Source organism: Pinus tabuliformis, chromosome 5_1, assembly GCF_031772625.1.
Source record: "Pinus tabuliformis cultivar Carrire ecotype Pingquan chromosome 5_1, CPIR1, whole genome shotgun sequence".
Taxonomy (NCBI): domain Eukaryota; kingdom Viridiplantae; phylum Streptophyta; class Pinopsida; order Pinales; family Pinaceae; genus Pinus; species Pinus tabuliformis.
Window position 1 is genome coordinate 866,740,085 of NC_142305.1, and position 288,358 is coordinate 867,028,442.

At 38.1% G+C, this 288,358-nt stretch overlaps 1 protein-coding gene and 2 pseudogenes across 8 annotated transcripts; 2 read left to right on the forward strand and 1 right to left on the reverse strand.

The window, feature by feature from the left end:
* Positions 1-38,744: 38,744 nt before the first annotated feature.
* LOC149167576 (SNF2 domain-containing protein / helicase domain-containing protein / F-box family protein) lies at positions 38,745-175,423 on the reverse strand. Of its 8 annotated transcripts, none has more exons than XR_016260941.1 (11): positions 174,417-175,422; positions 119,618-122,293; positions 119,288-119,501; positions 118,806-119,099; positions 118,652-118,711; positions 118,416-118,546; positions 118,095-118,209; positions 117,257-117,405; positions 40,588-40,905; positions 40,278-40,334; positions 38,745-40,009 (listed from the first exon to the last, which is right to left on the reverse strand). XR_016260941.1 is itself a non-coding variant. In XM_089433033.1 (10 exons), the coding sequence occupies exons 2-9, from the start codon at positions 174,983-174,985 to the stop codon at positions 117,259-117,261; spliced, it is 4,206 nt and encodes a 1,401-aa protein (XP_089289159.1). In that variant the 5' UTR covers positions 174,986-175,018; positions 175,114-175,422; the 3' UTR covers positions 40,396-40,905; positions 117,257-117,258. The 8 variants fall into 8 exon arrangements, 3 of the variants coding, with proteins under 3 accessions (XP_089289159.1, XP_089289157.1, XP_089289158.1); XR_016260940.1 differs by having other exon boundaries at positions 38,745-40,017; XR_016260939.1 differs by having other exon boundaries at positions 38,745-40,334.
* Positions 144,599-160,245, forward strand: LOC149167577 (transcription factor bHLH112-like; annotated as a pseudogene).
* Positions 166,645-172,463, forward strand: LOC149167578 (uncharacterized; annotated as a pseudogene).
* Positions 175,424-288,358: the final 112,935 nt, after the last annotated feature.

Below are 288,358 nucleotides of genomic sequence, written 5' to 3' on the forward strand. Positions count from 1 at the left end.
ATGATGTGAGTTCCTATGGAAACTTTCTTTGTGATGATGCGAGTTCTTGTGGCATCTTTCTCTATGATGATATGATTTCCTATGGCACCTTTCTCTATGATGATGCGAGATATTGTGGCATCTTTCTCTATGATGATACGAGTTCCTATGGCACCTTTCTCCGTGATGATGCAAGTTCTTGTGGAACCTTTCTTTTTGATGATGCAAATTCTTGCCCAAAATCTTTTTGTGATGATGTGAGTTCTTCTGTCACCTTTCCTTGTGATGATGCATATATAAATAAATTTTTTGACTATATTGTGGATAAAACATGGCAGAGTTTGGAGGGATAACTTGGCACTTGGATCACTTGTCCATTTGACTTGGATTTATCTTGATGACAAAGATTCTATAAGGAAACGATTAATGGGTTTTCCCCTTGTGGGTTTTTCCCTGCGCTTTGGCCTAATTTTTGGTGTCTCTTTTGACTTGTGTAATATGATCCCTATTTGAATGGATAAATTGTTAATGTGTAATTTCTTGATGACATAACTAAATTATCTAAATGCTAAGATAAAAATATATATATTAGTCACAAGTAATTATCATGTTTAGAAATTATATCTTGTACTTGAATTTCAACATGGTTTCAGAGCTGGGAAGATCGAATATCATTCTAGAGAAAGATAACAAGAAAAAACTCATGGACAAAAATACCCTCTCTACCTCTCACTCTAGCACCCATTGCAAATCATCTCTGAACTTCTGAGTTTAATTCTAGGGTAGAGTTTGAGGTATGTCTTGTAGATTCAAATTTTAAGATAAGAATGAATTTATGTGAAGAAGGGCTATCTATGATCCAAACTAGAAAGAATTAGGTTTAATTTTGTGACCATTTTCCAGAATTTATAATACTATTCTATAAGGAGCTCATAGGTCTTTGTGGTGGAATGTATCAATTCCAAGTTTGTGACACTATTATGATACAATGTTATTTAATTCAAGTATGAAGGGTTATATTAATGATATAATTGATTTGAGCTCCTTTGGAAGGCTTAATACTAATTCACTATGTGACGTGTATTTGTGGTAGAAATTATTGGAGACCTAAATTATATTCAAATGATGAACCCCTAGATTTGAGACTGAGACAATCTGAGACTCCTCCTATCTTAAGTTTGGAGTTACATGATGATACAAAGGTATTGAGCTTCCTATGTGAGAAAAAAAAATATTTTCTAGTACAAAATTATTGTGTGAATTCTAGCCCAAAGTTCTAAGCATGATCCCTGTGTAGTTCAAAATATATCTTCAATGTGAAGCCAAATCAAAAGTCTAATTTGAGTGGTTTACAACAGTGACAAGCCAAATCAGAAGTCTAATTTGAGTGGCTTACAACAGTGACAAGTTTGAAATAAGTCGAAGTTAATATATCATTGTGGAAGAATGACAAGACCAAAATATATTACACCTATGGAGATAAGTCTGAATCAATGATTTCTATGGCAAAGATTTTGCAGCTTGTTACTGAATTAGTCATCTCAATGAAACTAAATGAGAAGTTTGTGGTCTCTAAGGTTGAGAAAAGATCTGAAGGATATGAGCATAAGTTTAAGCCTTGTGATTTCTATCTGAAATTTAAAGAATAGTATGAATCTATGGAATTCATCTTCTTTCTTAAAAAGGGATCAAGCTTGTCTATATAAGTATATTGCGAAATTCTACATTACAAGGACTCGATCTACATCTCTTTGGAGGATCTTGAAGAAATTATGATTTGACACCATATTCGAAGGAAGAAAAGGAGGATAAGGTTAAAACACTACTCCTCACACTCTAGAATTTAAGAGGTACATAAAAAAATTGTTCTTATATCTAGGATAGAAAAACTATAGAGTATAAATTTATTTCAAAGATCTCTTGGAACCAGTGACTTCTAATTTCATACAAATGAGTCTACTAGATCGGGTCCTCTCTCTCTTGTGCATAAATACATAATCGATATAGTAGATACTACTTCTTTACTTGTACATGAAGATTAAGTTTTGTAGGCTAGACATTCAGTGATCGAAACATTAATGAGTTCCATCTCATGAATAGAAGGTATGTCAATGAAAATTCTAGGTTTTGTAGATAACACATTAGTATGCTTGGAGAACTTCCAATTCTAAAATATGGCAGGTTCTAAATATTTTGGATCTTAAAGCATCTAGGGTTTGTATGTTAAAGAATCTAGGGAAAAGTAGTGTAAAGTGATTCTTCGTTACTTGATGACAATTTGTGGAGTCCTTTTACTTTTTCTTGTTAGCTTATGCTTCTTCTTCTTATTATTATTAGTGCATATGTGTGTACTTCATCAAACTACTACCAAGGAAAAATAACAAGAACACAAAGTTTGGCTCTCTATCAGGGACAAAACCTATCCACTCTTGCGAGGAATACCCTTGGTAATTTTTCTCTTATTGAAGCTTCTTATTTGAACAACTATCAAACCCTAGACCCTTGAACAGGATATCCCCCAATCACAAGTCAAATCCTTCCTCTTTCTGCACTATAACTTCCAACACATGGACCTCTATCTTCCGGCACTTTGACCTTCTTCCAGCACTTCGTTCTTCCTTTTATGGCAAGTAGATATTCAAGGAGAGATACCCTTCACTTAGTGATATCATTCACCCAAGGATATTCATTCTTTCTCTAGATCATCTGAGTTCCTTTTTATGTATGGTAGTAGGTTGAGTGTGATAGCACTACAGCCCTAATCTTCGCACGTGTGAGGGTACTTACTGTAGATATAGGGCTTCTTCTAAGTTCACTTGAGGTCCTTTTCTCTACACTTGGATAGGATGCCTAGTAAGCCTATTTTGAAGCCCAAACAATGATATATGTGAGACTGTTATATTACTATTGTTGTGACTGCATAGATGGCTATGCCTCGCACGTGTGACTGGTTTTCACCTTAGAAACAATTCCTTTGACTACGGCTTTAACTTCTCCTTTGTTGCACTAGAGGCTCCTCAAACTTGTATTCTCTCCACCTATATTCATCTACCCTTCTTTGCTAATTTCAGATCTTGATGATTCTTTATATGAGGAGTGGACAGCCTCTATAAATAGAGGTTCTTCCCTCCTCTTTTAGGTCGACTTGACTATCCATTAGGCCAACTTGATAATTCATCTTTTATTTATCATTCTGTTGCTTGGATACTTCATTCATGCTAGGATAGGATTTGACTTTGCTTGGAGAAATTCACATGATCTTGTACAATGACATACATGATGTAACATGCCCTCAAAGGGTCTCATCATAACTACATTTTGACTTTGACTCTCTAGAAGCACTTCAAAATGTGCTTGACCTATTTTCAATGAGCAAGAAACTCATTGACAAATAATATCAAAATAATTTCTCTTTTCTTGAATAAGTACAAATATCAAAATTACATTTATGAAGACCTAGACTAATTACATTTCCTTCAACACTCCCTCTTAACTAGGGAGGTATTCATACAACATTACAAGGTGTTTGGATGTTGAATAATTCACATAAGAGAAACCGGATTTCCAATCCATCTGTTACGGCATCATATCCATCAACATTGTCATAATGCAAGGCCTTGAATAATGGCCCCATCTCTTTATGAGACCATGAGCTACAATGTTGGTGAGACCAATGATTTATAGACACCTTCATCATTGTCTCTTAAGGTACATACCCACCCGGGTGTTCACCGAGTATGACCTTCTAGGACTATTCTTATCTTGGGTTCCCAGGCCTCAAAGAATATCGATGCTCTTGCCTACTCTTGTCTTGGATGCCCTACACATCCTCAAAGATTATCGGATGCCAGATGATTACTTGATCCTCCCATCCTTTCTACCCAAGTGAATACAAGAATGTTGTGTCTATCTTGTGTCTACATGTCCATGCATGGCCTTCATCTAGACTTACGGATGTTAGTCCTGGTCTAGTGCATGACCCATGAAATGGAAAACACAATTGCCACTCCTTTGTAATCAAGGGTGATCCAGAAACTCCCTCTTGATCAGGGACCTGTCAAAGCTCCCTCTTAATGAGAGACTCTTTCCTTCATCAGCAACTTCTTCTTCATGGGTCCTTCAGTTGCTTGATCTTCTTTCTTTCTTGATTTCATGAAGTCTTTGTTCAAACTTCTTCTAGGTTGGGCACCATCCATCGATCATTTTCCTTCTTGGTTTGTCATGTCATTGCTTCATGGAAAGTGACTATCAAGTTTTCTTGTCATCTTGGCTACTCCTTTGTCATCTTGTCCATGCTTCAGAATACTCTTCTCATGGATGCTTCATAGTACTTGCTAAGTTACATGCTTTGACCTAGTAGCCCATGACTTCATCCTGATATTGCTTCAACATTGCTTTTTCTTTTGTTGGATGGCTTCTTCATCACGACATCTTTGTAGAGTAGAATCAGTTATATGCACCTTTTGTATCTCCAAGGCCTTCAAAGGTGTCAAGGGTCCTTTCTTTATTAGAGTTGTCCTACCTTCTTTTGGGGGATATTTTCAAGGCCTTTGTCAGATAGTGATTCTTGGTGATCATGGTGTTCTTCACATGCTTGATGTCTTTTCTTCATTTTATTCTCCTCAGATAGATAGGTCAACCATCTAATGCTTCTTGTGATAGAATTCCTTCATTTCTTGTTTTCTGTACTTCTCAGTATTTCTTCTTGCTTCTTAGTTAGCAATCTTATGCTCCTTATATGAGCATATTCTTTTGTTGACCTTTATTGCATTGTATTGCATGCCTTCAAACATGTCCTTGGTGAAAGAGAATCTTTCATGCTTGATCATGTTACAGAACTATACCCATGACTCAATAATATAAAAATGATAACATGACTTAAACTTTGATGCATACATACCTCATCTTGATTCTCCTTTGATCATACTTGCTTCATTTGATTGACCTTGGTGTGGCCCTTCTTGCTTCATCTTAGCTTCCCTACATATCATCCCTTTTCTTGAATCCCATGAATGGGATTCCCAATGAGACATATGCCTTGGTTGATGAACCTTCTTTTGAATATTCCATCATAGGATCTTAAAGATCCTTTCCTTGCAAATATTTCTTTTCCTTTTATGATAGAGGTTTTCTAAGATTCTTAATCATGATCAATTTTCCTTTCATCGTGGATGAGGCCCTATACTAGGTATGCTTCTTCTACACAAATATATTGAGATATATATTCCATGCTCCTATTGAGATATATATTGTTGTTTGTTCTGCGTGGACCAAACTTGCCAAATTTACCTTTTCTTTTGGCCGTGGTATCAAATCCTTTCTCCTTTGATCCCACATATTCTTTTGCCTTAAGTCCGGTTTCCTATGTTCTGCAAAGAGACCACATTTCACTTAGAGTGGTTTCTTCCTTCTTGGAATAAATGCTAAATGTGAAGTTTCCCCACTCCTCAGGTAGAGCATTGAGTACAACAGTTTTCATCTCTCTGTCAGACATGACTTCCCCAAGCTCTTTAAGTTGATCTCTCATTTCAGAGATTTTCATGAAGTAGGGAGCTATTCCTTCCTTTGTTATCTTCATCTTGTATAATTCATTACTCAAAGATATTATTTCTCTAGTGGTGAATACCTAGAATAGATCTACTAGCTTATCATAAATTTCTTTTGATGTCTCAAACTTGGAGACATATGGAATGAGAGAGTCTTTGATTGATTCTATCAGAATCCTCTGAGCTCTTGTCTCATCCTTGTTGTACTTGGCTAAGGTTTGAGTCTGATCCTTAGCAGGGATAGCGATATTCCCTTTGACATGCTCTAGGAGTTCATTTTCCTTGAGAAGTAGATCAGTCCTCTTCTTCCATGCAAGAAAGTTATTGGTACCTACCAATTTATTGCTTTCCTTGCAAAAAGACATTGATGTATATTCAGAAGGGGGCATGTACTTACTTGATAGATTTTGAGATGTAATGGAATTTCCTCCTCCTTGAAGGCTTGGTGGCTTGTCTTCCCTAGATTTTGATTCTCTTCAAGTTGCCTTCTTCAAGTGGGCTTGCTTGATGATGATATTTTCTTGATGACTTGTAGCTTGATGTAGGTCCTGCTCCAATCTGCTCTTCTTTGTAGGTGCCTTTATGTAAGGATCTTCTTCTATATTTGTAGACCTCCTTGCTGAATGATGGATTGTATACCCTTCTTGTCCTTGAAGTGGTTGAGACTTCTATGCTTGATTCTTTGATAAGTGTTCTTGAGTTTCCGTTTCCTTGATGTGTCACCTACCCTCTGATACCATGTTGAAGAATCTAGGGCAAAGTAGTTTAAAGTGATTCTTCGTTAGTTGATAGCAATTTTTTGGAGTATTTTTGCTTTTTCTTGTTAGCTTATGCTTCTTCTTCTTATTATTAGTGCATATGTTGTACTTCATCAAACTGCTACCAAATAAAAAAAACAAGAACACAAAGTTTGGCTCTCTTCCAAGGACAAAACCTCTCCACTCTTGAGAGGAAAACCCTTTGTACTTTTTCTCTTACTGAAGTTTCTTATTTGAACAACTGCCAAACCCTAGACCCTTGACTAGGATATCCCCCAAGCATAAGTCAAATCCTTCCTCTTTCTACACTATAACTTCCGACACATGGACCTCTATCTTCTGGAACTTTGACCTTCTTCTAGCACTTCATTCTTCCTTTTATGGCAAGTAGATATTCTAGGAGAGATACCCTTTACTTAGTGATATCCTTCACCTAAGGATATTCATTCTTTCTCTAGATCATCTGAGTTCCTTTTGATGTATGGTAGTAGGTTAAGTGGGATAGCACTGCAGCCCTAATCTTCGCACGTGTGAGGGTACTTGATGTAGTTATATGGCTTCTTCTAACTTTGCTTGAGGTCCTTCTCTCTACGCTTGGATAGGAGGCCTAGTAAGCCTAGTTTAAAGCCCAAACAATGGTATATGTGAGACTATTATATTATTATTGTTGTGACCGTAGAGATGGCTTTGTATATCACACGTGTGACTGATTTTCACCTTAGAAACAGTGCCTTTGACTGCGGCTTTAACTTATTCTCCTTTGTTGCACTAGAGACTCCTCAAACTTGTCTTCTCTCCACCTTTATTCGTCTATCCTTATTCACTAATTTTAGAGGTTGATGATTCGATGTATGAGAAGTGGAAAACCTCTATAAATAGTGGCTTCTCCCTCCTCTTTTAGGTTGACTTGACTGTCCATTAGGCCTACTTGATAATTCATATTTTATTTATCATTCTGTTACTTGGAGACTTCGTTGAGGTTAGGAGAGGATTTGACTTTGGTTGAAGATGTTCCCATGACCTTGTACATTGACATACATGATGTAACATGCCCTCAAAGGGTCTCATCATAATTACATTTTGACTTTGACTCTCTAGAAGCACTTCAAAATGTGCTTGACCTATTTTCAATGAGAAAGAAACTCATTGACAAATAATATCAAAATACTTTCTCTTTTCTTGAATAAGTACAAATATCAAAATTACATTTATGAAGACCTAGCCTAGTTACATTTCCTTCAACATTGTAAACCTTGGAAAAAGTATAAACTAATAAAACCCTAGGGAAAAAACCCTAGGACTAATCATTTTTGCTTAAAAAAGAAGTCCTAGCTCTTGAGAATGATAGAAATGACATCATGTTGATGTGAGGAAAAGTATGGTGATAATTACAATATGTACAAGATTAAAAGGGAGTTGATTCTTTTCTCAAAGGATAAGTACTCTACATCTCCTTTCAATTACTACTATTGCTATCTTTAGTCTTTTGTGTATGCACTTTGCTTAATTATATTCGTTCTTTCATAGTCTCCTAATAAATTTTGCAGGTCAATGATAATATCTACCTAAGCTTTAACAACAGGTGAAAGAATTGAAGAAACGTAGTAAATCATGAATACTTTCCGAAATCATAGAAGACGTGAATGCAAAAAGAGCGAGAAGTTTGAAGTACGCATTAAAAAAATCTAGCTTGCACCAAGATGACAGCATGGAAGTAAGGTTTGAGAAGGATCTCCCAGTAAGAGGAAGAGGTTCATGATAAAGATGTTTGTATCAATTATAAGAGTTAGCTCAAGATTTTGAAAAGATTCCTCATGATTAAATAAGACCTTCTACTTTGGGAAAGAAGGACTCATGAGTCAAAGGAAGAAATATTGACTTTAGAGGGAGTCAGAAGTAGAAGGATATTGGATTAATACATTACTACTTGAAGTTTGGCAAAAATATAAAAGAAGCTTGTGTTGAAGATCCTCCATAAATTTGGAATGATAGATTATAGACATATGGCAACACCATTTAGCGAAAGTTAGAGAGTTCTTATATTATTGATCCATCATTTTACTAGTAATATTTGATTCAAGGATACATCAATATGGTTGGCAATACTGATGATGAGTAGAGATACTCCTGATGGTGGGTTCTTTTTGGGATCTGGTATGATTTCTCGGAAGAGCATGTAGTTGGATTATGTTGCACTGTGAAGGAAAAAGAAATGGAAGTTTGTACAATTAGTTATGAAGCAGTTTGGCTCCATAAAAAAATTGATGGGCTATTTGATGATTTGTTGGATTCGACTATGATACTTTGTATTGATCAAATATGTATGAATATTATCATAGAACCCGAAAGTTCGAAGCACATTATGATTTGTGACATGGATGGAGCCATGAAGCTACAAGTATATCTCCACTAATGAATAGGTAGTCAATGTATTGACGAAGTCCCTTCCTAAGGGAAAGCATGAGCATTTTCAAGACAAGCTTGGGCTTGTGGATATATCCTACCAAATTGAGAGGGAGTGAGGATGGACACTTAGTTCTCCATGTGTCATGTGTTTTCCCAGGACTAATAGTGTAAATTCGAGTACATGAACACTAATAGGGAGAATGGTAGATTCGATAAGCATCATGGACCAACATTCTTGTCATGTACTATGGTTAGGACTAACAACCATAAGTCAAGTTTATTGACCCGATATAAGAATGATTTGAAGGACCGACATTCCCTTGTGTCAAGTATTGTGACACCAGATTATGAAATGTTATTGTGTAATACTTACATTAGGTGAACCTAGGTGGATTATGTGCCTCAGAGAGGCGGTTGTGTGGTGTCTTATTGAATTCCTCCTAGCATTATGCTCTAATCTAGTGGAGAGATAGAGCTTACTTCTCAAGGCCTTGGTAATTTGACAATGTTGGTCATGAAGATGTTTATAATGATGCTTATCAATCTGGATCCTTTCTTACAAAAGTATTCAACTTGAGAATATTCTGATAAGTCATTATGAATACCTCCCTAGTTCATAGGGAGTGTTGAAATTGTAACTAGGGCCGGTCTTCATAATTTTCATTGCACTTGTATCAATGTGTATTTTATGTAAAAACAAGATCACCTACACTTAGGCACCAAAATATTTTTCTTGGAGTGTGTTATTCTTGTAATCATTTTGGGCATAAGGCTATAAACTGTATAGCATATGCAAGAGGTAGAAAATGTAATAAATAGTTATGAAAATCCAAAAAACTATTATGAAGGCAATTATGGTAGAAAATATCGTGAGGTTTTCAACATAAACTATAATAGTTTTGGCGCTCTTAGTTATGAAATTGAATGTTTTGGATACATAGCTAGAAATTTTAGAAGCAATTTATAGTTCCTTCAATGGAAACAAGGCAGGTTCTTGTCCACCATGTGGGGGAACAACTAAGAACTTGGACAAAGAAGCATGAAGATTTGAAGGTTGAGGAATGTGGGCTTGCCCTATAAGCCCAAATCAAAAGAATTCAACAGTATATTTATAGTGGACGATCAAAGAATATGACTAAAAGAAAAAATGATAATAATAATAATAAATAAATAATAATATAAATAAATAAAAACAAAATAAAAACAAAAATAAAATAATAATAATACAATAAAAATAAATAAAAAAATATTTGTAACATTGAAGAAAGAAAAAGAAGGATCTATCACTTTTGGGAATGATAACTCTGCCAAAATTATAGGGAAATACACAATTAGCCTTGGAAGAAAAGATGTGGTGGTAGAAAATGTTTTACTTGTTGAAGATATGAAGCATAATTTTCTAAGTGTTAGCCAAATGTGTGATCAGGGACACACACTTATATTCAATTCAAAAGAATGTGAAATAAGGAAAGAAGGATCAGGGAAATTAGTTGCAACAAAAATAAGAACTCCGAACAACATATACATCTTAAATGAGATTAGAAAGGAAATATTTTGCATGGGAAAAAAAAAATGAAAGTTGGCTTTGGCATCAGAGATTAGGGCATATACACTTTGACAATATTGTCAAGATTAGAAATAAGGAAGTTGTAAGGGATATGTTTGAAATTACACAGTCTTGAAATACTATATGCATTGCCAGCATGGAAAACAAACAAGAGTTGAATTCAAAACTAACATTCCATAAAACCATTTGAACTTGTACATATTGATTTATGTGGGTTAGCAAGAACAAAAAGGACTAGATGGTGAACAATACTTCATGTTGCTTGTTGACTACTACAAATGATGATGTAGGTTTGTTTTCTTAAAAACAAGTCATAAGCTTCTACAAATTTCAAAATATTCAAATAACTTGTTGAAAATGAAACCAATTTGAAAATCAAATGCTTGAGATCATATAATGGAGGAGAATTTACTTCAAATGAATTCAATGACTAATGTGAAGAACATGGAGTAAGAAGACACTTCTCAACTGCTAGAACTCTTCAGCAAAATGGATTGGTTAAAAGAAAGAATAGCACTATGGAAGAGATGGCTCGAACTTTGTTGCACAAATCCAAGCTATGTAATATATTTTGGGTACAAGCAGTACATACATATGTTCACATTTTGAACAGAGGATTTCTCAGAAGAAACAGTGACAAAATTCCCTATTAATTGTGGAAAGGAAGACTAGCTAGTGTCAAGCATTTCATAATATTTGGAAGAAAATGTTACATAAACAGGGATGACAAAAAGTTAGGAAAGTTTGACTTCTATACAAATGAAGGCATAATTGTTGAGTAATCATGTAAAAGCAAAGCATACAAGTGCTACAATATTAGACTCATCAAGATGGCGTAAAGAATCAATGTAAAATTGATGAGACAAACTTGTTAAAGAGAAAGAAAGAGAAAAATCACACGTCTTTGAAGAATAGGAAGAGGAAGAACCAAATCAAGAATATGAAACAGAAGAAGAGGAACACCAAGAAGGGAAACAACAAGAAGCATAACAAGAATATTCAAATAATTAGCAATATTTCCATACCTCCTAGGACACCTAAACATGTGTGTAAGAAGAATCATCCACCAAAACAAATCATTGGGGAGAAGAGTGCGGAAGTAGAAACCAAAAGAAGAAAGAAAGCACAAACACTGGAGCAAGGGAATCTATCACTATTGTCCACAATTGAACCAACTTTGATGAAGCTAGAAATGATGAGCATTGGATCAAGTCCATTGAAGAAGAAAAAAATCAAATAGAGAAGAATGAGACATGGGAACTTGTTCCAAGACCCATGAACAAAAATTTTACTGGTACAAAATGGGTCTTCAGAAACAAACTAAATGAAGATGAAAAGGTGACCATAAACAAAGCAATGCTAGTTTGCAAGGGATACGCCCGAGTTGAAGGGATAGACTTTAAAAAAAAATTACTCCAGTAGCCAAAATGGAAGCAATCAAAGTGTTGTTTTCCAATGCATGATCCAAAAGAATCAAAGTGTATCAGATGGATGTAAAATCAACATTTCTTAATGGGGAGCTAGAAGAAGAAGTCTACATAGAAAAACTAGAAGGATTCCTATTATCAAAAGATGAAGATTATGTTTGTAGATTGAAGAAAGCCCTATATGGACTTAAAAAATCCCCTAGAGCTTGGTACTCAAGATTTGACAAGTATTTGTAGCAACAAGGATTTAGAAAGGGAAATGCATACAGTAATCTCCACATAAAGGAAGATCAAAACAATATGATCATCATTGAAGTATATGTTGATGACATCATCTTTGGAAGTGATGATGATAGATTAAGTCAGAAGTTTACAAAAGATATGCAAAATGAATTTGAAATGTATTTGCTTGGGGAGTTGACTTTCTTTTTTAGACTCCAAATATCTCAACTGAAGGAGGAATATTCATTTAAAAAACCAAGTACATCAAAGAAATTAAGTTCAAAATGGAAGACTATAAACCTGTGACCACTCCTATGGTCATCAGATGCAAGTTGAGCAAAGAAGATAAATCCAATAAAGTAGATCAAAGGTTCTATAGATCAATGATTGATAGCCTAGTCTATGTGACAGCATCAAGGCTAGATGTAATGCACGCAGTTGGATAAGTTCTGAGATTTTAAGTAGCACAAAATGAAACTCATGTTCTATTAGTGAAAAGGATATTTAGATATCTCAAAGGAACAACAACATTTGGGCTATGATATCTGAAAACAAAGGAATTGACATTGGTAACTTGCACAGATGCAGATTGGGCAGGAAGTATAGATGACAGAACAAGTACAAGTGGAATAGCCTTCTACTTGGGATATTACTTCGTATCCTAGTTGAGCGAGAAGCAATCTCCAATACCCTTGTCTTCAGTGGAAGTACAATATATTACAGCAATAACATGTTGTACTCAAGTCATATGAATAAAGCAAGACTTGCAACAAATGCAAGTAAAATATGATTAGATTATTATGATACTTTGTGACAACACCAGTGCAATAAGCATCTCCAAGGATCCAGTAATGTATTCCAAGACCAAGCATCTTCCTATTAAGTTTCACTTTCTAAGGGAGAAAGTCACGAAAAATAATATCAAGCTAGCATATGTTGAGATAAAGGAACACATTGCATACGTCTTCACCAAACCACTTCCCAGAGAGACATTTAAGTATCTTAGACAGAAAATGGGAGTAATTTCTACTCCAAATTGATTTGCACAATCTTCAGCAAAGAAAGACAAGGGGAGAGCTAGTGTCAAGGGGATTTACTCTATGTCATTGACATCAAAGGGGGAGACAAAAATAAAGAAGCACAAATATAGAGTGAATGTGATCATAGGGGGGCTATGATGGTTGTCATCAATGACAAAGGGGGGGATTGTTGAAAGTTGTCATTGATGTCAAATTTTTTTCCAAATGAAAAAGAAATTTACATATTTAAATAGCATATTTCGAAGAAAAAAAAGTATGCCCCATTTGGATACCCTATCTTTAAATGTATGTTTACTCCATTTATCTAACTCAAATGGAAGCATAACATGTTTGGTTGGAAATCTTATTTCTATACTTTTCCAATAGTATATGGCACTCCCTCTAACTCCTCATTGTTGAAGAGTGTCAGGCTAGGAGGTAACTCCTCAAAACAAATTGTGATTTTCCATTAAGGTTGATCATAGATATATACATGGAGGGAGAGACTCTTGGGCTTCATCTCCCATTGTCTATTCATATTTCTATTCTACTTATTTTCTATTTACACTATTTTACTTTATTCACACAATCCCAATGATTACGTGTTAACATTCCCCCCCTTAATCTGAAGGGATGTTGGTGAGTCCAAGCATCGTTCTGAATCTTTCAAACTTTTCTCTTCCAAGCGTTTGCTGAAGATTTTTGCAATCTACTCAGTTGTGGAACAGTGGCATAGATGGATTTTATTAGCCTCAACATGATGCTGAATCAGATGGTATTGTTTATTGATGTGCTTCGTTCGATCATGGAACTTTGGGTTCTTGACCAACTTTATTGCAGAAGTGTTGTTAATCATGAGTGGAGTTGAATGCACTTGTTTCACCTGCAAATCTTCTATAATTTTCATGAGCCACACAATTTCCTTTGTTGCTTCAACTGCTACCACATATTCTTCCTCTGTTGTGGAATCTGTTGGAACTGATTGTTTGTGTGACCTCCAGGATACAACTCCTGATCCAAGACTCATAGCATAACCTGAAGTAGATACCCAAGTTTCTTTATCTCCATAGAAGTTTGAACCAAAGCATCCAATCAATCTAAAGTCACCCACTTGTGTATACTTAAGTCCAAAGTCTTGAGTTCCCTTCAAGTACTTTAGAACTCTTTTTGCAGCAGACCAATGTCCCTCACGTGGCTTTTGCATAAACCTGGAAAGGATTCCAACAGCAAATGAAATGTTTGGTCTGGTAGTAGTCAGGTAGTTGAGACTTCCTACAAGATGTCTATACTTTGTCGCGTCCTCAAATTATTTTCCTTCAATGGATGTGAGCTTTAATTTTTGTTCCATTGGAGTAGTTAAAGGATTGCACTCAACCATGCCAAACTTGTTCAACGGATCTCTAATGTACTTCTTCTGAGAGAGGAATATAAACTTCGGATGTTGAGTTACTTCAATACCAAGATAGTATAGAACATATCCCAAGTCTGTCATTTCAAAACATTTCCTCAATTCCTTCTTTATGGATGCAATATAGCTCTCATTGTTCCCTGTCATTGAAAGATCATCTACATACACCTCAAGATATACAATTGTTTTTCAATCTTTCTTGACAAACAAATTTGCATCATCAAGATCATAATGTTTGAAGTTTAGTTTCAAAATATGCTCAATTAACTTCTCATACTAGGATCGTGGTGCTTGCTTGAAGCCATACAAGGATTTTACAAGCTTCAATATTTTATGTTCCTGACCCTTCACAACAAATCCTTCTGGCTGTGACATAAAAACATTATCTTTCATATCTCCATTCAAGAAAGAAGTTTTTGCATCCATTTGATGGAATTTCCAACCATTCTGAGATTCCAAGGCAAAGCGTGTCTATTAGAAAATTATATATTACAGAGCAATGGAACACATAAAATATTGCAGAAATATAAACGCATAAAACAAGAGAGACATAGATATACGTGGTTCACCCAGTTTGGACTGCATCCACGAAGAAACAGTCAATCCTTCTTTTATTATATTATCCAGCAAACTGAATAGATACAACCTACAGCAGATCCGTTGTAACTCCCTCTTCGCTCTCAATCTCCTCTCTCTTCCTCACTCAGAATACAGATATACATAGACGCAATACAATTCCCTCATATATAGTGAGGGGTTTCCTTCTAGGGCAAAAAAACCCTAAATTAAACATAACTTCTACCGTCAGATCTTCGCCTAATGAGCAGCCTAGATTGACTACGAAATTACAACATTTTACAAGGCAATTTTACATCTATTCTTAGCTTCGGGGGCGCTGGCGGGGGGGGCTCCCAAAAGGTCGCAGCCCCCCGCCCATTCCCCCCAAACCCCCCCTGCAGCGAATATTTTATGGGCAGCGTTGCCGCCCCATTTCGAACTAGGGTCCAATGCGGCGATACCTTTGAATACATAAGATAATCAGGCTCCACACCCAACAATCTCCCACTTGAAGACTAATTATAGCAACTCCACCACTGCTTCATTTGCTAGAAAATGACTCCACTTTGGACCTGGTTGTTTCTCATCTTCTTCATCATACTTGAAGACCAATTGAAACTGAGCAAATTCTTAGTTTGTCCCTGGTTACAACTTTTGTTAACATATCTGCAAGATTCTAGCTAGTGTGTATCTTTTCCAGCGTCAATTGTCCATCTTCCAATCCTGACCATATGAAATGGTACTTGAGCTATATATGCTTAGTCCTGGAATGAAATTAAGAGTTATTTGCAAGATGTATGGCACTCTGGCTGTCACTGTATAACCTGCCCAACTCCTGCTTCTTACCCAATTCATCCAGAAACCTTTGTAACTAAATCATTTCTTTACTAGCCTCTGTAGCAACAACATACTCTGTTTCTGTTGTTGAGAGTGCAACAACACTTAGCAGTTTTGAGACCCAACTGACAGTTGTTCCACCTACAGTAAACACATACCCTATTGTGCTCCTCCTGTTATCTCTATCACCCGCCATATCTGCATCAACATATCCCTATAGAGAAATGTTTGAACCACCAAAGCATAATGCTTGATTTTTGGTACCTCTCAAATACCTGAGAATCCACTTCACTGCCATCCAATGTTCTTTTCCTGGATTGTTCATGTACGTGCTTACAACTCCCACTGCATGAGCAATATCAGGCCTTGTGTAGACCATTGCATACATTAAGCTTCAACCTGTGGATGCATATGGAACTTCAGACATATGAGCCATTTCTTCCTGAGTCTTGGGACACTCCTCCTTACTTAATTTGAAATGGCTAGCCAAAGGTATACTAATTGGTTTTGCATTCTGCATATTAAACCTTTTCAACACCTTTTCTATGTACTCACTTTGAGACAATGTTAGTTTGTGATTCTTCCCGTCTCTAGTTATTCTCATACCAAGGATTTGTTTTGTGACACCCAAATCCTTCATTGCAAATGAGTTTGCCAATTTTATTTTGAGCACATTTATTTCCTGCATGTTAGACCTTGCAACAAGCATGTCATCTACATACAATAACAATATAATATCGCTGCCATCATTTTGTTTTTTCAGATAAACACAATGATCAGAGTGACATCTAGTATAACCTTGTTCAGACATAAACTTGTCAAATTTTAGATACCACTGCCTTGGAGCCTGTTTTAAGCCATACAAGCTCTTCTTCAACCTGCACACTAGTTTCTCCTTCCCTTTTATCTCATATCCTTGTGGCTGCTGCATATATATCTCTTCCTCCAAATCCCCATGGAGAAAGGTTGTCTTTACATCTAACTACTCAAGATGAAAATCTTCAGTTGCTACTAGACTTAAAATAGTTCTGATTGAAGTCATTTTAACAACAGGAGAAAATATCTCATCAAAGTCTATACCCTTTTTTTGTGCAAACCCTTTCACCACAAGTCTAGCTTTATACATTTTTCTACCTCCATATTCTTCCTTCAACTTGTAAACCCATTTATTCTGCAATGTCGTTTTACCTGCAGGTAACCTGACTAGGTCCCAAGTCTGGTTATGTGCTAAGGAGTCCATCTCTTCTTTCATGGCTTGCTCCCACTTCTTCATAGTTTCTACCTGCACTACTTCTTCATAACATTCTGGTTCACCAGAATCAGTCAACAATACATAATATAATGAAAGAGAGTATCGTTTAGTGGGTCTACTCATCCTGGTAGATCTTCTAACACCACTTTTAGGTGTTTAAAGTGCTGGTTGCTGTTGTGGTTGTTGTTATGGCTATTGATCATTATGATTTTCAGGCACCATCATTTTTTCTGTGATTTCATCAAGCACTGTGTATTCTTTGTTTTCTTTTTCCTGTTTATTTTCCTGCAGTTGATCCTTATACAAAACCTTTTCATTGAATATGACATCTCTGCTCCTAATGATTTTATGTTTTTCATAATCATAAAAGTTATAACCAAAATCATTAACACCATATCCAATAAAGGTACATTTCTTTGATTTTTCCTCAAGCTTTGTTCTATTTTCTTTATTAATGTGGACAAAGGCTTCACAACCAAAAGTCTTTTAAAAGGAATAGTTTACCTTTTTACCTGTCCATGTCTCCTCTAGAATACCACCATCCAAGGAACTTGAAGGCCCTCTATTTATTATATAAACAGCGGTATCTACAGCATCTGCCCAAAATTGTAAAGGCAATCATGCATGCAATCTCATGCACCTTGCATGCTCCATGATTGTCCTGTTCATCCTTTTTGACATGCCATTTTCTTGTGGTGTTCCAGGAATTGTCTTCTCTCTACGAATTCCATTCTCTGAATAGTACCTATCAAACTCTTTGCTGCAATATTCACCTCCATTGTCCGATCTGAGACACTTCAACCTTTTTCCTGTCTCATTTTTAACCTAAGCTTTCCATTTCTTGAAAATATCAAATACATCATATTTATTTCGAATACAATAAATCCAGGTTTTTCTGGTTGCATCATCAATAAAAGTAACATAATAACGAGGGCCACCAAGAGATGATACCTGAGCAGGTCTCCATACATCTGTATGCACATGCTCTAATTTTTCGCTCTTCTTTTCTTTCCCAACTCTAAGGAATCTGACTCTCTTCTTTTTTCCATAAACACAATTCTCACAAAATTTTAAATCAACATGCTTCAAACCTGGCAACAAATTTTTTGACTGAAGAATCTGCATCCCCTTCTCACTCATGTGCCTGAGCCTATGATGCCTCAATGTCGTATATTCTCCTGTAGAGGTTAAAGCATTAACAGAATTAGAAATACCATTGCATAAATACAATGTACCAACCTTTCCTCCTTTCGCTATTACCAAGGATCCTTTAGTGACCTTCCAGGTTTTATCTGTGAAAGTAGTTATGCAACCTTCACCTCCCAACTTCTCTGTTGAAATCAGATTTTTCTTCAGATCTAGAACATGCTTTACCTCCTTCAATAACCACTGATTTCCATTTTGTTGTTTTATGAACATTGTATCCATTCCAATGATTTTACAGGGTTTATCATCACCCAATCGAACTTGTCCAAAATATCCTTGAACATAATCATGAAAATGTTTCTTATCAAGTGTGGCATGGAATGAGGCCCCTGAATCTACCACCCATGCATCAATAATATTTTCTAATGAAAGAATCAAAGCATCTTGCAACACATCACCTGTTACATTCGCTTCATGATTAGTTTCTTGTTGCACGTCTCCTTCTTTTCCCTTCTGAGACTTGCAGTCTTTCTTCAGGTGTCCTTTCTTCCCGCATTTCCAGCACACTATCCCTGATCTGGACTTGGATCTGCCTTTTCTTGACTTACTGCGATATCCTGGGCTCTTTCCTCTTTCCATTTTTCTTCCCCTAGTCTTTGCAGTCAAAGCATTACCTGATGTCTCACCGGAGCTTTTCCATCGCATTTCCTCACTAAGGATTGCACCAACAACATCATCAAACTTTAAAGTACTAGATCCAGAGACAGAGTTACTAATGGCCATAACTAAACCATTCCAACTTTCTGGCAATGAGCACAGAAATAACAGAGCCCTAACTTCATCATCAAAATTTACCCCTACAGAATTTAACTGACTTGTAACTGTATTAAAATCATTTAAATGGTCTGCCACAGATCCACCTTCTGACATCTTCATATTAAATAAACGCTTCATTAGAAATACCTTATCTGAGGCCGAGGGTTTTTCATATAGTTTGGCCAATGTCAACATTAAACCCTTTGTTGTCGTTTCCTTTGAAATATTAAATGTTACCGACATCGCTAGGCACAACCGTATTGTTCCAAGTGCTTTTCTGTCGAGAATATTCCATTATGTGTCTGTCATACTCGTCGGCTTCTTTGTCTTTCTGCTCAATGGTAGGTATTGATCTCTCTGATACAGATAATCTTCCATCTGCATCTTCCACAGCTGGTAGTTTTTGCCATTGAATTTTTCGACCCTAAACCTACCATCTTCCGCCATTACACCCACTCGAACCAGGAACCCTTCTCTCTCCTGCGAGTTTATCAGCCAAATAGACCTTCGGCTCTAATACCAGTTGTTAGAAAATTATATATTACAGAGCAATGGAACACATAAAATATTGTATAAATATAAACACAGAAAAATCCATAAAACAAGAGAGACATAGATATACGTGGTTCACCCAATTTCGGCTACGTCCACGGAGAAACAGTTAGTCCTTCTTTTATTATATTATCCAGCAAACTGAAGAGATACAACCTACAACATCTGCTGTAACTCCCTCTTCGCTCTCAATCTCCTCTCTCTTCCTCACTCAGAATACAGATATACATAGACGTAATACATTTCCCTCATATATAGCGAGGGGTTTCCTTCTAGGGAAAAAAACCCTAAATTAAACATAACTTCTACCGTCAGATCTCCGCCTAATGAACGGCCCAGATTGACTAAGAAATTACAACATTTTACAAAGAAATTTTACATCTATTCTTAGCTTCGAGGGCGCTACCCCCGATCCCCCCGCCAGGGGGGCTCCCAAAAGGTCGCAGTCGCACCCCCCCCCCCCCCCCGGACCCCCCTTGCAGCGAATATTTTACGGGCAGCATTGCCACCCCATTTCGAACTAGGGTCCAATGCGGCAATACCTTTGAATACATAAGATAATCAGGGTCCACACCCAACAGTGTCCGGATTATAGCCCATTTTGTTGTGGGGGGGGAGTATCCTCATAGTTGACCCCTTTTGTGCAAAACCTTTTTCCACAAGCCTAGCTTTGTGCTTGTCAAGTGAGCCATCAGTTTTATACTTGTTCTTGTAGACCCACTTGTAGCCTATTGGTTTGGTTCCCAATGGAGGATTAACTAGCTTCCAAGTGTCATTCTTTATCAAGGCATCATACTCTTTTTGCATCGCTTCTTTCCATTCATCATGAGAAGAGGCTTATTTGAAGGAAGTTGGTTCAAAATTTGTAGAAAAAATCAGTTCACAATCATAAGAAACATCCATATCAACAGGTGAATCAAAATCATCTACATCACCTCCATTCTATCTGGTTGAACTTCTTGTTCCTGTCTTTCCAACCTCATCAGGACGAATACTTTCAAGTGTCTTTGTTAGCCATTTTGGAGGACCTTTCTGAAATGGCCCGGGCTGCTCAGTTGACTAAGTTGGGGTTGAATAAATATTAAGTTTCCCAATTCTATCAATCACACCACTTAAGTGTCATCAGTGGCTAGAGCTTCATGTGGGGGAGAGAGTGCTTCAGAAGAAGATTCCACAAATTGATCCAGTATAGGAATCCTCCCTTCAAGATGTGGAATCTCATTATCAAATTCTTGAAAAGATTTCGCATGTCTAATTCTATCCAAGCGATCAAGTTTTTTCTCAACAACATTGCCAGCCTTGGAAGATTTAAGAAAAATCACATATGTAGACACTACAAACTTCTTATTAACTTCATCATAGAGACGGTATGCTTTGGAGGTATTTGAATACCCCAAGAATATACACTTACGACTCCTTGCACCAAGTTTGTTTCTTTGTTCTTTAGGTATCAGGGCATAAAATGTGGAACCAAAGACCCTGATATGCTTTACCGAAGGAATGTTGTCATATCACATTTCATAACGAGTCTTGTTTCTAATAGCATTAGATGGACACCTATTCTTTACATAGACAGGACATAAAACTACAACATCCCAAAACATTAGTTTAACATTCTTCAAAAACATCATGGAACTTACCATATTTAAGATTGTCCCGTTCATTCTTTCAACTACTCCATTCTGGTGGGGATTATAAGGCACAGTTGTTTGATGTTTGATCCCATGCTGGTGAAGATAGTTTTCAAATTTATTTGAAGTGTATTATTTTCCATTATCAGTACGAATAGAGTCAATATGAGATTGTGCATCATTTTCAATCCATGCATGAAAGTTCTTGAATTTTTGAAAAGCATCAAATTTGTTCAATAAATAAGCCCAACACATTCTGGTGTAGTCATCAATAAATGTAATTATATATTTATTTCCATTTGCAAAAGGAACGAGCATTGAGCCACATAAGTCTGAATGAATGAGTTGAAGTTTTCTATGTGATCTGGAATGAGAATCATGAAAACAATGTTTGTTATGCTTTCCTAGAATGCAAGCATCACATTGTTTAAGTTTCCTAGGAATTGTAGCCAAACCAGTAACACCACTTTTCTTCAACATACGAAGTCTGTCATAAATGAAGTGTCCAAATCTAGCATGCCATAAAAGACTTGATGGAAATGTACCTTCATCATAATGAGAACTGTATGAAAGTTTTGTGCACGAATAGAGGTACCTTGCAGCTTCAAGAGTCTTTCTTCTTCTATCCCTGTCATGAAAAGTGAGTAATCTTATGTTTTTCTGTCCTCAACCTTGCCATCAAACATATAAATGGTTTCTCCTCAGCATTAGGAGATATAAAACATCATGCAAAATAAAGTCTAGAAGACCAGGCAATTTGAGCCTGATGGCTTGAGTTTTGACTTGTCTAAAAAGTGTACTACTCCATCAACATTGTTAATAAATTATTCAAAAAAATCTTTTATAAAATTCATGTGGAAAGTTGTCCCTGAATCAAGAAACCAATCATTTTTCCAAAAATCAAGTGAAGCATTAAATATTCTTCAGCTATTCCAATATTGCAATGTGCCACAACATAGTGAGTGGATTTGAGTGCTTTACCTTTTCATTTTTCATTGGTTTTACCTTTGGATTCATTTATTTCCTGCTCAATTTTGTCCCAAGGTAACTTACATGTGGATGGATCATGTTTGTCTCTATTGCATCGTATGCAATGAAGATCAAACTTTTCTCCTTGGAACTGTCTTACCCCCTACCTCTAAAATTCCTTCTTCCTCTTCCTCTTTGGCCACCTCTTCCTATAGAAGAATATTTTTCATGATTCTTCTCTCTATGTGCAAGACACATCGCTTCTTCAAAAGACTGAGGAGTTGTCTTCTTCCCAAGAGCCTTCTCTCTCTCAGAAAACTTCTTCTCAAGGGATTCAAAATTAATCTCCTTGAGGTTTCCACTTCCTTGCAATGGCTCAAGATAATTTGAATAAGTGGGATATAGTTCCTTGACATAAGCTATGAGAGGAATGTCCATTTGAACATCACTGGTTTTTATATCATGCATAATGGATATAACTTCTGATGCTAAAGCAAGAGGGTCATCATTTTTCAATTCAAGATTGAACAATTTAATCATCAATTGGGCAACTTCAAGTTTAGAGTGTGAGTCATACAGAACCTTCACTTTATGTAAGGCTTGAAAAACATTTGAAAATGGTGAAATATGGTGACTCACCTCTTCATTTACAAATGTTGCAATCAAGGCATAGGCCTTGTTGTTCTTATTTCCCAAATGGCAATCTCCTTATCTGAGGTGGGCTTTGCATGTTTATTATCTTCTTCTCATACACAAACTCCTTTACACAACTCATTGAAAATGAGAGTTTGCTTTATCTTCCTTGACCATTCAGGATAGTTCTCTTTTCCTAAGAGAACTACACCAACAATTGATATCAATGAATGCATTAAAGAAATGTATCCTATGTAAAATGTATTTTGCTGCATTATATAAAAAATTTGTGCCTCTAGTAGTAAAAATACAATTCTAATATATATATATATATATATATACAGAGGTATATTTGGAAGAGGGAGTATATGAGGGAAGGTTATATGGTGGGGCGGACGTGGGGAGGGAGTATATGAGGAAGGGTTATATGGGAAAGTGTTAAATGAAATGGTGGAGTTATTAATTGTGGGATATATAATATAGGCGTTATATATTATATCGTGCGGAGTATGGGAGCACAATCAACACAATAAAGAGCGATGGTAAGGTGGTTGTTAACCATCGGTATGGTGGTATGGGGAGAGATACAACCAAGCGGGAGGTATCGACCAGGCGGTGGAGGGTGGTATCGCACTAAGCAGCACTAGTATCCCACGGTGGCATGGGAAGGCCAGCGGTACATGTACTAAGGTATAAGGAGTTGAGGAGGCATGTAATATATTCAATAGCGTGTATATAATATATGGGAAACAGTGGTATGTAGTATACGCAGTAGCGTATGGTAATAGATGGGAAACAACGGTATGTAGCATATGCAACAGAGATATGTAATATATGAAAGACAACATGGATGTAGTATATGCGGAGTCGATAGCGTATGAGAAAAACAGATTTCGATACACCTTAAATAAAATGTTGTGATATAAGGAGGCAACAACCGAAGGAGAGGACTAGTGATAAGGCAAACAAATGCCAATACACCAATACGCCAACAAGAGCAATGTCGCGACAGTTTGGTGGTATGCGAAGAGTACCGGTGGTTTACCATGGTATGGCAATATTCAATGTGTTCAACACAATACAGTGGTGTGTAACACAATAAGCAGTGTAACACAATTCATTGGTGTGAGTGTGAACCTTTTGAGCGCAGACAAAGGAGCGGTGCATAGACAACACATTGGCTCGGTAAAATAATTAACACAATCAGTCAAGGTAATGAAGTAACGCATCCTCCAATGTAACAGTCTCCATGCAGTAAATTTTAAATGGGAGCATGAACCAATGACTTAAAATAACAACATACCATTCACCACATTAATGACCTATCCGCCTCTGCAGAAAAAGAGCGCAACGACCAGTAATTCTAGCTCGCCAGTCTCCCAAAACAGCAAAGACGATCCCAGAAAATCCAATGAGGAAGCAATAAACATAATAAATTTTTAAACTACAGGACAGAGGTGATAATTCTGCAGAAATATGTAGAAGATGGGAACGAGGGAGTTACAAGGGCAGGAAGGGAGCCAAAATTAGTGGCTGGGAACTTAGCTCTGATACTATGTCAAGTCAAGAGGTAACTCTTCAAAATGAATTGTGATTTTCCATTAAGGTTGATCATAGATATATACATGGAGGGAGAGATTCTTGGGCTTCATTTCTCAGTGTCCCTTCATATTCTCATTCTCCTTAGTTTCTATTTACACTATTTTACATATATTCACCCAATTCCAATGATTAGGTTTCAACAAGGAGAAATGATTTTTAGAATATTCACTATACATAATCCCTGTTGCACAAACTAGTCCACTGGACAAGTCGACCCAGTCAATGGACAAGTTTTTTGCTCAGTCTAGACCCTCAGTGCACTATAAATAGGTGTGAGAGCCATTTCAAGACATTCCATCAAGCAAGTTCAAATATATTCAAATAAGCAAAGAAAATGGGTTATGAGGTTCATACCTCATGAAATAAAAACGAAGAGGAGCTTATTTGGAGAGATTTTCTAGGAAGGATTTTTGAAACATTTTTTAAAGGTTTTTTTTGCTTATTTTGGAAATTTGGCACACCTTTTGAAGGTTTATGGCCCTAGTTGGAATGTTGATTGTAGGCCTATTCTTGAGGGCCAAATTTTTTCACTATTGAAGCCGAATTTCAGGACCAAAGTTCTGCCCTATTTTGAGGACCTTAATCTAAGTGTGTTTGAAGGCGAGTTTCAAGTTTATTTTGAAGATCTAACATTGTCCTTTATTGAGAAGGTTGAACCCTGTGGAGGAGGCAGATTGCTAGATGTTGAATTCTGCTAAGGAGTTCAAGTTCAAGAATCATTTGTCAAGGGATTTTATGTTGCTAAGAAGGTCATGTTTAGGAAGTTTTGTTTGTGTAAAGGACAAAGGAGTAGCTACCAGAAGGGAAGACTTTCTTTGACTATTATTGACTCATATACAAACTTTGGTATTAAGAAGTTGGTACTTCCTTTAAATTGGTGCTAATAAATTTGAATGTACTCTTTATATGTATTAGAAAGGCATTCTATGGTTTTCACTTTAAAAAATATGTTATGTATATTTTTGTGCTTTGTTTTATACCTGTGGATGCATTTACTACTTTTTGAAGCTAATAATTGTTAATCCCCTTCTTAGTATTGTTGAATATTCCAATTGTTTTTACATGTTGTATTGAGCCTTGTGAAAAACAATTGTTGTGAAAATGTAGTTATTGCATGTGAGTAAATAAAAGAGAATTATTGGTTAATGTTTTGTTATTTCTATTACAACCCATATTTCCAGTTGAAGAGTTGGTATTTGTTTGAATGGTATGTACTTGTGCAACTCTTCCAACATAAGCTAATTGGAGCACATTGAACTTAGAAGTGACTCTTTCAATAATTGAATGGATGGCAAATGATTTGAAGGCAAGTTTTAGGTATGTTTTGAATATTTGACACTATCCTTCATTTAGGAGGTTGAACCTTGTGGAGGTAGAGTGTTAGAGGCTGAATTCCACTAATAAAGAGATCGAGTTCAAGGATTATTTGTCGAGGGAGGTTTGGTTGCTAAGAAGGTCGTGTTTAAGAAATCGAGTGCATGTGCAAAGGACAAAGGACTAGCTACTAAAAGGGAGGACTTAATTTGACTATTATTGACTCTTGTACAAACTTTGGTGATGATAGATCAATAAGTTGGTGCTTCCTTTCAGTTGGTTCTGATAAATTTGAATGTACTCTTTATATATATTAGAAAAGCATTTTGTGGTTTTCACTAAAATAATTATGTGTTATGTATATTTTTGCACTTTGTTTTATACCCATGGATGTATTTACAAGTTTTCGAAGTTAATAATTATTAATATTGATTCACCCCTCTCTCAGTGTTGTTGAATATTTCAAAAATTTCTACATGTTGTATTGAGCCTCGTGAAAAATAATTATTGTGAGATTGTGACTATTTCTTGATTAAATAAAAGAGAATTATTGGTTGATGTTTTGTTATTTCTGTTACGACCTATATTGTTAGTTGGAGACTTAGTATTTGTTTGAATGGTATGTACTTGTCCAAACTCTTCCAACATAAGATAATTGCAGCACATTGAACTTTGAAGTGACTCTTTCAATAATTGAATGGATGGATATTGATTTGAAGGCGAGTTTCAGATTTGTTTTGAAGATCTAATATTGTCCTCTATTCAGGAGGTCGAACACTATGGAGGAGGTAGAGTTTCACTAATAGGGAGGTTGAGTTCAAGGATCATTTGTCGAGGTAGTTTATGTTACTAAGAAGGTTGTGTTTAGGAATTCGAGTGTCTATGCGAAGGACAGAGGAGTTTCTAACAGAAGGGAAGGCTTTCTTTGACTATTATTAACTCTTATGCAAACTTTGGTGCTGATAAATCGGGAAATTGGTGCTTCCTTTCTGTTGGTGCTGATAAATTTAAACGTGTTAATTTTTGCAACTACGGTCAAATTCCACGTTGGACAGCTCAAATGACTGAGTTTATGATTACATTATATTCCTCATTTCGATGGGACCACAATCGACCTAAATATCACCCAATTTGGTCAAGCGAAATTTGAGTTATAAATTATTTTATTCATACATGTATTATGGAATGGGTCGGCCCTAACCACATGAGTAATTGCTTGGGTCAGTCTTAACCCTAAGTGAACCATCAAGAAAGCCTAAAAATATAAGAGACCTCAAGATCATTTGGACACATATTCTCTTCTCTTTTTTCTTGGTTCGCACAGGTTTGAGAGAAGGAGTTCGTGCAAGGGTTCGCAATCACAGGTGAAAGGTTCACTCTGAGTTAGGGATTTTTTGGAACTCGGACGCTAGCACGGAACAAGTAATTTTGGTCCCTAGATGCTGACACACAAGCCTATGAGAACAATCAGAGACCCTTGGATGTTGGCACATAGGCTTATGGGAGCGACCAAGCCTTCAGAGGTAGATTCGGAAGTATCGGTCCCCGTCGCTCACAAAGAGAGGTCCTAAGAGGGACCAGGTTGTGTCAGACGCACACACAGTAACTTCAAGGGAGCGACCAAGGGTTTTTTTGTGTAGATGTAAAGAGTTGGTCCCTAGACGCATGCACAAAATGGTATGGGAGGATTTGGACTACTACAGTCGTTTGCACACAGTTCTCAGAGAGCGTACAGGGTTTCTATAGCCGCTTGCACAGTTCCTCCTCCTTGTGTCTGAGGCTCAAAGATGAGATTTCAGTGTTCCGAAGTTTTCTGTCAGTGACAGCAATGTTCAGTAGTGTTCGGCATAGTGACAGCAGTTGACATCAATTTGTGACAACACATTACAACCATCAGTATGAGGGTTTTGATTTCCAACATGATTAGATTTGTTTCATGGATATCATTATTGTTATGTTGCATAAATAAAGTTATGGATCATTGTACTCTCTTTTGCTGCATCATTTGATGACGATCTAAGAAGAAGATTTGCAAGGGTTTTCCCCATAGTGGGTTTTTCACTGGTCTCAGACCAATCCTAGTGTCTCTATGTGCATGTTTTCTTCTACTGTTATTTTATATTCTACGGCATTGATGATGATGATGATGATCTTTCTTTCTGTTTAATTTCATATGTTGATGTATAATGGTGTAGATATGAATAATGTAATGATGATATGGGGTGACCTTAATGTATTAATGATCAAATGCAATTATCAAAGCAAAGAACAATGTCGCCCTATGAAAATCTAACAAGGTATCAGAGCTGGGATGAAGAAAATTCATGGAGATCACCCCAATGATGACACCTTTGATGGAAGAAAGAAGTGGATGGTGGAGACCTGGAAGAATTCTTGGGTTTGAAGAAAACCCTAGGCATCTTAATGATTAGGGTTTGATGGAATCTATGACGTTAGGGATGGAAAGAAAACCTTGGTTTATGGAAAAGACTTGAGATTTGATGTACAAAACTCTAGCATGGTCTATGTGAAGCACTTAACGAAGATTCGATGAAGCCCTAGATGGGATAATCCCTAGCATTTCTGGTTGGACTGTTGGCCTCTGACTTTGACTTATTTTATTATGCTTATTTCAATATTTATCACTTTTTCCCACTATATTGCTGCCATACTCACCTCATTTTCATCCATCCATGCATAACAGGGTAACTTAACTAATTATTTTAATTATTTTAGTATTTTCTGAAAATTGAGCATTTAATTAAAATTTAGACAGAATTAGAAAAGTTTGTAATGGCTCCATTGAAGTCATGGTTACAGGTCACCTAGACGCAAACCAAGCATATATCTGGAAACTACGGGAACCAAGGATGAATGAACATATATTGGAGCACATTAAAATAGTTGCAAAGTAGCCAATCAACATTGGTCAAACTTGACCAGTCATCCAGGGTATCCCTTGAAAAAGGGGCAATTTTAGGATTTTTGGGGATTCATCCTGATTTTTTGTAACTAATGGATATTTTCGACGTGATGGAGTGGGATAACATTAATTATATTTGTTTCATACTTTTTAGCTTATATTGTTATCATTTTTCCTATTTAAGAGGAGGCATTCATAGTTAGAAACACCAGAGAAAAATTGAAGACTATTATTTTGAGATAATTGAAGACAGAGCTTTTGTTTCATGATTTCTTTATGCTTGCTGGAGTGAATGAGTTGTTGTATCTGAGTGTTTTAACAGTGTACCAAGAAGGTTGGAGGGCCCCCATACCAAGCTAAGTACACTTTGTTGTAGAATAATGTTTATAATTGTGCATATCCTAGTTTAATTTTTCATGTTCATCATATTTATTTGTTGTAAATTTTTGCATATGTTTTCAGTATGAATTCATTTTATGGCCATGTTTTAAGTGAAGATTGCTTTCATTTCAGTGATTAGCTTGAATGTGGAAGGACAACTTGGACTCTTATAAAAGAGCCTCTTTTGCATGAGCTAGGACTAAACTGAAACAAGATTCACTTTCTCAAATGCTTTTCTAGACTAAATTCATGTGCTTTCATAGTTTACATTTTCGCATGCTTTCTTAGATGTTATGTTATTATAGAAATATTGTGGAAGGAAAACCATGACTCTTAGAAAAGGGCCTCTTCTCCATCTTCTAAAATAAACTAACCTCATTGACCGATCATTTTTATGCTTTTATAGAATAGATATAAATGTTTTTACTTGCTCTTGTAGAATAAATTATATTTGTAATATGCTTACTACTTTCTATATTAGTTTTATCCAAAAATCCATAAATTGTGGTTTGCTTCTAAGATTACAAACATGGGTTGATGAGTAAAATACATGCCTTAATTTACCCAGTAAATTGAGCTGACGGATACTTGAAGGCAACATTGGTATATGGACCATGGACATTGATGCCTCTTGAAGATTGGTTCAAAAGGGAGAGGATAACCTCTCATTGAAGATAAGTATTTATTGACTTATGATTCTTCTTACTTGTTAGACTTGTAGATCCAATGATTATGTTTATTGCTTGTACTTCCTGTATACGTATCTGACTATATGGATGTTTCTAACCTCCTTGATGAGATGTGATGAGTAGATCCTTCTTAAGGATCATTTTGAGATGCAAATATGGAAAGAGACAAAGAGGTACCTGATGAAAAGATGACAAAGTGCTTCAAGCAGCCTATGTCTAACGAGTAGGTGCTCAGGGATTTGAATACCACAAGATACGTTGTGTTTCAGCGATTGGCTTGGTAAGCCCTAAGGTATGATGAGAATGCCTCTTTCTTTAATGGCTCATACATGCATATGAAAGGGACTTGGATATATGTCTCCTATGATGAAATTATGCACTTAGTGTTGAACACTACGACCTTCTTGAATTCTATGAGGCTATCTAGTATAGGTACATTGATACACTTGATGTTTGGCTAACATCTATAATCTATCTATTGGATATCTTGATCCTATAAATAAGGATAGCACCTTGACTCTAGTAAATGATACTCTTAATACTTGCCATGATGGATTTCATATAAAAGGATACGTCATTGACTCCTATACATGAGTCTGTTGGTAATGCTTGTGATAAGCATGATGAAAACATACAGAAAGAGTGATTGGCACTCTTTTTGTTTTAGCTTTATTGAATGATCTAATTTGATCTCATTGGTCATGAAGATCATGGTAACCTTGATGTGAGAAGTATAAGTGTAAGATTGATATTCCAGATCTCTTACTGCATGTGGTTTGATCTTGATAGCATATGGTTAAACTGAATGTCCTAAGCTGATGGAGTGACTTGATAAAAAGTGTTATTGTGTTCATAATCCTTGAGATATGATGATACATCTATCTACTCCTTTGAGCCTAACCGTTGATGAAAGATTGATGTCATGATACTGATAGCCATGATAAATATATGTTTATGATATAACAAGATATATTGTTGCTTTACTCTAGTAGAGACAGGTTGATGATGTGAATGAAGATGAATGATGAAGATCCCCAATTAGAGGGAGAATCTCTTTTCAAGACTCCTATTTGCATTCTGTGTTGCTGAAGTATGATTTATGTGCATCTGACAGTATTGATCTGTAGCGGGGTCTTAGATCTGAAACACGTACATAAATTAGGGTTTATGCTCCAGACGCAGTCACAGATCTAGGAGATCTCATCTCTAGACGCACACATGTTAAGGCCTACTCAGTGTCCAAGCAACTAAAGTTGCTCCCATGCTAACTTGAAGGGAGTGACCAGAAGGTTGATTGTTGTTGACCATCATCTCAAGCTTTCTGAAGCTGTTTGAACTCTGAATCATGATGTTCCTGACATATTCTGCCACTGTTAACTGATTTCTAAAGTTGTTGGGTTACATTGTTGATCACATACTGAAGTATTATGCATGAAATCAGTTGTTCACCTGAAAGATGTCAATAGCATAGATTTGTTGCAAATAACGGCAAGATCTGCAAGCATCAAAAGCTTGATGTTTACCATAACATGACCATGCAGACTGAACTTGTGTTCGCAGGTGACTGGGACATACATATTGATATGTCACTATGTTTTTACTACATGAGGATGGCATGATTTGGCTTACTGATATATATGAACAGTGTTTTGTTATGATGCTTGACAATAACTTTGAATTAATGATTGAGAAATTCTTTGACTATAGATCTCTCTACATAAGCAAATTTGGACTTGACCTGATGACTAATGATTTTATTTGATGATTGTTGATTTGCCTTGATGTCTTTGCTATGTGGGCATAATGACTTATGTGAGCATTCGGAAAAATGATTTTGTATTAACCTCCTCGTTCCTAGCACAATGGTTTAAGTATTGATAGCTACGATTCAACATGAACATGACTCATCCTTGGTGTATGCATTTGCATCTAGTGATAGAAATGACTTATGTTATGATTATTACCTGATAAAGTTTGAATTGATATTGCATAACTGATTACAACTTGTTGGCATGATGAAGGCATGATTTGATATGATCTCTACATGTCTCCTAGTTGAAAGTATTGATACTATGATAATGATGACTTTGATACTGGTCATGATCAGACTTCTAAATTCTAATGAGATGACTTTGTTGATATGATACAACATTGACTAATGTAAGGCTGATTATGATGGATTAGAAATACATTATGCTTAGAGCATTGCAATCTTGATATGTTTATATTTGACAATTATCTGATGAATTCAAGATGATGAGTTCCAAGGTATGGCTTTGATATTGATTATGGTTTTGGTTTTATATCCAGATGATCTACTTGTGACGTGATGAGCCTCTGATGATCTAAATCAGAGGGAGATGGATTTTGAAGCTCAAAATGATATATCATGGCATGATGAATCGATTTCTGGAATTTGGGAAAGAAATTCCATATTGCAAAGCTATGGGAAAATGTTTTTGAATAATGAAAATGTAAATCCTTGGATACTTCGATTTGTAGTTCAAGATGTTGTTGAACTTGACATGGCACCCGACAGTTGATTGAAGCATTGACATTTTGTTTTGAACATCCATTTGTATATGTATGATGTGCATAGAACATGATTAAATTCATGATTGAGTTGCTTCACTCACATAGATTTGCCACCAAGCATCCTTTGAAATATCTGCATGAGATATTCTATTTTGAATGAGATAATCCTCCTATGATATGTGTATGCATAGATGTACTGCTAACATTTGATATTATTGTTGATAAGCACATTTGGATGCTACTTTAGAATGAGATCTATCGTGATATCTTGGACGAGAGCTCCATAGTATGGTTGAGGATGAGTACGATGTTGCTAACACATCTAGCTTTGAGGTAGGATGAAGAAGCCACTGAGCATGATTTACATGACATGGATAAATTGAGATCTGATTAGTAGAAAGTCTCATATTTATAGTTGGGACCAAGATACTCTCATATATTGAGACAGTGTAGTTGTTCAAAACAAGCTCAAGCTTGTAGTTGACACCTCCTTAAGAAGGAGGATGATTATGGTATCCTTTTGTGATTTATATGATCTAACATGACATTTGATTTGATGTTTTGTATGAATAGGAAATAGTTGTTATTGAGACAAGTAAATATCATATTCGAGTATGATGAGAGCAATGATGATCGAGGACATTGAGCCAACTCTTCCCCCCTATTTGAGCTCCCTTTTGTGATTTATATGATCATATATGATTTGACATGACATTTGATTTGATGTTTTGTATGAACAGGGAATTGTTGTTATTAAGACAAGAAGATACCAGATTCGAGTATGATGAGAGCAATGCTGATTGCGGACACTGAGCCAACTCTTCCCCCCTGTTTGAGCTCCCAGGGTGAGGAATTGAGAGAGAAGGGCTCCTGGGGTTGAGGGAACTCTGGAAAATATGGTGTTACCCCAATCTGTTACCCATACGGTTGAAGAATGTTTCTCCCCTATCTTCATAGGGTCGGAGAATATTGCTCCCCTGTTTGGTCTTTGCAAATTATACCCCAGTTAACATCATACCCACAAGCAGAGCTTGTTGGGAATATTACTCCTCGTTTGTCCAACGAGTTGGAGGGTTTGCTTGAGGTGTACAACCCAAGTCCATTATGATGCAGGGGTTATACCACATGAGTATTCAAGGTCACCAATGGGAATATCAACAAGCAATAAGATGGGTTGAGATAACCCAATATGATTTTGGGTTGAGGGTAAGCTCCCCGATGAAATTCCAGGGTCGAGGGTGTACTCCCCTGTGTGATGATTTATCCTATCGCTCGGTATGGGTGGAAGCTATTGCTCCCCGATGTGATTCCACGTTGAGATGTACTCCCTGATGATATGCTCTTTGATGACGACTGATGATGATATTCCAGGTAGTAGCCCGCTGACAGAGATTCCAGATAGCAGCCTGATGGATAGAGGGTGGTAGCTTAAGCTCCCCTCCGGTAACAAATTCTTCTTCTTCTAGATCCGAGAATGTTTAGCATAAGAGAAGGAACAATTAAGAGATAAGAAAGAATAAGCAAAGGATAGATCGAGATGTACAATGATGATTCGTGATGACACATCATGACACTCGAAGATTCCAGAATGGCATATTGTTCGATGGATAGATATTGGCAAGTGGAATTCTCCCTAGTTGAGAGGGAGTGTTAATTTTTGCAACTGCGATCAAATTCCACCTTGGACAGCTCAAATGACTGAGATGATGATTGCATTAGATTCCTCTTTTCGAGAGGACCAAAATTGACCTAAAGATCACCCAATTTGGTCAAGTGAAAGTTGAGTTATGAATTATTTTATTCATACATGTATTATGGAATGGGTTGACCCTAACCACATGAGTAACTATTGGGTCAATCTTAACCCCAAGTGAACCCTCAGGAAAACATATAAATAGAAGAGACCTCAAGATCATTTGGACGCATCTTCTCTTCTCTTTTGTTTTGGTTCGCACAGGTTCAACGGAAGGAGTTCACGCAAGGGTCCAAAATCACAGGCAAAAGGTTCGCTCTGTGTTAGGATTTTCTAGATCTCTGACACTTGCATAGGACGGGCATTTTGGTCCCTAGGCGCTGGCACACAATCCTAAAAGAGCGACCAGAGACCCTTGGACGCTGGCCTAGAGGCTTATGGGAGCGACTAGGGTTTCAGAGGAAGATCTGGAAGTATCGATCCCTAATCGCTCGCACAGAGTGGTCCTCAGAGCCAGGGTGTCCTGGATGCACGCACAATAACTTCAAGGGAGCGGCCAAGGGTTTTTTGTGTAGATCTGATGAGTTGGTCCCCAGACGCATGCACAAAATGGTATGGCAGTGTCTGGACTACCACAGTCGCTGAGACACATTGCTCAAAGAGCGTCCAAGGCTTCTATAGTCATTCACACAGTTCCTCCTCCCTGCCTCTGAAACTCAAAGATGATATTTCAGTATTCTAAAGTTTCTGCTCAGTGACAACAATGTTCAACAATGTTTAGCACATTGACAGCAGTGTACAACAGTTGACATCAGTTTGTGACAACGCATTACAGCCATCGATATGAGGGTTTTGATTTCTAGTATGATTAAATTTGTTTCATGGATATCATTATTGTTTTACTACATAGATAAAGTTATGGATCATTGTACTCTCTTTTGCTGCATCATTTGATGACAATATAAGAAAAAGAAGATTTACAAGGGTTTCCCCATAGTGGGTTTTTCCCTGGTCTTGGACCAATCCTCGTGTCTCTGTGTGCATACTTTCTTTTATTGCTCCTATTATATTCTACTGCATTGATGATGATGATGATGATGTTTTTTTTTGTATAATCGCATATGTTGATGTATAATGGTGTAGATCTGAATAATGTAATGATGATATTGGGTCAACTTAATGTATTAATGATGAAATGAAATTATCAAAGCAAAGAACAATGTCGTCCTATGAAAATTTAACAAAATATACTCTATATAAATTAGAAAAACATTATGTGGTTTTCACTTAAAAACATTTGTGTTATATATTTTTGTGCTTTGTTTTATACTTGTGGATGTATTTATAAGTTTTTGAAGTTTATAATTGTTAATATTGATTCCACCCCTTCACAGTGTTGTTGAATATTCCAACAGTTTCTACATGTTGTATTAAGCCTTGTGAAAAACAATTGTTGTGAGATTGTGGCTATTGCTTGAGTAAATAAAAGAGAATTATTAGTTGATGTTTTGTTATTTCTATTACAACCCATGTTGTCAATCGGAGAGTTGGGATTTGTTTGAATGGTATATACTTGTTCAAACTCTTCCAACATAACCTAATTAGAGCACATTGAACTTGGAAGTTGGATCCTATATGAAGGCCCTAATAAGCATCTGTTATTAGTTTAATTGTTATATTAGGAAGTCAGCTACAAATTTTCATGGTCTCATTTTATTATAATTATACTTTTGTCTCTTATATATATACACACTAAGCAAACTTGGTCATAGAATCATCAAATCTTGTATCATGCATTGTATTCATTGTAAAAGGAGAGTTCTCACTCAAAGTAGACTATAATTATTGGTTTTGTATCATTTTTAAGGTGCAAGGTTCATAACATTTGGTATCAAAGTACACAAACCTAGGGTGTTGCTACTACAAACAAGTCATCATTGAATTCACTATAATAATTTTTTTGGAACATTTCAATGGTGAAATTTTGAAAATATTAGAGAGCTCGAGGAACATTTGTTTAAAATTTTATAATTTGGTTCACTATACTTTCTGAGATATACTCTGTCGAAGTTAGGAGAGGCCCTCTATAACTCAATATGGGGGAAACATTATAGCAGAGCGTTAAAACAACAAAAATAGCATCAGCTCCATTCACATTACATGCATTATGGGGGAGATGTAGTGACGTATTAAATCAAATAATAATAATAAATCTTGATGTCACCTCAATAAATAAATAAATAATAGTAAAGCGTCAATTGAATGTAGCCCAAGTGGTTGGGGGAGTTTAATGATAACCTCCCCACCCAAGTTCAAGCCTCATTGATGCATGATGCTCCTTTGTGGGCTGCCTTTGTATTGCTCCATTGAGAGCTACCTATGTGTAATGATTATTGACTATGTTGGCTTTGTACCTCTTCCTTGATTCTTGGGAATATTAGGAAGAGGGAAATCAAAATTTAAATATAAAGAATAAAAATAGTAAAGAATAAAATTGTAATAAAAATAATACTTTGCCTAATTCAATTTGTTAAATTGCAATTTTATTTTTATTAAAAAAAATATTTTCTTTAAAAAAAATAATAATGATTCATATTTGTAACCGTGATATTTCAAATCTTTGTTTCAATTTACTTACTAACCATCTATATATATATATATATATATATATATATATATATATATATATATATTCTAGCTAATAAACATCTTAAAGCTTAAATACTTGCAATAAAATTTCTCTATATATAATTTTTCTCTATATCATTTAGGACATCTGCTCAAACAAGCTCAAATATGTGGCCAAATTAAAATATATATCGATATATATTTGACCAAGCTCAAACAATGTTGATATATTGTTATTACTCTCAATCATTTAAGTCATTTGCCAAAAGAAACTCAAATGTGCCCAAATCAAAATACCTAGAAATCCCTTATTCAAACAATATTAGGCAAGTAAACACCTAATCAACTTGATCATTCTAGACACATGATAAATACACATACAAAAACACACACACATATATAAGATGTAAATCATCTTGATTCCTCGCGCACATGATATATAATTAAGATGATATATAAGATGTAAATCATCTTGATTCTTTGTGCACATGATATATAATTAAGATGATATGGAGATTATATATAGAGAGAGACTCGTCACTCTTTATTTAAACAATAATAGGCAAGTAAACACCTAATCAACTTGATCATTCTAGACACATGATAAATACACACAAAAACACACATATATATAAGATGTAAATCATCTTGATTCCTTGTGCACATGATATATAATTAAGATGATATGGAATTTATATAATTAAGATGATATGGAATTTATATATAGAAAGTGACTCATCTCCCTAGTGAGAGAGAAAATAATTATGTATCTCCATTAACATTAAAATGTAAATGTAAAAAACACAGATCAATTAAAGTAGAAAATATAAATATAAATATATATATATATAACATTAAAATGTAAATATATATATATATATATATATATATATATATACATTAAAATGTAAATGTAAAAACAACCTGTAAATGTAAAAAACACAGATCAATTAAAGTAGAATAAATATGTATAGAACGAACATAAAAAAAAATTATCTGGAACTACAATAATGTTTTGTAAATGTAAAAAACAAAGATTATCTGGAACTACAATAATGTTTTGTAAATGTAAAAAACAAAGATCAATTCAAGTAGAAAATATACATATATAGAACGAACATAAAAAAAAATATCTAGAACTACAATAATGTTATTTTTAAAAGTTCTTAAGATGCCACGGAAAAAAATATTTCCAATTATATTTGTGCAAAACTAATATAGAAGTAGATAGAACATAAAAATAGTTTTTAAAATGCCACGAATGAACCCTCTTTCCATTGGATGGTAGAAAACACCTCTAATCTATAAATCAAATGACAAAAGTTGATCAAATTTAGAATTCAAATTATACCCAAAGCAGTTGATCAAATTTTCCATTTTCAATTGGACATACTCTGAATGTACAAAAAAGTTTAATGCGTTGTTTGGTAATATGGTAATAGTGGAATCAATCCACTAACCAAGCCCATATGCAATTTTATAGTTTAATGAATCAAAATATATTTAAGTATATAATATATATTTACATATACAAAATCTTAAAGCATTTTCACGTAATAGTGGAATCAATCCACCAACCAAGCCAAGAGGTATGAATCAAAATATAAAGACAAACCACAATGTAGTGGTTTGGTAATAGTGGAATCAATCCACTCAGCGTAGATGCATTTCTATAGTTCAGTGAACAATCCAGTCAAAGAAGCATACGATCTGCATTATTTCCAAAGTAATAACTTTGGATAAATACCATTTCTTATTCCAAATTGCCATCTTATCTATACAAGTCAAAGTCAAAATGAAGGCAAATTTGTGATTAAGATCCAGCACCAATTCTTGATACTTTGGCGACTTCTGTACCGCATGTTTCCAGTTTTCCTTTAATAATTGACCCAGTAAAAATTATAGATAGAAAACATCTGATATCAGCGTAAAGTATCAGGTAAGAGAAATGTTGTTTACGTCTTTGAAGGAAAAACTAGAACTATGCTGTAGGGAATCCACTTCCATCGTTTCGGGATTTTCGCATATTGGATTCAAGGTTTAAATGTAAGTAAACAGCAATCGGCTACCTAAGATTATGGTAGATAATAAATGATATCAATTATCTATGTACATTTTAAGACAGAATTGAGCACAGTGGGGCATATAAGCTACAAGCAACTCTGTTGAATTATTCTAGGAAACTATTTTAATTTTACTGTGCATCTCACGTGCTATATATATAGCCACATTTAGACCGGCTTTGCTCCATACTGTAATACAATTTCAGTAAAGCTCTTTTCAGACAACAATTGCCAGGGCTGTTTTCAACCTGATATAACTATAACAGGAACCTGTTGGAAATACATCTGGACTTTCAAATCAGTTTCCTTTTCACTCAAGGAAGATTGGTTAAAGAAAAAAATAACATTAAAACCACTAAAAGTCCATCATCGCTATGAAGAGGAGCGTTCAATGCCCCTAAGTTTTATACAATTGTAAAAATCTCTACTGCACCTGCTACATACCCTAACCAAGTTAGAGGTGCAAACCCTGCCATTCAAGAAAATTGACGCCAAGTAAAATTTTATATAGATTACTGACGAGAAAACGGCTGAACAGTCGAGGTAGCAAAACAAACTTAGCAGAATCGTCAAGATAGAAAAGCTAGTCAACAATAATTCTTAATATGATTCCTCCACATTCCAACATCAAAAGGAACACCTGCAAAACTAGTCAACACTGTAAATCTGATGTCATCAACTTTGTTCAAATGACGAGGTAAACTGGGTCACCCTCGCAATGGGGGGTGGGAAAGAGCATTCGCTGAACCTAAAATTTCAGAGAAACAACGAAGAAGGCAGAACCAAAACACCTGCAGGAGCACAAATATTTAAAAGGCCACAATCCCATTCCCCGTACAAAAGTATGGTTGAAAACTTAGAGAACAAACCTTATCCACAATGTCCAGTCACACCTTTTGAAAGGGTAAAACTATTTCAAAAAATTCAAGTCAATTTTTTATCCGTCAAATAAGGAACTTTGCGGAGCTAATACGATTGTTGTGCAATCAACTCTTGCATCTTCTTGGAATCGTGTGTTTCAGAAATTGTTTGGCCCACCAATATACAATGAATAGAAAAAATAAACTATTACCAGTACAAGCAGCAATCTCATTTCTGTAGACAGCCAGAAATAACCAATGCTAGAAAATGAGTCTCAGCAAAGACTGTTCCCATAATCAAGTCTCTCATCCAGAATAACTTCAACTCACAAATTTGATTAACACAAGGAATGTGCTTTAAATCCAAATTTATTTCTCGCGCTTCAGAAACAGTATCTTATCATCTGGTTGTGTTGCCGTATGACATCGAACAGTTATTCAGAGGCATCTCTTAGAACGTACTTGCACTGCATTGAGTCAAAACTCGAAACATATTTCAAACTCGATATCTCTTTTGAGATGATGACCGTGGTTTAGTAAATGGAAACAAACCAACCAGCCCTGTCCTCCAGGTAAGTCTTTATGCCTCTGTTTACTGAATTTCTTGTCAAAAACAACAGAATGTACATTACATGGAACACTTGTTACCATCAGGAAAATTTGGAGATAGATTCCCTTGCTTAAAAGATATCCTAAGAATACCCCATCATATGCAAATTAGGTCGGCAATAGAGAATTCCCTTCATCATGTTATGTTGTCTTCAAATAAGCTTCTGAGTTATCAACAAAATGTAATAAATCTACCAAACAACTTGCTTGAACTGCCAATAGAGCATTTCAATCATAATAAACCAGTAAAATACCTGAAACTGATGTTAAATTGTGTAGCTCTTTCCAAAAGAGCTTGCTTTCATATAGCCCTGAAAGAGAACATGGATAAGCTCCATTCTAATGTAAATTCCAATTCGAAAAAACTTCTAATGAATGAATAGCTTTCCATTAACTTTCCAAGAATAATCATGAGGTTGCTGAGAATAGAGTCCCGGAGTCCCGATATGGAAAATTTCAGGACCTATAATACAACAAAATCATGTTCATGATGCCAAATAATATACAGAGCAATTGAAAGAAAAATACATAATCTTCCTTGTTTAATATCTCGAATAACTCAACTCGAAACATGGCCATCACTTTGCATGCTGAATACAAACCATCCAACTTTGCAAATTTGAAGTACCATTTCAGTAGTTCCAGCACATTTACTGAAACCCCGATTAAGCATCAGCAGTTCTCCTGGTTTGAAGGGCCCTAATGACAATGGCTGATTACACTATGGTTAGTATTAGTCTTTAGTTTTCTCCTAAGTTGTTGCACATAACAGAAAATTCCCATCTGAAAGCTACTCCAAATTCCAGCTTAGAAACATACTTCTCCAAAAGCTTCTTCCCCGACTGCTACTAACCAACTTGTCCAGTACCCAGTCCGACACACCTGCAAAAAGTCCAAATAGTTATCAGTGAGATAAATATGCATGTTCCAAGAACATTGTAAAGAACTTGCTCTACACAAGATAATATTTCTAGAATCCAACTTCTGAAAGCATATCCTTCAATCCATAAGATTCAAGAAAGACTCATTTTTCAGGTTATATAAGCCCTGCAAATCCAGATCTGGGGAAGATGAAAAATTAAGTTTTTCACCAGCATGTTTACCATTTATCATGAGCTGCGTGAAAAAACTTGCAGACTATATAACAAAAGTCTTTAGACAAAAGGTAGCTAGTTTGAGAAGATATTTCACTCTTTGAAAGGGCAACAACATGAAATGCTCACCAGACCCCAAATTTTCCTTCCATGATAATATTCAAATAGGATAAGTCCCTTTAGCAGGGTTCAGACAAATCACGACTTCCTAAGCAATGTGTTTCATCTTCACAGATAGAATAACTCAGTTTATAATTTTGGAGCCACCACAGATAGAACTACATTGACTCCACAAATTCCGAACAGCTTGCATTATGTGAAAAGGGATTCCATGCAATTTTCAACTCAGATGACCTTTAAATATTCTTAAAGTGTGTCATGAAACTATAACCAATCTCAATCTCATATACTTGATGGATCATCAATATTTCAAATCTTTTCACTAACGGAAAGCTTTCTTTTAGAGTAGCTGAAATTTGTATTGGCCTCGTCATACTCATTTAAACATTTCTCAGCAGTCTAACATTTAACACAAAAAACACATCATATAATGCAACAATGTTACATTGCATAATCATTATAAAAAATAGTGTCAATGGGGTTTTGGTTTGATAGTAAAGCAGGGGAGTATCAAACCCAACGTCAAGCTTCAACACCCCCCTCCCCCCTACACACGCACACAGTTTGTCCCTCAGGGGCCATCTACCCAGGCAAGCAGGCTGTTTCATGTGGTCAGGTCAGGTCAGGTGCACCAAACAAGTCCTAGGTACATTGTTACAAATTGCCTCAAATTTATTTTATAAAAAAATTAGTTATGGAGGGTAGCCCACCTTATTTTAAGGGAGAGGGTAAAAAAAGTAAATTTAGCCCTTGAAATTAGGAGTTACAACCTTCCATTCGCCCTAATTTTCAAGAATAGGTATTTATTAAATGAACTTAGTACTTACTATCCTTTACCTCACCCAAAGAACCTTCTGCTTTTATGAACATGGCTCCTTTTGGTGATGATGCAATGACATTATGCCTTGTATGATTCCAACCATCTGAGATACTGTAAATCCCTATGCTGCCCCATTAGCTACGAATTGGTCTTAAAACATCGTCAAGAAGTTGCATCTCTTTTTTGATGCAAAATTGTTCTAAATTTTCATAGTTTGGCCACTTGAAACCTTGAGGGGTTGTGTTAATCGCTCTCACCAATTCCTGCCAATATGGGACTAAACACATTAAAAGGGATGCCACAAGAAAATATGGCCCTTGCCAATCTTGACTAAGCTTCTTCTCCCCCGTGATAATTAAGCACTTTCAACAATCTACTCTTTAGCTGGAATTGATGGCTTGGATATCACTTTTTCTACAGCTAGCACCCTCTTCTTTCTTGCTTCATGAACAATCCTTGGCTCATTGATATCACACAAACAAGGAATGCTAGTGCCACCCATACCGATCTTGCTTCTTTGATCCTTCAACCTTTGAGCATCATCTTCCTCTCTTAAATGTAGCCCTCACCTCCAGATTTCTAGTATGTACACAGATTTCAATACCCTTTATCTCTTCATGCAAAATGTGAGCCTTCACTCCTGTGTAAGATTCCTTGAAGGTCCTATTAATTTTGCATAAGTTGCACCTCCATTTCCATGTACCCCCAGCAACCATTTGCTTGACTTTGTTAACATACTTCCAAAGAGGATAGTATTCTTGTTGCCTAGTTGCTTGAGAAGCTCTAGGGGCACTACAAAGTACAAACACCACTCTGAAAATCCACAAATGCTGCAAAACAAAAAATAAATCCACTCACAAAACAACTACTGCCCATGCCCTTCTTGCAGGAAATACACCAAGGCTTGCTCTCGATGCACTCTAAAACACAACTAAAATGCTTTCTATTGTTGTAAGAAGCTCCTCTTGCTAAAGAATCTGTGAGAAATGAGTGAATAAAGTGCTTTTTTATAGAAAGGAAGAGGTCGCTAGAGTTTTTGGAGAATTCTAAATTTATTTTTTTCTAGAGAATTCTAATTCTATTTTTTTTTAATGAATTTAACTTAGGGGTGAATTAAACTTGACGAAAATGATAAATTTAGTGTTTTGGGGCCATAGAAAGGCCCCACACCCTCATTGATCGCTTCAGTATGCCCGCACAAGTTAGACAACTCACCAAAACACTGCAAAAATCACCCGAAACAGCCTCAAAATGCTGCTAATTGTGTCGTACAACATCTCCAAATCGTGAAATGCTATTACAGTACATTCAGCTATGTTTCGAGCTTGTTTCGACGTTTTGACACGTTTCAGGTACCGGTATGCCCGCTAGGGTGGTATTTCCTACAACATTAGTTCAAGAAGTCATGGAGTAAAACAAGGTGCACAATCATGTCTAGTGGATGGATCTATGAAAGATAATGCACCATTCTTAATTTTCTAAATGCTTGCCCAAAAAAACTAGGTTTCTTAAACCTATGGATGCAATTAATCATGTAAAGGAGACACAATTATTATTTCATTTTTTTGGAACTATAGTTGAAGAGATAGAGGTGGGGGATGTTGTACAGGTTATCCTAAACAATGCCTCCAACTAAGTCATAAAGGAAGGATGTCGAAGGAAAAGCACCCCATGTGCAACCATTGCAACTATTGGGTGGATTCCATGTGCAACCCATTGTTTGGACCTCGGGCTTGAGGATATTGGCAAAATTAAGTGGGTGAAGAAGCGTGTGGAACAAGCAAAATGCATAACCAAGTACATCTACAACCACAAATGGCTTTGAACCTTATTGTTGGAAATGTTGAGTGGGGTTGAATCAGTGTTTCACTTCAATTAGTATATTTTTGACTTCACAGAGCATTAATTAACATTATCATCAGATGTAACATAAATCAAAAGTAAACAAAACCATTCAACAATGTGCAAACATCAAGACGGTGGACAACATTTTTTTAGGTGGAAACCCCTTCAGGACAAAATCCATTGAACACTTCTTAATATTTGCCTTCAATAAAATGTACATTAATATTTTCAGCTCCAACTAACTGAGGCTTCAACCCCCTGCTTTACAGACTCCAATCTGAAGGACACTCCAATGCCCTGTTTACCCACTGCAACTGGAAGGACGCTCCAATGCCCCAGTTTTCAGGCTCCAACTTGAACGATGCTCCATCCCCCTGTTTACCAACTGCATACGAAAGGACGCTCTAATGCATTGTGCAGGGTCCAACTTGCCCTAGCACTACCCTGCCACCTTGAAGTGTTCTCAGGCTCCAACCTGAAGTAGACTCCACTCTCCCGCTTTGCACCACTCTGATCAACTGGCAGACCATGTTTCACAATTTTCACACTGGATCCCCCTGTGCTCATTAAAATGAAGAACATCCAAATAATTTGTTGGCTTTTGTCAATTTTTAACACTAGCATAAAGATGCCAGCAGTAATGGCACCTTCTTCTTCTGTTCAACGTTTAAAGCTTAGTTGTCCATATCGTCAAATGCCAATCCAAACTCAATCTCATCTATCTTCAACAAGATCAATAACACAACAATTCTAAAAAATAATTGTGATACAATCTTTGCTACTTATGCTCATAATATATATATTAATAGTAAACCCTAGCAGCGTTCATTTATCATGCTTCTTGAAATGAGCCCAAAACCCCCAAAACCATAATAAATGAAAATTAAATTAATTGCTCTACAAAATAATCATTTCAATATGCTTTCTACAAAATGGCCCTTTTCAACAATCCTTCCATAGAATACAAATCTCTTGGCTTCTTAATTATTTGACAGATTGACTTATAAATTAAAAATAATAGGACCTAGAATGTTCAACCCAAACATTTACCAACTACACTATATTGGTTTCTTGCAAAATATAATAAACATGATGTTGACTGTGGGACCCAACTATATGTACGTGCCCATACAACACTATATATGCCGTGTAGCAATGTATAATATATATGCCCCCTTAACAATATATGTCTCAACAGGAGACCTAGATCCTCAATGCCTGTGGAAGCAGAGAACTATTGCACTATGATATTCCTAGCCAGGTTAACTCTAACGTGTCAACCGAAATCTATTTTGTCACTAATTAACCTTCTATCTATAGATATTTGAATCTTAGACCAAAATTTGACCACATTCCAGTGCATAGGTTATATCTTCGCAATCGCACAGAGAAGGTTAATTTGCTTCCAAATTCCTCACGCTCTAATGCACCATACGCACTCAACAGATATGACGAACCACCAGTTTACTAAACGAGTGTTGGCATTATGATACATATGTTGTACTTGATGGCAACCCACTCATCTCAGATGATAAATTATAGTGCAACAAAGTTCACGCACTTTCATGAAGATAAAAGTTTCTTTCATGTAGAGAAAAGTTCACGCACTTTCATGAAGATAAAAGTTTCTTTCATGTAGAGAAAAGTTCACGCACTTTCATGAAGATAAAAATTTCCTTCATGTAGAGAAAAGTTCACGCACTTTCATGAAGAGAAAAGTTTCTTTCATGTAGAGAAAAGTTCACGCACTTTCATGCAGAGAAAAGTTTCTTTCATGTAGAGAAAAATTCACGCACTTTCATGCAGAGAAAAGTTTCTTTCATGTAGAGAAAAGTTCACGCACTTGCATGCAGAGAAAAGTTCCCTTCATGCAAGAGAAAAGTTCATGCACTTTCATGATTGGTTCATGGTATTAGTCCGACAGTTTTTGATCCTATGGTTTTGGTCTGTGGTATTGCATCCAAAAGTGTTGATCTCACGCACTTTCATGGTTGGTTCATGGTATTAGTCCGACAGTTTTTGATCCTATGGTTTTGGTCCGTGGTATTGCATCCAAAAGGGTTGATCCCAAGTATTGGGTCTATGGTATTATGTTATTATGGTTTTGGACCGTGGTATTATGAAAGGCCTAAGACTATAAAAGAGGAAGGAGATCATTCGGCAAAGCATCATCTGAATTATTGAATATCTAATAAAGTGCTAGAACTGGAATATTGTGATTGGGTTATGGTGCAGATCTGGATCTGAGCTAAAGAGGGATCTCACCGGTTGATGGAGAACAAGATCTAAGAATAGATCGGGATGAAATGGCTTGAAATGAACTATCTCTATATAATTGATTATGCTTATTCTAGATCTGTATACTAATGCTTGTAATGATCTAAACTGGGTATAACTTAAGTTTGAAATCGCTGCAAGTCATGATTGAATATTTATAGATCTATACGCGAGTTGGCTTTGGTGAAAGCGCGTATGTACGCAGGTTTGGTTCATTGTAGTAGAGTATACCATTTGAGCTATGATGTTTAAAGTTACAGGTGGTTCAGGTTGTTGATGTGTTCTGATGACTATTTAATGGTGTCAGTATTCTACATATTCAGTTTGATTGATTGTGTTGATTGATGAGATCTAATAATGGATCAGGATCATAATGACTCATATTTATGTGATCTAATGGACTAGATCGAGTTGCTAACACACATATTATCCTTGTATATGTATTGATATGGTGATTGGGTGATTCAGAAGATTGATTGATTATGTACTTCAATGATATTAATGGGTCCAATATGAAAATTGGATGAAACGTGGCCTTTCAAATTATGTGTTGTGCTTCTGGTGTATCCAGTCTGAAAATGTATGAAATGTGGTACCTGGAGGAGAGAAGATTGTAGGCTAGCGCCTACGTACTAGTATCTTAACTAGTACAAGAGCTAAGGGGGTGGTAGCTCCCTTCCAGTAGCAGTTGAAAACTTTGGAGCATTGTATTAGGTAGCAGCCTACGTACTAGTAAATGGATCGGCTAGTACAAGAACTATGGGGGTTGTAGCTCCCTTCCAGGAGAGTCTAGAGAACGAGAGAAGGTTGTAGCCTTTTGCAGGTAGAAGCCTGTGTACTGGTATAAGTCTACACCAGTACAGAACTATTGTAAAAGGTATTTATTATTAAAGAAGATTGAGACGACTTGCAGCAGGTGGTTTTCACCCACATTGGGTTTCCACCTTACATCATGGTGTTCATGTGTATTTTACTGCTCCGGTTTACTGCTCATATGGTTAATAATGTTCTGATGCACTCATTATAGATCAACTAACTGAATCATATGTTTACTGGATATATACTTGTTGCATCACATATGAATCTTAATATGGAAAGTGAAAAGTTATATTGATCTGATAATACTGATTCACCCCCCCCTCTCAGTATTATTTCCAACAATTGGTATCAGAGCAGGTCCTTTTGTAGAAGCTTGATCGCTTGAAGGAGATCCGTGGAACAATGGGAAAGAAGCTTAAGAAGAAAGCGCCTAAGCAAAAGAAGACATCTCAGAAGAACTATGACAGTGGGAGAATCGATTGGGGATTATGTGGAAGAAGCACTTCAGATTTAGAATCATTTCAGAATGAAGATGAACTATCAGGTATGAATTTGTTATCCTCTGATGTTCCAGCTATCTATCCATTTGGAAAAGATGAAAAAGATAGCGAAACAACTGAATTTGCTTTTATGGGTGAGCAAGAAAGATATCAAATAGAGGCAGAGTTTAAAAGGCTTACAGACAAAATTAGAGATCAACAAGATCTATTGAACAAAAGGGAATGTGTCTTCAAAGAAGAAGCTACCAAACTAAAAGCTCAACTAGAGGAAGGAAACAAGGTAAGGAAGTTATTCAAGGACAAATATCAAAAGTTGCATGATGAAGTAACATCACTAAGAGATGAAGTCAATGAAAGAAGCACAACCATCAAGAAACTCAGAGATAGATCCAATTACTATGAAAGTCTTGAAGCCGTGATCCGCTCGCTAAAAGAAGATCCTGAAGAATCAAAGAAGCAGAATAAAGAACTACTCCAAGCTCATGAAAATGAAGTTCTTGAACTAAGACGTCAGTTGGAAGAAGAAAGAAATGCTGAAGAAAACGTGAAGAAGCAGTATCTTGAAAAGGAAGAGCAACATCAAGTTGAGGTAAATATTCTGAAAGATAAATTAGAAGAAAAGGATAAACTGTTGCGATTTCAAGATAGTACTAAAGTCTTGGATGATATTCTTAATAGTCAAAGGTCTCTTGCTATCAAAACTGGTCTTGGTTTTCATGAATCTATTGAAGGTGAATCTAATTCACAAAGTAAGACAAGGGACTCTACTGCAAAATCTGAAATGCTCAATAAGGAGATGAAAGGTCAATCTCATCATCAACCAAGGAAAGAAATTCTTCAAAGAAAATCTTTTACTCCTCCTATGAATAATGTTGAATGTTATGTATGTCATAATCTTGGACATGTTGCAGCCAGATGTAGAAGAAGAAGGTTTCAAGACCATCATGCAGAAAGATCATCACATTCAAGGTACTTTAATGGATATTGCTTTGCTTGCAATATGTTTGGTCACAGAGCTGTTGATTGCTATAGAAGAAATATGAGATGTTACACATGTAACAAGCTTGGACATATAGCTAAGGAATGCAGGAACAAAGTATGGGCACCATACCAAAAGGAGAAAACATCATCATCACACTTGAAGATGTGGAAGAAGAAATAAGTACAGTCAGAAAGAGGCGGCACAGCACAACATACAGACATAACAGAATCAGAGGGAGCTGGAAGTGTAAAACTTCAGTGTCCTAAATCTCATACGCAAGTTTCTTAAAGAGAAGTCATGTATATACGCGAGTTGGTTATGGCATAGTCGCGTATATGATTGTTTGAGGAAAGGCAATAGGGATAGGTTCAGGAAAAGGATCAATTATGATTCGGTTTATTATTTGCGCTATTTCATAATGGTTACAATTTGCTGATGATATGTGGAAATGACTTGATGGTTAGAAGTGTTTTGTTTCTAACTTGATAATGATGATGTCTTGATACTTCTTGCTGATATGCATGATCAGATCTGACAGTAAACAAGATGGCACAGGTTTAGGGGGAGCATATGCTTTTAATGCATTGTTGGCATTATGGTTAATAGTCCTTGGTGATGATGCTTATATGGATAAATGATTCATCTTGCTATGATATGGTTATGACTTATTCAGATGATTCTTGGGGTTACATAGTTGATATTTAGATCAGATTTGTGGTTGATTCTCTAATGGTGCTTACATGGTGATCTTCATAAGGATAAGGAGAAGTACATAGCTTGAATTCACATCTTCTTTACTTGATGATGAGTCACTCATATGCTGTTGTCGTCATATGCATAAAGATCATATTTTACAGTTATGATGTCGGATTCCTATTGTTCTTGGCACATATATGGATGAAGATTGTTGGCTGGATACATGGATGATTATTCAAAGTTGCATTGTTGGAGACATGATGATGATGAGTTCTTACCTATATGATGATAGGTTGTTTCATACATATGTTGATTGATGCAGATATTCCCAATTGATGATACTTGGTTCATGCAGATCTGGATGGCTATGGTGTTTCTCACATATGATAAGAATGTGAACGATTCCGTATATACAGAATTTTGTTCAAAATGATGAGTTGATACGGACATACCTTGATGATTCATGCACTAATACAAGTTGTTGGTCTAGTCGTTGTTGACAGATGCTATGGAGCAGATCATACAATGTCGTTGCTTATGTTTATCATGATCTTATTTAGGTGATTGGTCTCTGTAAAGGTCATATCAAGACTCATGATGTAATAGTGTGTCTCTATCTATTGTAGTCATTTGATGAGATCTCTTCAGGTCATGTAACGACCTATGTTGGTTTCCCCACTATGCTTGGGATGAATGATGTTATTTTCTTATGTTATCATATGTAAACTTTTGGTATATCACCATTGTGATGGGAGATAGATGTATGTATGAATCTTTGGTGATAGGAAGGTCATTTATGATGTATAGAGTCATGTTCTTCTTGTAGAACATCTTTTTGCAGACCTTGCTTACAGTTAGGGGGAGCATGAACAGCACACTTCAGCAGAGCAGAGATTTCAGCATGTAGCATGGACAGATCGGTACACCTTGGCATATACAAAAAGGGAGCTCATTCAGAGATTTCAGCAGGTACTCAGAAGAAGCATGGACAGAGTGGTACTTCTTGGCATATACAAAGGGGGAGCTCATTCAGAGATTTCAGCAGGTACTCAAGGGGAGTATGGGCAGCGGAATGTTCATCTAGGAAAGAGATTATCTTGGTCTGCCCTTTGCCCTTGATGTCAAAGGGGGAGAGTGATTGGTTGTTGTTGCCATCAAGTCCAAAGGGGGAGAGTGATTGGCATTATGATACAGATGTTGTACTTGATGGCAACCCACTCATCTCAGATGATAAATTATAGTGCAACAAAGTTCACGCACTTTCATGAAGATAAAAGTTTCTTTCATGTAGAGAAAATTTAACGCACTTTCATGAAGATAAAGGTTTCCTTCATGTAGAGAAAAGTTCACGCACTTTCATGAAGATAAAAGTTCCTTCATGCAGAGAAAAGTTCGCGCACTTTCATGAAGATAAAAGTTTCTTTCATGTAGAGAAAAGTTCACGCACTTTCATGCAAAGAAAAGTTTCTTTCATGTAGAGAAAAGTTCACGAACTTTCATGCAGAGAAAAGTTCCCTTCATGCAAGAGAAAAGTTCACGCACTTTCATGATTGGTTCATGGTATTAGTCCGACAACTTTTGATCCTATGGTTTTGGTCCGTGGTATTGCATCCAAAAGTGTTGATCTCACGCACTTTCACGGTTGGTTCATGGTATTAGTCCGACAGTTTTTGATCCTATGGTTTTGGTCTATGGTATTGCATCCAAAAGGGTTGATCCCAAGTATTGGGTCCATGGTATTGTATTATTATGGTTTTGGACTGTGGTATTGTGAAAGGCCTAAGACTATAAAAGAGGAAGGAGATCATTCGGCAAAGCATCATCTGAATTATTGAATATCTGATAAAGTGCTAGATCTGGAATACTGTGATTGGGTTATGGTGCAGATCTGGATCTGAGCTAAAGAGGGATCTCACCGGTTGATGGAGAACAAGATCTAAGGATAGATCGGGATCAAATGGCTTGAAATGAACTATCTCTATATAGTTGATTATGCTTATTCTAGATCTGTATACTAACGCTTGTAATGATCTGAACTGGGTATAACTTAAGTTTGAAATCGCTGCAAGTCATGATTGAATATTTATAGATCTGTACGCGGGTTGGCTTTGGTGAAAGCGCGTATGTACGCAGGTTTGGTTCATTGTAGTAGCGTATACCATTTGAGCTATGATGTTTAAAGTTACAGGTGGTTCAGGTTGTTGATGTGTTCTGATGACTGTTTAATGGTGTCAGTATTCTACATATTCAGTTTGATTGATTGTGTTGATGGATGAGATCTAATAATGGATCAGGATCATAATGACTCATATTTATGTGATCTAATGGACTAGATCGGGTTGCTAACACACATATTATCCTTGTATATGTATTGATATGGTGATTGGGTGATTCAGAAGATTGATTGATTATGTACTTCAATGATATTAATGGGTCCAATATGAAAATTGGATGAAACGTGGCCTTTCAGATTATGTGTTGTGCTTCAGGTGTATCCAGTCTGAAAATGTATGAAACGTGGTACCTGGAGGAGAGAAGATTGTAGGCTAGCGCCTACGTACTAGTATCTTAGCTAATACAAGAGCTAAGGGGGTGGTAGCTCCCATCCAGTAGCAGTTGAAAACTTTGGAGCATTGTATCAGGTAGCAGCCTGCGTACTAATAAATGGATTGGCTAGTACAAGAACTATGGGGGTTGTAGCTCCCTTCCAGGAGAGTCTGGAGAACGAGAGAAGGTTGTAGCCTTCTGCAGGTAGAAGCCTGTGTACTGGTATAAGTCTGCACCAGTACAGAACTATTGTAAAAGGTATTTCTTATTAAAGAAGATTGAGACGACTTGCAGCAGGTGGTTTTCACCCACATTGGGTTTCCACCTTACATCATGGTGTTCATGTGTATTTTACTACTCCGATTTACTGCTCATATGGTTAATAATGTTCTGATGCACTCATTAGAGATCAACTAACTGAATCATATGTTTACTGGATATATACTTGTTGCATCACATATGAATCTTAATATGGAAAGTGAAAAGTTATATTGATCTGATAATACTGATTCACCCCCCCCCCTCTCAGTGTTATTTCCAACAACGAGCTCCTCTTACCATAAATACATGCCATGCAATAGTTTACTCAACGAATTTCGTTCTTATGTATCCATGTGTGAAACACAAGGTTCTGAAAATCCTTTGTCTTCTTGTTTTTGACGATCGTGTAGAAACAAAATCTAATACAAGAACTTCTACCATTTCTCAGTGGTTATCGAGCAAATATCAGGAACAACCTTCTCCAACAGTCACGAGGACAAGCTTCTTCTTAGGTTCTCAGAATGGACTTTTGCTCACGCGTGTCTTGTTCCAGCGGTCATATATGCACATTCAAATGTTGCATGTCTTTGGGGAGAAATCAATTTATGTTTGTCTCAACAATGTCTGAACAAAAACAAAAGAGAGAAGTGTTGAATCCTTATCTCAATCTTTGATGTGAACAACACAAACGGTCTGCAGATGTGTCTCCTTGGAAGGTTGAATTGTACGTCCAAGAAGGGTCAAAAACCAAGTCTTCAAGGTTTGAGAATATGTGTATAGAGAGCTCACATTACAATGCTTGGATTCTCTAGAGATGCTGCCAAGATATGCCACGATTTGATCAAATTTTTTTCAAGAAGATTTGTTTCAGATAGGTTGAATATCCATCCAATAATTCTGCAAGATTCTTCAATCTCTCCACAAGGATCACATCTGATTTGCGTCTGAATGGAGAATTGAAAACCATCAAAATACTCTTTCCACTATGGATGGGGTTGTAAACATGAGTTTGATACAGATCTGAGCCCTTTGAAGAGTCGAATAACTCAAATAAGTTAGGCTTACGAAACAGAGTTTTTTCTTAAGAATTACGCTTCCCACAGAGAGTATTCATGGCTGTAGGTACTATAGAAACCCTATATAGGTCTGAACCTCAAATTTTGTACAACGGATAGTCCAAACTGTCAAACAGTTCAAAGGCTCTGCCTTAAAATAAGTGTATCCATATTTCTGCAAAGATATGTCTCAATGACATGGTCTAGTAGACTAGATGATCAAGCCCGCAGTGATTATGTTGCTCAGAAAATAATTCCTTAAGCCATTAGAAGTGATTTGAGCACGGTACTTGATGCATTCAACGTGATATAAATCCACCTGTGGTAGCCCTAATCCACCTTCTTCACTAACTTGTAGAGACAAGAGCAGATAGCCCAACAAATCCCAAAAGAACATAAACAAAAATTATAAACCAAACCCAAGCCTCTCGTATGATTTGCAGTTCTCCTCGGGGCTGAAGATTTCAAAGCTTCAATTACTCAAATGATTTTCATGAAATTGCATACCAAGGGAAGGCTAATGAATGCCTTTAAATAGTTTTCTCTTGGATTGAATAGGTGCCTCCAATAGATGAGTTGTCTTAACATTTGGAGGGATTTTGAATTTTAAGAAATTCAAATCAAAGTAAATTCAATTTAAATTTGCCTTTGGAGCAATATGTTTCAGGACCCAAAAACCCTTTTCTGAATTTTGATTTTTAAAATAAATTTAAAAACCCCTCCACAAATAATCTTTCATCGTGAGAAGGATTATTTTAATCATTGGAGAAGAGCCTTATTACTCGAACATGTGTCTTGGCCAAAGAGGAGATGCCACACATCATCCTTTGGGGGTTCTTCAACTTCAAACAAGCATATCTCTCAGACTGTGAAGGCCCTCATGGCGTGCGCTATACCACCGAAATCGTTTTGATGAGGAAAATCCCAATGGCGATGATCTTGAGATCAACTTCACTAATCTTCACCCTAAAAAACTCAACAAATGTGGGGCTACTAGGGTTTTCAACCATCTTTCCATTCGAGCTTCCAATTAATGCAATCCAAACAATTCTTGAGAGCATTCAATAACAGATGTTGACATCAATGAAAACATCATTCAACACTTACGCGGAAAAACATTGGGGTGTAGTGAACTTTTTCAATCAACAATTACACAATTTGCAACAAACTTTCTTTCGTTGCAATCCATGATTTAGCATAAATGCAACTTGTGAAAGATCTTTTCTAATGATGAGTGGAATGCATCTTAGCGGAGCAAAAAAGGTTATTTATGAGGCCATGGATTAAGCCAAAGAGACAATACAAACAACATACGGTGATAAAAGAGAAAGGTGTCTTCCTCTATGGAAAATCATTGATGATAAATGGAACAAACAATTCCATAAACCTTTACATACAACTGGCTATTACTTGAACCTAAACTCAAGGTAAGTAATTTCAAAGTTTTCGACTTCTATTATTCATTACAACATTTTAACCAAAGTTTCAAACTCAATTGATGAAGCACTTTTGTCTTTCAAACTTTGGAGATAGAATTATAAAAAATATATTGATGTAGATGGAAGGTAAAGGAAGGATTGTGCAGATGCATTGAAAGCATGATCATTGATACCAAGATACAAAAGATGAGTTACATGGTAAGCTCATGCATTTCAATGAAAGTATCAGTACCTTTTGGCATGTCTATGGCTATATGAAGCAAATCAAGGAATTCACCAAGTAAGAAATTTGAAAGTTTTCAAATTATATTGTTCTTTGCAAAAATTGAAACAAAGTTTCAAAATTATTTTTTGAAGCTTCTTTACTTTCAACTTTCTATTGTTGGGAGCATTGTGGTGACCAATGCCCTGATTTACAAGAATTTGCAATTTGAATATTGGGCTAGACATGCATTGCTTCTAAGTGTCAACACAATCAAAGTGTTTTGAGCATGTACACACCAAGAAGAAAAAACATTCAAAACACAAATTGTTGAATAATATGGTTGTTATTCAATACAAACTTAGGTCGAGGCACAACCAATTGTTGAATCAAACAACATAGACTTGAATGACTTTGATCCATCATCAAAGGGGGTTGTGGAGTCAGTCACCAACATTTGCCATTGAAGACCTTGCATGGATGGACTTGGACCTAATTCCATAGCAAGAGGATTTGAATGTTGTGTTGAATTTTCTACAAGATGAATAGTAGAAACCAATTTTTTGATCTTGATAATTACTACCTAGTGATTCTTCCACCAGTTTATCTTATGCCACTAATATCATTGACCAATTATACACGAAAAATCTCAACAGTAATGCAGTGAAAACAATAAGATCATAAAGAGACAACCATGCACAATAGAGACAACAAATTTACCCTGGGAAACCCAAACTTGGGAGAAAACCCAACAACTTTTCTTCTAGGAGAAATTATTCTTCAACAAAGTTTACAATTCCAAATTTGTCTAGAATTCTGTGCCAAAATCCAAGTCTAAACACTAGTCAAACCTTGTCAAAACTCCAACCAGTCAATGTTAGTCAATCCTAGTCAAAACTCCAACCAGTCAATGTTAGTCAAACCACCTAAATAGTCAAATCTGGTCAATCTTTCGAGTTGGTCAACTCAACTCCTACAGTCAACTTTGAACCTGTGGTTGACTCCTATGGTCAAACCCGCAATCAAACCTGTGATCGATTCGTCCTCTTCTAAGATAAAACTCAGCCTATTTTGCAATCAAACTCAGCCAGATAGCTCAGTTAAATAGCACACTAAGTCACCAAACACGGCGACACCAGAGACAAAAATTTGAGTGTTTGACACGAGGCACGTAGATCCCCCGGAACAAGACATGTTAGAGATATTTCATATTACACAAATTCTCATGATGATACAAATTCAGACATACATCTAGATTCTACATTGTAAATTTGTAACATTATGCATACAAATACAATTGTAGTGACAAATTAATCAATGATCCAATACGAGTAAGACAAGAAATTAACAATAAACTGTAGTTTTCTCATTACGTCATCAAAATCTAATGTGTTAAATATGTACAGAGCCCTGAGGACTCCTAACTAGGAATGTCAATGGAAAATAGAAATAGCAAATACAAAACAACTACAAGGTAGTAGGTAGCTCATCAACCATCATCATCAAAATCAACATCACTGTCACAATCACCAATGCTCTCTTCTGCATCCTCCTCCTTTGTATCCAATGTAATCTTTGCATCTGTTGGTGTGGAGGATGACCCCTCAAGAGTATCACCATCATCAGAAGTGACAGGCTCTAGCACTGGCTCATTAAGATCCAAGTTGGCCAATTCCAACTTAACATTGTTGTCCAAACCCATATCATCAGGGAACACATCCCACATCTATGTCTTCCCCTTCAACCACTCCTCCCTTTGCCTGTAAATAGGACGAAGAGTATCACCATCATCAAAACTGACAAGCTCTAGCACTGGCTCATTAAGATCCAAGTTGGCCAATTCCAACTTAACACTATTGTCCAAACCCATATCATCAGGGAACACATCCCACATCTTTGTCTTTCCCTACAACCACTCCTCCCGTTGCCTATAAATAGGACGAAGGTTGGTGTGCACATACACCATTGTATCTACCCTGGACTGCTCATGCTTGCTCTTCTTCAAACTATACAAAGTTCCATATGTGCTCCAATTTCTTTCGCAACAAGAGGATGAAAGCAAAATGCATGTATCAGTTGCTTGAATCACCTCCAAAATGCTCCTAACCCTTTGCTACTCGTTCCCACACACCCACAACAAGAGAGACGCATTACAATGAAAAGAAAGCGACCCAAATCAAGTTTTTAAAGAGTCGTGGTATGCTTTTCGAGAGGGACACATGTCCCAAAATTGTGACAAGTTGCTCAGGCGAATCTGATTAGCTAGGTCAACAAATCCCTCATGTTCGAACACGCTCGACCCACGAATTAGACATGTGTCCCTCGAGAATCGTGTCCAACACGTAAGATTCGAGACACGTGGAGGGGAGGATGAATCCGATTACTTAGTTTTTGTACTTTATTTCTTATTGACTTAACCCTAACCTCTCTAACCAGCTTTTTCAATGGCTACAATTTAATTAGATTTAGGGCTCACATTTAACAGCTCATCTTAAATACACTTCGATATTCATTAAACGCACTTTAAGTCACCCACCTATATACACTTTAAGTTTATAAAGTACAAAAGTCACTTTAAGAATATAAACTCAATTATATCAAAAAGTACATCAAGAGAGACAACTTACCCCATGATAAACATCAAAACATGGATAAGGACCCACTGAGCTACCACATTTCAGCACCCCCTCTTAGCAAAAGGGAGATCCTTCCACCACCAAGATCTCTATGCAAACCCATCACAGTGTTTGTTGTAAAAGCTCCCTCTCACACTGTAGCTTGTCCTGCTATCTGTCTTGGTCCATGAACTAGAGACCTGTGCCAATATCCTATGCTCCTAGGAGACTCCTCTCTTCCACCCTAAGCATCCTCCTCTGTCATCTCAAACCATGATGATATCCTAATTGAGCTAGAAGTATCCTCTCCTCTAGTTGCCTCTGGCACTACCACTGAATATGAAATCCATCCAAACTCACCATCCACAAGATGACCTACCAGCTTGTACATCCTGCCCACACAAATGCCAATAACTTGTGTTGCATCCACACACTCTCCCATCGAATAAATCACCACCTATCCATTACAAAATAGGACAACATATTCGTCATCCTCTAAAGCTACCAAAGAGAGAATATTTTCTCACAGCTCCGGTACCCACAATACACGGACACCCTCCAAATATCCTCTTGACTCCAACTGGAACCTCACATATCCAATCCCTCTCACTACATGTGGTGCTAGCCCAGCATACAACATGCATCTCTGAGTCGATACCTGTCATACTTAGGAACATAGCTCAAGTTCCTGTCATGTGGCGTGATGCCCCACTATCCACAAATCAAACTCCGGTGTTCTCGCACTCAGTGACACTACTACTTGAAAGATGAGACACAGGAAAACTCTTTCTCTAACTTCTTTGCAAAGTAATTCACTGCAGCAAAAGTTGCCACCAAACTAGCTTCCCCCTTCTTCCCCTTCTTCCTATTGGGGCACTAACCAGCATAGTGACCATATTTATTACAAGAAAAGCACCGGACCTTGCTCATGTCTTTCTCCTTAGAAGTGGATCCCCCACTCCACTTCATCTTTCTTTTGCTTTTTCCCTTTGGTGCAAGAGAAACATTCCTTCGTCAACAACCTATGCTTTCACCTAATTTTTAATCAAAGAACCCTCTCGGATCTCTTCAAGTAAAGTCATCCCACAATCGGCTCCAGTTTGGAAGTTTTTCTCCACCCACCACACATTTCACAAAGACATCCCACTCCTTGGTGAAGCATGTTACCGCTCAAACTAGCAGGGGTCCTAAAACGGGATCCTTAAGGGTTACTACAAGGCTAAGGGCAACAATGGAGCGATAGCCTATTGTCACCTTGGCTAAGGCTCCTTACTCTTTATGGACTTTCACCGATGGGAGGAGACCCATTATGATAAGGATCACGAAATGGATGGACCAATGATAGGGCAAGGGGTGATACTGGAGGCCTATTCACAAGAGAGGCTCAAACATGTGGCATGCTTGTCTTGGAAGATAGGATGAAAGGCTCTCTAGGAAGGGCTTCGGGAAAATTTCAAAGGTTAAGTTTTGAGTATGTGTTTTATAAAGGAGATCCCTAAGCCCTATAATTCTTGTGGAAACTCAGGTTCCAGGTGATCTTTGAAGAATTAACCTTGATAGTGCATGGGACCACACCAGACCAAGTGGGCCCGAGGTTCGATCAAGGGGATAGGATTTAGCAATCATTGATATGCTTGACCTGATTAGGGAGGGGACAGGGATCAAGGATTTAATTTTCAATGAAAGGAAATGCAAAGATCTTAGTGAGGTTTCTAGCCTATGGGAAACCAAGGGCAAAAATTGGTCTTCGAGCTAGGGCTTGCAATATATCAAGATCCCACCGTCAGAATCTCATGAAATTTGGAGGGCTTCTTGAGGACACACCAGCGCATTTGTGGACCAAAAATCGAAGTATTTGGATGGCTAGATTGTGAGATAATTGATGCCCTAGGTGACCTATAGGATTAGGCCTAGAGAAGAGGAAAGGGGAGAAGGAAAATAGGTCACCTTTGGGTGGACCAATGCCTAATCCTTGGGGGAGGTTGGAGTCAGGTATAATTATGACTATGGACCTTTGAATTTTCTAGGTCAAGGAGGCCTCAAAGACAGCTTCGCTTGGCACTAAGACAGTAGCAAAAGCAGCTTCAAAGACTTTATACTTCGTTTTGCAAGATAAATGGTCTGTCGAGATGAATTTCAGTAATGAAACATCCCTAGGAACATTCATTCATTATTCATGAAGCATTCACTATCCAGAAACAAAATTTCCACAACTTTGCATAAGAGATGCAACAAATAAGCCCTAGTATAGCGAAATCCCAGCAACAATGTATGTGACAAAATTAGAAAGAAAGAATAGCATTAAAATGTACTTACATGTATAAGAATATATCCAACCATCCAAAAACTTGCCATCAAGAAGCTCCAAGACATGAAAATTATCCAAACATCAAAATTCATTCCATGCTCCAAAAATTTATCCTCCAAGAAGGATAGCGAAAATCTCTAAAGAGATACTAGTTCCAAATCCAAGTGATGATGCTAAAATGAATCCTCATCACTTCTATTTATACACTTCTAATGAGTTCGATTTAGCTATTTGGGCCTACATTAGCCCCTAAAATAAAAATAATGTGCAAAATAACTAACTTTTGGTGACAAGCCCACATGTCGTTGAGCCTTTTACGAAGCCTGATGAAGTCCATATGTGCCACAATGATGAATAGGACTCCCAAAAAGTAGTGCACAAGGGGTTGGACCATTTCTCTGCAAATAATAAACCTGTGGTGCTCCCAATGGATGTGAGGAGACACAAGTGACCTCATGGGTCTCCAAGTAGGTCGAAAATGCCTGTAGACAATCTATAAGGGCTCAGATTATGGTGTAAGTGATGCCACATCAGCATACAAGTCCTAGGCCATCTGCCAAGTGCATGGTACAACTATGGGGCAAGCTAGACGTGGTTAACCAGGTGCATCTTCCTCATCCAATATGTGAATCTCGAGCAATCTTTGGAAATCTCTTGGAATCCATGGAGTTTTGTCTGTTGTTGTGGAGGCCCATGGCTCTCAACACACACCCTACATGTGTCAATGTAGCCCTCTGGAGGGTTAGGACCCCGTATAGGGAGACCAAACCCAAAATGGAGACCATCTGCAATCTTGCATAAGATCCAATGCTTCACCTAGCCTTCCAATGCCACATCAGCATACAAGTCCTGGGCCATCTACCAAGTGCATGGTACAACTATGGGCAAGCTGGACATGGTGAACCAAGTGCATCTTCCTCGTCCAATATGTGAATCTCGAGCAATCTTTCGAAATCTCATAGAATCCATGGAGTTTTGTCTATTGTTGTGGAGGCCCATGGCTCTCAACACACCGTACATGTGCCAATGCAGCCCTCTGGAGGGTTAGGACCCCGTATAGGGAGACCAAACCTAAAATAGAGGCCATCTACAATCCTGCATAAGATCCAATGGTTCCCCTAGCCTTCCAGTACAACAAATCATCAAAGGAAATCGAGTAAAAGAGCTTACAAACCATGGACAACAGTTGAGTACTTCATAATGGCATGCCCTTCCATAGTCGGATTTGGCATGTGCTAATGCCTCTAAACTCCAAATGGGGTTAACCAAATATCCTATTAGGTGGTTTCTACTTTTAAAGGGGATAGTATGTCTAAGGTACATCCTTTAAAGGGTGGTGGCATGTGATAAAGAGATGAATGGAGTAGGTAATGAAAGGGGCAGCCCTAGGCCACATGTTGGGGTACAACGGTAGCCAATAAAAAGGTAGCCCACACTTGGGTATATAATGTGTAAGAGGGAGCAAGCGTGGTGCATGAGGTGCCCCAACCTTGATTTTTCCACCCTTATTTAGATGCCTTTTGCCTTTTATGATTTTTCTTTGATTAACTGCCCAGGGCTCAAGGGATAAGAGCATAATGTGTAAGTTATTGCAGTGGATATCCCCTTTAAAGTAGGGTGGTTCATTGCCCACCAGGGGTTGGGATAATCATGGGTTCCTAAAGGAGGCTCATCTAGGGCCTATAGGAACCACGGTGATGGCCATGATGATGGGGTAGAACTCATGTATTGGCTTTTGCACATGTGCTAAATGTGTGTCCCAGCCATATTTTACATTTCGTGGTACATTTTCCTGTTGAATGTGGCCAATTATGCTTTTACTTTTCTTTTCAGTTGCATCAACCTTCGAGCATCATTCCAGGCCCAAACCAAGGTGTGGGCAAGGGGAGGAGGAAGGTTAACCGTATGTGGACCCAGGAAGGAGAAATGATGAATGGGGTTATAGCAATGTTCCACCAAGACGCACAAGGGGGACGTGTGGGAGTACCCTCAAATTTTGGGAAATTTTGGGGGGACGGGGGGGTGTTGGGGTATACAATTCTTTTCCTTTTTAATATATATATATATATATATATATAAAGCATAAATACAATAATACATACATATTTGAATTAAATAACGAAATGCATTGATCCATACTCATACTAATACATACATGATTCATCCATAGACCACGATATTCAATAATGAAATACTTTGATCCATCTTCACTATTCATTATTCACCTTTCTAGAATCTACATTGATTTAAAAATTAAATTCATCATTCTAGATTCTAAATTGATTTAAAATGAAAATTCATCATTCATCATTCTAGAATCTAATTAGTACTAAGAAAAATAGACTATAATAGATACTGAAATCTCAAGTCTGGAATAGTAAATTGATATAGCTAAAACTCAAAAACAGTGGAGTGATGAGTCTAAAAATCACTCTAAAGTACACAGAGGGCTTGGTGCTCTTGATTAAATACAAATTCCATACCCTTATACATGACAAAATGCAATGGAAACATTGCAATCCATCGAATCCTGAATTCCTGAAAAACTATTAAGTCTGCTGAATTTTGAGTGAAATCTAAAATTCTACTTTCTCCATATGAAATAAAATGAGGTCGAAACCACTCTCAAACATCCTGAATCATTTCATGGTAATGTTAAAAATTTAAGTAAAAGGATGAAAATGAAAGATAAAGAAGAATGTCACTTTTACTTTAAGAATTTAACATTACCATGAATTGCGTAGCATTAGTAGGGAAATATGGTCAAATACTAGGTTTCCCCTGTCATAAATCATTGTTTACAAGCAGATTTAAGGGGGGACACATAGCCCATTTCAAGGGGGGCGCCCAGGCATCCCCCACACTTGGGAAACGTCCCCCCCTGTGTCTCCCCGCGTATCCCCAAAAGGGGGACGTGGGGAAACGTTTCCCCAGACGTCCCCCCGTCCCGGGTGCGTGGGGTACGAGGGGTGCGCGCACCCGACCCTGGGGGACGCGTCCCTGTGGAACACTGAGTTATAGGGGAGTGATATATGTGGATGAGGGAGTGGGACCACACAACCAAAATCAAGGTTTCCCATGTAGTACCATCCCTAAAGCCCAAAGGTCAATAAAAGAGATCCCACAGGACTAGGTTCCAAATTTAACATCCAAAAGAGGTCTAGGGGACAAGAGCACAAACCTAGCCCACTCTTTCCATGGAATCCCCCCCTTAATCCATGCACAGAAGTATCCATGATAAGCAAACTACAATACTCAATTACCAAATGTGTTAAAATTGGCACCTAGGGCCAAACTCCACATGGGTCATCTTCTTTATGACAACTGATATTTTTCTTGGATTCCTCTCTCCGAGAGTTGTAGGATTGATCTAAATATCATCTGATTCCGACATGTACAAATGAAGTTATGAATTTATTTTGATTATGGACAAATTGTCAAGGTTGTCCAACAAACTTATGTAGGCTCAGAAGCCCAACAGTCGCGTCTATTCATCCTCAACGTTTGCTATAAATACATGATGCCTTAGACTCATTTGGACACACTCATCTTCACACTCCTCTCTCTCTCTCTCTCTCCTCATTGATTGGGTATGGATTTTTAGGCCTCTCTCTCTCCACGCTTGAAATTTTAGGAGACCGAAATTTCAAGAGACTGAAATTTCAGGACAGTTTGACCAAGCGTTGACTAGCATGCGTTGACCTCCTTTGACTGCGTTTTTGTGGGGGTTATCTCTGTTTGGGCAAGTCACATTTTTGGGCGCAGAAATCGAGGCCAAACGTTGACTTTGACCAGCATTGACTGCAACTAACGCTGACCGCAAGTTGGCTGTTTGACCAGATTTGACTGAAATGATTTTGGGTTCATTTGAGGGATGATTCATTGTGTTGTTTGGAGGATGAAGTTGCCTAAAGTTGACCAATTTATTGAGAATCAAATCTGCCCTGTTGACCAGCATTGACTTTTTTGGTTAGGGCTCTTTTGTTGTTGTCATAAATTATCAGATTTTAAATTGTACTATCTGTCTCTTTGTTGAACTATTGAAGAATATAAGAAGAATTGATCAAGGGTTTCCCCACATTGGGGTTTTTCCCTGGCTGATGCCACACCTTGTGTCCTCTTGTCTTGGCTTGTCTTCTACTATTTATGTTTATGTTCTATTTGCATTTTACTATCATGTTGATGTGATTGCAAATCTGAATATTGACATTGCGCTAATAAAGAAATTGAAGTAAAATTGCTCTAAAGCATATAGAACATACCATTGTTGCCTAAAATTAACATGATATCAGAGTTGAGGTGAAGACAAAGCCCAAGCAAGAGTGAAAGAGAAATCACCAAAGACAGTTGGACAAGGACAAAAGGTTCAATGGGTTCCTCATCCTACTTCCTGGTTGAAGACAAGCTCCATGATAAATCTGACTATCATGGATGGAAGACGTCTCTTGATTTGACCTTAGAAGAAAAAGAATTGATGGACTATGTGCAGGGTAAAATCTTTGAACCAACTTCAAATGCATCGGCTACTGCGAAGACTAAGTACAATAGGGTTGAAGTCAAAGCAAAGAAGATTACCAGGGATTCCATTAACAAGCATTTGGTGGCCTACATCTCCGAATTGAAGACCTCCAAGGAGATCTACAACAAATTGGTCGGCATGTTCAAGGTTAGTAATGCTAATCAAATTCTACTTCTCAAGAATAAGTTGAAGGATATTAAGAAGGGCAAGGACGAGGATATTCAATCCTGTTTCTTGAGGATTACTGAGATCAAGAATGATCTGCTCTCGATTGGAGAAGTCATTCCTGACAGGGAACTTACTCTCACCACCCTTGGAGGACTCCAACCTGAGTGGTATGTATTTAGAACCATTGTCCTCAACAATGATCGAATTCCAGGATTTGAAGAATTGATGTCGAAATGCATTCAAGGAGAAACAAGAATGGTGGAGCAAGAAATGCCTTCTAATAGAAGAAACCCCACTGCATTCTCCGCTCATGCCAAAAGGAGAAATAATGCAGGGTCTAAAGGTCATTTCCATGGAAAGTCTAGATCTAAGGGAGGAAGGAAGGGTAGGTGCTTTGTTTGCAATAAGTTTGGCCACTATGAAAAGGAGTGTCCAAATAGAATGGACACATTGCATGATGATGATCACAATCATTCCAGGGGCAACTTCAACAACAACGATCAAAGGAATGGTAGGTCCAATGGCAAAGGAAAAAGGAATGTGGGACATCAAGGAAATGGTCGACCCTCCAAGAAATCAAGGAACTCCAGGTATGAAGAATCAAATGTTGTTAACAATAAGCAAAAAGAGTATTATCTTATATCGGCCCTCTCCACTGCCTCTCCTCCGGACACTTTCGGAAATTGGCTAATGGATAGTGGTGCCTCAAGGCACTTCACCGGAAACAAGGAAGCCCTCTCTAATCTGACAGAAAAGGAGACAAACTTGGAGATCCTCCTTGGAGACGATGCCACCTATCCCGTGAAGGGAGTAGGGAATGTTACCCTTCAATTGAATCAAGGTAACACTATTCATTTGCAAGAAGTACCTTATGTACCTGATCTCCAGAAGAACCAGGTGTCCATTTCAGCCATGGACGACAAAGGATTCAAGGTGGCATTCATCGATGGAAAGGTACATGTTTGGAAAAGAAATTTTAAAGATGCTTTTACTCTTGGGTTCAAGGTTGACACTTTGTATCAAGTTGGAGGAAGTCCATTGGGAGCCATGTCTTGCGACACATCTCTACAATCTGAACTATGGCACCGAAGGTTTGCCCATCCTGATGTGAGAGGCCCATCCTGATGTGAGACAAATGGTGACAGGTATTCCTGAGTTCAAAGTAGAGCATGAAGTTGTATGTCTGGATGTGCCAAAGGAAAACTTACAAAGGGACCATTCCCCTCAAGTAATAGCAAGACCACAGATATATTGCAATTGATCCTCTCCAACATATCTGGTATGATGCTCGTAAACTCTTTGGGAGGATACTTATATTATCTCACCTTTATGGATGATGATTATTCTTGAAGTAGAAGGATGGGGTGTTCACCTGGTTCCGACACTTCAAAGCCTTGATCGAAAACCAATCCGAGAAGAAAATGAAGATATTGAGGACTGATAATGGGACCGAGTATGAATCCAATGAATTCCAAGATTATTACAAAGACGCTGGCATTAAGAGGGAGTCTACAATGCCATACACTCCTCAGCAGAATGGTGTGGCTGAAAGGAAGAATCGCTCTATTGTAGAAGTAGTTCGTGCCATGCTTCATGATCAAGGCCTTCCGAAGTTCCTATGGGCTAAAGCTGCAAATACCGTCGTGTATGTTCAAAACCGATGCCCTCATCAAGCATTGGACTCCAAGACTCCCGAAGAAATGTTCACTGGTAAGAAACCCGATGTCTCTCATTTTAGAATTTTTGGAAGTCCTGTATATTTTCATGTGCCGAAAGAGAAAAGAAGCAAATTGGGTGCATCTGGAAAGAAAGGAATCTTTGAGGACTATAGTGAAAATTCTAAGGAATATAGAATTTGTGGTTGGTCAAAAGAAAGTTGAGATAAGTCATGATGTCGCCTTCGACGAAGATATGGCCCTCAGGAAGATCAACAACCTTCCAATCCTAAGGAAGGACAAAGAAGCTAACACAGGAAATCAAGGTGCAAAAGAAGAGGAAACGATGCCTGATGTTGATGAACCTATGGATCCTATTGATCCTCCTCCTCATGAGCCCTCCTCCTCCAAAAGGAGACCCTCATGGCTTAGGGAGACTCTCGAAAATGTCGAGAGACACATTGCACCAAGGGGGGACTTTCTGTGAAAGCAAGAAATCGAACAAGTATCAAGGATATTTGACTGCCATGAGCATTATCATTCAAAATGAGCCTTCATCATTCGAAGAAGCCGTGAAGCATGAAGTATGGAAGGATGTTATGAATGAAGAATACGAGTCAATTATGAAGAATGATGTCTAGGATGTGGTCCCTAGACCCCAAGACAAATCGGTTGTCACCTCTAAGTGGCTCTACAAGATCAAGCATGGAGCTGATGGAGGTGCAAAAAAAGTTCAAGGCTCACTTTGTTGCTTGAGGCTTCTCTCAAAAGGAAGGTGTAGATTACGATGAGATATTTGCACCTATTGTCCGATACACCACCATCCGCTCGATCATAGTCCTTGCTGCCTCGTAAGGATGGAACCTACATCAGATGGGTTTCAAGACCGCTTTCTTGCATGGTTCAATCAAAGAGTAAGTCTATGTGGAACAACCCGAGGGGTTTGAGGTTCATGAATGGGAATCTCATGTATGCAGGTTGAAGAAAGCTCTCTATGGATTGAAGCAAGCACCTCGGGCTTGGTATGAGAGGATCAATAGCTATCTGATGAAGTTGGGATTCACTAGAAGTGAAGCCGATCCAAACCTTTACTTTAAGCTTGAAAATGATAAACCTCTCATTCTAGTACTTAATGTGGACAACCTCTTTCGGACATGTGCAGACCCTCTCATTCACAAATGTAAGAAGGAGTTGGCTTCTAAATTTGAGATGAAGGACCTAAGACCGATGCACTATTTCCTAGGGTTGGAGGTGGCAAAAGCTAGGTGAAATTTTCCTCTTTGAAGGAAAATATGTTGTGAAGATATTGGAAAGATTTGGGATTGTGGACTGCAACAATGTGACTACTCTCATGGAACTTAACTTTAAGAAGTTATGTGGTAGTGTTGCTGGACCTGAATTGGGAAATGCTTTTGAATATCGTCAACTCATAGGAGCACTGATGTTCTTGGTGAACTCCCGTCCGGACATATGTTTTGCAATTAACACATTGAGCCAATATATGGTTGACCCTCAACATATACATTGGATTGGTGCCAAGAATCTTCTGATATATCTTCGGGTCACAATCACTCATGGACTGAGATACACTGGTGAAGATGTAAGGCTGCATGGTTATTATGATGTTGATTGGCCTGGCAATGTGGTGGATCACAAGAGCACTTCTAGATGTTGTTTTTCTTTGGGTTTTGCTTCGATATCTTGGATGAGCCAGAAGCATAAATCGGTTGCCTTGAGCACTGCTGAGGCCGAATACATCGCTGCTAGTATGGCCTTCTGTGAAGTTGTCTAGTTGAGGAAGCTCTTTAGTGAGTTGTTTGGACATGTGTCAAATGCCACCTTGATCCTCTGCGACAACCAAAGTGGGATTTGATTATCAGAGAATCTCGTGTTTCATGATCGCTCCAAGCATATAGATATCAAGGACCACTTTATCCAGGATATGGTACAACGAGGAGCAATAAGGCTCCATCACATTGGGACTGATGAGCAAGTCGTTGATATTCTGACAAAGCCCCTGGGGAAGGTCAAGTTCTTGACCTTCCGAGAACGACTTAGAGTCATGGAGAGACCCTCTTATGAGGGTCCTATATGAAATGGACATTGAGCTCTGGGAGCTCTAGGGGCCTTGGGATACTTCTTGCAGCGATGAGCAACCATAGGGTGAGTGGCTCAGCCTTCCCCTAGTGGTTTGCTGTGTACAGGGTGAGTGGTTCAGCCTTCCCTTGTGATACTCCTTGGCAACATGTAGGCAGGATGAGTGGTTCATCCTTCTCATGTTGAGACATCCTACCCATGCAATCTGGGACTCATGAGAAGTACCTCATCTGAACAATGAGTAGGGAAATGAAGATAGAGACCATGGTACTACCGATGGACGCATCGTGTACTACCATACTCCCTATGCTAGGCTAATTGATATTGATCTGGGATCGATTAGAACTGACTTCGGGTCAATAAGAGTGGTATGAGACACTCTCTTTTGATTGGAACTGACTTCAGGTCAGTAAGAGTGGTATGACACACTCTCCTTTGATTGGGACTAACTTCAGGTCAGTAGAGAATGGTATGATACATTCTCGATCACTTCTTCTTCTTCATAGTTAAGCAGAGCAGGGCAGTGCATTGATGGTAGAGATAGTACAGAATGGCAGATGGAGTTCTCACTAGTTGAGAGGGAGTGTTTAAATTGGCAACTAGGGCCAAACTCCACATGGGTCATCTTATTTATGATCGCTGATATTTTTCTTGGATTCCTCTCTCTGAGAGGTGTAGGATTGATCTAAAGATCATCCGATTCCGACATGTACAAATGAAGTTATGAATTTATTTTGATTATGGACAAATTGTCAAGGTCTGCCAGCAAACTTAAGTAGGCTCAGAAGCCCAAAAGTCACGTCTATTCATCCTCAACGTTTGTTATAAATACATGATGTCGTAGCCTCATTTGGACACACTCATATTCACAATTCTCTCTCTCTCCTCATCGATTGGGTACAGATTTCTAGGCCTCTCTCTCCACACATTCGAAATTTCAGGAAGCCAAAATTTCAGGAGACCGAAATTTCTGGACAGTTTGACCAAGCGTTGACCAGCATGTGTTGACCTCCTTTCACTACATTTTTGTGCAACCTATCTATCTTTTGGCAAGCCACATTTCTAGGCACAAAAATCGAGGCCAAATGTTGACTTTGACCAGTATTGACTATAGCTAAGGCTGACCGCAGGTTGGTTGTTTGACCAGATTTGATTGGGCTGATTTTGGGTTCTTTTGAGGGCTGATTCATCTTGTTGTTTGGAGGCCGTAGTTGACTGAAGTTGACCAATTTATTGAGGGTCAAATCTACCTTGTTGACCAGCATTGTCTTTTCTGGTTAGGGCTCTTTTGTTGTTGTCATAAATTATCAGATTTGTAAATTGTATTACCTCTCTCTCTCTGCTGAAGTATTGAAGAATATAAAAAGAATTGATCAAGGGCTTCCCCACATTGGGGTTTGTCCCTGGGTGGTGCCACATCTTATGTCCTCTTGTCTTGGTTTGTCTTCTATTGTTTATTTTTATGTTCTATCTGCATTTTACTATCATGTTGATGTGATTGCTAGTCTGAATATTGACACTGGTCTAATAAAGAAATTGAAGTAAAATTCTCTAAAGCATAGAACATACCATTGTTGCCTAAAATTAACAAAATGACAAGGCATACCTTTAGGTTCGAGAGGCCCGCCTTCAAACATATGATCATGACAGATGGGTGAGGGACCACATGGTTGGCTCAAGTGATAAAGAAATGGCACAACGAACCAATTGGTGGCTGCAAGGGGCTGTTGGTTGTCCATTGAGGACCATCTTGGAGAAAAAAAAATTCTCCTAGGGTAACAAAGTCTTTTAAGTCTATTCGCACAAACTGAGCTTGAGATGACTTCGCCTACAGCTGCCAACTCATCCTTGACCTAAGCCACTCAAGGTAGGAGGCCACACTCTCTCCTTTGGCCATCTTCACACTGTGTAGTTTGTGTTTGAAATCCATCTTTCTATTTTCATTCTTTGCTCCATATAAATTCTTCAAAGTATTCGACATCCCTTTGGTTGTTTGTTTCTCAACCTAATGAGGCATAAGGTGGTATCTAACTCCATCTAGAATAATGTTTTGTGCGTTAGCCTCATTCACTTCATGAATGTCGAATGCAATAGGATCGAATGTGGGAACAGGAACAACAATGTTGAAAAACCTCCATAGTTTGTTCTTCCTGAGAGCAACACCTATTCTAACCTTTCATTGCAAATACTTAGACAACCCATCCAACCTGTCCTCATATCTAATGTTGGAAGTTATTCTCTCTCAATTGTCCAACATAAAACAAACAAATAGTTTTCCCCTTTACACCCGTACTATCTTAGCAAGAAATAATGTGTCCACTATCCTTTCAGAGCCCCAGCTTTGGTACCATGAAGAAAAACTAGACAAAAATACTAATAGTTTCTCTTAGTACTTTTGTCAAACACTTAGTGACCTTAGATTTTTGACTTCAATAAAATCCAAACAGTGAAATTATTCAACTCAATATTTCAACAGTACTTTTATATGCAGAAACATATGTCATTAAGTACTTCCAACGAAAAGAAACTAATAGTAGACAACACAGTAATTTAGGGCAAATCCCAGGGGAAAACCCAGTGAAAATATTTTATTTTTTACCATTTCTCAAAAGAATGATACAATCAGCGTAAATAATCAGCAATTAATACATAGACTTGTCTCACAGTCAGCCAACCCTCAGTTGAAAAATGTGTAAGGAGATTCAGTCTTCATTAGTATGAAATGTATTCTTGTAAATGTAAAATGAAAAATTATTATTATTATTATTAAAGCATGGGTTTCATGCTCAAGTTCTTTTATTTTATAGGTCAAACACCCATTGAGTGCTTCTAGGGTTTGTCCTAGTTATAAGAGTCATTGTCATATATGGTAGACCCTATGTGCACAATGTAAATTGGAAAGAAAAAATTATTTTGTCTTGAAAGTGTCAAAATACCTCCAAGATCAAGTCGGCCTAATGAAAAGCCATGTCCACCCTTGAGGAAGACTATATATAAGAGGAACTCGTCCTCCATTCGAATCACTCACTCTCTCATCTCTTATGCGAAGAAGACAGAAGAAAAGGGATCACTCACTCTCTCATCTCTTCGCACTTTTGTCAAACACTCAGTCACCTTAGATTTCTAACTTCAATAAAATCCCAACAGTGAAATTATTCAACTCAATATTTCAACAATACTTTTACAAGCAAAAACACATGTTATTAAGTACTTCCAGCAAAAAGAAACTAACAGTAGACAACACGGTAATTTAGGGCCAATCCCAGGGCAAAACCCCAACAAGGGAAAACCCAATGAAAATATTTTATTTTTTAGCACTTCTCAGAAGAATGATACAATCAGCATAAATAACCATCATTTAATACACAGACTTGTCTCACACTCAGTCTTCATTAGTATGAAATGTATTCTTGTAAATGTAAAATGAAAAAGAAATTATTATTGAAGCATGGGTTTCATGTTCAAGTTCTTTTATTTTATAGGTCAAGCATCCATTGAGTGCTTCTAGGGTTTGTCCTAGGTATAAGAGTCATTGTCATATATGGAAGACCCTATGGGCACATTGTAAATTGCAAAGAAAACTTATTGTCTTGAAAGAGTCAAAATACCTCCAAGATCAAGTCGGCCTAATGAAGAGCCATGTCCACCCTTGAGGAAGCCTATATATAAGAGGAACTCGTCCTCCATTTGAATCACTCACTCTCTCATCTCTTATGCGAAGAAGACAGAAGAAAAGGAAGTCGAAGAAGGAAGTGTGAAGAAGAGAAGGTTGAAGAAGTCGAAGTGTTTGGGTCTTTCTCTATTCTTTTGGAAGTGTGAAGTTAGGGTTTTTGCGCTGGGATAGTCTGAGGTTTGATTTTGGAAGCAAGAGAGAAGGGAAGGCAAGCGAAGGTCTCTTAGGGCATCTTACTAGCCCTAGGACTCAAGTCAAGGCAAGCGAAGTCAAGAGGAAGGTTGTTAGAGGGAGATCGAAGTCTCCTAGAGAAGTAGCAGCAGTTGCTGGGGAGCAGAATTTTGGATCTACTAGGAGGTCGAAGATATTGCAGCAGGAGGTCGTGGAAGACTTGATCTTGGAGGGTATTTGTCTAAGTCTAGGTCATGGTATTCATCAATTGAAAGATCTGAAAGAAAATAAGAGATTTTCAGGTTTTCCCCTCAAGAGGAGGGTTTTTGGCCCTAGCTTGCAGCCTATATACTGTGCCATTGTTCTTACTGTTTTGGTAGTTGTTTGATGTATTGCATATTGGAGTAATAATGAACAAAGCTAATAAGTAAAAGGTAACACAAACAATTATCAAGTAAAGAGAATTAACATATTCATTACCCTATTGAATTCTCAACATGCTATCAAAGCTTTGGTTCTCTAAGGGCATCATGAAAATCTCCTCTACAATGAAGAAGTTCATCAAGAAGATTGCAAGCCATCTCAAGAAAGGTATCAAGGAAGCATGGAGTCTCTTATTTTCTTCAAAGAAGGCATCAATCAATGAAAGGGATGAAGGTCTCTTTTCGGCTCTCTCTAGTACATTCCAAGACGAAGACATCTGGGTAATTGATAGTGGTGCATCAAGGCACATGACTGGTCACTCCAACCAATTGAAGACCTTATCAAAAGGAAAATCCGCTTACTCTGTGGAACTTGGAGACAACAAAAGCTATCCGGTGAAGGGCACTGGATCAACTTCCATAAAACTCAAGGATGGAAGCAACATCCACCTCAACAACATTCTATTTGTTCCAGGTTTGCACAAAAATTTACTTCTCATTTCAAGTTTAGAAGATAAAGGAGATAGAGTAGCCTTCATTGATGGAAAGGTAGTTGTTTGGGGAAAGGACTCAAGCTAAAATTATTGGTATCCAAGAAGGAAGGCTTTACAGATTAATATCTCCTGTAAACCAAGCCCTAGTTCACACTAAGATTAGTCCATGTGAGGTGTATAGTGTAGTGAGGAGGATTTCAAACTTCTCTCCCGCGCTTGACTGGTTCTGCTCCCCAGGCTCTGCCTAGCAGGCTGCCGCCAGTCGCTGCCTTCCTCTCTCCTGCGCGCTGCGCTTCCATCCTCGGGCCTCCTGCCCGGCCCTACGCTGGGGCCCATTCCCTGATCTCACCCTTTTGAGCTGGCTTCTCACTCTTGAATGGTTGGGAACGCCCCCCCCCCCCAGATCCAGAGAACCATGCAGAGCTCTTCGCTTCCCTGAGCCCTGATAATGCCTCTGGAAAAACTCGCCCCTCTGTCTCTAAGTTTATCAAGAAACTGGATGAAATCCCCGAGGTATCTCTCCCTCCATCTCTGCCAAGGAAATCAGCAATCACCCTCGCTGAAAGAGGTCTAGTAGGACAGTTCACTAGCCTTTGGCCTTCTCCAAGATCAGTCCAAAAATGGGTGGGGCGCAACTGGATCGCAATGACACAAGGGAAAATAGCCATCAGATTTTAAGGAAGGGGCTATTATACATTCATCTTCGAAACAAAAGAGGACAGGAATCTCATATTTAGAAACGGCCCCTACTTCATGGACTCAAGAGGATGAAATCCCCGAGGTATCTCTCCCTCCATCTCTGCCAAGGAAATCAGCAATCACCCTCGCTGAAAGAGGTCTAGTAGGACAGTTCTCTGGCCTTTGGCCTTCTCCAAGATCAGTGCAAAAATGGGTGGAGCGCAACTGGATCGCAATGACACAAGGGAAAATAGCCATCAGATTTTAAGGAAGGGGCTATTATACATTCATCTTCGAAACAAAAGAGGACAGGAATCTCATATTTAGAAACGGCCCCTACTTCATGGACTCAAGAGGCCTCTATCTGAATAGATGGACACCAGACTTCGATCCAGAAATGGACATCCCAAACGCAGTTCCGGTTTGGGTCTGCCTCCCACACTTGCCGCTCCACTGTTGGGGGGACGAATCAGTAAAGGCAATAGGGAATGCAGTCGGCAAATATATCGACAGATCCGAGCCAAGGGAGAACATGCATGCGTGCGTCAGGATTTGTGTAGAAGTAGATCTTGGGAAAGGCCTGCCGGAAGCCATCAAGATCAAGGTCGACCAATGGACGCACATCCAACAGCTAGACTACGAGCAACTGCCCTTCAAATGCAAGGTATGTCACGAATACGGACACTTTGCAAATAGATGTAGCAAATCAAAATCAAATGAATCCATTGAAAATGAAGAATCTCCGGACGGCCAATGGGAACAAGTAAAAAAGAAAAAATCTTCTTCCTCTCAAGGGCCCAGCTCTAAGCCCTCCCTGGAAACCCCCCCCCCCCCTTCCTCCCCTCCCCCACCCAGCTCAGCTCCCTCCTTTCCCTCCACCTCCAACCCTTTTGAATCCTTGGAAGTTGAAGATCCTTCTTCTCCTCCCCCTTCCCCTCGCAACAACTCATTAGCTGTCATCTCCTCACCTTCGATCCCTCTGCCCTCCCCTCCTCCAACAATAGAGAGAATACTCACGAGAAATAAACTGAAAGAAACCAGTCTTCCCTCAGATCCCCCAAGAAAGGCAGGTAAAAAGTCAAATAAGGAACTTAGAGACAAGGCAGCAGCAAAAGAGATGGCTACTGGAGCACAGCAACCAATGGACTCCTATCTAGACAGGCAAAAAGGAAGTGGGGAAAAAACCAAGGAGAGAAGCGGGACTCACCCAAAAACTGGTAAATGATGAATCTGGTCTCTTGGAACTGTAGGGGGATGGGCTCCTCCTTAAAAATAAATGCAGTTCGTGACTTAATAAATCAGGAGCAGCCAGACTTTGTCCTCATCCAGGAAACCAAAATCTCAGACCAAGATTTTCAAAAACAAGTTAAACGATTCAAAAATTTTGAAGGTTACTCAATAGGATCAGAAGGTGCATCAGGAGGTATAGGAACACTTTGGAACAAGAATAAATGGACTCACATCAACCTCCAATCTTGCAATTGGTGGATAAGAACAGAACTCAGAAACAAAGCCTCTCAAGAAGTCTACAACATATACAACATCTACGCTCCAAACCATTATAGGGACAAATCAACATGTTGGGACTCATTATCCTTAGAATTACAGTCCTCCCACGACAGTAGCATAATTCTGGGAGGAGATCTGAATCTCATAAGAAATGTGGATGAAAAGTTAGGAGGAAACTTTCATTCGGACCCCTCAAGAGAGGCGTTGGAGGCTATAATCCAGTCTCATAATCTCATTGACATACCTCCCTTCAACGGGAAATACACATGGAGTAACAAAAGAACAGGCTGCCACAATATCAAAGAGAGGTTAGACAGATTTCTCGTGCAGGAAAGAATCGCAGCAAGCTTCTCTTCCATCAAGAGCAAAATCATTCAAGCTTCGGCCTCTGATCACAAACCTGTGGTGATGAACATGGAAAAAGGGAGAAATCTGGGACCCCTCCCCTTCAAATACAATAAAATATGGGATTGCAAAGAAGACTTTCGCTCCCTCGTTCAAAATCAGTGGGCAAAGGAAGTGTGGGGATCGCCTTACTACGTCTGGGAAACCAAATTAAAATCCCTAAGAGCAGTCATTAAACAATGGGCCAAGGAAAACGCAGCAACGGAGAAGAGGAAAAAAACGGATCTGCATATGCAAATGGAGCAGTGGAACAAAGAAAAGGAGAACAGCCAACCCACAAATGAAGATATAATCCATGAAAATGAAATGTACAGGGAACTATATAGACAAAATCGAGTTGAGGAAGAGGAACAAAGGCAGAAATCGAGGTGCCTATGGCTGAGGGCGGGCGACAAAAATACCTCTTTCTTCCACAACAACATAAAGCTCAGGCGCGCCGAGAACCAGATAGATAAAATTGAGGCAGAAGGGCATGAGTACAGCGACCAAGATGAAATTAAGGAGGCAGCTTTCAACCACTATAAATCTCTTCTAGCAGCAGCCCCTCAGCAGTCGGACAGCTCTGACTTCCTCAGCGCAGTTGAGAACAAAATCTCAGACCCTCAAAACAGAGATCTGGATCAGGAGGTCACAGAAGAGGAAATTAGGGAGGCAGCATTTAGTATGCAACAGGACAAGGCTCCGGGCCCTGATGGTTTTACGGTAGCCTTTTACTGAAACCATTGGGACACAATCAAAAAAGACTTTGTGCGGATGGTCAAAAACGTTTTTAAAAATCACAAGATGGGAGACAACACAAAATCCTCACATCTTGCTCTCATCCCTAAGGACGTTAACCCTCGTTCTTTCGACCACTTCCGGCCAATTTCCCTCTGTAATGTTTCCTACAAGATTGTAACCAAAATTCTTGCCAATAGGCTCAAAAAGCTCCTTCCTTATTTAATCTCAGAGAACCAAGGGGGATTTGTTCCCCACAAGCAAATCACAGATAATGTCATACTTATTCAAGAGGCAATTCACAGCAGCATCAGCAGGAAGGAACGAGGAATGATAATCAAACTCGATATGGCAAACGCTTTCGATAGAGTCGACCACCACTTCCTAACTGCAGTTCTCAAAAAGTTCGGGATTTCAAACAACTTCATAAGCACCATCTCTGGTTGTATCTCCAATCCTTGGACTGCTCCTCTGATTAATGGTCGCCCAAGCAGGTATTTTAGAAGCACCAGGGGATTGAGGCAAGGCTGCCCTCTCTCCCCTTTCTTATACATCATAATGGCGGAAACTCTGAGTATTCACTTAGAAAAACTCCGCAAGCAAAAAGAGATCACTGGAATTGGTATAGAAAGAGGGACTAAAGAGATTAATCATTCGTTCTTCACGGATGATACCCTTCTCGTTGGGGGAGCCTCAAGCCTAATGGCAAAAATATTCAAGAAAGTCTTGGACGCCTTCCTAGCTGCCTCTGGAGGGATGCTGAACAATAAAAAATGCAAGATCTATACCTGGAATGTCCCTGATCAAATCAGGCAAAGAATCTCTCTGATTCTGGACATTCCAGTGCAAAGGCACTGGAGTTATTTCTCTTATCTTGGTCTGCCTTTAGCCAAAGAAACAGTTAAGGCTGAGATATGGGCCAAACACATAGAAAAGATGAGAGGTCTCCTTCAAAGTTGGGGAGTTTCTTGGCTAAATCTGGCTGGTAGATCGACCCTTATAAAGGTTGTTCTCTCTGCTCTCCCCATCTACCAATATGCGGTCACTTTGGCTCCCGCCAGCACACATAAGCACATGGAATTATTAATGAGAAGTTTTCTCAGTTTTCTCTGGCAGGAGGGAAAGAAAGAATCTAAGAAATTTAGCCTTGTCAAATGGGAACAAGTCATCCTTCCCTATGACAAAGGTGGGCTCGCCATTAAAATTTCGAGCTTCTCCAACCGGGCTATGGGCTTTAAACTAATTTGGAGAATCCTCACCGACAAAGGCTCTTGGTGGGTGGAAGTATTGAAGAGGAAATACCTGAATGGTCCAAATTTTAATCTACTTTCCGAAACAATAGCTGAAAGATCTTGCACCCCTGTTTGGAAGCTAATTAAAAAGGTCCTTCCTCAGTTCAGAGAGAACATTTCCAAAGTGCCTGGAAGCGGCAAGGAGGTCAATATCTGGACTGATAGAATCATGGGCGCCAGACCAAGAAACCACATCCAAAATCTCAGGCCTCTGCACATCTGGATGGAAGCTAAAAACTTAACCTCCTTGTATGATATTTCAACTTGGGACCAAAACACCTGGCAGGGATGGAAGGACCTTCAAATCCCCAATGAACTCAGAGAACTATGACTTAATCTTAAGGTCTCCCTCACAGGCGCAACACCCACCAACAGAGGGGCTGAAGATAGGTATATATGGGGCCCAAGCGGTGGGAAATTCACTGTCAAAGATGGTTACAAATTCCTCCAGGTATCCACTTCGACAGCCAAATGGAACCTCTTCACAACTGTTTGGAAATCAGAATGCATTCCAAAGGTCAAACATTTCAATTGGACTCTCCTCGAAGGAAAGGTGCTTACCGCTGAAAATCTAAGGAAAAGAGGGATCTTGGGGCCATCAATATGCTGCTTCTGTCGCGCTGAGGAGGAGAGTAGCCATCATCTATTCTTCCACTGCCCCCTCGCTCAAAGTTGTTGGACTCAGATAGTCAGACCAATGAAAATTGAAGAGACTTTCAATCAGCTATCCTCCCTTCAAAAAAACTGGGTAAAATGTTATCCTTTTCCTAAGAAAGGTAAAAACAATATCATCCGTATGTGGAAATGCATCCCAACTACCCTTAGTTGGCAAATCTGGTTAGCTAGGAATAACTGTATTTTTAATGGCAAGAAGCCCAACCTTGTCCGCATACTGGCAAAAACAACAGCGCTTATATCTGAAACAATAAGTGCAAACTTGGTCGCTCCTCCAGACCAATCAAGCTGGCACAAAGAAGAGATGGAATGGTATAACAAATTCAGCATCAATTACGGCAACAATCAACTAGCACACCCCAAAGCTAGCACGAGAAGAATACACTGGAAGCTCAGAGGCACAAGGGAAGAAGTAAGTCAACGGATCCTAGATCAGAATCGCCCTACTTTGCATTTCGACGGGGCCTCCAAAAATAACCCGGGGAAGCTGGAGCAGGGGGTACCATAAAGGACAACCAAGGCAAAACTCTGGTAAGCTACGAATGGGGATTGGGCCAAATGTCCAACAACCTGGCAGAAGCTTACAGCCTCTACTTAGGCACCCTCATTCTGAACCGGCTGAGAATCAGGAATCCAATAATAGTGGGAGACTCGGCCATCGTCATTGCAGCTATGGTGGCGGGAACAGAATTTAAAAAAGAGACCCTTAATAATGTAAAGCTCGGGATTGAGGATAATGTCAAAGAAATGGGAGACACGACTTTCAAACATGTCCTAAGAGACAACAACACTGAAGCGGATCATTACGCTACTAAGGCATCCAACAGACAGATCGGCCAAGTTAAAGAAAATGATCTCATATATGAAAAACCAATCCCGTAGTCGGCCTAGTTGCCTGTCAAACTCTCCGACCAGTCATACCAACATCTATTCGACCTTTTGTCTTATCATTCCCCACCCTCCTTCTTGTGATTTCTGGCCAAAATCAGTCAAGTCGCACGCTGCATGCCAGGCTTTGAATTTCGATCCCCCCTTCTCCATGCCCACCTCTCATCATTTTTGGTCCGATCACAGGATCTCGATTCCCCAACTTTCTCGTGACTCTCCCATGCAGAATTTAGGTAGAAGTCTTTTCAAGATCTCCCTAGACTGCTGCAAAGATTTTAAGCTGGTGGCTAATCCTAGCCAGATCACTGAGCTCATGTCGCACTCTCGGCCCGCTCACCCTCCCACTCCGCTCTATATATTCACCAATCCTTCTCTCTACGAGCACATCAGAAACTCGTCCCTTTTTTCGCAGGAGAGTAAAGGTCCTATATCTGGCAATCAGCTCAAGAAGTTTTGCATCAAGAGAGGCCGCTATCCGTCCAAATCTGTTGTGAGATCGTTCTCCAAAGCTCCTAGGGAAGTTAGCAATCTCCAAGATCGGAATATCGCCTTCAGCTCGGCTACTCCTCTCCCCCACGACAGTTTGGTAAATCTCTGTGCCTGGTTCTCCATTTTAAGTGTGATTTCTCCCCTGCTCTGTTCCCTCTTCATAGCATTTTCCCTCTTTCTTGCAGGTCTCCTTCCTCTTCACCCCAGCTCCTTTTCCCTGTTCCTGCACTGCATCTCCCTCCATATCAGTTCCCTGGAAATGGCAGAGATCCCGGAAAACAGAGAGCCTGCTGAGGCTCCGGAAAATCGAGAGATGCCCGAGAATCCTCTGGACAGAGTGATTGGAAACAGCAACTGCTCGCTGTGTAAAGCCCATTGCTTTATGATTACAAGGTTTGTCAAACATTTCAACGAGCTCAAAGAGGACTTTCAGGCAGATAGCAGATCAAAGAGAAAGAAACTGGAAAAACAAAAAGCAGAGATAGAAATCCTAAAGGAAAAATGCAAACACATGGAGGAGGCAATCGCCCACATCAAATCCATCACTCAGAGTATGCAAGCTGAGACTTCAACCAGAGCAAGCGTCAAGAAAGAACCCCAGATTGATGACTCTGTCCATCAGCTCTAGTAATCTAACTAATGACTAGCAAATTTTGTCTTCTCGCAGGTCTGTTTGTAAGGCTATACAGTCGTTTTCTTTTCCAATCTACACTACTCAAGTTTGTCTATAAGAAGTCAGGGTCTGCGAACCCATTTTGGACTTCTCTCTATCTACTTCCGTCCACTTATGTAACTAGATTTGGCTCCAAGCAGTTTTATAATATATAAGTACCCGATCATGTTAAAAAAAAAAATATTAGTCCATGTGAACTTTGGCATTGAAGGTTTGGTCATCTACATTTCAAAATTCTTCCAACTTTAAATTCCATAATAGATGGAACCCCAAATCTAAAGGAAGATCATGAAGGTGTCTGCAAGGGATGTGCATTGGGTAAGAATATCAAGAGACCATTTGGAATCAGTGTTTCGCGATCGAAAGAAATCTTGGATCTTATCCACTCTGATATATGTGGCCCTATGACTCCGAAACCACTTGGAGGCCATCTATAGTATGTCACATTCATAGATATCATTCAAGAAAAACTTGGGTTTACCTAATGAAAACCAAGGATGAAGTATTTATAAAATTTCAAGAATTCAAAGCTGAAGTGGAGAACCTTATAGAGACAAGAATCAAGATACTAAGATCTGATAATGGAGGAGAATATACATCTAAAGAGATTATGGCATTCTCTAAGGAGTCTAGGATTAAGAGGGCGCCGATAGTCCCATACAATCCTGAACAAAAATGGAGTCGCAAAAAGAAAGAACAGATCCATTGAAGAAAGTGTAAAAAAAATGTTACACGATCAAGATCTACCTAAGTTTCTGTGGGGAGAGGCAACCAAGACAACGGTCTACATTCAAAATCGATGTCCTCACAGATCTGTAGACAACAAAACTTCGGAAGAAGCGTTCACTGGGAAGAAGCTATTTGTAGATCATCTCTGAATCTTTGGGTGTCCTGTGTATATTCATATACCAAACGAAAAAAGAAAGTTGGATCCTTCCGGTATAAAGGGGACTTTTGTTGGGTATAGTAACTCATCAAAGGCCTATAGAATCTATATGAGAGATGGATATCACATTGAAGTTACTATAGAATCAATATGAGAGTATAGCATTCAAGAAATCAAACGAACTTTCTATAGATTTTGATGACGAAGAACTTCCGATATTTGAGGAAGAAGTTGACAAGGGAGGAGAAGGATCACACCATGAAGAAGAAGAGCCAAGTGAACCTGTTCAACTCGTGGTCATTCCCGAAACAAGGAAAAGACCTACTTGGTTGAAATCTACACTACTTGATGCAGAAGGTCATGGGGCAACGCAAGGATCATTTAGAGAACGTGAGAGACCCAAGAAATATTTTGGGTATGCTGCATACATGACAAAATTAATAAAAGCAAAACCATCCACCTTTGAAGAATATCAATCTATAATGAAGAATGGAGTTTGGGAGATCGTATCTAGGCCCGCAGATAAATCTATGGTTACTTCCAAGTGGATCTATAAGATCAAGCATGCAGCTGATGGAAGTATACATAAAGTATCAAGCAAGATCTGCGGCTAGAGGATTCTATCTACTTGAAGGCATCGATTATGAAGAAACAGTTGCTCCAGCAGCAAGATATACAACGATTTGACCATTAGTCTCTCTGGCAGACTCGATGGGATGGAACATCCACCAAATGGATGTCAAGACTGCATTTCTGAATGGCACTATAGATGAAGAAGTCTATATAGAAAAACCCTTGGGATTTGAAGTCAAAGATAGGAAGGCATATGTTTGCAGAGTGAAGAAAGTATTATATGGCCTCAAGCAAGCACCAAGGGCATAGTACGCTAGAATGGATGCATACCTACAGAGAATAGGCCTCACAAAAAGTTTTGTTGACTCAAACCTTTATATTAAGGTTGTAAACAATGAACCTGTAATTATTCTTATGTATGTAAATGATCTTCTCTTCACAGGTGTTGAAGGTCGAATTGAAGAATGTAAAAATCAACTGGCAGCAAAATTTAACATGAAGGATCTGGGGCTTATGCATTACTATTTGGGACTAGAAATCTGGCAAGGACCAAATGAAATCTATCTAGGTCAAGGAAAGTAAATGATCGAGATTCTAAAGAAATTAGACATGATCAACTATAAAACTATGACCACTCCGATGATCACAAACTTGAAGAGACTAAGGAGTTTTGAATCAGGCCCTAGGGATCCTTCCAAGTATAGACAACTTGTTGCCTCAATGATGTACTCCGTGAATACTCGACCAGACATATGTTTTGCAAAAAATGTACTCAGTCAATTCCAAGTAGAGCCGAAGCATGATCATTGGATAGCAGCAAAGCATATTCTAAGATATATGCAAGGAAGCATCAACTATTGTCTGAAGTATGATAGAAATAATGATGTCCAATTGATTGGGTATAAAAATTCTAACTGGGGAGGCAGTGAACAGGATGCAAGATGCACTACGGGAGGATGTTTCAGTTTGGGATCCTTCATGATCTCATGGATGTGCAGAAAGCTAGACACCATTGCTTTGAGTAGTGTCCAGGTTGAATATGTTGCAGCATGTGAAGTAAGCAGGGAAGTAGTATGGTGAAGGAAGCTGCTATCCGACTTGTTTGAAGGACCGATGAACCCTACAGTGATAATTTGTGATAACACCAATTGTATTCGTTTGTCTGAGGACCCAGTGTTTCATGGGAAGACAAAGCATATCAACAACAAGTATCACTATATTCGAGAGCTAGTAGAAAATGGTGTGTTGCAGCTACGGTATATCTCCACTAGTGAGTAGGTAGCTGACATATTGACGAAATCACTTCCAAACAAGAAGCTTGTATACTTAAGAGGCAAGCTTGGTTTGGTGTATTTTGTCCTCCCTAATTGAGAGGGAGAGATAGACACGACATTCTTTTCTTCACTTGGGAAGAAAGAATGGAGGATTAGGTAACCATCTGACATCTAATATTCTTTTGTTAAAATTTGGGTATTGGAGGGCAAAAGTAAATGTCCAAATTTATTTGTACTTTTCTCCTAAAGTGACGTTATAAGTGGTAAAGTCAATTTAATTTAAATGTGACTTTATAAGTGGTAAAGTTACATTCTAATTTAAAAGTGACTTTATAAGTGGTAAAGTTACATTCTAACTTAAAAGTGACTTTACAAGTGGTAAAGTTACATTCTAATTTAAAGGTGACTTTATTAAACTCAAAGAAGAATTAGAAAGTGAAAAAGTGACTATGGAAATAAAAGGCTAAGTGGGTCTTTATTTAAGTGGGTGAGTTAAAAAAGAGAAAGTGAGAATTAAATGCACATTTATTCTCATTCCTAGATCTAAATGAATCTCAGCCATTAGATCTTAGGGTAACCCAAAAGGTCATTTAAAGAATAAAAGGAGAAGAGAAGAGGAAAAGATCATTCATTCTTTCATGAGCATTTGAGAGAAAGAGAAGAGAGAGCAAGGAGAAAATTTCTTAGCAGTGAGAAAGTGAAGGAGTGCAGCAAAAAGACATTTCAACAAATTTGGGCAGCAGCATTTATTGGCAGCGCTATACTCTACCTCAGCTGAACTCAATGCAGCCATATACTCCTACCTCAACTGAACTCAATGCAACTGATTGTTGTTTCCAACTGATCCACGACACAACTGCCGAACCCAACCCAAAACAACACCCGGAAGTACTCTTCCTATTTGAAGCACAACCTGCCCAATCTGAATTCGTGTATTCAGAAGCAACTTGCCACATGACTCATAGAAAAGATTTTTTTGAAGAATTTACTGACATTGTTGATCGAGCAGTATACTTTGCAGACCAATCAAAACTCAAGCCATCAGGACTTGGCACAATCAAGCTTAAATTGCCTGGTCTTCCAGACTTTCTTTTGCATCATGTTCTATATCTCCCACAGTTGAGGAGAAACTTGTTGTCCTTGGTCCACATCCGCCAGCAAGGTCACTCCATTCATATGTTTGATGGCAAGCTTGAGGTGAGAAAAGCATATGACCACTCACTTGTCATGACAGGGATAGAAGAAGAAAAACTTCTCAAGCTGCAATGTACCTCTACTCGTGCACAACATTTCTCATACAATTCTCATTATGAGGAAGGTACACTTCCATCAAGTTTATTATGGCATGCTAGATTTGGACATTTGAATTATGACAGCCTCCGCTTGTTGAAGAAAAATGGTGTTACTGGTTTGCCTACAATTCCTAGGAAACTTAAGCAATGTGATGCTTGCATTCTAGGAAAGCATAGCAAACAGTGTTTTCATGATTCACATTCAAGAGCACATAGAAAACTTGAACTCATTCATTCAGATTTATGTCGTCCAATCCCTGTTCCTTCTGCAAATGGAAACGAATATACAATGACATTTATTGATGACTACACCAGAATGTGTTGGGTTTATTTACTGAAGAACAAATCTGATGTTTTTCAAACATTCAAGAACTTTCATAAATGGATTGAAAATGATGCAATATCTCATATTGGCTCTATTCGCACTGATAATGGAAAAGGATACACTTCAAATGATTTTGAGAACTATCTTCGCCAACATGGGATCAAACATCAAACAACTGTGCCTTATAACCCCCAACAGAACGGTGTAGCTGAAAGAATGAATAGGACAATCTTAAATATGGTGCGCTCCATGATGTTTTTCAAAAATGTAAAATTGATGTTTTGGGTTGATGCAGTTCTATGTGTTGTATATATAAAGAATAGATGTCCATCTAATGCTATCAGAAACAAGACTCCCTATGAAATGTGGTATGGGCACATTCCTTCAGTAAAGCATCTCAAGACCTTTGGTTCCACCCGCCTTGATACCAAAGGTACATAGAAACAAAATTGGTGCAAGAAGTCGTAAGTGTATCTTCCTGGGGTATTCAAACCAATGTTTTAAAACTCCGACTCGGTTGATGGTCGACTCCAACTCCGACTCCGACTCAGTATCGACTTCGCCAGCTCGATTTCAATGACTCGATCGTTGTAAAAAATACATTAAATATTTTTTTTTATAAAAACACATAATTTTAAAGATTTTCATTCATGTTTCCAAACACACAGCATTAGAATATAGATAGAAGACAACATATGATCAAAGTAGGCTCATGAATATATCCATTATATCAAAATGGCACCTAGTGCACTGTCTAATACATACACGATGATAATATAGAGATCAAAACAAAAACGCATAACCAAGGAGGCTATAAATGGCCTCTACAACAAAAGTCTGTGACCAGTACTACTGGCTACTGCTAGAGTTGCCAACATCATTTGGCTCAGTGTTACTTGGGAGCGGGAGCGACATTTTCAGAAGCTCCCGATTTGGGAGCGAATCCTGGAGGAGTTTGACAACCAATGTCACTAACATCAAGGTACATAGAGGGATTGGTGCTCTTGATTAAATACGAGTTCCATACCCTAATACACGACAAAATTCAATGGAAACATTGCAATCCCCCAATCCTGAAATCCTAAAAAACTGATAAGTCTGCTGGATTTTGAATGAAATCTAAAATTCTACTTTCTCCATATGAAATCCAATGAGGTCGGAACCACTCTCAAACATCCTGAGTCATTTCATGGTAATGTTAGAAATTTAAGTAAAAGGATGAAAATGAATATTAAGGAGAATGTCACTTTTACTTTAAGAATTTAACATTACCATGAATAGCATATCAATACTGGGAGAGGGGAATGGACCCCAAAGACCAACAAGCCAATTAATAAAACCATTTGGAGTCCCCCACACTCAGAAAAAAACATTAAAAAATCAAAAAAAATTGCATTTTTGGGGGTTCACTGGCCGCTTTCCTTGACCTGGCCGGGTTGACACGAACTCGGCCAGCTGAACCAGTTCAACCACCGAGTTGAAATTTTTTTTGTTGACTCGAACCAACTCGGCCGAGTCGGTTCCGAGCCGGCCGGGTTTAAAAACACTGATTCAAACACCTCCAAAGCATACCATCTCTATGATGAAGTCAATAAAAAGTTTGTTGTATCTAGAGATGTAACCTTTCTTGAATCATCCAAAACTGACAATGTTGTTGAGCAGCAACTTGATCGCTTGGATAGATTCGCAAATGCAAAATCATTTCAAGAATTTGATAATCAGATTCCACATCTTGAAGGGGGGATTCCTATACTAGATCAACCTGTGGAATCTTCTTCTGAAGAACTCTCTCCCCCGCATGAAACTCCAACAACGGATGATACTTTAAGTGATGTGATTGATAGAATTGGGAGACTCAATCTTGATTCAGTCCCAACTCAATCAACGGAGCAGCCTGGACCATCTGAGAAAGGTCCCCCAAAGTGGCTAACAAAGACACTTGAAAGTGTTCATCCTGATGAGGTTGGAAAGACAGGAACTAGAAATTCAAACCAGCAAAATGGAGGTGATGTAGATGACTCTGATTCACCTGTTGATATGGATGCTTCTTATGATGGTGAATTGAATTTGTCTACAGATTTCGAACCAACTTCCTTCAAAGAAGTTGCTTCTCATGATGGATGGAAAGAAGCGATGCAAAAGGAGTATGATGCCCTAATAAAGAATGGCACCTGGAAGCTAGTTGATCCACCATTAGGAATCAAACCAATTGGTTGCAAGTGGGTCTACAAGAACAAGTATAAAGCTGATGGCTCACTTGACAAGCACAAAGCCAGGCTTGTGGCAAAAGGTTTTGCACAGAAGGAAGGGGTCGATTATGAGGAGACTTTTGCCCCCACAGCAAAATGGGCTACCATCCGGACACTCTTTGCCCTAACAGCTCAGAATGGTTGGAAAGCCCATCAAATGGATGTAAACGCTGCTTTCTTGAATGGAGATCTAAAAGAGAAGGTTTTTATGTCCCAGCCTAAAGGATTCGCTATGAAAGGACATGAACATAAAGTATGCAAACTTGTGAAATCCTTGTATGGCCTCAAACAAGCACCGCGAGCCTCGTATGAAAAACTAACTGAGCATCTTCTGAAACTCAATTTCAAACATTATGATCTTAATGATGAAACTTTGTTTGTCAAGAAGGTTGGCAAAACAGTTGTATATCTTGTGGTATATGTAGATGATCTTTTGATGACAGGGAACAATGAAAGCTACATTGCATCCATAAAGAAGGAATTGAGGAAAGGTTTTGAAATGACTGATTTGGGCTATGTTCATTACTATCTTGGTATTGAAGTAACTCAACATCCGAAGTCCATATTCCTTTCTCAAAAGAAGTACATTGGAGATCTGTTGAACAAGTTTGGCATGACAGAATGCAATCCTCTTACTACTCCAATGGAACAAAAATTAAAGCTCACATCCATTGAAGGAAAAGAATTTGAGGATGCAACAAAGTATAGACAGCTTGTCGGAAGTCTCAACTACCTAAGTACTACCAGACCAGACATTTCATTTGCTATTGGAATCCTCTCCAGGTTTATGCAAGCAGCAAAAGCCTTGTGAGGAACATTGGTCTGTTGCAAAAAGAGTTCTAAGGTACTTGAAGGGAACTCAAGACTTTGGAATCAAGTATACACAAGTGGACGACTTCAGCTTGATTGGATACTCTGATTCAGACTTCGATGGAGACAAAGAAACTGGGGTATCTACTTCAGGTTATGCTATGAGTCTTGGATCAGGCGCTGTCCCCTGGAGATCACGCAAACAATCAATTCTAGCAGATTCCACAACAGGGGCAGAATATGTGGCAGCAGCTGAGGCAACAAAAGAAATTGTGTGGCTCAGGAAAATTCTTGAAGATTTGCAGGTAAAACAAGTACAATCAACTCCACTCATGATTGACAATACCTCAGCAATAAAGTTGGCCAAGAACCCAAAGTTCCATGATCGAACAAAGCACATCAATACTAAATATCATCTGATTCGACATCATGTTGAGGCCAAAACAATCCATCTCCGCCATTGTTCCACTAATGAGCAAATTGCAGACATCTTCACCAAAGCGCTTGGAAGAGAAAAGCTTGAAAGATTCAGAACGACGCTTGGACTCACTAACATCCCTTCATATTAAGGGGGGAATGTTGACACCTAATCATCAGGATTGGGTGAATAAGTGTAACTAATGTAAATAAATAATTGAAAATATGAAGAGTCACCGGGAGATGAAATGAACAGTGTCTCCCTCGTGTATATAATAAAGACCAACCTGAATGAGGGAGTGAAGAACCAAACAGATAGGAAGTTAAAGATGTTGAGAAGTGACAATGAAGGTGAATTATGTGCGAAAGAGATTGAGCAATTATGCAAATAGCACGAGACAATATAATAAATGTCTACTCCATACACTCCTCAACATAATGGAGTTGTTGATAGAATGAATAGGACAATAACAAGGCAAGGTGCCTGCTCAATAGTGCGAGATTAGCACGAATGTTCTAGGTGGAAGCAATCAACAATGCGTGTTACCTAGTGAATAGGTCTCCATTATCTGCAATGGTCGACAAAACTCTATATGAAGTATGGTTTGGTAAAAATCCATCACTCACACATCTCAAAGTCTTTGGTCGTGAGGCTTTTGTCCATATCCCAAAGGAGAAGAGGGAAAGTTGGATAATAAGGTAGTGAAGTGTATTTTCATCGGCTACAAGGATGCGATGAAAGGATATATGTTGTGGGATCTGCTGACAATGAAGACAATTTATAGTCGAGATGTACCTCTCAAGGAAGTTGGGTGTAGTTTCAAAACTGAAGCAACTCTAGAAAAGAAGAAAGTGACTTCGATAAATCTACTGAGTCAAATGAAGAGGTGGAATGACAGACTCTGCTTCTATGGAGGTCCAATTGAGTAAGGAAAGAACCTGGAAGGTATACCCTGCTCAATTTTCAGCCTGCTTTTGTGTTATCTACCACTAACGATAAACCCAGGTTGGTCATGGAAGCGATCAACTCGACAAAGGGTATACTCTGGGTGAAGGCCATGAAAAAATCAAATGTTTACACAAGAATGAGGCATGTGATTTGGTCAAAGTGCCCGATGAAAGGAAGCCTATTGGTTGCAAGTGGGTGTTCAAAAAAAAAGTTGACCACAACAGGTCAAGTCAAGAAGTACAAGTGATCCGGATTAGATCATCATATTATTTGTTCCATCTCGATGTTGTACAGTGGAAAAATTTGAGTAATCAACTTACAAAGTCATTTTTACCAACCATCCCAATTAGGAAAATTTGGGGTGATGATTTCAGTATCCATTTTGAGACCTTAAATGACCACGTTTTGTGGTCTCGAACTTACTATGGAAAAGGGATCCATTCTATTCGCTAGCATTTTATTCCATGTAGAATACAGTAGTTGAGTGTGAAGAGAGAGAGAGCATAATAGAGTAGGTTTGTGTTATGTAGCAACCCACAGACCACAGGTCTCAGACAAATCAATAGAGAGTGGCTTCTCCTATGAAATTGCATCATTTTCATTCCAAACAAGAGAGCAGAGCAACCTCACCTTCCAACTGGGTTTTCTCCCAAAAGGGTTTCCCTAAGCCCTAAGCATATCTTGTGTTCATTGTGGTTTATGAGTGATTGCATTTTACCTGTTTTCTATCTTCCCCATTTTATATATTGCATGTATAGACAACAAATTCAATAATAACAGAGATCTAGAATCTAAAGGAATTTACCCTTCATAGTATAAATTCATATTATTTTATTCGATCTATTATGATGAATTGTCCTATGGAATATCCACACAGTTTACAAATCAACAAGGCTCGATTAATGGCAAAAGGATATTAGCAAGTCAAGGAAGTTTCCTTTGGCAAGAATTTTTCCCGTATTGTAAAATTAACTTTCATTAGAGTATTGGTCTCTCGCTGCAACATTTTAATTGGGGATGGAGCAAATGGATGTAAGGATAACATTTCTACATGTTGATTTCGAAGAAGAAATCTACATGAAACAACCTACACGATTTATTGTAAAGGGCAAGGAGAAGTTGGTCAGCAAGTTGCGGAAGTTCCTTTATGGTCTTAAGCAATCACCCAAGATGTGGTACCAAAAGTTAGACACATACATTGAAGGATTGGGATTTGTGAGAAGCCAAGTTGATCACTATGTATAACTCAAGTCGGAAGGCAAGTGTCTCATATAGGTAGTTCTTTATGTCAATGACATGTTGCTAATTAGAAACAACATAGGGCCAATTAGGGAGGTGAAGATGCAGTTATCCTCCATATTCAACACCAAGCATCTCAGGGCTGCACATTTCATTGTTGGAATCGAGATCAAGATACACCGCCCAATTAGAAAATTTGGATAACTCAGAGGAAATACATTAAAACCATTCTAAAGTGTTTTGTTAAACAACACAAAAATAATGGACAGAATTTAGGATAAATGTGGAATGCATTTTCCCTTCGTTTTCATATTCCAAGTGATCTCTTGGACTTCTCCAACTATTCACATTCGTCCACACCAACCCTTAGCAGATTAGGTATCTAACATATGCCCCCGCTCACCCCCGCCCTAATCTAAATGGGTGTATATGAGTACAAGAAGGGAGTTGTAATACAAAAATGCAAAAACTGCATATGGAAACAATTGGTTGAATGTGCTCATTGAAATGATGGTATAAAGTGCGAGAACTAGAGGTCTCAACTAGTGGTGGTTTAACGATGACCACCAACACTGAAACGCTTAGTATAGTTCCTGAAACAATTCCAAATCTGGCTAGAAGCTGAAGTTTTTTGCTAGAGGTAGTGTTTTGAAAAGGGAGACCATTGAGGTCTCAACCTGGAACACTTGATGCAGTTCTTGGAACAGTTCCAAATCTGGCTAGAAGTTGAAGTCTTCTGCTAGAGGAAGTGTTCCCTAATTCTTGGAAAAGGAAGATTGTTGAAGTCCCAACCAACGGTGGTTTAAGGATGGCCACCAACCAAAGGCATGCTCATGGGGCATTACTCTATCTCTAGATACAACTCTGAATCTTGGCATAGTTGACTTTGACTCTAGGCTCAGGGAGAAGGCTCAAGCTCGCTTGATGTATCTTTGAAGCTTGTAGATGACCATCAATTCCCCCCTGTCAGATACAAGGTGAGAAGATGAAGAAATCTCGACTGCAAGACGTGTCAATACTTGAGAAAAATTTAATGGTATGACCGAAATATCTTCTTGGTTGTTGAAGCTCGTTGCCAAGTGATCCATCTAAAGTGAATCTTCGTTCTCGCAGGAGGTTTTCTTCTGAAGCATTTGTTTGAATGATGAGTGTTTTTATGGCAATGCTCACACAAGTGAAGATCAAAACATTTATCTTTTACATGGCCAACTCTATCACAATGTTGGCATTTCACAATATGTTGTGAACGTGGAGGAGCAAGATCTGGAATAGGTGAAGATGAATTGTCTTGAAGAAACCCAGCACTTTGAAACTGAATGGGCTTGGAGTAGTCTAGGATATTTTCGACACATCTTTGTCATATCCAAGACGGTTTTTGTACTTGTTGCTGACAAGCTCTTCCTAAGGTCCGATGATGGGCTTTGGAAGAGCAGTCTGAACTTCTACATCTTTGTGCACATTTGCTCCTCAAATGGGCTCAATGATCTGATCAATTTCTGGTTGTTGATGGGAGTCAACTTCAAACTCAAAAAGGGAATTGTTATGAACAAAAACAAGTTCAGAATGATGTCGTTTCTATTGTAACTCATCTTGTTGAAGTTGTGATTCGAGTTGCAAAAACTTGATCTTTTCTAGTGCATTTTACAGAGAGGTTTGAATGTTGGAGAGAGTCTCCTTGCTGATTTGAATAGTGTTATGAACAGTAGACAACATTAGAGTGCTTAATAATTCTATCAAATCATTTAGCCTACCCATTCTCTCTAGATCAAGTAAATAAAGGATGCTCTTACCAATTGAGAATGCACCACTATCAGCCTCTCTTTGAGCAAAAGCTTTTCACAGCAAAATTAATACAGAAGCAAAACGACGAAAGGCCCACTAAACAAATTTTATGAACTTATTGTCGAAGCAATAAACATAGTTTTCAGACCAGCCATATACTCAGTGCATAGTCATATACTCCATATACCATCGCTTTTGCCAATGCAACCAAGACCAAAGACGCCCTTGACTGCAATACCAGGGATGAGATGACGTATGTAACCTTGCAACACTACACGTTATAAAATTAATATATTCACCAATATGTGTTTTGCTTGCGTTTTCCCCTGATTAAACTAACCATAGATTCAACATGTATTTTTGTATTGTATAGATGGTAGAGCATTGGTTTTGATGTTGAACTTGAAATTCCAAAGGAAGAAGATTACATCACTAATTTTATGCATCAGCAAAATGACGTCAATCAGTGCATCTTGAGCTAAATTGAACAGCACGATGGAGATGGGTGCAAGTTTATGATTCCAAAGTGTCGATTCCAACAAGTCAATAAGGTCTGTTTGAATTCCTTTACCACAACCTTGATCCAAAGCTGCTCTCATCGCTGAAAATTTCAAGGACGAGAAAATTTCCAACGTGATGAAGGGCCTTGCACAAGATTGGAAATTTGGAAGTGCTCTAATAAACTTCAAGAAGAGGGAAAATTCAACTTCAATTTATGCTTCTTCAGTTATTTTGGTGGTCTCCTACCTTCAACAACAGCTCCAACTTCGCTAGGGCTCCAAAATAATTATCAAGTCACAAGTAAGAAATAAAAGGAAAAGGTTGCCCAAAGGCAAAGCCAAAGTCAAAACCATGCCCATAGATACGACCGATGGAAAGTTGGTTTCTCCTTATTTTTAAAAAGACAATCGAGGCGAGGATGGCAATCGTATGGGTATAATGGTCTACAACAATAAGGTGGAGACGAAGGCGAAGACTTGAGCTCCAAACAATAAGAGGTTGGTGAGAGTGCAGATGTTATATAGAGGGACGCCCAAAGTAGTTATCACACTTTTGCCAGATTCCTCAATGAACAAATGAAGCTATCATTTGAACTCAATGGAGAATCGCTTACATGCAATGATCAACAGAAATCTCTTCCGTCTTCAATAGACACTACGCTCACCAAGGTTCTCCCTGGAGCTTCCATATGTTGTACTCATTCTTTGTGTTTACCGTAACTCTTATAGATACACTACTACTATATCTCTCAGCAACTCTCATGAAACAACTTCCTAACTCTTACACCTTTAATTTGGCTTGTAGTGTGTGCGCTTGTGAACAAGGTTATAAATACCCACTAACACAACCATAAGTGTGAAGAAAGTCACCGATGAGAGGCAAGTATATTCAGAGAATAAGAAATAACTTCTAGAGGCTACGAATGTGCACGCATAGGAATAATGGATGGGAGATGGCAGGCAACTAAGCAAGAGGAAGGATCCAGACAAGCCACACGTGGATGGAGAAATGGCAACAGATAGGCATAATAAAAGTGCTCAGGTCTGAGCCACAGAACTGAGGTTGGCCAAAGACACCCATGAAGGATAACACTAAAGATACCAACTGCAAGGAGGGTCGAGGACTGTGTCAGATGTGTTTCTTCATTCGCGCAATGGTGAAAAAAGTCAGAGCCAAGAGTGATAGTGGACGGCCAAAGGATAAATGCTTGAATTTGCAATCGCTTGTGTTTGTTATTTCATGACTATGGGCAGAGAACCCAACTAGAATCAAGTTGATAGAGGATTGCAAACTACTCAGCTACAGAGTTGGGAGGCTCTGATACCATGTTAAACAACACAAAAATAATGGGCAGAATTTACAATAAATGTGGAATGCATTTTATTCATAAAGATATAAATATTTATACAATGTCTTATGACCCTTGGTTTTCATATTCCAAGTGGTCTCTTGGACTTCTCTAACTGTTCACATTCGTCCACACCAACCCTTAATGGATTAGGTGTCCAACCCATTTCAACATGTAGCATCGTCAACCAATGAAGGTACCAATTCCTATTGGGGCAAGGCTACTATTGAACAGTGTCCAAAGACGCAAGAAAAGAGAAAGGACAATGCATGTGTTCCATATGCAAGTCTTATAGGTAGTTTGATGTATGCAATGGTCTACACTTCACCAAATATTGCTCATGCAGTAGAGTATTGAGTAGATACATGACGACACCTAGAAAAAAGTGTTCATATGTTGCCAAAAGAATATTCAAGTATTTCTGTGGGACAAGTAATCTGGGGATCTACTACCATGGAAGACCTAAGGACGACAGTAAAGTAATTGTACAAGGACTTGGTGATGCCAACTAGACTGGCGATCTAGACAGAAGGAGGTCGACTCGCGAATGTGTTCAAGTTGTTCAATGGAGCTATTAGCTGGATGAGTAAGTGGTAGTTGATCGTGGCATTATCGATGACAGACGTTGAATACACGGCAGCCACTCATGCAAGCAAGGAAGCAATCCACTTGTGAAAACAATGTTAAGAGATTGGGTTGGCTAAGAAAGCAATAAGGACAAGTTGTGATAGTTGGAGTGTAATCTTCCTAGCAAAGAACCCAAGTTACCATTCAAGACCAAAACATATTGATGTACATTACCATTTCATTAGAGACATGGTAGAAAGCATGAAGGTGTTGCTAGTAAAAGGAGATATGGTGAATAATCTTATGAAATTTCTAACAAATTCGGTCAGTGCTAGTAAATTCTCTTCGATGCAAAGAGGAGTTGGACCTAAGAACCCTGGTTCACTAGAACCACAGTATTAATTGTTCAGGAAAATAAGACAATAAGTGTGAGAATGTTAATGTGTTGTACTCTCAACTGGTGATCTCAATCAACTAGAGTTCAATCAGACGACCGTCTGGTCGAGAAGGACGACTAAGACTGAACCTCAACAAGTTTGGTCAGGAACAACCAACTAGGGATGGCAAGTTGACAGTCGAGTCAATAGGTCGATGGTCAAGTCGAGCAGTTATCGTAGTCGAAGTTGACGAGCAGTTGAGCAACTAGATAATTGACTAGAGCAGTCAAAGGGATTGATATCAAGCGTATACGCATAGTCAACTTAAACTAGTGGTAGACTACTGGTCAAAGAAAATCGACTACATTCATAACTAGTCAAAGAATGATTATTAATCTCGAGATTCCCAAGATCTTATCCAGTGATATTTAGCCACCTATATTGATTTGAAATGTTTCAAATTAGGGTTTTTTATGCCAATAAATAGAGCATGATGTAAGGTTGATGAGAGATGATGAATATTCACAATTGGTAGAGATCGAAGGGTGTACGAGCACATTGGTCTTAGGTGTGGACAAAGGTTGATGTCCGTGGTAAACTGTCTGTAATTTTCAATTGAGAGCATAAGAGAAGTGAAGCTCACATGTTGGTTGGTTTTTTGCGTGATATGTAATTCTTTATGGTGTGCCCTTGTTTATTTTATGATCTTTAAGTTCTCTCATGATCTTTTAATATTTACATTAATTGAGATTCTAGTCTGGTTCATATGTCTAATCAACTTTGTATTTGGACTTTTGGTGTTTGATCTGTAAAAAGTACCTTAAGCCCAATAGATGCATCATAGCGATTTGTTTGAGAACAATCATATGCCTAATAATCCATCTGCCTTTAAGAAATACTCACTCAAATTTCTTCTCCAACAATGAAAAGCATGGTGTCAAGAGTCCTCACATATAAATGGAGAGAGCCCTACGATTGTTAAGGAAACAATCATGGATCAATTTCAATATTAATTAGACATGTTGGAGAAGGAAACTAAGTGTGTTAGCAAAGGTTTTGGGGGAAATATTTCAGTTCCAACTACTCCAAAAAAAAGGCATGTCGCATAATCAATCAAGCTTCCATAAAAAGGCATGTCGCTTCAATCATTTGGTACTTTCTACCATCACTGAGTGTTCAAAGAAAAATGAGACAAGGCTACTAAATACTTATACTACTTTGCACAAGTATCAAACGACATCCAAATTTGTAGTGAGTTGACCAAGGATTTGGTTTTTATGATTGTTGCGCTAGAGCAACTAGATGTTGCTATAGGACCCAAATCAATAATGATAAAGAAGTCCTCTATCTCAAGAGCAATTACAAACGTTGATCACAATGTAGGCATTGGTCATAAACAAACCTTCATCTAAGACCTTCCCTATTTTTTTATGAATGTGTCCTTTTCTCTTCTCCTCTACAAACCACTCTATATTCTAAGGAATTTAACAAAGAGTTGATCTCTTTATTCAAAACTTCTCCATTGATGAAATTGCTTAGCTTTACTATCCCATATGGGTTGAATTCCTAGGCCTCCCCATGAAATATTGGGTTTTCCTCAAGAGCATTAGAACTCCCCTTACGTAGTTCATTTGCCACAAACAAGACCAAAAGATGCTTTAACCCTCATCCTCAAAGCATGTATATCATTGATGTAACATCTTAACACCTCCATGAATAGGTCTTTATATGAGTTAACCCAGAAGTTATCCATCAAGTCGTTAGGTATTTTAACCTTTTGAATACATGTTTCTCATGAGAAAGTCCTAACCAAAGGATTAGGCATTGCCTTTTATTGACCAAGGCCAACTCATCTAGAATTCCTTTGTGTTCTCACATTAGTCTCTATCAAAGGTGTAAACCTTTGTTGATAGTTAAGGTTGGGTTCAAGTGGTCAAAAAAAGCAACAAAGGAAACGCAACTTCCAAGGCTCTACTTAAGAGCACCATTGTTTTTATGTCGACTCAATCCAACCCTATAAATACAACAATTGCTAAGGACCCTGTTGGCTCCCATCAAGTTGATTGCAACAATGGGAAGTGATATTTGAATCATTAAATCTCCTCCTCCAAAGCTAGAAGCCCAACCTAATGATGAGGTTGAACATCTAAAAAGAGGACCAAAGAAAATCACCCTTGATGGACAAGCAATGCACTTGATTGAGAAGAAAGACATTGCGACTCCAAAATCTCATCATGATTTAAATAATTTGACAAATAAGGATGGTGCAAAGATGAATATTTTTCTGCAAGGATCTTAATAAACGTTGTCTCACAGAACGTGAGGAATCTTACAAAGCCAATTAGGAAGACAACACTTCATAGAGTTCATTCAATGGTTTTAGGGTTAGATAATTGTCTACAAGGGAATGAAAGTCATTGGTTTTATGTCGAGAACAACAACTCACTATATATTCCCCAATGTACCATTGCAAGAGGAAGGTAGAGGGGGCTCGCCCACACTAACCTCTCCTAAATTATCATCTTGCATAATTAATCGTGAGGTAGACTCTTTTAATAATGGTGCAAGTGCTTTTGAATCTTGAATAGTATCCTCGACATTGTTAACATAAATACCCCAACAAAACAAAGGAGAGAGCAATTTTGTGCAATATACGGTTAATTGAATACCTCCAGAAAGTTGACTACTTGACGTGTGGAGACTTTAACTATGTGTACTCACAATGTGATAAGATTAGATCCAACCGTATCCATGTTCCTCAAAGGGAGCATATGGCCTAAAATGGGCTTCAAGCCAACCTTGGCCTCTATTACCCTAACATTTACAAGTTGGACTATCTTGGGCCGGGCTGCAAAGGATTCTTTCTTGTGCATTCAAGGCATAGGACAATATCAGATTTCCTTGACCAAGGTTGTAAGGATTGTTGATGTTTGTAGCATTGAATAGGGACTTCCGCACAATTCTAATTGTCTAGACATGTGGAAGTTGTCCAAAGCCTTTGACCTTAGCTAAATTACTCTAATCAAAAAATTTACCAAGTAATTGCTTTTTAAAAGAAAAGTGAGTTTAGTCTAATGAAATGCAAAGGTTACCCGCATTAGTGAATTGAATGAATCTCAAACATCGATCTCAAGTGAGCTGAGATTTAACCTCAACCGTCAATCATTTTGGAGATTAAGGTTTTTAATGCAGCCAATAACTCAAGCTTCCAAAAGCAAGGCTATGTCAAGGAGGAAAAGGCGAGAGACATAAAATAGATTGAGTGATTGAGTCACAAAGGGCAGTGGTTCAAGGAGATATCAGCAAGGGTGAAGAAGGAACTTTCATCTAGTGATCAACTCCAAGGGAGAAGAGTGCAAACAAGCAGCAGCAAGTGGAGTAAAGCCCAGCAACCAAAAATCAAAGGATAGATTTCTGCGCAGCCAAGCAGCAATCTGCAAATCATACAGGGCAATAGGTACAACAACATCTACAAGGTCATACAGTAAACAACGGCACGAACGTATAGGGTGACATAATTGCAAAGCAGCAATCGTACAGCACACAACAGCGCAATCATACATCTGTGCAGCACCAAAACAAATTGTCACGCAAGCTGTACAAAGGACCCTACAGCAGGTCAATAGATAGAGGGTTGTTCCAGAGATTTTCTAAGGGCCATTCAGGTGCCTAGTGAATTCAAAAATAGTTTGTTGCAGCTTGTATTTTTCTTAGTGGGCCATTTTCCTAGTAAGGGAACCATTGTATGTTGTGAATTTAATTAACAGCAGAGTTTAAGGACAGAAAATTCTACATACACATGAGAGAGATTGGTTTCATTTTTCTTCCGCTGAAAATTATTTTACTTACCAGTTAAAATCCCCACAGTGCATTTTATTCAATAAACTATTATTTGAGTGAATTTACAAGAAGTAATTTACTAGGAAATAGCTTGTCAGTTGTTGGGGTTAAGAAAATTTAACACGCTATCAAAGCATACAATTGGAGAGGGAGGTCGACTTCAAAGTTTGAATAATAGATCAGCCAGCAGTGAGATTGGTGGAAGTCATACACTTCAAAGGGAGGGAGGGAGATCATACCAATCAAGTAATTTGGCAACAATAAAATTTTGGAGGTGTTTTAAAGGACCAAAACACGAATCCACAATAGTTTGCAAAAGATTTATCAAATTTGCAAGGAGATATTAACATATCTATAAACCAACAATATTTTTATTCTAGTGGGTGCTTGAAGGAATAAGCACAGAACAAATTTTTATCAGATCCAAAAATGACAACAGAAAGTCTCAGGTTTGAGAGCAAGTTAGATGGGGCTTCAAACTTCCTGCCCTAGAAGGCAAGGGTTACTTGATATTGAAGGACAAATTGTTTGGGAGATTGTGGATAAGGTAATTCCTTCACCGACAGACCTAATGCAGTTAGCAACACATGAAAAGGAGGACATCAGAGCTCAACAAGTTACTAAGGATGATGTGAAGAATCATTTGATCCCTCACTTGACGAAGAAGTAGCAGAGGAAGATGTTCAAGGTTAGGATCATTTGATCCCTCACTTGGTGAAGAAGAAGTCGGAGAGGGAGATGTTTAAGGCTCCAGTGGATCTGTTCCAAAGTGACTACTTGAACAGGAAGGTGATCTTGATGACCAAGCTCAAATCCGTGCAAACGTCAAGCTCTGACAATGTTACCAGCTACCTCATGAAGATCACACAAATATGTGATCAGCCTGTAGCAATTGGACAGAAAGTGAGAAAGTGGAGGATATAGAGCTCATAAATGTGGGCACTGAATGGCTTCAGCAAGCCATGGGAACCATTTGTCAAGGGGATCTGCAGTCAGGAGCATCTTCCCAATTGGGAGATGCTTTGGGATGGATGCATCTAGGAAGAGGCTAGGGAGGATTCTAAAGCCAGCAAACAAGGAGGATGGCAAGAGAGAACCTGGCCCTGGTCAATCAAGCCAAGAAGTGTAAAGGAAAGGGTTCCAAGGGGAATGGTGAGGGGCTAAGTTACCAGGATTAGGATACGGATCTGCCAGTTTTTTGAACAACCAGGATCCGGAAACGGGAAGGAAATGGCAAGTACATGCAAATATAAAATATTTTATAAATTTTAAAATTAAAAATTATATCAAAATAAAAATAAAAACTAAATTTGTATAAATATAAAAATAAAAACATATGCTAATTTTTTAATATATAATTTTTACATACAATAAATAATTATTATATAAATAATTCATGAATTAATATATCATTTATAAATATTAATTAAATTTATATAAAAATGAAAAACATATATGAGTTTTTAAATATATAACTTCAATATATCTGAATAATGTATTTAAACATTAATTATTAGTTGTAATACAAATTATTAAAGTTATTTTAGAAAACTTACCTTTTAAACTTGAAAAAAAAAACTTTAAAATTAATTAAAATAAAACTTACTTTTTAAACTTTAAAATAAATATATAAATAAAAGTTTACTTTTTAAACTTTGAAATATCTAATTAAAAACTTACTTTTTAAATTTAAAATATCTAAATATATAAATAAAACTCACTTTCTAAACTTTAAAATATCTAAATAAAAGCTTACTTTTTAAACTTCAAAATATCTGAATAAAAATGGCTATAGATTATAATACGCTGATTCATTGTTTTCGCAGACGCTGAAACTTACTTTTTAAATTTAAAGTATCTAAATATATAAATAAAACTCACTTTCTAAACTTTAAAATATCTGAATAAAAGCTTACTTTTTAAACTTCAAAATATCTGAATAAAAATGGCTATAGATTACTATATAATACGCTGATTCATTGTTTTCGCGGACGCTGATTCTTTCATTCACTGTCTTGTATTAAAGCTTATAATGTGGTCAACTAAAATAAAAATAATAAACTGTCCGGGCCAACTCCCTAGATTATTTTGGTGGCCGACGTCGATTAATTAATTCAGTGACGCCGGACACTGATTCTTTCATTCACTTGCGATTGAACAGTTGAAGTTCCTGTTTTGGAATTTTCTGCTGGCGTTTGCTAGTTTACTACAGATTTATGCGTTGAAGTTGATGATTTTTTTAGCCTCAGAGAGAAGCTGGCATATCTCTGCGGATCAGGATCCAAATCCGTCTCCGATCCGGGGATCCGTGGATCCAATCATTAAGCTTGACAGATCCGGTAACATAGGTGAGGGGTCAAACTCATAGCCACAAGAATGGGCACTATGCATCACAATGTCCAAAGGAGAAGGGAAGGGGAAGGGGAAAGGGACGTTGCAGTAGGCAGCAACACCAGCAGAGGTTCAGCATAAGTTACCAGGATTCGGATACGGATACGGATACGGATACGGATCCGGATCCGGATCCGCCAATGTTTTGAAAAGTCAGGATCCGGATACGCGAAGGAAACAGCAAGTACAAATAATATAAATATTTTTTTTATAATTTTAAAAATAAGAATTATAAATTTTATAATATATAGTTTATATATATTTGTAAAATGTAATACTTACATAAAATAATTAATATATTCCATTAATAAGCTTAGAATTAATATATTATTTATGTATTAAATAATAAGTATTCATACAAATTAAATAGTTTATAATTAACGTAAAACATAATAATAACTATTATAAAAATTATTATTATTATAGTTTACAAATTACCTATTAAAAAAAAATTATTATAAATTAAATTAAAGAACAAAACTATTGAGATTCATTTATAAAGTGAATTGAATTATAAATTATCAAGATAAAGTATCGGAGACCAAACTCTTGGGAGCTGGGAATTTAAAATATTTAATTATTATAAATTAAATTAAAGTGAATTGAATTATAAATTATCAAGATAAAGTATCGGAGACCAAACTCTTGGGAGCTGGGAATTTAAAATATTTAATTATTATAAATTAAATTAAAGAACAAAACTATTTAGATTCATTTATAAAATGAATTGGATTAGAAATTTAATAAGATAAAGTATCAGAGACCAAACACTTGGGAGATGGGAAGTTAAAATCCACGTTAAGTGCTATGTGGACAAAATAATTTTACGTGGAAACTGGAGGCTAACAATCGCGTGACACACATATGTTCCGACAGACATTTATCAATGTTAAATAATATGTTAAATGCCCATTTGAATAATCGTTTGACGCACATATGTTCTGACAGACTTTTGATACCCAACTGGTCCAACCAACGCACCTTCATTTGCAGAATCGATCAAGCCGCCGCCATAGAACACATGATTTTGTAGGTTTGGATTTATTTACTACGAAAGGTTCATTATTTTTGAAAGTGACTCTTAAAGTGCACAGTGCGGATCCCAGTGGATCCGGATCCGGATCCGTATCTGATCCGGGGATCCGCGGATCCAACTACCTAGCCCCACGGATCCGGTAACATAGTTCAGCTAGATGAGTTTGCAACAAAGTTTGAGGACTTTCACTAGTATCCTTCCTTTCCACCAGCACCATCACCATGCGTGAGTTGTACTTGGGCATTGTTGCATCACGTTAAATGACAGAAGCACGGGATTCGTTTAGCAATCTAACAGAGAAAGACTCAAGAATTCATCTGGAGTTTGGTGCTAATGCCAAGTATACAATGAAGGAAGAGGGAAACATCATGTTCCAACTTGAGTTAGGTGGCTCATTGGAAGCCAAGGACATGTTGTATGCAGTGTTGATAATATCGGTATCGGCAAAATATCGGCGAGGGTCCAAAAAACATCTTATCGGCAATATCGGCAAAATATCGGCAAGCATAAAAAATAATCTTTTCAAATTTTTAAACATAGCCGATATTTTGCCAATATTTTGAAAATATCGCAATATTTTGAAAATATCGCGATATTTTCTCGGCGATATATCGTTTTGCCGAAAATATCGCAATATTTTCGAATATGGCCGATATTATCAACAGTGGTTGTATGTACCAAGACTAAAAAAGAACTTGCTCTCATTCTTGAAGAAATTTCAACCCCCACTCCGATTATCAGTTTTCCTTATCACTCCATGTATTTAGTTTTAAATCCAAGCATGATAAACATTCTAAAATCTGGAAATGATAATATTTTTCTGAAAATACAAATTTAGAAATTTCACAACTGCTGAAATTGCAAAAATAAAACACAGCAAAATTATGACAACCACGCACAGAAAATAACACAATGATTTTTTGTCAATGTGACCCTGGAAAAACCCCCTACAACTCTTCTTTATTTCTGAAAATGCTTTTACAGAGAAACTAAAATCCACAGTAAAAATTCCAGCAACCACAAATTACAACTTATCTCGATTTCCGTGCTTGAACTCCACCTCAAAAATTGTGCCAATCAACAAACAACCAAAACAGAAATTTTTACAGCATTAAATGTTGCACGTCCAGCCTCGAAAAACGTGCCCGAAACCCACTATCCCTCTTCCTCGATTTATGTGCCGTTCTCCTGCTGTATGGTTTTTCTTTGGTATGCATGCCAATAAATGTTGCTGCCCAGATTTGCTGCAATGTCTTCTTGCTCCTCTTCTTCACTTCCTCACTATTCAGAAATTTTCTCTTTGCTCTCTCTTCTCTTTCTCTCAAATGTTCATGAAAGAATGAATAATCTTTTTCTCCTCTTCTCCTTTTATTCTCTAAATGACCTTTTGGGTTACCCTAAGATCAAATGGTTGAAATTCATTTAACTCTAGGGATGAGAATAAATGTGCATTTAATTTTCACTTTCTATTTTTTAACTCACCCACTTAAATAAAGACCCACATAGCCTTTCATTTCCATATCGCTTTTTCACTTTCTAATTCTTCATTGAGTTTAATAAAGTCACCTTTAAATTAGACTGTAACTTTACCATTTATAAAGTCACTTTTAAATTAATGTAACTTTACCACTTATAAAGTCACTTTTAAATTAAATTAACTTTACCACTTATAAAGTCACTTTAGGAGAAAAGTACAAATAAATTTGGACACTTTTCCCTAGGCCAAAGATCAAAGCGTTAGGGAACCACTTGTCCTCCGGTACCCAAATTTTAACACTCCCTCTTACCGAGGAAAGTGTTCCTCACCACTCCCATCTTGTCTCTGAAGTAGACATGCTTGCCCCATGGTAAGGCTTTGGTGAAAATGTCTGCTACCTGCTCATTTGTGGAATGTACTCAAGCTTGACAGCGCCCTTTTGGACATAGTCTCTAATGAAGTGATACTTGATCTCAATATGCTTTGACATGTCATGAACCACTGGATTCTCCATGAGTTTTATGCAACTCTGATTATCACAGTAAATTACTGAAGGTCTCAATCGCTGACCAAATAGACCAAACAACATCTTGCAAAGCCATATGGCCTCACAACTAGCCAAAACTAGCAGCCATATACTCTGCTTCAGCTGAACTCAATGCAACTCACTGTTGCTTCCAACTGATCCACGACACAACTACCGAACCCAACCCAAAACAACACCCGGAAGTACTCTTCCTATCTGAAGCACAACCTGCCCAATCTGAATCTGTGTACCCTACCAGTCTCACTCCATCACCCTGTCTATAACCCAGACCAAAATCCACAGTCCCTTGCAAGTAACGAAGAATGTGTTTTGCAGCCACCCAATGCACTCTCTTGGGCTCACACATGAACTGAATCATACTGTTAACTGCAAAACATATATTTGGTCGAGTGTTGACCAAATACATCAAACAACCAATCAACTGTGTGTATAGAGTAGGATCCACCAACTCGGAATCAGAAGCGTGAAACTTCTTCCAGTTAGTGATCATAGGTGTAGACATGGGTTTGCAGTACTCCATCTGAAATCTGCTAAGAATATCTGCAATGTACTTCCCTTGTCCCAGGAAGAAATGCCCCTCCTCCTACCACACCTCCAATCCCAAAAAATAATGCATCAAGCCGATATCCTTCATCTCAAACTCTGAAGCAAGATCTCTCTTGCAGCCCTCAATGAGTCTCTCTGCACCAGTGATGATCAAGTCATCAACATACAACACCAGAATGAGAGGCTCCTCATCCACCACAATGAAGTATAGGTTCGGATCAGCCTCACTCTTTGTGAAACCTAACTGCTGCAAGTATGTATCAATCCTCGAGTACCAAGCTCTAGGATCTTGCTTCAGGCCATAGAGTGCCTTTTTCAATCTACATACATGGGACTCCTTCCCATGCACCTCAAAGCCCTGCGGCTGCTCAATATAAACCTCCTAAATGAAGCCATTAGGAAATGCGGTCTTCACATCCATTTGGTGGATCTTCCAACCCATCTCTGATGTAATTGATATAATGGAGCAAATAGATGTATAACGAGCTACAAGAGCGAAGGTCTCCTCATAGTCAACTCCCTCTACCTGTGAGAACCCTCTTGCTACAAATCGAGCCTTGAACTTCTCGATGCTGCCATCTGCAGCATGTTTTATTTTGTAGAGCCATATGGAAGTAACAACTGATTTACCTTCAGCCTCGACACTACCTCCCAAACATCATTCTTCATAATAGAAGAATACTCCATCATGGCCTCTCTCCAGACCTGCTGGTTGGCTGCCTCCTCATAACTAGAATGCTCGGAGTCAACAATGCTTGTTACCAATGCCATGTAACTACAAAACCGCTCAGGTGGTTTACTCTCTCTAACCTGTCTCTTTGGCCTAGCAACTGATGTGGCCTCGTGCAAGGTATCTTGAAGCCACTTGGGCTTCCTCTTCCCTGAGCATGCTTCTCCCACCAGAGTGAAAGAATCCTCATCATCATCAAAAGCCTGAACTCCTGAAGGCATGTCAACTGACCTCATGCCTGAATCTACGCTTGTAGATGCTGAAGTATCGTGCAAACTGTCCATTAGTGGACTACCCTGTGAACTGCTCTGTGGACTTCCCTACATGCTGCCCGAAGAACCACCCACCTGAGTCTGAGAGCCACTGCTCACTGATGGACCTGACACTGTAATCGATGTACCTCCTGATCCCTGACCATTGGATCCCTATGACTGACTCAGCTGCTCCTGAGGGTCTGGTGACTCTAGATACTCTAACTCCCGTGACCTCCTGAAAGCTCTCTCCTCCTCGAACTTCACATCCCGCCTAACAACCGCTTTCCTCTGCGCAGGAATATTAATTCGATAAGCTTTCGAGGTCTTGTTATAACCCACAAAGATGCCCTTGTCTGCAGTGGGCTCTAGCTTGGTCCTGTTCTCCTTGGGGACATAGGAATATGTAAGGCACCCAAAGATACAAAAGTGCCCAACATCAGGTTTCTTCCTAGAAAAAACCTCCTCCGGAGTCACATTCCCCAAGGCACGATGTGAACTCCTGTTCTGCAAGTACACAGCAATGTTGTAGGCCTCTACCCACAAAAATAAAGGTACCCCTTGATCATGAAGCATGGATTTGGCAGCCCCTGCAATGGATTTGTTCTTCCTCTCTACAACCCCATTCTGCTGGGGGTAGTAAGGAACTGTGAACTCCCTCCTAATGTCTGCCTCAACATAAAAATCAATAAACTCACCAAGGATATACTCCCCTCCATTGTCTGACCTGAGGACCTTGATCTTCCTACCTATTTGGGTCTCCACAAGAGCTTTGAACTCTTGAAACCACTTGAAGACCTCACTCTTGGTCTTCAAGAAATAAATCCAAGTCTTCCTGGAGTGGTCATCAATGAATAAAACATAGTACTAATAGCCACTCAAGGATACATGAGACATCCGACCACTCACATCAGTATGAATCAAGTTAAGGATCCCAGTCGCTCTGCTGTCACTGCTGGGAAAAGGGGATTTGGCAAACTTCCCCATAGCACATCCTCTGCATACATCAAGGTGATCAAAACTGAAATCTGGCACACCAGTGGTGATCTCTCGCAATGTACTCAAGGCCCCATGATACATGTGCCCCATCCTGCGGTGCCAAATTTCACACAACTCTGAACTGCTAGATCTGCTGTCGGTCCTGTCTTGAGTGCTGCTACTCAATGCCATCAAGGGCTGGAATGAGAAATTGTACACCTTGGCATGGCACACACCAATCTCTCTAGTTGAAGATGCTAGAGTTCCCCTAGGATAAATAAGCACCTGCCCTCTCCTGAACAACACATCATACCCTCTATCCTCAATATTCCAGGCACATATAGAACCTCTGACACTTTCAAGGGAGGTTTGGGTCCCCTATCAAATTTCAATGCCCCCACACCGACTGCTCTAACAATGTTGTCATCACCAAGTACTACCTCCATATCAGTATCACCCTCTGAAAGCTCTGAGAAGTACTCTCTGACCCCTGTCATGTGGTGGGAAGCTCCGACGTCAACATACCAAATGCTAGAAGATTCTTTGCTAGTAGCGGGGAATGCACACTCCCTCTAAACATGTATGGCAAGTGATCCTGCACTAGCGGCCTCACAATCTACGAACCCAAACTCCCAATCAAATCTCTCTGAGAAGTTCTCTATCTCTGCAGAAACTGTCATGGGTTTGTCTTTCCCTTTCTTGTTCTTCTTCTCCGAACACACAACATCATAGTGTCCCAACTTTTGACAATTCCAACATTTGACTTTGGAATAGTCCTTCTCCTTGTTCTGCTACTTGCCTTTACCTTTGCTTTTGCCTCCACTGTTGGAAGCTTGCTTCTTTGCTCTGCCCTTCTAGCTTATTACTAACAATGCCACATTGTCATCCTCCTCCACCTGTTTGGCAGCCCCAATATGGTTCTTTCTGATCTCATTATGAATACAATCATCCCACAACCTCTCCCAATCAGGAAGGTTTTCCCGTGCAACAATACCATCCACAAAATTCTCCCAAGTCTTGGGAAGACCATTCAAAGCAATTCTCACCAACTCAATGGGTGCAATGATCTCACCTACGGCTGCCAACTCATCTCTCACTGAAGTGATCTTTGTGAGGTATGTTGTAACACTGTCAGTCTTAGCCATTTTAATGGCCTTCAGTTTCTCCTTTAGGACCATTTTTTTTGTTTTCATTTGAGCTCTGATAAAGACTGGTCAAGGTTGTCCACATCTCACGTGCATAAGTCTTTCTTCTCACATGAGGAATGACATGATCTTTGATTCCTTCCAGAATCAATCTTTTTTCCTTAACATTCTTTTTGTTAAACTCTGCCAACTGTACAGGGTCAACAGGTACTGCTACTGGGTTCTGTGTGGTATTTACCATAATGCCCCAGACTTCTGCTTCCTCAAAGATGCTCTGGATTCTCTCCTTCCATGCACTGCAGTTGTTTTGCCCATCCAACCTGTCTTCAACTCTCAAACCCAAAGACATGTTTCACTGTCCTACCAAACTGAAATTTTCAAATCTGTGGTAAAGGTTTCTATTTTCTGTGTAAAAATCAGCATCTTGTAATTTTCACTTTGCTATCCCAAACTGCACTTTCAGCCAACCAAGCTCTGATACCATGAAGAAATTTCAACCCCCACTCCGGTTATCAGTTTTCTTTATCACTCCATGTATTTAGTTTTAAATCCAAGCATGATAAAAATTCTAAAATCTGGAAATGGTAATATTTTTCTGAAAACACAAATTTAAAGATTTCATAACTGCTGAAATTGCAGAAATAAAATACAACAAAATTATGACAGCCACGCACAAAAAATAACACAGTGATTTTTGGTCAATGTGACCCTGGAAAAACCCCCTACAACTCTTGGGGAAAACCAGTTTGAGAGCTCTTCTTTATTTCTGAAAATGCTTTTAAAGAGACACTGAAATACACAGTAAAAATTCCAGCGACCACAAATTACAACTTATCTCAATTTCCGTTCTTGAACACCACCTCGAAAATTGTGCCAAATCACCAAACAGCCAAAACAAAAATTTTTACAACAATAAAACAGCTTTAAATGTTGTACAGCCAGCCTCAAAAAACATGCCCAAACTTGTTGTCCCTCTTCCTTGATTTTTGTGCCTTTCTCCTATTGTACGGTTTTTTCTTGGTATGCATGCCAATAAATGTTGTTGCCCAGATTTGCTGAAATGCCTTCTCGTTGCTCTCCTTCACTTCCTCACTGCTCAGAAATTTTCTCTTTCTCTCAAATGCTCATGAAAGAATGAATGATCTTTTCCTCTTCTCTTCTCCTTTTATTCTCTAAATGACCTTTTGGGTTACCCTAAGATCTAATGGTTGAAATTCATTTAGATCTAGGGATGAGAATATATGTGCATTTAATTCTCCATTTCTATTTTTTAACTCACCCACTTAGCCTTTTATTTCCATAGTCACTTTTTCACTTTCTAATTCTTCATTGAGTTTAATAAAGTCACCTTTAAATTAGAATGTAACTTTACCACTTATAAAGTCACTTTTAAATTAGAATGTAACTTTACCACTTATGAAGTCACTTTTAAATTAGAATGTAATTTTACCACTTATAAAGTCACTTTTAAATTAAATTGACTTTACCACTTATAAAGTCACTTTAGGAGAAAAGTACAAATAAATTTGGACACTTTTCCCTAGGCCAAAGATCAAAGCCTTAGGGAACCACTTGTCCTCTGGTACCCAAATTTTAACAATTCTCAATGATGGAGGAAAAAGGATTTATTGCGATGTTCAGGAAATGGGAAAATGCTCATTCATCTAGAGGATTCTAGCCTTGACACAGTAGTAGTCATAAGGGTTACCAGAAAGCAATTTATACAAGTTGAAGAGTAAGCTTGCTTAGGCCTTGGCACATCACAGTGACAACTTGTGCAAGCTATGGCACAGGAGGATAGGGCACTTGCACTACACGGCATTACTGATCCTGAGGGAGATTGTCATTGGTCTCCCAAATTTTAGTGTTGAGCAACAAGGCTTGTGCAAAGGGTGTGCACTTGGCAGGAATGCCAACGTTGTTTTTCCAAGTAGAAAGAGTAGGCCTAAGGGGATCTTAGCTCTCAATCATTCAAATGTGTGTGGACCAATGCCAATGGCATCAATGTAGGGAGCATTATACATACACACACACACACACACACACATAAAGTAAATCTTACACACACACACACACACACATAAAGTAAATCTTACACACACACACACATAAAGTAAATCTTACACACACACACACACATAAAAAGTAAATCTTTGTTTCTATTATTAGTGACATCTAGTAAAATTAACATTCTTTTCTAGATCTCGATCTAATTCAAAAGCCTAAATTTAAATTTACTCTAAATTCGACTTGTATAACTTTTACTTTAAAGCCTACTTGTATCCTTCTTTTAGTCTAAGTACTTCTTTTTATTATTGTTTAATGCAACGTTATCTAGCACTATGTAACAACATATCCTCCACACCAGGTTGTAAAGCACCTCTCGGTGCAATCAGAGGAAGTTCATATACTCAACAATGTTGTAGTTCTTTGTGAAGGAATGGAATGGCCTAGATGCTTGGCTATGCAAACACTTCTCATTAAACTTGACTTTGAAAATGCCTTTTCATCATGGCCATGTTGTGTGTAATATAGCTTGGCCATTTCTTTGTTCTAGTCATCGAGGCTCTCTTTTCTAATGCTACAGCTTGCCTTTCTGTCAATCAAACTAAAATGAAGGAAGTTTATATACTCAACAATGTTATGATTGTTCGTAATGGTGGAACAGCGTAGATGCTTAGCTATGCAAACACTTTTCATTGAACCTGACCTTGCTTTGAAAAGGCTTATGACCATGTGGAGTGGCCTTTCATCATACCCATGTGGCATGCACTAACGTTTTGTCATTTTTTTATTCAAGTCATCATGGCTCTCTTATTTGATGCTACAACTTGTCTATATGTTGACAATCAAACTAAATCAAAGCAAGTTCATCTATTTAAATCATTTAGACAAGGGTGCCTGCTAACAATGACCTTGTATATAATGCCATGTTAGACTCACAAGAATACAAAAGACAATTATGTATCCATTATTCAACGATATGGTATACATAAATACAACATTTTGTGACCCTTGGTTTCATCATCCAAAAGGTCTCTTGGGCTAATCATAACTCTTCAACTTCACTTGAGGCTTTTCTCCTTCCACACAAGTGAATATTACAAAATTACATAACCTCTAAGGAATTAGGTTATCATGGTTCTTTAATTTGATGCTACAACTTGTCTATATGTTGTCAATCAGACTAAATCGAAGGAAGTTCATTTATTTATATCATTTAGACAAGGGTGCCTGCTAACAATGACCTTGTAAGTAATGCCATGTTAGACTCACAAGAATGAAAGAGACAATTAGGTAACATGAGATCCATTATTCAAAGATATGATACACATAAGTACAACATTTTGTGACCCTTTTTTCATCATCCAAGAGGTCTCTTGGACTCCAGATTACTTTTCAACTTCACTTGAGACTTTTCTCCTTTCACACAAGTGAATATTCCTAATTTACATGACTTCTAAGGATTATGTTTCCAACATTCCCCCCCCCCCAATTCAAAGGCATGTACATGAGTCCATGAAGAGAGCTGAAATATAAAGATAAATAGCAGCCAATGGGTGACCCTTGGTTTCATCATCCAAAAGGTCTCTTGGGCTAATCATGATTCGTCAACTTCACTTGAGGCTTTTCTCCTTCCACACAAGTGAATATTTCAAATTTACATAACCTCTAAGGAATTAGGTTATCATGGCTCTTTAATTTGATGCTACAACTTGTCTATATGTTGTCAATCAGATTAAATCGAACAAAGTTCATTTATTTATATCATTTAGACAAGGGTGCCCGCTAACAATGACCTTGTAAGTAATGCCATGTTAGACTCACAAGAATGCAAGGGACAATTAGGTAATGTGAGATCCATTATTCGAAGATATGATACACATAAGTACAACATTTTGTGACCCTTTTTTCATCATCCAAGAGGTCTCTTGGACTCCAGATTACTCTTCAACTTCACTTGAGACTTTCTCCTTCCACACAAGTGAATATTCCTAATTTACATAACTTCTAAGGATTATGATTCCAACATTCCCCCCCAAATTCAAAGGCGTGTACATGAGTCCATGAAGAGAGCTGAAATATAAAGATAAATAGCAACCAATGGCTAGATGTGCTCTCTAAATATGGTTGTTTAAGGAAAATCACAAAACAAATGGGTAGAAAAATCCAAAGTCTTCTACTGGTGATGATTCAAGGAAGACCGCAAACCAAAAATAGCAGAAGCCAATGTCTTCTATCGGTGGTGGTTTAAGGCTAGCCACCAACTCTAGAACTTGGCTCGAAGCAATTCCTAAACAATTTTGAATCTAGCTAAAAGTTGATGTCTTCTACAAAATGGAAGTGCTTCCTAATAATGGCTTAAAGATAACCATAAAATGTTGAAAATGGTGGTTTGAAGTTCACTACAAACTTTTGTCTAGAAAAAGCAGTAAGTATTCTACTAAGTGGTGGCTTAAGGAGGACCATAAATGCAACATGAGTCTGTCTCTAGCTACAACATTGACACTAGCTTTAGCTAACTCTAGCTTTAGGCTTCAGTAGTTGGCTCTAGTTCTCACTATGGCTCATGTTCACGTTGTAAGTTGTAGCTCAAGCTTGCTTGATATAACTTCAAACCAGTTCAGAATGTTGATTCCTTTGCTACAGTGTATCTCATTGGAGTTGTGATTTAAGTTGAAGAAACTCAATCTTGCCCTGTGAATCTCATAAACAAGTTGGAATATCCATGAGAGTGGCTTTCTTGATTTTGACCATATCATGAATAGTACAGTGCATCGAAATATTCAATAACTCTAATACTTTATTAATTCAAGCCATTTTTTCAACAACTTAGGAAAATGAAGGGTGTCAGCTTAAGTTTCGTCTTGGAATCAATCTTTCTCTATCCTTAGGTAGACATACTCCTTCGCTGCATGGATCAAATTCATTGCATATGACTCCAAAGATACAAAATTCTCGGAACCTCTACAGTTCCAAATTTTGTGGCAAGCTAAGAAAGTTTTTCAGGCCCTTCCCAACCAATATTTGTCAGAATCTTGTTGTGTCATTTGGACTCATCCCATGGGCAACTGATGTAAAAGTATGATTGAAAACCATGTACACGATAACATACACAAATCCTCCAATATCACACCAAATATCCAAAAAATTGTTGTCTGACTAGTTGATCAAGGCAAGATCTATTGGTGACTTTCACCTGCAATTAATATCCATTTATTGGAACTCTATGTTATGAGGGGCATGAGTCATATAAGAAAGAAGGACCAAAAGATTCTATTCCTCCATTGGCTACGTGTTTCCAACAAGGTTACTCTTAGATAGCTTCATAAACAAAGGGTCACAATTGTCCAAATGATGTCAAGCAGAAGGACCGCGATCCTAGTGCTCTTACACAACCTTGGTTGCCATGTTAGCTTCATGTACATTTGTGATTGAAATTTGAAACCCAAATATAAATGAGACCCAAAAGCAGAAGCATCAAATCTTGGTCAAACAACCTTGACTTGGACAGAGTTGGTAAACACTAGAGCCACAATCTAGAGGAAGTCATGAAGAGTTGGTAAACACTAGAGCCACAATCTAGAGGAAGTCGTGAAGAAATAGAAGCACTTTGAAGTATGCAAAGCACCCAAGTAATGCGATAATAAATTTAGACAACGTGAACCCCAATATTGCGCATTAATACCAAATAGTTTACACATTCCCTGTCTCTTCATTGAAACCTTAAACCTAATTTGAGGTCGACTCACACAAAGAAGCATGCAAAGGTGGTGGTTGTATGTGTAATCCAGCAATTTGAGCATTTTGACTATTCGCTTCCCACTAGTGGTGCCAAGACTAGTGAAACCCTCAATTTCAATGAGAATAACTTGCAGATATATATTGCAACTCATCACTTCCTCTTGGAACAAATAGCATTCAAACCATAAGGAACCAAAGCAATCTTCAGATGGTGCGAGAGGTGGAAGCCATCGGACATGATGATAGTCTAGTTACCTATAAACCTCCATGATAAATGCTTACCCACAGGATCAAGTGGAACATAGCCTCAATATTGTCTGGGTTACTTGAGAGTGGGTTGGGGTGCAACTAGCAAATGAAGGACCATATGAAGACTGTGAGTGTTTCTCTTGTTTTCTGTTTAAACAACGGTGTGGATCCTCTATAAGTTATCAAAATTTCTCCATGTGCTTGAATGGAGTGCCATATTGATCCATTCTCAACAATCGTTAGAAAGGTTATCAAAGCAATAGGAATAACTTCAATATCCAAGTTGGCAACCTCGAGCATCATCTGAGAGTGGGTCAGTGTCCAATTGGCGAATGGAGGACCGAGTGAAGACTAGGAGTGTTGCTCTTGTTCTATTTGTAACCATTGGTGTGGATCCTCTAAATGTTATCAAAATTCCTCCATGTGCTTGAATGGAGTGTTGAATTGATCCATTATCAATGGCCACTAGAAAATTTATCAATGCAATAGGAAGAACTTCAATATACATGTTGGCAACCTCGAGCTAGGTACAAGTTTGTGGTTGATCGTCCCTGTGGCAACAATAGTATGCGAGCAACATTTGATGAACTCTAAAGTAGAACTCGCAAACCTTCAATGGTGTCTCTCAGTCTGACTTGCTGACAGAGTAGAAGTTACATTATTTGTTTTCGAAGACTATTATTGAATGTATAAAGTTTCATACTTAACACCCATTAATTCTTATGTTCTTCCCTTGCTCATTGTTTCACTTCGCTCCTTTCCCAAGCATCATGGTTCGTTTGTCCAACAATCAATGACCCTTCGAAATAATTCAACTCTATATTGACATTTACCAATTCCAAGTGGAGGGAGTCTTCGTCACATGCTCTGGGTCAAAAGATACAAGTGAGGTACCTCATAGCTAGGGTTTCTGGAGCGGGTCTGAGCACAATGACATAGTAACACTTGATGTTGGAAGCATAGTGAGCAAGCTTGAGTGGGAATACGTTGAATTTGCTTGGGTAGATGGAGAAATGGACGTAGAGAATGAGTGGGGCATTAGAGTACAGGAGTGCACGTCTATTGGCTACACAAGCTAACAGGTCAGGATTGAAGATTTACTAGGCAGATTCGACATGTTTCTAAGCATGACCAACTGTGCTCTAATACAATTTTTAGACTTAGGAAAAGGCAAGAGACAATTAGGTAAAATGAGATGCACTATTCAATGATATGATAAATACACCATTTTTGTGACCCTTGGTTTCATCATCCAAGAGGTCTCTTGGACTCCTCACAACTCTTCAACTTCACTTGAGGCCTTTCACCTTCCACACAAGCAAATATTCTAAGTTTACATAACCTTTAACATATATGTTCCCAGCATGCCATAGAGGCATCGAGTTATCTTTTGCACCACCCGTATGCTCAAGGGCTCATTAAGGGCATCTCCCCCCAACCCCATGTTGCTTATGTGCTCTAAGTCTCAAATTTTGTAGGGAGGCTTAGACACATGTATTCCAAAGAACCCAGAAGGTGTTTTGGAAATTCCATCCGAAAACAATTTTATTAAAATAATTAATTATTTTTAAAGGGACCCTAAGTCTAAACTTAGGAAAATAAAATAATTAAATGGTATTAATATAAATTGTGGGTGTAACTTCTAGAAGAAGACGGGGATTAAGCATAAATAATCTTAGCCATTAATTAGCTTCTAATCTAAGTCGTTGAATGTCAACGAGGAGATTATTTAAGGAGGCTTGAGGGCACTTGGAAGAACACACAAAGAGTTCAGAAGTTCAATTTTCTGAAGCAAAGCAGAGGCGCTGTCAGGAGAATTTTGATAGAGAGTTGTTGCAGTGAGGGGCAAAGATAGTTGGGTTGGAGTATCTTCTCCAAAACCCAGGATACGCAGCAAAGAGAGGCAGAGAGACACCAAAAGTGTTGACGTTGGGCCAGAAGGGCCCATGCAGAGCTTGATGCTGAGCCAGAAGGGCTCACGCAGAGACAGCGCAGTCATCCAAAGCAGAAGTCCGAGTTTTGCAGAGGAGCTGACATTTCTGAATGGGGAGGGCCGGAAACTGCTCCAAAAAGCAAGATGTTTCGCAGTTGAGCTGAAACAGAGCCTTTTGAGGCTAACGCAGGGCCAGCACAGAGATAGTCGAGGATAGTTGGTTCAGCTGCCGGAACAACCAGGAATTGCAGGGTAGAGTGAGATAATCCCACTAACTTTCTCTACCAGTTTATTTTCTCTATAATTGGATTGTCGGAAGAGCATCGAGAGTTGTATTCAGAAACTACAGCTTAATAATATAAAACCCTCAGAGTTGTCGCACCAGTTTTCCCGCATTGGGTTTTTCCAGGGACATTTGTCCAAACAATACTTTCACTTGTGTGGATTTTTCTCTATTGTCATGTTCTTGTTTTGGGCAAATTAATTAATTAAGTAAAAGCTGCAGTTGTATTAGCTTCGATATTTGTTGTAGGAAGCAGTAGATAATTTGTTTCGGTAATTAACAGATAGGAGAAGTTTAATCAGTTGCTGCAGTAGTTGATTCGGGTGGGATTCTCGAATCTCAACACCCCAGCCAACTTGAAATACCTGAGTTGCCCAAACCAAATGCCCTTTTTGCCATGAGGTAGAAACTGTGGAGGTCCTTTTGAAGCTGTGGAGTATATGTTCTAGTTCTGCCCTTTTGTTAAATTAATCCGAGGAAGACATTTTGAACCATGTGAAGGCCATTGTATGTAACAGGAAGAACCTACATCCAAGGATGATCAAGTGGAGACGCAGGTATAGAAACTGGAAAAGCGATTGAAGATTTTAAACATCACTCAAGATTTGTTGCTGCAAAGACAAGAATTGAAGTACAAAATTTGAAGCAGGTTAGAGCAATGGCAAGGAAGACTAGGTGTTGTAGTCAAGAGAGCAAAGAACACACCAATAGAATTTTGAAGTCAGAAGGTCCATTCATAGTATCAGTACTATGTCGCACTCTGTTTTATGAATAAGCTTTTGCATTTTGTCCATGATCCTAAGACATGGTTATAAATCTATCCATATATCTAGCTAGATAGATCAGCATCTTACAAATGCCAACATTGGAAGCAGGAAAGGCAGTTAACAAAATCAGTCAGATATACCAATAAACCATGCAGGTAGACTGCTATCTTTTTGTTTCACAGGTACAGCCAGTATGCAAGGCTATACTTCACTAGGGCCATTTTGTAATTATATCAAGGAGAGTGTCCTTTCTAAGTCCACCACTGTGAACATGTTATGGATCCACTAATTTGAAATTCGTTTTCACCTACCCAAAAATAAAACAACCACAATTACAATAAGAAACAAACAGTTATTTTTGGAAATCCGCAGTATTCAGGATATGAAAAAATTACAGAATACAATTTTAGATAGTTAAACATTATTGCCTGATGAGATTGCCAACACGATATATTTGAGGAACTAAACGAATAAGAACTCATTCAACAAAAAGAAAGCTTCTAACAATGTATCAGTTAATTTAGGCAGAGAAAACCATGAAAAATTCTAACATACATCAAGCAAAGTACTTGGTAGTGAAAATATTTAGGTAAGCTAATGTTATCTCCAGAATGGAAATACCTTCATCCTGCAACTTTTGTTCTCACAAAGCTAAGCCGAGCCAGATAGTTACTCTCTGCAAAATCATGCAATGTTCGCTGGAATTTCTGTCCTTCTTGATTTAAGGTATGAATATCCTCCTTGATTGCTCTCCTGTGCTCTACTGGATCCTGTCAATAATTATGAGACAAAATTAAACAAGTGTACTTTTTCCTTTAACCTTTCTCCATTAGCCAAACAGTATAGAAATAAATATGAAGGTGCCTAACTCCTAACCTCTATACACACACACACACATATGCTCTCTCTCTCTCTCTCTCTCTCTCTCTCTCTCTATATATATATATATATAGAGAGAGAGAGAGAGAGAGAGAGTTTGCTATAAGCTAAACATACAAATGATCTCAAATAAAAATTAATCGACAGCTGCACAAGTTCACATGGCAAGATGAATGCCAGGCCAGACAAAAAGAAATAGTTAATATTTTCCAGAAAACCATGCAATGCAAACTAAAGATACAGGTTTATGTCCCAATGATGCCAAAAATGATATGATTTAACTATAAGAATATAGACAGCAAGCAGGTAAGCAATGCATAGTCGTTTGAACTGGAAGGCACTTCAATCCCACAACAAACTAACAAGCAATGAGGGATTTAACAATTGAAAGAGAAAGCAGGAAACATCTGAAAATATCCTTTGAAGAAGGCCTTTTCTATTTCCATGCACTGCAAAATTATTCCATTGAAGCATAGCCATAGATCCTTCAAAACCATAAGGTAGTTATTCAACATTGGCTAGACAGGGGCAGCCTCCAACGAGTATTGTTGAAAAAATAAAACAATTTTTCTGCACATACATGGAGATATTCCAGCATCTGTTCTTCAATTGTACCCCGCATAGCCAATGTCTCTACATGAATTGGGCGCGTAGCCCCCATCCGATGTGCCCGACTGATCACTTGTTCCTCCATACTGATGACATAGTATTTTAAAAGTCAGTTAGGTCCCAAAACAATGACATTTCACGAAACCTACCTTTATGCTTGTAATCTGACAGAACTATAATTTTAATACGGGGACAAATCAATAGTAACTCTATTACTTTGATGACCACTCTTGTGAACAAAATATCATTTTTGAGAGATGGATGTATGATGCTGTTGACAAATAACATTCACCTTCTATCCCAGATTGGTTCCATCAAGAAAACATAGGTCACAAAGCTCAGATCCAGTCCTAAAGCAGCACTTCCGTCCATTATTAGAGCCATGCAGTCTGTATCATGTTGGAATGTCATCAGTGACTTCATCTGCACAGAACCTCACAATAAACAATGCATTTGTTAGAAAAAGCGGCAAAGTTAGTCCACTGAAAAGTTATAACATTAAATTAGATATAAACGTCTAGTACAAACCTTATTACTAGAATGCATTGGACTATACATCCCAGTATATTTAATACCTGCACCAGTCAACTATCACCAAGAAAACACTTACATAAGAATACCCACTGCCAAATAAGTATGAAACATAGAGAAATATAGTCAATGGTACTAAATTTAACCAAACCTGTCGTTCCACCACATGTATGTGCTCAAGGAATTGAGAAAAAATTATTGCTTTCTCTGGCAATTTCCTATGGGGATTATCTGAGATTTCAGGAGCTTCGCATCCAAGCTTTCCAGCTGCAGAATTGTAGCTTGTTTCACCAGATAAAGGAACCACTTCTACGTCATTCGGAAGATCCTCAGTATCTAAACAGTAGCCCATCTCCCTGTTTGCATCACGCAATACCTTTAACTTTTCAACTAAATAAGCAACTTTGCTGCTGGTTGTTGCATGCCAATCAGGATCCCAGTTATCCTGAATGATTTCAAGTACATAGACAGAAGTGACTCTAATCAAAGTTTGTCAAGAAACAAGACAACTAGGAGAACTAACAGAAAAATAAGCCATGGTATCAAAATTAACCTTTCTCAACAAACATAATGTCAAGGAAAATAGTAACAAGCCAAATATGTGGGTTTTCATGTTAGTAATGTCTCACTCACCTGATTATATGATGGTTGTAACTCAATAAGGTCTTCAGGAACAGGCCATTTTGGATTGGGGTTTTCAGGACGAGTCAATATTTCTGGACTCTGCATCTTGTAGGCATAACCACAACCAGGTAAGGTGCACTTTTCACTGTCAAGAGCAACGCAGTCGAGACATAACAAATGCCGACAAGGTGTTATTATGGGCAGCCGGCACCAATCGTAGCACCTGTAATACCAAAAAATTATTTTTATTTTTAAATACTACATTACAAATAGTATCACAGGTTGAAAGATATATATACAGATATAAATCAAGTTTGATAAACTGAATAAATCACCAACCTAAAACAGTTTCCTCCATGGAGGAGACCATATTTTATGATAACGTAGTCTTCAGAAGCAGGATCCAAGCCTTGGTGCATTAGGATATCCATAGTTTCTTGAATATCCTCACCTGCATTTTTAACCTTTATGTGGCCTGCCACACAACAAGATAAGCGCACATTCCTAATTGTATTGCTTCGGAATTTCCATTGTTTTGGATTAAGAAGAGATTCCACATGAGAAGGATCGTTCCAGTCTGCCATTAAAATATTACGCCTAACTGTCACAACTAGCTCATTATAACTTTTTGCATGTTCCTCTGTAAAATCAAGGAATGTAGCCTTCTTGATGCAAGCAGGAATATTTTTTAAATCTGCTTTCCTGGCACTTATCATACACCTTTGAAGGAGTTGTAGAAGGCGTACCCGTCCTTCCTCCATTTCCGCTTCAAATGGTCGAAGAATACCAGATTCCCAAAACTTCGGATATAGGCCATATGCTTCTTCATGCAGAAACTTTAGCATAGGTTGCAAATGAGCCACTTGACTATTTGGTGTGTTTGGCGTCGGTGTGCCAGTTAACAACCATCGACAAGAGGCAGTCAAAGATATTGCCATTTGTAACTTGTTCGTAAGGCTCACACTTGAACCTAGAGTATGACCCTCATCCAACATTACCCGCAGCCAATGCACCCGCATCAGTACACTGCTTTCCCGCAGACTCCACTCTGCACTCAAGCGAGGAAAAGTAGTAATGACAATATCATAGTCCCACGCAAGGTTGTGAGCTAGAGGTGGTTTTCTCTGATCAACCCAGATAAACATTCGTATTTGCCCAGGCCTGATATGTTTCAAAATTTGGTTTTTCCAGTGCTCTACTAGATTTGCAGGTACTACAATAAGGGTCGCTCTGGACAGGTATAGCCTGACTACATCAACTGGCCTGGTAAGAGAATTTTTTAAAGCTACCACATCAAATACAAGATTGTCTAGACCACGAGGATAACACCACCTGGCAATCCCCTTTCCTTCCTTCCTTTGCACAAGGCCAAATGCCTCAAATATTTTGTAATATCCATGCAAATCCTGTCCAGACACTGAAACCATCCTTAAGCCTGGAGGAAGTGTAATGCCCGTAGTTTCCATCTTTGAGAGTTTGTCTGCAGTGAGGTTTGCCAGCCAAGTCAATGCTTGCTTGGTCTCTGAATTAAGTGATGAAGCATATTCCTTAAGCACACTAGTAAAAAAACGTATATTCTGCTCCTGTCCAGGTGAAGTACCCTCATTATAAAAACCAGGCAAGTATGTTATCGACCTGCTTGCATCCCAATTCTCTTCTGGCGCTGAGCAGCTTTGGCGCCGTACATCCCTGTTCATACTACAAAACCATGCAAGGTTGTCATCTGGTGATCCAGCTCCAGATGGAAGTTTTCGCCACTTACTACAAGCATCACACTGAACCCAAGTCTCGTTGCTTTCTGAAGTCTCAACTTTGCCTGATTCTTGTTTTCCACTCTTACATTTAACACGAGATGACGACCTTTGTGGTTTCAATAGTTGGTTAGCTTTAGAATTTTTCATTGGTGTGAGTGATCTCTGTTGTTGCCTTGCCCTCTTTCCATCCCCTTGGTTGCCAGAAGCAGATGGTTCTTCATATGTCTGTAGCAGATTTCTCTTGATTTGACTGAAGCTTCTAGTACATCTTATAGACTGTTCTGTCGGCAACGACTGCTGAAGATTAAAAAGATTTAATTTATCCCCACACAATTTTACTGAACCTGAGTGTGGTGTTGAAGAAGCTAATCTTGACCTCTTTGATGTTGGTGTAGAGAAGGAAGAATCTGAAGTTCCTTCTTCAAAATTATCTGGATAATCAGAACCCAAATAAACTTGGCCTCGCCGGGCAGTAAGTGCCATGCACTTCTTCCACATTGTCATAGTTCGACCAGCTGAAGAATTGCTTACACTAATTTCATAATAACCATATCTTTGTCCTGAACTATGGTCACACCATTTTACCTGCACACCTTCTGGTGGATCGGCCAATTTCCCTTGCGTCTTAAGGATAAGGGATAGGGCTGTCACTGTTTTACCCAGGCCAGGTTCATCACAAAACATTCCTCCCTTAAAGTCGAACACTGTAGGAGCCATTCCAGGTGATACTTCACCAGAAACTACATTGATGTGAAATTGAAAACCATCTTCTGTTAACATATCGAGAAACAGAGGATGTGCCAGGACCTGAGTGCTTTTCTCACGTTGTAGCATCCATTCAACTGCTATCTGCTGATGCGGAAAGAGTTTAACATTTATACAAGGCATGATTGACACAGCCAATGACCTCAAATGTCGGCATGTTGCTGAAACTCTGAGTAGGTCACTCGGCATAAGCCCACTGAGAACAGCAGTTAATACTTCATTCGGAACATCCCAGATGCCAGATCCCTTTGAAGGTTTTGCATGTTTGATACTCGTAGTGTAGCACTTCCCCCCATGGTCAAGAGCTGGCAAGCTCTTAAAAACTTCATGAAGATCAAACATTGTCCGCTTTGCAGGATCAGTTAATTTGTGGTGCAAATTACATCCAATAACATGACACTCACAAGGATTCCATATGTTCTGATCACCTTCTTGTAAATATGCATTCAGGTCTCTGGCTGCTAATAAAGACTTGTTTCGCTTTTCCCAGTCACAGCTGTAAAAAAATTAAGGTGCCAGATCCATTGTTATTCATTCAAATGTCACCACAAGAACAAACTATTTCACAGTATAGTCTTCAACATATCTAATACACAGAAGCATAGTGCAGATTATAAGTTGGAAAAAAAGAGACTGGCCTAAAGCATAACTAAACAAAAACTCATTAATTAAAAACTACATAATTCAATGTAAAGTTGTGAGAACTACTTTACTTCACATCAACAGTTAGATATCTCTCCCTCTCAAAAGTCACCCGATCATACATGTCAGATAACCATGAACATAATGGAAAAATATATATACTTTAACATTGATCATTCTAACATTCTAGCAGTCTTCCAAATGAATCCCTTCATATTTCTCAACCAAGCAATCTACAAACACCATTGCCTCTGAGGCCATATTTATCTTACAAGATAAACAAAAAAAGAAAAAGTAGGCAATGATTTCAGCTGTGACAAAATATCAAGCAAGTAAATAATGCTTTTATGGATATACTCATACAACAAAGTAAACATTAGTTTCACCTAGCTAATGAATAAAGGTAGTTCTGCCTTTCCTGAGCTATCAAAGGAAAAGCTTAAAAATTGTGCTCAGCTTCATCTGTCCTAGGAATGCCTCAAGAGACAGATATGCTGCAACTTCATCTATTTTTTCTGACTCGTCAAATTGTTATACCAGTCATTTGGTTTAGGTTGTGTGAATGAGATCACCTTTCTTTTGTACTTTATATCCTAAAGGCTAAAAATCAAACCTGCATTAAAAAAATTGCTACATAAACGAAAAAATCCCCCTCAAATGACAGTTCTCATGGGCCCAGGCCCGTCCATATACGGTTGAGATACATTGTGGTCCAAAAAAATCTGTTTGGATACCTTAGTTGCAAAAAGAAGAAAGTGGGATGAAGGGACTGTTATGAATATAATCTATAGTAAAATAATAGAAAATAATGTAAACAATAATAATCATAATTAATGATTGATTAACTAAATAGTTAGTAATAAAGAGGTATGTCCCTAAGGACATAACCGTTGTGAAAAGGTATCTACCTAGGGTATATAAGCAGGCCCTCACCCTCATTGTAATCATATCACATCAATCCTATATAAATTATTCAATATACAATTGTCCTACAGTGGATGTCTTTGTCTTCGAAGTATCCTAAAGATTATTGTTGTGTATATAAACCGTGTTTGTTACATTGATATCAGAGTTGTTCGATCCTCTGGCCGCTCAACCGTTGCACAGAGCTAGTTTGATCCGGCCTTTGGCCATCAAAGTTTCGTCAACATTGTTGCCATCAAGATTGAAGCATTTCACTACACAAGTTGGAGTTTCTCCTTTTTTCGCCAATAGACCCTAGCCATACAAGGAAAAAAAAGAGACATAAAACAAAATAAAAATTAAATATTAGAAGAGAAAAAACAACTATTAATTAAAAGAAAAAAGGTTTAAAAAAAATTATAAATATATATATATATATATATATTTATATTTAAAAAAATAATCAATATAAAAGGAAAATTAAAGATTAAAATATATATATATATATATATAAAAAATAATTAAACTAAAAATAATAATAATAATAATTAAGAAAAAGAAAATTTTATTTAAAAAAAAAAAAAAGTAGTATGCAGCCCAGACTGTCCAAGTCAGTCAATGCAAGCCGCATACCCCAAAGTTGTCTCCACCCATTGACCTTCATTCCGCCTAACGTTCCTCCACCTCTTCCACATGCAGTCACAACGAGCACACTACCGTCGTCATTCCACAAGAAGCAACCGACAACATCCTCTCCACCATCAAGACATTGTCGTTGGATCGCAGCCGGCAACATCCTTGCAGTGTAGTCAAGACATTGCTGCCACCACAACCTAGTACTCGCCATCCCCACATGCCTTATAGATTCCACTATCGTTGTTGCCATCCAGTGCAACCGGACCACAATTATTCAAAAAAATAATTGTTGAGCGGTTGTTTAGTGCCAAGCCATTGAAAATCAACCGTCAGGGTCGATCCAATTTTTATATTTTGCCAACTGTCGCCACTGCAAGTCTACCCCCGCTACCACATTTGACCAATTAATTCTAGCAACTGTAAATTAAAATTCATCATCGTATCACAAAGGAATTACTTCTTGATCCATATAGTCAAATTAGAATTAAGAAAACCAAAAAAAACAATTGTCATACCTATTTGTACCGACACATTCGTGTGTAACCATTTAGCTTCAAGGTAAAGTGGCCATTATACTAATTGCAAAGTAAGTGATTAAGTTATGCAATTATAAAGCATGTGAAGTTAAGAGTAAAAGAGAAGGATTAGAAAAGAATTGTCATCATTTTATAATAAGAGGTTAAATAAAAATATAAAAGAGTGACGAAAAATAATTTGAAATTTTATTTCAAGTGAGATATTTTAAACAAAAAAAGATCACAAGGGATATTTTTTAAAGTATAAAGGAGGGATATTTTTAAAAGATATTAAAATATTTATTTAAAAAAGGGGGTTATTTTTAAAACACTAAGGCTCACCACGAAAAAGAAAAATGGAGACCAGTAATGAAAGATTTCCTAAAACCTTTAGTAAATGTGTTAGTACACTATTTAAAATCAAAGGATCATTTGCGGGAAGAGATATTATAATCGCTATCAGTCCCACCAAAGATAGTAATTATGTTAGTCCTAAATGTGCTAACCAATTAGTGATCCCTAAATCAAATACAATTGAAACAAATTTTGTTGACACAAGTGACAAACAATATGACATAAACAATCTACAACTAAATATCGGTGATTATACTTTTATCTCATAATTCACCGTGAAAACCTTATTTTTTGACAAGAATGACATTGTTTTGGGCTCACCCTGGATGGAAACTCTAGGGTCCTTTATCCTAAATACAAAAAAAGAAATTTTTGACATTTTCCCACAAAAAGAAAAAAATAATGCTACAAGACATTACTTTGAAGCCAGATTCAGTAATGCCAGAAGAATACAAGATATCTCAAAAGTAATTTCTCAATAAAGTAAAAAGGTGATACAAAATATGCAAAGGGAAGTTGACAAAATCGTTGCTGACAAAAATGAGGCAGTCACTCGCCTCAAGAACCACAACGAGAAATTATTAATGCAAATTAAAAAACATAAAAATGACAAGAAATCTCTGAAAAACAAACTAGAAGAACTCAACACAAAATATGTATCGAAGTCTTCAGACGTAACCATCCAAGTTGAAAAAAAAGGAACGAATACCGAGCCAGTCAATATCAAAACTCAAGAAGATGACAACACAGTTGAAGGGAAAACATATTCAGAAGTGGCAATTCAAACAATGAAAAATCCATGTGAAGATTTTGTAATGAAGTCAACAACATCAGAATCTGAAGTGAAGTAAATCAGAATATTGCCACACACATTTAAAGGAAAGACAAATCAAAAAAACTTCTTATCTACATCCAAACCACAAGAGCAGACATACCCATTAGTCTGCATAAATGTATGTCTCAAAACATAAACAAAAAAATCATGTTTTGAAGAATAATGATGTCGGCACAATCCAAACTAACAATAACAAATTATTTCAGTTATCCAGTAATTGCCAAGCTCCACAAAAGATTAAATTAGGATGGTCTGATCCCTTCTCAGTGCAATAATTTTGTCTATCACTTAGAGGATCAGATCATCTTGTATCAACAAAGATGACAATTCCAAGACGAAAAGACATTCAAAACATAAAAAGCGATCAAGTATTTTCATCAATAAGCTTTGAGGACAGTTTTTTGAAGAGGAAGGCAATGTTATGAATATAATTTATAGTAAAATAATAGAAAATAATGTAAACAATAATAGTCATAATTAATGATTAATTAACTAAATAGTTAGTAATGAAGAGGTATGTAACTAAGCAAATAACCGTTGTGAAGAGGTATCTGCCTAGGGTATATAAGCAGGCCCTCACCCTCATTGTAATCATATCAAATAAATTCTATATACATTATTCAATATACAATTACTTGTCCTACAATAGATGTCTTTGTCTTCGAAGTATCCTAAAGATTATTGCTGCGTATATGAACCTTGTTCGTTACAGGGACCTTCACTAGCCTCACCTTGGATAGTCTAAATGTGAATGATAGGCATCTTAAATGCACTTTAATTCCACAATTATAGGAGGAATTCAGCTTCTACAAGTCAATAATATTACTCCCTAAATTTTTAAGAGACCACTTACAAAGAACTGTTTAATCATATCTGGTTATGAATGTCAAAAGAACCACATAAATGAAAACTAAATAGTAAAGGAAACGGCTCATGACAAAGGTTAAATTTGCCAAGCAATATTGTTTAAAATCATCACTTCTGGAATAATTGGGTAGAAGATTGAAAGCATGCCTTGCTTAGTTGTGGCCAGAGATATTTGATGACTCTACAAGACTGATGGAAAGAAGCGGAAGAAGCTCCACAGCACCAGTAAGGAATGTCTTAACATATTAACACCACATTCTTAATACTAAGATTCAATTAAGTCCACCTGCATAGTTACAGTGAACATTTTATCTCCGACACTTCTCTTGCTAGAAAGATGGAAAACAATAATAAATTGAGATAAAATATATTGCTGAAGCAGAGGTTCCCACAGAGAGATGCATCAAAGCAACTTTGTTTATGTCCACACATTTTTCTCATATAGAAGTTGTGGGAATCAACAAAAAATGCTGTCCTAAATACATTTGCACTACAAAATTAAAACACATATAATCTATATTCCACGTACTATTCTATGAATGATAATAGTAAAGGAGGTCAAGTTACCTCAGTTCTGAAAATCAATTTATGGTTACTGTGGCAAAGGAAACTTGGTTATGGCTTCAAACTTGCGAGAAGGGGGCAGCCATCTGTCTCCCAACCACTTGCAAGGATGTGGTTGCAGGTAGCAAAGGTAAGAATCCATCAGCTTCCTCAGTTATTTCAAGACCCAATCTATTCGAGAAGAAAAGTAGAAAAAATACCTAGAGAAAGCAATGGAGAATCCCCCCATTTTCAGACAGTCTTGCAAGAAATTGGGGGTTTTATTCAATATATGAAGGATCATACAAGTATGTGCTGGCTTCTTGGATTCTGACCAAAGGAACAGGGTCTACAGAGGTTGATAAATACCAACGACAGGATCAAGAGATTGACTAAGCTAAAACTCTAGTGCAAAGGGACTCTTCATTGTGGGTTTTTCCAGCATGGGAGATAAGAAGTGCAATTTTAAAAGGGGGGCAGGGGCCTTCACATGCATTATTGGAAAGAATCACTGTTTTAAAAAACGGCCGAGTCAAACCAGGTTAGAGGCTGACTGGGTCGACTCGGTGGGTGGCTCACACTGGCCGGCCGAGTTGTTACCGAGCCGGCAGAGTTGGATACCGATTCGGCCGGCTCGGTAACAACCCGGCTGGCTTGGTAAGAGCGGCCAGTCAGCAGCATTTTTTTTTTTGTTCAGTTTTTTGGGACCCCAAAGCCCATTCTAATGTGCCTTTGGGGTCCATTTCCCTCTCCTAAACCCTATTAAAACCCACCCAACCCCTCTCATTTCCTCACAGCCATCTCATTGCATTTGAGTGAGAATTTGTGAGGAGCCTTGGGCAAGCATTGTAGCAGGAGTGAGGAGCTTCTTGGGCAGCCATTGGAGCAGCATTGAGGAGTTGGTTTGTTGGAGCAACTTTGAGGAGGCAGTTTGTGCCTAGAGGTATTTTTTTTCACTTCTAAAAATCTGTTTTTGCTTATTTATTTTTTTTGCAAATCTGGAAATTGAAAAAAGTGTTTTTTGTGAAAGAAATGAGCATTGAAGCAATGATATTTTTTTTTGTTTTCATTTTCAGATTTTTTCCTTTGATTTCCAAGTGAAAAAATGGCACCTAGAGTGAAAGATGCTGCTTGGGCATATGTTGAAATGGTTGATAGTCAAATGCATTGCAAATTTTTCCATAGAAAAATTAAGGATGGTCATGGGGGCCTTAATAGGCTGAAACAACACTTGGCAGGGATTAGAGACCAAATTACTCCATGTGAATCACCAAAAATTGGGGAGATTAGGGAGGATTTGTTAAATAGCTTTGAGAAGTTTAAAGAAGAAAAGGCTAAGCAAAAAGAAATAGAGGCTGAAAATGGGAGGAAGAGGAGTATACAAAAAATGATGGCTACCAACCCCCATTTTGATTTTGAGGGTTCTTCTTCTATCGCTTGCACTGATGCATCCAACCCCTTCCGATATGTTCCTCCCTCTTTGGAGTCTATTCAAGAAAAGGGTAAGGGTAAAATAAAAAAATAAAGGTGATATGAATATCAAAAGCTATTTCACTGTCACACCCTTCTCTCCATCAGATGCACATGGTCCTGAAGCTAGTAGAACTTTGCAGCCCACTTTAGATGACCATTGGAAGAAAGAATTGAGGGAGACTGCTTGTGATTACATATGTAGATGGTGGTATGATGATGATATCCCCTTCAATGCTTCCTGTTCACCATATTATGAGCCTATGTTTGATGCCATATATGCTGCTAGAAAAGGCTTCAAAGGCCCTACTATGCATGAGATAAAGGGTATCGTTTGCAAAAAGAAATTGCCTCCATTAATGAGTATTTGAAAGATTTCAATGACTCATGAGCAAGAACAAGATGTACCATCATGTCAGATGGATGGAATGATCAAAGGAACCGTACAATCATAAACTTTCTTATCTTTTGCCCACAGAGAACCATGTTTCTAAAATCAGTTGATGCATCTGATAGGGTGAAAGATGGACAATTGTTGTTTTAGCTATTGGATGAGGTTGTTGAGGAGATGGGGGTGGCTAGTGTTGTTCAAGTCATCACAGATAATGCCTCTAACTATGTTCTTGCCGGTAAATTGTTAGAGGAAAAAAAAAAAAAACCATATTTTGGACCCCATGTGCTGCACATTGCATAGACCTCGTGCTTGAGGATATTGGCAAATTAGATTGGATCAAAAACACTGTAGATCATGCCAAAAGCATAACAAAATTTATCTATAATCATTCATGGATTTTGAGCCTTATGAGGAGACACACAGAAGGAAGGGATATTATTAGGCCTGCCATCACTAGATTTGCTACTCATTTTTGACATTGCAATCTATGCTTTCACAACATAGAAACTTGCAAAAGATATTTTCTAGTGATGAATGGAATCAAAGTGAGTGGTCTCTCAAACAAGAAGGCAAAGATTAGAAAAAGAAAGTTAATGAATAAATATTTTGGAGAAAGGCAATAGAGATTGTGAAGGTTGTTGAGCCACTGGTTAAGGTGTTGCGGCTGGTGAATGGAGAAAGATTAGCTATGGGCTTCATTTATGAGGCTACAGATCAAGCAAAGGAGCAAATAAAGAGGGCATACAAGGATAAAGTGGCTAAGTATGGGCCCATTTGGGCAATCATTGATGAAAGATGGAACAATCAACTCCATCACCCTATACATGTAGCTAGGTATTTTTTGAACCCACAGTATCATTATAAAGCTCTGGTGGCAGGAGCTTTGAGTGGGGAGGTTAGAGATGGATTGATTGACTGCATTGATCGCATGATCCCATTGGAGTGTGATCAACTGGAGATACACCGACAGGTCACAACCTTCAGCAAAGCCACAGGTACCTTTGGGAAGAACCTAGCAAAGATTGCAAGGGAAGCAAATGAGCCAGGTAAACAAAAATTTCAATTTTCAAATTCTTAATACTTATTTTGTTAAATCGTTTATAATTTGAAAGTTGGATATAATTTGTAATTTTGTTGAGCTAACTCATTACAGTCCTATGTTTTTTGCAGCACAATGGTGGGAGGCTTTTGGTAGCCATATTCCTCAATTGCAGAAGTTTGCAATTCGTATTTTGAGTCAAACTTGCAATGCTACTGAGTGTGAGCACAATTGGTCTGTCTTTGAGAGGATTCACATGAAGAAGAGAAACCGTTTGGATCAAAAACGGTTAAATGATCTAATCTATGTCCAATACAACCTCCGGCTCAGACGCAACCAATTGTTGAACAAAAGACCTGATTCAGATCCCATTGTGTTGGAAGATATTGATCCAACATCAAATTGGGTAGTGGAGAGTCATCTAGCAGAGTTTGATTCTGATGAGGAACTTGATTTGGATTTACAGACGATGGCATCACTCGAACATCATGTTCTGTTGAATGCGGATCCACTTGTACCAGCCTCAGGGCCAACCCCAAATCCTCCAGTTGCAGGCGCTTCCTCTGCTCAGCCACGACGAAAGCGCATATCTCGTCTATCTCAGCAGCGACCAGCTGCACAGCCTACTAGTGATACCACTTCTACAGTTGCAGTTGGAGATGATGATGAGGAGCCATGGACTTCCCTATCTGACTCTGATTTAAAGGTTGAACCAGATGATGTTGGCTCCTCTAGCAGTAGCCAGTAGTATTGGTCACAATTTACTTTTGTTGTAGAGGCCATCTCTAGCCTCCTTGGTTATGTGTTTTTGTTTTGATCTCTATATCATCATCATGTATGTATTGGACAGTGCACTGGGTGCCATTTTGATATAATGGATATATTCATGAGCCTACTTTGATCATATGTTGTCTTCTATCTATATTCTAAAGCTTTGTGTTTGGAAACATGAATGAAAATCTTTAAAATTATGTTTTTTATAAAAAAAAAAAAAAAAATATATATATATATATATAATGTATTTTTTACAACGACTGAGTCAGTGAAATCAAACCGACTGAGTCGATACCGAGTCGGAGTCAACCCTCAGTCGAGTTGGAGTCAAAGTCGTCCCTCGACCGAGTCGGAGTCGGAGTTTTAAAACATTGCGAAAAACACTTCCTCCTCCAATGCACATCATGTAAAGCACTCAAGAAGCAATTAGTGTTAGAAGGGGGCAACTAGCCCGAAGTGTTTCAGGGCAACCAACTAGAGGAGATCACAAGCAAAGCGACACAAATGATGTAACTTAGAGAGAAACTATTGAGGGAAGTGTGTTGATTCAGTTCTCCCACCCTCAAGGTACATCCAACTAAGTAGTTTGGGGATCCCCATGCAAGGATATCTTCCCCTTTGTAATGCCAACTACCATTTACATTTCTACTACTTAAGATTCATGTTCCCTCCCAAGATTTTGTATCCATATTTGGAAAGGCAAACCACCACGTGTTATAATCCCCCCATCACATTCATTTATGATCTTGTGGATGTTTTTATTACATCAACCATATCATATCATATCATCTCTTCTTCTAGAGTTCACATATGTATAGATAAAGGACTAGGGCTTCCCCTATATTTAAGGCACATGAATGGGAGACAACAGGGTTTTACATTAACCTTCTTTCTCTAAACAAATTTTTAATACAGGGTGATCATGGATTAAAAGTATTCTTTGCATTAAAGAACAACAATGATGAAATTCTCGTAAGTGGCCAATGTGGACCTCTAAAGCCGTAAAGAACAATAATTGCCTACTAAGAAAGGAGTTATATTTGATCCTTGGGCCTCACCAACTCAAAATCAAAAAAAAAATATCAAATGGAAATTTATTGAAGTAAATTTTATGAGACTTCCAATTCCCTTGCCACAAATAAGATAAAAAATTGTACCAAAACATATAGGAAATTGAGTACATAAACATATAGGAAACTGAGTACAAAACATGAAAAAGAATACTTCCATTAATCACATGTATGATTATTACATAATGATAAACATAAGATTTGTCAACCACCTAATCCGAAAAGTAGTCAGTGCATACATGCTAAAGAAAATCTCCAAAATGAATATAAGTAGAGCATAGAACCATTTTAACTTTGGATTTGTTAAGCAACATGAAGAGTCTCTTCCACCCAAGATGTATTGTGCATCTCAATTTCTTCAATACAAAGAAGGAAAGATACAAAATTAATGCCTTTAAGAGAGCATATGATGGCCCAATTTTCACTATATAAGAGGTTGCACAAAGTCTAATTATGTTCCATTCATACAAGATGCATCTTTGATTTAACCACAACCATTTAGCATTAAATTTAACGACACTTGCTGAGATAGTTTAGGTTATTTAAGTATATTTTTGAGTGTTCAATACATAATAGTTGGGCACTTCGGTTAAATAGCCTAATTAAATTGTATTAGGCATTATTTAGGTACTTTTATCAAAATATTTAAATTGTTAAGCATTTTAACATCCAATTGACCACTATTAGGAAATACTTAGACTTGGTGATGTTAAAGTTATGTTGGATAACCTTGATTTGTGTCATAAATCATTAAGGGGCCTTCCTTGTGATACAAGTGGGTTACATTCTTACAACCTATATGATCAACTTGTGACTACACCTGACATTAGTAGGGGGGGCCAAGGGTACCACACCCAAGGTTAAAACCCACATCAATGTGACCCTAACAACGATTTATACAAGGTGTCTAACCTCATTTGTACACATATCCAATCATATCAAATACTAATAGCAAAGATATTTGCAATGTGTGCTAACTCTAGCATTGAACAAAAGCATAGCATAACATAACTACTTTTATAATAATTCAATCATAATCATAAGTCTACAATGATTATAGTGAAATATACCACAAACAAAACTTGAATATTGTGGTTGCATGTGCCTTCCATCATCAAAATTGTCATCTATTTGTAATTAATGTATCCTTTTGTCAACAAGGGCCTAGCAAATAGGTAAAGCATGGGTGGTGATAGTCCCTTGCCAAGGTTCACTTTCCTTGAGTACACATTATCACCAAGAATGTGGACCACCAAGGCAACACAGCTTTGTAATCATGGCGATTACAAAGTTCATAGCCCGAGTGTCAACAAATTTTCAATTCAATGTTAATAAGTGGTGTTACCTGCTCATATGCACATGGCAGGGAACAAAAATTCATTGCCCAATGGACGAGGCACTTGACAAATTTTCAAATGTTCAAAAGTCCAGCAAGGCAACTATGCCCCTTTTTTCTCTCTAATTTTTCTATACTTTCTTCTCTCAAATTATCTACCCCCACGAGGGAATTGTAATAAATGAACACTAGCATGATGAACTTATGTAACAGGCTTAGGCAATTTGGGACCTGGTTAGTGAGTGGGTACAATCTAGGGTTGTTTTTTCAATGAACTAACTATTTTCGATTTTTAGCAATAAATAACTAGTCAAGTTTTTTCACCCATATACATCCAAAGCTAGAGTGTGGCTTAATAACTAGGCCTTGGACATGCCCTAATGCCTAGGGTCAATGTATATTACCATGCTAGGTCATATCTCGAGTCTTACAAAATTTGACTAAGTCTTTCTAGGTTTTTTTTAAATAACTAAAAATTCCTGCAAAACGAGATTTTTAATTAAATTTCTATGTAATGATGTGAATAAGTGGCCTTTGGAAATGTTGGTGGCATATAAGAGCTCGAAATTCATGCTCAGGATGTCGACATTCTCTTAAGACTCACTTTCGGGTCAAAAAAATAATCAAGTCCCCATGAAAACCCACTTTTCAAGTGTGGGTGAAAAGTCAGGAAAAATTTCAAGAATTAATATGTGGAAAATTTATTAAACTCAAGTGACGTGGCATAAAAGTGGAGTTAAGGAGCTTATTTGGAATGCTAAGTGGGCCCATGAATTTGGAAAATATTGGCTGACACATAAGAGGGACAAATTTTCCCTTTCAACAGCTTAAAAAGTGGACCAAATCCCACATTTCGAGGGCCACTTACAGCTAAAAATGGGGGCTGATTTGGGACTGATATGACAACAGATTTGGGGCTGACTATGACAGCCATACTCAACCAAAATTTAGGAACTGATATGCAGCAATTTAGGGACTGATATACAGCAAGTTAAGGGTTGTACACTCAACCAACCTTGAGGCATTTGCTGCCACCTACAGGCAGTCAATCAACAGTCTTTTTGGAGAAAATTGTTGGCCTCTTAGGCCTCTTCCAACCCTATGAATTGTGCTCATTTACTCTCATTTTGTGATATGGATGCTTGGAGAGCTTGGTAAAATTATATTGCAACTTTGTCTCACTTTTGTTGTTAATAAAAAGACTTTGCAGGTCCATGATTTAGTATTTTGTGTGGTTTGCTTGGAGCATATTGAGGTAACCTTGTTGTGTTTTCATGCCATTGCCTTGAGTTTGTCCAAAGGAGAAGGTTAGCAATTATTTGTTAACCTCTTGTTAATTTACATTGTAGAATTGAACTTCATATGAGATTCTCAGTTGAATAGCATGTTGATTCATTTCATTGTGTAAACTACACCTATGTCTACTAATTTCTTGGCAAGATTGCAAGTGTTTACGGGTTGCTCAAGCTTGGATTTGGAGAATTCCTTGGTTGGATCAGCCACCTTCAAGCATATCTTTGAAGCATTATTCCCACCCAGATTAAATGACTTCCAATTCTAAAGGATTTTCAAAGGTTATCAAAGTGCTTTCAAAGAACCCATCAGCTCTATTTCCTTCTCACAAAATTCTACTAGTATTCTTGGTTCGCTTTCAAGGACTACAATGTCAAATTTAGTAGATTTAAAGATTGAATTGTTGGCTGTCCTAACAGTCACAAATCAGCCAAAAAGATCTGATTAAACTCAGCTCGAGTAGAAATTCCATTTAATTTATCTAAGATTTCCTAAGAAAAAAATTATCAGGATTTGGTACTAATATTGCATGTGTCCAAACTTTGTTTTTAGCATCTATCATTTGGCTTGTTTGCTGGATTGTTTTGCAGGCCATAAAGCGCAAAGAGGAGTAGCATTGGTGGACTGAGCCAAACTCTGAAAAACAAACCCATCAAGACTCACTCTTCCCACCTTTTACCTGCAATTTCAAATTTCTTGATATTTCCCTTTGATCTTAATAAAAAAAATCAGGCATTAAGGCTTTCATTTGGATTGTCGTCTTGACAACAATCCATTATTCTAAGAAAGACCAGGTTTACTTGGTCACTTCTTAGCAAATATCATAGAGATTTAATCTCTTAAACTTAACATCTTTTCTCTTTTATATGTCAATGATTTTAAGTAGTTTAGACCATTTTTTTAGGCATTTTCATAACCAATCATCTTGCTGATTTATTGCAGATTTTGGGCAGTCCAAGAAGAGTGTTGGTGGAGGATTAAAACATTCAAAAGATTACTTTTGTACAGCTGATTCAAAACCTCCATTTGCACCTTATAAACCCCTTTAAAGGGCTTCTTTCACCCAAGGATCTTCCAGAGAAAGCATTGAAATTTTGCAGAGAAAATTTGTCTTTGGGAAGAGTCTTTTGTAATTCATTGTAATTTTGTAAAGAGACTTTTCTCTCTTTCTTGGAATTTGCCCAAAGGGGCCATTTGTAACTTGTTTTCAGATTGCTTCTAACTTGCAAATTTCTTTTTGGAGAAGAGTACTTGATCCCTTTGAGGGATCCCATTGTAAACTCTCTCCAAAGCATCTCGTCAAGTCCCTTTCCCAAAGGGATCCATTGTAAACTATCTCTCTCTATCCCTCATTCCTATAAGAGGGTCTAATAAAGAATTTATTTTTCTTTGGAGTTAGGGTATTTTTTCCCCTAAGAATCCCCCTTCCTCATTTGCGCAAGTCTCTCTCGCGATGCTCGAGTGATTTCCAATTTTTTTGCTAAACCAGCATAGATCCATCTTAAATACAGATCTAATATGAGCCGAGAGGAATCCAATTTCTTCACGTGCAAATTTTTTTAGGAGCCGACCTTATTTAAATGTTTTGTATAGTTATTTAATTTTTTTAATTTTTAGATTTAACCAAAAAAAGAATATTGGCAAACATGAGCAAAATTTCAACTTTGATGATGAACGGACATCCTTACACATCATATTGGGCTGTAGAATGAGCCTCTCGGCTCAACTAAAGTAGAATAGAACATCTCACTAATCTGCATCTTCTGTTATGCAATCTTTTATGCATTAAGTTTAAGTTGCAAATTTATTCACCAATCTCATCATTTGCTCTTTAGTTTAGTCAATTGTTACATTTCATCCCGTATTGACTCCTTATTCTAAGATCGACGCCCTGGCGAGGATAAGGTTTGGGGAAGAAGTTCAATTGAAACTTGTTCAATTTGCAACTAACCAATTTGCAATCTAACTTGATTTAAAATAAACCAAGATTACATTCCAATACATTCAAATTGCAGCATTGGCACTTGGAGTTTCATTTCATTTTGCTTCCTAAGTTCATAAAGCTTATCTATCTCTTTGAAGCAATTGTCATTATTTCAAGTACATGCATTTTGTTTAACAAAGCATCTTGTTCTAAGTATTCACTTTTCTAAGTATTTCACATTGAACATTATTGTACTTGCCTATCTTTATTGCCACATTTATTTTCCAAGCATTTACTTTGAGGCATTTATTTATTAAGTATTTCCTTCCAAGCATTACTTTCAAGACATCTCTTTACTTGGAATATTTACTTTTGCAAGTACCTTAATATTTGGCACTAGTCTACCTTGATCCATCTTGTCTATTATTGCAATATCTTAACTTGTGGATGGTTATTGTTATTATGATGTTTTGAATTCATTTGCTGCAATTTATATAATGATTTAATTTGGATGTATCTTTGATCATTTATTTTTAACTCCTAGAACTTAACTTATTTAGCTTTAGAATATTTAAGCCTTAGTTATTTTTGTAGGGTCTACTGATGGGGTGAAACTACACCTAAACACATATTGGGAATTTTTAAATTAATTAAACCGTGTTTAATTAATTATTAGACCCCGATTGCTTTAGCGGAACCCAAAACAAAGAAAAATCTCGTTCAAACCTTTAATTTGGCTATCCTTCTAAAATAGCCAAACTGTTTGCTTTACCCGGAATACGGCAAAAAAACCCAAATCTTCCACGGAACTGAAAGAAATAAAACCACATCTCATAAACTTCTCGGGTCCGATTCTTGAATTAACCCACGCGCACCTTTACCACGCGATCACCATTGGATCGTGCCCTTCACAATGAACGGATTTGATTGATCCGGAACCCAACTGGATTAAACCACATTTGATAACTCATCGGGTCCGAAAATGAAATTAACGTACGTGCATTTTTCCACATGATATCTGTCAGATTTGCCTCCTTTAATTGGACGGCCCAGATTAACTGAGCTATTAACCCAATTTAATAAAATATCGTGTCCGATTTTGGATTAACCTTCGTGCTTTTTAACCACGTGATGACTGTAGATCTGTCGATCTGTTGATCGGACAACTTCCGCTCTTCTTTTGGATTTAGTGCGAATTTGTCAGGGTTCCGCCAAGACTTAGCCCTTCCGCTAAGTTTAGTCCTTCTCTAAACTTTATTCACCGGGATCTCGAATACATCCATGCACAACATTCACACGATACAGAGGAATTTAGCCTACATCTTAATTAACCAACGAAATCAATCACATAATAACAGAATACGCATAAACAAGATTTAAACACAAAAACTCTTTCATTCACACAATATTTACATATATGTACAAAACATCTCGTGCTCTGTTCTGTTCTCTCTTCTACTTAGCTTTGTCTAACACTCTGTCTCAAAACTATCACAAAAACTAACTCTCACTCTCCTCACAGGCTTACATTTATAGAAATAAGTACATAGTTATGGATTATTCTAAATCCATAATCTTCTCCATAAATCACTCAACTAAATCCTATTTAAGGATCTCGTAATCCCTAAGATTTATACGAGATCTACGCATTAATTATCCCTGATATTCTCACATAGTTGAGAATATTTCACAACTAAAAGCCTCACACATAGATTTCCACTCAATTTATACAAGATTCTTAAAAATAACTAAAAACATCACCCCCCTAATTCAACCAAATGTACAATAATATTCTGAGCAGGATGCTCCTGCATCAGACTCCCGATGTAGAAAAAAGTCATAGACTCCTGTCTATGAGACCTGTCACTTTTCTGTAGTAATGTGACAGCGACAAGTCTAAATGACTTGCTACCTCCAAGATTCCAAACTCTGTTTTGTTGATGGTCCTTCAGTGTTTCTTTTCCATGCTGCTGTGTTTTTGTTCCTGTCATCCTTCTTTCTCCTGGTCTCCAAATTTTGAACGAGTCTCGAACTAGTTCACCATCTGCACCTATAGCTTTTCCAAGTAACTCTGTCATGCTAAGATTAGTAAGAACTAAACCTGAAAGTTCATCATTATCATCACTCTAACTGTCAACCAAATTCTGTATATCATTGATCACAGGATGGATCAATGATGATCTATTACAATTTTCTCCACCATGCTCTAGGAGTAATTCCTCTTTGTTAATCACATCAACACAGTTGATGTTCTCTATGGTGTCCTTTCCTTCATTTGTTACAGGTTCTCTAGTCTCAACTTCTTTGGCCTCTGGCTCTTCAACTACTGGTTCTTTCTCTAATTGAGCTGCAAACTCAACTTCATGGAATGAAGAACAATCATCCCAATTTCCTTCAAGTTCACAAAAGACTTCTGGATCATAACAATGGTCATTAGTTGTCTCTATAGCAACAAATTCCTTACCTGCATTCACAGATAAACTATTAGTTTTAAAAATACTAGACCTTTTGGTCTCTTTTGATGCTTCAAGCACCAAATTCCCACCATGGAATTTCTGGTTTTCAGCAAATCCTCTTTGTTGTGACTCAATTCCTATGAGTCTCTCCTTCTCCAACAAAGCAATATGTATTTGTTCAAGTTTGTTCATCAACATAGCATTCCATCTCTGTTGCAATAGATTCCACTTGACCTGTTTCCTTATTCTCCATCCATGTCTTCTGTCTTCATTCACTTTCTCTTGAAACCATTCCTGTAGTATATTCAATTCTGCTTTCATCTCTACAATACTTATCCTACGCTCTTCATCACTCATCTGACATTTATTTGAACCTTTCGTAAGTTTATCCATTCTAATTCTTCAAACTCAAATCTAATAAAAGAAAATATCTACCTCAATCAAATTCTAAAACTGACTCCTCTGTTTTTCCTTTGCTTCCGCTGCGCCTCTGATTTTCCTTGTCATATGTCTTCTTGATCTCTCTAACAGCTTTAACTTGTGAGATGCAATCAGCCTCTGTAGTAACAAGTCTCCTTCTTGCTACACATGCTTCACCAAGCTTTCCTCCTCTGAGCTTAGTCTGTTAGCATTTCTCTGGTTCTCTCCTCTGGAACCATATAAGCACTCCTTGCTCTAGGCTACTGCAAATCTTCTCACCTTCCTCTGTTGTTACTCTGCACAACAATTATAAAGACTAACACTGACAAATATAATCATATTTCACGCAGAATCTTCTTATGCTCTGATACCAAAATGATGGGGTGAAACTACACCTAAACACATATCGGGAATTTTTAAATTAATTAAACCCTGTTTAATTAATTATTAGACCCCGATTGCTTTAGCGGAACCCAAAACAAATCAAAATCCCGTTCAAACCTTTAATTTAGCTATCCTTCTAAAATAGTCGAACTGTTTGCTTTACCCAAAATATGGCAAAAAAACCCAAATCTTCCACGGAACCGAAAGAAATAAAACCACAACTCATAAACTTCTCGAGTCCGATTCTTGAATTAACCCGCGCACACCTTTACCACGCGATCACCATTGGATCGCGCCCTTCACAATGAACGGATTCAATTGATCCGGAACCCAACTGGATTAAACCACATTTGATAACTCATCGGGTCCGAAAATGAAATTAATGTACGTGCATTTTTCCGTGCGATATTCGTCAGATCTGCCTCCTTTAATCGGACGGCCCAGATTAACTGAGCTATTAACCCAGTTTAATAAAATATCGCGTCCGATTTTGGATTAACCTTCATGCTTTTTAACCACGCGATGACTGTAGATCTGTCAATCAGACGGCTTCCGCTCTTCTTTTGGATTTAGCGCAAATTTGTCAGGGTTCCACCAAGACTTAGCCCTTCCGCTAAGTTTAGTCCTTCTTTAAACTTTATTCACCAGGATCTCGAATACATCAATGCACAGCATTCACGCGATACAGAGGAATTTAGCCTACATCTTAATTAACCAACGAAATCAATCACATAATAACAAAATACGCATAAACAAGATTTAAACACAAAAACTCTTTCATTCACACAATATTTACATATATGTACAGAACATCTCATGCTCTGTTCTTTTCTCTCTTCTACTTAGCTTTGTCTTACACTCTAACACTCTGTCTCAAAACTAACTCTCACTCTCCTCGCAAGCTATAGAAATAAGTACATAATTATGGATTATTCTAAATCCATAATCTTCTCCATAAATCACTCAACTAATTAGTATTTAAGGATCTCGTAGTCCCTAAGATTTCTACGAGATCTACACACATTAATTATCCCCGATATTCTCACATAGTTGAGAATATTTCAAAACTAAAAGCCTCACACATAGATTTCCACTCAATTTATACAAGATTCTTAAAAATAACTAAAAACATCATCCCGTTAATTCAACCAAATGTACAATAATATTCTGAGCAGGATGCTCCTACATCATCTACCCCCTTGTCTTCGCTAGGACTTAGCCAGATGGAGGGCGTTTCATTATGGATAAAGCGATAGGTTGTAAGAAGCTTATTCAACACAACGAGGCTAAGCACGAGTAAGGAGATATGATTACCATTACAATCAAGCGTAGTCCTTGTTAAGCTATACGACTTGCTTAGAGAGTTCCATGTTGTAAGCTATACTACTAAGAGTTAAACAAGAAGCTTATAAATCAAACAATGATCAAGTTAATCCCATTGAGTTCAACCTATCTATAAGGTTATGTAACACTCAGCTTACTTACTCTATTAGGTAGCTTACTTAATCTATTAGGTAGAAAACGATATCGGCAAAATAGATTGAACACCATTACTTCATTACAAGGGATATGGATTACTTGTCCCGAATTAGGAGCTGGTTGATTATGCAAGCTTATGAGGTAACATAGTCATGATGGAATCACAAGCTTATCTTTCTATGTGTATCTCGTCCCTCTAACCTCTTCTGAATGATTAGCCTTAATCTTATTCCTTCTTATCCTTTCTTAAATTCTTTTTTGATGACTGAATAGTAGGCATATGAGTTTATAACTTCTATTTTATGCCTTAACGAGTGGGTGGTATAAAGGAAGGATACTAACTCATAAGCCTTAGATACATGAATAGAAAGGCTTAACTGAAGCTCCTTCATCGGTGGTAGATTTCGCACAGGAAGGGATGTTGCAGAACCTTTAACTGGCAAAGAACCCATTGAAGTGGACCCATCAGCGAAGGTAGAAGCCTTTGTATTTGAACGAGTGAAAGCCTTTGATCCCATAGAAATTTATGTTTATCCATATGCAATAAATAAAGATTCACACCCCGCAGCATCTTTAGCATTGGCATGTGTTCTTAATAAGGTTTGTTTCGGGATTAGCTCTTCCAATAATAAGGAACGCTCAAGTCTTCGCTTCCTGTTCCATCATAAGTTCTTTTTCTAATAAGTTGGTGAAGTTATGGTATTCCCTTTAGTTCTAAGAGCTAGCGTTTCAACATTCCTTGTTTTTCCTCTCCCTTATGGTCGAGCGACTATGTTCCTCTCCTGTTAGTTGAGTCACTTAACGTACCTCTCCCTTTTGGTTGAGCAATGAATTCCTCGACATCCAAGCTTGAACAATCAATTTGGGATGGGATCCCTCTCCTTAGCAGTCGAGTGTGCATTAGCACCCTCACCCATATGAATGAATGACTCTGTCCTTCTCCCTTTCGAAGTTGTTATTATATACTAAGTCGTCGGGTTTGCCAAATTTAATTTTAGAGATTCGAAATTCACCGAACTTCAACCGAATTCAAATTTGTTCAATCAGGTTCGCCGAACAAAATGCCGAACTCAAACCCGAATTCGAACCCCGAACTTAATCGCCGAACTTCATGAATTTCGAATTAAATTCACCATTGAGTTCGTTGAGGTTCGTTTTTTCCTGGTTTTAAAAAAATGAAATTTTATGCGAGCCCGTCTAAGTTAGGGTTTCATTTTTTCGCTGTTTAAAATAAATAAATAAAAATCGTTGTTTATGTATGTTATGGGTTTGGTTTTGTTTTATTTCACAAATCAAAACAAAGTGACAGGCTACAGCATCCGCGGGTTTTGTTTTGTTTTATTTCATAAAACCAAAACACAGTGACAAGCACAACGACATCGCTGTCTGCGGGTTTTGACATTTGTTACACAACTCGACGCATACATAGCTCAGCCCTCTCGTAACCACTGACAGAAACGTTGCAGCCTGCACGCATACATAGTAACACAGCCTTGGCCCTCTCGTGACCATTGACAAAGACATTGCAGCCTACACGCATACACAGTAACACAGCCTTGAACCTCTCGTGACCACTGACAAAGCAGTGAGCCACCTTCAAGCAACCTTCAGCGAACCGCACTGTCCAGACTCCAACGTCCAAGTAAGTCAAAAATTAAAATACACATTTTTTTTATCAGTTAAATACAATTTACTAGTTTTTTATCAGTTAAATACAATTTATCAATGAAATACAATTTATCAATGAGTCACAAATTACAATTTACTAGTTTTTTTAATATAGTGTCTAGACTCTGAGGACTCTGAGGCTTCAGCGTGAGAGATCCAGACTCTTTAAATTTATTTTATAAATTATAGTTTCATAATTTCATTCTGCAAAAAAAAATACAAAACTAATTAAAATGTAAATTAAAAAAAAAAATTGCAGACATTTCAGTCTTCAAGCCTTCACCCCAGTGTTCAACAATCACAAGTTCAGAACCTTCAAATTTCAATGGCACCCCCAAAATCCACTGATGTAGCATCGAATTTTGTCAAAAAAGAGGGGAAAAATCTTTTGTGTCAGTTGTGTGGACATCAATTCACTGGCTCTTTAACTAGAGCAATGGATCACCATTTCAATATTAGCAATGGAAGTGGAGGTGGTGTTGAAGGTTGCACTAAAATCTCTGATGAACAAAAAACCACAGTGGAGAAAGACTATTTCACTTCAAAGATGGAAAACGAGAAAAGGGAAAATAAGAGGCAGCAAATTGAGAGCCATGTCTTCCTCCAACACCATTAATTCCATTGGTGGATCAAAGTTCTACTCAAGTAAAAACAGGTGGAACCAAAACATTAATTCAATTCTGGAAACCTGTTGAAACTTGAGAGACAAGTTGATGATGTTGTTGTAGAATTCTTTTATGCATGTGCAATTCCCTTTAATGTGGCAAGGAGTCCATATTTTAAAAATGTAATTAAAAAGGCCATTGATTTTGGGAAGGGCTATGTTCCTCTCAGATCTGAAGCTTTAAGGACAACTTTGCTAAAGAAAACAAAAGACAGAGTGACAGGAAAGTTGGTTCAGATTAAAGAGGCTTGGAAGCTTACAAGATGCACAATTTTGAGTGATGGTTGGTCAGATTTGTGTCATCGCCTATTGATCAATGTGCTTGTTTATAGTCCTCAAAGGGTACTTTTCTTGAAGGCAGTAAATGCAATGGATCGAGTGAAGATATTAGAATTTATTTTTGGAATTTTGGATGAAGCAATTCAAGAGGTTGGGGAGAAAAATGTGGTCCATGTTATTACAAATAATGCATCAAATTGTGTTGGTGCAGGGAAGCTGATTATGGAAAAGTATAATCACATTTACTGGACCCCTTGTGCAGCTCACTACTTGGATTTAATGTTGCATGACTTAGCCAAATTTCCTTGGGTTAATGAGACAATCCGAAGAGCCAAAACAATTGCAAACTCCATCATCAACCATCGTCTCACTTTGAGCATATATAGGAAGAATGTATCAAAAGAGTTGTTGAGGCCTTGTGATACAAGGTTTGCCACTTTTTATATTACTCTGAAAAGAGTTGTTGAGGAAAAAGCAAGCCTAAGTTTTTTTTTGCAATACTGAGTGGGAGATATCTACCCTTTCGAAAGAAACTAAGGGGAAAAATGTTGAACAAATAGTGTTCAATAATGGTTTTTGGGAAAATGCAAACAAGGTTTTAAAAATATGTGGTCCAATTGTTAATGTGCTCTGCGTGGTTGATGGTGACAAACCATGTACGGGTTTTGTTTATGAAAGCATTGATCGTTGCAAAAAAACCATTGCAAGTGCTTTTAATAATGTGGAAGCTGATTACCAGAAGATATGGGATTTAATTGATCAAAGATGGAAGATGATGCATAGTCCATTACATGCAGCAACATGCTATTTGGACCCTAGATTGTTTGGGTTATCAAGACATAGGGATGAAGAAGTCATGAATGGACTTATCCATGCTATTGAGAAGCTAAATCCAGATCTAGAAATTGCAGGTTTGGTCAGAAGTCAGTTGAGGGCATACAGGTTAGAAGAAGGGTTATTTGGAACACAATCAGCAAAGTATGACAGGAGCAAAAGTGATCCAGCAGTATGGTGGGAATTTTATGGTTCTGGGGCACCAAAATTGCAAAATTTTGCAATTCATATCTTAAGCCAGGGATCAAGTGCATCAGCATGTGAAAGGAATTGGAGTTCCTTTGACCACCTTCATTCCAAGAAAAGAAATAGAATGTTATCTGGAAGATTAGAAGATATTGTTTATGTCCGTAGTAACTTGCACTTGGCTTTGAAAAATGTGGCTAGAGAGTCATCCAATTACTCTACTCCGTGGATTGATGAATCCGATGCTAAAGCATCTAGCGGATTCACAACTCCTACTGCTCTTGAACAAGTGGGCCACAGGAACATCAAGAATAAAACTTGTGTTCCTGTTTTAGATTTCTAGTTTACTTTTTGCATGAACAATTTTCTAAAACTGCCAAACTACTTTAAACTTTCGAGTTTATATATTTTGAATACTTTTTTATAATATTGTTTTTCATTATATGAAATCTGATATGGCCCGTGGTTTTGTTGAATTTGATATGGGTGTCAATGTCTATGATGAATTTCTCACCTTGTTTACTATGTATGGAAGTTGGTTCTTTATTGGCACTCGCTTTCATGGTTTATAAAATTATGTGGAAATGATTTAAATGTTTGAGCAATAATCTTATGTGTTTGCAATGTGCATTATGGACTTTGAATTTGACTTTAAATTGACTTTATATATATATATATATATATATTTCAAATTTCTATATGTCGAACTTTATCGACAAAATTTTAGGTGCCGAACTTTATTCGAATTTCAAGGTCGTAGAACTCGAACACGAACACGAACCTGGTGACTTCGATTATATATGTAACTATGCATTTTAATTAGTAATTACATTTCAGCAAACAACATTGCTATTATATATGTAATTATGATTTTTTTATACATCGATCTCTTTCATTATTCCAGCTACATAGTAGTAATTACAGTTTGAATTATATACGTAATTATGCAGCATCAAATTTGCATTCCAAATCCTGAAAAAGGAGAGGAATCAATAAGTACCTACATATCTACCTTCCTTTCCATTGACTCGAAAGCTTCTCCCTATCGATTGGTTATCCCTAAATTTCTTCCCCTCAAAGACATAGTTCAAGTAAGTCACTTACAAATAGCTCAGGTAACACCAAGTCCTGAAAGAACAAATATGGTCTGTTACTTTATGGTATGTTCTATACTTAGTGCAGTTTACTTCAATTTCTTTTTATTAGCCATTGTTTAGAAATCACATAAACATAAAGTAAAATGTTGATAGAACATTAATAGATCGACAGAAAACAAGCCAAGACAAGAGACACAAAATGTGGCGGCTAGCCAAGGACAAAACCCAATGTGGGGAAACCCTTTGATCAATTCTTCTTTAATCTTCAATAGTTCAACAGAGAGAAAGAGTACAAATTCAGAAATCTATAATTTTATGACAACAGCAGCAAAGTCCAACTTAGTCAAATAGCCCCGGATTGACCTCTAGTCAACCTTGAAGAATTCAGTCTTCAACAGCAAACTTTGGCAGCCCAAAACAACCCTTGGTCAACGGTCAAAACGGCAGTCAAAGATCAGCAGTCTGCGGTCAGTCCTAACCAGTCAACACTTTGGTCAACGCAACACCCAAACAGCCTGCGCAGGTCAACCCTTGGTCAACGCTTAACAAAACAGCACAGCACTTGGTCAAAGTAGCCCTAGAAAAGTCAACATTGCCCAAAAAGTCAACGCTGCTCTAAACAGAAAATGTGTCCTCCTTCTTACACGTGTGAGAGAAGTTGCTCCTTCGCTGGCCCAATGAGATGAGAGAGAAGATGAGTTGAGATGAGATGAGTGAATAATGACTCAACCTCACTTTTACTTATATGATGTGCTGGGCATGTGTGCCACACATTTAGCTGTTGGCCGACCTTGACAATTTGTCAAGTAAATACAAATAAATTCATATCTCCATAAATAGTTGTCATAATCGGATGATCATTAGATCAATCCTACACCTCTTGACGAGAGGAATCAAGGAAAAATATCAGCTGCCATAAATAAGATGACTCACATGGAGTTTGGCCCTAGTTGCCAATTTTAACACTCTCTCTCAACTAGGGAGAACTCCATCTGCTATTATGTTTGACTGTCAATACTATCTCTGCCATCAAATGCACTGCCCTGCATTGTTCGGCTCTACTCTGCTAAACTATGAAGAAGAAGAAATGATCGAAGATGTATCATACCATCCTCCACTGACCCGAAGTCAGTCTCAGAGTCTGTCATACCACTCTCACTGATCCCAGATCAGTATCATTGATCCCAGATCAATAGAGGTCATCTTAGCATAGGGAGTATGGTAGATACAACGATGCGTCCATCAATAGTACTACTAATGGTCCCTAACCCCATTTCGCTACTCATTGATCAGATGAGAGGTACTTCCCATGAGTCCCAGACTGCATGGGTAGGATGACTTGACAGGAGAACTAATCACCATGTCCCAAAGTCGCCACGGGGTATCACAAGGGAAGGTTGAACCTTTCACCCTCTACATAGCGCACCACTAGGGGAGGGTGAGTCGCCCTGTGGTCGCAAGACGCTCCAAGAAGTACCCCAAGCCCCCCGGAGCTCCCAGAGCTCAATGTATGCATCATACACGACCCTCAATGTATGCATCATACACGACCCTCATAAGAGGGTCTCTCAAGGACACCAAGTCGTTCTCGAAAAGTCAAGAATTTGACCTTTCCCAGGGGCTTCGTCAAAATATCAGCAACCTGCTCATCTGTACCGATATGTTGGAGCCTTATTGCTCCCCGCTGCACCATATCCCGAATATAGTGGTACATGATCGGATATAGTGGTACATGATAGCGATATGCTTGGAGCGATCATGAAATACGGGATTCTCTAATAAACGAATCTCGCTCTGGTTGTCACACAGGATCACGGTAGTATCCAATGTAAATCCAAACAGATCACTGAAGAGCTTCCGCAACCAGACCACCTCACAAGAGGCCATACTCACAGCAATGTACTCTACCTCAGCGGTGCTCAAAGCCACCGACTTCTGCTTCCTGCTCATCCAGGATATCGAGGCAGATCCCAAAGAGAAACAGCACCCGAAAGTGCTCTTTCGGTCCACCACACTACCTGCCCAATCAACATCGGTGTATCCATGTAATCTCACATCTCCGGCGGTGTATCTCAACCCATGAGTGATTGTGCCACGAAGGTATCTCAACAGATTCTTGGCACCAATCCAATGTGTGTGGTGAGGCTCAACCATATGTTGACTCAATGTGTTGACTGCAAAACATATATCCGGACAGGAGTTCACCAAGAACATCAATGCTCCGATGAGTTGACGATACTCGGTAGCATTTTGTAAAACATGTTTGACAGCACCACCGCTTAACTTCTTGAAGTCAAGCTCCATCGGGGTAGTCACAGGCTTGCAGTCCACCGTACCGAATCTCTCCAATATCTTCACCACATATTTTACTTGAGATAGGAAAATCTCCCCTGGCTTCTGCCAAACTTCCAATCCTAGGAAATAGTGCATCAGTCCTAGGTCCTTCATCTCAAACTCAGAAGCCAACTCCCTCTTACATTTGTGAATGAGAGGGTCTGCACCTGTCAGAAAGAAGTCGTCAACGTATAGCATCAATATGAGAGGTTTGTCATCTTCAAACCTTAAAGTAAAGGTTAGGGTCGGCTTCACTCCTAGTGAATCCCAACTTCATCAAGTAGCTATTGATCCTCTCATACCACGCTCGGGGTGCTTGCTTCAGCCCATAGAGGGCTTTCTTCAACCTACACACATGAGATTCCCGATCATGAATCTCAAATCCTTCAGGTTATTCCACATCAATGTTTTAAAACTCCGACTCCGACTCGGCCGAGGGTCGACTTCGACTCGGCCGAGGGTCGACTCCGACTCGGTAACGACTCGGCCGGCGCGATTTCAATGACTCAGTCGTTGTAAAAAATACATTAAATATTTATTTTTTATAAAAACACATAATTTTAAAGATTTTCATTCATGTTTCCAAACACACAGCATTAGAATATAGATAGAAGACAACATATGATCAAAGTAGGCTCATGAATATATCCATTATATCAAAATGGCACCTAGTGCATTGTCCAATACATACATGATGATGATATAGAGATCAAAACAAAAACACATAACCAAGGAGGCTATAAATGGCCTCTACAACAAAAGTCTGTGACCAGTACTACTAGCTACTGCTAGAGTTGCCAACATCATTTGGCTCAGTGTTACTTGGGAGTGGGAGCGAAAGCGGGGAGCGAGAGCGAAAACGAGAGCGGGAGCGACATTTTCAGAAGCTCCCGGTTTGGAAGCGAATCCCGGAGGAGTTCAACAACCAATGTCACTAACATCAAGGTACATAGAGGGATTGGTGCTCTTGATTAAATACAAGTTCCATACCCTAATACATGACAAAGTTCAATGGAAACATTGCAATCCCCCAATCCTGAAATCCTAAAAAACTGATAAGTCTGCTGGATTTTGAATGAAATCTAAAATTCTACTTTCTCCATATGAAATCCAATGAGGTCGGAACCACTCTCAAACATCCTGAGCCATTTCATGGTAATGTTAGAAATTTAAGTAAAAGGATGAAAATGAAGATTAAGGAGAATGTCACTTTTACTTTCTTAAACATTACCATGAAATTTGAATAGCATATCAATACTAGGAGAGGGGAATGGACCCCAAATAGCATTTAACTAATTTAAAAAACACCTTGGAGTCCCCAACACTCAGCTAACAGTTAAAAACTTTAAAAAAATATGAAAAATCGCATTTTTTTGGGGGTTACAGGCCGCATTCATTGACTCGGCCGAGTTATTGCAGAATCGACCGGGTTGACCGAGTCAGTGATGACTCGGCCTCCCGTTCCGTTTTTTCTGCCGAGTAACAAAAAATCCCAACGACTCGAATCAACTCGGCCGTTTCGGATTTGATTCAGCCGTTTTTTAAAACATTGTTCCACACAATGTTGCACGAAGTGCCCCCCCCCCCCCCCCCCCGGGCGGTTCCAAGCCCCGAAGCGCGTCCCATACAAAAGCGCCTAGGAAGCTTGGCCCAAAGCGGCGCTTTCGAATTCGGAAGCGCCGCTTCCTGTTTTTTAGCCGCTTCCTGGAAATTTGGAAGCGCGGTACGGAAGCGCTGCTTCCTGTTTTTTAGCCGCTTCCTGGAAATTTGGAAGCGCGGTACAGAAGCACCACTTCCAGGCCTCCGAAGCGCACTTCGTACGACGCTTCGAAGGAGGAAGCGTACGCTTCGGGAAGGAGGCCGCGCGCAAGGCAAAAAAAACAATTTTATTTTTATTTTATTTTTAATTTATGTTAACTTAGCATAAAGTGGGTGGGTTAGGGTGAGGTTAGAGTGAGATTAAGATGAGGAATCAAAAGAATAAAGCCCCCATTCATTCCTCATTAGACTTGTAGGCTTGTGAATTTGAATTTTGAACCTTTTTTGTCTTGGCGGTGACAAAGTGACATATTTTGTAAACATTATTATTTGAATTTTGGACATGACAAATGTTGACAGTTGCTCACTTGCTAGATAAATCATAATATGCTCTATGTTTTATGTTTTATAATATGCTTAAATGTTTTATGTTTTATAATATGCTTAAAAATTTGATGTATGTTTGTAATAGCTAAAATATAGATGAATGTTGTACATACTAGTATCTACAATGGAATCATGGATGCCATATCTATCTTGATTTATGCAAAAATAAGCATGTTTTCATGTTTTCTACAATTAATTTGCTATTTGGGATGTTTGTTTTGAGTATAAATGCAAAAAAAAAAAATATATATATATATAGCAAACGCTTCTGCGGACGCTTCGCTTCCTAGATTTTTGGAAAATGACGCTTCCGCGTCCCCGCTTCCAAAAAACGCTTCCGCTTCGCTCCCGCTTCGTGCAACATTGGTTCCACATAGACTTCATCTTTGATCGAACTATGCAAGAATACGGTCTTCACATCCATCTGATGTAGGTTCCATCCTTGCGAAGCAGCAAGGGCTATGATCGAGCGAATGGTGGTATATCGGGCAACAGGTGCAAATATCTCATCATAGTCTATACCTTCCTTCTGAGAGAAGCCACAAGCGACAAAACGAGCCTTATACTTTTTAGCACTTCCATCAACTCCATGCTTTATCTTGTAAAGCCATTTCGAAGTGACAACTACTTTGTCCTGGGGTCTAGGGACCACATCCCAGACACCATTCTTCATGATGGACTCATATTCCTCAGTCATAGCACCCTTCCATACTTGATGCTTGAAAGCTTCTGTGAACGACGAAGGCTCATTTTGAATGATCGTGCTCATGATGGTCAAGTATCCCTGATACCTGGTCGGCTTCTTACTTTCACGGAAAGTCCCTCTGGGTGCAATGTGTCCTTCGACATCATCAAGTGTCCCCCTAAGCCATGAAGACCTCTTCCTAGAAGAGGAAGGCTCTTGCGGAGGGGGATCAATAAGATCCATAGGTTCTTCCACATCGGGCATCATCTCATCTTCCTTTTCCTTCGGTTTCCTAGAGTCAACTTCTTTAAATTCCCTTAAAGTAGGAAGATTGTCAACTTTGCTAAGAGCCATATCTTCGTCAAAGGTGACATCATGGCTAATCTCGACTTCCCGTTTTCCAACCACATAGATTCTATAGCCCTTAGTATTTTCGCTATAGCCCACGAAGATTCCTTTCTTTCCAGATGCACCCAATTTATTCATTTTCTCTTTCAGCACATGAAAATATACAGGACTTCCAAATATTCTGAAATGAGATACGTCAGGTTTCTTACCAGTGAACATTTCTTTGGAAGTCTTGGAACCCAATGCTTGATGAGGGCATCGGTTTTGCACATATACGGCAACATTTGCAGCGTCGGCCCATAGAAACTTCGGAAGCCTTTGATCATGGAGCATAGCACAGACAGCTTCCACAATCGTACAATTCTTCCTTTTCGCCACACCATTCCGCTCAGGAGTATATGGTGTTGTAGTCTCCCTCTTAATGCCAGCCTCTTTGCAAAAGTCATGGAACTCACTGGATTCATACTCAGTCCCATTATCAGTCCTTAAGATCTTGATCTTCTTTTCGGTTTGATTCTCGATCAAGGCTTTGAAGTGACAAAACCAGGAGAACACTTCATCATTCTTCTTCAAGAAGTATATCCAAGTCTTGCAAGAATAATCATCTGTAAAAGTGAGGTAATATAAATATCCTCCCAAAGAATTCACAGGCATCATACCAGATATGTTGGAGTGAACCAACTGCAATATATCGAAGGTCTTGCTATGGCTTGCGGGGAATGGTCCCCTTTTGAGCTTTCCTTCAGCACATCCAGGACATACACCTTCTTGCTCTATTTTGAACTAGGGCATCCCTGTCACCATTTGTCTTACATCGGGTAGAGATTTATAATGAAGGTGAGCAAACCTCCGATGCCATAGTTCGGACTGAAGGGATGTGTCACAAGACATGACACCCAATGGACTTCCTCCAACCTGATATAATGAATCAACTCAAAACCCAAGGGTGAAAGCATCTTTAAAATTCTTCTTCCATACACGTACCTTGCCATCGATGAAGGCCACCTTGTCGCCTTTGTCTTCCATTGCCAAAATGGACACCAAGTTCTTTTTGAGATTGGATACATATAGGACTTCTTGCAAATGAATTGTATTACCCTGATTTAATTGAAGAGTGACATTCCCTACGCCTTTCACGGGATATTTTGAGTTGTCCCCAAGAACAATTTCCAAGTTGGTCTCCTTCTCTATAATGTTAGAGAGAGCTTCTTTGTAACCAGTGAAGTGCCTTGAGGCACCACTATCAATAAGCCAATTTCCTAGCGAGTCCGGGGGAGCAATAGTAGAGAGAGCCACTAGTAGATAATATTCATCTTGCTTATTGTTAACAACATTAGATTCATACCTGGAGTTTCTTGCCTTCTTAGCGGATTGACCACTTCCTTGATTTTCGACGTTCCTTTTGCCATTAACTTGCCATTCCTTTGATTGCCTCAAGAGTGATTTTGATCATCATCATGATGTGAGACCTTTTTATCAGGGCACTCCCTTGCATAGTGGCCCATTTTGTTGCAATTGTAACATCTTCCTTTTCTTCCACCCTTCGGTCCGGCCTTTCCTTTAGATTTAACCCCAGAATTGTTTCTCCTTTTAGCATGAGAGGAGAATGTAGCAGGATTGCTTCTAAGTGTAAGCATTTCCTGCTATTCCATCCTTGTTTCTTCTTGAATGCATCTCGCCATCAGTTCCTCAAATCCTGGGATTACATTATTGTTGAGAAGAGTGGTTCCGAATATATACCATTCAGATGGGAGCCCTCCGAGAGTTGTGATGGTCATTTCCCTATTAGGAACGACTTCCCCAATTGATAGGAGATCATTTGCTTGCATACTTTCCCAAGTATGCTTGCATACTCTCATCTTTGCCCTTCTTGATTTCCTTCAACTTATTTCTAATGAACAAAACTTGATTTGCATCATTAACTTTAAATAAGCTTACCAGTCTATCGTAGATTTCATTGGAGGTGGTCAACTCGGAAACATAGGCCACCAGGCGTTTGTCGATAAAGTCCTGAATGATCTTCTTTGCTTTGACTTCTCCCTTGGTCCACTTGTTCCTTGCAGCAGCAGATGCATTTGATGGAGGCTCAACGATTCTGCCTCTCACATGGTCCAACACTTCCTGCTCTTCTAATGTCAGATCGAGAGACATCTTCCATCCGTGATAGTCAGACTAATCAATCGAGCTTGTCTTCAGTGGGGAAGTGTGATGAGGACCCCATGAAGTCTTTGAGATTGCTTTAACAGCCTTCAGTGATTGCTCTTTGCTCTTGCTCTTGCTTGGGATTTGTCTTCACCTCAGCTCTGATACCATGTTAATTTATGGTATGTTCTATACTTAGTGCAGTTTACTTCGATTTCTTTTTATTAGCCACTGTTTAGCAATCACATAAACATAAATTAAAATGTTGATCGAACATTAATAGATCGACAGAAAACAAGCCAAGACAAGAGACACAAGATGTGGCGGCTAGCTAGGGACAAACCCCAATGTGGGGAAACCCTTTGATCAATTCTTCTTTAATCTTCAATAGTTCAGCAGAGAGAAATAGTAAAAATTCAGAAATTTGTAATTTTATGACAGCAGCAGCAAAGTCAAACTTAGTCAAATAGCGCCGAATTGACCTCTAGTCAACCTTGAAGAATTCGGTCTTCAACAGCAAACTTCGGCAACCCAAAACAACCCTTGGTCAACGGTCAAAACATCAGTCAAAGATCAACAGTATGCGGTCAGCCCTAACCAGTGAACGCTTTGGTCAACATTGGTCAACGCAGCACCCAAATAGCCTGCACAGGTCAACCCTTGGTCAACGCTTCACAAAACAGCCCAGCACTTGGTCAACGCAACCCTAGAAAAGCCAACGCTACCCTAAACAGAAAATGCGTCCTTCTTCTTGCATGTGTGAGAGAAGTTGCTCCTTCGTTGGCCCAATGAGATGAGGAGAGAGAAGATGAGTTGAGATGAGATGAGTGAATAATGACTCAACCTCACTTGTACTTATATGATGTGCTGGGCATGTGTGCCACACATTTAGCTGCTGGCCGACCTTGACAATTTGTCAAGTAAATACAAATAAATTCATATCTCCATAAATACTTGTCGGAATCGGATGATCGTTAGATCAATCCTACACCTCTCGACGAGAGGAATCAAGGAAAAATATCAGTTGTCATAAATAAGATGACCCACATGGAGTTTGGCCCTAGTTGCCAATCTTAACATGGTCTCAGTTTCTCTCACTATATGAAATGAACAGTTGGCCTTTCTGGTAAGGATGGAAAGCCATTCTAACTATTTGTTCAATCAGTTCGGCCATTCAACATGATGGATTGTTTTACTTTCACTTGATCTTGAGATATGTTAGGACCATTATGCAACGCCAGTATAGGACCTACTCCTAACACTGGCACATTATTTATCCCCAACCTTGGCATGGAGCACATCTCAAACCCTAGCATTGGTTATATTCCAAACATTAGAATAAGATATGTTCCCAACCTTAGAATGGGATACATTCCAAATGCCAATTTAGGATCGATACCGAATGCAAGCATTGGCCCTTTTGCAAATGCTAGCACCGAGCCCAACCCTAATGCAAGTGTGGGTCCGAACCTAAATGCTAGTGTTGGACGCTTTCCATAACCTGGTGGAGGCTCTACATTTTGTGGAGGCCATTATCATCACATGTCTTTGCAAACTGGTCACAACCCATATGTTCTCCCTAGCCTTCCCTTTATGGCTAGTTTCAATCTCCCTGATTGAACTAGGTGAAGACAAATCCCAAGCAAGAGCAAGAGCAAAGAGCAATCACTGAAGGTTGTTAAAGCAATCTCAAAGACTTCACCTAGTTCTCCCTAGCCTTCTGGAGGACCTTTGTCCTGAATTGAAGCAGGTTGATCTAGAGTGAAAAGAATTTCTCCCTTCTTGTCCACCTGCCACAACACTAGACATCGTCAGCTAGTCAAAGACAATTGCACCAACATGCCCTTTCATTGCAAACAGAGTTAGAGTTAGGGCGTAGTCATGAGGATCTACATATGAAGGAGATCATGGATAAGACCCATGTTATCCTAGTTGAACATCAGGATGTCTGAGCGCAATTGAAGAAGGCTATAAAGGAGGGTCAGCTAATCTAGACTGCCCAAAGCACGAAAAATAGACCCTAATGACCCAAAAATACATCTACAGGTTTGCCAGGTTAGAATTTAATTCCCCTCATGAAAGGCCTCCGTAAACCATCCTCAATAAGTCCGGTGATCCTCTATGGATTGACCAGTTTAGAGGAATTTACTATGCCCAGACTCCAGGGAGGAGGCTCAGACTGTGTTACCCAGGAGGATACCCCAGTCCTCACTTACCTTACCACCTTAATCACCAACCTTTTAGTTCATATATTTCCTCCCATTTATTGACTAGCTTTGTGGACGGGAGAGGAGGAAAGCCTTACCTATTGCATTAATTTGTTTGCTTCCTTAAGGAGACACTTACTATTTTTTCTGATTGTTATTCTAGATGTCCCAAGGTTCTCGAACTATGTTACCCTCCTGGGCAACCCCCAGTCCTTGCCCTCAGCTCCCAATTACATAACTAGAGGAAGGCGAAGCCCTACCATTAGCTTTGTGTATTGCATTTATATGGATATATTTATTTCTTGCACTGGTAGAGGAGGCATATCTAGTTATTTCGCATGTTGAATCTTAGGATTGGACTTGTTTAGGAGACTATTGACCCGTTTGCGAATACGCTTGTTGGAGTTTCTGATTGAAACTTAAAAGACCTTATGTATCTTATGCTAGTATGTGAAATCGTTCACAAAACAAACCCTTAGACGTGAGGAGAGACTTGGTGTTAGACATCTAATCTATTAGGATTATGGTAAGGAATATGAACCATCATCGGGAGTCCAAAAGACCTTGGAAGATGAATTCAGCAATCATAAACAATGTATTTATATCTGTATCATTTTAATAAAAACATATCCACGCATACCTTTCACTTTGTGGTGCATTCCAACAGTGGAATCAAAGTCTAGCCATTCTTTAGATCCCGTTAGATTTGCGCCCTACTATGGTCTAACATTCACTCGATCGTTTCACTACTTCTCTATCTATTTGCGTGTCATTCCACGTTTAGGGTTTTCTAACCTACATTTTGTCTGTTATGAAACCAACTCACAAAAAGATAGAAAAGATAGATCAACGCCTTAGAATTCAGCCTCTTCGAGGAGGCAACCTTCTTTACATTACATAAATGAACAATTCTTGGATGATACAAATGAAAATACCTCCTTTCTATATATAGGAGTCTAAGGGGTCATAATATAATCAGAGCCGACATAACAATAATAATGTAAGGGCATAATAATAACAATAGTGGGCTTCTATGGGGCACAATAGTAACAATATGGGGACTACATGGGTACAACAATATAATAAGGGGGTTGTACTAATAACAATAAGGGGTTACACTAGTAGTATAGGGGCCTAACATGCCCCTCTCCTTCAAAAAGTGTTGTCCTCAATGCTTGAGTAGTTTTTGATGCTTCTATACCACTAGCAAAGGCGGTTTATCACCCATCATCAGAAGCGAAGGCAAGGGCATCAGAGCCTAGTGAATGAAGAACCAGAACCAATTGACCAATAAAAAGCAGCAGAAACGGAGGCATAGACAGCGAAGGTAGCAGGAAGAAAAGCAGAGGCATTTGACCGAGCCCAATAAGCATCATCCGCAGCGGGAGAGGAAGGACGCTCCACTTTAGAAGCGCTCTTTGAGGGGAATAAATCAAGGGCCAGGGCCTTACGCGGAGCTCAGGCTTGAGGGAATAAAATGGGGATGCTTGGAATCTTCAACGGGTAAGTTCTTCCACTTGATGAGGTACTCTGAAATTGATCGATTTCATCGCTGTCGGGTTCTTGTTTCTGTGACTGCTCCAAGTTCCAATATGATTTTTCCTTCCTCTTCAAGGTCTGGCAATAGTGTTTGAATTGGGATTTTCTGCAACTTTTGAATGAGTGGCCATACTTCTTCGTCCTTCTTCCATTCATCCCTTTCTTCATTTATCCAATCTGGTTGGATAATAGAAATAGCACAAAACAATGCTTCCACATCCTGATCCTTTCTTGAGAGTGCATCTGCAACAAAATTTTGCTTTCCTTTTCTATAGATGACGTCAAAGTCATAACCCAACATAATTGTGACCCATTTTTTCTGTTCTTCTAAAGATAATAATTGTTCTAAAAAGTATTTAAGACTATCATGATCTATTTTTACTTTGAAGTGTCTTCCCATTCGGTAAGGTCACCATTTCTTAAGTGCATGTAGTATTGCCAACATTTCCTTCTCATAAATAGCTTGCTTGAGATGTAACAGTAAAAATACCCAATCACCTACATCAAAACATTTTTCACTACGATGTTGATCTATCTGTTGTTTCATTCGATTTTGCACCAAAGTGGCGTTATCCTTTAAGAGTTGGAGAACTTGTTGATGCTCGATGTGATCTTTCACTGCTTGAACCTTTTTCTTCTTGATATGTCCTTCTATCTTGAGAGTTTGAGGAGTGGTAATTTCTTCCAATGTTTTACAAGATATGGTCGGATTCATTTCTTGATGCTGGATGTGATTTTTCACTTCTTGAACATTTTTTTCTTGATATGTCCTTCTATCTGGATAGTTTGTGGAGTGGTAATTTCAGCCTATGTCACACTGTTCGAGTTCGACAACGATTAAGTTCGATTCGAATTCGAATTTTCCGATCAAGTTCGAAAAAGGTTCGGCATTAGGTTCGACTATACATATTTTTCAATTTATATATATGACAAAATATTCTATATAAATAACAATTATATTTTCAATATATTTTCTCAAAGTCTCTCAATCTCAATAAATGCCACAGGTTGCCCAAATTTCCGAGTGGTCGTTTGAAATCAATTTGCAAGCACACCACGCTATAAACTAAGATATGATATTTATAAGAAGTTATTAAAATTAAATTAATAATGGAGGCTTATGCTAGGCACTAAAGTTGTTAAAACAAAGATAACGATAAAACATGCACATATTAGTTAATATATGGTCTTGTTGTGATCCCCAATTTAATAGATTTATAACCATGATATTTTAATAAGGTTGTTATTATTTTAATAATGGATGGTTATATAAGAGATTTTTTTTTAAGGTATCAAAACAAAGTTATAATGATTTTCCTAGGTCACCTGTTTGGAATGAAATTCGGGAGTCTGCAAAAATGCCAACTTCCTCGGATCATATCTCTGCAACTATAACACGAAAAGATCTTAAATTTGGACCCGAGGTTCATCACGATTTCAGTCCAAATGGGTTTTTTTTTAGCGTCTGAAACGTCGCTGGAAAGAAGTTATAGCGCAAATGCCACGATGACCTGTTTGGAGCAACGAAACTCTAGAATCCAAAGCTCTGATACCAAATGTTATGAAACCAGCTCACAAAAAGATAGAAAAAATAGATCAACGCCTTAGAATTCAGCCTCTTGGAGGAGGCAACCTCCTTTACATCACATAAATAAACAATTCTTGGATGATACAAATGAAAATACCTCCTTTCTATATATAGGAGTCTAAGGGGTCATAATATAATCAGAGTCGACATAACAATAATAGTGTAAGGGCATAATAACAATAGTGGGCTTTTATGGGGCACACTAGTAACAATATGGGGACTACATGGGTACAACAATATAATAAGGGGGTTGTACTAATAACATAAGGGGTTACACTAGTAGTATAGGGGCCTAACATTGTCCACACGTGCAACTAATCTTTGAAATTTAACAATTTCTCATGCCTGTTTCATTTGCACAACCTTATGAGAGAGGACCTTTGTGTGCCCATTCTATTAGTTTTTGTTACAATTATGACAACAAATGGATGATTTCGAGCATGTAAATAGAAAGCTTTTGCAACCGTCAAGCACCATAACAAGACCATAGGTGTTTACTTGCAACCCTTTTACTAGGCCCCTTGATCCTTCCAACACCTTGCCGCCTGATTCATTGGACCTCAAACTGGAAGGATTTCCAGTGTCCAACAAATTATTGATTTTGCCTATGTAGTATCTCGAGACCCTTACGGCTCCTGCGACTTTTCAGTCATCAAATATCCTAACATTCTACAGTAATATGAACAAGTTGGACATGCCTTATAGAATCCCAAGCCCAAGCCCAAACCAATTGTAATCCAACAGTTGAAGTCCAAAGGCAGCCCTCAAGTTCTCCTTCAGACCTTCTACATCTAAGAGCAATAATAATTTGCCAAAAAATGTTATTGATGAAGGTGGAGAGTGCACTACTAAACAGTAGAGAAGCACTCGCCAAGTTGGGCTTTGATATACAGCTTTCAAGATACCTAGAACAAAAAAATTTGTGGGTGCTCCGATGAAGGTGCATAAAGAGAAGCTAGGTGAATGCATTATAGTGTTGCAACAGCGCATCTCACCATTTGGAAATACTTGTACAACATTCATTCTTCTTGAAGCCATGGAATACTTTAAATTTCTACAAGATCAAGTTTGGGTATTGAGTCAGCTTATCTCAAAGACATTCCCTCCAATCAAACGGATGGTAGAGCAAATCAGGAAAAATACTACCTTCAAAGTAGAGCATTAAACCTAGTTCATGCATCAAGTATTCTCCATGTAGCCAATAACAATGTGGCATGTTTCTGGACATCTAGAATCAAATATGGTTTCAACATCTTTCAACCCTTTTTTGGTTTTCGTTTTTCTTTTTCAATCTATTCCTGCATTTTTCAACGGACCAATTTTCACCTTTACCACATAAATTCAAAACTAATAGTTAAAAAGCAAAAAGATGAATACAAGACCAAAAGCCTCATTTAGATTATGATTTATGATGCGTGTGTGTGTGTAGATATATAGATATATGTTTGTTTGAGAAAAGCAAATCCTATCTAGAAAATATGCTCATTTTGTTCTATGATTTTGTAACTAGAGAAGAGGATTTTCATAAAGATGCAACACATGATTTCACTCAGAAATTCATGAATGCAAATCAATTCACATTCCTTATCAAGAATAATGATAACTTACAAATAGTAATTTTGTAAGTTTACCAATTAAATTGCATTATAAATGGTTGCATTGTTGATAAAAACCAACACGTGCATCAAGTTGGACACATGAAGCACCAGTGTTTTGATCTTCATCCTTGTGAGCATTGCGAAAAGCATACCCATCCTTCAGATAGATCAGTGATTTACAGTGAGGCTTCTAGTTTTGAAGCCCTATCAATCAAGCATGTATAAGCGAACCTAAACCACAACCTAGAGCCAGAGCTAGCCATAGGTGGAGTCGGATCATGCGCATCATGATTCAATTTGTGGTTTTTCTAAAACCACCATTTAGTAGGAAGACTTACAATATCTATTAAACATCAATTTACAGTCATCTTCAAATCACTATTGTGAGCACTTCCAATCAACATAAGACATCAACTTCTAGCCAAATTTGGAAATGTTTTGAGAACTATCGAGCCTTAAAGCCAAGTTCCACGATTCGTGGTCATCTTCTAAGCATTGTTAATTTGCAATCATCTTTGAATCACCATTTGTGAGCACTTTCAATCAATAAAAGACATCAACTTCTAGCCAAATTTGGAAATGTTCCAAGAACTACTAAACCTTATATCCGAGTTCTAGAGTTGTTGGTCAACCTTAAACCACCATTTAGTAGAAGACTTGACTTTCGCTTCTACTAGCCATTGGGTTTGTGGTCATCCCAAAACCACCAAATTCAAGGAGCACATTCAACCATTACAAGTTGTCCTCATCTCTCTTGCTTGGACTCATAAGAACCCCTTCAAATTAAGGGGAGGAACATTAGACACCTAATCAGTTGGAGTTACGGTAAGGAATATGAAGCATCATCGAGAGTTTGAAAGACCTTGGAAGAAGAACCCAACAATCATAAACAGTGTCTTTACATGTGTATCATTGAAAACCTCATCCACTGTTATCTTTCACTCTAGTGTACATTCCAATACATGGAAGAATGTAATTTAGAAGACCTTGTGTTTATAATATTTTAGTATGCAAGATTGTTTACAAAAGCACACCTTGGTGGTGAGAGAGAACTAGGAACACAGAAACTTAGAAGACCGTGTGTTTCTAATATGTTACTAAGTGGCATTATTCACAAAGCACACCCTTAGTGGTAAGGAGGGGCATAGAAGACCTTATGTTTCTAAGATGTTTATATGTCGGAGTCTTCACAAAAAATACCCTTGGTGGAACTTACAAGACCTTATGTTTCTAAGAGGTTTGTATGCAGGATTGTTCAAAAAAGAGGCGCCATTAGTGGTAGAGGGAACTTGGAAGACAAGAACTCACAAGATTTTATGTTTCTAAGATGTTAGTATGTAGGATTGTTCACAAAATACACCCTTGACGGTGACGAGGAACTTTGCAAGACAGGAAGACCTTGTATTTCTAAGATGTTTATATATGTGGGATTCTTCAAAAAGCACACCTTCTTGGTTGTGAGTGGGGAACTTAAAAGACCATGTGTTTCCAAAGTGTTAATTTTCAGTTAAATCGAGGGGACCCTTTTCAAGAAAAGCTAGTGAATTGTAGTTAAAGAAAAATCTGGTCAGGTGGTCAAAATCAGACCATGGGATTTTATTTAGAGCGATTCGAAGATGCATGCGTAAGCACGTCGCACATTTTACAAATCTAAACTGACGAAAGCAGAGCATGAATTACAAGAAGGAAAGGATTCGCAATTTTCGGGCAGAGAGAAGGAAAGTACCTGAGATGACCGAGTACCGCAGCGGCCGTCATGCCGGGCTTCCAGAACTGTGGATCGGACCACAATGCCAGCGGCAAATAAACGTCCAGCAAAACCACAGCGCGCAATTCCTGGCCCTGCTTCGATACCCCGACCACTAAACCCTTGGCCTCCATGCGCTTTTTGCTCGTCAACGACCGAAGTTGACGGACCACGCTCCTGCTCCCGTTCACCAACCCCAACCTCCGCCTTTTCTTTCCCGAAGCATTACTAGCATTCCCACATTCGATTACACACCCTCCTCTTGCATCCGACGTAACGGCATTGGGATTTTCACAGTCGAGGGGGGTTTCTTGAAGGCTGCCGTTGTCGGAATCCTCAATGGGGACGAGCGTTGTCCCGTCATCAGTGCGGAGGTAGAGATCCGCGCCCTCGGAATCGAAAGAACATGAAGATCCCACCAGAGGGGTCGTCAATGGTGGATTTGAGGTTTTGACGGAGAATACCACATGCAGGAATCCACAGAGCTTGTACTGGTGCAAAGACGTCTCTGCCAACGGGCGCTTGCGCCCGCGTTGTGCACTAGGCATGGTTTGTCCGTCTGCTTGTCAAATTATTAAGCCCTAATCACCAGAAATCAAATCCCAAATTCTGAGTCCCCAAATTCTTCAGCCGTAATCACAACAAATCCAATTCCAAATTTACAGTCCCCAAATACCTCAAATGGAACAGAATTGGACCGCAACTTGACTGGAAATTCATCGAATGGAACAAGAGGATAACTTAGTTTAAAGTCGAGCCCTTGGCGTCCTCCTTCGACACCTGTACCTGTCCATAAAAAAGGTATGTAGATTAATTTTTTTTTGTTTTGCTTCTATAAAAACTTTGTTTTTCATTGTTTTTAAAGAATTTTTTGTAATTTTTCATTGATTTGGGATGGGTAATTTGTTATGACTATGAGAACCAATTTTATATTTTTATTTTCTCATTTTTTTTAAACATTGTTTATTTTTTTTGAATTTTCATTGTTTTTTGGCATTTGCCATTGGCATTTGGTTGGGTAACTTGGGTTTGGAAATTGGGATTTTGGAAATAATTAACTTGTAATTTTGTAAATGCTAAATTGTAATTTGTATTATGTAATCCTAAATTCCTATTTCCTAATCCTTATTTTTCCATAGGTTTGCAAATTCAAAATTCAAAAACAAACATGCCAAGGAAATTGGATCCTTTCTGGGAATATGGTGAACCTAAAACTCCGAATGATAGACAAAACTTGTATTGCAAGTTGTGTGGAAAGGGGATATTCGGGGGGGTGTACAGGTTGAAGTTCCACCTTGCACAAATCCCTGGACATGATGTGGGGCCCTGTCTAAATACAAATCCTGAAATTATCCAAAGAGCCATGAGAGCATTGGGAGAATTAGAGCACACTAGAGAGGCCAAAGAAGAACTCAAAAGGCAACTAAAAAGGTCAGCTGAAGGAAGTGGGCCAAGTGGCACTGGTTCTACTGCAGCGTCAGTCAATCCGGTAGCTGCATCATCATATTTTGTTCCTCGAACCACACCTGGTTCACAACCAACTATCGGTTCAATGCTAAAAAGAACTGAAAAAGAACAAGCTGACAGGTTGATGACAAAATTTCTCCTCTGGAGTGATATTCCTTTCAGCATTGTAAGGAATAATCCATTTTTCCAACCTACTGTTGATGCTATTGCCAGTGTTGGCCCGGGGTACAAAATCCCTTCTCTTCATGATTTCAGAGGCCGGCTTCTTCAAGATGAAAAGCGTGACTGCACCCAAAGATTGGAGGATTTTAGGGCATCATGGGCACAAACAGGATGCACTGTTATGTCAGATGGTTGGACTGACCAAAAGGGGAGAACCCTTATAAACTTCTTGGTTAGTTGTCCCAAGGGGACTATGTTTATCAAATCTATTGATGCAACTCATCAAATCAAAGATGCAAGAACTTTATGTGATTTGCTGGATGTGTTTATTTTGGAGGTGGGTGCAGAAAATGTTGTCCAAGTCATAACGGACAATGCTGCAAATTATGTTGCTGCTGGTAGAATGCTTATGGACAGGCATCCTACTTTATTTTGGACACCTTGTGCTGCCCATTGTATTGATTTGATGTTAGAGGACATAGGGAAAATTCCCTTTGTCAAAGATATTGTTGACTCATCAAAAAGCATCACAAAATTTATTTACAATCACCACTATCAATAAGCCAATTTCCTAGCGAGTCCGGGGGAGCAATAGTAGAGAGAGCCACTAGTAGATAATATTCATCTTGCTTATTGTTAACAACGTTAGATTCATACCTGGAGTTTCTTGCCTTCTTAGAGGATTGACCACTTCCTTGATTTTCGACGTTCCTTTTGCCATTGAACTTGCCATTCCTTTGATTGCCTCAAGAGTGATTTTGATCATCATCATGATGTGAGTCCTTTTTATCAGGGCACTCCCTTGCATAGTGGCCCATTTTGTTGCAATTGTAACATCTTCCTTTTCTTCCACCCTTCGGTCCGGCCTTTCCTTTAGATTTAACCCCAAAATTGTTTCTCCTTTTAGCATGAGAGGAGAATGTAGCAGGATTGCTTCTAAGTGTAAGCATTTCCTGCTATTCCATCCTTGTTTCTTCTTGAATGCATCTCGCCATCAGTTCCTCAAATCCTGGGATTACATTATTGTTGAGAAGAGTGGTTCCGAATATATACCATTCAGATGGGAGCCCTCCGAGTGTTGTGATGGTCATTTCCATATTAGGAACGACTTCCCCAATTGATAGGAGATCATTTGCTTGCATACTTTCCCAAGTATGCTTGCATACTCTTAACTTTGCCCTTCTTGATTTCCTTCAACTTATTTCTAAGGAAAAAAACTTGATTTGCATCATTAACTTTAAATAAGCTTACTAGTCTATCGTAGATTTCATTGGAGGTGGTCAGCTTGGAAACATAGGCCACCAAGCGTTTGTCGATAAAGTCCCGAATGATCTTCTTTGCTTTGACTTCTCCCCTGGTCCACTTGTTCCTTGCAGCAGCAGATGCATTTGATGGAGGCTCAACGATTCTGCCTCTCACATGGTCCAACACTTCCTGCTCTTCTAATGTCAGATCGAGAGACATCTTCCATCCGTGATAGTCAGACTTCTCATGGAGCTTGTCTTCAGTGGGGAAGTGTGATGAGGACCCCATGAAGTCTTTGAGATTGCTTCAATAGCCTTCAGTGATTGCTCTTTGCTCTTGCTCTTGCTTGGGATTTGTCTTCACCTCAGCTCTGATACCATGTTAATTTATGGTATGTTCTATACTTAGTGCAGTTTACTTTGATTTCTTTTTATTAGCCACTGTTTAGCAATCACATAAACATAAATTAAAATGTTGATCGAACATTAATAAATCGACAGAAAACAAGCCAGGACAAGAGACACAAGATGTGGTGGCTAGCTAGGGACAAACCCCAACGTGGGGAAACCCTTTGATCAATTCTTCTTTAATCTTCAATAGTTCAGCAGAGAGAAATAGTACAAATTCAGAAATTTGTAATTTTATGACAGCAGCAGCAAAGTCAAACTTAGTCAAATAGCGCCGAATTGACCTCTAGTCAACCTTGAAGAATTCGGTCTTCAACAGCAAACTTCGGCAACCCAAAACAACCCTTGGTCAACGGTCAAAACAGCAGCCAAAGATCAACAGTATGCGGTCAACCCTAACCAGTGAACGCTTTGGTCAACATTGGTCAACGCAACACCCAAATAGCCTGCACAGGTCAACCCTTGGTCAACGCTTCACAAAACATCCCAGCACTTGGTCAACGCAACTCTAGAAAAGCCAACGCTACCCTAAACAGAAAATGCGTCCTTCTTCTTGCATGTGTGAGAGAAGTTGCTCCTTCGTTGGCCCAATGAGACGAGGAGAGAGAAAATGAGTTGAGATGAGATGAGTGAATAATGACTCAACCTCACTTGTACTTATATGATGTGCTGGGCATGTGTGCCACACATTTAGCTGTTGGCCGACCTTGACAATTTGTCAAGTAAATACAAATAAATTCATATCTCCATAAATACTTGTCGGAATCGGATAATCGTTAGATCAATCCTACACCTCTCGACGAGAGGAATCAAGGAAAAATATCAGCTTTCATAAATAAGATGGCCCACATGGAGTTTGGCCCTAGTTGCCAATCTTAACATGGTCTCAGTTTCTCTCACTATATGAAATGAACAGTTGGCCTTTCTGGTAAGGATGGAAAGCCATTCTAACTATTTGAAAGCCATTCAATCAGTTCGGCCATTCAACATGATGGATTGTTTTATTTTCACTTGATCTTGAGATATGTTAGGACCATTACGCAACACCAGTATAGGACCTACTCCTAACACTGGCACATTATTTATCCCCAACCTTGGCATGGAACACATCTCAAACCCTAGCATTGCTTATATTCCAAACTTTGGAATAAGATATGTTCCCAACCTTAGAATGGGATACATTCCAAATGCCAATTTAGGATCGATACCGAATGCAAGCATTGGCCCTTTTGCAAATGCTAGCACCGAGTCCAACCCTAATGCAAGTGTGGGTCCGAACCTGAATGCTAGTGTTGGACGCTTTCCATAACCTGGTGGAGGCTCTACATTTTGTGGAGGCCATTATCATCACATGTCTTTGCAGACTGGTCACAACCCATATGTTCTCCCTAGCCTTCCCTTTATGGCTAGTTTCAATCTCCCTGATTGAACTAGGTTAGCCAATGACCCTCTTTAGCACAATCTTGCTTGGCCACTCATGCCCAGCAAGCTTCCTTCAAATATACCTAAGTTTGAAGGTCATGTGGGAGAAGACCTTGGAAATCATGTGATGTCATTTCACTTTTGGTGTTCCTCTAACAGCGTAGTCAATGACTCCATAAGGTTACAATTGTTTCAATGTACCCTCACAAGTTTTGCTTCAAAGTGGTATATTGAGCAACCACCTAACAATCATGCTACCTTTGTATTGCTTACAATAGTTTTTCTAACCTTCTTCTAATTACATGTTAGATATGATGAAAGGCTTTAAATCCTTTTATAATGTTGCTAGAATATAGCTACCAATATCATGGATCACATCCATGAATGGTGTAGATGAAGGAGCTTGTGTAAAATAAAGCTATATGAAGGAGCATACTAATGTTACATCATTTTTTACAGATGCCATGCAAGACAGGGTCCTTCAGATATTCAAAATATCGCAACATCACCCAAACTTTGAAGCAAATACACCCTCGTGATCTGCCCAGCCTACTGGAAGTGGGTTACCATTTAACTGGTGCCCACCTAGGAGATCTCAGCCTAGCCAGTCAGGACAAACGATTGATCTATATATTGAACACAGTTCACCTTACTAACGAAGAAGTAGTCCAACAAGTTACTTAGGTGGAGTAGACTCATGAAGACCTTTAGTAGGCCCATCAACAGTTGCACATTCAACTTGCAGAGGTTACATTTTAGAAATACTTGAAAGTACAAGCGAGGCAACATGCATAGAATGAGTTGGAGATGGTCAGGGTTCGTCTGGAGGACCTTTGTCCTGAATTGAAGCAGGTTGATCTAGAGTGAAAAGAATTTCTCCCTTCTTGTCCACCTGCCACAACACTAGACATCGTCAGCTTGTCAAAGACAATTGCACCAACATGCCCTTTCATTGCAAACGGAGTTAGATTTAGGGCGTAGTCATGAGGATATACATATGAAGGAGATCATGGCTAAGACCCATGTTATCCTAGTTGAACATCAGGATGTCTGAGCGCAATTGAAGAAGGCTATAAAGGAGGGCCAGCTAATCTAGACTGCCCAAAGCACGGAAAATAGACCCTAATGACCCAAAAATACATCTACAGGTTTTCCAGGTTAGAATTTAATTCCCCTCATGAAAGTCCTCTGTAAACCATCCTCAATAAGTCCAGTGATCCTCTCTGGATTAACCAGTTTAGAGGAATTTACTATGCCCAGACTCCATGGAGGAGGCTCAGACTGTGTTACCCAGGAGGACACCCCAGTCCTCACTTACCTTACCACCTTAATCACCAACCTTTTAGTTCATATATTTCCTCCCATTTATTGACTAGCTTTGTGGACGGGAGAGGAGGAAAGCCTTACCTATTGCATTAATTTGTTTGCTTCCTTAAGGAGACACCTACTATTTTTTCTGATTGTTATTCCAGATGTCCCAAGGTTCTCGAACTATGTTACCCTCCTGGGCAACCCCCAGTCCTTGCCCTCAGCTCCCAATTACATAACTAGAGGAAGGCGAAGCCCTACCATTAGCTTTGTGTATTGCATTTATATGGATATATTTCTTTCTTGCACTGGTAGAGGAGGCATATCTAGTTATTTCGCATGTTGAATCTTAGGATTGGACTTGTTTAGGAGACTATTGACCCGCTTGCGAATACGCTTGTTGGAGTTTCTGATTGAAACTTAAAAGACCTTATGTATCTTATGCTAGTATGTGAGATCGTTCACAAAACAAACCCTTAGACATGAGGAGAGACTTGGTGTTAGACACCTAATCTATTAGGATTATGGTAAGGAATATGAACCATCATCGGGAGTCCAAAAGACCTTGGAAGATGAATTCAACAATCATAAACAATGTATTTATATCTGTATCATTTTAATAAAAACATATCCACGCATACCTTTCACTTTGTGGTGCATTCCAATAGTGGCATCAAAGTCTAGCCATTCTTTAGAGCCCGTTAGATTTGCGCCCTACTATGGTCTAACATTCACTCGATCGTTTCACTACCTCTCTATCTATTTGCGTGTCATTCCACGCTTAGGGTTTTCTAACCTACATTTTGTCTGTTATGAAACCAGCTCACAAAAAGATAGAAAAGATAGATCAACGCCTTAGAATTCAGCCTCTTCGAGGGGGCAACCTCCTTTACATTACATAAATGAACAATTCTTGGATGATACAAATGAAAATACCTCCTTTTTATATATAGGAGTCTAAGGGGTCATAATATAATCAGAGCCGACATAACAATAATAATGTAAGGGCATAATAATAACAATAGTGGGCTTCCATGGGGCACAATAGTAACAATATGGGGACTACATGGGTACAACAATATAATAAGGGGGTTGTACTAATAACAATAAGGGGTTACACTAGTAGTATAGGGGCCTAACATAACCCTCTCCTTCAAAAAGTGTTGTCCTCAACGCTTGAGTAGTTTTTTATGCTTCTTTATAAAAAATTTGTCCTCCCATGTGGAATCTTCAACGGGTAAGTTCTTCCACTTGATGAGATACTCTGAAATTGATCGATTTCATCGCTGTCAGGTTCTTGTTTCTGTGACTGCTCCAAGTTCCAATATGATTTTTCCTTCCTCTTCAAGGTCTGGCAATAGTGTTTGAATTGGGATTTTCTGCAACTTTTGAATGAGTGGCCATACTTCTTCGTCCTTCTTCCATTCATCCCTTTCTTCATTTATCCAATCTGGTTGGATAATAGAAATAGCACAAAACAATGCTTCCACATCCTGATCCTTTCTTGAGAGTGCATCTGCAACAAAATTTTGCTTTCATTTTCTATAGATGACATCAAAGTCATAACCCAACATAATTGTGACCCATTTTTTCTGTTCTTCTAAAGATAATAATTGTTCTAAAAAGTATTTAAGACTATCATGATCTATTTTTACCTTGAAGTGTCTTCCCATTCGGTAAGGTCACCATTTCTTAAGTGCATGTAGTATTGCCAACATTTCCTTCTCATAAATAGCTTGCTTGAGATGTAACAATAAAAATACCCAATCACCTACATCAAAACATTTTTCACTACGATGTTGATCTATCTGTTGTTTCATTCGATTTTGCACCAAAGTGGCGTTATCCTTTAAGAGTTGGAGAACTTGTTGTTGATGCTCGATGTGATCTTTCACTGCTTGAACCTTTTTCTTCTTGATATGTCCTTCTATCTTGAGAGTTTGAGGAGTGGTAATTTCTTCCAATGTTTTACAAGATATGGTCGGATTCATTTCTTGATGCTAGATGTGATTTTTCACTTCTTGAACATTTTTTTCTTGATATGTCCTCCTATCTGGATAGTTTGTGGAGTGGTAATTTCAGCCTATGTCACACTGTTCGAGTTCGACAACGATTAAGTTCGATTCGAATTCAAATTTTCCAATCAGGTTCGAAAGAGGTTCGGCATTAGGTTCGACTATACATATTTTTCAATTTATATATATGACAAAATATTCTATATAAATAACAATTATATTTTCAATATATTTTCTCAAAGTCTCTCAATCTCAATAAATGCCACAGGTTGCCCAAATTTCCGAGTGGTCGTTTGAAATCAATTTGCAAGCACACCATGCTATAAACTAAGATATGATATTTATAAGAAGTTATTAAAATTAAATTAATAATGGAGGCTTATGCTAGGCACTAAAGTTGTTAAAACAAAGATAACGATAAAACATGCACATATTAGTTAATATATGGTCTTGTTGTGATCCCCAATTTAATAGATTTATAACCATGATATTTTAATAAGGTTGTTATTATTTTAATAATGGATGGTTATATAAGAGATTTTTTTTTAAGTTATCAAAACAAAGTTATAATGATTTTCCTAGGTCACCTGTTTGGAATGAAATTCGGGAGTCTACAAAAAGGCCAACTTCCTCGGATCATATCTCTGCAACTATAACACGAAAAGATCTTAAATTTGGACCCGAGGTTCATCACGATTTCAGTCCAAATGGGTTTTCTTTTTAGCGTCTGAAACGTCGCTGGAAAGAAGTTATAGCGCAAATGCCACGATGACATGTTTGGAGCAACGAAACTCTAGAATCCAAAGCTCTGATACCAAATGTTATGAAACCAGCTCACAAAAAGATAGAAAAAATAGATCAACGCCTTAGAATTCAGCCTCTTGGAGGAGGCAACCTCCTTTACATCACATAAATGAACAATTCTTGGATGATACAAATGAAAATACCTCCTTTCTATATATAGGAGTCTAAGGGGTCATAATATAATCAGAGTCGACATAACAATAATAGTGTAAGGGCATAATAATAACAATAGTGGGCTTTTATGGGGCACACTAGTAACAATATGGGGACTACATGGGTACAACAATATAATAAGGGGGTTGTACTAATAACATAAGGGGTTACACTAGTAGTATAGGGGCCTAACATTGTCCACACGTGCAACTAATCTTTGAAATTTAACAATTTCTCATGCCTGTTTCATTTGCACAGCCTTATGAGAGAGGACCTTTGTGTGCCCATTCTATTAGTTTTTGTTCCAATTATGACAACAAATGGATGATTTCGAGCATGTAAATAGAAAGCTTTTGCAACCGTCAAGCACCATAACAAGACCATAGGTGTTTACTTGCAACCCTTTTACTAGGCCCCTTGATCCTTCCAACACCTTGCCGCCTAATTCATTGGACCTCAATCTGGAAGGATTTCCAGTGTCCAACAAATTATTGATTTTGCCTATGTAGTATCTCAAGACCCTTACGGCTCTTGCGACTTTTCAGTCATCAAATATCCAAACATTCTACAGTAATATGAACAAGTTGGACATGCCTTATACAAGCCCAAGCCCAAACCAATTTTAATCCAACAGTTGAAGTCCAAAGGCAGCCCTCAAGTTCTCCTTCAGACCTTCTACATCTAAGAGCAATAATAATTTGCCAAAAAATGTTATTGATGAAGGTGGAGAGTGCACTACTAAACAGTAGAGAAGCACTAGCCAAGTTGGGCTTTGATATACAGCGTTCAAGATACCTAGAACAAAAAATTTTGTGGGTGCTCCGATGAAGGTGCATAAAGAGAAGCTAGGTGAATGCATTATAGTGTTGCAACAGCGCATCTCACCATTTGGAAATACTTGTACAACATCCATTCTTCTTGAAGCCATGGGATACTTTAAATTTCTACAAGATCAAGTTTGGGTATTGAGTCAGCTTATCTCAAAGACATTCCCTCCAATCAAACGGATGGTAGAGCAAATCAGGAAAAATACTACCTTCAAAGTAGAGCATTAAACCTAGTTCATGCATCAAGTATTCTCCATGTAGCCAATAACAATGTGGCATGTTTCTGGACATCTAGAATCAAATATGGTTTCAACATCTTTCAACCCTTTTTTGGTTTTCGTTTTTCTTTTTCAATCTATTCCTGCATTTTTCAACAGACCAATTTTCACCTTTACCACATAAATTCAAAACTAATAGTTAAAAAGCAAAAAGATGAATACAAGACCAAAAGCCTCATTTAGATTATGATTTATGATTCTCTATGATGCGTGTGTGTGTGTAGATATATAGATATATGTTTGTTTGAGAAAAGCAAATCCTATCTAGAAAATATGCTCATTTTGTTCTATGATTTTGTAACTAGAGAAGAGGATTTTCATAAAGATGCAACCCATGATTTCACTCAGAAATTCATGAATGCAAATCAATTCACATTCCTTATCAAGAATAATGAAAACTTGCAAATAGTAATTTTGTAAGTTTACCAATTAAATTGCATTATAAATGGTTGCATTGTTGATAGAAACCAACACGTGCATCAAGTTGGACACATGAAGCACCAGTGTTTTGATCTTCATCCTTGTGAGCATTGCGAAAAGCATACCCATCCTTCAGATAGATCAGTGATTTACAGTGAGGCTTCTAGTTTTGAAGCCCTATCAATCAAGCATGTATAAGCGAACCTAAACCACAACCTAGAGCCAGAGCTAGCCAAAGCTAGCCATAGGTGGAGTCGGATCATGCGCAGCATGATTCAATTTGTGGTCTTTCTAAAACCACCATTTAGTAGGAAGACTTACAATATCTATTAAACATCAATTTACAGTCATCTTCAAATCACTATTGTGAGCACTTCCAATCAACATAAGGCATCAACTTTAGCCAAATTTGGAAATGTTTTGAGAACTATCGAGCCTTAAAGCCAAGTTCCACGATTCGTGGTCATCTTCTAACCATTGTTAATTTGCAATCATCTTCGAATCACCATTTGTGAGCACTTTCAATCAATAAAAGACATCAACTTCTAGCCAAATTTGGAAATGTTCCAAGAACTACTAAACCTTATATCCGAGTTCTAGAGTTGTTGGTCAACCTTAAACCACCATTTAGTAGAAGACTTGACTTTCGCTTCTACTAGCCATTAGGTTTGTGGTCATCCCAAAACCACCAAATTCAAGGAGCACATTCAACCATTACAAGTTGTCCTCATCTCTCTTGCTTGGACTCATAAGAACCCCTTCAAATTAAGGGGAGGAACATTAGACACCTAATCAGTTGGAGTTACGGTAAGGAATATGAACCATCATCGAGAGTTTGAAAGACCTTGGAAGAAGAAACCAGCAATCATAAACAGTGTCTTTACATGTCTTTACATGTGTATCATTGAAAACCTCATCCACTGTTATCTTTCACTCTAGTGTACATTCCAATACTTGGAAGAACGTAATTTAGAAGACCTTGTGTTTATAATATTTTAGTATGCAAGATTGTTTACAAAAGCACACCTTGGTGGTGAGAGAGAACTAGGAACACAAAAACTTAGAAGACCGTGTGTTTCTAATATGTTACTAAGTGACGTTATTCACAAAGCACACCCTTAGCGGTAAGGAGGGGCATAGAAGACCTTATGTTTCTAAAATGTTTATATGTCGAAGTCTTCACAAAAAATACCCTTGGTGGAACTTACAAGACCTTATGTTTCTAAGAGGTTTGTATGTGGGATTGTTCAAAAAAAGGAGCCAATTAGTGGTAGAGGGAACTTGGAAGACAAGAACTTACAAGATTTTATGTTTCTAAGATGTTAGTATGTAGGATTGTTCACAAAATACACCCTTGACGGTGACGAGGAACTTTGCAAGACAGGAAGACCTTGTATTTCTAAGATGTTTATATGTGGGATTCTTCAAAAAGCACACCTTCTTGGTTGTGAGTGGGGAACTTAAAAGACCATGTGTTTCCAAAGTGTTAATTTTCGGTTAAATCGAGGGGACCCTTTTCAAGAAAAGCTAGTGAATTGTAGTTAAAGAAAAATCTGGTCAGGTGGTGAAAATCAGACCATGGGATTTTATTTGGAGCGATTCGAAGATGCATGCGTAAGCACGTCGCACATTTTACAAATCTAAACTGACGAAAGCAGAGCATGAATTACAAGAAGGAAAGGATTCGCAATTTTCGGGCAGAGAGAAGGAAAGTACCTGAGATGACCGAGTACCGCAGCGGCCGTCATGCCGGGCTTCCAGAACTGTGGATCGGACCACAATGCCAGCGGCAAATAGACGTCCAGCAAAACCACAGCGCGCAATTCCTGGCCCTGCTTCGATACCCCGACCACTAAACCCTTGGCCTCCATGCGCTTTTTGCTCGTCAACGACCGAAGTTGACGAACCACGCTCCTGCTCCCGTTCACCAACCCCAACCTCCGCCTTTTCTTTCCCGAAGCATTACTAGCATTGCCGCATTCGATTACACACCCTCCTCTTGCATCCGGCGTAACGGCATTGGGATTTTCACAGTCGAGGGGGGTTTCTTGAAGGCTGCCGTTGTCGGAATCCTCAATGGGGACGAGCGTTGTCCCGTCATCAGTGCGCAGGTAGAGATCCGCGCCCTCGGAATCGAAAGAACATGAAGATCCCACCAGAGGGGTCGTCAATGGCGGATTTGAGGTTTTGACGGAGAATACCACATGCAGGAATCCACAGAGCTTGTACTGGTGCAAAGACGTCTCTGCCAACGGGCGCTTGCGCCCGCGTTGTGCACTAGGCATGGTTTGTCCGTCTGCTTGTCAAATTATTAAGCCCTAATCACCAGAAATCAAATCCCAAATTCTGAGTCCCCAAATTCTTCAGCCGTAATCACAACAAATCCAATTCCAAATTTACAGTCCCCAAATACCTCAAATGGAACAGAATTGGACCGCAACTTGACTGGAAATTCATCGAATGGAACAAGAGGATAACTTAGTTTAAAGTCGAGCCCTTGGCGTCCTCCTTCGACACCTGTCCCTGTGCCTAATTTTGCCTTTCAGACGTACCAATTCCATCTTCCCCTCTGCTCTCTCTGTCTCCCCTGCTCGTTCCTCGTCTTCTATTTTCTTTTCTTGTGCCCTACGCTATATATACATATTCTTAGTTTTATCCCATGTGTCCTGGAACCAGTGGGTAGGGATCTGATCGATTTTTTTGAAGTGGATTTGTGGTTTTTTGTGGGCGAGACCCCTTTTGACATTGTGTATACAAATCCAGTTGGTCAAATAAGGCAATCAATCTCATATAACCCATCGCTTATCTCTACACCGGTTATTTTGCATTGTACTTCCTATTGACTTTGGTTGCATGGTTGTTTTCACGTTGATGTGAGATGAGTGGGGCTTATTACTGTTGCCAATCATATGGGCACTCATGGTTTGATAAGGTTTAGTTTGAAGGGGTCAGTTGTTTGAATATTCTATAAACGTGTTTTCTGTTTTTTTTTGAAAAAAATAAATATTTTAAAAATACGTCCTACTTTTTCTTTTTCATAAATTATTTCAAACTAATTGAATGTGATATTAATTTTTAACAATTTTGTGGAATCAAAATTTATGGTTAAAGTATTTTCCATTCAATATGGGAAGTTAGATTTATTTAATGCACTTCAAATTAAAAGAACTAGTGTTTATTGTAGGGTGATTATGATGATATATAGTGATGTATAGGTTAGTAGTAAAAATTTGAAGTTAAGTATTTTCTATTAAATGAGTAAAGTTAGATTTATTTGACGTATTTATATTAATTTATTTTAGGAGTTGTTTTTAGTGTGTTTTTTTGGATTTTTTTGGTGGTTGAAAATTTTGAAGTGAAATCTTGATTTGTGTTATTTAAACTTGTTTTTTTACTGTATATGGATTCCACCCTCAAAAACCCCTAGGGCACTTGGGTTTTGTAGGTGCTACTCATCAAACTTGTGATTTCAATATGGATTCATCACCCTCAAAAACCCCTAGGGCACTTGGATTCTACGGGGTTACCCATCAAAAATTAGACGGGAAAGCTTCCAAAAAGTCACACTATTTTACCAAGTATCAATCCATAATAAATATCAAACACTTATTTTATGATATTTACAACAAGAAAAAATTATGGTTATATATATATATATATATATATATATATGCCCCGCCATATAAAGTAAATAGTTAATAAATACCAACAAGCATCAATCCATAATAAATATCAAAATAGATATATATATATATATATGAGCATATATATATATATATATATATATATATATATATAGCCTCGCCATATAAAGTAAATAGTTAATAAATACCAACAAGCATCAATCCATAATAAATATCAAAATAGTTATATTATGATACTTATTCTACTGATATGGATCCCAGAAACCTTTCAAATTGTTAAAGAAAAAAAAATTATGATTTTATTTTAAATTATAATTGTTGTTATTAATGATAAAATGAATTAAATAGATTTTGTTACAATACCGTATGCAAATACTATGGATTATCAATGTCACGCTCCCATAAAATCACAACTCATTTCATATGAGACTTGTTAATATGACCCTTTTTAACTACTTAATTTAATTAAAAGGACTTAACTACTTTGGAGATAAATCTCAACCTTTTATACTTAAATACTACTAACAATATTTTAGTATATTCTATAGAGGTTAAATCCCTCCCATCCACCTAATAATTTTTAATAATTAAAATAAAATTATGGAAGTCATATCTTTCAAAAGGAAAATTTTATTGCCATCTTTTCTTGAGGAGATCTAGGGTTGAGTTAGAAGAATTGTCTTTATAAACTTGGGTCTAATATGTCCTTCCACAAGCCACACTAAGTAAGTAAGCTAGATTTTAAACCTGGTCAGAGCCTTTGTGATGATCAACAAATGTCTTCCAAAGTGAGATGTCCATTGTTCTACCTAAAACAATGGATTGTATGCTTGTTAAAATGTTAAACAAGTAGAAACAAATCTTTAAAAGGTTGTTCCAAATAAATAAATATGTAGAGTTTCAAAACTTGAAGCATTGGTGAATGCCTTTATCTATCTCTAACGAGAACAGTGTAGATATCAACATGGTCATGCCAAGTGAGTCAAATCCCTATTTATAAATTAACATTGTTAAATTGTTTTAGAAAATATAGAAATCCCTTTTCCAACTAATTTGAAAAATAAAAAAAATAGAAAAATATGTTAACGGTCAAGATCATGGGAGCTTCGAAACAAAGGGACTTTTTGCACTAAGGCAATTTGTGAACTAGAAGAGGTCTACAAATTATCAACAAAAATGGCTCACCTCGGAGGAGGTTCGTTTGAGAGAAGATCGTGTAGAAGTATGGAAGTCATACAATGATGATTTGAAAGACATTAATGTCAAACTAGGTGAAGAAGATGACAAGTTGTTATGGTCTCTCAATCCCTTGCGAGACATGTACCAAAAGTATGATATAGAGCCCTCACTGAGGTAATCTTGGAGAGACAATCAATTCGTGGTGGAAAATCATATGGAAGTTAAGGTGCCCCTCCAAAATAAAATTTCCATGTTGTTGACATTCAATAACAATGCTTCTACCTAGGAGGTTCTGAAGAAAAATATTTTTTTTGCCCAACTTGGTGTACTTTATTCCAACAAGCAAAGGAAACTGTAGATCTCTTACTTCTAACATGTTTCTCTTCTATAAAGGCCTAGAAAGATGTTGGAAGCATGATAGGGTTAAGGAATGTGTGGGAAGGAGGAAGTACTAAAGAAGCTTCCAAGTATCAATATACAAGCAATGATACAAATAAGACTAGAGCTCTTCCACTTAATATAGCTTGAGGAATGTGGCTTACTAGAAACTTAAAGCTATTTGAAGGACAAGACATTCTTCCCCTCAAATATGCAATCCAATCTTTAAATATATTATATGCAAACCCATGGGTTGAGGAAGAAAAGACAGGGAACAGAAGGAGAATCATAAGAAAAGGACATTCCTTGGACATACTTTGATTGTGCCTCTCAAACGCATCCCCCAAAAGGAGTATTTGGAGGAATTTTGTATCTCTCCTCAAATCATAGTATAACCTTCAAAGCTAGGATAGGTTAGGAAACTAAAAATCATTGTAAACTAATGACTTTCAAATTAACCATACAGTTGCCTCGAGAATATGATGTTATGGAGATACAAAGTTTGGGGTTTCCCTATTGGTTATCCAAGTGCTACGAAAGGAAGCATCAACCAAAAATTTCACCATATAGCCAACTTTTGATGATAGATGACATCCTTCTTAGGCATTTGTTTGTCTCATATATACAAGGACAAAAACATGGTAGTTGATGGCATTTCAAAAGAGGCATTGGGATTGGAGTGTGATACGTGGACCATTTAGATCTTTCAAGATCATGAAAATGATTTCTTATATTCACCTTGTCCATAATTTTTTTCTACAAACAATGGATAAGTTCTAGACTCCGATCTTTGCAATGATGTACTCTTGTCTTTTAAAATCATGAATAGTCATATATAATTGTTGATATAGCTGACGGTTTTGTGATAATGGATTTTCATATCCCACTTTTGAAAGATGTAATCTATGTCCTTTTAAATAAAGGAACATTTTTTCCTTTTTTATTCAACTCAATGACATGTGAGGCATGCACACATCGCTATTTGCTATTTCATGCCACATAGCACTTTTTTGAATGCCTCGAGGCACATGATAATGTAATTTTGTTTTTTTTTTAAATAAAATTATATATTTTTTCCTTGGAAAAAAATGTTAATGTTCAAAAAGCACTAGTGATAAGAATCTTTAAAAATTGTAATACAATAACATTAGAAAAATGTTTAATTAATCGTAATTTGTAATTAGATGTTTAAATTAAGACAAAAGGTTAATATTTGATCATGTATTAAATCTATATGGGATTGAAATTCAAATATTAGATTAATTTTTTCTTTTAAAGATTATGTTAAAATTGGATTTAGGTGGTCAAAATAAACTTTACAAAGTAATAATACTCAAACTTGTACCTTTATAGTGCTCATGGGTTTATTCAACTCTCAGGTATACTAAACTCCAGTTACCTTGCAATTTAAGTGTCTCACTCATCCAACTTAGAGTTTACATTCTCTAACTCCATATTGAGATAGATCATCATATTATTTGGCCTCAACATATCTGCCAAATTTGCTCTTTAGAGCCGTAGAATGAGGACAACTTTCTATTTTGAGAGTCTCCCCACTATGAGATTAGAGAATGGTTCTTTCGTCTCTTCACGTATTTACTTGATTCTTTCAAAACACTCATGGCTTACAAGGACTGAAGATGCTTAGCCTTCTTCCTCTAGGAGATGTTCAACCTTTGTTGATGACTGACAAAAGGCTAATTCCCCCAAACCAACAAGTGTCAAGTTTATTACCTCTTGCTTCTAGCCCTATGACACCAATAGGAAGAGGCCTTACAACAAACTTCCAAGATTGTATAATAGACCTACAAGGCATCATAACCCTAATGAATATCATGGCCTCACCCATCACACATGTTTTTGTGATCGTAAATGTTATAAGTGATTCTCCATAACAACAAGTATTGGCCAAGGATCATCCTTCTTCCTGAGCTTCTTCGTCACTCCCTCTCATTATGCCAATACTTCCCAATTATTTTCTTCTTATAGGTTCCTCTTCCCTAGGATGTTTTCTACTTCCCCTTCTCATCTTTATATACTGCATTATTTGCCTTCTCAGGGCCCATTTTAACTATCAATGGATATTAATATATAAATTAAATTATAAAACAAATACATAGAAAATCACTTTTTTTAAAGGTGACAAAACCTATCGTGATTCAATTATCAATTGATAGTGAGTACAACCATCGCTAATCGCTATATGCACCTACAACCTAACTCATCACTATTATTTAAAAACAACCATGCCCATTAAAAAGACCCATCAATAATTTACAAGTGAATAAACTTTCACAATTAAAAATATATTTGAATCTCAAATCATTAACATATATTTGGGTCTCAAATCATAAACAGATTTCCTTACCCCAAAAGTTTTAACTAATTAAAAACACAAAACAAAACACACATGAACCCTATAAAATAATAAAATAATTCAAAAGTGTCAAATTAAAATTATATGCCATATATGCATATTTGGGTGAGTCTCAATGTGATGTTTTTATCATTGACTTCCTTCGCTCACCTTGACTTAGCTCCTCGAAAACCATGACAATATCCAAAGAAACCTCTACTTAACAAGCGGAGTGGCCACATCAATCACCCATTGTTCCCTCTTTATATGCAATGATTATCTCCCACCATCGTAATCATTTAAGCTTGATTTCTTTGTACTAAAATTGTTAATAAATCAAAAGAGGGTGAGATGTAATTTATAAGAAACTAAGTTTTGCTTTATAATATAAAATATGAAAACAAATTCCCTAATAAAACATAAAACAAATTGGTGGAGACCTTTTTTCTTTCATAATTGTGGTGGAGATTTTTCCCACAATGTGAAGGCTCTTAAAGTAGGAATGGTTTTGAAAGGTGTAAATATTATGATGTCATAAATGGTATAAAGTGAAGTGGTCAAAGATGGGAATATTATGAGTTGTAAAAGTTTAAAATTTGCTTATTTACAATTTCCTTTTTATACCTAATTATTATGTTTTTATTTATTAAGTTATTATAAAATAAAAATATTTTAAAATTAGTGAAATAAATTAAATTTTAGTAAATATTAGAAAACATTTAAATAGAAAAATCAAATTTTATGTAGATAAATATTAAGAAATGGTAATAAGAAAGATCATGTCAAGGAAAAATTATTTGTTTATGATTTGTAGGGCAATGATAGATAATACTTAATATGACAAGTAGTTAGTGTGATACATTAATTAACTAATTTTTTCATGAACAGGAAAATGGCGAGCTCTGCGGCGGAGAAGACTGTGGAGGAGCTCCGAAAGGGAATCGAAGAACTCAATCGGCAGCAGCGAGAGAGTACAGGGAGGCTACGAGATCCAAGAGGTCTGCGAAGGGGCGGCTGCACAGGGAGCTCTGCAAAGCCCCGTTCAACTTCCTTCAGGCCGTCTCCGACGCATCGATCCCTTAGGGTTTCTGGACCCCTCAGCGTCGCCATTACATTGCAGATCAGCAATGGGAGTATGTTTGCAGGCCGTCCCCTCAGGAAACCGGTTGCAAGACTACCAGAATCGAGCATACGGACAAGAAATTGGCCCTGCAGCGAGACGGACAGCAAAACCCATATGGCTGATCGGACCCCGGGGTTAGATCGATCTTCACACAGGACACGGGTGTATTCAACTCATCTGTGTCAGGGTATAATCTACTGTGTACTGTCTGAATCCAATATAACCATATATGAAGAGGACGAAACAACTCGTCACCGCCCAGATCTGCAAACCCACCCTGATTCAGAATTTATACTCGGGCATAAAGACAAGGGCGATATGAACAGGCCGGAAATGGCTGTGCAGATGAGGGTTGAACAAAATATTCCGCCACTTCCTCCCAATCAGCCAGATCCAACAAAACGAGAACTCTACAAGACCGATTTACTCTGTATGGACGCAAATCTGGTCCAGATCTTCATTAAATCAACTGAGGGAAAACACCACTGCATGCGGCTCAGTAAGGGAATGAGCATACATGCGTTAAAAAAGGAAATCCAGGGATATCTTGGAACCCCAGCACAATACCAAAATCTTATATACGCAGGATACAGTATGCAGGACAATCAAACTCTCCAGCAATACGGCATCACTAAAGATTCAACCATTATCTTAAATCTCCGACTGCGTGGCGGAAGCACTGGAACCAGCTCTAAGAATACAGGTTCCTTTCGGGATGCTGTGAAAGGGAAAGAAAAAATGAAAAATAAAGAAGCACCACCATCAGAGGCGCCAGGACCCTACATTGTTGAACAAAAGCCAGAATCACCAATGCTACAAGTCTCTATACCAGAGGTAACTAGTTTACATTCTGATTTATGTAAAAATGCAGTTATTTGCAGATTTAATGGCTTCTGGACAAAATCAGATGCCCTGCACCAATGGATCTATACAACATGGACATCAAGCTGTGAAATTTACCTTTGTCCCAAAGGGTACTTCATAGTCAGATTTAATACAGAACAAGAACGAGACAGCATTATCAATCAGGGGCCTTGGTTCTGGGGCAGTGCTGGCCTCTTCCTTACCCCCTGGTTTCCTGATTTCGACGCTAATACAATGAAAGTCTCAACGATGCCTGTATGGGTGAGGCTACATGGTCTCCCTCTACACTTTTGGCACCACAAAGTATTAGCTGCCATTGGGGATTCCCTGGGGAAATTCCTAAAAATGGATGAAGACAGAGCTATCAAGGGAATATTTACATTTGCCAGAATATGTGTAGAAGTGGACCTGAGTCAGGGGTTACCTGACCACATCACGTTGAACTTCAATAACTCTCAATGGATACAACAGCTCGACTATGAGAACACAGCGTTCCGGTGCAGGGGATGCATGCAAACAGGGCACCTTCAATATGACTGCCCTTTTGCTCGAAAGGACATCAGGAGAACCAAGAAACAACAGAAAAAGCCCAAAGGCTGGCAGCACACCGAACCAGTGGAAGAAGAAGACACAAACGTGGAGCCTACAGAGAACCAGACAGAACCCGATACTCAAATGAGACAGACATTTACTCAGGAAGAGAACGCTCCAGCTACACATTTGGGGCCTCACATTTTGGATCTGCAACGAGAGCCACAAATGGAAATAAGCGGCATCAAAAGAACCCATGGATCAGAGGGCTCGGAATCAGACAAAGAACTCCAACTAATCCCTATGGAAAATCAGCTAGCCATTATTACACCCACTCCCGACACTGGTGGTTGGCGACGGGTGGAGAAGAAGAAGGGCAGAAAAGTCTAGTCTTACTGGAACATTTTTTATCTTTTTTTCTCTACATCTTGTAGCTTCCTGTCACAACAGGAACAGTCAACTGCAAATTTGTGTTTTTATTTACTCTGTTTGCTGCCTGTCATTACAGGAACAACCATCTGAATATGCCTCATGCATCTACAAAATGTAATTTTATCAATATGAATAAAATTACGACTTTTTTCTTACGGGAAAAAAAAAAATACTTAATATGGACAAGGTGAAAATAAAGTAGTTTTCAATTTAAAAGAAGAGCAAACTACACATGTTTGATGCATAATTACATATATTTTACCGAACAAGATATCAAATTTTGAAAAAGTCAATAAATGCATATATAAATGTAGATAAGGTAAACTAAAAACATTGTTATCATATCACTTCACGTATTATTGCAATCTTGGAATTGCTACATGAAGCCTTTGGATCTTAGATAATCGTTGTTTTTCAAAATATAATAAATATTGATGTTAATTTTGATATAGCGTGACAACATTTTTGCAACCCTGCAATGGAATGTTACTAATAGTTGTCATTGAATAACTTTTGATACTTTAGAGTAGGTACAAAGTAATCAAGTTTCACCATTGTCTGTTTCAATTGAATGCTTCTCTTAATAGTAGCAAGCATTTTTTAACTCATCACCATGAGAGCACCCATATTTTTGTTTTCTTTATCATTGATTTGTCCATTAGTTTGGAACAAAAGAATTTACAGAAAAATGTGAGTAACTTATTCCATAATCCATTTTGGAACTCTCTAAGTTTTAACATAATACTTAAATACATACGATTGTGACCATGCATACGAACAACACTAACCAATACATAGACCCATTAAAATAAATATTTGAACTTCAAGTGCAATATAGATGCATGTCAAGGATTAGGCATAGTAGAGATGTTTTTGGTGGTTTAAGCCATAGTCAAGGATATAAACCAAGGATTTAATATGTAACAACTACGTAATCCCTTAATGTTTAATTAATGATAAACAATAGGAGTTTTCACTTATTAAAATCAAAATTTGTTTCTGAGCTTATCATCATCTTTTGTTCATCAAGAATTTTAGGCAATACAAACTTTGTTAAAATTTGGGTTAGGATCCTTAAATAAGGTAATGTGAAGATTTTCACCCTTGGTGCCATGTCAAGATTATGGTGTAACTACCACATGATAAATGAAGTTGCACCCCAAGTTCAAGTGCCACCTTGGGTTGGTGCCATGTCAACACCAATGTCGCCTTGCCATGTCATCCACTAACTAGAGTTAATTATATTACATTTAACTAAATTAATACTTAATAATAACTTAATGTATTTATTTATATAAATACATTTAACTACACAATATTATTAAATTAAAATTTATCCACATACACAACTAATTCAAATGTACAATACAAAAGTTCCATAGGGCCAAAAAAGATAAAATAAAATAAAAATTGGCATTTGCTAATTCTTGTCCTTTTCAATAAAAAAAAGTTTGGCGTTTGCTAATTCTTGTCCTTTTCAATAAAAAAAAAGGTTGACATTCGCTAATTCTTGTCCTTTCCATTAATTGCAAATAGTTCCCATCAACCCTCTATGAAATTTACAATTGCTCGATGGTGGGTGAATTTCTTAAAGTATGAGGTCGATGACTTTCCAAAGCATTTATTGTATTTGAGTAAAATACGATGTGTAAATTTCTTAAAGTATGAGGTCAATGAATTCCAAAGCATGTGTAAAGTTCTTAAAGTATGAGGTCGATGAATTCTAAAGCATTTACCATACTTGAGTAAAATATGATGTGCAAATTTTCAAATTTGTATGTAAACCTTGCTTAATATACATATGAAATTATTTGTCCTTGATAGTGGGTGAATTCCTTAAAGTATAAGGTCAATGAATTCCAAAGCATTTATTGTACTTGTGTAAAATACCATGTGCAAATTTTCAAATTTTTGGATGATTCAATTAAGTAAACAAAAGTTCTTGCTGGTATTTACTAACCCCAAAATTTATGTAAACCCTACTTGATATATATATGAACTTATATATTTGAAGTTTCAAATTCAATTCCAGAGAATAAGGCAATCTGGACCATGTTGTTTACTCATGTAATAAATATATTTACCAAGGGTTAATGTGCACCATAATTTTTTTTTATTTGCACAAATTTAGATAGGAGTAAAAATGTAATAAGGAAATTTACTAGAATTTATTGCCACCAAAATTTATGCAAGTCTTTGCACCAATTTAGCTAGGAGGATTATGCATAGTTAGTTTCTCCAAGACCTCACATTACTCTAAAAAAGCTCTTGTAAACGCATAGTAATACATACTATTGCCAAGATATATTAAACTCAAACATAACTTTAGATCTTTGCATGAATATGTATATATCTCATAATCATATACACAAATTTTCATTGAAAAGTGAGGCTTGTACTCTTTCTAGTCACCCTACCAAATTTGTTGAGAGTAAAATTACTTAAGGAACAAGGTCAAATTTATCCTTATTTAACACATTATAAGCGAGATTCATCGCTCACTCAAACAGGATAACTCAAGGCTTCGTGAAATGACATTGCAAATTAGACATTAAAGGGTCTTGGCCCAAATCTTTTTTAGGAGATAGACTTGCAAAATTTCCAAACTACAATAATAATTTGAGACCAATTTGACTTTGACTGTATTAATGTGCAACAACTTTGCATTTACAACCACGAAGGTCATTTTGCCCAACAATTATGTTAGCTAAGGTTTCAAAGTTGATTTGCACAAATTAACATTTCAAGAACAACCACTCGTTAATGAAAGCTATAATATCTTGTCTTTCAAAGCTTTGTGAAGATTTAAAACACCTCATCTTCCTTGTAAATCTAATGATTCAACTAGGCACGAACTACATAAGACAATTACATACAAACATTGGAGTCATAATTACGACGATCTTAAGATTACATGGCAGTTAGTGAATACTTTAATTATGCAACCTCATACCTATAAGCAAATTCTTTTAGCATACATACACAAATGGACCTTGATATATATAGAGGCAACAATATTAAACATAATAAACCTCTTTATCACTAACAACTAATTGCATAACTAGAGATATATGGCAATTTAACTTATGCACCATATTCCCAATTCCATACGACAAAAGACCTGGATTTATTTTGTTTTATAATTTACCAACATCATCCAAGAAGCAAATGAACACTAATAAAATGAATGAAAGAAACACTTATCTAAAGTTTCAAGTTGGAAATTGATTTGAGAAGGAACCTTTTCCACTTAATTGCAGGCTTAATTATGTAACAGTCCCCCAACCCCCTAATGTCGTATTAGGGTTGTAGGGCGTAACTAGACCCGACCTTCAATGTTTATCATGAAAATGAGGTTATCAAATTTCCTCGTTCTCCCATCACCTCAAATTACAATTCCAATATTATCATAGTCTCCTACTCATCGAGAGCTTTCAAACGATGTAAATTTCATCTCATTATGAACTTCTAGCAGAAAGTTATGCCCACTTAAAAATTTTAACCCCAAAGGGCCACATCATCATTCGTATGAGCCATGTGGATGACATGTGATAGCCCTTAGCCACGCATCACTCCCACCCTAGTCCACGTCTACTGACAACTTGAAATATCGACACCTTGCCATATCAATAATTCTTTAAGATGTGTGTTGTTCAAATGTTATGGTGTTTTGATATCTCGATGTCCTAAAACACTAATACACCAATATAGTGATATTCTTTAATATGCCAATATCCTTCAATGTGATGGTATGGATATATCCTCTAATATGTTGATATTTAGATGTTCTAGTGTGTTGGTATCTCAATATAAAAATACTAGGATAATTGAGATTTCGCTATATACAAAATCCCTTGCAAATTCTTGATATGTCGATAGGCTAGTAGACACTCAACATGCCACCTCATTTTCCAACATCCAATCATCACCTGACATGGAAACATATGCTCATGTGTCGTTTGCCACGTGGCACTGATGACATGTGTTACATGTTACTCATATTTTCCTTATTGACATGTCAAAACCACCAAATATGGATGACATGTGTCCTTCACCTAACACTGCCTTGTCATCATTTTGTATGTCATCGTGACATAATTTTTCAGGATTTCTCGGTATTTTGATACTCAGTGTTGTTAGTTAACGCACATTAAAACAAAGTTATTGTCGTCAAGTGTTACTTTATTTAATGGAACAATGCCATACTAGGAAACTCCTGAAAGGAATTTATTTTATTCTCCCAATGCCTAATGTTCCAATAAGCCCCTCCTCTCGCCTGGCTCTTGGTCATGGTTCCCCTCGTGCCATGCGACCATGGCTAGTGCCGAGACTTCCCAAACTCCAAATTTCAAAATAAAACCCAGAGATTTTCTATCCAATTTCTTCCTATACTTCTATTTTGGGTAAGGAGAGCAGTCCCAACTACTTTGTCCACCACTAGTCTAGTAAGGACAATCTTTTTCACATCATACTTAAAGAGCTTGGACATTCATACTAGTCATACAAGTTTTGCTTCGCCATTATATTATACATAGTAATTCAACATGATAACTTTCATGAAACATGAAATATATGTATCTTTATATATATCCATTATAATTGAAGTTAACCTTTCCATTTATGAACATACAACACACAAAAGTCACAATTAACACAACAGAAAGGCTTCCATCATATATAACATTCATATTCATTAAAGGAAGCATATCAACCTTCAAGCATATTGAGCGTTACACTTACCTCACTTATCATACATGTTCAATTAGACATTACAACAACCTTCAACCTGTCATTGCATTCATACATAGTGAATCCAACATAGCATTCAAGCATGAAGCATGGAACATCATTAATATTTTATTTACAAGTAAAATGATATATTTACCCGTTCCTTTTGAATTTTTTGGCAATGAATAAGGGACAACCACTCTCCACACAATCGTAAGGACAACTACATTGCAAGTTTTTTGCAAATGGCCACCCCTGAGCCAGATCCAATGCTTGAAGGATGTTCCTCTTAAGGAATTTTAATGAAGGTTCAATTTAGGGTATAGGTTTGAAGGCCAATATCCTTCACTTGTAGGGGATAAAAGTATTGTCGCTCCAACATTAAGTCTGGGTTATTCACACAACAAAGTATGGTCACTAGGGGTTTGTGCAACACAAAAGGAAATATCTTCAGTGATTCATACGGTCCCTTAGTGATTTTCCTCCTCTTTAATGTTTATCATGCACAATACAATGAAATAAATGAGTTCCTCTCAGGCTACTTGACTCACTTTGAGTCTTCCTCATTGGTTTCCATTCACAATTCAAATAATGACTCTCTTGTAGGCCTATTGTGACTTAAGGGATTGTTTTGTCCCCCCTTTATTTGAGTCATTCTCACATAACCCCTATAGTCCCAATTCCACACACACGTTTACAAGTCGTTGGTTCATAATGGGTTATGGGTTCCTTTCTACACAACATCTCTGTCTCATTTTATTGCTCATATGGATAGATTCTTCCTCCATCCTCGCAAGCACTACCTTTTTCATGAGAGCTCTAGGGTCTGTCCTTGAGCCGTGAAGTCCACCAAAACCTGTCATGTGGTACGTAGCCCATGCTTGGGCAATCTGGTACCTCCTCCCCCATATCTCTCATAACTGCTTTGTAATTAAGTAGCTCAACTAGGACATCAAGGGTAATAATCATTAATTTTTGGAAAGATAGGAAACTTTGTGATCCCCCTTGCAAGCTTCCTCAAGCAAGCTATCTTTTTAGGCATTGGGATCTATATAGGCTTGTCCTCCTCTCCAAATTTTTACAATCTATAATTTAATTATTACAATATTTATATAAAATAACTTGCCATGATATCCATGTTGACTCTTTAACATTGTCATCCTTTAATTACATTTACAAAAATTGAGGATTAGAAAAGGGACACTACAAACTACATCGATTCTATCTACAGTTAGACAACCCCTAGCCAGGCTATGTTACCACAAGGGGAAAACATATAACTCACTAGTAATTCTTACCAAACCATAATTAATGAAATGGTTGATACACTAGCATCTACAAAAGATCTTCAAAGAGAAATAGTTATGAAGGACCAGCTACTTGATGCTGTTCAAATGAAATTAAGAGAAAAGTAGGATCAGATTGATGATATGATTTATGCAGCATATACAATGAAGGTAGATGCAACTTGTGATACATGAGACCTAATAGAAAATTTTAATGCATCTTATAATACAAATGAATTCATTGAGACAACTAATCCAAGTTGTGGCACATAATAGCTAATAAAGAAAATTGATGCAACTTGTGGTACATATGACATTATTCAAAATTTTGATGCAGCAAGGGGTAGAGCTAAACTAATAACAAAATTTGACGGAATACAAGTGATTAATGCTTAGTGTGATATAAACAACTTGATGGAATCAATGAATGAGGCACATAATAACAACAACAACAATGGCAGAAGCATTTGTGAAGAAGACAAAGAACAAGAAAATAATATTTCTATCATGGTTTTAAGACCTTGGGAAGAAATCCCATTAAGCGAAAACCGACATGGATTGGGATACACCAAAGATGATAGTTTTTATATTATAGATTAATCCAAACCATTTTAGTTTGTGAGTGCAGGATTTCTTGATGAAGTTAATGTTGGAGAATGTAGTAGGGAAGCTATTTAAACTTTTTCTCCTTATCCTTGATAAAAGCTTGTGAAATGATGTTATCTTCTTATGTTCTTTGTTAGATTATTCTCATTAAACAATTATCAAGAGAAAAAACAGTAAAGACAGTGGACACAAGAAGTAGGCTCCAAGCCAAGGCAAAACCCCTCCAAGGGGAAAACTTAGAAAGAATATCTTATCTTCTTATAGAATCTTCTTCAAATGAGAAAAGCAAGACTCAAAACCCTAGACCAAGTCCTCCTCCAATCACCAAATTAGCCCTTCAAGAATCTCTCCCAGTCTCCAAAGTCAACGAGAGTCAAAACTAGGTCAAAACAATATTTTGGCCCTCCTACAACTTGGATCTGAAATTCTTGGCCTCCTGCAACTTGGACCTACAATTCTTGGCCTGCATAAACCCTAACCCTCACACTTGTGGAAAAAAATAGATAGAAATTAGGTCTCCTTCCTTTGCTTGGTTTTATTCCTTGTCTTCTAACCTTCTTCACTCTTCTTCTTGCTTGATGTAGAACTCTTCTTATTGTAGATCAAATTGTGCCAGATGAGGTCGAAGTTGCTTGTATATATAGGCTTTCCATGAGATCGAATACCCCTCTCCAGACCGACTTCTTGCTGGTAGGGTCAACTTGTGCTTGGAGGGTCATAAGGACTCTCGAGGCTCAAAATAATATCTTTTACACATTACATCTTGCCCAATAGGGTCTTATACAATTGACAAGGATTCTCTTGACTCAAGAAAAATATTATTTTGACACGATAAACCCTAAGAACATGAAATGCATGGTTGACCTATATGACCAATAAAATGAAGCATGAAACCAATGGTCAAAAATAATATTTTTCTTCCTTACTTTTCTTGTAACATAATGTATACATATTGACACGAGTACAATGACAATTATGAAGAGCGAAACTAGTTACATTTTCCACACTCCCTCTTAACTTGGGAGGTATTCATAATTGTACACCTGGTACGAGGATATTCTCAAACTGAAGAGTTGTTATAAGAAGAGTTGGATTGGTAAGCCATATTTGAGCATCAACATCATGACCAACATTGTCAACATAGTAAGGCCTTAACTTGACAAGCTCTTATTATATCGGAGCATAATGTTGGGAGGATTTATGTGAGATACCACATTGCCTCTTCAAGGTACATACCTCGTTCGAATGTTCACTAGGTATGTCCTTTTAGGACTATTCTTATCTTGGGTTCCCAATTCTCAAAAAGTATCAGTCCTCTTCGACCACTCTTATCTTGAATACCTGTCCAATCCTTAAAGAGTGTCAGTCCACTTCCTATCTTGGATTTTCTCTCTTCAAGGAAAACTCAGATGCTTATCCAATCCTCCATTCTTCCTATCACGGCCTTCGATTAGACGTACGACTATTAGTCCTGGCCTAATGCATGACACGTGATAGAAGAGAATACAATTTCCATCATCACTCCCTCTCAACCAGTGAGGATATCCTCATTCCCACTTGATTAGGGAAGATATTCTTGCTCCTTTTTTAAGAATTTAAGGGGACTCCTTTACTCCCTCTCAAGCATAGAGGAAAAATCATAACCACAAGATCTTTTATCTTGTCTTCATAAGTGTGTCAGCTACCAGTACTTCATGAAGATAGTAGTAGCATGGCTTTTTCTTTCCTTTGTATCTCATTACATTGAGCTTCTTTCTTCCTAAATGTTGTGGAGCCATATTATTCCTTCAATCTTGTGACAAGATTCAAGCCATCAACCTTTCATATCAATTCCCTTTAGTTATCATTAATGAAGGCATTATATTGAGCCTATCAAAATAGAGTTAATCATAGTTCCCTCTAAACATGAAAGTGAACATCATGTTATCTTCTTATATTGCTACCTATCAATCCCAAGATGATAATATAAACATCTTGACTACATAATATTATATGGATTACCAAAATCATTCACTCAATCCATATGAATTTTCAATTGAGTTTAACACCAACAATTAAACTTGCCTCAACTGTGATCATGCATTTATGCAATATCTTTCCAGGTAGCAAAACAATATGTTAACCATATTACCAATACCAAAACATTAATATCAAACTTACCTATCATGATGGCCCTTTCATCATAGTATTTTATTACTTGGATCCTTTGAGATCAACATCCTTTCACATGATCCATATCCATATTGTACAATCATTTTTCTCCATGCATTCATTTTAATAAGGGTGCCCATGGATTGAACTTGATCACCAAGCTACAATATCTTCCTTGGAGTTTTCATTGTTAACTCCCTTTCTTTCTTCTGGAGATTATACTTGATGTTGATCAACATTGTTATATTCATTCCATGCAATCTTGTGTGAGAGTCTTGATCTCTAGCCATTCCAAAGCATGTCAAAATTCGTCTTTCAAGCATCATGAAACCATATGGAAGACTTACCGATTAACTCTTTCTTGTAAGATTCTTATAGATATGAACCCTGTTATCACTCAGATTTTCCTTAGAAGTTATTAAAAGAAGGAAAAGATCCAAGGTAACTACAAACCAACTTTTAGACTTAGGTGCTAACCCACTCATTATGATTTAGCTATGTTTGAAAAGATTTTAGGCTAGTATTAATGTTCAATGAGGTTGTTTTGTTTGAGAGTGGTGGAGTTCTAAAACAAATGGGAAAACTAGGCTTTTAGGCCATTGGGATATGGAGTCAAATAGGGATAGTTCACTGGAATAAGTCAAATTGCTGAGGTAGGATTTCAACAGGCAGGATAACAGAGTAACAACAAACTTTGGGGCTTGAATGGATGATAGTTCTGCTCAAAACTAGAGGGCAATCAAGAATCCTCAAGTTAGGATTAGAAAGAGGAAAGGAAGATAGGTCAAATAGTAGAGGGCAATTAAGAATCCTATACCAGGGACTTATTAGAGAAAACTACAGGGATAGAGGAGCAATTAAGAATTCCTTTATCAAAATAGTTTAGAAGAAAACATATAAATGGTAGACTGTTGATAGCAGAGAGAAATAATGCTAATTATGATATACTTTGACTATTTTACCATTTAGATTTCAGATGCATGAAACATTGAAACATATAGAAAGCACATAAAATCACAAGGATAGAATACTTATTTGCAATTATACTGCACGAGAATCTGATGAAATGTCCTCGACTTTCATTCCTTTTCCAGCAAAAAATTCAGATTTGATTACAATAGCTTTCTTAACTTAACAACATAGACTTACAGAGATGTTATAGAATCCACCCACAATACTTAGAATGGAGAAGTATTTACACAAAAATTACATCGAAAATATCTCATAACTATATGAGATTTATTCTAGGGAATACATAATATCTTTTACAAAAATATAGAGACAAATGTAAAATTGATTGTTGTTGTCCCTTTATTCATGGAAGAGCTGGAGGTTGAAGCTTGAATTTTCCTCTTGCTGTTGCTTTGGTAATTGTGTGCTAGATTCTTGCTTACTTTTCCCTACCGATACTCTTTACCTGTTTACCAGACTTTACCTTAGTGAATACTTTCTTTTTACCTCAGAGTTACCATAGTAAATTATAGGATTTTGAGCATATTGGTCCACCATTCTTCATTGGGTATCTTCATCCTGGTCAATTTCCTGTATATTTCATCAACCTCAGTGTGCTTTGCAAAATTGGGCTGGGTTGTGAACAAGTGTTTCACTTCATGCTCAATATAGAAAATATTTTCTAAACCATCATACAACACTTTTCCAATTGGTAGTGCTTTCACTGTGGAAGAGTTGGCTTGACCTTTGGCTTACTGGTGCAATTTATCAATGTAGTCTACCTGAGTCATCAGCTTGTCATTTATGACCAGTGGGTTTGGAAGTAATTTATTCCTTAGAATGTCAAATCTTGCCATGAAATCATTTATATCCTCTTGAATACTTTGACATCTTCTTTCCAGGTTAAGCATTAAGTTCTTTTTAGTAAGAACTTTCTTTACTTCAAGGATAATACCAGTTCGATCCTTCATTTCCCATTGTTCCAGTTGTTCCCTGCTTTTGCTATTCAAAAAGTTGATCAATTGAGTTGCCTCTTCAGGCTTATCTCCCAATTCTTCCCTGGTCTTTTGTATGGCCTCAGTAGCTAGTTTAACTAACTCAATCTGTTCAAAGATGATCTGAATAGAAGACCAAATATCATTGATGGAATCAATGATATTGGTCCATAAAATCTCTCTAATATCTCTTAAGGGCTTTTCAAATGTTAAGTCCTTCTCTAATGTTTTTATTTTATCAGTCATCCTTCTATTTTCTCTCTCTTCTTTAGTGTATTTAATCTGTGATATCTCATAATTATGCTCCAAGCTAGTGACCATTTCTTTTAATTTATGTATCTCAGTTGCTTGGATTTTCATTTCCTTCATGGACTTGATTAAGTCCTCTATTTGCTTTGTTGAAGTTGTTGCTGCTTCAGAAGCACCTGTTGTTGCTGTTACTGGAAGAGCTATTGTTAAGGGAATGTTGGGTGCCAAAGCTGCTGCAATAGTAGATGGCACTGCTATAGAAACTATGGGCACTACAGTCTGAGGCATGGTGGTCGACTCACCTTATTTAGACTGCAAAGCTTTTTCTAACTCTTGCTTTGTTTCTTTTAGCTGTTCATTCAAGTTAAGGACCAAGTCCATAAGTTCCTCCTCATTTTGTTCTCAATGACTTCTGCAGTTTGTGGATGAATGAGGGGAGGATGTTTGAGTTGTTTCTTGAGTGCAGCAATGTCTTCATTCTTTTTCTTTATCAAACTCTCCGCTGCTTTAACATCTTAGGGATCATGACCCAACTCAATTACCAGTTCTTCTAATGACTTTATCCTAGTTTCCTTAGCTTGAGAAGAGGCGTTTTCCAACTGCAACTGCGCTGTAGTGTTACTTAGAGAATTTTGTAACTGATGTGCAATCATGGCTTTATTGGTCAATGTGGAATAGACCATCTCACCCGTTTGCTTATGGAGTTCAATCTGATAAATTGGGTGGATGTCTCTGGCAAGAACTTCAAAATCTGTTTTCAAATAATCAACCATAGACTTTGGTTGTTGCACTGTTGGCTTCAAGAAGCTCATCTGCATTTTTCCCTCTTTGATGTCAAAGGCTGACATCAACCTTGTCTGATTTGTAGGAGCCATTTTTAGATATCTGGCATAAGTTTGAGCTTTGAGCTGCTCATTCCTAGCCTTAATTTCCTTGTACTTTTCTTTCAAATCCTGGCTTTGTTCTAAAACTGTCCTCAGTTATGATACTTCTACACTTTGCTGCCTGCTTAGTTCCTGTGTTTGAGAGGCGGAGGGTGTATCTCCTGCTACTATTGTTTGCATTGTGTCACTTCTCCTAGCTTCTGTGTCACTTTTGTTTCTTCATATTCCTACTCAGACAGAGGATTCAATCTTTGCCTCTTCACATATACTTGGTCCAATGGCACTGTAGAGGGACTAACCTCACTCCTACTCCTTTTTTGAATTCTCTCCTCATTAAGAGGAGTCTACAATACTGGAGGATTGCCCATATTTGTATGGGTTTGGGTCACTTCCTCATAAATGCTCTGTGACCTTGAATCTTTTCTCTGTTCTAAAGTCTCTGGTTGTCCTGATGTTTGTGCAATATCCTCCTGTGTTGGTCTCTGTGAAGATTCTTCAGGCACCTATACTAAGGAATCTAGATCAAGTTGTATTTCCAAATATTTCATAACATTCTCTACTTCAACTTGTGTATTATCTTGTTCTATAAGTGTTCCCTCCACCCACTCATTTTGATTTGCATATTGTTCTATCTCTGGAATTCTATGATGGAAGTATGGGGATAGCTTATGCTTTTGCCTTGTTTCACAGATGAAGCTGTGAGGATCATAAGGCCAAATAAAACTCTTTTTAAAATGCATTCTCTCAAGGATTTCCTCTGCCTCTTTCCTTTGCTCTTCTGTTGTTGCAAACAAATGGTCCTAAGTAATCCTTTAACCTTAACTAAGCTTTCTTCTTGGCTTTCATAAAGTGGATTTGATCAGATTTGATCATTTGCCTATAGTACTCCAGGGAAAATAATCTCATGGGAACATATTTAGGCAGTCTAAAGGGAGGCAGCTCACACCCATAAATCCTGATCTCGGTATGGTTCCGGTACAAGTACCAATCCCCAACCTTGTATTGCTTGGATAATTGAAGAACTCTCTTAATATCATCACTGATTCTAGGAGGGGGACTTCCTATCAACATAGTAGTTACTAGATGCACAAATTGATCAATAAAATGTGTGTAAGGATGAGGAGAAGAAGGAGAATAATGAAAAATGGAAGTCCAGAAAATGACTGACCTAGGGTTCCCTCTGATGTCAACCTTTTGTATAGAGAAAAGGAATTTATCAGCTTGGTAGTAAAGGAAAAGGCGATACAGGACTGAAGGATATTTGAATACCTTCTCATTCTCTAATCTCATGAACTAGTCATGCATCTTGTCAGCAATGAATGAAACATAGTCATATTTGCATACAGGAGGTTGGCCTGGGGTAAAAATAGTCATGTGGGCAAAGGTCATTTTGTCTACATACTCACTAGTGGTGAAACCCATAATGCAAGCAAACATGGTGACAATATCCTTGCCCAGACTGGTAAAGGCACATGTCATGTAGGGAGGGGAGTCTTTTGATCTGTATTGTTCTTCAATGAAAGTTTGACTCACTTGGTTGATTTTAGAACTGGACAGCCTTGAAGATTTATCAAACAAATCAGCAATTGAATGGGGAGTGAGGTTTTGGCTAGGTTGTAATTGCAACATTTTGTTTATGGACTCAGCTGTAATGGTGAAAAGAACTTCCTGGTTAGGGGACATTATAGCTCTCAGATTAAGGTTGTAGTTTGCATGGCATTGGTGGACAATGTCTGAGAAGATATGGACAGTGGGGAACTAATATTTGGGGAGGTTGGAATCCCAAAGGCCTATTTTATCGGCATTGTTCAGATAGTTGTCTCGATACCTGCAGTATAGCTTCAAGGGGGTTTCATCAAAAGTTAGGTATTTAATTTGAAAATCTTTATCGGCCAAGGGAAGGTAATCGAAATCCCTGCAGGGGGTAGTGATTAGTGCAACATTCAGGGCGACAAGGGTTTCCATCCTTGGTTCTTGTGTATTCAAGGAAGAAAGTTGGGGTTTTCAAGGAATTCAGATGGAATAGGTGCTTGGGGAAGCCTTGGGGTTAAGAAACAACTTAATTGTTACTGAATTACTTGAGTTTGGAGTAATTTAGTGGAAGTTCAGTATAAAAACAGGGTTTCTGAGACGGAAATGTGGTAAAGACCTGTTTTTGGTTGACTGTCGGGACAAATGGCTACAGTGATGGCTTTGATGGGTGTGCACAGTAGTCCGCAGTGGTCCGAAGTTCAACAACTGATGATGGTTGACGGTTGAAAGTCAGTTGCTGGACTGAACGTACTCTGTGCTTGCATGGAAGGCGGAAGTCACTTTCTTGGTAAAAAATGGAAAACAATGCATATTTTTGTTTTTATGCACAAAGTCAATGATTTTTGGCAGGTGAATGAAAATGATAGTTGGCTTTAACTACCCGATGGGACACTTTGTCGTTCAGAAGAGGCGGTAAACGTGAGCGGTAATGGTTTTCATCGCACAACTTTTGGGAGGTTGGTGGTTTTGGCAGAGGGTTGCATGATGCCACAGACTGGCTGACACGTAACATCGACGAAAAGTCAAAAACGCTTGTATCGCGTGGTTAACGTTTGACCCAAAGGCCTATGCGATATGGGCGAGGGCCGTTAGATGTGGGAAGGCCGATCGGACAGTAGTCGGCAACGGGAAGTGATGGAGAGTTAATGGAGAGGCCCGATCATAATTAAAATGACTTTAATTTTATCGGGGGTGATATGATTGGCGGAGAGGCTATTAACTAATCCGAGTGATTAATTAATCCCTTTTAAACACATGGGGGTTTGGTTCTTAACTAATCGCAGTTCGATTAATTAATCCGACTTAGTTAACTTTATTGTGGTTTATTTTGCAAACCATCGAGAGGGGATATTTATTTATTATGGGGTTTTTTTTTAGTAATACGGGAAAGGGTAAAAATGTTTTGGGAATTAGGTAATAATAAGAATTAGGAATTAATATGATTTATGAAAAAATAAAATGCGCTAAGTAAATGTCTCTGAAAATATATTCATCATCCAACATTATGACTTAGGCTAAAATGTATTTTGGGGGTTTTATAAAGAACCATTTATTTTTCCTAAGTAAAAAAGTGATTTTACTTTAGGAAAGGATTTGAAGGAAATGAATGAATTATGAAGGGGGTGAATTTTGATGAAGGGGTTTTAGCACTTAGGCCTTACAAGTTATTGGGCTGAGGGTCCGGTCCCTCTAGAAGTCAGAGAAATGCTCTGAGCCCCTTTAACTTTTAGGTTGTTGGTGCCTTTAGTACTTATGGGAAATTAGTAAAATTTAGGGAAAGAATGAGTGAGGAAGTTAATTAGTTTGACTTTGTCCATGATGTATTGTCTTCATTGTCATCCATGCTTTGACAAAGTGACGAAAGCAAAAGATTTGAGCTTTTAACTTAACCATTCATCATCCATAATTCTGCAACCAATCATCTACTTACCCACCTACACATCCTACCATTTTTGCTTCTTTTATTAGGGTGCACTTAAATTGGCAAACCCTTACCAAACTTTTCTTTTTCTTTTACAATGGAAATCTATCTAAGTCTATCCTTATTACATCCAAGGGCTCAGATTAAACTGTTGAGCTCCTTTTATTCACTCTACTTATCTAATTATCTGCCAAGATTAAACAGTTTGGTTAGATTTTATTCTCTATATCTATAAACATAGAATAACCAAGATTAAACTATTTGGTTACCATGGATTGTGGCATAAGTAACAAGTTGTACACAATCTTTATTATACAAAAAGTAAAATAGCAGTGGCATTTGGACTTGCACACTTTTATGGTCTTTTTTCTTTTCTTTGGGGTTCATTTTCTTTCATTTTTTTTTTTACCTTTTCTTTATTCTTTTTGCCCTTTGATTTTTCTTTTAGGGCATGCCCTCTTTACATTTTTTAATTTTTTCTTTGATTTTTTTACAAATATGGAAAACATTTGCAACAAGCAAAGACATGTACATATTTCAGAGCTAAACCAAGTCAATCATGATATATGACACCTATTGGTATAGGAACATAACATTGGCTCCATTTGGGGATGGCTTTTCCTGGTGGAAAGTCAAGAACTGTAGATCAATGGCCTTTGAAAGACTTTGATTTTACTCTGCAATTTCCTTTTCCCTACTGTTGTATTGGTATTTACGATAGTAATACATCTGAAGCTTAGGGCCTTCTCTTCGGGCTTCATCTTCAAAACTTTTACCATCCAATCAACACTGAACATTATGAAGGATATAGTATGTACAACTGAACTTGTAAAATTAGTAAATTGGGTCAATGTAGTGCTTTAACATTCGACCATTGACTGGTCCTCCTTCAATCTCTGCACCATTCAATTCTTTAAGAAAATATGAATTATTTCCTCTGAAGGCATATATAATGTATGGTCCTTTCCACAGGAAGTCAAACTTCCCATGTTTCCCTTTGTCCTTTCTTCTTGAATCCCATTTCAAGACTTTGTCTCCCAGATAAAAGTCTTCTGCTTTGGTCCTTCTGTCAAAGATTTTCTTAAGTTTTTCTTGCAGTACTTGGGCTCTATTGTATACTTCCTCCCTGGTTTGTTGTAAATGGATAGTCTGGTTAATTCTCCTCTGTATATCGTTTGGTTCCACTTGGGATTCCTGAAGTAACTTCATGACTAGAACTCCTAAAGATGAGAGGAAAACTGCCTCCATTCCATACACTAGCTCATAGGGACTGGTTCCAATGGACTTCTTAGTAGTAATCCTATCTACCCACAAAGCATTGGTTAATTTCTTGTTCCAAGTTTTCTTATTATCTTCCAATATTTTTTTTATAATGTTCATTAGACTTTTATTGGAAGATTTTGCAAGTCCATTCCCTTGAGGATAGTAAGTTGTGGAATGACCAAGTGTTATATGATACTTGTGACAGAAATCAATCATTTTCTTTGACTTGAACGCTGCAGCATTATCTGTGATAATTTTGTCAGGACAATTGAACCTAGACAGAATATTAGACTCTAGAAAACCTATTATTACAGTATTAGTGGTCTGTCTAGAGGGAATAGCTTCTATCCATTTGGTAAAGTAATCAGTTGCAGTGAGTATCCATTTATGCTGAGCGGAAGAGGGTGGATGGATTACTCCAATGAAGTCAAGACCCCATTGTTGAAAAGGTTTTCTGTGGAAATAGGTTTCAAAGGCAAGGGTAAGAGTTTTCTTTTTCCTTCAAAGATCTGACACTTGTGGTAGGAAGTTACAAATTTTTTAACATCTGAAAACAAGGTTGACAAGTAAAATCCATCTCTTAGAATTTTGTTAGCAGTTGAATTCCAATAGAGATATCCACCACAATCCCCTGCATGAAATTCTTACAATACTTTGTCAGATTCTTCTTTTAATAATCATGATTTTTCTAAAACAAAGTATTATCCATAATGCAAAATTTCGAAGCTTTCATTTTCAAAAACCTACTTTTAGTTCTGGATAACCCTGGAGGAGCCTGCAGGTTTTGTAGAACATATATAATATCAGCATACCAGGGGGAATCTACAAAAGGCTGGCTGATCTGTGGAGTCACCATCTCCTATTCGTTATCTAGTTCTACAATCAAATTTATGTCTAGGGCTTAGCAATTTGTTTCTACCATAAGTTTGGCCAACCCTTGACCTTTAATTAACTTGGTAGGTTTTATCTCTATATCATATTCTAAAATAGTAGCTATCCATTTTCCCCTCTTGCCATCAACTCCATCATGTGTTAGGATATCTTTGACTACAACATTTGGAACATAAGCTACTACATGAGAATATAAAATATATACTCTGAAATCTTTAATAGCTTTTACCAAAGCAAAAGCTTGTTTCTCCATTATTTTATACTTTAATGAGGCATCTCTAAGAGCTTTACTAGAAAAGGTTATTGGTTTTTCACATCCTTGATCATCCTTTTGTAGTAAAACAAAAGCTATGGTGTGTTCTAATGCAAAGGAAAAGATAATGAAGTCTCTGTCAAATTTTGTGCCTGTGAGGACTGGTGTTTGAGTTAAGGCTAATTTTATTTCTTCGAATGATTGTTTAGCCTCTACTGTCCACTTAATAGTCGAATCTTTTTTCAACATGTTATTCAATAATCTAATTAGTTCAGCTAAATTAGAGATGAACCTTCTTAAACAATTTATTTTCCCTAGAAATGCCTGAAGTTCTTTAATGTTTCTTGGGTGAGGTATTTGCAAAATAGCTTCAATCCTGGTTGGGTCAATCCGGATTCCATCTTCAATCTGGATTCCATCTTTGGAGATAATGTGGCCTAACAGTTTTCCTTCTTCCAAACCGAATAAAGATTTCTTTGGGTTCAGAGAAATGCAAAATTTTATGCATTTAAGAAAAACTTGCCTGAGATGATCGAGGTGTTGTTGATCTAACTTTGAAAAGATTGTTATATCATCAAGGCATATAACCAGGAAATCATGGATTTCCTTTGCAAAGGCAATATCCATTGCCCTTTGAATGGTGGCCCCTACATTTTTCAATCCAAAGTGCATTTTGACGTACATGAAGGTGCCCCACGGTGTTGTGAACGCAGTTTTTGCTTGATCATTAGGATGGACTAAAATTTGGTTGTAACCTGAGAATCCATCTAAAAGTGAAATCCTTGTAGAACCTACTACCCTTTGCAGTATGTGATCCATTTTAGGTAAGGGATAGTTGTCTTTGAGTGAGACTTTGTTCAAATTTCTAAGGTCAACATACAGTCTGATTTCTCCTGTTTTCTTTCTTGTAGGGACAAGATTAGACACCCAATCTGAAAACCTAATGGGGGCAATGATTCCTGCTTCATACATTCGTTTGATCTCTTTTTCAATGGAAGGTAATAAAACAGGATTAATTCTTCTTAGCTTTTGCCTAAAAGGTTTTTGATCTTCTTTCAAAGGGATAGTGTGTTGAATAACACTGGTATCATAGGATTTTAAGTCTTCGTAACTCCAGGTGAAAACATCCTCGAATTCTTTCATTAGCTCAATATATTTCAGTTTTTCGTCAAGGGTTAATGATTTGGACAATTTTATCAGTTTAGGATCCTCTTGAGTTCCTATGTTGCATTCTTCAATGTCTGCTTTTAAGGGCTCCATCTTAGGCTTTTTAGGAATATCAGTAGAGTCAAATAAGTCCTCCAAAGGGTTAATCCCTTGGGTAATTGATTATCTTTTAGATTTATGACTTCAGTTTCATCATCAATATCCATTTTCTTTAAGTCCTGAATATCTATTTTCATGAATTTAGTAGGGTGTAGCATGTTTATTGAGTTTTCTTCCAATTTGTTAATGTCTAACTCATTAGTGTGATCAAACTCTGAAAATATGTCTACATCTATATTAATGCTATCAAATTCTTCATCTAATGTTAGAAAGTGATTAATCTGCTTATTGTTTTCAAAAACTTGCCAGTTCTTAAGATTATCAGGTATAGCTGGCCTATGCCTAACTTCAGTAGTATACTGGTGATTGGGCTGAAAAGGAAATTTGCAGGTGCTGGCAAACATAGCCAGGCTATGAGCTTGCATGTTATGTTTCTAGGAGTAGTTGCAAGCTTGGTTTCTAAAAAAGTGTTAAGGATTTCTACAACTGTACCTCTGTAAAGTCATAATCTAGGATCTTTGGTTATGTAAACTCGGTTAATTTATTTAACTATCAGTTCATAATCTCCCATGATTGATACTCTTATAGCTCCTAATCTTTTAACTAGCTTGAGGCCTAGCAGGATTGCTTCATATTCTGCCATATTGTTGGTACATTTGAAATTTAATCTGTAGGCATGTCCCTCTGCATGAACATTTTCTAGGTTATGTATCCATACTCCTGCTCCTGCACCTAATTTGTTTACTAAACCATCAAACTCTAAATGCCATAAGATTTAGTGTTCATAGTTTTCATCCGGGGTAGTGGAATCTTTCTTACCTAAGGCATCTGGGTTTTCTTTGTTATCTAATATCTCTTGAATTTGGACAATTAACTTTTCTTTTACAATTTCTTTTGGTTCTGCTGCTATACCATTTGGAATATCATCTAAATCAACTTCTGCATTATAGAGAATAAAGGAATCCATGTCAGAATTCACTGAGTAAATGGAAAAGTTTTGAGGCTTCTCCTGACTACTCACTACATACTTCATTAAAGTTTCTCTAAATAGCTTCTTTGGTTGTCCAAAAACAGATATGGTAGCACATGACATGTCTAATTATAGAGACCCCCGAAGTTTGGCACACCAGGATCTGTACAACAACATGCCATACTTGGTTGGAATATAGGCTACCACTATGTCCATGAGTATAGTTTTGGTAGGGTACTGAACCAAAGAGATGCACAAATCCTTTATAAGCCCTAAACACCTCACTTGGCTGGAATCAAAGGAAAATAAATCCTTATAGGGTCTAGTGATGTCTAAGTTGAGTTTCTCCATAACAGAGTTGGGCATGAGGTTTTGAGAGGCACCAGAGTCGAACATGGCATTATGCAAAATCTTATCATGGATATTGAGACTGACATAGAAAGGTGGTATCCCTCCTTCTAGTGGTTTCCCATTTACTTCAGGGCCAAAAATCAACTTGGGCTGGTCATCAAAGAGATTTACAGAATCTGCATTTTCAATAATATTTAATGATTTGTTTATCTGAGACCTGTAAATATCATGTTTTACCAGTTCTGTCAAAGGAACTGAAATTTTAAGCTTGGCCAGTTCTGCTCCTAGATTAAAGGCGAGATTACTTTGTTTGTTTGAACTTTTGGATTTCTAGCAGCAACGTTTTCTATGTTTTCTTCTCTTTCAGTATTTTGGACATTCTTTGATGATTTTTCTAATCTGACCTTTGGAGGCTCTTCTACTCTTTCCTTGTAAGGAAGTGAAGTGGAAGGTTGTTCATTGTTGGGCTGATTATCAGAAACATCTTCTATGGTGGGGTTAGAGGGATTTTGATTTGTTCTTGAAAGGATCTGAAGTGTTTTGGTCACTGGAACTATTTTACCCTTTTTAGGTTGATTAGGACCTGTTTTCTGATTTGTTTCTGGGGCATCTGTACTTTTTCTGCTTCTTAAATTATACTGCTTATGTACCTAAAAAATAGCAGAGTCATATCCCTGTCTGAAATCAAATGGCTCTCCTGTTTGGGTTTTGAATTGTCGCAGTATGTGGGACTCTTGGTCATCTTGAGTTAGGAATACATCTTCCTCGTCATCTAGACCCATAAAATTTATCTGAGTGTCTGGTTCAGGGTCTTCTAAATTGGAGGCCTCTGCATAGTTTTCTTAGAAAGGTGGTCGGATATTCTAGCAAGGAATATTCTTTCCAGCATTTTGGTTCTGATGTTTCCTAAAGTTAGGTTTTCTCCCTGAATTAGCCTGTAAGCCATCCCAAGGAGATTTCCTTTCGATAATTTCAACTCTGTCAAAGAATTTGTCCATTCCTTTTACAATAGCATCAACATTTTGTTCAAAGGGTGAACTTTCATCTTTTACAGGTATTCTTCTCTCGTTCCTAGCTTTGGCTCTTTTGGAAAGTAGGTTAGCCTCGACACTTACAGCTACGCTTTACATTTCTTCCAAAGAGGGGGGGTTCCTTTCTCTTAACTGGAAAGCCATATGTGAATCAAATCCATCAGGAAATTTGATCAGGGCTAAATCGGGTGGGGGCCTAAGGTCAACTGGAATGGCACTATAAACACTATTGAACCTGGTGCAATAGTCCTGAATGGTTTCATGAGATCCCCTTTTAAGGTTCTCATATTCAGATAAAATCTGAAGGGGGTCCTTCTTTTTCTCCCAACTATTCAAGAATTGTTGGTAAAGGACTCTTAAACTGTCTATGCTTTGGGAAGCTAAATATCTAAACCAAGTTCTAACTTCTCCAGCTACACTTTGGACAAAAATTCTCATTTGGACATCTGCTGTGTCAATCTCATGAAGTTCAAAGTAATCTGTCATTTTCCTAGTATGCTGCTAAGCTATGTAGGTCCCAGTGCCATCAAAAGTAGTAATTTTACTCTGATAATCCTGTGGCATAGCACCTGGGGTAGTAGGCAACACAAGGGGAGCATATCTATTGGCCATGATTGTAGGTTGGGTAGTGGTATGAACGGGAGTTGGGGTAACAGGAGGTGTTTGGGTTGTGGAGGAAGAACTAGAGGTAGTGGTAGGGTGTTGAGTGATGATTGATTGAAGAGGAAGTGAAGGGATGAAGGGAGGAGTGGAATGGATTTCAGAAGAGTGAGGGAATAATGATGAACTAGCAGAAAGAGAAGTAGTCTTAGAAAGTTCAGGTGTTCTATCGGTGGTAAGAGATGACTGAGTGGAATTTTGTAGATATCGATCAATTGACAAATTGGCTCATTGGATTTCAAGTTATCTGAGGAATTCTGGATCTTGGACTAAGTCCAATAGTTCACTATCGGATGTGGTTATAAACAAAGAGAGTTCAAAGTGTTCGTCAAAAGGCAGATCTTCTAGGAAAAGCCACTCGACAGGGCAGGAACGTGATCTAAACAAAGGTCTGGGACTCAATGAACTTTCTTGCCTTCTGATGATTCTAGGAACCAGGTTAGGATTTTCAAACATAGGGGGAGGATTTGGATCAGGATTAGCCCTAGTGTAATAAGTCCTTTCTGAAGCAATATTTCAAATTTTTATATGCTTTCTTATATGAATGTTCAAAATAACTTCTAAAAATCCTTTAAGATGCTTTAAATCAAACTTTCGAGTTTCCTAAAGGTTTATTTAACTGAGGATTTAGTGATCCCCAGTATGGTCGCCACTATGTCATCACTCAGATTTTCCTTAGAAGTTATTAAAAGAAGGAAAAGATCCAAGGAAACTACAAACCAACTTTTAGACTTAGGTGCTAGCCCACCTAGTCCAGAGAGGGCTCTCTCTTTATGATTTAGCTATGTTTGAAAAGATTTTAGGCTAGTATTAATGTTCAATGAGGTTGTTTTGTTTGAGAGTGGTGGAGTTCTGAAACAAATGGGCAAACTAGGCTTTTAGGCCATTGGGCTATGGAGTCAAACAGGGATATTTCACTGGAATAAGTCAAATTACTGAGGTAGGATTTCAACAGGCAAGATAATAGAGTAACAACAAACTTTGGGGCTTGAATGGATGATAGTTCTGCTCAAAACTAGAGGGCAATCAAGAATCCTCAAGTTAGGATTAGAAAGAGGAAAGGAAGATAGGTCAACTAGTAGAGGGCAATTAAGAATCCTATACCAGGGACTTATTAGAGAAAACTACAGGGATAGAGGAGCAACTAAGAATTCCTTTATCAAAATAGTTTAGAAGAAAACATATAAATGGTAGACTGTTGATAGCAGAGATAAATAATGCTAATTATGATATACTTTGACTATTTTACCATTTAGATTTCAGATGCATGAAACATTGAAACATATAGAAAGCACATAAAATCACAAGGATAGAATACTTATTTGCAATTATACTGCACGAGAATCTGATGAAATGTCCTCAGCTTTCATTCCTTTTCCAGCAAAAGATTCAGATTTGATTACAACAACTTTCTTAACTTAACAACATAGGCTTACAGAGATTTTATAGAATCCACCCACAATACTTATAATGGAGAAGTATTTATACAAAAATTACATCGAAAATATCTCATAACTATATGAGATTTATTCTAGGGAATACAAAATATCTTTTACAAAAATATAGAGACAGATGTAAAACTGATTGCTGTTGTCCCTTTATTCATGGAAGAGCTGGAGGTTGAAGCTCAAATTTGCCTCTTGTTGTTGCTTTGGTAATTGTGTGCTGGATTCTTGCTTACTTTTCCCTACCAATACTCTTTACCTGTTTACCAGACTTTACCTCAGTGAATACTTTCCTTTTACCTCAGAGTTACCATAGTAAATTATAGGATTTCGAGCATATTGGTCCACCATTCTTCATTGGGTATCTTCATGCTGGTCAATTTCCTGTATATTTCATCAGCCTTAGTGAGGTTTGCAAAATTGGGCTGGGTTGTGAACAAGTGTTCACTTCATGCTCAATATAGAAAAGACTTTCTAAACCATCATACAACATTTTTCCAGTTGGTAGTGCTTTCACTGTGGAAGAGCTGGCTTGACCTTTGGCTTGCTGGTGCAGTTTATCAATGTAGTCTACGAGAGTCATCAGCTTGTCATTTATGATCAGTGGGTTTGGAAGTCCTTTATTCCTTAGAATGTCAAATTTTGCCATGAAATCATCTATATCCTGTTGAATACTTTGACGTCTTCTTTCCAGGTTAAGCATTAAGTTCTTTTTAGTAAGAACTTTCTTTACTTCAAGGATAGTACCAGTTCGATCCTCGATTTCCCATTGTTCCAATTGTTCCTTGCTTTTGCTATTTAAAAAGTTGATTAATTGAGTTGCCTATTCAGACTTGTCTCCCAATTCTTCCCTGGTCTTTTGTATGGCCTCAGTAGCTAGTCTAACTAACTCAATCTGTTAAAAAATGATCTGAATAAAAGACCAAATATCATTGATGGAATCAACGATATTGGTCCATAAAATCTCTCTAATATCTCTTAAGGGTTTTTCAAATGTTAAGTCCTTCTCTAATGTTTTTATTCTATCAGTCATCCTTCTGTTTTTTTCTCTCTTCTTCAGTGTAGTTAATCTGTGATATCTCATAATTATGCTCCAAGCTAGTAACGATTTCTTTTAATTTATGTATCTCAGTTGCTTGGATTTTCATTTCCTTCATGGATTTGATTAAGTTCTCTGTTTGCTTTGTTGAAGTTGTTGCTGCTTCAGAAGTACCTGTTGTTGTTGTTACTGGAAGAGCTGTTGTTAAGGGAATGTTGGGTGCCAAAGCTGCTGTAATAGTAGATGGCACTGCTGTAGAAACTATGGGCACTACAGTATGAGGCATGGTGGTCAACTCACCTTGTTTAGACTGCAACACTTTTTCCAACTCTTTCTCTGTTTCTTTAAGCTATTCATTCAAGTTAAGGACCAAGTGCATAAGTTCCTCCTCATTTTGTTTCTCAATGACTTTTGCAGTTTGTGAATGAATGAGGGGAGAAAGTTTGAGTTGTTTCCTGAGTGCAGCAATGTCTTCATTCTTTTTCTTTATCAAACTCTCAGCTGCTTTTACATCTTTGGGATTATGACCCAACTCAATTACCAAGTCTTTTAATGACTTTATCCTAGTGTCCTTAGCTTGAGAAGAGGCTTTTTCCAACTGCAACTGCGCTGTAGTGTTACTTAGAGAATTTTGTAACTGATGTGCAATCATGGCTTTACTGGTTAATGTGGAATAAACCATCTCACCTGTTTGCTTATGGAGTTCAATCTGATCAATTGGGTAGATGTCTCTAGTAAGAACTTCAAAATCTGTTTTCAAATAATTAGCCATAGACTTTGGCTGTTGCACTGTTGGCTTCAAGAAGCTCATCTGCATTTTCCCTCTTTGATGTCAAAGGCTGACATCAACCTTGTCTGATTTATAGGAGCCATTTTTAGATATCTGGCATAAGTTTGAGCTTTGAGCTGCTCATTCCTAGCCTTAATTTCCTTGTACTTTTCTTTCAAATCCTGGCTTTGTTCTGAAACTGTCCTCAGTGATGACACTTCTAAACTTTGCTGCTTGCTTAGTTCCTGCATTTGAGAGGTGGAGGGTGTATCTCCTGCTACTATTGTCTGCACTGTGTCACTTCTCCTAGCTGCTGTATCACTTTCTATTTCTTCATAGTCCTGCTCAGACAGAGAATTAAATCTCTGCCTCTTCACATATACTTGGTCCAATGGTTTTGTAGAGGGACTAGCCTCACTCCTACTCCTTTTTTGAATTCTCTCCTCATTAAGAGGAGTCTACAATATTGGAGGATTTCCCATATTTGTATTGGTCTGGGTCACTTCCTTAGAAATGCTCTGTGACCTTGAATCTTTTCTCTGTTCTGAAGTCTCTGGTTGTCCTGATGTTTGTGCACTATCCTCCTGTGTTGGTCTCTATGAAGATTCTTTAGGCACTTGTACAAAGGAATCCAGATCAAGTTGTCTTTCCAAAGCTTTCATAACATTCTCTACTTCAACTTGTGTACTATATTGTTCTATAAGTGTTCCCTCCACCCACTCATTTTGATTTGCATACTATTCTATCTCTGGAATTCTATGATGCAAGTAGGGGGATAGCTTATGCTTTTGCCTTCTTTCACGGATGAAGTTGTGAGGATAATACGGCCAAATAAAACTCTTTTTCAAATGCATTCTCTCAAGGATTTCCACTGCCTCTTTCCTTGCTCTTCGGTTGTTGCAAACAAATGGGCCTAAGTGATCCTTTATCCGTAACTGAGCTTTCTTCTTGGCTTTCATAAAGTGGATTTGATCAGAATTGATCATTTTCCTATAGTACTCCAAGACAAATAATCTCATGGGAACGTATTTAGGTAATTTAAATAGAGGCATCTGATACCCATAAATCCTGATATCGATATGGTTCTGGTACAAGTACCAGTCCCCAACCTTGTATTGCTTGGATAATTGAAGAACTCTCTTAATATCATCACTGATTCTAGGAGGGGGACTTCCTATCAACATAGTAGTTACTGGATGCACAAATTGATCAATAAAATGTGTGTAAGGATGAGGAGAAGAAGGAGAATAATGAAAAATGGAATTCCAAAAAATGACTGACCTAGGGTTCCCTCTGGTGTCAAGATTTTGTACAGAGAAAGGGAATTTATCAGCTTGGTAGTAAAGGAAAAGGTGATGCAGGACTGAAGAATATTTGAATACCTTCTCATTCTCTAATCTCATGAACTGGTCATGCATCTTGTCAGCAATGAATGCAACATAGTCATATTTGCATACAAGAGGTTGGCCTGGGGTAAAAATAGTCATGTAGGCATAGGTCATTTCATCTACATACTCACTAGTGGTGAAACCCGTAATGCAAGCAAACATGGTGATAATATCCCTGCCTAGACTGGTAAAGGCACATATCATGAAGGTAGGGGAGTCTTTTGATCTGTATTGTTCTTCAATGAAAGTTTGACTGACTTGGTTGATTTCAGAACTGAATAGCCTTGAAGATTTATCAAGCAAATCAGCAATTGACAGGGGAGTGAGGTTCTGGCTAGGCTGTAATTGCAACATTTTGTTTATGGACTTAGTTGTAATGGTGAAAAGAAATTCTTGGTTAGGGGACATTACAACTCTCAGATTAGGGTTGTAGTTTGCATGGCATTGGTGGACAATGTTAGGGAAGATATGGATAATGGGGAACTGATATTTGGGGAGGTTGGACTCCCAAAGGCCTATTTTATAGGCATTGTTCAGATAATAGTCTCGATACCTGCAGTATAGATTCAAGGGGGTTTCATCAAAAGTCAGGTCTTTAATTTGAAAATCTTTATTGGCCAAGGGAAGGTAGTCCAAATCCTTGTGGGGGGTAGTGATTAGTGCAACATTTAGGGCGATAAGAGTTTCCATCCTTGGTTCTTGTGTATTCAAGGAAGAAAGTTGGGGTTTTCAAGGAATTCAGATGAAACAAGTGCTTGGGGAAGCCTTGGGGCTAAGAAACAACTTAATTGTTTCTGACTTACTTGAGTTTAGAGTAATTTAGTTGAAGTTCAGTATAAAAACAGGGTTTCTGAGACGGAAATGTGGTAAATACGTGTTTTTGGTTGACTGTCGGGACAAATGGCTACAGTGATGGCTTTGATGGGTGCACACAGTAGTCTGCAGTGGTCTAGAGTTCATTAACTGATGATGTTTGACGGTTGAAATTCAGTTGCCTGGACTGGACGTACTATGTGCGTGCATGGAAGGCAGAAGTTGCTTTCTTGGTAAAAAATGGAAAACAATGCATATTTTTGTTTTTATGCACAAAGTCAATGATTTTTGGCGGGTGAATGAAAATAACAGTTGGCTTTAACTACTCGATGGAACACTTTGTCGCTTAGTAGAGGCGGTAAGCGTGAGCAGTAATGGTTTTCATCGCACAGATTTTGGGAGGTTGGTGGTTTTGGCAGAGGGTTGTGCGATGCCATAGACTCGCTGACACGTAACATCGACGAAAAGTCAAAATCGCTTGCATCGCGCAGTTAATGTTCGACCCAAAGGCCTATGTGATATGGGAGAGGGTTGTTGGATGTGGGAAGGTCGATCGAACAATACTTGGCAGCGGGAAGTGGTGGAGAGTTAATGGAGGGGCCCGATCATAATTAAAATGACTTTATTTTTATCGGGGGTGATATGATTGGCGGAGAGGCTATTAACTAATCTGAGTGATTAATTAATCCCTTTTAAACACGACGGGGGTTTGGTTCTTAACTAATCACGGTTCGATTAATTAGTCCGACTTAGTTAACTTTATTGTGGTTTATTTTGCAAACCATCGGGAGGGGATATTTATTTATTATAGGGTTTTGTTTTAGTAATACGGGAAAGGGTATAAATGTTTTGGGAATTAGGTAATAATAAGAATTAGGAGTTAATATGATTTATGAAAAAAGAAAATGCGCTAAGTAAATGTCTCTGAAAATATATTCATCATCCAACATTATGCCTTAGGCTAAAATGTATTTTGGGGGTTTTATAAAGAACCATTTATTTTTCCTAAGTAAAAAAGTGATTTTACTTTAGGAAAAGGATTGAAGGAAATGAATGAATTATGAAGGGGGTGAATTTTGATGAAGGGGTTTTAGCACTTAGGCCTTACAAGTTATTGGACTGAAGGTCCGGTCCCTCCAGAAGTCAGAGAAATTCTCTGAGCCCCTTTAACTTTTAGGTTGTTGGTGCCTTTAGTACTTATGGGAAATTAGTAAAATTTAGGGAAAGAATGAGTGAGTTAGTTAATTAGTTTGACTTTGTCCATGATGTACTGTCTTCATTGTCATCCATGCTTTGTCAAAGTGATGAAAGTAAAAGATTTGAGCTTTTAACTTAACCATTCATCATACATAATTCTACAACCAATCATCTACTTACCCACCTACACATCCTACCATTTTTACTTCTTTTATTACGGTGCACTTACACTGGCAAACCCTTATCAAACTTTTCTTTGTCTTTTACAATGGAAATCTATCTAAGTCTATCCTTATTACATCCAAGGGTTCAAATTAAACTGTTGACCTCCTTTTATTCACTCTACCTATCTACTTATCTGGTAAGATTAAACAGTTTGGTCAGATTTTATTCTCTATATCTATAAACATGAAATTCAAAACACGGAGTAACCAAGATTAAACTATTTGATTACCATGGATTATGGCATAAGTAACAAGTTGCACACAATTTTTATCATACAAAAAGTAAAATAGTAGTGGCATTTGGACTTGCACACTTTTATGATCTTTTTTCTTTCTTTGGGGTTCATTTTCGTTCATTTTTTTTGGCCTTTTCTTTATTCTTTTTTCCCTTTGATTTTTCTTTTAGAGCATACCCTCTTTACATTTTTTAATTTTTTCTTTGATTTTTTTACATATATGGAAAACATTTGCAACAAGCAAAGGTATGTACATATTTCAGAGCTAAACCAAGTCAATCATGATATATGACACCTATTGGTATAGGAACATAATAGTGACTCCACTTGGGGATGGCTTTTCCTGGTGGAAAGTCAAGAACTGTAGATCAATGGCCTTTGAAAGACTTTGATTTTACTCTGCAATTTCCTTTTCCCTGCTGCTGTATTGGTATGTATGACTGTAATACTTCTGAAGCTTAGGGCCTTCTCTTCGGGCTTCAACTTCAAAACTTTTACCATCCAATCAACAATGAACATTATGAAGGATATAGTATATACAACTGAACCTGTAAAATTAGTAAATTGGGTCAATGTAGTGCTTTAACATTCGACCATTGACTGGTCCTCCTTCAATCTCTGCACCATTCAATTCTTTAAGAAAATATGAATTATTTCCTCTGAAGGCATATATAATGTACGGTCCTTTCAACAGGATGTCAAACTTCCCATGTTTCCCTTTGTCCTCTCTTCTTGAATCCCATTTCAAGACTTTGTCTCCTAGATAAAAATCTTCTGCTTTGGTCCTTTTGTCAAAGATTTTCTTAAGTTTTTCTTGCAATAATTGGGCTCTGTTGTATACTTCCTCCCTGGTTTGCTGTAAATGGATAGTTTGGTTAATTCTCCTCTGTATATCGTTTGGTTCCACTTGGACTTACTGAAGTAACTTCATGATTGGAACTCCTAAAGATGAGGGGAAAACTGCCTCCATTCCATACACTAGCTCATAGGGACTGGTTCAAATGGACTTCTTAGTAGTAAGCCTATCTGCCCACAAAGCATTGGTTAATTTCTTGTTCCAAGTTTTCTTATTGTCTTCCAATAGTTTTTTGATAATGTTCGTTAGACTTTTATTGGAAGATTCTGCAAGTCCATTCCCTTGAGGATAGTGAGCTGTGGAATGACCAAGTGTTATATGATACTTGTGATAGAAATCAATCATTTTCTTTGACTTGAAGGTTGCAGCATTATCTCTGATAATTTTGTCAGGACAACCAAACCTAGACAGAATATTAGACTCTAGAAAACCTATTATCACAGTATCAGTGGCCTGTATAGAGGGAATAGCTTCTATCCATTTGGTAAAGTAATAAGTTGCAGTGAGTATCCATTTACGCTGAGCAGAAGAGGGTGGATGGATTTCTCCAATGAAGTCAAGACCCCATTGTTGAAAAGGTTTTTTTGTGGAAATAGGCTTCAAAGGCAAGGGTAAGAGTTTTCTTTTTCCTTGAAAGATCTGACACTTATGGTAGGAAGTTACAAATTTTTTAACATCTGAAAACAAGGTTGACCAATAAAATCCAGCTCTTAGAATTTTGTCAGCAGTTGACTTCCAGTAGAGATGTCCACCACAATCCCCTGCATGAAATTCTTGGAGTACTTTGTCAGATTCTTCTTTTAATAAACAGTTCAACAATATGCCTTCATGATTTTTATAAAATAAAGTATTATCCATAATGCAAAATTTTGAAGCTTTCATTTTCAAAAAACTACTTTTAGTTTTGGATAACCTTGGAGGAGCCTGCAGGTTTTGTAGAACATATATAATATTATCATACCAGGGGGAATCTAGAAAAGGCTGGCTGATCTGTGGAGTCACCATCTCCTGTTCGTTATCCAGTTCTACAATCAAATTTATGTCTAGGGCTTGGCAATTTGTTTCTGCCATAAGTTTGGCCAACCCTTGACCTTTAATTAACTTGGTAGGTTTTATCTCTATATCATATTCTAAAATAGTAGCTATCCATTTTCCCCTCTTGCCATCAACTCCATCCTGTGTCAGGATATCTTTGACTACAACATTTGGAACATAAGCTACTACATGAGAATATAAAATATATACTCTGAAACCTTTAATAGCTTTTACCAAAGCAAAATCTTGTTTCTCCATTATTTTATACTTTAATGAGGCATCTCTAAGAGCTTTACTAAAAAAGGCTATTGGTTTTTCACATCCTTGATCATCCTTTTGTAGTAAAACTGTAGCTATGGTGTGTTCTGATGCAAAAGAAAAGATAATGAAGTCTCTGTCAAATTTTGGGCTTGTGAGGACTGGTGCTTGAGTTAAGGCTAATTTTATTTCTTCGAATGATTTTTTAGCCTCTACTGTCCACTTAATAGTTGATCCGAAATTGGATCCTCAAACTCTCTTAAAGCTACTTGAACTCTGTAAAAACTCATATTGAAGTTAAAATTCCTATGGATGTCGAAGCCTATCAGAAATAACCTCTGAACAATGACAATTTGCAGCCAGCATAGAGCAACGGGGACCTTTGGTCAAAGCGCATTGACCATTGGCCCATGGGGACTGTGCATGGTGCAAAAGTGGCAGTTAGGAGACCTAGATCAGAAAACAAAGGCTGTTTCTGACGCATCGCTGGGAAAAACCCCTTGAAATGGAAAAGCCCCGAGTGCACAGTCACAAGGGAAGCCAGAGAACCGTGGGAAAAGTGCTGAAGACAGACGGCGGGTCTGTGCTCCAAAACCGGCGGTATATCGGAGGCGTTTCGGGCGATAAGCGGGTTTGTCAGAAGAACGAGCGATTCCATATGTTGATTGACGCGTGTCCGACAGCTGAGAGAGAAAACCGCTTTGATCGCGGGCTAACGTCCAAGCAAGTCAACCGTGCGAAATGAGCGAATATCGTAGGATCTGGGGGCTCCAGATCTGACAATGAAGATTGCGCCCGATGGAGGAACCAGATTTGACAGGGGAATAAGTCGTGTCATAAAGAAGTTTGCCATCCGATTTAACTTCTGAGTTGGCGGATGAATCATTTCATAGAGTAACTGAAGTAACGAAGCATTTGTGGAAGAGCTAGCTCAACTCGTGAGGAGACAAGTGGCCACCTCTCTGTGAAGCGTTACAGTGATGATGATGCAGAGCAGGGGATCCCAAGCGGACAATAGTAGGCGATTCGAAGAGACGGAAGTCGAAACAAACAGTCGGGGAATGGAATGTTTCTAAGCCACGGACAGACAAAGAGTAAAAAGGGGGGCATAAAAAAGGGAGAAAAAGGGAGAGCAGACCGGGAAGCAGAGCAACCAGAGCCGAGCTCACAGTAATAGGCAGAGCCACCAGAGGTTGGAGGCAGAGTTGCAGAGCCAACAACAGAAAAAACTCTAAATGCGCAGAGACTCTTTGGAGTCACTCGAAGGTCGAGTGAAAAGCCAAAGAGCTCAATTGACAGCAACATATTGTTGTTGGAGTTGCTTGGAGGTCGAGCGATTCATAGAGGCATGCAAAGGCCGAGAGAAAGAGCTTAGAGAGCTAGAGAAAATAGCTAGAGCCAGGAGCCAAAGCGAGTGCCAGAAGAGAGAGATGAGAGCCAGAACCAGAGCCGGAGACAAAGATCCAGAGTCAGAGTCAGAGCCAAGAGCCAGAGCAAGAGCCAGAGCCAGAGCCAAGAGCCAGAGCTAGAAAGCCAAAGAGCTCCAAGAGCTAAGGGATAAGATGGTGTTCTAAGCCCAATGTTCCTGTATAAAACATTGGAGTTAAGTGTAGCACTTGTAAAAGAATTGAAGCCATAATCCCAGAGAGCATAATCGAGTTGATTAGAGCTCAAGGAGACGTAGCCCAAGATATCAGGGTGAACTCCATATTATCTTGTTGTCTTATGTGTTTGCTTTTACTGCTGCTTAAACTACTGTTATATGCATTTATATATCAGTTTAAGTACCTTCCCATATCAGTACAAACAACAGATTTTAAAGTAAATAATCAGCTAAATACAAATATAAGCATACACCCATATTTTCAAGCATTTCTGATTTCCGCATTGGTTAATCATTAAGACTTGGGAAAATTCAAAGCTTTGGAAGTGGGAGAGGTTCTTGTAAGTTAGACAAGAAGCCTAAGAGCCCCATTTTCTGATCATGTGGTATCGGAGCTTAAGATTGATTAACCCCACCTTCAAAGAAGGTTGTATCAAAATGCTTGATTGACAGGGCAAAGATTGCTTGTCTGAAAGGTGTTTGGACAGTCAAGGATTGATTGCCTCATCGATTGTATGCTTGGTTGCAGACTGACTATTGTTTGAGTTTGCAGAGGTGAAGGAAAAGCTACTGAAGGCATTCTTCTATCCCCAAGGACCTCAAGGTAATCCTTGAAGCATAAGAGGTTTGTTGCAAAGGGTTACTGGATAAGCTCTTTAATAATCTTGTTTGAAGTTCTTTTATACATTTTGAAAATGACAACTTCTATAAGTGAGTTCTCAAATTTTTCTTTCTCCTGAAGTTCCTTTAATGGAGACATGAAGCAAGACTTGTCCACCATGATAGATATGGTGAAAGAAATGTATGAGGATGGAAGGAAGAGAAACATACTTAAAGAGCAGTTGAATTCCGCGGAGGAAGAGAAGCAGATTATTTCGGGCAAATTGCAGGAAACGGAGAGGCAACTTCGTATTGCAAATATGAACCTGAAAAGGATGCATGAGTTGGAGTCACAACTCTTTGTTGTAAAAGAAGCCTTGGCTAAGTATCAACTTGAGGAAGAGGTAAACCATTCCTGTTTTTCTTCAAATTCTTCTAAGAATGCTTATATTGGTTCTTTTGAAAAACATACCAGAGGCATAGGTTCCAAGCTAATGTCCAAGATGGGTTATGAAGGAAAAGGATTGGGCAAACATGCACAAGGTATTGTTGAGCCAATAATGGTTGAGGAAAGGCCTAAGTATTTGGGTCTTGGCTATGGACAATCTTATGAGAGAATTCCAAAGCTGCCATGAATGCCATTGAAACAATTCCAGAAAGGAGTTTCATTGCAGGTCCTCTACCTCAGAAGTGTGAGGATTGTATTCAGGAGGAATGCAATAGCTCGAAACATAATTCACATGATGTAGGTGTTCAGAAGCACACACTTGAACCAGAGAGTTGTGGAAACTTTGACAACCTTGAAGAAAGTGATGGTGTTCCAAAGGGAGCCATTCCTTCATTTGCTTCACCTCCTTATGAAGGCAATAAAGGTGAAAGAGGTAGGTATAAATCTGGTTCTAAACATTTTCCTTTTGATTTTGGAAAGCATGAAAAAAGAATTGCATGTTCCTTTTGTGGTTTGGATAACCATTATGTTTCTAGATGTTGGAAGAGGATGGCCACATACAGGAAACTTTTGAAGGAAAAGAAGCAAGTAGCCAAAGGTCCACAGGACAAGGCAAATCATGTTGTCAAAAGGATGCACATGTGTTGCACTTACTGCCATAAGCAAGGGCATCTTACTGAAAGGTGTTGGACTTTGAATCCAGCATTGCTTCCACCAAAGCTGAAGGAGAAGGTGGAAAAAGAAAATGGCAGGGATGGAAATAAAGATTCCATGATTGATGTGGTCCAGGATGATTCACATATTGATACTGATGTGCAAACAAAGGAGGGACCTTTGAAATGGATTGGTAAGAAATGGTTAGAATTCTTATCCAATTAAGACTGCATGTATGTTGATGCATTTGTTTGCATTTCTTTGTGGAATAAATGCAAGTTGCAGGACCTTACGAAATGGTAAATAGAAATAAGTTGAGTAAAACTCACTTTATTGCTGCAACAATATGTTCATTTCAGCTTCGAAAGTACAGTGTACTTAAGCGAAAGCCGATAGATGGAATGCATGCATGAGCATGAGATGCATGTAATGTTGGCTTGGGAGAAGTTAACTTGATTTCCAAAATGGAGATAAGGATGAAGTGTTTCATCTTTTGGAAAAGAGTCCTAAAGGTCTTTTTCCTACATGCTTGACTTGAAGGGTCATTTGTTGTAAAGGCATGTTTTATTGGCTTGTTACCTAGCTAATCATTTGTATGCAGATATAAGAAATGGAAGGGTTCACAAGATGTGAAATCTGTTTCTTTGTTGAAGTAGAAGTTAGCCCATGCAGTTGTTGTCTGTATGCCTGCTGTTGTTAACAGTTGTTGTTGGCAGCTTTTCAAACAGGTACAAATGAAAGTTTTGTGGAGCAGATGTACTTCATGTTTGTTTGAGCCACCTTGGATCAAGGATCAAGGCAAAAGAAGTTCAACTACCTTCTCTAAACTTCACAGAAGAAGTTCTGCATGAAGTCAAGGAGGAATAGAGTTCTTCTCAAAACGACCAACCCATCCAAGAAGGGAAGTGGTTAAAGATTGTGGTTCAGAGGCACTATGCAAAGGCAAGTGTAGGGAGGATGAAAGAAGAGGGTGTTGTTACTCTCATTTACTGCTTAGATCAATAAATCAGTCTTTTGGTGGACCAAAATTTCTTTTAGTGGGAAGGCGTGATCCGAAATTGGATCCTTAAACTCTCTTAAAGCTACCCGAACTATGTAAAAACTCATATCGAAGTTTAAATTCCTATGGATGTTGAATCCTATCAGAAATAACCTCTGAACAACGACAATTTGCAGCCAGCATAGAGCAACAGGGACCTTTGGTCAAAGCACATTGACCGTTGGCCCATGGGGACTGTGCATGGCGCAAAAGTGGCATTTAGGAGATCCAGATTATTGGGCAAAACCCCTCGAAATGGAAAAGCCCCAAGCGCACGATCACAAGGGAAGCCAGGGAACCGTGGGAAAAGCGTTGAAGACAGACTGCGGGTCCCGCGCTCTAAAACCAGCGGTATATCGGAGGCGTTTCGGGCATTAAGCGGGTTTGTCAGGAGAACAAGTGATTCCATAAGTTGATTGACTCGTGTCTGGTAGATGAGAGAGAAAACCGCTCTCATCGCGGGCTAACGTCCGAGCAAGTCAACCGCACGAAATGAGCGAATATCATAGGATCTGGGGGCTCTAGATCTGATAGCGAAGATTGCGCCCGATGGAGGAACCAGATTTGACAAGGGATTAAGTCGCGGCATAGAGAAGTTTGACGTTCGATTTGACTGCTGAGTTGGCGGATGAATCATTTCACAAAGTAACCAAAGTAACGAAGCGTTTGAGGAAGAGCTAGCTCAGCTCATGAGGAGACAAATGGCCACCTCTCTGTGAAGCTTTACAGTGATGATGACGCACAGTAGGGGATCCCAAGCAGACAACAATAGGTGATCTGAAGAGACGGAAGCTGAGACGAACAGTGGGGGAACGGAATGGTTCTAAGCCATAGACAGACAGAGCGTAAAAAGGGGGGTAGAAAAAAGGGAGAAAAAGGGAGAGTAGACCGGGAAGCAGAGTAACCAGAGCCAAGCTCATGGTAATAGGCAGAGCCACCAGAGGTTGGAGGTAGAGCCGCAGAGTGAACAAAAAAAAAACTCTGAATTCGCAGAGAGTCTTTGGAGTCACTCGGAGTCGAGTGAAAATCCAGAGAGCTCAATTGGCAGCAGCATATTGTTGTTGGAGTTGTATGAGGTCGAGCGATTCATAAAGGTATGCAAAGGCTGAGAGAAAGAGCTTAGAGAGCCAGAGCCAAAGAGCCAGAGCCAGAGTCAGAGCCAAGAGCCAGAGCCAGAGCCAGAGCCAGAGCCAGAGCTAGAACCAGAGCCAAGAGCCATAGCTAGAAAGTCGAAGAGCTCCAAGAGCCAAGGGATAAGATGGTGTTCTGAGTCCAATGTTCCTATATAAAACATTGGAGTTAAGTGTAGCACCTGTAAAATAATTCAAGCCATAATCCCAGAGAGCCTAATCGAGTTGATTAGAGCTCAAGAAGACATAGCCCAAGATATCAGGGTGAACTCCATATTATCTTATGTGTTTGTTTTTATTGCTGCTTAAACTACTGTTATATGCATTTATATACCAGTTTAAGTACCTTCCCATATCAGCACAAACAATAGATTTTAAAGTAAATAATCAGCTAAAAACAAATATAAGCATACACCCATATTTTCAAGCATTTCTGATTTCCGCATTGGTTAATTATTAAGACTTGGGAAAAGTCAAAGCTTTGGAAGTGGGAGAGGTTCTTGTAAGTTAGACAAGAAGCCTAAGAGCCCCATTTTCAGATCAATAGTTGAATCTTTTTTCAACATGTTATTCAATAATCTAATTAGTTCAGCTAAATTAGAGATGAACCTTCTTAAAAAAATTATTTTCCCTAAAAATGCCGGAAGTTCTTTAATGTTTCTTGGGTGAGGTATTTGCAAAATAGCTTCAATCCTGGTTGGGTCAATCCAGATTCCATCTTTGGAGATAATGTGGCCTAACAATTTTCCTTCTTCCAAATCGAATAAAGATTTCTTTGGGTTCATAGAAATGCCAAATTTTCTGCATTTAAGAAAAACTTCCTGAGATGGTCCAGGTGTTGTTGATATGACTTTAAAAAGACTGTTATATCATCAAGGTATAACCAGGAAATCATGGATTTCCTTTGCAAAGGCAATATCCATTGCCCTTTGAAAGTGGCCCCTGCATTTTTCAACCCAAAGGGCATTTTGACGTACATGAAGGTGCCCCATGGTGTTGTGAATGCAGTTTTTTCTTGATCATCAAGATGGATTAAAATTTGGTTGTAACATGAGAATCCATCTAAAAGTGAAATCCTTGTAGAACCTACTACCCTTTGCAGTATGTGATCCATTTTAGGTAAGGGGTAGTTGTCTTCGAGTGAGACTTTGTTCAAATTTCTAAGGTCAACACACAGTATGATTTCTCCTGTTTTCTTTCTTGTAGGGACAAGATTAGACACCCAATCTGAAAACCTAATGGGGGCAATGATTCCTGCTTCATACATTCGTTTGATCTCTTTTTCAATGGAAGGTAATAAAATAGGATTAATTCTTCTTAGCTTTTGCCTAAAAGGTTTTTGATCTTCTTTCAAAGGGATAGTGTGTTGAATAATACTGGTATCATAGGATTTTAAGTCTTCATAACTCCAGGCAAAAACATCCTGGAATTATTTCATTAGCTCAATATATTTCAGTTTTTCATCAAGGGGTAATGATTTGGACAATTTTATCAGTTTAGGATTCTCTTGAGTTCCTATGTTGCATTCCTCAATGTCTGCTTTTAAAGGCTCCATCTTAGGCTTTTTAGGAATATCATTAGAGTCAAATAAGTCCTCCAAAGGAGTTAATCCCTTGGGTAATTAATTATCTTTTAGATTTATGACTTCAGTTTCATCATCAATTATTTCATCAATATCCATTTGCTTGAAGTCCCAAATATCTGTTTTCATGAATTTAGTAGGGTGAAGCATGTTTATTGAGTTTTCTTCCAATTTGTTAATGTCTAACTCATTAGTGGGATCAAAATATGAAACTATGTCTACATCTATATTAATGCTAGCAAATTCTTCATTTAATGTTAGAAAGTGATTAATCTGCTTATCGTTTTCAAAAACTTGCTAGTTCTTAAGATTATTAGGTATAGATGGCCTGTGTCTAACTTCAACAGTATACTGGTGATTGGGCTGAAAAGGCAATTTGCAGGTGCTGGCAAACATAGCCAGGCTATGAGCTTGCATGTTATGTTTTCTAGGAATAGTTGCAAGCTTGGTTTCTAAAAAAGTGTTAAGGATTTCTACAACTGTACCTCTGTAAAGTCCTAATCTAGGGTCTCTGGTTATGTAAACTCCGTTAATCTATTTAACTATCAGTTCATAATCTCCCATGATTGATACTCTTATAGCTCCTAATCTTTTAACTATCTTGAGGCCTAGCAGGAGTGCTTCATATTCTGCCATATTGTTGGTACATTTGAAATTTAATCTATAGGCATGTCCCTCTCCATGATCATTTTCTAGGTTATGTATCCATACTCCTGCTCCTGTACATAATTTGTTTAATGAACCATCAAACTCTAAATGCCATAAGATTTTGTGTTCATAGCTTTCATCCGAGGTAGTGGAATATTTCTTAACTAAGGCATATAGGTTTTCTTTGTCATCTGATATCTCTTGAATTTGGATAGTTGACTTTTCTTTTACAATTTCTTTCGTTTCTGCTGCTATGTCTTTAGATTTTTAATTTCTTTTGGTTCTGCTGCTATACCATTTGGAATATCATCTAAATCAGCTTCTGCATTATAGAGAATAAAGGAATCCATATCAGAATTCACTGAGTAAATGGGAAAGTTTCGAGGCTTCTCCTGACTACTCACTACAAACTTCATTAAAGTTTCTCTATATAGCTTCTTTGGTTGTCCAAAAACAGATATGGTAGCATATGACATTTCTAATTGTAGAGATCCCTGAAGTTTGGCACCCCAGGATCTGGACAACAACATGCCATACTTGGGTGGAATGTCGGCCACCACTATGTCCATGAGTATAGTTTTGGTAGGGTACTGAACCAAAGAGACGCACAAATCATTTATAAGCCCTAAACACCTTACTTGGCTGGAATCAAAGGAAAATAAATCCTTATAGGGTCTAGTGATGTCAAAGTTGAGTTTCTCCATAACAGACTTGGGCATGAGGTTCTGAGAGGCACCAGAGTCGAACATGGCATTATGCAAAATCTTATCATGGATATTGAGACTGACATAGAAAGGTGGTATCCCTCCTTCTAGTGGTTTCCCATTTACTTCAAAGCCAAAAATCAACTCGGGCTGGTCATCAAAGAGATTTACAGAATCTGCATTTTCAATAATATTTAATGATTTGTTTATCTGAGACCTGTAAATATCATGTTTTACCAGTTTTGTCAAAGGAACTGAAATTTTAAGCTTGGCCACTCTGCTCCTAGATTAAAGGGCGGGATTACTTTGTCTGTTTGAACTTTTGGATTTCTAGCAGCAACGTTTTCTATGTTTTCTTCTCTTTCAGTATTTTGGACATTCTTTGCTGATTTTTCTAATCCGATCTTTGGAGGCTCTTCTACTGTTTCCTTGGAAGGTTGTTCATTGTTGGGCTGATTATCAGAAACATCTTCTATGGTGGGGTTAGAGGGATTTTGATGTGTTCTTGAAAGGATCTGAAGTGTTTTGGTCATTGGAACTATTTTACCCTTTTTAGGTTGATTAGGACCTGTTTTCTGATTTGTTTCTGGGGCATCTGTACTTTTTCTGCTTCTTAAATTATACTGCTTATGTACCTAAAAAATAGCAGAGTCATATCCCTGTCTGAAATCAAATGGCTCTCCTGTTTGGGTTTTCCATTGTTGCAGTATGTGGGACTCTTGGTCATCCTGAGTTAGGAATACATCTTCGTTGTCATCTAGACCCATCAAATTTATCTGAGTGTCTGGTTCAGGGTCTTCTGAATTGGAGGCCTCTGCATAGTTTTCTTGGAAGGGTGGTCTGATGTTCTAGTAAGGAATATTCTTTCTAGCATTTTGGTTCTGATTTTTCCTAAAGTTAGGATTTCTCCCTGAATTAGCCTGTTGGTCATCCCAAGGAGATTTCCTTTCGATAATTTCAACTCTGTCGAACAATTTGTCCATTCCTTTGACAATAGCATCAAGCTTTTGTTCAAAGGGTGAACTTTCATCTTTTACAGGTATTCTTCTCTCGTTCCTAGCTTTGGCTCTTTGGAAAGTATGTTAGCCTCGACACTTACAGCTACGCTTTACATTTCTTCCAAAGAGGGGGGGTTCCTTTCTCTTAACTAGAAAGCCATATCTGAATCAAATCCATCAGGAAATTTGATCAGGGCTAAACCGGGTGGGGGCCTAAGGTCAACTAGAATGGCATTATAAACACTATTGAAACTGGTGTAATAGTCCTGAACGGTTTCAAGAGGTCCCCTTTTAAGGTTCTCATATTCAGATAAAATATGAAGGGGGTCCTTCTTTTTCTCCCACCTATTCAAGAATTGTTGTTAAAGGACTCTTAAACTGTCTATGCTTTGGGGAGCTAAAGATCTAAACCAGGTTCTAACTTATCCAACTAGACTTTGGACAAAAATTCTCATTTGGACATCTGCTGTGTCAATCTCATGAAGTTCAAAGTAATTTGTCATTTTCCTAGTATGCTGCTGAGCTGTGTAGGTCCCAGTGCCATCAAAAGTAGTCATTTTACTCTGATAATCCCGTGGCATAGCACCTAGGGCAGCAGGCAACACAAGGGGAGCGTATCTATTGGCCATGATTGTAGATTGGGTAGTGGTATGAACGGGAGTTGGGGTAACAGGAGGTGTTTGGGTTGTGGAGGAAGAGCTAGAGGTAGTGGTAGGGTGTTGAGTGATGATTGATTGCAGAGGAAGTGAAGGGATGAAGGGAGGAGTGGAATGGATTTCAGAAGAGTGAGGGAATAATGATGAACCAACAGAAAGAGAAGTAGTCTTAGAAAGTTTAGGTGTTCTATCGGTGGTAAGAGATAACTGAGTGGAATTCTGCAGATATCGATCAATTGACAAATTTGATCATTGGATTTCAAGTTCTTTGAGGAATTCTAGATATTGGACTAAGTCCAATAGTTCACTGTCGGATGTGGTTCTAAACAGAGAGAGTTCAAAGTGTACGTCAAAAGGCAGATCTTCTAGGAAAAGCCACTCAACAGGGCAGGAACATGATCTGAACAAAGGTCTAGGACTCAATGAACTTTCTTGCCTTCTGATGATTCTAGGAACCAGGTTAGGATTTTCAAACACAGGGGGAGGATTTGGATCAGGATTAGCCCTAGTGTAATGAGTCCTTTCTGAAGCCAGATTTCAAATTTTTATATGCTTTCTTATATGAATGTTCAAAATAACTTCTAAAAATCCTTTAAGATGCTTTAAATCAAACTTTCAAGTTTCTTAAAGGTTTATTTAACTGAGGATTTAGTAATCCCCAGTATGGTCGCCACTATGTTATCACTCAGATTTTCCTTAGAAGTTACTAAAAGAAGGAAAAGATCCAAGGTAACTACAAACAAACTTTTAGACTTATGTGCTAGCCCACCTAGTACAGAGAGGGCTCTCTCTTTATGATTTAGCTATGTTTGAAAAGATTTTAGGCTAGTATTAATGTTAAATGAGGTTGTTTTGTTTGAGAGTGGTGGAGTTCTGAAACAAATGGACAGACTAGGCTTTTAGGCCATTGGGGTATGGGGTAAACAGGGATAGTTCACTAGAATAAGTCAAATTTCTGAGGTAGGATTTCAACAGGCAGGATAACAGAGTAAAAACAAACTTTGGGGCTTGAATGTATGATAGTTCTGCTCAAAACTAGAGGGAAATCAAGAATCCTCAGGTTAGGATTAGAAAGAGGAAAGGAAGATAGGTCAACTAGTAGAGGGCAATTAAGAATCCTATACCAGGGACTTATTAGAGAAAACTACAAGGATAGAGGAGAAATTAAGAATTCCTTTATCAAAATAGTTTAGAAGAAAACATATAAATGGTAGACTGTTGATAGCAGAGAGCAATAATGCTAATTATGATATACTTTGACTATTTTACCATTTAGATTTCAGATGCATGAAACATTGAAACATATAGAAAACACATAAAATCACAATGACATAATACTTATTTGCAATTATACTGCACGAGAATCTGATGAAATGTCCTCAACTTTCATTCCTTTTCCACCAAAAAATCCAGATTTGATTACAACAGCTTTCTTAACTTAACAGCATAGACTTACAGAGATGTTATAGAATCCACCCGCAATACTTAGAATGGAGAAGTATTTATAAAAAAATTACATTGAAAATATCTCATAACTATATGAGATTTATTTGTAGGGAATACAAAATATCTTTTACAAAAATATAGAGACAGATGTAAAACTGATCGCTGTTGTCCCTTTATTCATGGAAGAGCTGGAGGTTGAACCTTGAATTTGCCTCTTGCTGTTGCTTTGGTAATTGTGTGCTAGATTATTGCTTACTTTTCCCTACCGATACTCTTTACCTGTTCCTGATACTCTTTACCTGTTTACCAAACTTTACCTCAGTGAATAATTTCTTTTTACCTCAGAGTTACCATAGTAAATTATAGGATTTCGAGCATATTGGTCCACCATTCTTCATTGGGTATCTTCATCCTGGTCAATTTCCTATATATTTCATCAACCTCAGTGTGCTTTGCAAAATTGGGCTGGGTTGTGAACAACTGTTTCACTTCATGCTCAATATAGAAAATATTTTCTAAACCATCATACAAGACTTTTCCCATTGGTAGTGCTTTCACTGTGGAAGAGCTGGCTTGACCTTTGGCTTGCTGGTGCAATTGATCAATGTAGTCTACTTGAGTCATCAGCTTGTCATTTATGACCAGTGGGTTTGGAAGTCCTTTATTCCTTAGAATGTCAAATTTTGCCATGAAATCATCTATATCCTCTTGAATACTATGACATCTTCTTTCCAGGTTAAGCATTAAGTTATTTTTAGTAAGAACTTTCTTTACTTCAAGGATAGTACCAGTTCGATCCTCGATTTCCCGTTGTTCCAGCTGTTCCCTGCTTTTGCTATTCAAAAAGTTGATCAATTGAGTTGCCTCTTCAGGCTTGTCTCCCAATTCTTCCCTGGTCTTTTGTATGGCCTCAGTAGCTAGTTTAACTAACTCCATTTGTTCAAAAATGATTTGAATAGAAGACCAAATATCATTGATGGAATCAATGATATTGGTCCATAAAATCTCTCTAATATCTCTTAAGGGCTTTTCAAATGCTAAGTCATTCTCTAATGTTTTTATTCTATCAGTCATCCTTCTGTTTTTTCTCTCTTCTTTAGTGTAGTTAATCTGTGATATCTCATAATTATGCTCCAAGCTAGTAACCATTTCTTTTAATTTTTGTATCTCAGTTGCTTGGATTTTCATTTCCTTCATGGACTTGATTAAGTCCTCTGTTTGCTTTGTTGAATTTACTGCTGCTTCAGAAGTACCTGCTGTTGCTATTACTGGAACAGCTATTGTTAAGGGAATGTTGGGTGCCAAAGTCGCTGCAATAGTAGATGGCACTGTTGTAGAAACTATGGGCACTACAGTCTGAGGCATGGTGGTCGACTCACCTTGTTTAGACTACAAAGCTTTTTCCAACTCTTGCTCTGTTTCTTCAGCTGTTCATTCAAGTTAAGGACCAAGTCCATAAGTTCCTCCTCATTTTGTTTCTCAATGACTTCTGTAGTTTGTGGATGAATGAGGGGAGGAAGTTTGAGTTGTTTCCTGAGTGCAGAAATGTCTTCATTCTTTTTCTTTATCAAACTCTCAGCTGCTTTAACATCTTTGGGATTATGACCCAACTCAATTACCAGGTCTTCTAATGACTTTATTCTAGTGTCCTTAGCTTGAGAGGAGGCTTTTTCCAACTGCAACTATGTTGTAGTGTTACTTAGAGAATTTTGTAACTGATGTGCAATCATGGCTTTACTGGTCAATGTGGAATAAACCATCTCACCCGTTTGCTTATGGAGTTCAATATGATCAATTGAGTCAATGTCTCTGGAAAGAACTTCAAAATCAATTTTCAAATAATCAGCCATAAACTTTGGCTGTTGCACTGTTGGCTTCAAGAAGCTCATTTGCATTTTTCCCTCTTTGATGTCAAAGGATGACATCAACCTTGTCTGATTTGTAGGAGCCATTTTTAGATATATGGCATAAGTTTGAGCTTTGAGCTGCTCATTCCTAGCCTTAATTTCCTTGTATTTTTCTTTCAAATCCTGGCTTTGTTCTGAAACTGTCCTCAGGGATGATACTTCTACACTTTTCTGCCTGCTTAGTTCCTTTGTTTGAGAGGTGGAGGGTGTATCTCCTGCTACTGTTGTCTACACTATGTCACTTCTCCTAGCTGTTGTGTCACTTTCTGTTTCTTCATATTCCTGCTCAGGCAGAGGATTCAATCTCTGCCTCTTCACATATACTTGGTCCAATGGGATTGTAGAGGGACTAGCCTCACTCCTACTCCTTTTTTGAATTCTCTCCTCATTAAGGGGAGTCTGCAATACTGGAGGATTGCCCATATTTGTATTGGTCTGGGTCACTTCCTCAGAAATGCTCTGTGACCTTGAATTTTTTCTCTGTTCTAAAGTCTCTGGTTGTCCTGATGTCTGTGCACTATCCTCCTGTGTTGGTCTCTGTGAAGATTCTTCAGGAACCTGTACAAAGGAATCCAGATCAAGTTGTCTTTCCAAATCTTTCATAACATTCTCTACTTCAACTTGTGTACTATCTTGTTCTATAAGTGTTCCTTCCACCCACTCATTTTGATTTGCACACTGTTCTATCTCTGGAATTCTATGATGGAAATAGGGGGATATCTTATGCTTTTGCCTCTTTTCACATATGAAGCTGTGAGGATCATAAGGTCAAATAAAACTCTTTTTCAAATGCATTTTCTAAAGGATTTCCTCTGCCTCTTTCCCTGCTCTTCTGTGTTGCAAACAAATGGGCCTAAGTGATCCTTTATCCTTAACTGAGCTTTCTTCTTGGCTTTCATAAAGTGGATTTGATCAGAATTGATCATTTTCTTATAGTACTCCAGGGCAAATAATCTCATGGGAACGTATTTAGGCAGTTTAAAGGGAGGTATCTCACACCCATAAATCTTGATCTCGGTATGGTTCTGGTACAAGTACTAGTCCCCAACCTTGTATTGCTTGGATAATTGAAGAACTCTCTTAATATCATCACTGATTCTAGGAGGGGGACTTCCTATCAACGTAGTAGTTACTGGATGCACAAACTAATCAATAAAATGTGTGTAAGGATGAGGAGAAGAAGGAGAATAATGATAAATGGAAGTCCAGAAAATGGCTGACCTAGGGTTCCCTCTGATGTCAACCTTTTGTACAGAGAAAGGGAATTTATCAGCTTGGTAGTAAAGGAAAAGGTGATACAGGACTAAAGAATATTTGAATACCTTCTCATTCTCTAATCTCATGAACTAGTCATGCATCTTGTCAGCAATGAATGAAGCATAGTCATATTTGCATATAGGAGGTTGGCCTGGGGTAAAAATAGTCATGTAGGCAAAGGTCATTTCATCTACATACTCACTAGTGGTGAAACCCATAATGCAAGCAAACATGGTGACAATATCCCTGCCTAGACTGGTAAAGGCACATGTGATGTAGGGAGGGGGTTCTTTTGATCTGTATTGTTGTTAAATGAAAGTTTGACTGACTTGGTTGATTTCAGAACTGGACAGCCTTGAAGATTTAGCAAGAAAATTAGCAATTGAATGGGGAGTGAGGTTCTGGCCAGGCTGTAATTGCAACATTTTTTTTATGGACTCAGCTGTAATGGTGAAAATAACTTCTTGGTTAGGGGACATTACAACTATCAGATTAGGGTTGTAGTTTGCATGGCATTGGTGGACAATGTCTGGGAAGATATGGACAGTGGGGAATTGATATTTGGGGAGGTTGGACTCCCAAAGGCCTATTTTATCGGCATTGTTCAGATAATTGTTTCGATACCTACAGTATAGCTTCAAGGGGGTTTCATCAAAAGTCAGGTCCTTAATTTGAAAATATTTATCGACCAAGGGAAGGTGGTCCAAATCCCTGTGGGGGGTGGTGATTGGTGCAACATTCAGGGCGACAGGAGTTTCCTTCCTTGGTTGTTGTGTATTCAAGGAAGAAAGTTGGGGTTTTCAAGGAATTTAGATGAAACAGGTGCTTGGGGAAGCCTTGGGGCTAAGAAACAACTTAATTGTTACTAAATTACTTGAGTTTGGAATAATTTAGTGGAAGTTCATTATAAAAACAGGGTTTCTGAGACGGAAATGCGGTAAATACCTGTTTTTGGTTGACTGTCGGGACAAATGTCTACAGTGATGGCTTTGATGGGTGCGCACAGTAGTCCGCAGTGGTCTGGAGTTCAGTAACTGATGATGGTTGAGAGTTGAAAGTTAGTTGCTGGACTAGACGTACTCTGTGCGTGCATGGAAGGCGGAAGTCGCTTTCTTGGTAAAAAATGGAAAACAATGCATATTTTTGTTTTTATGCACAAAGTCAATGATTTTTGGCAGGTGAATGAAAATGACAGTTGGCTTTAAATACCCAATAAGACACTTTGTCGTTTAGTAGAGGCGGTAAGTGCGAGCGGTAATGGTTTTCATCGCACAACTTTTGGGAGGTTGGTGGTTTTGGCAGAGGGTCGCGCGATGCCACAGACTGGCTGACACGTAGCATCAGCGAAAAGTCAACACCGCTTGCATCATGCGGTTAACTTTCGACCCAAAGGCCTATGTGATATGGGCGAGGGCTGTTGGATGTGGGAAGACTGATCGAACGGTACAGTTAATGGAGGGGCCCAATCATAATTAAAATGACTTTAATTGTATCGGGGGTGATATGATTGGTGGAGAGGCTATTAACTAATCCGAGTGATTAATTAATCCCTTTTAAACACAACAGGGGTTTGGTTCTTAACTAATCGCAGTTCGATTAATTAATCCAACTTAGTTAACTTTATTGTGGTTTATTTTGCAAACCATCGGGAGGGGATATTTATTTATTATGGGTGTTTTTTTTTAGTAATACGGGAAAGGGTAAAAATGTTTTGGGAATTAGGTAATAATAAGAAGTAGGAGTTAATATTATTTATGGAAAAAGAAAACGCGCTAAGTAAATGTCTCCGAAAATATATTCATCATCCAACATTATGACTTAGGCTAAAATGTATTTTGGTGGTTTTATAAAGAACCATTTATTTTTCCTAAGTAAAAAAGTGATTTTACTTTAGGAAAAGGATTTGAAGGAAATGAATGAATTATGAAGGGGGTGAATTTTGATGAAGGGGTTTTGGCACTTAGGCCTTACAAGTTATTGGGCTGAGGGTCTGGTCCCTCCAGAATTCAGAGAAATGCTCTGAGCCCCTTTAACTTTAAGGTTGTTGTTGCCTTTAGTACTTATGGGAAATTAGTAAAATTTAGGGAAAGAATGAGTGAGGAAGTTAATTAGTTTGACTTTGTCCATGATGTACTGTCTTCATTGTCGTCCATGCTTTGTCAAAGTGATGAAAGCAAAAGATTTTAGCTTTTAACTTAACCATTCATCATACATAATTCTGCAACCAATCATCTATTTACCCACCTACACATCCTACCATTTTTACTTCTTTTATTAGGGTGCATTTAAACTGACAAACCCTTATCAAACTTTTTTTTTTTACACAATAGAAATCTATCTAAGTCTATTCTTATTACATCCAAGGGCTCAGATTAAACTGTTGAGCTCCTTTTATTCACTCTACCTATCTACTTATCTGCCAGGATTAAACAGTTTGGTTAGATTTTATTCTCTATATCTGTAAACATGAAATTCTAAACATGGAATAACCAAGATTAAACTATTTGGTTACCATGGATTGTGGCATAAGTAACAAGTTTCACACAATCTTTATTATACAAAAAGTAAAACAGCAGTGGCATTTGGACTTGCACACTTTTATGGTCTTTTTTCTTTTCTTTGGGGTTCATTTTCTTTCATTTTTTTGACCTTTTCTGTATTCTTTTTGCCCTTTGATTTTTCTTTTAGTGCATACCCTCTTTATATTTTTAAATTTTTTCTTTGATTTTTTTTACAAATATGGAAAACATTTGGAACAAGCAATGGTATGTACATATTTCAGAGCTAAACCAATTCAATCATGATATATGACACCTATTGGTATAAGAACATAACAAACCCTACCCTAGAGAAGAGTTACGTAAAATGTGCATACTATTGCTTCCATAGAATGATCTAGCCATCCTTTCCTAAACAATATTGCTTCTTATACCTTTCAAAGACAGGTTTCCCTTCTTTTTTCAAGAAGATAAATACTTTCATTATGCCTTTTATACTGCAACTCAACCATCTTCATTTCTTCATGCTTCAAGAGAATTTTTTCCAAACTAGATGGAATATATATAAGTCATAATGCTTCTTCCAAGAACCTTACTAGATGATGGTTCTTGATAATTCTTCCTTTAAAAAGGAATACCTCTAAGATAATGTCAGAGAATGCTTAGATGAACTATAATGTAATATGGTCCCAATATTCTCATTCTTTTAAGTTGGATGATTCCTTTAAAAGCAAATTGATCATGTAGGCTCTAATTCTTCTACCATCGTATGCTTTCTTCTATGATGCCATGCTTTTACAAAAGTCAACACTCTTATAGAGAATGTAATAATGCATGCTACTCTACCTTTTACTTAATAGAAGAAAGGAAAATTTCATAAAGAACCCGATAGAGATGGAGTTTTCTTCAATAGTAAATTTCCTTGGGATCTTCTCTTTTCGGCTTCTTCTCAGGTTCTCCCTTTTCATCAACTACGTGAGCTTCACTTATTTCCTTTATTTTTTTATTCCTATTGTTTGGACAATCCCTCTAGTCCATACTCATTGCATCCAAAACATGTAATTTTGGACATATATGGCTTTCCTTTGGTCTTTCCAAACTTCCCTTTCTTCTTCTTCTTGTATCTTGCAATAAAGGCTTGATACTTGATTTAGTGTCATCCTATACCTTCATTCTAGATTCTTCCAACATACATTGGGCCCATAACTCATCAAAAGATGTAGCATCCTTCTTTGAGTAGATACTAGTTTCATAACTACTCCATTCAGATGGTAGAGCATTTAATACAAGTAGTCATTTTAGAATCGGAAACAGCTTCCCCAGGCCCTTGCAATTGGTCTCTTATTTGTGAGATATTCATAAATTAAGTTGCCATGTATTCATCCTTTGATTTCCTTATTCTATATAGTTTATTCCTCAAGGATATCTTTTGACCCGATGTACTTATAGAGTACAATTTTACCAACTTGTTATACATAGTCCTGGATGCCTTCAAATCAACAACAAATGAAACAAGATGATCCTTAATAGATTCATCAATTATTCTTTATGCCCTCATGTCTCCCTTCTTGTATTTTGTTAACTCTGGAGTCTTCTCTTTGTCTGATTCAACAACTTCACCATGAACATATTCCATGACTTCATTTTCTGTGCGTGCCAAGTCAATCCTCTTCTTCCATGCTAGGTCCAACGAGCTTGTTGTTTTCCTTGCAAAATGTAGCCATATGATATGTATATTGAGACACAGAAGACAATATGATACTTACTTGTCAACCAAGAGTCTTCCTTCTTGATGATGTCTCCAACAATCTTGATGTTTTCAAGACTTTCAAGGAGACATGTTAAATAATGACTTCTAGGATCCCTTCAACAATAGTGTCTTCAAACAACTTTAATGAGAGGATGATGATCCCAAGATTCTTTGATGCTTCCTTCTTTTCAGGATGGTGGAGTGCACTAGAGAATCTTTAACAAGAGCTTATGCTTCCTTCCTTCAATGAGATCTTGATCCTTCCAGGTCAATAGGTCTTCTACTTATTTCCTTGTGTCCTTTTGTAAATGATTCCCCTTGAAAATATATCATTCTTATGTCAACAATATGATCACCAAGTTGCCCTCTCTTCTCCACCTTAGCTTTGATTCCATGTTGGAGAATGTAATAGGGCAGTTATTTAAACTGTTTCTCCTTATCCTTGATAAAATCTTGTGAACTTATGTTATCTTCTTATGTTCTTTATTAGATTATTGTCATCAAAAAATTATCAAGATCAAAAACAATAATGACAATTGACACAAGAAGTCGGCTCCATGCCAGGATAAAGCCCCTCCAAGGGAAAACCCAAAAAGAATCTCCTATTTTCTTATAGAATCTGCTTCAAATGAGAAAACCAAGACTCAAAACCCTAGACCAAGTCCTCCTCCAAGCACCAAGTCAGCCCTTGAAGAATCTCTCCTAAACAAGTCAAAGTTTGACCAAGTCAGCGAAGGTCAAATTACTTCAAATCTGTTTCACTTCAATATTTCAGCCTACTACTTTAGATATGCAATTTCAGTGTCTTGGAACAATATAAATCCTTCTTTTTGGCATGTATTAATCTTCCAATAATTACTTTCTCAAGCAAGTCAATGTCTCCAAAGTCAACAAGCGTCAAAGCTATGTCAAAACAATATTTCAACCCTCCTACAACTTGGATATGAAATTCTTGGCCTCCTGTAACTCGGATCTACAATTCTTGGCCTACAAAAACCCTAACCCTTGCACGTGTGGACACAAATAGATAGAAATTAGGTCTCCTTCCTTTGCTTGGTTGTCTTCCTTGCCTTCTAGACTTTTCCTCTCTTATTCTTGCTTCATATCAAACTCTTCTTATTTCAGATCAAATTGATGTTAAATAAGGTTGAAGTTACCTGTATATCTATCCTTTCCATGAGGTCGAATACCCATCTCTAGGTCGACTTCTTGTCGGTAGGGCTGACTTGTTCTTGGAGGCTCATAAGAACTTTCTAGACTCAAAATAATATCTTTTACATGTTACATATTGCACAATAGGGTCTTATACAATTCAAAAGGAACTCACCCATCTCTAGATGCCGAAGCATTCTGATAAGGTCTATCAACTTTCTCATTGTGCATCTATTCCAAAAGGACTTTCCAAAGCCCCAACTTGGATCCTTCCAAAAATGAACTATTGAAAACCTCTCACCTTGCACTTGACAAAGGGCGAATATCAAATATCAGGCTTTAGGTTTTGAAGTTTGATCAACATTCAGTCAACAATTGGGAATTTGAACATAGTAATTCATCTCCTGAACAGAAAATCATTTCAATTATTCAATGGAAATGTTCAAACATAGCAGCTATTCACTTCCAAATATTCAAATATTAGCAATTTTTCAGGCATATCTTCATCGAAATTCTGTCCAACAATTGCATATTGAAGATAAAAAAGGTTGTTGTATAGTTATTTAGACTTGTGATTGAGGGGGGAATGTTAGAATGTGAGTCCCTAGACAATCTCAAGGTTCGAGAATACAATTTCCGTGACTTCTAATTATTATCTTGGTATGGTGTGGTGACAATTTATTGATGAGTTGTTAATAGGATCTAGATATAGATCTAAAAGTTGTAGAATGGTCATTGATGTATAATAAATTCAAACATTGAGATCAACACAAAACAATAGAAATGCTTAAGGCCTTTTTTGTCATCTTGCTTCTCTTGTCTCACTTTTTCCAAATATTAACAATAATTGGGTGAGGTAAAAGTAACTCTCATAAAAATATGAACTTGATAGATTTGTAGAAGAGAGAGGAGCAGGAGCAACCTTCACGAAAGGAACCAGCTAGCGCGATCCTGGTGTAGCCTCTAGCTAACAGGACGAAGCCCGGACGCAAAGAGACATGGCCAACCTCGAGACTGCGCGAAGCTCTAGAGCCATGGCCCTAGGAGGGGGTCACGAAAAGGAAACTACCTTGCCACTAGAGCTAGCCGCATTCTGGGATGTTGTTGCAGCTTGCAATGAAAGGCCAACATCTGAAAATCAACAGAATTTCATGAAAAAAATGGCAACTATCCCCACAGTTACTCTGCCTACTGAAGAGCCTTGCAAAACGGTTCTAAACCTAGCAGAAAGAGGACTTATTAGCCAGTTCACAGGCTTATGGCCCTCGCCAAAAGCGGTTAAAGCCTGGGTTCAATGGAACTAGCGTTCACTAGTCAAAGAAGGAATAAAAAGCCATTTCGTCGACAAATACTTCTTTGTATTTGTATTCGAAGCGACATAAGATAAAAACCTAATATTCAGAAATGACCCATACTTCATGGGGCCTCACAGACTATATCTGAACCAATGGACTCCAGACTTCAACTTGACCTAGGATGTGCCCTCGGCCGTTCCGGTCTGGGTGAGATTGCCCCACCTTCCTCTCCACTGTTGGAACCCTAAATCCTTGGAAACCATATGCAACAAGCTAGGTAAATACATCGACCGAGTAGAAAGAAGAGACCAATATTCCTGTGCTAGAATTTGTGTAGAAGTAGACTTGGATGAAGGTCTCCCTGAAGCCATTAAACTCATAATGGCTGATTGGTCACACATACAAGTGCTAGATTACAAGAAACTACCATTTAAATGCAGACACTGCCATGGCTGCAGGTACTTTGCCAAGCATTGTAAAAGAAATCAGAGGAGGTAGTTGAGAAAGAGAAGGGAGATCAATGGACTCAAGTCCAGAAACCAAGACCATCTAAGTAGAGCAACATGAACAAAGGAAAATCCTCCTCCACTGGGAGGGTTTCTCCTCTAGAACCCCAAGCATAAGGAAGTTCAGTCCCTCCAATAGCAGACATATCAACCAATCCCTTTGATATTCTTAGCACACCAGAAGAACCCCAAGACCCAGCAGATAAAGAGAATGAAAAACAGGCAAACAACATGGAAGAAAACAAAAGGCAAGAGGAACTTGTCCAAACCCCAAAAGGTGCCTCTAGTTCCCCAACCTATGCCGATATGACAAGAAAGAAGACCCTTGACACATTAGGATCCTCGGAAGGTGAAACAACTGAGAGGCCCTTGAAAAGAGTGGGGAGGAAATCTCATGGAGAGGCCAAAGAAGAAGAAGCAGAGAGACAAAAAATGCAAGGCAGTTAAGCCACTATAGAGATGTCTTTCGGCAGAAATACTAGAACCAGGCCTCCCAAGGGAGGGGCTGCCCCAACCCCTACCAGTAAATAATGTGATTAGTCTCTTGGAATTGCAGAGGACTGGGGAACCCATCAAAAGCTGAAGCAGTCAAGAGCCTATTAAAGTCATAACTTCTCGAGATCCTCATGCTCCAAGAGACTAAAATAGAAGGAGAAGCCCTTCTGGAACTCAACAAAGCAAAACGGAAAACAAAAGTTGGAAAAGCGGTAAGTGCTAGAGGTACATGCGGCGGGTTAGCCACTCTTTGGGAGCCTGAAAAATTCCAGCTTGAGAGCTCCTTTCAGACGCAACACTGGATTTACACCGAACTCCGACACCTTCCAAGTAAGATAAACATTGTTCTCTTTAATCTCTATGTTCCCGTACTCTATGTAGAAAAGGAACAATGCTGGCAAACCCTGACTTATTTTATGGAAGCTTACTTCCCTCAATAATATAATTATTGCTGAAGACTACAATCTAATCCTAAACCCAAAGGAAAAAAGAGGAGGAACCAACATCAGGGATCGATTCCTCCCCTTAGTGGATAACCTGATTCAACAATGGGACTTAATGGACTTCAAGCCAAAAAAAGGGGCTATACACCTGGACAAACAACAAAATAGGGGAGAAGCATATCTCAGCCAGGCTGGACAGATTCCTTCTTTAGAGTTCCTTCCTCTCTGAGAAGATGATCATTTCCACAAAAATTCTACCAAAGTGGAACTCAGACCATAAGCCCACCCTCCTTCTGATAGAAGAAGAAGAAAACATGGGACCAATCCCCTTCTGGTTCATCCCACTATGGGCAAACAGGGAAGGGTTTTTGGACACAGTGAACAAGGCTTGGTCCATTCATGTTCAAGAATCACCCAGCTATGTTTGGGAGCAAAAGATAAAAGCCACCAAAACATCCTTGAAGCAATGGATAAAATATCCCACAGTCTCCCCCACTACCCAAAGAAAATAGAGCACCAAGCAGTTGCTGGATCTACAAATGGGCCTGGAGACATAAGACATAACTAGAGCAGATATTCATAGGGAGCAAGAACACCAAATCAACACCCTTTGGAAATTTATAGAAGAGGAAGAATACTTGAGGCTCAAGTCACACAATCTTTGGCTTGAGTCTGGAGACAAGAATACAACCTTCTTTCACAAGCAAATTCGTACCCGCCTCTCTAGAAACCACATTGCTGAAATCACCTTGCCAGATGGGACTGTTCTTAAAGGCACATCTCTGATAAAAGAGGCGGCAACTTCTCATTTTCAGCTGCTGTTCAAAGAAGAAGGCGTGGAGGATAATGAGGAAGAGAATTACTTCCTCAAGCTTGTTCCAAGGATGGTTAACGAGGAGGACATTGCAACTCTCTTGAAGCCATTCACTAAAGAACAAATCAACCATGTTATATGGAAGATGGAACCAGAAAAAGCCCCAGGACCAGATGGATTTTCAATACACTTTTATAGAGTCCGTTGGGATATCATCAAGGCTTATTTGCACCGAATTATCAAAGGATTCCTTTGGAAAGCCAAAGTGAGAGGAAGTACAAATTCCACCTTCCTAGCCCTAATTCCCAAAGAAGCCAACCCGGAGACTTTCGGCAGATTCAGACCAATCTCGCTTTGCAATGTGTCCTACAAAATTCTCACCAAGCTGCTGGCTAATAGAATAAAACCTTTGCTTGACAAACACATCTCTCCTAATCAAGGAGGGTTTGTCAAAGGAAGGCATATCCTGGACAATGTGATCCTAGTGCAGGAAATCATCCATTCCAGCCACCAGCGCAAAGAGCAAGGTATGCTCATCAAACTGGACATGGCAAATGCCTTCGATAGAGTAAGACATTCCTTCCTTCTCCAAGTTCTTTCTGCTTTTGGTTTCAGTTCTAAATTTGTTAAATTGATTAAAGCATGCATTGGAGAACCTTGGATAGCCCCTCTAGTAAACGGTAGGCCTGCAAACTACTTCAAAGCTACTAGGGGAATCAGGCAAGGTTGCCCTCTGTCCCCCTTCCTGTATATTCTGATGGTAGACTCTCTAAGTCGAAAGCTCTCTAATGAGAAACTCAACGAGACTCTTCCTAGCATCAAGGTGATACCAGGAACAACCCCAATCAATCATGCCTTGTTCACAGATGACTCTATCCTTTTGGGAGGGGACTGTATTAAAATAGCAAGAGCCTTCAACGGAGTAATCCAAAGCTTATGCAGAGTCTCCGGAGCTATTGTCAATAGTAGAAAAAGTGCAGTGTACGACTGGGTTGTATACCATTAATATATGCTTAGAATTGCCTAAGCCCTAGGCTTCATCATATATGAATCTTGGGATAAATTCAAGTACCTTGGCCTGCCTTTAACCTTGGGCACTACTAAGTCCCCTCACTGGATGGAAATTATCAGCAAAATTAAGGCAAAAATGACTGCTTAGGGAGGACAGTGGCTCACCTTAGCCGAGAAGCTTACTCTGGTCAAGTCATTCCTCTCATCCCTTCCTATCTATCAGGCCTCCTTCCTCTTAGCTCCAAAAATGATCACCGATCAGATAGCAAAGCTGATCCAAAATTTTCTATGGCAAGGAGGAAAGGGGAACCAAAAAAAATTCCATATAGTAAGCTATGACATAGTGAAAAGGCGAATACCTGAAGGTGGTCTTCAAGTTAGAGATCCTGTGTTGGCCAATCTGGAAATGGGAGGGAAGATCCTTTGGAAAATCTTCCCAAACCAAAGATACCCTGTAAGTCAAGTTCTAATTTAAAAATATTTGCATAGAATCTCAATAAAGAATATGGATGAAGGAGCTTCTCACAAAGGAACCACGTTGTGTAAGTTGTGTAGCAAAGGCTGGAATTTATTCAAAGAACAGCTTTACAGAATACCAAGAAATGGGAAAAGAATTATACTGTGGGAGGACAAGATCATGGGTCTCCAACCCCTAAGCCTGACACCATATATAGTTGACTTGCGTAACTGGCTCTCCCAAAAAGGTATTCACAAACTTGCTAACATTTGTACATGGGACTCAGAAGGGAACTGGAGTAACTGGGACCTTTATCGCCTTCCTGATTGGATGCTCCCCCAACTTCACCAATTATTAGATAAACTCACTGGACTGGCTCTTGTGCACCTGCATTCAAGGGACAAGTGGGGTTGGGGGAAGACCGGAACTTACTCAGCACGGCTGGGCTTTGCAGCTCTCCAAGAACAACAACATCAGATCCATACTACAAAGCTTTGGCACCATATATGGAACCCATTTGGACTCCCAAAAATCAACTTCTTCAGCTGGACTCTCATGCACAGAAGGACCCTCACAGGGGAAAACTTAGAGAAAAGAGGAATCATAGGTCCTCACAGATGTCCTCTCTACTGCAAGGACCAGGAAACGATCGATCATTTGTTCATTGACTGCCCCTTTTCTCAAGAGGTCTGGTTGCAAGAAATCATGGGGCTCAACGCCCAAATCCCTCAACAGTCTTCAGTGGTTAGTCTTTTCGCAACTTGGAAAGATCGATATCCACACTCTTTGAACAACAACTCAACTTGGACTAAAATCTAGAATGAAATCCCAAAATATATCTGTTGGGGAATCTAGTTGGCTAGGAATGAAGCCATCTTCAACAACAGACTCCAATCCACCACCACAGTAACTACCAAGGCCAAAGCCTTGTTGTTGGAAACTATTGAAAATAGATCTCAGAAGCCAGACAAATCCCTGCTCCCTGAAGAGCTCAGCTAGCTAGGTGAGTCCCTGAGACGGGCAAGCATCAAGAAGGAAATCCACTTGCCTAGCCATAATCCAGAGTGGCGTCTCCGGATCTCTGAGGTTGATTTTAAAAAATGGTGGAAAAATCAAGGAAAAGTCACAATTTTCTTCAATGGAGCCTCCAAAGGAAACTCGGGGATTTCAGGGGCAGGAGGAATAATTTATTCAACAGATGGATAGAAACATGACAACTATAGTTGGGGTCTAGGACAAAGCACCAACAACCAGGATGAGATCCTAGGTCTGCTCAAAGCGTGTCAGCTGGCTCAAAGGAACATAGGGGAAAATCTTCAAATATTCGGGGACTTTGAAATCCTGATTAAAACCCTTAATAAGGGCGACCAACTTAATAGCTATGCTCTAAACAAGACCCTAGAAATAATAAGAAATCTGACCCAAAACTTCACTTCATGCTCTTTCTATCATGTCCTGCAAGATCAGAACAAGGAAGCTGATATAATGGCTAATAAAGGATGTCTGCTAGCCCAAGGTATGCTAGTGAACAATGAAGAAGAAGCTAAAAGGCACCCAATTCCTTAACAGGTTAGGAGAGCCGTTCAAGGAAAGATTCCCGCAGATCAAAAGCTGGCACAGATAGATTTCCACTGTCGAGGAAGAGTGGCCCACTTCTCGACACGACTTCAGCTTCCCACATGAGCCAGTAGGGATGGGAATAATAACAGGGCGCAGAATGGATTCCATTCAGAAGAAGGCTTCGATGGTCGGGATGTGTAGGCTCAGGGCGGGGGATGATTTGATGGCCATCACAAGCTGGAATAGGCGGGGGTTAAAGATGCGAGGAGTGGTAAGCAGTATTCTTCGCATCGCTTTCGGTTGATTGGTAGTAATTCATGAATTGGACGCGATGTTCCTTTTGGCATGACGCGTGGTAGGACAAAACCTCCCTCATCGCATGATCCAACGGGGTTAAAGGCCGGACAACAATTGGACGTGATTATCGTCAGATCTGTGTGGGGGAAGATCTGACAGACATCGCTCGCTTTTCTTGGCGGGGTCTTATCCATGTCGTGGGGCTAGGTATGGAGATGGTTCTGGTTAAAGCTAGTTCAACAAGGGATGCGATAACCATTGGATCTTGGAGGGTTCGATCTGACGGCCATTGCGCTTCGCAAAAGGAGGGGAGTTATTTCGCCGGGAGCGGTAAGCGGGTTTCTTCGCATTGCTCTTAGCTGCTTGGCAGTTTTGTATGAATTGGACGCGATGCCACTTAAGGGCCGACGTGTGGCTTTACAAAACCACCCATATCACGCGCTCTTGAGGAGATAAAGGTCAGAAAGTGATGGACGTGATATGCGTTGGATCTGGGTAGGGGTAGATCCGACGACTTCCGAGTGTTGATCACGGCGGGGGATACCTTCTAGTGGGGTCGAGTACGATGGAGAAGACATGCTTTAATTAAACTCATTAAATATATGTAGCTTTGTAATTCGACTGTGGAACATAGTTTAAGTGGGTTTTATATCAATCCAGGAAAGCACCAAAGTTTCAAAGAAAAGAGGAAAGAAAGACAGAACTCTGAGCCAACTTCAACAAAGCAAGGATCACTCAGCTTGCCAATTGCCTTAAAATTAGCAACTAACCTCAGATACAAAAGCCAAATTAAGAGGACTCAAATGAGCCAGATTTCTTGCATCTATCTGTATTTGAAGTTGTTTGGGATGCCCAACCTCTTCTGATAAATAAAACTTAACCGTTTATGTTAAAAAAAAGTAACTCTCATCCACACATATGATAGAGTAAAAAACATCCTTTCCCAATCGAGCTTGGTCTTCTGTAATCTCCAAATGCCTCTCAAATATTTAGCAAAGCAAATAAAGGAATACCTTCAATGCTATACATTCCCTTAGTGATTCCCACACATCAAATCATAGGTCACTTTTCCTAGCTAGAGTCTAGAACTCTTTTATAAACGTTTGATAAACAAAATTTGTTTTCAGGGAGCCCAAGGCACACCATAATTTTTCCAATCCATAATTGACACCTTTCTACACATATTTGGGCACCCAAAATGCAATTTAATCACTTAGAATGCTTCAACCATCATTCTACTCAGGATTGGCAACATTCCACTCATAATTATCATTACTTAGGCACTCATGTGTCATTTCTCTTTATGGATCTCTCTCTCTCCATGCATGAATGATTGTTTCATACCATTTTGCATTTGTGGGTCTCTCCCACTTACATAATTTCACATGTTTGATGTAGTTTTCTATTGTACAATCCCACATTTAACTCAGTCTCCTAGTAAATTTATGGGTCAACTTCAAAATCCAAGGAATGTACTTCGCTCATCCTTCCATTATATTCTGAAGCACTATTTTAGTTGCCTCTCCAACTTCCATATTTATGAGGGTGACTATTCCAACTCCCCAATAATTCATAATCATTTGGTTATTGGGAAAGAGGGAAAAGGTTTAGATTTAAATTCAAATTTCATCGGTCTTTGGCAATACAATTCCCCATAACACCCTCATCACTTTCCCACTTATGGTATCAAAGTATATATTAGTGCTCATATGTTCCTAGCCAAATATGTCAACATATTTGTCATTGAAGCATTTAGATTACATATGAATTGTTCCAAATTCATCCAGTTCATATAATACCATTAAGATATTTAATGATAATTTAACATAGGGGTCAAGATAGGGATGCTACAATCCCCTCCCCTTAAAGGAACATTGTCCTCAGTGTTCACACCAATTCTTGGCTTTCTTTTGATTATAAAAACACCATCCTAAGTGCTCCCTTTTATTACAACAACATTCCTTAATGCCTTGTTAATTACACCCACATTATCGTCCTCTTCTATTATTCTTCCTTTGCCATTTTTCCTTCACTATCTAGTCACCTCTAGACCTTTGGCATTCCATTAAATTCCTACAACATTTTTTTTGGGTCAAAAAACAAGCTTTATATTATCATAGCAAAAAAGTCGACAAAATACATCACCACAACACCACCAAAATACATCATCACTGCAACAAGATACAATGTCATAGGCTTAAGAGCTAGCACGGGCCTTGCTCTGAACAGTAAGAAGCCTGAGAAGAAGCCAAGACAATTGGTGTCATTGGTTATTGCCAGCACAAAAGGAGAAAAAATACATTTCGCAAGAATACACATTAAGGAGGAGGGTTGGGGGGAAACACAGGAGGAGCAACAAAGAACACGACCCTCTCATGTGTGTGATAGTCTGTGTGTTCCACCCAAGTCTCCAGGGCGCAGAGATGGTTGTTTGTGTGTTGGAGTTGCTGCCGAAGACCTTCTATGGAGTCCAAGATCTCAGTTTGCATATGCTGGAGGTCATTGATATAAGCCACCAATTCATTCTTGTCATCATATCTTTGTTCCCTCAGTGTTTCCATGCTGAGTTGGATGTTGTTCAACTGGGCTGCGATGGACTCCAAGGTGGCCAGAGCTTTGACGTGGGCTAAGGAGCGACCGGGGGACATGGCAATGTTCGCATCGGAGTGACAGCTCTCGGTCGACTCAGAGTTCGAACTGGGCTCTCCATGGTGCTGGTGCTCATCCATCTGTGGGCTGACACCCCCTCTTCGGGCACGTCCTCGTTGTCGAGGCATACAACCAACACCACCACCACTAGTAGCACCACCACGGGGAGGGTGTTGTCTGCCCTGTGAAACCCACCTCACAATTCTAAATTGAACAAACCAAAATGAAATTCCACTTACAATTCCAGAGCTGAAGAGCCCTACGTGCCGATGACCAACACCGTATATGCAGCCTATTGGGGAGTAGGGAGGCACACCGTTGGTCCCGGGTCCATTGTGAATGAGCCACTTCAGAGAAGGCACCATAATTCATTTTTCCCAACAATATGATGCTCCAGTGGAACTTCCATGAATCAGAGATAGAGCCAAACCGAGAAGAGCTTAGTGGCTGCTCCCCACCCACACTCTCCAGCCCCAAAGCAATACAAACTTTCATGCCAGATAGATAATTCTTCCCTCGGATCCCATGGCCAAGCTTTCTGCAGGTGCCAATTCTCCTCCCAGCCACATTTGACGTTCTCGCCCTGCACTTCCCCCCAAGTGATATCTTGAGCCAGGACGCAAACAACCCACAACTCTTCCTCTCCCAACACTCTCTCCTCATCGCCCAACGCTTGCTAATGGCCACCCTCTTGGCTCTGAGCTGCATTAAGTAGTGCTCGTGGGGAGTGGGGTACGGGTCCCGATGACCCTTCAATTCCTTCGTGTGGCACGTGGAAGCCCCTCTAGCTCCACGATCCAATGCGCTGCCAACTGTCCCTCACCATTATCACCCCCATCGGGGATCCTACAAGACTTATGAGTAAATATGAATATTAAAACGTGTTTTCATGCATAAGAATTTCCCTCGATTTCACAAATTAGGATTAGGTACTTATTAAAGCACAATAGTTAGCTCTATGATTATGGATTCACATCCACATCGCTACTACAAACAAAATTGATTCACTATTTTTCTTGGACATACCCAATGTGCTTGATTGCATTAGATCATTATATTATGTTTCATCCATATTGATGCTTTCAAAGTGGCAAAGCTATAAGAATTAGCTCACAAGACCATTTTTACATGCAAGTCCCAATTTTGCGAATTAGGGTTTAAAAGAAGTTTGAGGCATTAAATGGCATTATTTGGGGTAAACATTTGTTTCTTGAGTATAAAACATTTTAATGCTATTCTACACACAAATACCTTTCGAATGATGCAAGAATCACCTTATTCATAACACATATGCAAAATATATGCTACTCAACAGTTGGCCTTCTTGTTTCCACAACCGTAATTTGAGAGGATGCCATGTTAGCCCCCATTAATCATGGAAAGGGGCTATCCACATGATCATGATGAAGAAGACTCTAGAGGACTCCATATTGTAACTCTAGTTAAGAGTGGAAGTAGTCAAACTTAACAACTCGTAGGCTATCAGGTTGTCTTATAACTGGGCCTCTAAGAGGAAAAGGGGTTGCATTATATTGTAGTAGCCCATGGGCCACATGTCTCACTCCTTTGTGCTTGCATCTATTTTCCATTTAAAGAAAGAGCATAGAGCAACCTCACCTTCTAACTAGGTTTTCGCTTAGAAGGGTTTCCTAAGTTATGTCTTTTGTCAACTATGGTTTGTAATTTTTATTTCACTGTTCTCTATTTTATGGATAATTGCAATTTTCATGCATACACAATAAACAATAATTAACATATCCAAGAATTTAGGAGACATTAACCCTCATAGTGTAGATTTCAAACTTTTCTAATATATTTTAGTAGATCTGTTGTGATGAACTATCTAGTGGAATATCCACAACATTTTACATATCATATTGGTATCAGAGAAATTTTCTTTGGGTACATTGTGGGGAGTTACAGGGGATCTATATCAACGAAGTCGAAAGTTATAAAACCTTAGCCATGGCTGACAAATATGTCAATAACCCTCAAAATCCCACATATGAGAGGTTTGCACGGACAAAAGCACTATTCGCATATAAATTATAATATGAGCCTCCTCATGGAAGCCCTCACCAATAAGCCCCAAATTTTTAGAGGAGGAGGAGTTTCTAACATGGAGGTTGGATTAAAGGAGAAATCAACAGATCAAAAAGAACTAGAGAGGGAGCCTAAGAAAGAACCCACAAAGGTTTCAGCCTAGTTTGAGTGTTGTGAACCATTCACAGTCTCTATTCAAAATGGAAGCAAAGGTCAACATCAATCTATATCAAGGCAATATTGATGCTTTGAAGTTAATTCGCTAATTGAAACAATTAGAAGTTTATTTTAATGTTCATCATATAGAGGAGGAATATATAATTTTATTTGCTCAAATAAATTATACGGTCATGCCATAACCTCGTGGGAAAGCCACACAAATACCCTAAGGTTGGAGGGAGATCCTCCAGTTACTTAAAGGGATGATTTTAATACTCTCATAAAGTCATGATATTACCCTATTGGGTATGTAGAGGACCAAAGGATTTGGTGGCATTACTTTTGGTAGAAGTAGGGGAAAAGTGCATAGGAGTACACCAAAAAATTTAGAAAAATGGCCATAATGCTAGGAATTTACCGAAAGAACCTAGACATACTCCTCAAGTATGTAGGGGGCCTACATATCCATATATGGAAGAAAGTGATATTATTCAAATATATCTGTGGACGAGGCTTGTGTACAATCATAGTACCTAGAGAACATAGGCCAACAAAAAGGGAAATCAAGTCGGTCAAAGAGGAAAGAGCAGAGGAAGGTTTAAAGGAGAGGAAGACTGAGTGGAAAGGGGGAAAAGACAAGAAGTTAACAACCACAACACGCAAATGCTTAGGTCTTAGAAACCACTGCAATCATTATAACATTTATGGTCACATGGAGGAGAAGTGTTGGAAGTTGCATGCATAGCTCAACCCAGAGAATAAAAATAAAGATACTAAGAAGAAAATTCGCATAGCCACATATTTGAGTAATCAGGTGAAAGCATATTGGACGTGAATGAGAAGATTGTTTGTAAAATAGTGTAGAATGAGGTGAATCTGAGTAGCCTTCAACAACATGAAGATAACGAAAAGAGCAGGCTCTTCCACATAAAAATATAGGTCAAGAAGACAAAGAGTGATGCTTTGTTTGACTCAGGATCACATGAAAATCTCATTGCATTAGAATTGGCCAACAAATTTGGAATGGAAGTTAAAGATCATCCAAGCTCATATTCATTGGGATGAGTAAGTAAGGATGCAAAAATAAAGGTGACCAAATAGTGCAAAATTAGAATTCTGATCATTGTTGATTTATTGATGAAGTAGAACTAGATGTAGTTTCCCTTGATGTATTTGGAGTGGTGTTTGGAAGTCCCTATATGTGCATGTGGGATGATATCTTCATGTGGAGAGAAAACTAGTACCACCTCATCAGGGATGGAAAATACTTCACCATCAATGCACAAGGGAAAGTCCTAAATTTCACTAGTAAGTGCCAACCAAGCAAGGAAATTGATCAATTCTAGCAATAAGTATGTTTTACTATTTTAAGAGAAAATTAGTTTGTAGAAGAGTAAGTGAGAGAAAAGTCATCCCTGGAGGAGTGTATTAAGGAGTAGAAACAACAACTAAAAGAGATTTTATGGGCATACTAGGTAGTGTTCCAAGAGCCTAAAGGGTTGTTGCCCAAGAGGGAAGTGAGCACAAGATCCAACTATTGCCAGAATCCCCATTGCAAAACATTGGGTTGTACAAGTAGTCTGCTATAGAATTAAATGACTTGAAGAACTAGTTGTAGTAGCTACTGGAACAGGGTGTTATTCGACCAAGTTACTCACCATGCGGATCACCCATTATGATTGTGCCAAAGAAGGATGGGACTTGGAAGACGTGTATTGATTATAGAGTGTTAAACAAAATTTTGCTAAAAAATAGGTACCCCTTGCCCAGGATAAATGATCTACTGAATAGTTGAAGTAAGATAAATACCTCACCAAGTTGGACTAAAAGTATGGATATCACTAGGTTCAATTCAGAGAAGAAGATATGTTGAAAACTGACTTCAAAACCAACCAAGGTTTGTATGAGTGGTTAGTCATGCCATTTGGCCTATCTAATGCACTAGTTATGTTTATGAGGTTAATGAATGATATATTGTTCCCTTTTATATATTCATTTTTTATTGTCTATTTGGATGATATATTGATATATAGTGCTTCCTAGGAGGGGCATGTATCACATTTGATGCATATGTTAGAGGCGTTCAAGAAGCAACAACTATTGGAAAATCTCAAGAAGTGTGAGTTTGGACAATAGTATTTGGTGTATTTGGGGCATGTGGTATGTGGAGTAGAGTTGAAGATATTTTCTATCAAGATAGAGGCCATAATGAAGTGGCCAATGCCTACTTAGATTATCGAGGTTAGGAGTTGTGTTGGTGTTACACAGTACTTGATGAAATTCATAGCCTCATTTTCAGTAGTAGTAGAACCACTCCACGTCATAACAATAAGTGATAGGAGTTTCTAGGAAGGAAAGGGTCGACATATGGCCTTTGAGGAATTAAAGAAGAATATCAATGAAACACTTATTCTGGAAATACTAAACTTGTAGTAGCCCTTTGAAGTGGAGACAAATGCTAGTGGGTATGTTATGGGAGACATCCTGATGCACAGATGAAGGATTTTATGCTACCATTCTGAAGTATTTCATGGGGTAGTTCTTAACTACGCTACTTACGACAAGGAGCTATATGCCCTAGTGCAAGTTGTATAGAAGTAGAAACACCATCTGATGGAAAAGGAGATAGTAATCCACATATATCACTAGCTACTAAATTACTTTCAGGTACAAAGTAAGCTACAACAAACCAAACATTACAAGTGGATGGGGTTTCTACAAAAATTTCATTTAATGATCAAGTATAAGAAGGGCTACACAAACATGTTGGCTGACATGTTTTCAAGGCCAGCCAATCAATGATCAGAACTTTGGTAACTCTGATACACATGGATCCATTCCCCCATGATGCATACAAAGAGAAATATTTTGAGGATGATGAATTTAAGGAAGTGTTGCAATAGTTGTAGAACAGATTAATGTGCATGATGGTAATAACGCAACTGACTACCATCTCCAGGATATGTTACTCTACAAGTTAGATATTTTATATGTTCCTAAAGATGATTCACTATAGTTTATTTGAGAGTCTGACACCTCTAAGGTTGCAGGACACTTTTGTTTAGGGACAACAATGGCCAACTTGCAAAGGTATGTGTATTGACCCAAGATGCAAGAACATGAAGCTAGGTCCATAAGAGGATGCATGTTTTGTTCTACCATTAGGCCTAGTAACATTAAGCAGGGTCTATATCATCCTTTTCCTGTACCCACTCATCCTTGGAAAATCATTTCCATGGACTTTGTGGGAAATTTACCAACAACTAGGAAGGGACATGACTACCTGTTCATGGTAGTTGACAAGTTCACTAATATTTGTGTGTTAATGCCCGGTAAAAAAACCATTAGTTTGCAAGAAGAAATGAACTTATTCTTTGGATAGGTCTGGGTGCACTTTGGGATGCCAAGGGGCATTATTTCAGACAACGATACAAGATTTCCCAGTACATTTTGGACTATGTTAATGGAGAAGATGGACATGAAGTTGAAGAGGTCTACAACATTCGATCGACAAACTGATTGGTAGAAAGAAGTAGTCAACAACACTTTGGTGCAACTTTTGAGGGGTTACAATTAGAAGCATTCAAAGACTTGGGACAAAAATATGGTATATATACAACACTCTTATAATAGATCAATCCACACTTGTACTAGTAAGTCCCCATTATTATTTTTTTTTGGGATATTTTCCACCTTCACCTTTGGATATTGCATATGGACAACAACAAGGAGTGAGGGAGGATCTTACAAGGGATGACTTAAGGGAAGAAAAAATTGTTGAAAACATCAGAAAAATCCATATATAGGTATAAGAGACTATATAGGTATAAGAGACACTCCAAATGTCACAGGAAAAATGTAAGGCTTGGCATGATCAACATAAAACATAGAAATCCTTCAAGGTGGGAGATAGGGTATGGTCATGCTTGAACAAGGAGAGGTTACATGGTCATGGTAAGAAAATCATGGCTCGACAATATGGTCCTTTTGAGGTACTAAGGTGGGAGATAATGCCTATAGATTTTTCTATGCCCATACATGCATGTTTGCTCAGTGGAGAATGTAGAGAATTTGAAACTCTATGAGCCTTCCATGCTAGATCATGAAGACGAATGAGTCCTACCTTCTATAGAGGATTTAACATCAGATTGTCAGGCATATTTGACAGAGGGTATAGTTTTGCAAAAGAGGTCCAAAGCTACAAGATAGGGGAAACATGAGCTTTGGAATATTGGGTTGAAAGGATACCTTCTAGGCAAATCTAAATGATACATCTAAGAGAAGGTGGAGGAAACAATTTATCACCTCATTCAGTAAAATACTTTGGGGACCAAAAGCCTCGCAAAATTGGGAGGTATGATCTGGATTATATCATTATATTATTTTTCATCCATATTGATGCCTTTAGATTGGAAAAAGTGGAGGAATCATCTCATAGTACCATTTTTTAATTGTGTGTCCTAGTTTGGCGAATTGGGGTCTAAAACTTATAGAAGTAGTTTGAGGCATTAAATGGTTTTTTTTAGGGGTTGTGTCATGCGGAAAGAGTCGTTAGTGCGGACACAACCGACCTCCCTAGAAGCAAAAGCTTTCTAGTGACAAACAAGACAAATAAAGCTACTTTTCTCTAAACATGCATTGCAAATACAAGTAATCAGGGGATCTTTAACATACCTCTAGTCCAACGCTTTGTAGTAGTCCAGCCTCGCCGATCCGAATGAGCTCCTCCTTCTCTTCGAAACCTGCATTCACTAACAAGCCAAAAGATTAAATAGCACCTGATAAACTCATAAAACAATACATATCTATCATATAGACCAAGGAGTATATGAAACAAACCATGAATAACAATCTGTTGAGAAAAATAAGTTCATTTGCATTAAAAGGTAACGAAAGGAACCATTACAACCTAAGCCTTGGTGTTGTGCAAGTCCCTCCTAGGGTCCAGCAAGAGTTTTCCTTTACTTTGATCAGCTCACCCACTCTCAAATAAGGCTAGGAAAGGATGGGAATCTCTCCTCTCAAGCTTTACAAGGGAGTCCTAATTCCAGCAGCATCTACCCTTAGGAATGTTTAGCTTTCAACCTCCCTCCCCTTGGCCCAATGCCTGTATTTATAGTACTCTAGAGGAAGTTATTCAGGTCCACCATCAATGGGATAAGCCCCTCTTTGGATGGGATAGCTCCCCTCTTGATGGGATAAGTTCCTCTTTGGTAGGGATACATGAACCATTTGGAGGCGCTTCATACACGTCAAACAAGCTTCTAGAAGACTCTAGAAATGACCACAAGTAACTTTTTTAAGATGAAACTCGCGCCTTTTGACCTTTACAGGGGTACGCACCCACCCCTTTACATACAGAGCGTACAAGTACGCAGGTATTGTGAACTTGGGCTGCGTACACGCAGGTAAGGCTAAGAGAAACTGCGTACCCAGAGATATATAGATTTTTAATGACTTTCTCTCTTTCTTGGAGTTTGACATGAAGAGCAGAGGTATGAGACTTGCCAAGGAGGATAGTATGACAGTTGATGGAGCCATACTAACTGCAAATAGTCCTGGTGACAAATTTTAGTGTAACAGGTTGAAACTTTGCTACTCAAATGTGTTATCTTTTAGCAATATTCTAACATGAATACCTTTCCAATGATTAAATAATTGCCTCAATCGAAGCCCATATGCAAAAGTTACGCCACTCAGAAGTTTACTTTCTTGATTTGACCACCATAATTTGAGAGGATGTCATGCCGATCCCAATTACTCATGGAAAATGGGATAGCCTCATGATAATGATGAAGAAGAATATAGAATGATAGATATTTTAACTCCAATTAAGAGTGGAAGGAGTCAAACTTAACTACTAGTAGGCTATCAGGTTATATTATAACTAAGCCAATAGGAGAAAAACTGGTTGTGTTCTAGTCGAGTGCATTTTGTTCCATCGATGAGAAAAGTAGATGAGAGTGGGTAGGGAGGTAGCAATTAAAGGGGTTTTTTATACCGTACTAACCCATGAGCCACAAGGCTCACTTCTTTGTACTTTCATCCATTTTCCATTCAAAGAAAGAGCACAAAGCAACCTCACCTTCCAACTAGGTTTTCTCCCTAAAGGGCTTCCCTAGTTATATCTTGTGTCAACTATGGTTTGTAAGTTTTATTTTGTTGTTCTCTATTATCTCCATAATTATAATTTTCATGCATACTCAGTAAATAATAATTAATGGATTAAAAAATCTAAGGAGAAACAAACCCTCATAGTGTAGATTTTATATTTTTTTTAATAAATTTTAGTAGATTTGTTGTGACAAACTATCAAGTGGAATATCCACAACAGTTTACAAATCAAAGCTTGTGATCCCAACTAAATTTTTATTTACTCAAGTATCCACTTCCTTGTAGTCGCTCACTCTCCAATATCATGTATCCCTTTCTTCACTAAATAATTTCTCGTGTAATCCATCATTTACCAACGTTTCCTTGCATAGGAAATGTATGGGGATTTATGGAGTCTTATAGCCAAGGAATCCTTTGGTTGCTCAATTCCATAGAGTTCTCATTACAACATTAATAATGTCATATCATTGGGTTCTTGTGTCCCAACTGTAGCTTCTTTTCCACACTTTCCAGCTCATCAACCATCGCCTGTCCTTCTTAGACAACTTCAACATATCACCTGTATCTATTAATTTTGTAGCCTCATAAGGTATTTTACATTGGCTTTGTGTCATGGCATATAGAAGATATTTTATGGCCTCTTTAGGCGCTTGGTTGGTGGAGTAAGCGATTTTATGATTTCTTTTCTAATGTTAGCTTAGGAAAAAAACAATAAATAATCTAATTAGTTATTGTGGACTATTAGGCCAAATTTGTAAGGAATAAATAATAAAATTATTTAAGTGACTTAGATATAATCTCAACCATTGATCTCAAGCTTAGGATATTATTCTATCCATTGTTCACTTAGGAGTTTAAGGTTAAGGATTTTAGCTTGATGAAATTATAAAATAAGCATAAGCGGGAGGTGAATACACAATTTTGGATAAAGTGATTTTCTCTAGAGCGAGAGGCTTGACTAGACTAAAGAGATGTGAGGAGAAGTGGCATGGGGAATTTCACGAGAAATGAAGGGGGGCCAAGTTTAGGAAAGAGGGACACTTAGTTTTTGAAGAGGGGGGTTAAAATATGGAGGAGGTTGAAATATCTAGAGAGGTTGATTTTATCAAGTGTGTAAGGGTCGTACGAGGTGAGAAGAAAGGGGACCGATTTGTCGGTGAGACAAGTTTGATTCTTTGAGGCCGAGTTTCTTCAAGAGGGTCGATTTTCAAAGGGATGATTTTCTTGAGGTTGATTTTCTCGGTGGGGTGAAATTTCAAGGTTCCTAGTGGTGAGCTCCAGTATTGTAGCAATAATGCTACAACTCCTGGGGCTTCCCGTCTCTTAATTTTATCAACCCGGTAGTTCGTACAAACTTGGAAGCGACGGTGCTGTATGCACAAGTACTAGATTTTGTCGCAGTTGTCACTTGGTCAGCTGGCACAAGTCCGCTAGGGCTCAAGCCAACTTCTATAGGCTCTCAGAAGAAGCTTGTTAAATGATGGACGAAAGCTAGCTCAAAGAAGACTAATCTACTTGGCAAAAATGAACTGAAAGCAAATCAAAACATGGAAACCCTAGGAAACCCTAATTTAACTAGTCTAACCTCTATGATGCAAAGAATGTGAAGGAAACTTCTACCAATGATGCCATTACTTCTAATAAGTGAAAATGCATGAATCTAATCTACTTGCATCTTAAAAGACATGTTTTTGTATTTTTTTCTTTAAGTGGATGGAGTGATTGTGATTTTGTGCTTATTAGGGTTTGGTTGTGCAGATGTGATGCGGAAGGAAGGAAAGCTTGGGAAAGGTTGGGGAGGCTAGGAGAGGTCCCCAGAGATCCTCAGCATCAGTCCACAGAGGTTCCTCACGTTCAGAGGCTCAGCAACCGAGTGAGTGGCCTCCTACAGGATGTCTGCAGGGGATTCTACAGGAAACGCAGGGATTTCTACAGGATGTGCTGTAAGTGGAAGTTTTGGGTGATGGTGAAGGGATGGAATGGTTTGGGTGGATAGGTAGGGTGGAGATGAGACTTGTGATGACTCAAGGGCAGAGAAATAGGACAGAGAATGAGTGCACGAAGTGGTTGGTGGATAGAAGGATGGGATCAACAAAAGGACAAAAGGATGAAGCTACGTGGTAATGAATGAGTTGGAAGGTGAACAGCAATGTAGAACCTATGAACAACAATGTAAAACCGAGAAAAAGGAGCCGTGCATGGAATGAAAAATGTAGAAGTATGGTTCAATGTCAACAGTGCATGGATGGATCTTCAATGACTATGTTGCAGCATGTATAAAGTGAAGAACTGCGTATTTTTGTGGTTGGTATAGGCTGCACTCCAATCTCCAAACAGAGATGGCAGTGGAGACTTCCTCAACCTTTTTCCTTGGAGCTCCAATGTATTATCAACCTGCTAGTCTAACTAAACAACCGAAAGCAATTCAACCATAAGCTAAACTCATTCAATCTCATAAAAACTAACTCAGCAAACCTGTAATTTCGAATTTCATGGTAAAGCAATGAACTAAAGTGCTGAAACAAAAAGAAATTAACATTACAACACAGAGGAGGTCTGTTGCTCTCTTAAAAACTATGAATTGGATCAAAAGCTGTCTGTCTTTATTGAATAATCATGAATCTAATGGCATGCCAAAACTGGCTTACAAGGAGCAAAAACCGAGCTACAACATGACTAACCAAATTGACTAACTAGCTAACCCCAAATTGACTAACTAGCTACACAAAATGACTACCCACTAGCTAACCAAAATGAGGCCCCAAGCCCTCTTATTTATACAATTTGAGGACCCAACAGTCCTCCTAAAAGTTAGGGACTTGGCTGCCCAAGACTTGTAGTTAACAGCAGTCCAACTTGACTTGCTTGGCTGCCCTTGAGCTGATTGATTCGGTGGCCCTTGAACTCCGAGCTGATGGTGGAGAATTCGAGGTAAGGGCCCATAAATGAGGGGGACACCTTCCTACAAATCCTCTAGCTTGTTCTCCCACGAATTTGGCTGCCAAGTGCTCATTAAGACCTTCAAATTTGTCTCCAAGTTGACCAAAAAGGCTACACAAAGCACCCATTAGACTTGTTGGCATAATGACTAACAAAATTCACTCTATTAACATAAAAATAATCAAAAACATGCAATAAACAAATGAGAATGGTGGACTAAGCCAAATTAGGAGATTGAATGAGCCCAAATAATTGTACATTTTTGGGGCTCATCATCACCCCCCTACTGAAAGTGTTGCTCATCCTCTGAGCAACCAAATCTCTCCCCTTGTCTTTGATGGCCTTGGTGACTTCCTTGGCTAGCATCTCGGCCGATTTCTCCTTTGGCTTCCCGCTTTTCAGACTTTCCTGTAGAAACTGTTCGCTGGCTTCCTGTAGAAACAGTCTCTGTCTTCCTGTAGAAGCAGTCTGCTAACTTCCTGTAGAACCAATTTCACTGATTTTACTTGCTTGGCCGGGGGTTCCTTCTCCTTGAACTGTGCTGCCTGAAAGCTGACGAATCCAACATGAATGGCAAGTCTAATGTATTATAAAAGCACACAAGTACAATGAGCTGCCCGAGAATAGATAGTGCATGCCAAATCTGGATGGGAAAGAGTGTTTCCAGGCCTTTAACTAAATCGAATGGCATTCTTATTGAACTCTACTAAGAATTGATAACAGAAGCAGAACAGAACATAAGATAGATCAAGTTGTCCTTGCCTCAACAGCTACTGGTACACAACAAATGGCATGGAATGCTTGAACAGTGCTTCCATGTATTGAAGGTGGTGTCCAATTTATTAAAGATAATAGCTGGTATATGATCTCATCAGATCCCAATAATGCAGTTGCTGTGTCATTTGTTCTTTGGGGCAATGCTGTAGACATAGCAAGGTTTGCATAGGTATTAGCAGCTTCTTCTCTCAAAGTAAATATAGTTGACAGTGGTGTGCATAGAAGGTCCAAGATGGGTCAGACCACCCCATCTTTGATCATTTGTAACGCATTCTCAGGTAAACTTGAAAGATTTTGAAGTGCCCCAATGGCTGCTAACTTTGAATTCAAATTAACATTTGAAATCATTTCAAGAAGTGGAAATACAACTCCCTCTTTGAGCAATGCAGCGTTGTTTTCATCTGTTAAACCTATCTCTCACAACTTACTTGCTATAACAATCTTCATTGTGTCAGACCCTTCTCTCAGGTTCTGTATCAAGGGCTTGAAATAGTTCGCCTGTGCCATTTGCACTACATTATGCTCACTGTATGGGAGATTCTCCAGAACTCCGTTTGCATCCTTAGCAGCTTTAGGATTGTCGTTATTTGACATTGTTACAAGGAGGGGGATACAACCTTGTACCTTGCCAATCTGTTCACACACAGCCATATCCTTTGAAAGCTCTAAAAGCAATTCCACGGCTTTCATACCCTCTGCAATATCACGTGCAAGTGAATGAACAATAAAATAGCATGATCCACCTCAGCTATTTTCACCTTTCTTCAAGCTCCAAACTTGATGAAGAGAAACTCAGGCTTCGCTGCTCTGCTGCACTTTCCTGTAGACGACATCCTGTAGAAACGCCTGTAGGATGTCTCTGCGCCTTTGAATGATCTTTGCATGCGGGAGAATTGTTAACAAGCCCAAAACTTGATGAAGGACGTGAGTTTAACATTTGCAAGTGTAAATGAACAACAGTTAGCAAGTGTACCTGAACAACAATTACGTGAGTCTTCAGCCGAGCGTTCCTTTATTCACTGCGTGATTTGTGGTGAGGTGGCAGAGACCTGCGCTTAGCCCATGCAAACTGTTCGTCCCCTGCAGTTCCATCTGCCTGTAATCCCTTACCATTTGTTTCACTGGAGTTTAAACTATCCATAACTGGCTGTGTTTTTTTTAGTTTCACGTGAATGACCATGCTGCGTGACTGCCGGCTAAGTTCTTAGGGACGACAATCAGCTGAACCTTACTAATTCGTGGCTTAATCCCACCATTCCATTAATTCATGCAGTTTTCGAATTAAATTTATGCAATAGAGGAATGAGTTTGTCACATACCTTGAAGTGGAATGGCTGCCGTGAGCTTTTTGCTGCTGCCTGCTTAGTTTTCCTGATTGCATATGGCTTGGCTGCTGATCCTTGATTGCTTTTTTCATGTGCAGGTGTCCTCTGGCCGGATCTGAGTGCATGCAATCATTTCCACGTTCAACTCTGCCCGTTCAAGCTGCTGCTGCTGCATGGTCACAAAACCAGACTTCTTTTTGCCATTTCTCCCAAACGGTAGATCGGTTTGATCTGAAACTTGGTGAGCATGTTACTACCATCATTATGCATCTCCCATATCAAATTCGTGATCAATGGATGCACGGATTTCGAGAAAAATGGAAAATGGCTGAAGATTTCAGAGGTCGATTTCTCGGAAACCGTGCATCGGAATCGGCTGAAACTGCTTCGGTAGGCTATTGTTACCCATGTGCACCTCCCCATGAAACAGGTTTTAAAATGGATTCAAGGATATGGAGAAAACGCAAAAATGGCTGATGGTGATGGAGGCTGATTTCTTGGAAACCGTGCACCGGAATTGCATGAAACTGCTCAGGCATGTTGTCATCAACCTTGTACAATTCCCCACAAAACGGTTTGTCAAATGGATGCATGGTTTTCAAGTTATGGCAAAAACAAATTTCGTTCTATGTCTTTTTGCTTCAAGGCTTCTTGCAAATTTTTGCATGGGATGACAAAATGAATTTTGGCTGTGATGCAGGTATGGAGATGATGGAGGAGGAGTTGGAAGATTGCAGGAGGACTTCTGAACCTTTGAGGAAGCTACCATGCTTGCCAAACCACTTTTTGAAATGCGTGCCTAGTTTCCCACAATTTCTATAGGAAGTTCCTGTAGAAGCACAACGAGAAGCACAAGGAGGTGAAAAAATGATGGAGAAAGGCAAGGGATGGACACACAAGTGCTTGTAGGCCTAATCAATAGATTCCCACCATTAGATTCACTTTTGAAATTGTATTTGGCTCGTCCAAAGGTTCTACAGGATGTTTCCTGTAGAAATACAGAGCTTCCTGTAGAAGACACAGTTTTGAGGAAAGAAGCATAATGACATGAAAAAAATGATGGAAAAGGGGTGAGGAATGGAAACATGGATGTGGGTAGGCCTCATGGACATATTCTAAGCCTTCAGGTCCTCCTCGGAGATCAATTTGGCTTTTTTGTAAGCTTCCTGTAGAAGATACGAAACTTCCTATAGAAGGCACAAAAACTCCTTTGTCTTTGTTTTGAGTGATCCACCTGATCTACAATGTCCTTCTTGCAACCTGCAATGTCACTGCTGCAACATGAAATTATTCAATGGAGATTAGCTTTTTATTTTTTTCTTTTTCTTTTTCTCTTTTTTTTTTGAAAAACAACTAGGGCGCCTCATGGAGGTTTTCACCCTAATTGCCTGCCTTGGGCGCCTCCAAGGGAGGTTTTCACCCAAAGATTTTATTCTCTTTTCTTTTTTTTTTCCAACCCATTGACCGCCTCATGGAGGTTTTCAATCAATGAGACAATCTAAGGCGCCTCCGAGGAGGTTTTCACCTTAGATTTTTATTTTTTTTTCCCTTCTTATTTTCATTTTTTTCTTTTTCTTTTTTCCTTTTTTTCTTTTTTCTTTTTCCTACCCTACCCTACTTGAAAAACAAAATCATTCTCAAGTATAAGAATACTTCCAATGGAGCCATGTGCACATCGAGATTAGAGAAAAAATGATGTGAAGGTTCGAAATGCATGCTTTGACAACTATCCAAATTTCAGAGACAAAATGATCTGACTTTGAAAGTACAAAACATAGCTGAGGAGGAGAGTACTGCTGCAACTTAGTGACTGTCTGGAACCATGTCTCAATATAGCTTTGATATCTTTGGTCCTTTTCCTGATCTCGATCATTCTTCATGTCACCTTCTAACATGACTTTCTCACCTTCCTCTTTTTGCTGATCTTTCTCTTGCATCCATGGAATATTTGATGGTAACCATGAAGGAACTCTCTCGATCTCTGATTCTAATCTCTTCTCTTCATCAAGTGCAGCCCATGGTTCTTTGATCTCCGCTTTGGAATCTTCTTTTGCTTTTGGTCCTTCAATGTTGTCAATAGATTCTCTCTTTTGCAACACTCTTCCTAAGCTTTGGTGAACATCATTGAGCTCAAAAGGAGTCATTTGCATATGTTGTGCCTCAGATTTGCAATTAGGTTGAGCTGCTCCATTGCATGGTTTTGGAAATGGAGGTACGGGTAGCTGAGTGGGGGTGTGAAATTGAGATGGAGATGGATGGCATTGTGGTTGGGTAGGCATTTGGGGTTGCCTTGGTGGAGGAGGAGGCGATGGTTGTGGATGAGCAGGTGGTGGAGGAAAATGAGCGGGATGAGAGTTGTACTGGGGCCTCCACTCCTGATAAGGTGCATTCCACTGAGGCTGTGGCTGAGCATAAGAGTGAAATGAATGAGCAACTGGTTGGGCATAATATGGATCTGTGAAGGAACAAGGAGAATATGACCAAGGAGGAGGTGTAGACCAGGAAGGATGAGCAGGGGGATCCGAAGAAGGCATGAAAGTGGCTTGATAAGGGTCATAATAGGTCTCGGGTATCCCTTGCAGTTCCTGCTGGTAAGATCTAGGTCCATGTGGCCTCCTTTGGTTCATATAATAGAGTGATTCAGTGGCTCCCTTGGCTCTTTGATATGCAGCTTTGATTCTGGGCAAGGAAGGGCACTGATCTGTAGGATGGTATTCTTCACATACAAAACACACTTCTAGGGAGTGCATTGGACATTCGTTCCTAGGATGCTTTTTAAGGCACCTAGGACAAAAGATGACCAAAGCCCTCTTGGCTTCTTCTTGCTTCTTTTGGATCCGCAAGGTATCCAGTTGCATGGCAAGAAACTGCCTCATATCACTCTTGAAATCTTCCAGCTGATTTTCAAATTCATCTTTGGACAAGATGTTGCTCCCAACATTTCTACTTGTAGCCATTTGCTCCAGAGGAATGTTTTCTTCTTCTTCTCCCCTAGAGGTTCTTCAGATATGTCTTGATGTCCACCCAGGGGTTCTTCAATCACAGCCATCGAAGAAGAGAGAAGGCTGTGTGAAGCAGTGGGGGTGTTTTGCAATCATTTTTCTAACTTATCTCTACTCCTACAAGGCATGAAATGAAATCTTTTTGCTTGATTTTTGTTTTTTTTTTTCTACTTCTACTTGCAAAACTGAAATAAATTGAACTGCAACTAACTATCTCGCTAAAAGGAACATGCGGAATTGAAATGAAAGCAGGAAAAGACTAATCTATTTTGCTCAAATGAAATTGCAGGAATGAAATGCTAGTCTACGCTTGCGGAATTGAAATTGCGGAATTGAAATGCTAATCTAGGAAAGCAGGAAAGGCTAATCTATGAAAGCGAGAAATGCTAATCTATGAAAGCAGGAAATGCTAATCTATGAAAGTAGGAAATACTAATCTATGAAAGCAGGAAATGTCTATGCTACTTTTGCAGAATGAAAATGAAATAAACTACTGAGCAGAAGGTTGTAGTAGAAAATAGAAGAATAGCAACAATCACCAATACTCTGCCGCTTCCCCGGAAACGGTGCCAAAAAGATGGTGAGCTCCAGTATTGTAGCAATAATGCTACAACTCCTGGGGCTTCCTGTCTCTTAATTTTATCAACCCGGTAGTTCGTACAAACTTGGAAGCGACGTTGCTGTATGCACAAGTACTAGCTTTTGTCGCAGCTGTCACTTGGTCAGCTGGCACAAGTCCGCTAGGGCTCAAGCCAACTTCTATAGGCTCTCAGAAGAAGCTTGTTAAATGATGGACGAAAGCTAGCTCAAAGAAGACTAATCTACTTGGCAAAAATAACTGAAAGCAAATCAAAACATGGAAACCCTAGGAAACCCTAATTTAACTAGTCTAACCTCTATGATGCAAAGAATGTGAAGGAAACTTCTACCAATGATGCCATTACTTCTAATAAGTGAAAATGCATGAATCTAATCTACTTGCATCTTAAAAGACATGTTTTTGTATTTTTTTCTTTAAGTGGATGGAGTGATTGTGATTTTGTGCTTATTAGGGTTTGGTTGTGCAGATGTGATGCGGAAGGAAGGAAAGCTTGGGAAAGGTTGGGGAGGCTAGGAGAGGTCCCCAGAGATCCTCAGCATCAGTCCACAGAGGTTCCTCATGTTCAGAGGCTCAGCAACCGAGTGAGTGGCCTCCTACAGGATGTCTGCAGGGGATTCTACAGGAAACGCAGGGATTTCTACAGGATGTGCTGTAAGTGGAAGTTTTGGGTGATGGTGAAGGGATGGAATGGTTTGGGTGGATAGGTAGGGTGGAGATGAGACTTGTGATGACTCAAGGGCAGAGAAATAGGACAGAGAATGAGTGCACGAAGTGGTTGGTGGATAGAAGGATGGGATCAACAAAAGGACAAAAGGATGAAGCTACGTGGTAATGAATGAGTTGGAAGGTGAACAGCAATGTAGAACCTATGAACAGCAATGTAAAACCGAGAAAAAGGAGCCGTGCATGGAATGAAAAACGTAGAAGTATGGTTCAATGTCAACAGTGCATGGATGGATCTTCAATGACTATGTTGCAGCATGTATAAAGTGAAGAACTGCGTATTTTTGTGGTTGGTATAGGCTGCACTCCAATCTCCAAACAGAGATGGCAGTGGAGACTTCCTCAACCTTTTTTCTTGGAGCTCCAATGTATTATCAACCTGCTAGTCTAACTAAACAACCGAAAGCAATTCAACCATAAGCTAAAATCATTCAATCTCATAAAAACTAACTCAGCAAACCTGTAATTTCGAATTTCATGGTAAAGCAATGAACTAAAGTGCTGAAACAAAAAGAAATTAACATTACAACACAGAGGAGGTCTGTTGCTCTCTTAAAAACTCAGAATTGGATCAAAAGCTGTCTATCTTTATTGAATAATCATGAATCTAATGACATGCCAAAACTGGCTTACAAGGAGAAAAAACCGAGCTACAACATGACTAACCAAATTGACTAACTAGCTAACCCCAAATTGACTAACTAGCTACACAAAATGACTACCCACTAGCTAACCAAAATGAGGCCCCAAGCCCTCTTATTTATACAATTTGAGGACCCAACAGTCCTCCTAAAAGTTAGGGACTTGGCTGCCCAAGACTTGTAGTTAACAGCAGTCCAACTTGACTTGCTTGGCTGCCCTTGAGCTGATTGATTCGGTGGCCCTTGAACTCCGAGCTGATGGTGGAGAATTCGAGGTAAGGGCCCATAAATGAGGGGGACACCTTCCTACAAATCCTCTAGCTTGTTCTCCCACGAATTTGGCTGCCAAGTGCTCATTAAGACCTTCAAATTTGTCTCCAAGTTGACCAAAAAGGCTACACAAAGCACCCATTAGACTTGTTGGCATAATGACTAACAAAATTCACTCTATTAACATAAAAATAATCAAAAACATGCAATAAACAAATGAGAATGGTGGACTAAGCCAAATTAGGAGGTTGAATGAGCCCAAATAATTGTACATTTTTGGGGCTCATCACCTAGTAAGTTATTTATTTATTTATTTAATATTTTTATTTATTTTTTATGTATTCTCTATGGGTATAGGCCCATATTTTCTTGAGAAATTTAATATGAAGGAAGATTGTATTGGGTACAAATTTGTTGTTGTAGTGTGATTGTTCGCTCGATTGTATTTCTGTTGCAGTTATTTTATATGTTATTATACCTATGTGTTTATTTTAACACCAACTTTAAAAATATTTGAGATAAATATTTTAGGTTTTTAATAATTTGTTAAAGTAAAGTAAATCATATCTAATATAAAAGAATTTAACATGGTACCAGAGCTATAGAAACTCTAGTGAAGTGGAAGTTTGTGTTTTACAGAGACAAGTTGGGGGTGGTGGAGAATCTCTTCCTTACTAGAAGGGAGTGTTGATTTTGTAGCCTTGGAAGGTCTTTTACCTTGGCTTGGTGCCTTAGTATGTAGAAAATATTTGATTGCCTCTTTAGGTAATTTCTTAGTGGAGTAAGTGCTTTTATGATTTAAGGGACTATTAGGCTAAAGTTCTAAGGATAAATAATAAAATTATTTAAGGGACTTAAATATAATCTCAATTGTTGATCTCAAGTAAGGCTTACTATTTTATCATAGCCATTAATCACTTAGGATATTAGGGTTAGGGATTTTGGCTTATTGAAATTATAAAATAAGCCTAAGGAAGAGGTGAAGATACACAATTGTGGAGAAAGCAATTTTATCAAGAGAAAGAGGCTTAACCGAACTAAAAAGGAGGAGAAATGCTGTAGGGAATTTTGTGAGAAATCCAGGGAGGCCAAGTTCATGAAAGAGAGAGGTTGAGTTGCTGAAGAGGAGGGTTGAATTGTGGAGGAGGCCGAAATGTCTAGAGAAAATGATCTTCTCAAGTGCTCAAGGGTCGCATAATCTAAGAAGAAAAGAGGTTGATTTGCTGGTGCGATAGGTCTATTTCTCTAGGGTTTATTTTCTTGAAGAGGACCGATTTCCAAATGTTTATTTCCTTAAGGTTAATTTTCCCAATGAGGTCGAGTTTCTATGTTCCCAATAATTTTATTTTTTTCATGTATTCTTTGCGAGTATGGGTCCATATTTTCTTGAGAAAAGTAATATTAAGGAAGATTTTATTAGGTAAAAATTTGTTTTTGTAGTGTGATTAACCTCCCATTTTTATTTCCACTTCATATACTTTCTAAGTTAACATACATGTGTGCTTATTTATCAGCAATTTAAAAAATATTCGAGATAAATATTTTATGGGTTTTCAATAATTGTTGATTTAGTAAAGTAAATCACACTTAGTATAAAAGAATTTAACAATACCATGTACCAACAGTTACCATGAGATTCTATCTAAAATTTTTCAATTAGGAATCTTTTCAACTTTCATTATTCAGATTCTATGTTCCTAACCATCTTATTAGGGACCCCTGATTTCTCATCACGAGGTTTCCCTTTCTTTACAGTGTGCTCTAGTTGCAATAGGTTTTAGTCTTTCTTATGCTCTTACCTACTTGCCATATCCAAGACCATATCACCAATAATAAAATCTAACTCTTAAATTGACCAAACATTTATTGGCATTGAAACATAAAATTCTTCACTACAACATATTCAAGAACTTAAACAAAACCTCAAACTTTTTCACATATGTCATTGCATTAGTTTCCACTATTATTCAAAATTATAGAATGAAAGCCATCATTAAGTCGCATGTGAATTACTAGAAGATATCATTACATAATCAAATCAAAAGTTTCAAATTTGAAGCCACTATGTTGTTTCTCATGGCCTCAGGCACATAATGCATCCCTGCATTGGTTTTCAGAATGCCTCATCCCATGTCATGCATTCCACCATGATGACTTTGGAAGGTCAAACCAATGACTTGAGACATCATCCAACCACCTCCCTCACACTTGATCAACCCTTTGGACACCTTACTCCTAACCCCAAACAACACCATACATATATCCCTTCTCTTCCACATGGTCCCTTATGCATCGCATCCTTACATATTCTCTTTCGTGTTGGTGAGAAGGTTATATTCTAGAGTCTAATTGTGCAGGGAAATCATGGGCGCTTGTGCAACATTATGACCTTTCTGAATCCATCATCAATATGGCCTCACACATCGATTAGTTTTATTGGCCTCCTTCTTCACTCTATCTTGCATTTACTCAATGCAAATGACATAAGCTTGCAATTATCAATGCATCCTCATAATCACACATTTCTAAATGTGAAATTTCAATTCAGTACTTATATGTATGAGTGTCATTTTCTTCACAAGGCTTCCATAGGTTTATCTCACTATTTACTCAGACACACCCGATGCCTTCATGTTCCCAATGAACATGAGACATGAATTCTTCACAATAAGTTTATTCACGTCTCTTCTTCCTTGTAGTTGCTATTGATTTTTCTCCAAGATGAATAGTAGAAACCAATTTTCTGATATGATAATTACTACTTAATGATCTTTAACAATTTATCTTATGCCATTGATATCATTGAGCAATTATACACATAAAATTTCAAAAGTAAATGCAGCGAAAATAGTAGGATCATAAGATGATAAGGTTGGGTTTGGTGGTTTAGTTGTTTCTAAATTAGAATATTATATACACATGATTTCTTCTTTTAAATAAATAATCAGCTTAGATCCATATTAACTCAAGATCTACCAAGTGTTGAGAGGGATCAAATCTCTTTTCACTTTAAAAGAGGTTTTTATATCAAGAGATTTGACCCCTCTGGGCGCTTGGTAGATCCAGAGTTAAGATGGGTCTAGGCTGGTTTAATTCCCCCCTTTAAATAAACTATATTCCACATCAATACCATGGGTCAATACCATGGATTAATACATGGGCCATTTTTATTTTTAGTTTTATAGGGTTTGTTATGCAACCAACTCACACAATAGAAGAAAAGATAGATCATCGATTTGACAAATAGCCTATTTGACGGGGAAACGTCCTTTACATCACATAAATGAATAATTATTGGATGATACAAATGAAAATACCTCCTTGGTATATATAGAAGTCTAAGGGGTCACAGTATAATCAAACCCCACATAACAATAATAATGTAAGGGCACAACAATAACAATAGTGGACTTCTATGAGACACAACAATAACAATATGTGGGCTACATGGGCACAAAAATAATAATAGGAGGCTACACTAACAATAACAATAAGGGGGATAAAATAGTATTATAGGGAACTAACATGCCCCTCTCATTCAAAAAAGTGTTGTCCTTAACGCTTGAGTAGTTTTGGATGCTTATGTCTAAAATTCTCATCCTCCCATGTGGAATGTTCAACGGTAAGTTCTTCCACTTAATGAGATACTTTGAAATTAACCGATTTCCTAGCTGTCAGGTTTTTGTTTCTGTGACTGCTTCAGGCTCCAATATGATTTTTCCTTCTTTGTCAAGTTCTAACAATACTATTTAAACTAGGAGCTTGTCACCAATAACCTTCCTTAAGCATGAAACATTGAACAATAGGTGTACTCGAGAAGATGTAAGCAACTCCAATTTGTATGACACAGTACCAATATTTTGAAACACTTTGTAAGGACCATAGTACTTGGGTGATAATTTATTATCCTTCTTAGCTTGCTTGAGGGACATTTGTTTATATTGTTGTAGTTGTAAAAATACCCAGTCACCTACATCAAAACTCATTTCACTGCAATGTTGATCTTCCTGTTGTTTCATTCGATTCCGCACCAGAGTGATGTTATCCTTTAAGAGTTGGAAAACTTGTTGTTGATGCTTGATGTGATCTTCCACTATTTGAGCCTTAGATTTTTCTCTTAAATATGTGGATGATATCCATAAAGTGCCATAAATGGCGTCATTTTTGCTGCAATATGGAAGGAAGTGTTATACCACCATTCATCTGGAGGTAACCACTTATCCCATTATGTTTGTTTATCAGATTCAACGCAACAAAGATATCCTTCCAAACATTTGTTCACTATCTCAGTTTGCTTGTCAGATTGAGGATGATAAGATGAGCTATGAGCTAATTGAGTACCAAGACAAGAAAATAATTCCGTTCAAAATTTTCTAGTGAAAATGGGATCTCTATCACTTACAATAATCTTTGAGTCTCCATGTAACTTTTGAATTGTTTCGATAAATGCAATAGCAACTGTACTCACTTTAAAAGGATGAGATAATGCACAAAAGTGTGCATTCTTGGTAAGTCTATCAACTACCACCATGATGACACTCTTTCCTTCATACATGGGTAAACCTATGATAAAATCCATTGAGACCTCCTCCCAATGCTGATTTGGAATGGATAAAGGTTGTAACAGACTTGGGGTCTTAATTGTCTCAACTTTATTTTGTTGGTAAACCAAACATTTTGCCACAAACTTCTGAATATCAAATTTAAGGCTATTCCAAAAAAAAATCCTTCTCGACCCTGTGGTAAGTTTTTAAAAATCCCGAGTGCCCTCCTAAGAGTAGGTGTGCAATTCCAAAAGAATATTTTATTTGAGTTGAGAATTCTTACAAAGATATAAGCGATCTTTATACCACAACGAATCATTTTTCTAGGTAAATCTATCTGATGTACTAGGATCTTGTTGCAACTTTGTAATGAGTGTCCAGGCCTATTCGTCGTTCTTCCATTCATCCCTTACTTCAGTTATCCAATCAAGTTGGATAATAGAAATGGCACATATTAATGCTTCCACATCCTCATGATTTCTTGAGAGTGCATCCGCCACAAAATTTTGCTTCCCTTTTTTGTAGATGATTTCAAAGTCATAACCCAACATCTTTGTGACCGATTTTTGTTGCAATTGTAAAGATAATCTTTGTTCCAAAAAGTATTTAAGACTATCACGATCTATTTTTACCTTGAAGTGTCTTCCTATTAGGTAAGGTCATCATTGCTTTAGTGCATGTAGTATTGCCAACGTTTCCTTCTCATAAATAGGTTTATGTAAATACTTTCCCTTGATTGGATGAATTTCAAAAGAAATGGGTTTTCCTTCTTGCATTAAAACAACACCAATTCCATTTCCTGAGCAATCACATTCCACGATAAAAGTTTTTGTGAAGTTTGGTGTAGCTAAGACCAGTTCTTGGCACAATGTCTCTTTAAGATCTTCAAAAGCCTTAGTTGCTTCCAGATTCCAAGAAAATGCATATTTCTTCAATAATGTTGTTAGAGGTGCTGATATTCTACCATAATTCTTAATGAACTTGCGATAATACCCTGTCAACCTGAGAAATCCTCAAAGATGCTTTAAGGTTGTGGGGATTTTTGATTCCTTAATGGCTTTAATTTTGTTAAGGTATACCTTAACATCCTCATGAGATACAATATGACCGAAATATTCCACCACTTGTACTCGAAAGAAAGATTTGGAGGATTCTACATATAATTGTTTCTCTTCCAATACTTTGAGCACCCTGTCAACATGTTGAACACGATCTTTCCAAGAGTTGTTGTATCTTAGTATATCATCAAAAATACTAACACAAGTTTTCAAAGGAAAGGTTTGAAAATGGAATTCATCAAACCCTGTAATGTGGAAGGTGCATTATTAAGGCCAAAAGGCATGACCAAAAATTCATAATGACTTTAATGAGTTCTAAATGTTGTTTTCAGAATGTCTTCAGTTTTCATTCTAATTTGATGATATCCCGAACGAAGATCCAACTTGGTGAAGTAAATTGCTCCATGTAATTCATCCAACAATTCATCAATGACATGAATGGGAAATTTATCTTTAATAGTGAGCTTGTTGAACTCCCTATATTGTGCACCAATACTGTTGGAGTAGAGAAAGAACTTTGACTAGGTTGAATTATATCGGCCTCTAGCATTTCTGCAACCATACGTTCAATTTCACTCTTTTGGGCATAGGGATATCTGTAAGGCCTGATGTTTGGAGGAAGACGTCCTGGAATCAAGTGAATAGCATGATCATAATCACGAATTGGTGGGAGGTCTTTGGGAGTCTCAAACACCTTGGAATGATTGTCCAATACTTTTTGGAGATCTAAAGAAATGGATGACTTAGATGTTTGAACATCTAGTGAACATAATTGTGCAATTACCCCTCATTGTTCCTTCTTCAAAATATTTATCATGCCATTATAAATGATTATCTCCTCAGGTTTCATGATACCCCTTAATTCAATTTCCTTTCCTTCCCAAAAAAATTCAAGAAAAGTTCTTGAAAATTAAAATTTATCATCCCCAAAGATTGTAACCATTGGTCTCCTAGTGAAATATTAACACCACCCATTGGAATGGAAAGCATTATTCTATTTAATACATATTATACCATAGTGGTGGGCCCCAGTATTGTAGCAATAATGTTACAACTCCTGGAGCTTCCTATCTCTAATTTTATCAACCCGGTAGTTCGTAACAAACTTGGAAGCGACGGTGCTGTATGCACAAGTACTAGCTCTTGTCGCAGCTGTCACTTGGTCAGCTGGCACAAGTCCGCTGTTCTTAGAAGAAGCTTTCTAAATGATGGATGAAGGCTATCTCAAAGGAAATTAATCTACTTTGCAAGAATGAACTGAAAGCCAACCAAAACATGGAAACCCTAGTAAACCCTAATCTGACTAGTTTAACCTCTATGATGCAATAGTGAGAGTGCAAACTTCTAGAAATGATGCCATTACTGCTAGTGATATGAAATGCATGAACTTAAACTACTTCTATTGAAAAGAACATTGTTTTTGTATTTTTGCTTAAGTGGTTGGAGTTATTATGATTCTGTTTCTTATTAGGGTTTGACTGTGCAGGGGAAGTGCGAAGGGAGAGAAAGCTTGGGAAAGGTCAGGAGGGCTAGGAGAGGTTCCAGGGGATCCCTAGCATCAGTCCACAGAAGTCCACAACGTTCAGGTGCTCGACAACCGAATTTGCAGGCTTCTACAGGATGTCTGTAGGGGATCCTACAGGAAACTTAGGAATTCTACAGGAAGTCTGCTAACTTCTACAGGATGTGCTGTAGTTGGAGTTTCGGGTGATGGAGGAGTGGAGGAGTTGTATGGGTGGATGGGTAAGGTGAAGGAGGAGTTTGTGGTGGCTCAGGGACAGAGATATGAGATGAGGAAAGAGTGGGTACAGTTGGTTGGTGGATAGAAGGGTGGAAGCAAGGGAAAGTTAAAAAGATGGAGCTACGTGAGAAGTAGAAGGGTTGGAAGGCTAATGAGTTGAACAGAGGTCGAGCAAGTGGCTTCAGGCGTGGTTGAGAAGAAAAAGAACACGATAAAGTGATGCTATGCAGTGTAAAAGAAACAAATCCTCTATATCTTGCACAAAACCGAGAATTCCATCAACCTATTCTAACTGTGTTATTAAACCAATGAACAGCAATGTAAAGTGTGGAGAAAAATCGTGCATGGTGTTGGAATGAAATAGTAGTGCTCAAGAGCAAAATGCATGGATGGATCTACAATTGCAATGACTGTGTGGCAGCTTGCATGAAAGCATAAGACTGCGTTTTTGGTGGTTGGTACAGCCCACACCCCCAATCTCTAAAAAGAGATGGCAGCGAGTGCACTATCAACCTTTTTTGGAGCTCTAATGAATTACAATATACTCTAATCTAAGCAACTGAAAGCACTTGAACTGTAAACTAATCCTACTCAATCACATAAAAGAAATCAAATCAGCAAACTGTAAATTCTAAATGCATGTCAAAACAAAGGAAATAAAGTGCTGCAAAGAAACAAGTAACAATACAAGGAAGAGGAGGTCTATTGCTCTCAGGTTGGGCCCTAACCTGAGAGCTATAGCTCCCTTAAAAACTCAGAATTGAATCCAAAGCTGCCTGCCTTTATTAAATAATCATGAGTCTAACATCATGCCAAAACTGGCTTACAAAGAGCAAAAACCCAAATTGACTAACTACTAGCTACAAAAATGACTACCAACTAGCTAACCAAAATGAGGCCCTAAGCCTTCTTATTTATACAATTTGAGGACCCAACAGTCCTCCTAAAATTTAGGGACTTGGCTGCCCAAGACTTGTAGTTAACAGCAGTCCTACTTGACTTGCTTGGCTGCCCTTGTGCTCATTGATTTGGTGGCCTTTGAACTCCGAGCTGATGGTGGAGAATTCGAGGTAAGGGCCCATAAATGAGGGGGACACCTTCCTACAAATCCTCTAGCTTGTTCTCCCACGAATTTGGCTGCCAAGTGCTCATTAAGACCTTCATTTTTGTCTCCAAGTTGACCAAAAAGGCTACACAAAGCACCCATTAGACTTGTTGGCATAATGACTAACCAAATTCACTCTATTAACATAAATATAATAAAAAACATGCAATAAACTAATGAGAATGGTGGATTAAGTCAAATTAGGAGGTTGAATGAGCCCGAATAATTATCCATTTTTGGGGCTCATCATCACCCCCCTACTGAAAGTGTTGCTCATCCTCTGAGCAACCAATCTCTCTCCTCATCTTTGATGGCCCTGGTGGCCTCCTTGTCATGCCAAGCTTCTGAAGTGATGTCCTCTTTTCTGTCATGAAACCATGCTTCTTTGCTTCTTCCCACTGCATGTTCCTTTTCCTAGTGAATTCTCAGCCTTGGTATGATTGTGCAAGTATATTCAATCTGATGGCGGCAATGGTGGTGAAAGGATATGAAACCAGTGGAGGATGGAAGAAAAGAGTGGTTGCATGCCTCCTCAACAGACTTCAAGCTTCCAATCCCTCTCCATAATTGATTCTGGCCTGCCCAAAGGCTTCTACAGGATGTTTCTGTTAAAAATACAGAACTTCCTGTAGAAAGTCCTGTAGCTTCCTGTAGAACTGTCTCAGCTTCCTGTAGAACTGTCTTTGAGTCCATCATCTTGATTTGCTCTCTTTAGGTGAAGGCTTTTAGCTTCCTCATTCATAGATGATGGATCTCTTTGAAGGAGACTCTTTCTTTTGTTTAGCTTGTGTGTCCTCAATGACAATTTGCTTCTTTGACTGTGGTTTGGGGTCTGCCAATTCTTATCTGCATGCCCTTTCTTGCCTTAAAATACATGGAAGGCTCCCTTTTTTTTTTGCTTCCCTTTTTGCTTTGGAGATGTGCTTAGGGCATCTAGCACTGCTACCACCTCCCTGGCCAAAATCTCAGGCGATTTCTCCCTTTGCTGCTCCGTTTCCAGACTTCCTGTAGAAAGTCCTGTAGTGGCCGTTTTCTGGCTTCCTGTAGAAACTGTTTCGGTCTACTGTCACTGATCTCTCATGGTGTGTCTCTTCCTCCTTTTTTCCTCTTCTTTGGTCTTTTCTGCCTCTGTTAGCTTGCTTCCTCATGCTCTGTTTAGCTTCTGCCTTCTCTACTGTAGCCTTTTTTCTCTGTTCTGCCTTTGTTTTGCCCTCTGCTTGAATGATTTGTGCTCCCTCATCATTGGCTTTTTTGTTCACCTTCTTCAATGTGTTCTCCCATTATGAATCCTCATGGAATGGTGGGGGTGCTTTTTTATGTTTTAATTAGAAAAGAAAATGCTCAGGAAAACAATAATCAATCACTAAAATAGAAGACAACTGAATTTGGTGTTTTCTGAACCCAGGGAGGAGTTTCTCTTGTGTTCCTCAGAATACCAGATAGCAATAAGTCTCTTGTTTCTGTCACCCAGAATTCAACTGTCGGTTTATTGAGAGTACAATATTGTTTTTGCATAACTGAGCATAAGGGCACAAATTCTCTTCTCAACACATAGATACATATGTGAATTCAAGTTTTCGTGCATAGAGGGCGGCCTCTACTACAGCATATATCTTCTTTTCTTTTAAAGATGACGAGGAGATTTCAGAGTGCAGAGAAAGAACTTGGTAAAATACAGTGAAACATGCAGGCAATCTTTCATGTTTAGTTGAATACACAGGTAGAATGTTACTATCATTTTTCAATTTGATGCCATGTTCCATTCACCATTTTGTACCAACAAATCATGCACAATGAAGTTTCCCTGATCCTACCTCATTTGGAGCTTGAAATTCGCCGAAAATCCCACATTTTCTTCCTGCATGGTTTTTTTCTGCGTTTCCTGTAGAAGACTTCCTGTAGAAATGCCTGTAGGATGTCTCTGCGCCTCTAAACAATATGATATGCGGGATAATTTTGAAAACAGGTAGAAAAACTTAGTGGAGGACGATAGGTTAACCGATTGTGCACACTTCAGTTGAGAATGTGGAAAGTGCAGATGAACAACAATTCATAAGTTTTAGCTGAGCCGCCTTTAATTGCTGCGTGATTTGCGTGAGAGAGTGAAGTGGCCAAGTGTACGTGGCCACATGCAACTGGAAGTGTTGTTCATGAACTATGTGTTTTCCCCCTGTAATCACTGCCGTGAATTGAACTGAAGTTTAACCGGCCAACACTTCCTGTTTTTTAAATTTCCACATGAGTGAACTGTCCACGTGTACTGCGTGACTTCCAGCTGAGTGCTAGAGAAGAAAATCGGTTGAGCCTTGCTAATCCGTGGCTTAATTCCACCATTCCATCAATTCATGCAGTTTTCAAATTAAATTTATGCAATAGAAGAATGAGATCAGTCACATACCTCGAAGTTGAATGGTTGCCGTGAGCTGTTGTGGCCTGTCATTGCTGCATGCACTGGTTTTTCTGATTGCATGTGGCTTGGCTGCTAATCTTTGATTGCTTTTCCTTGTGCAGGTGTCCTCTGGCCGGATCTGAGCTGCATGCCATTGTTTCCACGTTCAGATCTGCACCTTCAAGCTGCTGCTGCTGCATGGTCACAAAACCAGAACTTGTTTTCGCCATTGCTCTCAAACGGTAAACTGGATTGATCTGAAACTCGGTGAGCATGTTCCTATCATCATTATGCATCTCCCATAGCAAAATCGTGATCAATGGATGCACGGATTTCGAGAAAAATGGAAAATGGCTGAAGACTTCAGAGCTTGATTTCTCGGAAATCGTGCATCGGAATCAGCTGAAACTGCTTGGGTAGGCTACTATCACCCATGTGCATCTCCCCATGAAACATGTTTTAAAACGGATGCATGGATATGGAGAAAATGCAAAAATGGCTGATGGTGATGGAGGCTGATTTCTTGGAAACCGTGCACCAGAATTGGCTGAAACTGCTCAAGCATGTTGCCATCACCCTTGTACAATTCCCCATAAAACGGTTTGTCAAATGGATGCATGGTTTTCAAGTTATGGCAAAAACAAATTTTGTTCTAGGTGTTTTTGCTTCAAGGCACTTTGCATGTGTTTGCATGGAAGGGAAAACTGAGCTTGGGCTGTGATGCAGGTATGGAGATGATGGAGGAGGAGTTGGAAGATTGCATGAGGACTTCTGAACCCTTGAGGAAGCTACCATGTTCGCCAAACCACTTTTTGAAATCCATGTCTAGTTTCCCACAATTTCTACAGGAAGTTCCTGTAGGAGCACAATGAGAAGCACAATGAGGTGGAAAAAATGATGGAGAAAGGCAAGGGATGGACACACGAGTGCTTGTAGGCCTAATCAACAGATTCCCACCATTAGATTCACTTTTGAAATTGGATTTGGCTCGTCCAAAGGTTCTACAGGATGTTTCCTGTAAAAATACAGAGCTTCCTGTAGAAGGCACAAAAAAATTCCTTTGACCTTGATTTGAGTGCTCCTCCTGTCATGAAACGTCCTTCTTGCAACCTGCAATGTCATTGCTGCAACATGAAATTATTCAATGGAGATTAGCTTTATTTTTCTTTTTCTTTTTCTCTTTTTTTTTTGAAAAACAACTAGGGCGCCTCATGGAGGTTTTCACCCTAATTGCCTGCCTTGGGCGCCTCCAAGGGAGGTTTTCACCCAAAGATCTTATTCTCTTTTCTCTTTTTTTTTCCAACCCATTGACCGCCTCATGGAGGTTTTCAATCAATGAGCCAATCTAAGGCACCTCCGAGGAGGTTTTCACCTTAGATTTCTATTTTCCTCTTTTTTTCATTTTTTTCTTTTTCTTTTTTTCTCTTTTTTTTTTTTTTTTTTCTACCCTACCCTACTTGAAAAACAAAATCATTTTCAAGTATAAGAATACTTCCAATGGAGCCATGTGCACATCAAGATTAGAGAAAAAATGATGTGAAGGCTCGAAATGCATGCTTTGATAGGTATCCAGATCTCAGAGACAAAATGATTTGACTTTGAAAGTACAAAACATAGCCGAGGAGGAGAGTACTGCTGCAACTTAGTGACTATATGGAACCATGTCTCAATATAGCTTTGATATCCTTGGTCCTTTTCCTGATCTCGATCATTCTTCATGTCACCTTCTAACATGACTTTCTGATCTTCCTCTTTTTGTTGATCTTTCTCTTGAATACATGGAAGATTTGATGGTAACCATGAGGAAGCTTTCTCGATCTCTGATTCTGATCTCTTCTCTTCATCAAGTGCAGCCCATGGTTCTTTGATCTCCTCTTTTGAATCTTCTTTTGCTGGATGTGATCCTTCAATGCTTTCAAGATGATCTCTGTTTTGCAACACTCTTCCTGAGCTTTGGTGAACATCATTGAGCTCAAAAGGAGTCATTTGCACATGTTGTGCCTCAACTTTGCAATTGGGTTGAGCTACTCCAATGTGCGGGTTTGGAAATGGTGGTATGGGTAGCTGAGTGGAAGTGTGAAATTGAGATGGAGATGGATGGCATTGTGGTTGGGTAGGCATTTGGGGTTGCCTTGGTGGAGGAGGAGGCGATGGTTGTGGATGAGCAGGTGGTGGAGGAAAATGAGCGGGATGAAAGTTGTACTGGGGCCTCCACTCCTGATAAGGTGCATTCCACTGAGGCTGTGGCTGAGCATAAGAGTGAAACGAATGAGCAACTGGTTGGGTATAATATGGATCTGTGAAGGAACAAGGAGGAGGTGTGAACCAAGAAGGATGAGCTGGGGGACCCCAAGAAGGCATGAAAGTGGCTTGATAGGGGTCATAATCGGTCTCAGGTGTCCCTTGCAGTTCCTGCTGGTAAGATCTAGGTCCATGCGGCCAACTTTGGTTCATGTAATAGAGTGATTCAGTGGCTCCTTTGGCTCTCTGATATGCAGCTTTGAATCTGGGTAAGGAAGGGCACTGATTTGTAGGATGGTATTCTTCACAGATGAAACACACTTCTATGGAGTACAATGGACATCCGTTCCTAGGATGCTTTCTAGTGCACCTAGGACAAAAAATGGCCAAAGCCCTCTTGGCTTCTTCTTGCTTCTTTTGGATCCGCAAGGTATCTAGTTGCATGGCAAGAAACTGCCTCATATCACTCTTGAAATCTTCGATCTGATTTTCAAATTCATCTTTGGACAAGGGATTGCTCCCAACATTTCTGCTTGTAGCCATTTGCTCCAGAGGAATGGTTTCTTCTTCTTCTCCCCTAGAGGTTCTTCAGATATGCCTTGATGTCCACCCAGGGGTTCTTTAATCACAGCCATCGAAGAAGAGAGAATCTTGGCTGTGTGAAGCAGTGGGGGTGTTGTGCAATCATTTTTCTAACTTATCTCTACTCCTACAAGGCATGAAATGAAATCTTTTTGGTTGATTTTTTCTTTTTTCTACTTCTACTTGCAAAACTGAAATAGATTGAACTGCAACTAACTATCTTGCTAAAATGAAAATGCGGAATTGAAACGAAAGCAGGAAAGGACTAATCTATTTTGCTCAAATGAAATTGCAGGAATGAAATGCTAGTCTATGCTTGCGGAATTGAAATGCTAATCTACGCTTGCAGAAATGAAACTGCGGAATTGAAATGCTAATCTATGAAAGCGAGAAATGCTAATCTATGAAAGCAGCAAATGCTAATCTATGAAAGCAGGAAATGCTAATCTACGAAAGCAGGAAATGTCTATGCTACTTTTGCAGAATGGAAATGAAATAAACTACTTAGCAGAAGGCAAGAGTAAGAAAATAGAAGAAAAGCAACAATTACTAATACTCTGACGCTTCCCCGGCAACGGCGCCAAAAAGATGGTGGGCCCCAGTATTGTAGCAATAATGCTACAACTCCTGGAGCTTCCTATCTCTAATTTTATCAACCCGGTAGTTCGTAACAAACTTGGAAGCGACGGTGCTGTATGCACAAGTACTAGCTCTTGTCGCAGCTGTCACTTGGTCAGTTGGCACAAGTCCGCTGTTCTTAGAAGAAGCTTTCTAAATGATGGACGAAGGCTATCTCAAAGGAAATTAATCTACTTTGCAAGAATGAACTGAAAGCCAACCAAAACATGGAAACCCTAGTAAACCCTAATCTGACTAGTTTAACCTCTATGATGCAATAGTGAGAGTGCAAACTTCTAGAAATGATGCCATTACTGCTAGTGATACGAAATGCATGAACTTAAACTACTTCTATTGAAAAGAACATTGTTTTTGTATTTTTGCTTAAGTGGTTGGAGTTATTATGATTCTGTTTCTTATTAGGGTTTGACTATGCAGGGGTAGTGCGAAGGGAGAGAAAGCTTGGGAAAGGTCAGGAGGGCTAGGAGAGGTTCCAGGGGATCCCTAGCATCAGTCCACAGAAGTCCACAACGTTCAGGTGCTCGACAACCGAGTTTGCAGGCTTCTACAGGATGTCTGCAGGGGATCCTACAGGAAACTCAGGAATTCTACAGGAAGTCTGCTAACTTCTACAGGATGTGCTGTAGTTGGAGTTTCGGGTGATGGAGGAGTTGTATGGGTGGATGGGTAAGGTGAAGGAGGAGTTTGTGGTGGCTCAGGGACAGAGATATGAGATGAGGAAAGAGTGGGTACAGTTGGTTGGTGGATAGAAGGGTGGAAGCAAGGGAAAGTTAAAAAGATGGAGCTACGTGAGAAGTAGAAGGGTTGGAAGGCTAATGAGTTGAACAGAGGTCGAGCAAGTGGCTTCAGGCGTGGTTGAGAAGAAAAAGAACACGATAAAGTGATGCTATGCAGTGTAAAAGAAACAAATCCTCTATATCTTGCACAAAACCGAGAATTCCATCAACCTATTCTAACTGTGTTATTAAACCAATGAACAGCAATGTAAAGTGTGGAGAAAAATCGTGCATGGTGTTGGAACGAAACAGTAGTGCTCAAGAGCAAAATGCATGGATGGATCTACAATTGCAATGACTGTGTGGCAGCTTGCCTGAAAGCATAAGACTGCGTTTTTGGTGGTTGGTACAGCCCACACCCCCAATCTCTAAAAAGAGATGGCAGCGAGTGCACTATCAACCTTTTTTGGAGCTCTAATGAATTACAATCTACTCTAATCTAAGCAACTGAAAGCACTTGAACTGTAAACTAATCCTACTCAATCACATAAAAGAAATCAAATCAACAGACTGTAAATTCTAAATGCATGTCAAAACAGAGGAAATAAAGTGCTGCAAAGAAACAAGTAACAATACAAGGAAGAGGAGGTCTATTGCTCTCAGGTTGGGCCCTAACCTGAGAGCTATAGCTCCCTTAAAAACTCAGAATTGAATCCAAAGCTGCCTGCCTTTATTAAATAATCATGAGTCTAACATCATGCCAAAACTGGCTTACAAAGAGCAAAAACCCAAATTGACTAACTACTAGCTACAAAAATGACTACCAACTAGCTAACCAAAATGAGGCCCTAAGCCTTCTTATTTATACAATTTGAGGACCCAACAGTCCTCCTAAAATTTAGGGACTTGGCTGCCCAAGACTTGTAGTTAACAGCAGTCCTACTTGACTTGCTTGGCTGCCCTTGTGCTCATTGATTTGGTGGCCTTTGAACTCCGAGCTGATGGTGGAGAATTCGAGGTAAGGGCCCATAAATGAGGGGGACACCTTCCTACAAATCCTCTAGCTTGTTCTCCCACGAATTTGGCTGCCAAGTGCTCATTAAGACCTTCATTTTTGTCTCCAAGTTGACCAAAAAGGCTACACAAAGCACCCATTAGACTTGTTGGCATAATGACTAACCAAATTCACTCTATTAACATAAATATAATAAAAAACATGCAATAAACTAATGAGAATGGTGGATTAAGTCAAATTAGGAGGTTGAATGAGCCCGAATAATTATCCATTTTTGGGGCTCATCACATAGTTAGATTGATATTATGACACTTCCTAGATCAATTTATAGTTCCTCCATTTCCAACCATCACTTGACACTCTGGTGCTAGATATAGAAAGCAATTCAATTCCTTGACTATCTTACAATGAATAAAATTATGGGTACTACACGAATTAATCAACACTATTATGTTTTTATTCTTGATATATCCTTCTATCTTGAGAGTTTGAGGAGTGGTAATTCATGTTGATGCATTACAAGATATCTTCAGATTAGTTTCTTATTTTTCTAGGGTTGGTTCTTGTTGTATATCCTCTTCTTTTGATGCTTCTTGTTCCTTTTCTTCCTCCTCTTCACAATCTATGTAAAATAGTTTCTTCTCAGCACACTAATGAGTTTTAGTGTATTTGTTATCACAACTGTAACAAATCCCTTTTGCTCTTTTTTCCTCCAATTGTTGTGGTGTCAACCTTGTAGGTTGTGGAAGGCTAGTAGCAACAACACTTCCATCTTTATAGTTGTGAGTAGTAGACTTCCTTGTTTCCATAATTTTTCTTTCAAAGTTTCTTGCCACCTTAAATGCCTTCTCCAATGAATTAGGTTCTAAAAGGTGAACCTCATGTTGTCTGTTATCCTTTAAAGTCCTTATGAAAACATCAATCATATGCTCGTATGGAATATCATTTACCTTGATATTCAATCTTTGGAAGTCCTCAATGTGCTCCGCCATTGAACCCTTTTAGTTGAGATTTATCAATTGGCTAAAGATGGTATTGTTCTTTGTATCTTCATAATGTGCCACCAATTCTTCAGCAAAAATTGTCCAAGTTACAATTGATTTATGAGAACAAAGGCATCGATACCACAAAAACTAATTTTGTTCTAAATATAAATATGCAATGTATACCTTTTGTGTGTTCGACACATCATGTAGATCAAAGAATTGCTCCATCTGTAGTATCCATGTTACCAGATCCTTGCCATCAAACTTCCTCATATCGATCTTTGGAATGTGGTTAGTCTTCAATCCAAAGTTAGAGTCTCTAAAATCATGATTAACATTCCTTTTGTTTTCATCATGAGTTTCATGGAGTACCTTGTCACCACTAGGAAGCATTTCTTGTAGCAACTTTGTCAAACCTTCCTTCAAAACTTCCATTTCTACTTTTAAGCCATCCTTCAAACTTTCCATTTATCCTTTTATTTTTTATTTTAAATCTTTCATGATCTCTTTTAAATAATCGATCTTAACATTCATCATTGATTATAATTCATTTTTGGTTATTCATTGTGAGAGCGAAATTTGTTGTACTTGGTCTCGTAATTTTGATATATCATGTTGAATTTCTTCCTCTTCTTCATGAATCATATTAGAACTTTTTGGTTGCTTAAATGGGTGTGTCCATTTTTTTTGTTTTGTTTCGAGACATATTGGAATGAAATAATGATATCTATGCTTCTCTATGCCCTTTGAATCACTTCAAACTATTTTTTCAAGCAAAAGAGTTGCAAATTAAAAACAATTTACACACATTTTTTCTTGTTTTTTGGATGTAGATATTGAAACTGTTGTATATCTATAATTTCGGATCTTCAAGGTATGAAATTTCATCCTATGGTGTCCCTCTGAGTCTTCTTTCCAGTGCTAAAAGTCTGACCAATATTGGATTCTTCAAGAAAAAGTTATGCCCAATATCCCACGATGACCTGATTATAGACTTGTTCAATAGAGTGATTATTTATTTATTTATTTTTATTTTTCTTTTATTTATTTATTTTTATTTTTTTTAATTAATTTATTTTTTATGTTTTTAAGTGTGGTTCACGAACACCTTGGTCAGTGAGTGGTCGCTACGTCCACGGAAAAATTTGGGCTAATTGCCCCTCGGCCTATTGGCAAGACCTGACCCCAAGGGCTTTGGGTAGATTCGACCCTATGACCTCCCGATGGCGAGGCACGATTTTTAACCAACTGAGCTAACCCTTGGGGCTAGAGTGAACTTGTACGGAGTTCCATGTGTCATTGTTTCGACCTTTGGTCTTGAAAATGATACACGAAAAACTAAAATCCGTGCACTTTTAGTATTTTTTTATAGAATTCAAATCCGATTCTTAGAGCACAAGTCATGACGATTTTCCCTAGGTCACTTGTTTGAGATTCAATTTTGGAGCTTGCAAAAACCCTAACTTCTTCATACCCTATCTCAAAAAATATAGTGAACCAAGATCTAAAATTTTTACATGAAGTTCAACAAGATTTCGGCTCCACGTGGTCGAAATTTCAGGTTTGAAATCCTTGGAGAAAAAAGGTTATAGCAAAAATACCAAGATGTCATGTTTGAAGCAGTGAAACCCTAGAATCCAAAGCTTTGATACGAAATGTTATGCAACCAACTCACAAAATAGAATAAAAAATAGATCAAAGACTTGGGAAATATCCTTTTAGAGGGGGAAACGTCATTTGTATCACATAAATGAACAATTCTTGGATAATTCAAATGAAAAGACCTCCTTGGTATATAGAGTAGTCTAAAGGGTCACAATATGTGACTTATACCAAGGGATATCACATAATTCTTGGATGATACAAATGGAAAGACCTCCTTGGTATATAGGAGTCTAAGGGGTCACAATATAATGAGAGCTTACATAACAATAATAGTGTAAGGGCACAACAATAACAACAATGGGCTTCTATGAGGCACAACAATAACAATACGAGGGCTACATGGGCACAACAATAACAATAGGAGGCTACACTAACAATAAAAATAAGGGGGCTACATTAGTATTATAAGGACCTAATAAGTTTAATTTTATTTTTATTTACATTTACATTATGTTTATCTCTCTCTCTTTCTTTTTTTTTAAAATGTAATTTGACTTAGTCTAAATATTAAACATTACATTACAACATCTCTATGAGCACAATAAATATTTTAAATATATATTTACTTGTTCCTTTTCATAAATTATTTCAAACTAAATAAATGTGATATTAATTTTAAACAATTTTATGGAATAAAAATCTTTCAAAATAATTGAATGTGATATTAAACGACAAAATTTATGGTTAAAATATTTTCCATTAAATGTGGGCAGTTAGATTCATTTAATGCATTCATATTAACAAGATTAATGTTTATCTCATGGTGATTATGGTGATATATATACTAGGGTAGTGATATAAATTAAATGGTTCCCCACAAACATCAATTCATAATAAATATCAAAACACTTATTTCATGTTACATCTTAAGTTGTTAAAATAAAAAAAATCATAAAAAAAAATTAAATTACAACTTTATTTTAAAATATTATTATTATTATTATTAATGATAAAATGAATTAAATGACTTTGTTACAATACCATGAACCAATACTATGGATTATCAATGTCACATGTATAGAAAACCATAATTGATTTCATATGACATTTTTTTAATTATCAATTTAATTGAAAGGGCAAAAAGAGCATAACTACTTCAGACATAAATCTCAACTTTTGGTTTGTGTATATTGCTAAGAAAATTTTAGTATATTCCATAAAGGTTAAATCACTACAATCCACCTAATAATGATTGATAATTAAATTAAAATTAAGGAAGCCCTATCTTTTAAAAGAAATTCTTTTATTTGTTGAAAATATTATTATTATTTTAATAAAAAAAATCCCTATTGTCTTATATTTAAGGAGATCTAGGGTTGAGTTGAAAGCATTGTCTTTATAAACTTGGGTCCAATATGCCCATCCCCAAGCCACACCGAGCAAGTAAACTAGATTTTGTATTTGGATAGGGTGTCTGTAATGATCAACAAATGCCTTCCAAGTGTGAGACATCCATTCTTTGACCTAAAACAATGGATTGCAATGGATTGTGTACTCTTTAAAATATTAAACAAGTAAAGACAAATCTTTAAAATATTGTTTCAAATAAAATTGTAGAGTTTGAAAATTTGAAGCATTGGTGAATTCTTTTATCTGTCTCTAAGGAGAACAATATGGATATCAATATGGTCATGTCAAATGAATCAAATCCTTATTTATAATTTAACATTGTTAAATTGTTTTAGAAAATATACAAACCCCTTTTCCAACTAATTTGAAAAAGGTGTCGTATTTGGTATTTGTTGGAATTCTATTTGTATCAAATTATTTTAACAAAATAAACAAAATAGAAAAAATATTTTGATGGTAAAAATCATGGGAGCTTAAAAAAAAGGGATTTTTTGCACTATGACATTTTGTGAACTTCTTTTATCTGTCTCTAAGGAGAACAATATGGATATCAATATGGTCATGTCAAATGAATCAAATCCTTATTTATAATTTAACATTGTTAACTTGTTTTAGAAAATATACAAACCCCTTTTCCAACTAATTTGAAAAAGGTGTCGTATTTGGTATTTGTTGGAATTCTATTTGTACCAAATTATTTTAACAAAATAAACAAAACAGAAAAAATATTTTGATGGTCAAAATCATGGGAGCTTCAAAAAAAGGGATTTTTTGCACCATGACATTTTGTGAACTAGAAGAGGTCTACAAATTATCAACAAAAATACCTCACCTAGGAGGAGGTTTGTTTGGGAGAAGATCATGTAGAAGTATGGAAGTCATACACTAATGATTTGAAAGACAACAATGTCAAACTAGGGGAAGACGATAACAATTTGTTATGGTCTCTCAATCCCTTGCAAGAGATGTACCAAAAGTAGGATACATAGACCTCACTGAGGCAAGTTTGGAGGGACAATCGATTAAGTGGTGGAATATCATATGGAAGTTAAGGTGCCCCTCCAAAATAAAATTTTCATGTTGTTGACCTTAAATAACAAGGCTTCTATCTGGGAGGTTCCGAAGATATTTTTTTTTTGGCCCAAGTTGGTGTAGTCTATTCCATCAAGTAAAGGAAATAATAAATCGCTTACTTATGACTTGTTCCTCTTCAATAGATGCATGGAAAGCATTCAGAAGCATGATAGGGTTAAGGAATGTATGGGAAGGAAGAAGTACTAAAGAAGCCTCCATGTATTGGTATATAGGTAATGCTACAAAGAAGTGTAGATATTTTCCACTCAATACATCTCAAGGAACATGGCTTGCTAGAAGCTTGAGGCCATTTGAAGGTCAAGAGGCTCTTCCTCTCAAATGTGTAGTCCAATCTCTAAATATACTAGATGCACACCTATGGGTTGAGGAAAATAAAACATGAAACAGAAGAAGAATCATAAAAAATGACATTCCTTGGACATACTTTGATTATGCCTCTCAAAGGCATCCCCAAAAAGAATTTTTGGAGGAATTTTGTATCTCTCCTTAAATCGTAGTATAGCCTTCAAAGCTAGGATAGGTTAGGAAACTAATAATTACTGTGAACTAATGGCTTTCAAATTAACCATACAATTGCCTGAAGAATATGGTGTTATGGAATTACAAAGGTTGGGGATTCACTATTGGTTATTCAAGAGCTATGACAGGAAGCATCAACAAAAAATTTCACCATATAGCCACCTTTTGATGATATGCAATGATAGATGACATCATTATTAGGCATTTGTTTGTCTAGTATATACAAGGACAAAAACATGGTAGTTGATGGCCTTTCAAAGGAGGCATCGGGATTAGAGCGTGATACTTGGACCATTCCCATCTTTTAAGATCATAGAAATGATTTCTTTTATGGACCTTGCATGTAACCTTTTCTACAAGCAATGTATAGATTCTAGACTCCAATCTTTGCAATGATGTACTCTTGTCTTTTAAAGTCATGAATAGTCATATATATTTGTTGATATAACTCTTGGTTTTGTGATATAGTTTTTAGATCCCAATTTTAAAAGATGTAATTCATGTCCTTTTAAGTAAAAGAACATTTTTTCCTTTTTTATTCCATCAATGATATGTAAAGCATGCATATTTATGTCCTTTTAAGTACAAGATTTTTTTTTCCTTTTTTATTCAATCAATGATATGTAAAGCATGCAAATTTATGTCCTTTTAAGTACACGAATTTTTTTCCTTTTTTATTTAATCAATGATATGTAAAGCATGCATGCATAGCTATTTGCTCTTTCATGCGAGATAGCCATTTTTTGAATGCCGTTTGAGGCACATGAAAATGTCATTTTGTTTTTTATAAACAAAATTATATATTTTTTCCTTGGAAAAGAATGTTAATGTTCAGAATACATAAATAGTGATAGGAAAGGCATCTTTAGAAAATGTACTACAATGACATTAGAAAAATGTTTAATTAATCATAATTTCTAATTAGATATTTAAATTAAGACAAAAGATTAATATTTGATCTTGTCTTAAATCTATATAGAATTAAAATTCAAATATTATATATATATATATATATATATATATATATATATATATAATTTTATTATTATTATTTATTTATTTTCGTTTTTAAATATTATGTTAAAACTGGATTTAGGTGGTCAAAATAAACTTTACAAAGTAGTGATACTCAAACTTGTACCTTTAGTGCGTCGATAAGTTTATTCAGCTCTCAAGTACACCAAACTCTAGTTACCTTGCAATTTGAGGGTCTCACTCATCTACCTTAGAACTTAGTTCCATTAACTTTATATTGAGATATATCATCATATTATTTGGTCTCGACATATTTTCCAAATTTTCTCTTTAGAGCCTGAGATTGAGGACCACTTTGTAATTTGAGGGCCTCCCCACTATGGGATTAGAGAATGGTTCTTTTGTCTTTTCACAGATTCACTTGGTTCTCTCAAAGCACTCACAGCTTACAAGGGCCAAAGATGAGTAACCCTTTTCCTCTAGGAGATGTTCAACCTCCTTTGATGACTTACCAAAAGCTAATTCCCCAAACCAACAAGTGCCAAGTTGATTACCTCTTGCTTCTATCCCTATGACACCAATGGGAAGAGGCCTTATGACAAACATCCAAAGTAATATGATAGACCTATAAGGCATCATAACCCCAATTAATATCATGGCCTCACCCATCACACATGTTTTTGTGATCTTAAATGTTATAAGTGGTTCTCCATAACAACAGGTATCAGCCAAGGATCATCCTTGTTCTCGAGCTTCTTTATCGTTCCCTCTCAATGTGCCAATACTTTAGAGTGGTTTTCTTCTTATAGGTTCTTATTACATAGGATGCGTTTTCTACTTGCACTTGTCATCTTTATATATTGTATTATTTGCATTCTCACGGTCCACTTTAACCATTAATGGAAATCAATATTTAAATTAAATTATATAACAAATACATGGAAAATTACTTTTTTTGAAGGAGGCAAAACCTATCATAATTCAATTGTCAATTGATAGTGAGGACAGCCATCACGAGTCGTTATCTATACATGTAATCTAACTCATCATTGTTATTCAAGAAAAACCATGGCCACTAAAGTGACCCATCAATATTTTACAAACAATTAAATTTTCACTCTTGTAAATGCATGGAGATCTTGAATCATTAATATTTTTCTTTACCCCTAATAAAAACAAACTCTTAAATAATAAAAAATAATTATAAATCTTACTCGATAACCTAAAAACAAATTTAATATAAATATATAAAATATTATTATAAACCAATATTAATTTAATCCACTTACATTTTTAAACATTTTAAAAACACATATGAACGATATAAAATAATTCAAAAGTGTCATATTAAAACTATATTTGCATATGAATGGGAGTCTTAATGTGATGTTTTTATCATTGACTTCCTTCGCTGACCTTGGCTTAGCTCCTCGAATACCCACGCAATATCCAAAGAAACTTCTAGTTAGCAAGCCAAATGGCCACATCAATCATTATTATCTCCAACCATTGCAATCATTTAAGCTAGATTTCTTTGTACTAAAATTGTTAATAAGTCAAAAGAGGGTGAGTGTTGGTTTATAATATAAAACATAAAGTACAAAAAGTGCTAATGTGGTGGAGACCTTTTTGCTTTCGTAATTGCGGTGGAGATTTTTTCCCACAATGTGAAGGTGCTCTAAATTAGTAATTGTGTTTTGAAATGTGTAAAAAGTATGATGTTATAAATGTCAGGAAGTGAAGTGGTCAAAATATTTTTAAATTCAACGAGGATTGGTGAGTTGTAAAAATTAAAAATTTATTTATCTACAAATTATTATTAATTTTTTTTTTTATAAAATAAAAATAATTTAATATTAGTGAAGTTAACTAAATATGTGATATCTCTTCTTTTAAAAAATTGCCAAGTAGCTATATCAATTTGCAATTTTTTTTAAGTATATTAAATTTTGGCTTCAATTTAGAAAAAGTGGGTAAAGCTAAAGAATATTCAATTTTTTTTTGGTAAAGAAGGGACCTTCTATAGAGAAAAAGGGAAAACCATGGAGCTAGTGGAAGGTGGGGCCCACTCCATGAGGGAATACACACTTTTTAGAGAATTTGACTTGGAGAGAGGAGGGGAAAAGGAAGCTCGATGGGGTGGAGCCCACAAGCGAAGAAAGGGGCAGAAATTGCAAATAGGAGGAGAAGCACCCATTTTCGGACTTTTTGCTCATTTGACATATGAACTATACTTTGCTCAAGTTGCTTAGCTGGGTTAATAGAGCATTGTTCAACACACGAGATTTCCGAAGGGAAATATTAACTCCTTCGATGGACTTCAAGTGCCACCCTAGGGGAGCTTTGCTACACATCTAAGGCTATACCAAAGGGATTCTATAGGTGAATTCAAGCTATTTCTGGAGTAGACTGGGCGTAGGAGAGAAACACGCACTTCCTGGGAGAGCTGGTTATGGAGCAACAAACTTGTTGGGCTTTCCGGGAGAGCATTGGGCCATATTTTGCTGAAGATTTGGAGTGTTGGTTGGGCACATTTCTGTGGAGCTTTTGCTGTAGCATTGACACCAATTCAAGGATTGCGTGGGCCTGCGTAGAGGCAATTTCTGGGCCACACGTGGGAGCTGGGTGGATAGACATTTGGGGCTGCATTGAGTTGGGATTTGTAGAGGCATCCAGTGGGGAGTTTTTCTAGCATTTGCTATCATTTTGGAGGAGTTGAGCAATGTCATTTCCAGGTGGGTCGAATTACCCAACTATTGGAGGAGCACGTGGAAATTGGGGGTAAATTCAGAGGTCAGAACTAGGCCAAACCCTTTCTGGGTTTTGGTGGGTTATTTGAGGAGAGATCGAGGTTAATTTCTCGAAATTTTATTAGCACTAGAGGAGGGCCAAACAATAGATCCTTACTAGCCAATAATGTAGTTTTCTAGGGCCAACACAAAGCATTGAGGGGATATCTTTCCAGCATCCAGACACTTGTTTTCTTCACCTAAGACTTGTTTAGCTTACCTTTGGCAAGCCCATGTGCATTCACTCCATACTTATATTGCACCTCATTGATTTATAATGAAAATGGCTCAACTTGGCA

Bases quoted from the DNA above. Each gene is read 5' to 3' on its own strand.
- LOC149167576 (XM_089433033.1), bottom strand. From the start codon at position 174,985: ATGCCTAGTGCACAACGCGGGCGCAAGCGCCCGTTGGCAGAGACGTCT. The intron at 119,502-119,617 runs GTTGGTGATTTA...TTGGTATTACAG, and splicing joins CATGGAGGAAACTGTTTTAG to GTGCTACGATTGGTGCCGGC. The intron at 119,100-119,287 runs GTGAGTGAGACA...GAAATCATTCAG, and splicing joins TACAACCATCATATAATCAG to GATAACTGGGATCCTGATTG.